This window comes from Oncorhynchus mykiss, chromosome 1 (genome assembly GCF_013265735.2).
Source record: "Oncorhynchus mykiss isolate Arlee chromosome 1, USDA_OmykA_1.1, whole genome shotgun sequence".
In the NCBI taxonomy this organism is placed as follows: domain Eukaryota; kingdom Metazoa; phylum Chordata; class Actinopteri; order Salmoniformes; family Salmonidae; genus Oncorhynchus; species Oncorhynchus mykiss.
The window spans coordinates 64725637-64971960 of record NC_048565.1 but is presented as its reverse complement, the minus strand read 5'-3'; the positions used below and the strand labels follow the sequence as shown (position 1 = coordinate 64971960).

The window sequence follows — 246324 nt, the reverse complement described above, 5'->3', positions numbered from 1 at the left end:
GGCTTTCTAAACAGGCAAATCCTAGTTGGTCGGGAAATAGAAGGTAGAAGGTTCCTCCACCACTGAGTTCTAAACTAGTATGAAGATGTCCCCTACAACTTCCCCCACAGTCAATGGAGGATCAACACATCCTTTGACTTACTTCAGATAGTATAGCTGTATAGCTCACTCATTGGCATATTTCTGCACTGTTGTCATAAAAATCTGACTACACCACCTGGTGGAGGTTTGGAGCACCAGGACGCTTAACAGTAAAAGGTTTGAGTTCTTGTGACCAGTTTGGAATCACAGTAACACAAGGAGTCAAGATTTCTTTAGTAAGTAGATTGGAATTGTATCAAAAAATGATGTAGGCCACCCATTAAAGGGGTTAGGGTGGAATCGACTCCACAAAAGCAAAGAAAATGTTTTAAAGGATGGGGGAACTCTGGTAGCCTGCCTGCTCCTCTCATCGCCGCTCCTCGTGTTCCTCAAGTTCTGTCCGCTCATCTGAATGAGCCTCTAACAGTCCAGTCTTCAAATCAATAGATACAGTAATGTTTAAATCTTCAACTTCAATCGTCAGTACTTTAAAAGCAGTGAGCCCTCAATAGCAGGTACGGCTGAAGTCGGGAAGTTTACATACACTTAGGTTAGAGTCGTTAAAACTCATTTTTCAACCACTCCACAAATGTCTTCCTTGTCTCCATCCCGAACCATTCTGGCACACGTTGCTTCCATGGCCTTTTAACACACACCTCAATCTGGTCAAATGCCAATGGAAATGTACATTGAATTATTGATACCTGCATTCTCATGAGTGACAGCGATGCTCCTATGAGTAAACAGTGAAACTCCAAACAAGGGTAAGTGAAATGCTTAAAAATACACTGGTGTAAAAAAGGTGTGAGCAAGTCATCTCATGGCGGAATGTACAACAATAAGACCTTGTTATCATTTTATCTTCGTCATTTCATGACACTATTACACTCAGTGTGATTAAGTCAGCAACATACTATCTAGTAAATACTGTAATATTTGACGTTCTCAATATGTGAATCTGGGAATCAGTGGGAAAGGGGGAGGAACAGTGAGGGAAGAGATAAAAAAAACAGGGTCAAAGATCATCCATTGATTTATGAGCACAGTAGATCTCTGTATCTCTCACAGACAGTATACCCACTCCCATCTACACAAATAAACACACACAAGTTTGTTTTACTATCCTTGTGGGGACCTAACAATTGATTCCCAATCAAAATCTTATTGTCCTTATTTCAATCTCCTTGTGAGTACTTCTGGTCCCCACAAGGACAGAAAACCAAAACACACACACCAGATTTAACCCCTAATCCCTTTGTTAGTGAAAAGGAGGCATGTCTCTGCCAAATAGTTAACCGGTATCCAGAGCTGGCCTATTCTTTTGGCAAGACAATTGGGGTTTTCTAGGGTCTGCAGAGTGCTTTTAACTAGGAGACTGGGCATGAACTAAAACACTGAGCATGGGCAAGCTGTCCCTCTTCCCCCACAGCCAACCACCACCCTAGATAGCTTAGATTTAGATGGCTGGGAGGCTCTGTTCCATTCAGCACAGCTCCCTGTCTATCTGATGATGGCGCTCTTGGCAGGCCAACCACTGTTGTTCCTGGAAAGACTATTGGGGAACCTGGTTGTGCTTCCCACACAACTCTCCTTCCGAGAGAAAGGGAGAGAAACAAAGAGAAAGAGAGAGAGATATGATCCCTGCATCCACCCTCACCCTCTCTTTCTCTCTGTCGATTTTCCTTTCATTTTCCCCCACGTTGGCCAGCCCCCTAGCAATTCGAGTTCAGCCAATGAGCTTCAGTCCCTCGCCATATGAGTGACAGCTAGCAAGATGCAACCACAGCAGAGAGAGAGAGAGAGAGAGAGAGAGAGACCTTTTCTCTCGTGAAAGCTACTTTCAAAACTACTGGCTAAAAAGTATACAAAAGTACCCGAGAATCCCTTTAAGTCTAAAATGAAAAGGTATTTATGTTAAGTAACTTATATTTTCACCCTTTAAATCCTTTCGGAATATTGTTTCAAACATTTTCTCAAATGCCATTACGTAAAGGATTATTTGTCTTCTACTGTTCAAATGTATTATGAAGTTATGAGCAATGTAAAAAAAAAACACAAAAAAAAGTCATATTCTGTGGTACTAGTTCCATGAATTTCAATGTAGCGTTTGCCCCCACTATTGGACACGGACAAACAGTACACCAAACGATGCATATGGACCTGCCCATTCTTTTTCTACTGTACCACTTATCTTGAAAACTAGGTCCCCTACAACTTCCCCCACAGTCAAAGGAGGATCAACACAACCTTTGACCTTAGACTCTCTTCAGATAGTATAGCTGTGTAAATGCTCATTGGCATATTTGTGTGCTATTACACTCACTTGACTAATACTGTATTTTCTTATTGTGATTTAGATAGCAACATACACTATCTAGTAAAGAATGCAATATTTTATGTTTTATGTTTTCAATATGTGAATTTGGGAATCAGTGGGACTGACTAGACTCTGTCAGCAGGAAGGTGGAGGAACAGTGAGAGAAGAGATAAAACAGAGGCAAAGGTCACCATTGATGTGTGTTTATGAGGACAGTAGACTCCCATCTTCTCGGTACACACGACCTCGCTTGCACATTATAAATACTTTATTTGAATCCACCAATCAAATGTACATTCAAAAGGATCCAAACATTTTAAAGATCCCTGTATGCATGAACACTCAAGGATACTGGTATTTTAGAAGTTTGTGGGCAAAGGCCTGCTCCATGTAGCCGTCAAATGAGCAGCCCCCATTCAAAATGAGAACCTCCCTCTCGCTTCCCTCCACAACAATAACATCTGGCGTATTTGGCACACAGGAAAACACATCATCATCAACATCAAACCGGCTTCCTCTTACACAATAATGTTTATGGATGCGTGCTGTTGGTGAGACGACCTGTCTAACCTCGCTGGCTATCATATCGACAAGGCGGTAATGTCTTGCAATGTATAAATCCTTGTATGAACAGCAACCATTCACAACATGGGCAACAGACTCTGTGACATTTGACTCTTGTAGAATACAAAATGGGTCATGGTTTGTAGGGTACCACAAACGGCTGCACTAGCTGCATCCGTCTGATACCGAGGAGTGTTGTCCTCGATGTAGCCTCCACAACAACACAACACTATCTGCCACAACGGCATCAGAGGCAGACACACACACATACACACATACTCACAATCCTCTTGTTAGTGACAGGGAGACATGTCTATGCCAAAGAGTTAACCGGTCTCCAGAGCTGACCTATTCTTTTGGCAGGACAATGGGGTTTTGTAGGGTCTGCAGAGTGCTTTTACCTAGGAGACTCGGTATTAACTAAGTGACTGCTGGCTCTCTTCCCTCACCAAAGGTCCTTGCTGATGGGCTGTGTACCACTCGGCCACCCACTAGCCTGGAGCATTGGGGCTTAGATGGTGGGAGGCTCTGTTCCTCTCAGTATAGCTCCCAGTCTGAAATTATTTAGACATTTACAAATGACATTTTTATTTTATTTTGGTTGAGACGAGTATGTTAATAATGTTGTTCTTAGTCTATTAAATTTGACTAGCCACAGATCAGATAAACAGGTAAAACAATTTCACTCATGGTTAGAACTAATCCTCTTCCTGTTTCTGTTTGGCCCTGTCCGGGGGTATCATCGGATGGGGCCACAGTGTCTCCTGACCCCTCCTGTCTCAGCCTCCAGTATTTATGCTGCAGTAGTTTATGTGTCGGGGGGCTAGGGTCAGTTTGTTATATCTGGAGTACTTCTCCTGTCTTATCTGGTGTCCTGTGTGAATTTAAGTATGCCCTCTCTAATTCTCTCTTTCTCTCTCTCGGAGGACCTGAGCCCTAGGACCATGCCTCAGGACTACCTGGCATGATGACTCCTTGCCGTCCCCAGTCCACCTGGCCGTGGTGCTGCTCCAGTTTCAACTGTTCTGCCTGTGATTATTATTATTTGACCATGCTGGTCATTTATGAACATTTGAACATCTTGCCCATGTTCTGTTATAATCTCCACCCGGCACAGCCAGAAGAGGACTGGCAACCCCTCATAGCATGGTTCCTCTCTAGGTTTCTTCCTAGGTTTTGGCCTTTCTAGGGAGTTTTTCCTAGCGACCGTGCTTCTACACCTGCATTGCTTGCTGTTTGGGGTTTTCGACTGGGTTTCTGTACAACACTTTGAGATATCAGCTGATGTACGAAGGGCTATATAAATAAATTTGATTTTGATTTGATATTTGATTTGTTTAATGAATCATTCTTCAGCCTCTGAAATAAATGTTTTAGTTGTAAAGGTACACTGGGTAATAATGAGACACATAGCCAACACTGTATTTTACATTGCGGGTCTCTGCAAACTTAACTCTGTGTGCTCAACCCAGCTAGTTGTTGCAAAGTCATTGTTTTTCAAATTCAACTAACATTCATTCAACTCAACAATTTCCCAATTTGAAGTCTAGCCAACTTGGATCTAGCCAACTTGAAAACGTAGCATTGGTAGTAGTCATAAACATAACATAGTCCCAAAATGTACTAAAAAGTGTAAGTAGGATAACTTAAAACATGAAGTCAGTATTTTCCAAAACAAGAATGTTGGAGATTTAAGGAATCGATTGCATTTCATATTTGAGGGTTGGAGTTTCATTTCAAGTAATGCCCACTAACACATGGGTGTTTGTTTGTCTCGGAATGCACACTGACTGTGGTCAATTTCGTTTGATGATTGATATCTCTATGGGGCCAACGTCTAACTACCTTTGAGGAGATAACACAAAGATGAGAGAACACCTCAGTCAATTTATAAAGCCCTTTTTACATCAGCAGCACAACAACAGAGGGGACAGTCAGGAGTCCAGCCAAGTAGTCCTGAGGCACGGTCCTATTTTCAAGTTTTGAAAAATGGTTCATTACTCTGAGCTTTATTATAGGTTCACAATGCACTTTAGTGGCATCTGCTGGTCGTTTTCTAAACAGTTTTCATCACAACTGTGGCACAGCGGTTAGCCGTTGGCTTCAGTATCCCACAATCAGCTTTGTGATTTTGACGATTCCTCCGAAGCTCCGGTATCAAACTACAGAATGAGATAGCAAAAGCTCAGGTTGCCAAACCTTGCGGAGATACAATCTTCGGCAAAATGATTCGCAAGGAGATTCCTGCAAAAATATTATTTGAAGATAACTTGACTATATACACGGGTGACCAGTACCGAGTCGATGTGCAGGGGTACGAGGTAATTGAGGTAGATAAATAACTAGGACTAAAGTGACTAGGCAACAAGATAGATAATAAATAGTAGCAGCAAAGTATGTGATGAGTCAAAACAGTTTGTGCTAAAAGGGTCAATGCAGTCTGGCTAGCTATTTGGTTAATTATTTAACTAACTATTTAGCAGTCTTATGGCTTGGTGGTAGAAGCTGTTCAGGGTCTTGTTGGTTCCAGAATTGGTGCATAGGTACCACTTGCTGTGCAGTAGCAGAGAGAACCGTCTAGGACTTGGGTGGATGGAGTCTTTGACAATTTTTAGGGCCTTCCTCTGATGCCGCATGGTATAAAGGTCCTGGATGGCAGGAAGCACAAACTTTTACCCTCACAAACTTTTACAGATGCACAATTTTACAGACGCACAATTGAACTGCCCACAACCGCAGGGCTCTCCAGGGTGGTGCGGTCTGCACAACGCATCACCGGGGGCAAACTACCTGCCCTACATGAAACCTACAGCACACAATGTCACAGGAAGGCCAACAAGATAATCTAGGAGAACAACCACCTGAGCCACTGCCTGTTCACCCCGCTACCATCCAGAAGGCGAGGTCAGTACAGGTACATCAAAGCTGGGACAAAGAGACTGAAAAACAGCTTCTATCTCAAGGCCATCAGATTGTTAAACAGCCATCACTAGCACATAAAGGCTGCTGCCTACAAACAGACTTGAAATCATTGGCCACTTTAATAATGCCACTTTAATAATGTTTACATATCTTGCATTACTCATCTCATATGTATATACTGTATTCTATACTATCTATTGCATCTTAGCCTATGCCTCTCTGACATTGCTCATCCATATATGTATATATTCTTATTCCATTCCTTTACTTAGATTTGTGTGTATTAGGTATTTGTTGTGGAATTGTTAGATATTACTTGTTAGATATTGCTGCACTGTTGGAACTAGAAGCACAAGTATTTCACTACACTCGCAATAACATCTATGTGTGTGACCAATAAAATGTGATTTGATTTTGATTTAGTATGATATGTCATGTTTGGTATGGTTACATAAGACAGAAGGTTACTTAAGGCAAAAACTAATAATGCTTACGTCTAGTTACCCAAAGATTGCGTGTTCGAATCTCATCTCGAACAATTAGCAACTTTGCAACTACTTACTACTTTTTAGGTACTTTGCAACTACTTAGCATGTTAGCTAACCCTTACCCTATCCCTAATTTTAACCCTTTAACCTAAACCCTAACACTAACCTCTTACCTAGTTAATGTTAATCACCCAGCAAGCGTTAGCCACAACAAATTGGAATTCGTAAAATATCATACATTTTGCAAATTCGTAATATATTGTACGAATTGCAATCTGTAATATATCATACAAAATGGATGATGGACATCCACAAATTAATACCGACTGCCTCGATTTGGTCTTATGTAGCAAATTTGGAAATTGTGTTTTTTACATTGGATAAAAGTAGAGACTCAGAGCTAGAAAATGGTATATCATACATTGCAGTTGAGGAACAATGGGAAAGTAATTCTGCTTTGAAAGTTGATCAACTTGTAACACCACTTTTGAGAAAATGGCCCTTGAATGTTTTGGTACCCCTACTGGAGAGCTCTTCTTCGTCTACACCCATTCAGCATTGTTCTCACCCTCTTAAGCCTTACCCCAGCCTTCTATTTAAGGATTCCCATGTGAGGCCATGTGGTAAACACACTATATCAAATCAAATGTACGTTTATTTGTCACATGCACAGAATACAGAAGGTGTACACGGTACAGGGAAGTGTTTACTTGCATAGTAGCAATATCAAAAACAGAAAGTGTCCAGATAAAAATATTTTATCAATATTTTATCATTATTAGATGCACTTGTCTAAATTGATGGGTCATGTGAAGGAAATGCTATAACCACCACCCAGCCACATCTATCGAGGTGGACGGGTCACTATTGTCTAGACACATGTTCATGATATACAATAGATGGCCCCAATCCCTCCCAGACACACCTGGTTTATTTGATGGGTCATGTAATAATCCAGCCAAAGTAGAGTCTTTTGTATAGACATGTAGCTAGCTAGCTAAACAATGAGCTGACATAATCCCAACTCATAATACTACTAATACAAACATTGTCATAGCTGTTCTATGAATCTGCAGGTAGATAAAGCTACCAACCTCGGTTCAATCTTGTTTCCATTGATCATCCTTGAGATGTTTCTACAACTTTATTGGAGTCCACATGTGGTCAATTCAATTGATTGGACATGATTTGGAAAGGCGCACGCCTGTCTATATAAGGTCTCACAGTTGACAGGCATTGTCAGAGAAGAAAACAAGCCATGAGATCGAAGGAATTGTGCATAGAGCGCCGAGACAGGATTGTGTCGAGGCACAGATCTGGGGGAAGGGTACCAAAAACTTTCTGCAGCATTGAAGGTCCCCAAGAACACAATGGCCTCAATCATTCTTAAATGGAAGAAGTTTAGAACCACCAAGACTCTTCCTAGAGCTGGCCGCCCGTTTCAGCAGCAGGGACTGGGAGCAGGGACTGGGAGACTAGTAAGGATCGAGGGAAAGATGAATGTAGCAAAGGGACAGAGAGATCCTCGATGAATACCTGCTCCAGAGCGCTCAGGACCTCAGATTGGAGCAAAGGTTCACCATCCAACAGAACAGCGACCTAAGCACATAGGCAAGACAACGCAGGAGTGGCTTCGGAACACATCTCTAAATGTCCTTGAGTGGCCCAGCCAGAGCCCGGACTTGAACTTTATCGAACATCTCTGGAGAGATCTGAAAATAGATGTGCATCGACGCTCCCCATCCAATCTGACAGAGCTTGAGAGGATCTGCAGAGAATAATGGGAGATACTCCCCAAATACAGGTGTGCCAAGCTTGTAGCGTCATACCCGAGAAGACTCGAGGCTGTAATTGCTGCCAAAGGACTTTACTGAGTAAAGGGTCTGAATAATTATGTAAATGTGATATTTCAGTTTTTTAAATCTAAAAACGTGTTTTTGCTTTGTAATTATGGGGCATTGTGTGTAGATTGATGGGGATTAAAAAAAACTATTTTAGAATAAGGCTGTAACAAAATGTGGAAAAAGTCAATGGGTCTGAATACTTTCCGAATGCACTGTATAATGACAAAAGAGAAGCTGCATGTATGCAATTATAGACACGTTGACTAATAGCCGACCAAAATGTTGGTAATTATAAGCAGAAACATATCTAAATCATGCATATCTACATCAGACATCACATATAGTCGGACGGTTGCGGACGTGGGGGGATTCTATAAACTAATACATGGAATTGTTTAAAGATGGTCATATCATGGATTATTTAGATATTTGATTTACTTAATATATATATATATATATATATATATATATATATATATATATATATATATATATATATATATATATATATATATATATATATATATATATTTTGAGAGTAGATCTTTCCATAGAATGGTCATATTAGTTAGTAGGCCAAACCGTTCAATGTTTTCGTGAGAAGTTTCTGGAGTTTTGGGATGTCTCCTAGTCTGACAAAAGCTCTGGAACTTTGCATCGGATCATCACAGCTAGCTAGCTGCTACCCAGTGGCTAACACCCTTGTCCCGAAGCTAGCACCAGTTAGCCTCGAGCCAGGCCCATCTCCCGGCTAGCAAACAAAATGACTCCAGCTACAATACCTATTTTACCAATTGGCCTGGACCCTTTGTCGATACGGAGCCTCGCCGACCCATCACGACTCGTCCCCTGACGTAATTCCGTTCAATGTGCCCTCAGCCGGCCTTTGCCGGACGTCGGTGAAGACGCTTCTGCTAGCCCCAGCCTGCTAACTTTATGAACGCTGTGTCTCCCGCTTGCTAGCGTAGTAACTACTACCTAACGGCTTCCCTGTTTCATACATTGCTGTTCACTGGACCCTATGATCACTTGGCAACATAGCTGGTGCCTGCTGGACTGTTCATTAATCACGGTACTCCATTTTGTTTATTTTGTTTATCTGTCGGTCCTAGCCTCGAACTCAGGCCCTGTGTGTAGTTAACTGACCCTCTCTGCCCATTCATTGCCATTTTACCTGTTGTTGTCTTAGCTGAAATATCTGTTGTTGTCTTAGCTAGCTCTCCCAATCAACTCGTGTTTGATTTATGCCTCGCTTTATGTCTCTCTCTAATGTCAATTTGCCTTGTATACTGTTGTTTAGGGTAGTTATCATTGTTTTATTTTACTGTGGAGCCCCTAGTCCCACTCAACATGCCTCAGATACCTCTTTTGTTCCACCTCCCACACATGCGGTGACCTCACCTAGCATACAGTGCCTTGCGAAAGTATTCGGCCCCCTTGAACTTTGCGACCTTTTGCCACATTTCAGGCTTCAAACATAAAGATATAAAACTGTATTTTTTTGTGAAGAATCATCAACAAGTGGGACACAATCATGAAGTGGAACGACATTTATTGGATATTTCAAACTTTTTTAACAAATCAAAAACTGAAAAATTGGGCGTGCAAAATTATTCAGCCCCTTTACTTTCAGTGCAGCAAACTCTCTCCAGAAGTTCAGTGAGGATCTCTGAATGATCCAATGTTGACCTAAATGACTAATGATGATAAATACAATCCACCTGTGTGTAATCAAGTCTCCATATAAATGCACCTGCACTGTGATAGTCTCAGAGGTCCGTTAAAAGCGCAGAGAGCATCATGAAGAACAAGGAACATACCAGGCAGGTCCGAGATACTGTTGTGAAGAAGTTTAAAACTTGTTAAGGATGCTGCGAATTTTCGCAGCTTTTTGTTAAAAATCGCGCAACATTTCAAAGTCCTGCTACTCATGCCAGGAATATAGTATATGCATATGATAAGTATGTGTGTATAGAAAACACTCTGAAGTCTCTAAAACTGGTTAAACCGGGTCTGTGGCTATTACAGAACGTGTTTAGGAGTAAAAATCCCTGGTAAAACTGTTTACCAAAAACACAAAAATAATATTCATCCGCCATTCAATGAATTGTCTAAGGCGACAGAAAATATATGCGAATCGCCTGTAAACGCCTACACGATGTCGCCATTGCTGTTAATTTCTGCCTCATTTATCCTTGGTTACGTCACGAATAGGCCCTTCCTGTCTTGAGGCGCACCACAGGATGTTGTGAAATTGAAAACATGGACGATGATTTCCAGACTTGCTGCTATCGAATACAGATCGCCCCGTGATCAATTTTATAGATTATTAACGTTTATTAATACCTAAAGTTGGTTTAGAAAAGTAGTTTGAAGTGATTTGTAAAGGTTTATAGGCAACTTTTATAATTTTAAAAAGTGACGTTGCGTCTTGTAAAGGGGCATTTTCCAGGATCTGACTGGCCTTCAGCAAATGACATTTTGGGTATACAATGACGGATTTAATCGGGAAAAATACCCAATTGTGATGTTTATGGGACATATAGGAGTGCCAACAAAGAAGCTCGTCAAAGGTAATGAATGTTTTATATTTTATTTCTGCGTTTTGTGTAGCGCCGGCTACCGCAAAATCTGTTGTTTAGGTGACGTTTTGGTATTTTGGGGGGGAGCATGCTATCAGATAATAGCTTCTCATGCTTTCGCCGAAAAGCATTTTACAAATCTGACTTGGTGGCTAGATTCACAACGAGTGTAGCTTTAATTCAGTACCTTGCATGTGTGTTTTAATGAAAGTTTGAGATTTATCGAGACATATACTATAGTAGTATAGGTGGCGCTCTGAAATTTCCGCTGAGGTGTTCCTGTGCAGGGATCACGTCGGTAAGAGGTTGTTTAAAGCCGGATTTGGATACAAAAATATTTCCCAAGCTTTAAACATCCCAAAGAGCACTGTGCAAGCGACAATATTGAAATGGAAGGAGTATCAGACCTCTGCAAATCTACCAAGACCTGTCCATCCCTCTAAACTTTCAGCTCATACAAGGAGAAGACTGATCAGAGATGCAGCCAAGAGGCCCATGATCACTCTGGATGAACTGCAGAGATCTACAGCTGAGGTGGGAGACTCTGTCCATAGGACAACAATCAGTCGTATATTGCACAAATCTGGCCTTTATGGAAAAGTGGCAAGAAGAAAGCCATTTCTTAAAGATATCCATAAAAAGTGTTGTTTAAAGTTTGCCACAAGCCACCTGGGAGACACACCAAACATGTGGAAGAAGGTGCTCTAGTCAGATGAAACCAAAATTGAACTTTTTGGCAACAATGCAAAACGTTATGTTTGGCGTAAAAGCAACACCCTGAACACACCATCCCCACTGTCAAACATGGTGGTGGCAGCATCATGGTTTGGGCCTGCTTTTCTTCAGCAGAGACAGGGAAGATGGTTAAAATTGATGGCCTGCATCCGTTATGGGTCTGCGGTCAAACGACCCCCACTCATCACTGTCAAACGCTCCCTGAAACACTTCTGCGAGCAGGCTTTTCTAATCAACCTGGCCCGGGTATCTTGGAAGGATATTGACCTCATCCCGTCAGTAGGGGATGCCTGATTGTTCTTTAAAATAAAATTTATAAGCATGCCCCTAAAAAAAATGTAGACCTAAGAACAGATATAGCCCTTGGTTCACTCCAGTCCTGACTGCCCTCGACCAGCATAAAAACACCCCTGTGGTGTACTGCACTAGCATCGAATAGTCCCCGCGATATGCAACTTTTCAGGGAAGTCAGGAACCAATACACACAGTCAGTTAACTCCTCAAAAAAATTGAGAAAAAGAGACCACCTCCCAGCTGCCCACTGCACTGAGGCTAGGAAACCCTGTCACCATCAGCTCTGCAGCACCCCATACAAGTACTTGCCCAAGCCTCTCCAGCTTCTCCTTCACCAAAATCCAGATAGCAGATGTTCTGAAAGAGCTGCAAAACCTGGACCCGTACAAATCAGCTGGGCTAGACAATCTGGACCCTCACTTTCTAAATGTATCCGCTGCCATTGTTGCAACCCCTATTAATAGTCTGTTCAACCTCTCTTTCATATTGTCCAAGATTCCTAAAGATTGGAAATCTGCCGCGGTCATCCCCTCTTCAAAGGGGGTGACACTCTAGACCCAAACTGTTACAGACCAATATCCATCCTGCCCTGCCTTTCTAAAGTCTTCGAAAGCCAAGTTAACAAACAGATCACTGACCATTTCGAATCCTACCGTACCTTCTCTGCTGTGCAATCCGGTTTCCAAGTTGGTCACGGGTGCACCTCAGCCACGCTCAAGGTACTAAACGATATCATAACCGCCATCGATAAAAAGACAGTACTGCAGCCGTTTTCGTCGACCTGGCCAAGGCTTTCGACTCTGTCAATCTCCATATTCTTATCGGCAGACTCAACAGCCTTGGTTTCTCAAATAACTGCCTCGCCTGGTTCACCAACTACTTCTCAGATAGAGTTCAGTGTGTCAAATCGGAGGGCCTGTTGTCCGGACCTCTGGCAGTCTCTATGGGGGTGCCTCTGTATACGTATATCAATGATGTTTCTCTTGCTGCGGGTGATTCCTTGATCCACCTCTACGCAGACGGCACCATTCTGTATACATCTGGCCCTTCTTTGGACACTGTGTTAACAAACCTCCAAACGAGATTCAATGCCATACAACACTCCTTCCGTGGCCTCCAACTGCTCTTAAACGCTAGTAAAACTAAATGCATGCTCTTCAACCAATCGCTGCCCGCACCCGCCCGTCTGACTAGCATCACTACTCTGGACAGTTCTGACTTAGAATATGTGGACAACTACAAATACCTAGGTGTCTGGCTAGACTGTAAACTCTTCTTCCAGACTCATATTAATCATCTCCAACCCAAAATTAAATCTAGTATCGGGTTCCTATTTCGCAACAAAGCATCGTTCACTCATGCTGCCAAAAATGCCCTCATAAAACTGACTATCCTACCGATCCTTGACTTCGGCGATGTAATTTACAAAATAGGCTCCAACACTCTAATCAGTAAACTGGATGCAGTCTATAACAGTGCCATCTGTTTTGTCACCAAAGTCCCATACACCACCCACCACCGCGACCTGTATGCTCTCGTCGGCTGGCCTTCGCTACATATTCGTTGCCAGACCCACTGGCTCCAGGTCATCTATAAGTCTTTGCTAGGTAAAGCTCCGCCTTATCTCAGCTCACTGGTCACCATAACAACACCCACCCGTAGCACGCGCTCCAGCAGGTATATCTCACTGGTCCTCCCCAAAGCCAACAGCTCCTTTGGCTGCCTTTCCTGCCAGTTCTCTGCTGCCAATGACTGGAACAAATTGCAAAAATTGCTGAAGTTGGAGACATATCTCCCTCACTAATTTTAAGCATCAGCTATCTGAGCAGCTTACCGATCGCTGCAGCTGTACCCAGCCCATCTGTAAATAGCCCATTCAACTACCTACCTCATCCCCATATTGTTTTTATTTACTTTTTTTTCTCTTTTGTACACCAGTATTTCTACTTGCACATCATCATCTGCATATCTATCACTCCGGTGTTAATTTGCTAAATTGTAATTACTTCGCTACTATGGCCTATTTATTGCCTTACCTCCTTACTCCATTTGCACACATTGTACATGTATATAGATTTTTCTATTGTGTTATTGACTGTACTTTTGTTTATCCCACGTGTAACTCTGTGTTGTTCATTGTCGCACTGCTTTGCTTTATCTTGGCCAGGTCGCAGTCGTAAATGAGAACTTGTTCTCAACTGGCCTACCTGGTTAAATAAAGGTGAAATATATATAGATTTTTTAAATAGACTCTTAAGGATATTTTTTTTCTTCACTCTGAATTCACCCAGTGTGTCATTACATATCATATCGTTCCACAATGATTACAACCCCACCTTCATGCCCTTCCTGCTAAATGTTATCCGTGTTGGAGTATGCTTCAGTGCAGGCTCCAGCTAGGCTGAGGAGTTCCACCCTAGAAACAACCCCCCACCCCTCCCCTCAGATAAAGGGCTTTTGTTCTGCATCTAATGTTTTCATTAGGAAACTGGGTGCAGCCGAGGGAAGAGGAGAGACAGAGAGACTTTCAATACGTTTTTGGGCACTGAATACACTGAGTATTTCTTTCTCTCTTTATTCCTCTTTCTTTTCTACTTCCTCCATATTTCTCTCATTGCAAGAGACAGTTAAGACTCTACTTTTACCCTTCAGCTGTACTCCAGGTTTCCTCTCCTACGCCATGACCCGCCCCTACACCGTCTCACTTGGACTCCTGCTCCTCCTCATTGGCTACGCAGCGGCAGGTAAGAGACATGATTGGGTGTTGCTGGGGTTAGAGGTCATAGGGGAAAGGGCAGGGGGCACAGGAGATGGGTAAACAAACCATCAATAGGTGTGTTGTTTACTCTGTCAGATTCTGTTTTATCTGGAACCAAAAATGATTTTCCTATGGGGACAGCCGAAGAACACTTTTGGTACCCTGTTTTCTAAGAGTGTAGCAATGCAGAGTACTCACCATGCAATGGAGTTGAAGAGTTATTTGTGCTTAGTGAATCGCTGGAAATCATTTTTTAAATCAATCAATCAAATGTTTCTATAAAGCCCTTTTTACATCAGCCGATGTCACCAAGTGCTGCACAGAAACCCAGCCTAAAACCCCAAACAGCAAGCCATGCAGATGGAGAAGCGTAATGTGATGTCGAAGCTTACATGAATTGGGGATCTTTCCACTGTGAAATGGACCTGCTCTTTAAGGAATATCAATCTTGGTCATTCAGCATATAGGTTACAGGATGTGTGTGTGTGGAGGTGATGGTTGGATGAACATGTGTGCGTGTGTGTGTGTGAGAGAGAGAGAGAGAAAGGCCGTGTCTGAATACCCAGACTAGAGTAGTAAATAGTATGAGAAAAAAATGATGTTTTACAGTATGTGAAGTTTAGAAAGTAGTTTTCTGAATGAATCATTAAATGCGCAAATGCGTTGACTCCCGGCATTCTTTAATTTTGGTGCAGCGCATCAATTTATCTGATTATCAGCTGTTGTCGAACACGTGAGTTGGAAAAGACAATTTAATTAAAATGCCAAAATGGGTATACAGTTTATGTAGTACGCTAGTCTGGGCATTCAGAGAGAGAGCGAGACAGAGAGAGAGAGAGACAGAGAGAGAGAGACAGAGCGAGAGAGAGACAGAGAGAGAGAGACAGAGAGAGAGAGACAGAGAGAGAGACAGAGAGAGAGAGAGAGAGAGAGAAAAGGGACTCATGGGGTTAGAACATCTGTTTGTTATTTTTAAAGCGTCATCGACCATTCTCCATGTAGTACTTCATCAGTACAGTGTTTGACTACAAACATCTTCAATCGTATCCATATGTCCCGTGTCTGTCTCCAAACCTATCATTCCAACCTTGTTCATTGCTCAAACTGACTTCCAGAGAAAATCACAAACACTTCGCTCACTCCTCCATATCCTACTCAATATAGGCTTGAGTGTGACTTCATACACCAGGAATGGCCAACTGTGGCAACAACACATAGAACCACACATTTCTCGCTCTCTCTGCCAACACACTATCGATCCAGGAAATACCCTGGAGATCTGACTAACAACTTGTTAGTCTTATTTTCATTGGCGGGCCTGTATTAGGCAATAGCTGGTTTGTGGGACCACTGGTGTTGTGTACTAACTGATCTAATGCTCTGACTCAGACTGTGTTCTTCATTATTCACTCCACCGCAAACACGCACGCCATCTTCCCGAACCCTGTCTCCCAGGGCAGAGTGTGTTAGATCAGGCTCCTGTGGGCTGCTGTTTTTTCCTTTCCTATAGCCGGTTTCCTCTGAGTGTGTGGGTCAGTATTTCTCAACCTCCTGGTGCAACTATGATAGAATACACAAAGGAGTGTGCACTTCATCAGGCATGTCATCATCTGCCTCATTTGCCTTTGTCCAACACACGCTCCCCCCAGACAAGCTTTAGCTGCAGTCTTAGGGCCTTTTGGTGTCCCGACATGTTGATAGCCAAACCAGAGAAGCACAGGCTGTTTTAACTACCAGAGCAGGGAATTCTGGCATTCAACAGCAAACCACTATGCTCAGATTACATACGCTGGATAGCTATAGAACCGAGACGGCATCCTGCCTGCATCGGTGTGCCTGTGTGTTTGTTTGTTATCACATGCTAAACTTCAATTCAAAGACAAGGCCCTCCATGCATCTGTCACAGATTGTGATCAATTGACATGTCACACGTCTTCCTCAGGGAAAAAGCCTTGAAGTTTGCCGACCGGCTAATATGTCCAGATGGATTTCACATACGGGAAGTTATGGGACCGTCTGTAGTACTGACGCAGAGACATGTGGTGCGTTTTTCTATTGAGAGAAATCCAAAGAGGAGCTCCATCTCACATTCATCCTTTGGGATTCCTTGGCTTTTCTCCTGGGTCCACTTGGCATGCTCTGTGGTGGTGTAATGGAGCTTATAAAATTGTACCGTGGGATAGCGCCATAAAAACAGCACAACTGGTAATTCATGACTGCTGTTCACAGGGCACTGGAGGACAGTCATGATGTTGGAAAAGTAAATGCTCCTTATGTTGTGTTACTTTTATGACCGGCAGGGAACAGACTACTATACATGTGAAAGAGGCCAAATTCAACCCTCAACAGACTGCTATATATATATTATATATATGTTGTATGTAACGGTCTTTGTTCTGTGTTTGCAATGCCTTTTAGTGTGCATATCTATCATTAAAAAACTTTCCTACGGTCCTAAGACGATATATAGTAAGAAAGACATTTCCAGCTTGAATGGTTTATGTTAAAACGTTATGTGACGTCATGGAAACCAGGTGCAACAGGAAGTGTGGCTGAAGAGAATAGACAGGGCTCCATGCCATAGATTATACTGTACATGTTCTATGCGTCATTAAGGAGACACCTGTCTTCACAGACAAACGGACCACACATCCCAGCCACATTCCTCACTGCCATAGCCACCAGCGACCAGCGCTTCAGCTCACAGAGAAAAATAAGGGCTCTTAAAAAGGGGTAGGTGGTTAATTGGAACCATAAAACCTGCATGGCAAATGGAAAAAGGTGGTCGAACAATGTATGGATGTTTTTCCATGTTTCTCCACCACACCCAACCCATAAAGGTTCAAGGTTGATTCCAACTGAGAGCACCACACAGTTCACTGCCAGACAAAGTGTTGAGTTGTGTATCAAAGCTAAGCCAAAAGGTGTAGTCTATTTGGCCTAAGGTTATGCAAGTATGCAATGCTGCACTAACTCTGTCCCATACTGCACTGACTCTGGATCATCGGCATCTCTTCTGAATAAACTGGGTCACGGCCTGGTGAAAGTGAGGGTGTACTGATCCTGGTTAAGTTTGCTGGAGCGCCATGTCAGCAGAATGGCATGTGGCTAGGGGTTTGTGGTGAACTGATTGGCTGGGCAGCAGGCTGCCTGCAGAGCGGAGATGTAGAGGTAATAGAAAACACGTTGAACGGTCTGTGAACCAGACAGACGGGAGAGGGAGGGAGAACAAGGGAGAGGAGACAGGGAAGACTTGTTTTGGTGACCTTTACAGATTAGTTGGATTCATAATGGAACAGAACTGAGTTTTTTTCCCATTTCTGCTGATAAGAAATTAAGCTGTGGATAGAGATAGTATAGAAGAAAAAAAATACACTGGGTTTTCTCAGGGAGGTTTTGAGAATTCTGCTCTGGTGTGTATTGAAGTCTATAAGTATGTTCTCTAGTCTAGCCCGTTTGAAGGATGTACAGTAAGACTAAGCTATTGAAATGATAAAAGAACAGGTGTTGGTTAAGTCAGAAATAAAGTGAGAAAACATGATCTGTTCTTCAAGATAACACATATTTGTCTTGTAATCAAAAATGATCCCTGCTGGCCTGTGTTTTCCATCAGGACCCGAGTCTGCGCTCCAACCCAGAGATGTCCGGTCGAGTGCCTGTCAGGACCACAGTACTCTTCATGACAGACTGGATGTAGTGGAGAAGGTGGAGTAGTAATCAATGCTTTTCACGGTCTTGTTTGGTCACACGTTTAACAAAACACATCTAATAAAGCCTTTATAAACACTTGATAAGACATGTGTTTCTGCTTCACAAACCACTCATAACCAAACATCATAGCATAATAAAAGGTGATATAACAGGTCCTTACATATGCTGCTTTAAAAAAAAAATGTGGTGTGACCTTTATGGCACTCTTTAGTATGACATAGAAGAATATTACTAAGTGATTTATGTAGTAGGACTTAAAGGGTTCAATCAGACACTCGATCTTTGAAGGAATTTGGAAGATTTCCCAGTGGTTTGTAACATTAATACTGTATATCAACTTGTTTTTCATTTGATCGACGGCCAAACTATCTGCACTATTTCCTTTTAAGGATCAGATTTTTTTTTTTTAGCTAAAGAGCCCATCCAAACGACAGCAGTGGAATTCACTCAGTTACTAACATTTCTTCTTTAAATTTACGCCACCCAGAGAGTATTGATGTTGAGTGAGTATTGAGTGCATTTGAGGAGAACCTATCCCCGGCGTTTAGAGAGGCGATCCAGCAACCGGAGGGTTGCCAGTTTGAATCACGGGTCTGACAGGGAAAATATGTTAGGAAGTGAGCTGATAACTGGAAGGTTGCTGGTATCAAATCCTAGATGCAGTTGTGCCCTTGAGCAAGGCACTTAAACCCTCAAAACAGTGGTGGGTATAGGATATTTAAAAACAATGGTAATAGCTTCAGCTTGTACATTGATATGCTATATGGAAACTTTGCCATATCTTACTCACTATCCAATTCTTTAAAGAAATTCTCCGGTACTTTTTAGTCATTAGTTCTGAAAGTAGGCTCACGGCCCAAAAGTGATCCCCGAAAATTGCTTACTACGTCACATATGTGCAGATATGTGCACCGTGTCATTTCTCTCTCAATCGTTCTGTGTGCATCTTGCTAGCTGTCACTCAAATTGCTTGGGGGCTGGCCCATATGGGGGAAAATGTAGGGAAAATGGCACCACACAGCTCCAGAAAACAATTGTTTTCATACTAGGGATTTCGTGGGTAATTAAAGGTAAAACAGTAAATCTGCTCATAGATTATGTATGTATGAACTACACATGGACACATCCAGCCCAAAGCGGGAGTTTAAAAAAATACTTACTAGTCGCTAAAGTTCCCGGAGCAAGTCTTTAAGATCGACACTCAGGTCTAGGTTAAAGGGACAGGGTCTAAGAATCCATGTGAGTTGGGCTGATAGATGGTCCCTGTCTGTCTCCTGCAGCATGTAGAGGACACCGTACAAAAGCTGGAGGCTGAGCTGGCCATGCTGCTGGATGCCATAGAAGCCCCTGAGTGGAGTCCCCTGCTGGAAAATGTTGGAAAACCTGTGGTGGACATCCTGGACGGCCAGGGACTGGGAGAGAATGGCGACTCCTGAGAGAGGAAGAGGAGAAGATCTCTGTTGAGCAGCTACCAATTCTAATTCACTTTAGCTTTAGGAAGTGATGAGGGTGCACCTGGCTAGGTCAAACAATGAAAGACTAATGTACAGTCTCTGCTGTTTTGCTGAAGTTGTATTTTGTAAGTGGACGGTAAAAAAAACGGTATAAAACAAGCCTTCTAAAGTGTAAACACAGGCTTAGTATATATTCTGTGGTACAGTTGCTAGATCACAACACTAAAGCTTATTTGTCCCTGTAATACACTGCTCTGTTCCTCGGGCACTCATCCTTTCTCTCGTCTTTGGCTGAACTTGAATCCCTACACCCAGGGGTAACTGTGTCCCCAGCCTCTCCGGATGTTTACATCAAAGTCGTAAACCATTGATTGTTTTCTCTGGTAATGTCTTCTGTTTTGGGTGGGATTGACCCTTTTCTGTCCCATGCCTCTCTTCCGCCCCCTGGTGTCAGTCAAGAGTGACACATGCAGCACCGCGTCACAAGGTAGACCTTGCCCTTTATCACAGATCAAGAATCTGGTTACCCTAATCCCCAATCCTATACCAAACCCTTAGGGGGCTGTAAATAATACCTGACCCTGTATCCGTGGTTAGGGACCAATAATCATCTCAATGTGGATGAATGACAAAAACAAAATCATTACAGAGACTACTAGAAGGAATGTATTTATTTATCAAAGCAGTTAAAGCAGTATGTTTCAATACACAGAGCAGTTTGAATAGGTACAGTACAAGGCTTCCACTGAGACCCAGGCTAGTTGCAAGTGTATTTATTTAGTCACCATAAAAATCTTACAGAACATGTTCAAAATCGGATCACAAAAAGGAGAGGGGTCATAGATCATCAAACCATTTTTTTTTTGTTCTTAAAAATAATGTACGCTATTTTACTAAATGTTTCTACAAAGATCAGACACTAATGTTAGATGTGAGAGCGTTGATCCTTATCCAGTTCACGGTAAAGGTGCTGTGGTAGTTGGTCACTCGCTCTGTAACAATGCTGTTTGAAACACCCAGGTAAATATACTTAGAACAATGTTATCCGATAAACTAGAATGTAAACACATTGGTAAGAACATAGTTTCAATTTTTTTTTGCGAGTTAGGCAAGCAACATCCGATCAGGAATGGAGATGAATTTTAGATACCAAGGGAATGATATTAGGCTACAACATTGTTGAAAAAAAGCTACCCAGGTTTCTATTAAATTCCATGACTATTCATTACAAATACTGAATGAACATAATTACATGGCCATTTCTAGCAGTGGAGACTGAGCATCCAATCAACTTTTTCATCTAATCGTCATTAGAGAGGACAATGTAAAGACATGTCGAAGAGCTGTATATATACTGTATATAATAAACCTGTGGTTTGAATTGAAGAGAGCAGTCCAGAAGCGAAGAAGACGGATATCAAGGATCTGGAAGGATTCTGTATGGAGGAAGGGTCTAAAATCCCTCCCAAGGTTCTCCAATCCATAAAACATTTGTATTTTTTTTAAATGTCTCAGTACTGTTATCCTCGTGAGGTATTGAAAGGTATTGAAAAAAGGGTGTCAATAATTTTGACCCCTACCTTTTGAAAAAAGTCATAATATGATAGTATATGTTCATTTAGCAGACGCTTTTATGCAAATATGAAAGTATTACTTGTTAAACAAAATATCTTTCTCTGAGCAGTTGTATTAGTATAAAATAATATACTTTCCCAAACATTTTTAGCATACAATATAGCTCAATATTTGAATTATTTATATGGTCATTTTTGCTAATTTTTTTCAAGGGTGTGATATATAATTGTTTTTTCCCCCCATCAATCTACTCACAATACCCCATAATGACAAAGCAAAAACAATCACATTTACAAAAGTATTCAGACCCTTTACTCAATACTTTGTTGAAGCACCTTTGAGAGTCCTTTAGGTGCCGAGACTTCTTGTGTATGACGCTACAAGCTTAGAACACGTGTATTTAGGGAGTTTCTCCCATTCTTCTCTGCAGATCCTCTCAAGCTCTGTCAGGTTGGATGGGGAGCTTCGCTGCACAGCTATTTTCAGGTCTCTCCAGAGATGTTCGATCGGGTTCTTCAGGTCTCTCCAGTGATGTTTGATTGGGTTCAAGTCCAGTTTCTGGCTGGGCCACTCAAGGACATTCAGAGAAGCCACTCCTGCATTGTCTTGGCTATGTGCTTAGGGTCGTTGTCCTGTTGGAAGGTGAACCTTCGCCCCAGTCTGAGGTCCTGAGCTCTCTGGAGCAGGTTTCTTTCAAGGATCTCTCTTTCCCTCAATCCTGACTAGTCTCCCAGTCCCTGCCGCTGAAAAACATCATGATGCTGCCACCACCATGCTTCACCGTAGGGATGGTGCCAATTTCCTCCAGATGTGATGCTTGGCATTCAGGCCAAAGAGTTCAATCCTGGTTTCATCAGACCAGAGAATCTTGTTTCTCATGGTCTGAGAGTCCTTTAGGTGCCTTTTAGCAAACTCCAAGCGGACTCTCATGTGCCTTTTACTGAGGAGTGGCTTCCATCTGGCCACTCTACCATAAAGGCCTGATTTGTGGAGTGCTGCAGAGATGGTTGTTCTTCTGGAAGGGTCTCCCATCTCCACAGAAGAACTCTGGAGCTCTGTCAGAGAGACCATCAGGATCTTGGTCACCTTCCTGACCAAGGCCCTTCTCCATCGATTGTGCAGTTTGGCTGGGCAGACAGCTCTAGGAAGTGTTTTGGTGGTTCCAAACTTCTTCCATTTAAGAATGATGGAGGCCACTGTGTTCTTGGGGACCTTCAATGCTGCAGAAATGTTTTGGTACCCTTCTCCAGATCTGTGCCTCAACACAATCCTGTCTCGGAGCTCTATGGACAATTCCTTCGACCTCATGGCTTGGTTTTTGCTCTGACATCCACTGTCAACTGTGAGATCTTACATAGGCAGGTGTGTGGTTTTCCAAATCATGTCCAATCAATTGAATTTACTACAGGTGGACTCCAATCACATTGTAGAAACATCTCAAGGATGATCAATGGAAACAGGATGCACCGGAGCTCAATTTCAAGTCTCATAGCAAATGGTCTGAATACTTATGTAAATAAAGGTATTTCTGTTTTTAATACATTTGCAAAAATTTCTAAAAACCTGTTTTCGCTTTGTCGTTATGGGGTATTGTGTGTAGATTTTTGATGAAAAACAACTATTTAATCGATTTTAGAATAAGGCTGTAACTTACAAAATGTGGAACAAGTCAATGGGTCTGAATACTTTCCAAATACACTGTGTGTGTGTGTGTGTGTGTGTGTGTGTGTGTGTGTGTGTGTGTGTGTGTATACACACACACTACTGATCAAAAGTTTTAGAATACCTCCTCAGTCGGGTTTTTCTTTATTTGTACTATTTTCTGCATTGTAGAATAATAGTGAAGACATCAAAACTGCGAAATAACACATATGGAATAATGTAGTAACCAAAAAGTGTTAAACAAATCAAAATATATTTTATATTTGAGATCATTCAAATAGCCACCCTTTGCCTTGATGACAGCTTTGCACACTCTTTCTCTAAATCATGAGGTAGTCACCTGGAATGCATTTTAATTAAGAGGTGTGCATTCTTCAAAGTTAATTTGTGGAATTTCTTTCCTTCTTAATGAGTTTGAGCCAATCAGTTGTGTTGTGACAACGTATGGGGGTAATATAAAAGATATCCCTATTTGGTAAAAGACCAAGTCCATATTATGGCAAGAACAGCTCAAATAAGCAAAGAGAAATGACAGTCCTTCATTACGATAAGACATGAAGGTTAGTCAATCCGGAAAATGTCAAGAACTTTGAAAATTTCTTCAAGTGCAGTCGCAAAAACCATCAAGCGCTATGATGAAACTGGCTCTCATGAGGACCACCACAGGAATGTAAGACCCAGAGTTACCTCTGCTGCAGAGGATAGTTTCATTAAAGTTATCAGCCTCAGAAGTTGCAGTCCAAATAAATGCTTCACACAGTTCAAGTAACAGAACAATCTCAGCATAAACTGTTCAGAGGGGACTGTGAATCAGGCCTTCATTGTCAAATTGCTGCAAAGAAACCACTACTAAAGGACACCAATAATAAGAAGAGACTTGCTTGGGCTAAGAAACATGAGCAATGGACAGACTGATGGACATTTTTCCTTTAGTCTGGAGATATTTTGTTCCAACCGCCATGTCTTTGTGAGACGTGGTGTGAGTGAACGGATGATCTCTGCATATATGGTTCCCACAGTAAAGCATGGTGGAGGAGGTGTGATGGTGTGGGTGTGCTTTGCTGGTGACACTGTGTTATTTATTTAGATTTCAAGGCACACTTAACCAGCATGGCTACCACAGCATTCTGCAGCGATACTCCATCTCATCTGGTCCCACTATCATTTGTTTTCAACAGGACATCTAGTCTTGAAGGAGTTCCCACATACGCTGAGCACTTGCTGGCTGCTTTTCCTTCACTCTGTGGTCCAACTGATCCCTAACCATCTCAATTGGGTTGTGGTTGGGTGATTATGGAGGCCAGGTAATCTGATGCAGCACTCCATCACGCTCCTTGGTCAAATAGCCCTTACACCACCTGGAGGTGTGTTGGGTCATTGTCCTGTTGAAAAACAAATGATAGTCCCACTAAGCGCAAACCAGATGGGATGGCGTATCGCTGCAGAATGCTGTGGTATCTATGCTGGTTAAGTGTGCTTTGAATTCTAAAATTCTAAACCAGAAAAGCACCCACACACCATCACACCACCTCCTCCATGCTTCACGGTGGGAACCACACATGCAGAGATCATCTGTTCACCTACTCTGTGTCTCACAAAAACACGCCGGTTGGAACACAAAATCTCAAATTTTAACTCATCAGACCAAAGGACAGATTTCCACTGGTGTAAAGTCCATTGCTCATGTTTCTTGGCCCAAGTAAGTCTGTTCTTATTGTTGGTGTCCTTAAGTAGTGGTTTCTTTGCAGCAATTCGACCAGGCCTGAAGGCCTGATTCACGCAGTCTCCTCTGAACAGTTGATGTTGATGTGTCTGTTGAAGCACTTATTTAGGCTGTAATCTGACGTGCAGTTAACTCTAATGTTAACGCTAATGAACTTATCCTCTTCAGCAGAGGTAACTCTCGGTCTTCCTTTCCTATGCGGTCCTCATGAAAGCCAGTTTCATCATAGCGCTTGATGGTTTTTCTGACTACACTATCCACTATTATTATTATCACTATTATATTACTTCACTATTCTACCATAAAGAAAATAGTAAAAATAAGGAAAAACACTGGAATGAGTAGGTATGTCCAAACGTTTGACTGGTACTGTATATGTATGTATGTTATTTAGCAGCAATTTAAAACTGTTCACATAGCCATGACCATCTAAGGGCATACTTAAACACTGCCCCAAACCTTTGGGCTTATACCTTTTCCATATACATAACTAAGCACATAAAACTCTAACTTACCCACATTGGAGTATAATTACTGACTTATTAAAACATCCATTTAAGGAAGGAAAAGCCTGTGCACTTGAACATATTCTTAAGACAAACTACGGGATGTCAAAAGTTACTGCATACAATCTAAAATATTATACCATCCTTTTAACACTGGGAATAAATGATTTGTACAGTTGTAGGAGGTCGTAAATCTTGTTTTTAGTAAACCTAGACATCACATAGACAGGCAAACAGGGCAGGGCTACACTGATTGGACGAGGCGAAGGTCAAGGTATGCTACTGCCATAGACTTAGTTAGACGACTCATCTTGGTATCTATCCCATTATAGCGTCTGAGAGCATGGGCATCGCCATTGAAGTGGTCAAATTTCTTCTTCTTTTGTGTTTGAAAAAATGCATACAGCTTATATTGGTGATTTACCACCACCTGCAGTGCAGGAGTCCTGAACCAAATCTTGTGTGTAATTTATTTATTGTGGCCACTAATGGCATTGATACAGTTTAATTAAAGCCATTTACCAACCAGGTAATCCAATTTGAAGTAGAAGCAAATGCTCTGATTATTAACTTATTCCTCCCAAGCATAGGAATCCCCACCCAGTTGACTACTTTAAAATTGAGGAAGCCCTCAATAGCAATGTCCATGAAAAAACAGATTATTGCCAAGTAAAGATCTCTATCCATCTCTATGGCCGAAGCTTGCATGTGCACATACTGTAAGCCATGAAAACCCTAGCATTTGGCTCTCCTACAAAATCAGAATAAAACCTTGAATAGAGGTACATGCAGGGTTCGAGACACTATCGTTGTAGTTAATGCGCTTATTTTTATAGGAAAACTGCACTTTTTTCCCACCTCACCTTTAAGAGGCATCTTGATTTTTTATTATATAATTAAATACTATTTAATTCCTCCCAAAAAACATTCATTTATCTATAATCACAATAAAATGGTTGTATACAAATGATTGTATTTTCACTTGCTGAAGGAACAGTGGTTCTATGCACAACAGAGAGGAAACATACATTCACACACTCAAAGTTCCTAAGAAATGGCTATGCAAATGGTAGAAAAGCTTTGGCATATGTGCCTACAAGTTGTGCCTGCACACTTGGAAATAAGATCAGTACAACAATGTATGAAGGTTTGGCTTCATACAACTCTTAATTTAGTAACATTTACGTTAATTTAGTAAGAAGTCCCACATAAAACTGTGGAGAGTTAGGCTAGTCTATTTACACGTGTTACTTTGTTAGGCCTTAGGGTTTTAAGGCGGACTATGCTACATGTTCCCAGATGCCCATGCTGAGAGTAAATGGCACCACCTTAAATGTACCACTGTCTCTACTAGGTGAAAGTTTCAACTACACAACTCAAAACACTGCCCAATGATAATTTTCGATATGAAATGATCGAGACAATTGTCAAATTCCACTAGGTTATAGCTATTGTTGTCTATTAAAGGATAATAATCAATTACGGGATTCTTTTGTAGCTATTCAAAAGAAGTTGATCATTTCTGATCCATAGAAATAGAATGACTAGAACGACTGATCCCCTGCTAGTGACAAGGTTTGTGTTTAACAGATAAGAACTAAAGCAGTACGAGCATGTAGCCCACAATGGAACAGTGTGAGAAGAACAGCATCTTGGCAACAGTCACAGAGATCGATGGTGAGGGAAACCTTCCATTTACACCGCAGTTGTACTTAGGGCCTTTGGAAATCTAACACCGTAGGGGAATATGTTTTGGTGGAGGAGCGTAATCGCTGTAGGAAAATCAAACTGGCATGCTGATGCATAATGTAGATATAATTACGTGTGATGAATGGCTATTGATTAACAATCAACACCATTTAAAGTGGTTTTACAGTATTGAACTAGTGATTTATTTACACTTGCAAAAACTCCTTATCCTTAATGGCCCATACAGTATTATTTGCTAATAAGGCTCACTCTCTGAGACTGGAAACAGTATTAACCTCTTAAAGTCTCTATCCACTGCACTACCTTAGAAATAGAATCACATAGAACATAATAATATAATAGTAATCCTATTTCTATGTGCACTACACTGTATATTGGCATTGTGATACAATTATATATTATCATTGAAATGAAAGGCATTTGGGGAAGGTAACCCAACAGTACTATTGTAGTTCCGAATAGGGTGCACAGAGAGAATGAGAGGGATTGAAAGAGCTACACAGGCAAAGAAAACAAAGAGTGCCTAACTCTATTTGAATAATTCAGCATGTGAGTTTGCAGTGGGAGCTACATCTAGTCGAGGCTGAAAGAGCAGGGAGGCTCTGCTAAAAAAATATCTTACACTCTTAAACCTGGCTCCTATTGCTCTGTATGTCATCAGGCTCATATACTGTGTCTGCGGCTACTGCTGCTTGCTATCCCCTCCCTACCTTCATGCTATACTGTACGTTGCATAGAAGAGAGTTAGCGCTTACTCTAGGGGCGCGGAGGGCAGGACCGCTCTGGAACCTGCAGTCCCATTCATGCCTTAACGACGGATGCTACAGAAGACGAAATAGGGGAGCCATTTTGTGTCCTGCTGTGTATTGTTTTGTGTCCTGCTGTGCGTCCCTGTTCCCACAGTCATCATGGCTACATAGGAGAGGTTATAGGCATGGTTACACACACACACACACACACACACACACACACACACCAGCCTGTGAGACCACCAGGTGGCGGTGCGGTGCTAGGAGCTTCCAGGAGAGGAGCAGACCGATCCGCACATGCTCAGTTTGGAGGAGGACTCAGGTTCGGGTTCGGGATCCTCATCCTCTGTGCCTCCCTCAGCCTCTCCGGATCCGTCTCCATCACCATCATCACCCCCCTCGGCAGCTCCTTCACACTCCCCTCCCTCTGCACCCTCCTCCTGACTCTTTTTCAACCTGAGAGACAGATGCAGACACACACACACGGAATAGAGAGAAAAGCCCATTTGTGATTAAAATACATAGTGGGAGTCTAAAGACTATGATATACTCTCTGTTCAGAAATGATGCCCAAGTAGTAAAAATAGAACTCAAGCTCCATTAAATTAGAGCAATAAAGAAACTCCATTTGCCATGCAGGAAGAATTCCAAATTATGCTGCAATCTCAGACACTGGTAAATAATGAATGAGGTATTAATTTAGATCAGGGCTGAACCAATATTCTCTCCCTCATGATCACAGAGCAGTCCCATATAGGGCTGTGGCGGTTACGAAATTTCATCAGCCGGTGATTGTCAAGCAAATAACTGTCGGTCTCAAGGTAATTGACAGTTAATTAACATAAACACATTTAGCATCTCCTGGCTTCCACACATAGCCTACAAGCCATTTTAAAAAGTCTAATAAATCCATGTAACATACAGTAGCAGTCAAAAGTTTGGACACACCTACTTATTCCAGGGTTTTCATTTATTTTAACTATTTACATTATAGAATAATAGTGAAAACATCAAAACTATGAAATAACACATATGGAATCATGTAGTAACCAAAAATGTGTTAAACAAATCAAAATATATTTTGATGACCACTTTGCAGAATACTAGTGGTTTTTGAGACCGGTTTGGTTTTGGTATAATTATTTAAAAAATAATAGCTTTATTTTATTTTTATAATGACAAAATGATTTTAGCTTTTATTTATTGATTTATTTTTTGCTTTTGAATGGAAATTAGTTAACATTCAATTGCCAAAACATTGAAAATATTCCATTCTCTGTCAAATCCACATTAAGTAGACATAAATAGGAAATTACTATGAAATAATAATATATTTCAGTTATTTATACTGTACTGCCTTGCATTCCTTAAAGTCGTCATCTCATCTCGGCTCAGGCAGTAGCAGCCAGACCATCTAATGTTATCTCTGTGCTCCCCATACTGTACTGTCTTTAGTCATCCTATTTAGCTTGGCTAGTCTGACTGAGTATGCTGCAGAGCTTTTTCGCAATTTTTTTTTACTAGTTCTTCAAAATAGATAAGGCATACTTTCACGAATTGTCTCTGTCCCTCTCATCATTGTGTTGTGTACTGTACATTCCTCTCTAATGCGGTCTATGCGGATCTAACCTGAAGTAGCAGGCATAAAAGTGTATCTGTCTGAGACAGAAAGAACAGGTGCAATGGATTATGTTCATTGTAGTCAATTACCACGTTTCTGTGCTGAACTAGGTTGAATATTTGCTTAATGAAAACCAAATCGCTCTTCAGCCCAGCGTCCCACATAGTTCTTGACTTGATTTCTCTCATTAATTATTTGATTTCTCTCTAGAGAAAAAAAATAACTTAATGGAATTGATCTAATTGAACCAACGTCGGTGAATTAATTGTTTAATAAGAAAGTTTAAATAAAAAATGGGTTAATTGCTCAGCACTAATAGAGGAATGTCAGTGTCACTGGAAGCTACATGGTCAGGAAGGATGCAGAATATAAACAGTTATTCACCATAAAACTTAAAAATGGCAGAAACGGAAAACTAATATGAGGCTAATTCATTCTACCACGTTTTAACCCTTGATATGATGACCACATATTGCATCACTGTTCTATAAGGAATAGATACCATTGCAAATAATGGTCAAAGCTCTATGATAAGATTATATAAGTTAACAATGATTTTAATGTTAATAAGCTTTTCATTAGACCCTGGGGTTCTCTTTCAGTTGTTAGTTTAAATATCTCACAAGTGGGATTCACCAGAATCTCTAAGGAGATAGACATGTCGAGTGGCGAATGAGGGAGCCGCTCCCCTCATACTAAAGAGCCACTCGCCCGCCCCAATCACTCACCTCTCTTATTCTCAGAAGAGTTATATCTAGCTCTCCTCAGCACGGCTTGACCTGTTTTCCAATTTAACTATTCACATGTGTGCCGTCAAGGTTATGATGCCGAGCGCAGGGTTATCAGCTCTCGTATTTTGTGTTGGGTGAATTTACTGAAATGATTTTTACTTAGGGTAAGAATTAGCTTCACTGCTTTTCTTCCCTCATCTCCTGTTGTAGCTAACATCACAAGGCTAGCTGCTGAGCTTTAGCTAGCTCACCTGCAAGGCTTAGCTAACCGGGCTTGCTCGCTGTAAGGCTACCTATCCTACCGACTAGTTTTTCTACCTGGAAGCTCGCTCTCTCATTTAGTTCAACTCACTCCGGTGCCACGTTGACTAAACCAACCGTCCTAGCGTTTCTGCTTATCGGTCATGAGACATGCATTTGTTCTTCGCAAGACCAACAAGGCGCTAGCTTTCTTTAGCTAACTTTGTGCTTACTAGTTAGGCTACTAACCTAAATGGCGAACACTAGCTACATTGACATTGGTAAAAGATTAGCTTCTCCGACTATCACTGTGTTAACTAGCTAGGCTACTTGCCCAAGTGGCCGAACACTAGTTACTTTTCACTTTGTTCTTGGATTAGCTGTTTTTGTAGCCATAGAGCCTGCTAGCTCAGCCCAAGGGGTTCCCGAGCAAGGCCCCGGCCCCTGCTTCAGCATCGGCACACCCATGCCTATGTGGAGCAACCATATGCAGGGAAACTATACCCGACTGCCTGGGTCTCGAACACGCGGAACAGCGTTCTATGACCACTGGCCATGGGTCCATTGTGTTTTCTTTTGCTGCTAACACCCTCCGACGGAGAGTTCGCAGAGCAGCCCGATGTGGTTAGTCTCCCACACTGAACTTGAGTGGGGAGACTGCCTCGCAGACCCAGCCTTCATGGGAAGATGTCATGGATGGCTATCCCAAAGACATTGGCCCCGGAGAAGGGGGAATTGGACCTCGTCATCGACGAAGACAATGGCGAGGGTATGACTGACCTCCTCCAGGCAGCGGAGGAGGAAGAGGATGAGGAGGTGCAAGCCGTTACCTCTAGGCCTACACATTCTGTACGGCTTAACAGGCTACATAATCTCCTAGCTATTGCAAGCCTAAACCAGACCTTTGTGATTAGATCTGTGTCATCAGAGTCCTCAAGCTCCGAGCCTCCAGGAGCGCCATTCAAGGCTGGAGCGGTATGGGAGAGAGCCTTGTGGCTCAACTTATCTAACCTGTCAGACAAGGAGAAAGCAGCCGAAGGAACTGTTTTGGCCGGCTGTCACCGCCATTTGTGGCAGAAGTGCAAACTTTGAAAGAAGGAGGGCGAAGCCCTCAACTTCTTCCTGCCTCCTAGACTGGAGAATTGTGGCTACCTGGTCGACCCCTCCACGAACCAAGGCTTAGTGGCAGGGAGAAGGCAATTCACTGTCAACAGGGCTTTCCACAGGAATCCCAGGCTGGTACAGCGGGCATCGATCCCACAGTTCGGGGACGACAGTTGGGAAAACGGTCCTTCGCTGCAGCCACATCAAGGTCCCGCCCAGTTGGTTCCCCTGTAGGGAAAAACCGGGGCTGACCCAGGGGTACGCCCCCTGCGGCAGAGAGTGGCAGCCAACAGTTCACCCTGTGTTCTGGCCTGCCATCTCTCGGTCTACAGTTACAAAGGGGTACAGATCGCAGTTCGGTCTGAGACCACCTGTTTATGTAGCTGGAAACAGCTGATGTTTTATGGAATATCTACATAGGCGTACAGAGGCCCATTATCAGCAACCATCACTCCTGTGTTCCAATAGCACGTTTTGTTAGCTGATCCAAGTTTATCATTTTAAAAAAGCTAATTGATCATTAGAAAACCCTTTTGCAATTATGTTAGCACAGCAGAAAACTATTGTGCTGAATAAAGCAGCAATAAAACTGGCCTTCTTTAGACTAGTTGAGTATCTGGAGCATCAGCATTTGTGGGTTCGATTACAGGCTGAAAACGGCCAGAAACAAAGAACTTTGAAACTTGTCAGTCTATTCTTGTTCTGAGAAATGAAGGCTATTCCATGTGAGAAATTGTCAAGAAACGGAAGATCTCGTACAACGCTGTGTACTACTCTCTTCACATAACAGCGCAAACTGACCCTAACCAGAATAGAAAGAGTGGGAGGCCTCATATACAGTGACTTCAGAAAGTATTCATACCCCTTGATTCATTCCAAATTTTGATGTGTTACAGCCTGAGTTAAAACATTTATTGCATAGATTTTCTTTCTCACCCATCTACACACAATACCCTAGATTTTATTACCTAATTTACATAAGTATTCACACCCGAGTCAATACTTTGTAGGAGTCTTTTTGGGTATGAAAGAGCTTTGCACACCTGGATTGTACAATATTTCCCCATTATTCTTTATAAAATTCTTCAAGCTGTGTCAAGTTGATTGTCGATCATTGCTATTCAATATTGTTTTGGTAAGCAACTCCAGTGTAGATTGGACTTTGTGTTTTAAGTTATTGTCCTACTGAAAGGTGGATTTGTCTCTCAGTTGCTGTTGAAAAGCAGACTAAACCAGGTTTTCCTCTAGGATTATCCTAATAAAAATTCCCTAGTACAGGGCCTCCCGGGTGACGCAGTAGTTAAGGGTGCTGTACTGCAGCCAGAGACCCTGGGTTCGCGCACCAGCGACTCCTGTGGCGGGCCGGGCGCAGTGCATGCTAACCAAGGTTGCCAGGTGCACAGTGTTTCCTCCGACACATTGGTGCGGCTGGCTTCCGGGTTGGATGCGCACTGTGTGGGTTGGTTGGGTTGTGTATCGGAGGACGCACGACTTTCAACCTTCGTCTCTCCCGAGCCCGTACGGGAATTGTAGCGATGAGACAAGATAGTAGCTACTAAACAATTACCTCGAAATTGAGGAGAAAAAAGGGGTACAAAAATAAAATTAAGAATAATTAATAATAATACAAATTAAAAAAACTCCCTAGTACTTGCTGATGACAACACGATGCAGTAACGTGTTGTGTTGGATTTGCCCCAAACATAACACTTTGTATTCAGGAAAAAAAGTGAATTTCTTTGCCAATTTTTTTGAAGGATTACTTAAGTACCTTGTTGCAAACAGGCTTCCTTCTTTTCACTCTGTCATTTAAGTTAGTATTGCGGAGTAACTGCAGTGTTGTTGATCCATCCTCAGTTCTCATATCACAACAATTAAACCCTGTAACTGTTTTAAAATCACCATTGACCTTAGAGTGAAGGAGCAGTTTCCTTCCTCTTCGGCAACTGAGTTAGGAACGACACCTGTATCTTTGTAGTGACTGGGTGTAAGCTGAATTAATACTTAACCATGCTCAAATGGATATTCAGCGTCTGTTTTTTTTTTTTACACATCTACAAATCGGTGTCCTTCTTTGAGGCATTGAAATAGCTCCCTGGTCTTTGTAGTTGAATCTGTGCTTGAAATTCAATACTCAATTGAGGGACCTTACAGATAATTGTATGTTAACCACTATAATTGAACAAAGAATGAGTCCATGAAACTTACTATGTGATTTGTTAAGCACATTTTTACTCCTGAACTTAAGGCTTGCCACAAAGAAAGAGGTTGAATACTTATTGACATTTCAGCTTCACATTTGTTATTAATTTGAAAAATGTTCTTCAAACAACATTCCACTTCGACATTATGGGGTATTGTGTGTAGATCAGTGACACAAAATCTACATTTGATCAATTTTATATTAAGGCAGTAACAACAAAACGTGGAAAAAGTAAAGCAGTGTGAATAATTTCTGCCACTACAGAGCTAAGAATGATGTAATATTAATATGTTTTGTATTCGTCTCCCAGGTTCAGTAATTGGTTCTGCGTTTATATAATCTTAGTATATTATTATAGAGCTAACAATGCTTGGGTCAGGTGAAACAAACATTTATAAATATCTATTCACGTCGTGTGTGTCAGGTGTCATATAGTCCTTATGTAGGTGGTATCTCAGCCTCATGCGTACCACTTTTTTAAAAAAAGCATTCCACAAAGGTTTAACATTAATATGTTCTGATTTGTCTCCAGGCGAAGGGTTTGGTTTGTGGTCTTACTTCTCGCGGTTGAAGATCATGAACTCTGACTGCACGACTTCAAGGCACTCCTGTAGGTAGTCGTTCTCCTGAGGGCAGTGAAGGAAAGAGAATAGCCATTATCATCATCACCCACACAGGTCGACAATGATGAAGTACGAGATCAACCTCACCTCAATCAATCACCAGTGAGACCTGAAAGATTACAAACACCCCCTTCTTCCCTCCTTTAAATCACGCCCAGTGATATGTTTGTGTGCTTTCCCTCAAATTGGTTGTTTGGCACAGGACAAAAATAGAAGCTCATATTTCCGAAAGCACTTGGAGGCATGACATCACCACTGATGGCTTCATAATTTAATCATCTAGGTAATAACTGAGCCCCCTCGCACACAAGAAGACTGCTCAGGCCCGGAGTACGATGGGGGCCTATTGTTAGAAGATACAAGCTTTACTGCTTTTACAGCGCCCAGAGATCACTCTTGATAACACCGAAGGTCGACTTTAATAATGTGGTGCTCGTAATGAGGGGCTTGGCCAATGAAAACCTGGCACAGCTCATACATATGGATTGTCTAAAATCCATGTTAAATAATGGCCGCAATCACAGATAAGGTGGATTTCTTATAATACTGTAATCATATAAGAAAATAACCGGCCTTTAAGACAAAGATATTCATGATATTCATGAAATGAAGGGAGAAAAATAACAACTGGGGAAGAGGAGGCTACAGACTGCCATCCCTGCACACTGTGTAAACCAGATCTGCCACACTGTCCTAGCACTATTTAACATTTTTTGGGGCAACATAGAACATTTCTAATTGGACAAATTCAGGTAGTCCCTCCATGTTTCCTTCCATTTGGTTGACTTGTCTGTATTCTGTTTGTACATTGTCTATTGCTGGCAGCACCTATTCCCTAAGTCAAATTCTGGGTATGTGTTAAATGTACTTGGCGAATAAAGTGATTCTGATTAACATGACCCAGGTACAGTCAGTAGTGACTGGTTGATGTGACACTCACAGACTGGGAATCCTTGCTGGCTTCCCGTGACCTGTTTTTGGCCAGCCTCTTCTTCTTCTTGTGGAGGGGACGAGATTCTAGTATCATCTCCTCCAGCTCAAAGGTGGGGTCGCAATGCAGACGGCCCTTCTGTGGAACCAAGACACACACAGTACACTAATGAATAACTATATACCTAAATCCACACACACACACACACACACACACACACACACACACACTCCACAGCATGAATAAAATGGACTAGCATAGTTTATTGGCTACAATAGACTTATTATAGTTATTTATATTTATTTATTTCAGTACAGTGAAGTGCTTAACTTGCAAGCCCTAGCCAACAGTGCAGTATTCAATATAAAAAAGTAATAGTAATAAGAGAGGAAGCTATTTACGGGTTGCACAAATGTCCCTCGGTCGTGTCGGTTGCCTTTGTTATCAACGTTCTACAGACACCACAGCAGTATTGATGCTCAAAAGTAGAACCAGGGCTAATGACTGTTTAGTCTAAATTACACTATAGGGGCTTGGGAATACGATGCCATTGCTAAAGTAGACACATATTTAGCAGGAAACAACTTTGCCATCATCATCGTGTTGTCAATATACTTTAGACGGCTGGCAATGTTGTCATTAGCGAGCAAAGTTAATAAAAAATAGCTAGCAATGCTAATGTTAGCTAGCTAAAATCTGGAGGTCTACCCTCAATCTTAGCTAGCTAGCTAACGTTATAACGCATCTAAAGTCCATCTAAAGTCCATCATTTAAATGATGACAAAAGGTTTTCCTACTAATTATTTGCCTTCTTTTGAAATGTAATGTGTTTTCAAGCCACAGTAATGCACTTTAGACCTAATCTTCATCAGCGCCCAATGAGGATGCATCGAGTAGAATGCTCAGTTGAACATCCGTACTAAAAGGAACGTTCAAAACAATAATGACGCAAATTGCAACCCATGAATATACAAGGTCAGTGCCAGTACCACGTGTATAATGTGCAGGGATACTGGAGTATTAGAGGTAGATATGTACAGGGATTAAATAATAATATAAATAATAACAGCGAAGCAAATACTGGACATTTCACAGAATGTAACGAGTGTGAGAGACTGGATTATGTATAAGACTACATGTGTACGTTTATTTGTCTGAATAAATGAACAAGATGAGATAATGTAGTTAATCTTATATACTGTATGTGTGAAGTGTGAATCAGTGTTTACAGTCCATAAAAAGGTGAAAACGCAGCACACTGCATTCTATGCTCCCATGTGATAGATACTTACGTTAGGGACAAAGCCAGCCTCTATCTTCTTCTCGTACACAGCGTCCCAGTTGATGTCAGAGAGGTAGGGAGCTGTCTGCATGTGAGACAGGCTGGAGAAACGATGCTCTGGGTTCACCGTCAGCAGCTGGGAGACACACACACACACACACACACACACAGATTATACTATACATCATTTAGTTCCATTAAAGTCTCAAACACTATCACCTCTACATTATCCACTACATTGCTTTCTAATTTCTCCGCAGGGATTAATAAAGTCGTATTGAATTGAAAAACCTTATGGCTTGTGACTAAACAGGTTGAATGTTAAAATCAGATCCAATAATCTAGGTAGTATCGACATTAGGGGGCACTCTTAAATCAGCCACAGTCTTACAGTACAGGGATCAGGTGCCTTTTCAATCCAAAATAAAGACGCCACCACGATTAGCATACATTTAATTAGATAAGGATTGAGATCATTGTCAGGGATACAATAAACTTGTATCAATAGTATTGTATCTACAATGAAGGGAAATCTAGGGTATTTACGAAACCCCGGTTCTATGACAATGTGAGATAGACGTCTCACATATGGGGATTCGCTCTAGCAGATTCACGAAATGAAGAACCAAATCACAGCATCTTTTGGAGACAGGCAGGTAAAGTTGGAGAAGAGGTGAGCCCCTCCCCGCCTTATAAGGCGCAACTCGCCCCGCCTCTGGTCATTCTCAAGCATGCCTCTCTTCCAAATGAAAGGAGGATCAAGGCACTCTTAATATAATTCCTTTATTTGTATGGCATGTTCAATGGAAACAAAGTTTAAAAACTCATGCCTCTCTTCCTTGCGAGCATGGAAATGCAGTGAGTCATCTCACTCACATTATCACAAAACCAGGGTGGCCCAACATGCCGCATCGTAAATCTCTTGCAAAGAGATGCATTTGAACAGTGCCCAAGAGGTAACCATACCTTTGGTGGAATGAGCCCTCAGGCCCTCCCGGGGCTGTAAACAGGGCTGGGTAGGTTACTTTCTAAATGTAATCCGTTACAACTACTAGTTATAGTTATGTTACTAGTTACGTCCAAAATTGTAATCAGTAAAGTTACTTTTGGATTACCCAAACTCAGTAAGATAAACTGATAACTTTCAGTTACTTTTGAATTACTTTCCTCTTAAGAGGCATCAGAAGAAGACAAAAAGCATCCATCAAACGCATTTGACATGTCATCATAGTGGTCATGTACTTGCGGTCAGACTCGTTCAGGACGAACAAACTTAAATTTGTGCCCTTTTCCAATGCTGAATTGAGTGTCATTGAGAAAACAGAAAGATGTCATAATGTATCTTGAATCTAAAAGTATCCCAGAAGTAATCATGTAGTTTTTCAAAAGTATATGTAATCTGATTACAATTTTTTGCCTGTAACATTACTGATTACAAGAAAACGGTAACTGCAATCAGTTACTCTTCAACCCTGACTGCAAACCCTTGCTATTATAAGGCAATACAATAGCCTCCACTGTCCAATGGGATAGCCGTTGACAAGAGAGGGGCCCACTCGAAGAGTTGGTCACTCTTTCGACATGCTCTCGTTCTGTCAAAGCACTGGACATAAATGGTGGAGACGTTCTTCTTCCGTAGAAGTGAAGGGCGGCGGCTGGAAAGCCATAAGCTCTAAGAAGAGACCATTTTAATTGCCTCTGACCTTAGGCATAAAGGCGGGGATGGGTAACAATGTTACCTTGGATAACACCGGGGCAAACTGTAGGCACGAATGGTGGACTGACAAATCATGCAGGTCACTCACTTGCTTTGCTGATGTAAGGTCAGTCACTACTACCACACTATCCAGCGGCTTAAAAGGCTGCTGCAAAATTGCCTCAAGCACAATAGACAGGTCCTAAGATGGGGTTTAAGGCTTGGAAACTGGGCATAAGCAACGTGCTCCCTTCAGAAAAACGACATAACCGAGGGCGTATCCCTACTATGTTACTGTCCAAGCCTATATGACAGGCCGAGATAGCAGTTAAATAGACCTTAACCAGTGGAAAATGAAAATGTCTTCCCTCTGCCTAAAATGTCCTGCAAGAAGCATAAAACCTTGGATACTGAGCATCGGTAAGGAATTATCTGAAGGCTATTTGTTCACAACACTTCTCAAAAACGCACAACTTGTTTCCATACAGTGAGCGTGTCGAAGAGGCCCTTGAACTCTGGATAGTCTCAATGATTCCGATTGGCAAGCCCGTCGCATCCTCTCACGGGCCAGGCCCAGAGGGCCATGGTTTCTGGGTGAGGGTGGAAAACATCTTTATTCGCTTTGGGTCAAAAGATCCTAATGGTAGCAGCCTGGGCTTATTGTAAAGCAGGAGAGTAGAGCTTCCATGGCCATCGAGTGGCTATCGAGAGGAGGGATAAGCCTTGTTCCCCTCACGCTGTCCAGAGTGGGGAGTATCAAGCAGAGAGGAGGAAAAGCGTAAATCATCACCCTTGGCCAAGGAGGTGTCAGTGGGTCCAACCCCAGTGGTGCATCTCCTGCTAGGAACAACGGACAGTGTGTGTCTTTGTTCGATGCGAAGAGATCTACAGTGGATGGGGTCTCCAATCCCCGTAAAGTGGATTCCCTCTGGACAATAAGTCTACTCCTACATTCAGTACACCCAGGAAATGAGTTGCGCATAATGAGAAGAGGTGAGCTCTCTTCTATTCTCAGTCGTCCTAGCGGTACAACTGAGATGGGGGACGCAATCAATCCCAGCACTCAGAGGCAGGTTTTGAGCGTGACCGAGTGGGAGAGGCACTATCGGAACAACGTGATGTGGTTGTCCAATAGTGTAGCCCGATGAAAGAGAGAATCCTTGCCTGACAACTCAAACTGAATTAATCTGCTGCTCTATCGTTCGCTACATACTTCAGTCTGAGACTGAAGTTGTTTGTGGTGACGTCAAAATGAGCGGTGTTGTACAAAACAAAGTAATCAGCGATTTAGTCATCTCTAACCAATCAGAGTAATAAAGCCAATGACACATTTTCAGTCATCTTCTTTCATGATAATAGGCTAACGTTTGGCCGGTGAGATGGGTTAAAAGGGAAGTCATGTCGCATACCGCTTTCTCCTGTGTTGGGGCTGCTTCCACACACTTGCTGAACGTTTGTGTATGCTAGTGCTAGCCCGAAGGGGACAGCGAGGTATTCGCAGGCTGTGTCTTGAAAGGCACACCTGAGAAACGTCCCGTGTGCTGGCAGAATACTTATGTGAAAATAAGCATTGAGTAACATCGCCTCGACGAATAGAGCGAGACAGCACTTTGAGCGTAAGAATGTGAAACGTGTACTTTCTCAGTTATCTGTTGAAGTAGGTCCAGAATGGGGTGAATGATCATTTGTCTTTTTGCCTCAGGTGCTTGTGAATGCGCTGAGGGAGAGCTGTGGCACGGGGGACACTTGGGGACAGGCCAGAACATGTAGTGAGTGACCTGTTTGCTGCCCCTCTCTACTGCTAGGAATGCACCCTTAGGTCAGGTGACCCTTCTTCCCAGGGGAATCAGGTGGATGGGACCTGGATGCGGTAGCAGCGAAGGACCACATCCCCCACTGTCGGCCTCTGTAAGGAGAACTAAATGGTGTGTTCGCAGCCTGCTGTTTTGCCTGGGGGTTTTGCATTGCGAAAAAACCCTGGTGCCAGTGTGATGCCCTCTCCCTGCCACGAAAAAACCCTGGTGCCAGTGTGATGCCCTCTCCCTGCCGCTAAAAAACCCTGGTGCCAGTGTGTTGCCCTCTCCCTGCCGCTAAAAAACCCTGGTGCCAGTGTGATGCCCTCTCCCTGCCGCTAAAAAACCCTGGTGCCAGTGTGATGCCCTCTCCCTGCCGCTAAAAAACCCTGGTGCCAGTGTGTTGCCCTCTCTACATCCGTCAATGGCTCCTCTAATGAATATGCAGCAGACACGTAAAACATCTGGAAGATGGAGGCGGAAATGCGCTCTGTCTTCCCAGGAAGAGAAGTGTCGGTCTGTGACGCAGCACGTTGGCCAGTGACGGCTCAACTACCTGGGGCTTGCTTGTGACGCTAGCTACCACCGGAGACTGAGGAGTAGAAAACTATTTATACTCTAAGCAAAACTTTCCTCTCGGTCAGTACTCAACACTATCGACAGGAGCTGAGGTCCTACGTTCTGCAGCTTTAACCTCACGGTTTCGCCCGAGAACAGTTCAGTAGGAGACCGTGATCTAGTCGCACTGAGGAGAGCTTCTCCAACAGACGCTGTGATTGGTTCTTCAGTTAGTGAATCTTCTAGAGTGAATCCCCATTTGTGAGACATCGAAACAATTATTTGAAATAGAACAGCTGTTAAGTTTCGCCGTGGGATAGCTTAACATAAACCTAGGAGAAATGATTTGGGGATGTAGTTCGGTTGCCATGTCAACCATCTCTCTCCAAATTCTCCCACTCTGAAAATTCAGACGAGTCATTTCTCCCAGAGGGCTGGTTAGGTCCGTCTAGGTGGGGTTCAGACATGGTAATCGATCCGCAGCCAAGCGGAAGATACAGATGCCATCGCCCTGGAGCCTCGTTGGCTCTGACTGGAGCAGACACGCACAGATTAGAGAGAGTAGTCCCTCACTACTCTGACTCCCTGTCACTCCATTTGTCTCTCCTCGTCCTTATATCTCTAAATCTCTCCCTCTGTTCCCCTCAGCCTCAGGAAACTCTCCCTCCATCCACTTTCACCTCAAATACTTTTGTGAGCCCCCCCAATGTCTTCTGACCACTGACTCGACTCTCTACTCCACTCTAGACATTCCACTGTAGACTTTCCCCTGACAACTCTCCCCTCTACAGCAGCCCATCTCTCCACTTCTGCCCCTCATCTCCTCTCCTCACTTTTACTCTCCTTTCCTCTGCTCGCCGCTCTTCTTGGACCCCAGTAAGACTAGCTGTTGCTATTGGCATCGACTAATGGGGATTGTAATAAATCAAAAATCGAAATCCCCTCCGCTCATCTTTCTCCTTCCCACTTCCACTCCCCACTTACCTTCCTCATGAGATGAACCAGATCCTTGGGCCAGGTGGAGTTGTACTGCACACTGACTGTACTGAAGAGCTGCATTAAAGACTCCACTGAGTTACTGGCATGGATCTCATAGGGCCTCTGACAGAGGGAGAGAGCGAGAGAGAGAGAGCGAGAGAGAGGGTGAGAGGGAGAGGGAAGGGGGAGAGAGGGAGGAGGACGGAAGAGAGAGGGGGAGGATTAAGGAAGAGAGAGAGTAAGAGAGAGATGGGGAGAGAGAGAAAGAGAGAGAGAGAGAGAGAGTAAGAGAGAGATGGGGGAGAGAGAGAGAGAGGGAAGAAAGCATAGACAGACTGAGAAATTGAAAGAAGATAGTATTAACCACATACAGTAAGCTTCAGTTTTCGTTACTCAAGAACAGCTCCACTTCCCATAATGTCTTTCCTTACCCATCCACGCAGCACCTCAAAAACCGTCACGCCGAGTGACCACCAATCCACCTCAAAGGCATAACCCACCCCCCCGCTCACAAAGGACTGGAAGATCTCTGGGGCTGGAGGAGATGCAACACAGACAGAGTCAGTCAGCTAGGCTACACCTACACGAGACCATCAAACACGAATGGATATTTACACAGTATGTTAGTGATACGGTTCCAGATCGGTCTTGTCATAGTCGTGACTAGGACCATAGGAGTTGGCAAGACAGTACAAACAGATCTGGGTCCAGGCTAGTGACAAAGGTTTCCAAGGGCTGAAGGAATAACAGGTACAAAAAAAAAAGTCTTACCCATGTAGGGCTTGGTTCCAGCTAAGGCCGTGGCCCTCTCTCCATCCTTGATTATTGTAGCAACGTTGAAGTCTGTCAGGTGGGCGTGGCCTGTGAAAGAAGCGCTCCTTAGAACCAAACTCAAATATACTGTAACACCACATCCATAAAACTCCCAAAAACACGTTTCTTTCTTTAAACAAAACGATCCAAAAGAAACTTAAAGCTACGGTATCTATTTTTGTCTGAACTTGAGTAGGCTTTCAATCTTTATTGCCTGATGTAACCGAAATCAAATTTGTTGTCTCTGACTAACTAACTGACAAACAAAAACAAAACACAAATAGCTTAGTAAAAACATGATTCAGTGTGTCAACGAGACATTTGTTTGCCGGAGTCTGGTCTACCCGCTGGCGACGGGGTTATGAATCCTGCCTCGGCCCCTACTCCCAGTCTCCCTCTGTATCTGTCTCCGTCTCTACCTTCTGCCTGTCACTGTCCTTAAAACACATTACAAATATATATTTAAAAAAGACTTGAAGCAGTCTGCCTGAGCATTTTACTGTAAGAGCTGATGTCTCTAGACCGCAGTAGTGAAGAGGACTAGTGTGTCCTTGTGCTTCTTTCTGCATGTCTTCAAAGCATGGTGGGGTGTGAGACACACATTCTGGCTATTCTGCATGAGTACTGACCCCACTACTGTGGTGATACCTACAGTAACATCCTGCAGAGTCATGACTGTGTGTCCTACCTGTCACCTTGGACCATTTTCCTTCTCAGAAGCTCGCTTTACTGTACATAGGGACATTTTTCTCTTTCTCCCTCTCTCTCCTTCTCTACCACACATACTGTACACACGCACATGAACAACAATGTCACTCAAATGGCCTACACGTGCCTTCATAAAGCATGTGACAAAGGTAAAACACACACGCGTCGTAAACATCTAATGAGTACAAGATAAAGTCATCTCTAAGAAGAGGCATTCTCACCTTGCTCATCTAACAAGATGTTGTCTGGTTTGATATCCCTGTGAGATAGAAACAAGAGAAACACAGAAATCATTGTCTAAGAATATGGAACTGCGTGTGGAACAGAATGGGTAGCTGTAAGTGTTACATGTGTGTGGAACAGAATGGGTAGCTGTAAGTGTTACATGTGTGTGGAACAGAATGGGTAGCTGTAAGTGTTACATGTGTGTGGAACAGAATGGGTAGCTGTAAGTGTTACATGTGTGTGGAACAGAATGGGTAGCTGTAAGTGTTACATGTGTGTGGAACAGAATGGGTAGCTGTAAGTGTTACGTGTGTGGAACAGAGTGGGTAGCTGTAAGTGTTACATGTGTGTGGAACAGAGTGGGTAGCTGTAAGTGTTACGTGTGTGCAAGTGTATCTGTACATTGAGGCTTGTAAGTATTGCTTGGGTCGTTCAACAAAGAGAAACCCTTTTGGGGGCGTGTAATGCTGTTAAGAAAAACATTTTATTTCACCAAATGTTTATATTTTGTCATAAAGAGAGCATGTCCCACTTAATATAAAAAAAATAAAAATTCCCCCATAAAAGAGGTGAAATTAAGAAAAATGTTACAAGGTTTACCATTGATGATTTCATTTTAAATCAGCCATAGCTCCCCTTGTGACAGGGGGAATGGAAGTGCAGCAAGGAGGGGCAATTGAATGCAAGCTTAACACATTTAAAAAAAATGTAACAACTCTTTTCTAGACCATCTACTATGGGTAACAGGGGTGACATGTTATGGTCGACTCTCAGTTTTCTACCACAAAACACCAGAAAATGCTCACCTGCTTTCACACTATGATTTGAATGTTCAATGTTTCTTTTGAAAAAAAAAATCATTTAAAAAGGAATAGTTTCACCATATTCAAATTATAGTTCAGTCCATGTGACAGGGTTGACCTTAAAATGAGGGACAAATAACTATCTTCAGAAATGACTTTGTCAAAGCAACAAAATAACCTGGGCTTTACAATGGTGAAAAGGTTAAATGGGGTTAAATGGGGTCAAATGTTCCTAGAAAAAGTGACGTGGGACATTTCCTTATTCATAAAAAAAATCAGATTCATTACATTTTCCATGTTGTTTATCTTAAAGCTAGGGCACTGCATTTAATATAACAAGCTTTTAAAATGAAACATTGGAACCACCAACCTGTGTGTGTATTACGTATGTGACTGTGTGCCGATGTGTGGACGTATGCCCGCCCATGTACTGATCCCTACACCACTATATTCGACATGGATGAATGGGAACATTGGGAACATGGCAATTTCCAATCCCAAACGCCAGGGAGGCACTCCCAGGTTTTCTCCACACATGCTTTTTATGTGGGGCACCAATGCAGTGGAGACCAACATAAACAACAACACCTTGGTGTTAACCCACATGCACAGCCCCCTCCAAGCCCACAGCCAATTAACAGAGCCAACCCCGCTTATTTAATTATGCAGCCTGTCACGAAAGTGTGAATAATACATTTAGTCCACATAGAGAGTCTCATACGCTACACTAACATGATATCAGGCTACAGTAAGTCTTTTTTAACTGGTGTTTTCCTTCAGAGGTTTAATGGAAATGTGATCCCAAACCTAAGCCATTTAGTCCACAGAGTCTACGTCTCAAACACTACACTGACATAAAAAGTAATGTATGCACTAAGGCTATGCTATACCAAGAAGTAAGTCTCTATGTTAACTGGTGTATTTCTCAAGAGATTTCAATGGAAATGTATGGGAGGAACTCAAATATGAAAGTCTCTACACCGCCACAGTGGTTATTTGATGCAAAATCAGTTCATACACTTCACTAAAGTAGCATTCCTATTAGCACTGACCCACTGGGAACACACTGGTAGAATCTGTTGCTTCCAGGTCATTTCAATGAAAAGAAAAACGAAATTACGTTGAACCAACGTGGAATAAATGTTGACTTGACGTCTTTGCCCTATTGTGGAGGCTACACTGTACCATAAAAGTAAATCTCTATGTTAACTGGTGTATTTCTCAAGAGGTTTATGGGAAATGTATTCAATTCACGTGCTCTATGGTCATGGGAGAAATTCCAATATGAAACCCTCTGCCATCCCGCCACCATAGTTATTTGATGTAAAACCATGCAGAGCATTGCTCATTTAACACACTTCTTCTTCTTTGATGTGACTAGCAATGCAGTCAAACGGGTTTCCTAAGTATGGAATGGAAACTCCAGCAGCAGACGACTAACACGTTTGAGGTCTAATTCCACCTCTAAGGCCTTCACTATAGAAGAGGGAAGAGAAATCAATAGTCACTTTTTAGTTTTTCTTCAGTGCAGAAGAAGTAAAGAGAGGGGGGCCATTCTTGTGTTCTTTGGGGACTTTTTTTGTTGCTTAGACTAATTCCACCTTCCTCAGGCATCATGGCAGCAGTAGACTGTTGCTAGGAGACACTTCTTCCCCCATTTAGTGCAACAAAATAATAGTATTCTCCTGTCGCAAACCCACAGCGTGGAACCAAATTGCAGAGCAGGAGATACAGATAACCAGGGATTGGATTAGGTCTCCTACAGCAGACACAACTGTGTCAGAGTCAGAAGTGTTGATGCCAGGATGCGAAAACAAAAACACACAGAGACTTGGGCAAACTCCCTGAATCTTCTACCGAATAACTTAATTGGTATTTAAATAATGGCAAAAGCACATATCAAGTTGACAGGGTGAATTACTGTTTTAACTTGAGTTGAGGACAAGTGTGTGTTCATTCTAGTTGGAACTACAGTGCCATCAGAAAGTGTTCCCACCCTTTTACTTTTTACACATTTCGTTGTGTCACAAAGTGGGATTAAATAGGTTTAATTGTTGTTGTTTTTTTTACACAAAATGTCTCTAATGTCTCTAATCTCTAATGTCAAAGTGGAAGAAAAATGTGAACATTTGTTAAAAAAATATTTTTTAAATAAAGCACTAATATATCTTCATTAGATACGTATTCAACCCCCTGAGATATTACATGTTAGAATCACCTCTGGCAGTGATTACAGCTGTGAGTCTTTCTGGGTAAGCTTTGCACACCTGGAATGTCGAATATTTGCACATTATTCTTTTAAAAATTCTTCAAGCTCTGTCAAGTTGGTTGTTGATCATTGCTAGACAGCCATTTTAAAGTCTTGTATAGATTTTCAAGGCAAATTTAAGTCAAAACTGGAACTGGGCCACTTTCAATGTCGTCATGATGTATATATGGCCTTATGTTTTAGGTTATTGTCCTGTTGAAAGGTGAATTTGTCTCCCAGTGTCTGTTGGAAAGCAGACTGAGCCAGATTTTCCCCTAGGATTTTGCCTGTGCTTAGCTAAATTCCATTTATCACAAACAGGATTCCATTATCACAAACAGGATGCATGTTTTGGAATATTTTTATTATGTACAGGCTTCCTTCTTTTCACTCTGTCAATAAGGTTAGTATTGTGGAGTAACTACAATGTTGTTGATCCATCCTCACTTTTCCACTACCACAGCTATTAAACTCTTACTGTTTTAAAGTCACCATTGGCCTCATGGGGAAATCCCTGAGTGGTTTCCTTACTCTCTGGCAACTGAATTAGGAAGGACGCCTGCATCTTTGTAGTAACTGGGTGTATTGATACACCATTCAAAGTGTTATTAATAACTTCACCATGCTCAAAGTGATAGTCAATGTCTGCTTTTGTTTTTTTAACCCATCTCCCAATAGGTGCCCTTTGCGAGGCATTGGAAAACCTCCCTGGATCTGTTTTTGAAATTCACTGCTCGACTGGGGGTACATGCAACTAAATTAGGTTACTTCATAAGCACATGTTTACTTTGCCATGACAAAGGGGTTGAAGATTATTCACTTATTCACTCAGCTTGTAAACATTTAGAAAAACATAATTCCACTTCAACATTATGGGGTATTGTGTGTAGGCCAGTGACAGAAATAATAAAACGTAATCCATTTTAAATTCAGGCTGTAACACAACAAAATGTGGAAAAAGTCAAGGGGTGTGAATAGTTTCTGAAGGCACTGTACATGATTGCTCAACGGCACGAGTGCACAAAACACACTCACCAGTACGCACGCACCCAGATATTTATTTTGCACTTTAGAGGAGCAATTTGCTAAAACGAGCTTTGCAATAAAGGTTAAAACATCGAGGCCAAATGGTTCAAACATTTTGAGTGGAGTTTGTGGTCTACAGGGACCTAAAACACTTTCATTTACAGCACCAACACTTTGACCTGTGCTCAGCACTTTCAACAAAAGCTCACAACTGCAAGTCATACCATGCTGAAGAAGATTGATTTTAACAATTGCAGCAATATAGAAAAGCCTTCATTAAAAAGGGAATGCCCAGGTCCTTATAGAAAGAATACTATTCAGCAAACAGACTGTTGGACAAACAAATAGGCTACCAAAGCCATTTTAGTTTCATAATCTGATGGATTAAAAACTCTGATTCTTAACAAGCACACAAACAACTACACCACTGCCCAGTGATATACTAGTGAATTCAAAAGGTGTGGCTTTTCTTCCAACGAGCACCACATATTGGAGCCTACATCATTAGACCCAGAGCACAGGTTTTCCAGTACTTTTCCAGTACTGAGTATCTCCTGTAGCCGTCAGGCCACACATTAGGTGTCAGAGCTGGGAGAGTGAAAAGGACGATGCAGGACTGCCCGTTCTGACCGGGGACACTCAAGACAGATGAGAAAAGGATGATGATGAATCATTACACCCCTTAACACAGGGGATTCATCTCCTTTCGGGCATGGAGGTGAGGAGATGTCTGTGTCTGAAACAGGGAGTAGAAGAGGGAGGGCCAGGAGTCCCAGACGTGGCACCCAGGATAGGAGTAATCAGGGAGGTACGTACAACTAAAAGCAGACAAGCAGTGATCCCCTGCTGGGTGTCAGCGAATGATGGCTGTTTACACCGTTTCAGAAAATGATCAGAAAATTCTGGTCAGAGCGACCGGAATGTCGCTCTCTGCTTTTAACACAAGAAGCACAGAGGCAGTATTTTGACCGCATATTCTTTTAAAATGTAAATATCTCTGCAATTTTTTAAGTCATGCCCCCCCCCTCTATCTTTGACATTCGCTAAATAAGTCTATTTAACATACATATGTTGTAAGAATTTTTATATCAGAAACATAATGTGTTAAAGCTGTTTTAAGAGGACATGTCATTTTCACCCAATGCCAAAAAGTGACTTTTTCATAATCCTCCTACAGAGTCTCATTCAGGTAAGACAAGCAGACCGAGCCGATTCGGAGGTTTCCAACTATCACTTTTTCCAAGAATAATCGCTGTTCCTTTGCGGTCCATACATGAGCACGCGGCAGCAATTTTCAAGTTTTATTGTCACGTGCACAAGTACAGTGAAATGCCTTTCTTGCAAACTCTTTCCCACCAATATCAGTAGTACTATAAATAAAAAGTAAAGTAGAACAAAAACCATGCGAGAAATAGAAATAAGAAGAACACGAGTAAGTAAGTAAACTAAGTGGTCAGTTCCAGGGTCAGTGGCAATACAATATTTACAAAGTGCAGGGATACTGGAGTGGTAGAGGTAGATATGTAAAAGGGGGAAAGTTGACTAGACATCAGGAGCATATATGATGATCGTATGTGAGTGTGCGTGTGTTTAGTCACTATTCTTTATTTAATTTAAACCTTTAACTAGGCAAGTCAGTTAAGAACACATTTTTATTTATAATGACGGCCTACCCCGGCCAACGCTGAGCCAATTGTGCGCTGCCCTATGGGACTCCCAAACACGGCCAGATGTGATACAGCCTGGATTCGAACCAGAGACTGTAGTGACGCATCTTGCACTGAGATGCAGTGCCTGAGACCGCTGCGCCACTCAGGAGCCCGGGGAGTATGAATGTGTGTGCATGTTGTGTGTGTGAGCAAATTAAGTGAGTATGTGTGAGTGTGCTGGAGTGTCCGTGTGTGCAAGTCCTGTGAGAGTTCATAGAGTAAGTGTGAAAATAAAGTAAAACAGTCAATGCAGATAGTCCATGTAGCCATTCTGTTAGCTATTTAGCAGTCTTATGGCTTGGGGATAGAAGCTGTTCAGGCACCTGTTGGTGTCCAACTTGTTGCTCCTGTACCGCTTGTCATGTGGAAGCACAGAGTACAGATTATGGGCTTGGGTGGATGGAGTCTAACAATTTTCCAGGCCTTCCTTTCACACCGCCTGATATAGAGGTCCTGGATCGCAAGGAGCTCGGCCCCGTAATGTACTGGTCTAGCCGCACCACCCTCTCTAGTGCTATGCATTCGAGGGCGGTGCATGCCAGCATGCGCAGTGATGCAGCCAGTCAAGATGCACTCAATGGTGCAGTCACCTCCCCGTTTCCTGTAGTCATCATCGTCAGTGATCAGGCCTACCACCGTTGCGTCGTCAGCAAACTTGATGATGGTGTTGGAGTTGTGCGTGGCTACGCAGTCGTGGGTAAACACAAGAGTACAAGAGTGGACTAAGCACACACCCCTGTGGGTCCCCCGTGTTGAGGATCAGCGTGGCGGAGGTGAAGCTGCCTACCCTCAATACCTGGGGTCAGCCCATCAGGAAGTCCAGGATGGTGACGAGCATGGAGGGGACTATGGTGTTGAATGTTGAACTGTAGTCAATGAACAGCATTCTCACAAAGGTATTCCTCTAATCTAGGTGGTTGAGGGCAGTGTGGAGTGCAATTGAGATTGCATCATCTATGGCTCTGTTGGGGAAGTATGCTTGGAGTGTGTCTAGGATGACGGAGTTGATGTGTACCACAACCAGCCTTTCAAAGCGCTTCATTATTACAGATATGAGTGCTACAGGGCGGTAGTCATTCTGGCAGGTAGCCTTAGAGTTCTTGGGAACAGGAATGGTGGTTGTCAGCTTGAGACGTGGGGATTATAGACTGGGACAAGAGAGGTTGAAAATAACCATGAATATTCTTGCCAGCTGTTCTGCACAAACATTGAGAATACACTCTGGAATAGTTTGGCCCCGTGGCCTTGTGAGCGCCGGCCCTCATGCACAGCTTGGTGTTGTTTTTTGCCGAAGTGAGATTGTTTAGTAGAAAGGCACTGTTGGGCATATCACGGCTGGGTCTCCATCATGCCACATGCGGTGGGTGTCAGAGCCTGTATAATAGGATTCCACCTTATTTCTTCTGTCCTTTTGCTAGTTTGAAACCTCTGCAGCGGTCATAACAGGAGTTGATTGTGTCCTCAGCCGTAAGCTCGGGGGTTGGCAGTGATAGCCCTCTGTACGGTAAGCCTGGTCTTTATCTTAGTGCCAACCTCTGTGTTAATCCAGGGCTTTTGATTGGGGAAGCAGCGAAACTTCACTATGGGGACAACGTCAGAGGTGCATTTCCTAATGAAGCCGGTGACGGAGGTGGTTAGCTCGTCGATGTTATCAGAGGAGTTCCAGGAAATATTCCAGTCAGCTCTAACAAAGCAGTCCTGTAGTATAGCCTCTGATTCGGCGGACCATTTCTCTGTGGAGCGAGTAACGGATACTTCCTGTTTGAGCTTCTGCTTGAAGACAGGAAGCAGGAGTATAGAATAATGATTGGCCGAAGGGGCGATGCATTGCCTTTTATGCTGCTTGTGGGTAGAGTAACAGTGGTCTAGGACTTTATCACCACTAGTGGTGAAGGAGACGTGTTGATGGAAGTTGGGCATCACGTAAAAAGAAGCAGCCTCCGTCCGGGTGCATGGTTTTCCTGCTTGTTTATAGCCTCAACTACATATCACCTTTAGTAGCATAAATGCTATTGTGTTCTTGGAAATGCATTGTTTCTCGTATTCTAATGTTATCAAGACTTTCATAAACACAACCAAAGGATTATTTTTCCGATAGCATACAGTATATTACTTTTATTTATTAGACTGTTAGCATGTTGCAGTCAAAAGGGCTGCTTATTGACATAGTAAGGGGGATAGCGAGGACTGGTAGTTCTAGTGTTAACAGTTCGCCATCGCAGTGGGTTTGAGCTCTAAAGGGGGGCCAGGAGACGCAGACACAATTTTGGTTAGCGATGGCTAAAATTAGCTGAAGTTAGTAGTGCCTGTTTATAGAAATCCGAACAGTGGATTACTGTCCTGGCCGATAGATTACTGTCAGGGTAAGAACCATATAACTGAAATCCTTTAAGCCTGACATTTGGATTTAACACTATTACGAAGGCAAGGACACACTGTGTCATACACTTAATTAGTATTTGGTAGCATTGCCTTTAAAATGCTTAACCTGGGTCAAACATTTCAGGTAGCCTTCCAGACTTCGCACAATAAGTTGGGTGAATTTTGGCCCATTTCTCCTGACAGAGCTGGTGTAACCGTGTCAGGTTTGTAGGCCTCCTTGCTCGCACACGCTTTTTTAGTTCTGCCCATAAATTCCCTATAGGATTGAGGTCAGGGCTTTGTGATGGCCACTCCAATACCGTGACATTGTAGTCCTTATGCCATTTTGACACAACTTTGGAAGTATGCTTGGGGTCATTGTCCATTTGGAAGACCTATTTGCAACCAAGCTTTAACTTCCTGACTGATATCTTGAGATGTTGCTTCAATATATCCATATAATGTTCCTCCCTCATGATGCAATCTATTTTCTGAAGTGCACCAGTCCCTCTTGCAGCAAAGCACCCCCACAACATGATGCTGCCACCCACGTGCTTCAAGTTTGGGATGGTGTTCTTCGGCTTGCAAGCCTCCCCTTTCTCCTCAGAACATAACGATGGTCATTATGGCCAAACAGTTCTATTTTTGCGTCATCAGACCAGAGGACATTTCTCCAAAAAGTACGATCTTTGTCCCCATGTGCAGTTGCAAACCTTTGTCTGGCTTTTTATGGAGGTAATGGAGCAGTGGCTTCTTCCTCGCTGAGCGGCCTTTCAGGATATGTAAATATAGGACTCGTTTTACTGTGGATATTGATACTTTTGTACCGGTTTCCTCTAGCATCTTCACAAGGTCCTTTGCTGTTGTTCTGGGATTGATTTGCACTTTTCGCACCAAAGTACGTTCATCTCTAGGAGACAGAACGCGTCTCCTTCCTGAGCGGTATGATGGCTGCGTGGTCCCATGGTGTTTATACTTAAGTACTATTGTTTGTACAGATGAATGTGGTACCTTCAGGCGTTTGGAAATTTCTCCCAACCAGACTTGTGGAGGTCTACACATTTTTTTCTGAGGTCTTGGCTGATTTCTTTTGATTTTCCCATGATGTCAAGCAGAGGCACTGAGTTTGAAGGTAGGCCTTGAAATACATCTACAGGTACACCTCCAAATGACTCAAACGATGTCAATTAGCCCATCAGAATCTTCTAAAGCCATGGCATCATTTTCTGGAATTTTCCAATCTGTTTAAAGGCACAGTCAACTTAGTGTATGTAAACTTCTGACCCACTGGAATTGTGATATGTAAACAATTGTTGGAAAAATGACTTGTGTCATGCACAAAGTAGATGTCCTAACCAACTTGCCAAAACTATAGTTTATTAACAAGAAATGTGTGGAGTGGTTGAAAAACGAGTTAATGACACCACCCTAATTGTATGTAAACTTCCAACTTCAACACTTCAAGGAAAGTGTTGTTGTGAACTAGTGAATTGTGTGTCTGTATTGAGTGTAAAATAAATAAAAAATTGTACACTGCAAATTGAATACAACTGAACCCAAAAGGAGATTTTAATTGACAATAACAATCATTTCATACCTTGATTACACGGAGAAAACACAGTTTTTGCTGAATTCCTGGGGAATTCACTCCACAAAATATATAAACTTAGCAAAAAAAGAAACGTCCTCTCACTGTCAACTGCGTTTATTTTCAGCAAAGTTAACATGTTGAGTCTTATATTCATACAAATATTTACACAACTGAGACATAAACTCAACAAGTTCCACAGACATGTGACTAACAGAGGTGGAATAATGTGTCCCTGAACAAGGGGGATCAAAATCAAAAGTAACAGTCAGTATCTGGTGTGGCCAGATCTCCTCATCATGGACCGCACCAGATTCTTGCTGTGAGACGTTACCCCTCTCTTCCATCAAGGCACCTGCAAGTTCCCGGACATTTGTGTGGGGAATGGCCCTAGCCCTCACCCTCCGATCCAACAGGTCCCAGACGTGCTCAATGGGATTGAGATCCGGGCTCTTCACTGGCCATGGCAGAACACTGACATTCCTGTCTTAAAGGAAATCATGCACAGAACAAGCAATATGGCTGATGGCATTGTCATGCTGGTGGGTCATGTCAGAATGAGCCTGCAGGAAGGGTACCACATGATGGAGGAGGATGTCTTCCCTGTAATGCACAGCGTTGAGATTGCCTGCAATGACAACAAGCTCAGTCCGATGATGCTGTGACACACCGCCCCAGACCATGACGGACCCTCCACCTCCAAATCGATCCCGCTCCAGAGTACAGGCCTCGGTGTAACGCTCATTCCTTTGACGATAAACGCGAATCCGACCGTCACTCCTGGTGAGACAAAACCGTGACTCGTCAGTGAAGAGCACTTTTTGCCAGTCCTGTCTGGTCCAGCGACGGTGGCGATGTTGTTGCCTGTGATGTCTGGTGAGGACCTCCCTTACAACTGGCCTACAAGCTCTCAGTCCAGCGTCTCTCAGCCTACTTCAGACAGTCTGAGCACTGATACAGGGATTGTGCATTCCTGGTCTGCCACTGTGAGGACTATTATCTGCTGTCTGTCCTGTAGCGCTGTCTTAGGCGTCTCACAGTACAGACATTGCAATTTATTGCCCTGGCCACATATGCAGTCCTCATGCCTCCTTGCAGGATGCCTAAGGCACATTCACGCAGATGAGCAAGGACCCTGGGCATCTTTCTTTTGGTGTTTTTCCAGAGTCAGTAGAAACGCCTCTTTAGTGTCCTAAGTTTTCATAACTGTGACCTTAATTGCATAACGTCTGTAAGCTGTTAGTGTCTTAACGACCGTTCCACAGGTGCATGTTCATTAATTGTTTATGGTTCATTGAACAAGCATGGGAAACAGTGTTTAAACCCTTTACAACGAAGATCTGTGAAGTTACTTAGATTTTTACGAATTATCTTTGAAAGACAGGGTCCTGAAAAAGGGACGTTTCTTTTTTTGCTGACTTTAAATATATCTATATTTTTTTCTAAAAACTTTGGGGGGACAAAATAAAACACTTTTGCCATCTTTTGCCAACCCCTGTTGTATCTCATACCAGTGCAGTGGATTCTGTGTCTATGGATAATGTCCATACCTGTGGATGATGTGCTGGCTCTGCAGGTAGTCCAGTGCCAGGGTCATCTCACACAGGTAGAGTTTGACAGCGTCCTCATTGAAATGGACGTTCTGTTGGAGGTGGTAGCGCAGGTCCCCTCCCAGCAGCAGATCCACCACCATGAACATGTCCTCCTCATCCTGGAACGAGTACCTGGGACACAAGGCAGGGGTCAAACGTCAAGAGGGCTCAGTCAACATCCTGCTAGTGCCAGGACACCGACAAACAGTCAGACACAGACTCATACACACAGACACTCAGGAATGAGAAACACACACACACACACACACACAAACAAGGCACAGAAACACACAGAGACACACACACAGACACACAGGAACAAAACTCAGAAACACACAGGTGCAAGACAACATGCTGACCACATGCATCCTGCCCAGATAAATAATAAATAAAACACAGAAGCAATAAAACATAGTAGCATATCTTACTCAAGAAACTCACTATGTATGTGTGGAACTAAGTGTGTGTGCACGACTGTGCATAGATCAGGGCTCTCAACCCGTTCCTGGAGAGCTACCGTCCTGGAGATTTTCACTTATCTAGTGCACATTATTTTAATAATTAGCTGGTTGAAAAGCTGAGTCAGATTAATTACAACTGGGGTTGCACAGAAACCTACATTAGGGTAGCTCTGCAGGAACAGGCGTAGATGAATAGCCGATAACGTGTTAATGTATCAGGAGTTGGTATGAATGTGTATTCACTTGTAAGCTCAAAACAAGCACAGTGGGAGCCATTACTTTGAGATTGATCATCATCTTAATGAGCTGCCATTTGTTGGAGTGAATGCAGGAGAGTGACTGTCAAATTAAGGCAAGAACAGAGCCAGCCTTTGATTGATGTCTCTTAACTGAAAATGGCTGGTGGATGGCTTAAGATCATAATGATCTGGGTGGGGTTTGTGACAATCTACTACACCATCTCGCCACAGGCATCTACTAAACATCAAGCTCTACTGGCACACTACAGCAAGCCTTGTACAATAGAAATCCAATCCAAACCACACAGTACATAAACAAAACGTCAGAAACCCACAATCACCTTTCTGTAATCATGAAAAGGGAGAGATCGAGAGAGCAAGAATAAGAAAGTGAGAGAGAGCGCGCGAGAGAGGCTTTCCGGAGGTTCTCAATCCGTAAAAGGTAAAAAAACAACTGTATCAAACCCAGGTTCCAATCCTGGTCACTATTGCAACATTATAATTTATTTTTCATCTTGGCAGATTTCCTATATAGCTCCATTTCTCAGAGCTTAGCCCCACACACTCAGGGGGCATTTTGATTGGCCCTCTCCAGGCGCAATTTCCTGCTATCTATATCTGACAAATGGAGCGCCATGCTCAGAGCGAGCAAAAATAATTCCATCTCACTGGGACATCAGTTCTGCAAAGCCAAACACCGTTCACAACAGGTCAAAAGTTTGAACACACCAACTTATTCCAGGGTTTTTCTTTATTTTGACTATTGTCTACATTGTAGAATAATAGGGAAGACATCAAAACTATGAAATAACACACATGGAATCACGTAGTAACCAAAAAGTGTTTAAACAAATACAAACATATGTTATATTTGAGATTCTTCAAAGTATCCACCCTTAGCCTTGATTATAGCTTTGCACACCCTTGGCATTCTCTCAACCAGCTTCATGAGGTATGCATTTCAATTAACAGGTGTACCTTGTTAAAAGTTAAGTTGTGGAATTCCTTTCCTTCTTAATTCGTTTGAGCCAATCAGTTGTGTTGTGACAAGGTAGGGGTGGTATACAGAAGATAGCCCTATTTGGTAAAAGACCAAGTCCATATTATGTCAAGAACAGCCCAATTAAGCAAAGAGAAATGACAGTCCATCATTCATTTAAGACATGAAGGTCAGTCAACATTTCAATAACTTTTAAAAGTTTCTTCAAGTGCAGTCGCAAAAAACATCAAGCGCTATGATGAAAATGGCTCTCATGAGGACCGCCACAGGAAAGGAAGACCCAGAGTTACCTCTGCTGCAGAGGATAAGTTCATTAGAGTTACCAGCCTCAGATTGCAGCCCAAATAAATGCTTATCTTCTTCTTATTCAAGTAACAGACACATCTCAACATAAACTGTTCAGAGGGGACTGTGAATCAGGCCTTCATGGTCGAATTGCTGCAAAGAAATCACCACTAAAGGACACCAATAAGAAGAAGAGACTTGTTTGGGCCAAGAAACAAGAGAATGGACATTAGAGCGGTGGAACTCTGTCCTTCATCCTGGTCTGATGAGTCCAACCACCGTGTCTTTGTGAGATGCAGAGTAGGTGATCGGATGATCTCCGCATTTGTGGTTCCCACCGTGAAGCATGGAGGAGGAGGTGTGATGGTGTGGGGTGCTTTGCTGGTGACACTGATTTATTTAGAATTCAAGGCACACTTAACCAGCATGGCTACCACAGCAGCGATACGCCATCCCATCTGGTTTGCGCTTCATGGGACTATCATTTGTTTTTCCACAGGACAATGACTAAACACACCTCCAGGCGGTGTAAGGGCTATTTGACCAAGGAGGAGAGTGATGGAGTGCTGCATCAGATTACCTGGCCTCTACAATCACCCGACCTCAACCCAATTGAGATGGTTTGGGATGTGTTGGACATGCAGCCAACAAGTGCTCATTATACTGTATGTGGGAACTCGTTCAAGACTGTTGGAAAAACATTCCAGGTGAAACTGGTTGAGAGAATGCCAAGAGTGTGCAAAGCTGTCAACAACGCAAAGGGTGACTACTTTGAAGAATCTCAAATATATTTAGATTTGCTTAACCCTTTTTGGTTACCTCATGATTACATGTGTTATTTCATAGTTTTGATTTCTTCACTATTATTCTACAAATGTAGAAAATAGGAAAAATAAAGGAAAAACCTTGAATGTCCAAACTTTTGACTGGTACTGTATATACAAAAATATGTGGACACCCCTTCAAATTAGTGGATTCGGCAATTTCAGCCACACCCGTTGTTGACAGGTGTATAAAATCAAATATTGGCAGTAGAATGGCCTTACTGAAGAGCTCAGTGACTTTCAACATGGTACCCCGTCAAAGCATGCCACCTTTCCAACAAGTCAGTTCGTAAAAAATGTGCCTTACTAGAGCTGCCCCGGTCAACTGTATGTGCTGTTATTGTGAAGTGGAAACATCTAGGAGCAACAGAGGCTGAACCGCAAATGGTAGGCCACCCATCTCACCGAACGGTACCGCCGAGTGCTGAAGCGCGTCAAAATTATCTGTCCTCGGCTGCAACACCCACTAACGAATTCCAAACTGCCTCTGGAAGCAAGATCAGCACAATAAATATTCGTTGGGAGCTTCATGAAATGGGTTTCCAGGGGCGAGCAGTCGCACACAAGCCTATGATCACCATGCACAATGCCAAGCGTCGGCTGGAGTGGTATAAAGCTCGCCGCCATTAGACTCTGGAGCAGTGGAAACACATTCTCTGGAGTGATGAATTACACTTTACCATCTGGCAGTCCGACGGACCAATCTGGGAGGGCGCTACCTGCCCCAATGCATAGTGCCAACTGTAAAGTTTGGTGGAGGAGGAATAATGGTCTGGGGCTGTTTTTCATGGTTTGGGCTAGACCCTTTAGTTCCAGTGAAGGGAAATCTTAACGTTACAGCATACAATGACATTCTAGACAGTTCTGTGCTTCCAACTTTGTGGCAACAGTTTGGGGAAAGCCCTTTTCTGTTTCAGCATGACAATACCGTCATGCACAAAGCGAGGTCCATACAGAAATGGTTTGTCGAGATCAGTGTGGAAGAACTTGACTAGCCTGCACAGAGCCCTGACCTCAACCCCATCAAACACCTTTGGGATGAATTGGAACGCCGACTGCAGTCCAGGCCTAATCGCCCAACACCAGTGGACGACCTCGCTAATGCTCATGGCTGAATGGACGCAAGTCCCCACAGCAATGTTCCAACATCTATTGGAAAGCCGTCCTAGAATAGTGGAGGCTGTTATAGTAGCAAAGGGTGGACCAACTCTATATTAATGGCCATGATTTTGAAATGTGATGTGACAAGCAGGTGTCCACATACTTTTGGTCATGTAGTGTATCTGCCTGACATCAAAAGGAAAACACAGATCAATTGATAAAATGGTTAGATTTTTTTTTTAAAGACTCCAATCTTAATTAATATTCTCCATAATATTTCTGTTTAATATTTCTGTCTAAAGCATTGGTTCAGAAGAAGTTCTTATGGACAACTGGTAGGGATTGGCAGAGATCCATGCTAAACAAAATATTTGACTTGCTGTGAACCGCATTGTATAAGGTTATAGTAAGTCAGTGATATCATCTTTGCCTAGTTGTAAAGTACAGCCTCTTGAAGCCAAAACCAGCATGACATTGGAGGATTTCCACCAGATCTTCCCTCTCTTTCAGACCAATAGCAATCCCATGCAGAATCCATCCGTCGACAGCCTGGTGACGTGTCCAATAGAAAATCATCCGACCAAGCTAACAAACCTAACCTGTGCAAGATGACGGGTCCCCCACTCCAAACACATACAGCTTCAACAGATGGCCAGTCTGAGATTGGTTGAGATGGTGTTTGCTGTCCACAGGTCCAGATTATTATCACCCTATTATCACCTCCTTGTCATCCCCTGATCCCGAGAAGCATCCAGCTGATGGTGAAGGCCCTCTGTGGCAGCCAGTGTGATGCCAGTGGTATTTGAGCCCATTTTCTGAGCCTCCTTGGCTGAGATTAGTGCAGTTTCCACATTTCCTTCACTCAGTGACAGGGTAAACTGTCAGACATGGTGCTGACATCTGAGCCATATGAAAGCATGGAGAGTGATAGCGGTGTCACCTTCAGATGTAACACCAAGGACAGAGAGAACAAGAGAGAAAGAGAGTGAGAGAAATGAAGAGTGATCATTGCAGATGAATGCTTTTCCAAATACAGCATGTGTCTCACTCGATATGTTTGGGGAATTCAAAATCAGAGCCCACACACAATGTCTGTAAAAATTGTTCAAAGAGAGGCCAAGAACGCAGGTAAGACAATTGGATGAGACTAACACAAGTTAGTGAAAGATGAACATTATAAATCTGTGAGACCAGACACAAATGGAGTTCTTTAAATGTCTCCTTTTGTCTCTTCTCCCATGCAAAAATATAATACAGAAGTTCAAGTTCAGACCAGAAACTTTAAAGAGAAAGTTATAAGAGGAAGCGGTTTGAGAATGGACTTGTCATGGGTCAAATATGCCCAAAACAGTTGATTGGGGACCTGGCTAAGGCCTGAGCCCTGGGAGCGCTGTGACAGAGCCAAGGATATGGGCCATGTGGAACAGCCAGGCCAAACTGACTGGGACAGCAGAGCACAATCAGGCCATGATGAAAAATGAGCTGAGGGAAGCAGAGGGAGAGGGCGAAAGAGAGAGAGAAAGAGAGATGAGAGAGGGATGCAGGGGAGAGAGGGTGAAAGAGAGATGGGGGTGATATGGGGAGAGACCGAAGTAGAGCGAAAGAGGAAGAGAGAATGGATGAGAGAGACACTGGGCTCTGAATGTGGTCTGCTTTGTGACTGTGGCCTAGATAGTCTTGTGATAGAGAGACAGCTTGGCTGAGGCTGGTCAAGGGGCTGGATCACAAGACACACCTGGCTCCTCTGAGGATCCCTCCCTAACAATGCAGTGAATGTGTGAGCGCTGCCTCTCGCCCTGCGGTCCCCCGCCTAGTCCCCCCTGTTACCCCCCTCTGGTCCCGCCAGCACATCTCTCTCTCCACCCCCACTGGCCTTATTTCACAAGGTGCACTTCTGACGGACGTCCTACAGGAACTTAAAATGGTAAGGTGGCTCTGGAAAGTTCCAGCCGCAGAGAGAACAGAACACCACTAATGGTGAGGTGGCTTTGGAAAGTTACAGAGTCCTTTGACCGTGACGTTAACGCCTGTGACGTTCTATGTCTACTGCAGAATAAATGCGTGTGTAACAGCAGAAGACGAAAGTGAAAAGAACTAAGCCCTCTGAGGAAATATCCTTCAGTTAGTTTTATGGATGACAACACTAGTGGCGGCTCGCCAGCTAGGGCGTTAGGGGTGGCACCCTACTTGTGATTGGTCCAACCCCCAAAATATTTACCCAACAAATATATATTATATAATTCATGGATCATGTTTTAAATGCTTATAAAAGTGTGGTAAATGTGTACATTTTCCTGCTTCAAATATTGTGCAAAACAAGCTGTTTAGTTACTTACTACTCTGCCCCTCTGTGACTGCCAGCAGTGGCAGCTCCACCTCCATTGGGCGCACAGGCCGTGCAAACATTACTTTAATTGTTTTGCCAGCAATTTGCTATGAGGGGGAACTGCCCCAATGATAGGATTTCATAGCATAAATTATAACAGCACAAAGTAAATGGACTGTCCTGGGGTGCTCAAATGTGTGTTCAGTCAGAACTTCTGGGTCTGCTCTAGTCTCCTCCTCCCAATGAGTCTCTTGAACCAGACGGCTGTGAAGGACTAGATGCTTGATCAGGTACAGAAGGTGCTAAAGCCAAAAGCTAATAGTAATGAACTTGTAAAATAAATAATTGTAACAGTCATAGGAGCCTGGGGCCTGACAAACCGACAGACAGAGGGACAGAGGGATACACTAGCTAGACCCTTCTCGTCGCTGATCTGGTAGGACAAAAAAAAGCATGGCCAATTTTATTGTTTCCCCCTGATGTTGTTTATCAGGTTCTACTCTTCTTATCAGGTTCCTCAGGATGACATGTGGACTAAAACAGCATGAAACCTGGTGTATCAGAAAGCATTATCAAATTAGCCAGCTAGAGTAATTTTGAGAAACATTGATAGTTTGGTAAATGTTTTTGTAAAATTCGCTCACCTGTAGATGAGGTGATTACAACAACAAATGACTCCAAAGAGAAGCCATGTGGATATATAAGAGTTTCATTTATCTCCACACGGTCTAAATTAAGAATTCGTTTTCACCTCCTTCTTATAAGCCAAATTTACTGTTATACAAGAACACCGTCCATATCAGATTTAGCATATCGTTTAACAGTTGGCCCCACATATTTAAGAACGGCTGTGCCTGCTGTCCTCTGTGGTGTGCTATCTCATGAATTGATATGATGTATTCAGGTGAGCGGACACCTGGGGCAGTTGATTCGTGAGTTGCCCTTCGTGCCCACTCCCATACCCTATAATTCTGTATTTCTTTGTGCTTAATTTGTATACATGTAGACCAGAAAAGCCACATCCAGATCCAGATTCTCTATAAATGCTGTTTTGAATAAAACACATTTTTTTTAACCTACACACTGAGGAAGGCTGTGAAGCCAAAACGTCTGTGTACGCTATCCCTGATGCAGTGAAAAAAATAATAATAATGTAATAATGAAGTAAGCTTTTTGAGTGCGAACCCACAACACCTTTTTGAATTCATGGGTTTTACGCACCAGCCAAGCTTCTCTGGGAGCGCGATGGTTCTCTTTTGATGCTTCTTGGGTTATCCCCTGGTGCACTCGTTCGTTCGTGAGCTGGCTGCTCATTCTAAATAGTATAAATCTGTTCAAAACAGTAGCAGCATGTGCAGCAGTGGTCATTCGTTTTTGACAAGCAAAAGTGAAATTGATGCATCTCTGCTGTTTGCACAGATCACTGTATATATATGGTGCATTCAGAAATGATTCAGACCCCTTGACTTTTGCCACATTTTGTTACGATACAGCCTTATTAAAAAATGTATTAAATCGTTTTTTTTCTCATCAATCTACACACAATACCCCACAATGACAAAGCAAAAACAGGTTTAGACATTTTTGCAAATGTATAAAAAAAAAAATGAAATATCACATTTACATAAGTACTCAGACCCTTTACTCAGTACTTTGTTGAAGCACCTTTGCAAGCGATTACAGCCGAGTCTTCTTGGGTATACGGCTACAAGCTTGGAACACCTGTATTTGTGGAGCTTCTCCCATTCTTCTCTGCAGATCCTCTCAAGCTCAGTCAGGTTGGATGGGAGCGTCACTGCACAGCTATTTTCAGGTCTCTCCAGAGATGATCGATCGGGTTCAAGTCTGGGCTCTGGCTGGGCCCCTCAAGGGCATTATGAGACTTGTCCTAGTATTATGAGTACTTGTCCAAAACGACTTGTGCATTGTCTTGGCTGTGTCCTTAGGGTTGTTGTCCTGTTGGAAGGAAAACCTTTGCCACAGTCTGAGGTCCTTAGCGCTTTATGAAGAGTCTTGGTGGTTCCAAACTTCTTCCATTTAAGAATGGAGGAGGCCACTGTGCTCTTGGAGCTCTACTTTGCTCCATTAATCTTTCCCACAATCCTGACTAGTCTCCGAGTCCCTGTTGCTGAAAAACAACCCCACAGCATGACGCTGCCCCCACCATGCTTCACCTTATGGATGGTTCCAGGATTCCTCAAGACGTGACGCTTGTAATTCAGGCCAAAGAGTTCAATCTTGGTTTCATCAGACCAGATAATCTTGTTTCTCATGATCTGATAATTATTTAGGTGCCTTTTGGCAAACTACAAGCGGACTGTGGTGCCTTTTACTGAGGAGTGGCTTCCGTCTGGCCCACTCTACAATAAAGGCCTGATTGGTGGAGTGCTGCAGAGATGGTTATCCTTCTGGAAGGGTCTCCCATCTCCACAGCGGAACTGTCAGAGTGACCATCGGATTCTTGTTCACCTCCCTGACCAAGGCTGTTCTTCCCCGATTCCTCAGTTTAGCCAGGCGGCCAGCTTGGTTGTTCCAAACTTCTTCCACTTAAGAATGATGGAGGCCACTGTGTTCCTGGGAACCTTCAATGCTGCTGTCATTTTGTTACCCTTCCCCAGATCTGTGCCTGGATACAATCCTGTCTCGGAGCTCTACGGACAATTCACCCCATGGTTCGGTTTTTGCTCTGACATGCACTGTCATCTATGGGACCTTATAAAGACAGGTGTGTGACTTTCCAAATCATGTCCAATCAATTTAAATGTACCACAATCAAGTTATAGAAACATTTCAAGGATGATCAATGGAAACAGGATGCACCTGAGCTCAATTTCGAGTCTCATAGCAAAGGGCCTGAATACTTATCTGAGTAAGGTATTTTTTATTTATTTAATATATATATATATACATATATACAAACATTTCTAAAAACCTGTTTTCGCTTTTTCATTATGGGGTATTGTGTGTAGATTAATGAGGAAAAAAATAATTCAAGCAATTTTAGCATAAGCTTTTAATGTAACAAAATGTGGAAAAAGTCAAGGAGTCTGAATATTGTCCGAATGCACTGCATCTTCTCAAAGAAACTACTGGTCGTTTTAAAACGTATCATTATATTTCTGTCATGCTGCTTTGTTGACAACTCCAACAATCTTGCGTCCCAGGTATTCAGCCAATCAGCGGCTGCCGCTGGCTGCCACCCAGAGCTTGTTATGACTATTGTGTTTGGGGTAAAGCCTAATTCGTCTCAACGTCTCCCAGAGCTTTGTTCTGTTCAGGCCGGGAATCAATATTCTAAATGGACATCGAGGAGGACAGGGTGTGCATCTATTCTCACCACAGTGACTGCTCTCTTGCTCTCTCTGAGATGATGGATCGACAGTGGAAGATGACTGTGAATCAGCGGATCCCACTGATGACTCACCCTCTGTGAGACCTTTACAACCCTCTTAAAAAGGGTCTCCAAAGCCGTAGCTCATAGACGACAAAAATCCCAGTGGTCAGCGCCGACACATTCACTCCCTCTTGCTTCCCTTCTTCCTCACTTTCCCACATGGCTGCTGGGCGTCTCACTTGGTTCAGCTTTCAGAGCCTCTATCCAGATCTCCGGGGAATCTGGCCAATGGTGTTTGAGAGTAATTTGTTGCAATGTAATGCTTAAGGCAAAATCTTGCTCTGGTGATGATTAACACTGGAAAGTGCAAGGGATCAATTTCACCGCGTACACTTACGGCATGTAATACTGTCCGTCTGGGTAGGGGAATATGACCTCCAATTTAGAAATACAAATTGATCGGGGAGGGAAAGAAAGCATCTACACCTACCTATGCTGTGATGGCTTATGGGATTTGTTGGATTTTTTGCACGCTGCAGATAGATAATACTTTCAAGGTGGCTAATCCATTTAAATATATCCCACTCCTACACATCATACGGTATCTATGATCAGCAAGTGAATGGTCACGGCAATTACTGCATGCAGCAAACTTGACAGTCCTCCAGGCTTAAGCAGTCTTGTTCCAGTTTTGTGGATTCAGTGCCTAGCATTACAGATTCCCTCTGATTTTCTCTGAAGCAATGGATGGAGCTTCAAAGAAACCCAGCAGCATTCAGGACATAATGAAAGCAAACATAGGATTCAAAACAGTGTGTGAGCAAACCATTAGACGTTGAAACTCTGTTTGGACAAAGTAATCAATGGTCAAATCCCTTCTTAACACTGCCTTTTACCCCCCCCCCCCCCCCACACCCACCCACCCCCTGCCGCCTCTCAGCTTTCCTCTCTCTCCCTTGCCTTCGCTGTGATTTCAGGAATCATTACTTTCCATGATGGCTGTTTCTCTCACACTCCCGCTCTCCCCCTCTCTGGCATTGTACCAATAACACAACTCCTAGTAATCTTAATCAAAACTGGTGTTCTCATGAGTTGCATCCTCTGATATTTACTTTGGGGAATATAGGCACTGCAGTTCCTAGAATTCATTGGTTGGCCCATCTTCAGTCCATCAATAATGGAACATGTCATTGCCCAAACTCATGCCCATATATACTGCAAATGATCTGCAAGTCAGCAGAGATTTATGATGTGCAGAAGCATACCCACACACCGTACCAATTCAACTCCTGGTCATTACACTGTGCAAATTGTAGTAGAGTAGACCATCCCCAAATATAGCTCAACATCGTTCTTATGAAAGCAAGTAAAAGTTTATGAAAGGGAGTTTCCTGTTTAAACAGGAAGTTATTATACACCAAAAAATTGAGTAATAGTCACTGTGAATGGGGAAAGCATTTATGTAGACCTACAGTAGCAGTCAAAACTTTAGGCACAACTACTCATTCAAGGGCTTTTCTTTATTTTGACTATTTTCTACATTGTAGAATAATAGTGAAGACATCAAAACGATATAATAAAACATATGGAATCATGTAGTAACCAAAGAAGTGTTAAACAAATCAAAATATATTTTTGATTTTAGATTCTTCAAAGTAGTGAATTACATATTTTGATTTATTTAACACTTTCTTGGTTACTACATGATTCCATGTGTTTTTCATAGTTTTGATGTCTTCATTTATTTTCTACATTGTAGAATACTAGTGAAGAAAAACCCTGGAATGAGAAGGTATGTCCAAACTTTTGACTGGTACTGTATATACAGTGCCTTGCGAAAGTATTCGGCCCCCTTGAACTTTGCGACCTTTTGCCACATTTCAGGCTTCAAACATAAAGATATAACTATTTTTTTGTGAAGAATCAACAACAAGTGGGACACAATCATGAAGTGGAACGACATTTATTGGATATTTCAAACTTTTTTAACAAATCAAAAACTGAAAAATTGGGAGTGCAAAATTATTCAGCCCCTTTACTTTCAGTGCAGCAAACTCTCTCCATAAGTTCAGTGAGGATCTCTGAATGATCCAATGTTGACCTAAATGACTAATGATTATAAATACAATCCACCTGTGTGTAATCAAGTCTCCGTATAAATGCACCTGCACTGTGATAGTCTCAGAGGTCCGTTAAAAGCGCAGAGAGCATCATGAAGAACAAGGAACACACCAGGCAGGTCCGAGATACTGTTGTGAAGAAGTTTAAAGCCGGATTTGGATACAAAAAGATTTCCCAAGCTTTAAACATCCCAAGGAGCACTGTGCAAGCGATAATATTGAAATGGAAGGAGTATCAGACCACTACAAATCTACCAAGACCTGGCCGTCCCTCTAAACTTTCAGCTCATACAAGGAGAAGACTGATCAGAGATGCAGCCAAGAGGCCCATGATCACCCTGGATGAACTGCAGAGATCTACAGCTGAGGTGGGAGACTCTGTCCATAGGACAACAATCAGTCGTATATTGCACAAATCTGGCCTTTATGGAAGAGTGGCAAGAAGAAAGCCATTTCTTAAAGATATCCATAAAAAGTGTTGTTTAAAGTTTGCCACAAGCCACCTGGGAGACACACCAAACATGTGGAAGAAGGTGCTCTGGTCAGATGAAACCAAAATTGAACTTTTTGGCAACAATGCAAAACGCTATGTTTGGCGTAAAAGCAACACAGCTGAACACACCATCCCCACTGTCAAACATGGTGGTGGCAGCATCATGGTTTGGGCCTGCTTTTCTTCAGCAGGGACAGGGAAGATGGTTAAAATTGATGGGAAGATGGATGGAGCCAAATACAGGACCATTCTGGAAGAAAACCTGATGGAGTCTGCAAAAGACCTGAGACTGGGACGGAGATTTGTCTTCCAACAAGACAATGATCCAAAACATAAAGCAAAATCTACAATGGAATGGTTCAAAAATAAACATATCCAGGTGTTAGAATGGCCAAGTCAAAGTCCAGACCTGAATCCAATCGAGAATCTGTGGAAAGAACTGAAAACTGTTGTTCACAAATGCTCTCCATCCAACCTCACTGAGCTCGAGCTGTTTTGCAAGGAGGAATGGGAAAACATTTCAGTCTCTCGATGTGCAAAACTGATAGAGACATACCCCAAGCAACTTACAGCTGTAATCGCAGCAAAAGGTGACGCTACAAAGTATTAACTTAAGGGGGCTGAATAATTTTGCATGCCCAATTTTTCCGTTTTTGATTTGTTAAAAAAGTTTGAAATATCCAATAAATGTTGTTCCACTTCATGATTGTGTCCCACTTGTTGTTGATTCTTCACACAAAAATACAGTTTTATATCTTTATGTTTGAAGCCTGAAATGTGGCAAAAGGTCGCAACGTTCAAGGGGGCCGAATACTTTCGCAAGGCACTGTACAAAAACAACCATTCCCAAAGCAAAATAAACAATGAATCACTGTCTCTGTGCTGAGCTCTCTTTCTCTGGCTTCAGAAGAAAAGTCTGACCTCTCTCAAGAGATTTTTCACAGAGCAAGCACGTTAGTCTCAGCAGGACATCAGATGTCACCTTCAGACATGCGTAGTAAACGCCAATTTAGGCTTGATCCGACCATGTGGTCCGGAGGCTCCGTACATAGGGTGTGACACAATTGCAATGTCTTCGGAAGCTTGCGGCGGCCGTATCAAGCTCCGTACCGCATCGCCGTGCGATGGGCTCCGTATAGTGCCGCATTGACATGTTTGGTTGACAGTAGTTGGGGGTGGTACATCCCGTATAAACACAAACTCACTTCCTTGACAACAAAACATAATCTTTATGATACCTCGTGTAGGGATTTCAAAGACATGAAGAAAATGAGTTTGAACTCCCGGAAAGAGATAGGGGAGGTAATGGGGATAGATGCCGGTAAAGAGGTCAATGGAATACAGACTGTGGGGGAAAGATGGATCCCGGATTGGCGCAATTGAACAAATCTGATCTAACAAAGTGGATATTTGTAAAATCCTTCACGATTGCTGTATTTATTGTAGCAGGCCCACAATGTGGTTACTAAAATCAGATTTTGATATATTTGGCAGTTGTTGCTGCATAACATTTTAAATTAGCCCCTTTCAAGGTTTAGAAAAAGTGACTGGTAAATGCTAACTCCCATTCGTATAAACTGGTAGCATAGCTAGCATACAGAAATCGGTGGTGGTAGTCTAAGTTGTTTTTAACTGTAATGCAGTTTATTGGTGAAGGTGACAGAAACATGCATTGGGGTTGACATCCATACAGCATTATACTCTGACTTTTACCTCAACATAGTGTGAAATACACATATATACAATAGACTAAATGTAGGCTAATTTTGCTGAGCGGCAATGGGGAGACTCGGGATGGAGATGCAGGTGGGAAAACAGTGCTGACTTTTTACTTCAGAGCTCCTATGTCAAGCACTGGGAAACGGACTCAAACATCTCAGAAGAGGTACGGTCTTGTCTTTTTGTTTATCCAGTTGCTTTTAATTAGCGGGATAGCTACAGAGATTAGCTCTGAATCACTATGTGTGGTGCAGCGCAGACCAATTCATTAGATGCACGACAGCTCCCTGAAGCACAAGAAGCATGAATGCTCTCACTACTGCCATGGCTGCATCGCAGTAAGTGCTGTATGGCCACCGCAGACGTTGAATTGACCATGCAGAGCCTTTAAGAGTCCAACATAGCTACAGGGGGGCCAAAGCAACCGAAAAAAAAAATAGTCTGGCCAGTGAGAGCCTGCCTCTGCAGGAAAGATCCACAATGAGGCTAGCGTGATTGATACACTCTGTAAAGTTATTTTCAAAACTCCTTGAGCGGAATAGGTGGAATGGTAACAACTGCATCAAACACATGGTTTCCAGGTGTTTGATGCGATTCTATTTTCTCCGTTCCGGCCATTATTATGAGCTGTTCTCCCCTCAGCAGCCTCATGTGCTGTGGCCTGACAGGCAGGCCATCACCATGTGGGTTTTTTGCAGATTTCTCCCTTTTGTTGCTCAAATCTGGTCAGTTTGATGGTGACGGCAGGCAGCCGCTTGCGAATGGGCCTCTCTATCACCTCCAAGATATTCACCAGCAAAGGGATACAGAATAACACAAACGTTCTTTGAACCGTCCAAAGCGTATACTGGATGAGAGTGATGTAACCAATTCCACAGCACACAGGAGTGTCTTGGGTATTGTTCAGGAGGCTGTACGAGACTACGAGTGATTGTTGTTTTGTTCCAGTGTAATTTGAGATGGGCTGACCACTTTCACAATTTTTCCCTCTGAAGTAGACTTGAATTGCAGGAAGATGAGGTGCGATCTAAGGAGCCCGATAATTCCCGCCTATCCATAACGCTGCTGTTTGCTGTCTTTGTCGCTAATGGGGCTTTGATGTGCCATAGATGTAGAAATACAGTGCCAAGCAGAGCAAAGCAGGGAAACTAGAACAAAGATGGGGCTGGCAGATGTACACTACTTGAGGGAATTATAAAATAAAAAAGACACTGGCCCTACTACCACCTCATTAAAAAACCCTCTGCTTATTTTAGTTGGGAGGACGCTTCTCATTGAGACCCCCCCCCCCCTAGTGTTATTAAAACTTTGCCAACTTTGGAGAAAAAAAAAAAACATGCATACAAGACATACAGTAATGTGTGGGTGCGGGTGCACAGTGGGTGTGGGTGCACTTTTGTCTTGGTGTATGTATCCGCTCAAATTCTTTATGTACTAAAGGATGTGTATGAAATGATTGATGCTCCCTATATCAATTACTCAGAGCCTAGATAACCACCGAGAGCAATATCATTCTACCAATTACACAGGAGTAAAGTGCTTTGGTGTAATTTGCTGTGAACATTGTGCCACCTGCCCAATTATATATAGAATATGTGCTGCAGAGACACTGGAGATGGTTAAATAATGAAACAGGTTCCCTACTTCACCCAGATATCATACTCCTGGGAGGGAAATATGGGGACATCTGACTTTACAGTGCAACAATTAAGAAATGTGTGGTGCAATGGGCCCGCATTCCCACATGCCCGAACACACACACACACACACACACACACACACACACACAGGGTACCAGCAGTGGCATGCAGAATGTACGAACAGTATATAAAATGAAAAAAAAACACAGGATAATCACCAGAGGTTTACTAAAAAAACATGTTCAATTTCCTGTAGGATCTCTAGCTCTCTAAAGACGTTTCGGACCTCGTCTCTCTCTATGCACTGCTGTTTGTTCATGTACTTCATGGCGTACATCTTCTCTGTGTCCCTCTTCTGCACAATGCACACCTTCAGGGGAAATAAGGACAGAAGAACAGAGAGTAGGTTACCCACTTAGGACTGGAACCAGACTTGCATAAAGCAAGTGAAGACAGATGCACACAGACAACTTAGTATACAATAATATACAGTATACCAGAGCATGTGACAGGATTGGCTTTTCATAATGGCTGATATTACTGCCCTCCATTAGAATATTTACAATGGGGCTTGGAAAACATTTACAAAAACACACAAACAGTCTCCGACCTCATCATGTGCTCATTAAAAGTTGATGTTTCGTAGAGTGGAGAAATGTCAATGTGAAATGTCAAGAGCAGGACAGGGGGTATGGGAGGGCAAGCCTCATTACTGTAACATTCAGTCATTAGCAAGCTATGACCTCAGCTACTGTTACGCAAACAGTCGCTACAGAAAATAAACAATGGTTTGGAAAGAAAACTCACTTCTATAAAGAAGTACTAATCTCCAATGAAGAATGCCAAATTCTGGCATTATTACAGAAAAATCAACCGTACCGAGTAAAATATTGAAGTGATCAAATATTATATTAAACACACTGTTGATACCTATCCCACACCCAAGTGGAGTAATACAACAATTCATGCAAGTTTGGAACAATTTCACAACTTTTATTTTTATATATACACACTTTCTTTTTATTGAAGAACACAAAAACACAAAACAGGAAGGCAGGTAGAGCACACATCATACGTACATCAGATTAGTTACAAGTAACATCATCTTTGAATTAGACAACTTCCAAGTATGGATCCCAAAATAATATTTTAGGTTTGGTAAGGCCATACTCCCACTGTGTTTTGGTAGTTGCAATGATGTACATTTAATTCTTGGTCTCTTACTGTTCCAGATAAACCTTGATATCCGTTTATCCCATTCCCTAACTGTTTAGGTGGGATTTCTATAAGCAGTGATTGGGAACAAATACAGTAACCTCGGCAGGATATTCATTTTGATTGTTTCAATTCTACTGCTAAGATCCAAAGGAAGTGAATTACACCGGTCCCGATCATCATATATTTTCTTGTTGATGGGAACATGATTTCTTTCATAAGGTTTTGGTGTATCTTTCGGTAGATTTACTCCAATATACTTAATGGATGAAGAGGTCCACTGGAAGTTATATTTACTATTCAGCTCTTGCTGTGGGTATACTTATATACAAGGGTTTGGGTCTTGTGTACCCTGAACATACCCTGAAAATATTCCAAATGTGTATAAAACATTCGTCAATCTACTGTACACTTGAACCTGGGTCTTTAGGAAATATCAGAACGTCATCAGCACACATGTATACCTTGTGTTCATTGCCTCTTATTGTTATTCCCCCGAGGATGGGTATTTTCTTACTGCCTGTGCTAATGACTCGATGTATAAGGAGAAGAGCGTGGGTGAAAGATCACAGCCTTATCTTGCCCCTCATTTTAGACTTATTGTTTGTGACAAAATGTCCATTAATCTTTATTCTGGCAGTCGGATATGAATGTAGTGTTTTGATGCACTGTATCACTTTGTTGAAATCAAATAGATAATCCCATCCCACTACATCAAATTATTTTTCTGCATCTAGACTGTCCTCCATTCTTTTTGCTATTATTGATGCATACAGTTTATAATCCACATTAAGAATCGCAGTAGGTCTTTTGAAATTGCATTCCTTCTGATCTTTACCCTCCTTTGGAATTACAGATATTATGGCTTCTCTCCACGATGGTGGTAGATAGATAGGTAGAAATTTGTACCTAAATCTGGCAACTCACATGAGTCTACTGTGTAAAACAACAGAGTGGTGTTGGAACAGTATAAACAGTTTGAGGAGCTCAAGGCATGAATCACGCATGCTCCAGTACTGAGGTTCTATGATGAAAAGCGCAAAACCAAAATCTCAGCAGATGCCTCTATAGCAGTGCCTTGCACCCCCCCTTGGCTTTTTTCCTATTTTTTTGCATTACCTGTCATTTAAATAGATTTTTATTTGGATTTCATGTAACGGACATACACAAAATAGTTCAAATCGGTGAAGTGAAATGAAAAAAAATGACATAAAAAAAAAATGGAAAAGTGGTGTGTGCCTACTGTATGTATTCACCCCCTTTGCTATGAAGCTCCTAAATAAGATCTGGTGCAACCAATTACCTTCAGAAATCACATAATGAATTAAATAAAAAGTGTGGTGAAAACAGTGGCAACCAGATCATATGATGAAATGACACCTGAGGGAGTTACATACAGGACAAAATAAGAGAGACAAGAAGATACAACACACTACAAATAGAAAAGGTTGCCGACCCCTGGTGTAGCCTATTAGGAGCATAACAGCAGAAGTGTAACAGCAGAATCTGCGAAGGCCCGCAGCAGCGGGAGGATGAAGGTCGAGAACAGGTTTTTTTCCTTCTTCTCGTTAAGCTCCCTTGAGTCATTTGTGTCTTAGTTATTTAATCACAGTGTGTTTGAAGCATCAGACAAGCTCAGTAGCCTTCATATAGTGGACTTCATTAAAACACATGTGTCTATATAGGGAAAAATATGTTTAAACATTTTGACCAATCGATTAGTCAAAAGAACAGACTACTCTAGGTCGACCAAGATTTGTTGTAGTTAGGGACAGCCCTCATTGTAATTAATTTGTTTATTTAACCTTTATTTAACTAGGCAAGTCAGTTAAGAACAAACTATTATTTACAATGACAGCCTACCAAAAGGCAAAAGGCCTCCTACGGGGGCTGGGATTAAAAATTAAACAAAATATAAATATAGGACAAAAATATAGATCACGACAAGAGAGACAACACTACATAAAGAGAGACCTAAGACAACAACATAGCAAGGCAGCAACACATGACAACACAGCATGGTAGCAACACCACATGACAACATAGCAAGTCAGCAACACATGACAACACAACATGGTAGCAGCACAAAATATGGTACAAACACTATTGGGCACAGACAACAGCACAAAGGGCAAGAAGGTAGAGACAACAATACATCACGCAAAGCAGCCACAAGTAACTGTGCAAGATCACGATAGAACCAGGGCCTGAACCTGTTGTTAATTCTCATTTTCTTTATGGGGGTGTGTTTGTTAACAATAACACTGAAAATATCAAAAAAGGGCCAAGCATCTTCTACAGAGGGGATCAAGCTGATTCTATCAGTTCATGAAGGCAGGCTTGCTCATTAAAGTTTTATAGCAAGTGTCTATGACAAATCAGGACAGCTCGTTTCACTGAGCAGCCAATACAAACACAGGCTGTAAAACAGTGATCACTAAGGTCATTACAGAAAACACCAGACTGATACCTATCAGGATTATTTGTGAGGATAACATCAAGAAGAGTAGCCTTTTCTGGGTGTTTGGAGTCAAACCTTGTGGGATTGGTAATAATATGATAAATATTTAGGGAGTCCCATTGCTTTAGGACTTGGTCAGGTGGTTTAAGTATGTCCCAATATAGGTCACCTAGAAGAACAAATTCAGACTTAGTGTAAGGAGCCAGGAGAGAGATTAGGGCAGGTAGGGTACAGGCCGGTGCTGATGGAGGACGATGGCACCCAGCAACAGTCAACAAAGAGCTATATGAAAGTTTAATACTTAAAACCAGCAAATCAAATTGTTTGGCGACAGACTTGGTAAAGACAACTGAGCACTGAAGGTGATCCTTGATAAAGATTGCCCTTCCCTCAACTTTGGAAAATCTGTCTTGCTGAAAAAGGCTATAATCAGAAAGGTTTACATCAGTTAACAACAAACACTCTTCCTTATCTACGTCTTAGTAATGACCAACACATCTGGATTGGAGCTGTGAACACACACTTTCAATTGATCAATTTGAGGTAATAAGCTTCTAGTGTTAACATACAGAAAACCCAAGCTTTTATGAGAGCAGAAATCAGTGAAGCAGATATTAGAGCACATGTCAGAATTTGGGCTAGCAACTGTAGATGGGCCAGAGTGTACATGCATATTTCCAAATATCATCAACAGTAATACAATCAAGGCACGGCAGAGGACAGGGAGAGCTCTGCAGTGCTGATTTATGACATCTGAATGTGCATCAGATGGCAAAAATATAATATTTTACAGCAATTTCATCAGGTAACATGAATACAAAGCCGGCGTAGAGGTGGTTAGAATGGGATGGGATTTGGCGCTTCTGGAACAGTTTCAATGAGTGATCATTTGAAACGGGCTTAGTTTGGCACATTGAAATAAAATAACAAAATTCAAGGTTACAAACCAAAATCTGTATTTTCAGGTGCTTGATGTAGTTTATTCTGCCTGTTCTTTGGAATTTTCAGTTCCACATTGTACACTGCATGGTGATGAATTACAGCCACTGTATCTGTTGGCTGAGTATGTTCTAATGAAAATACACTCTGTCTATGTTTAGGGGGTTTATAGCCTAGGCTAATCATTTCTAAATGGCACTAGCAGTTCACAAAGTAGCCTATGCGAAAATAGATTGGACGCAATTATTATAAAACTTCAGCTCGTTGTTGGAACACATATTTCCCTATTTTAATCCAGTCCATTTTGAATTTGTGATAAAACGGTCATCATTTGGCAAGGAATGTAGCTTGTGAAACCCATCAGTTAAAATTTCATTTTTTTCCACGACAAGCCACAAAAGCACATTCCACCAAATAGTTTTACAGTATTTGAAATTTGGGTCTCTGAATTAAGATGGAGTGTTGACGTCTGTTTGAGTACTAGATTACTCATGGCCATCCCTAGTACCAGGATGATACAGCCCACCCCAGCTGTCACGTCTCAGGTATTATCAAGTAACTACGGCGCCAGAGGCAGAATGATGTGTTTGAGCTGCTCCAGCTATCCAGCACCATACAGCAGAAGGGTCTAACTGAATTGAATTGTCCACAAAGGCCCATGTCTCCTCATTACATCTCGGCAGATGGCTGGTTTACAGCATTAGAGGAAGAAATGTCAGGAGGAAATCTATTACCCTCCAAAACACAATCTAATTGCCCGCCTCCCTTCGAGCAGGAGCACAAATAAGAGCTGCTCTCCATCTTGCTCTCCTTCCCTCTCTTCTTTCATACACAGGTTTTTCCTCCCTCTGTCTTTTTCATAGGCTCATTACAGTCTAGTATAAACTAATACCATTTCCCTCCTCCTTAAGGATCAATGTGAGTAAGGAGAGAGGGTGTGGGAAGAGACACATCAGGTAGATGACAGTGGACAGGTTTGTGGTGGAAGAGGAGAAGCTTGCGGAGTAAAAGCAGGCTCTGGTTTCGCCATCATGGAAGCCGATTGGTAAAATGGACAATTCAGGGGATGAAAGAAGCTTTTAAAAACCTATTTTGCCCTCTCATGGTGACACTGCGGTTCATGGCCCATTTCTATTTCCTCCTTCCTCCCTTGTTGCCCTTCACACAGACCCACTTTCTCCAGCCAGTCATCTGTCCTTTGCGAGGGGATGGACGATAAAGGGAAATAAATGAAACACTGCAATTGCTAACCAAACGTCTAAAGCTTTTCCCTCTCGTCCAGCTCAGGCCGTTAGCTTCCGTTATGATTACACTTGTTGCTGTAAAGCATGGAGAGCTGGCAAAGGCCTGTGATTTCCTGTGGTCCCCAGAGCAAAGCAGTCTTTCACACTCTTGACAGTTAAACTAAACTATCTACTGCACCGAGGAGCCGACGACCGATCAGACCTGTATCAAATCATCAGTCAAATACCCCATCTCTGGCCCCTCATTTGAGTTCAGATATGTTTGACCGACCATCAGCCAGAATTACGATTTGTTAAGAGTTTATGCTATGTCTTGTGAATACATGCCCACTAAGAACATTGAGGATTGATCAACACTATTTTTTATTATAGATGTTTATGTAGTGCATCAAGAGCATACATAATGTATGGAGTCAATATAAGACAAAAATAAGTGTAAAGACCAATCTCAATATCACACGTGGTGGATAATACTGAAGATTTGTTATTTATTTTTGTTTTACCTTTATTTAACTAGGCAAGTCAGTTAAGAACAAATTCTTATTTTCAATGACGGCCTACAAACAGTGGGTTAACTGCCTTGTTCAGGGGCAGAATGACAGATTTGTACCTTGTCAGCTCAGGGATTCGATCTTGCAACCTTTTGGTTACTAGTCCAATGCTCTAACCACTAGGCTACCTGAATACATGAACGTGTGTGACATGGAATGTCAATGGAATTGTGCACCCAGCCCAAAATAATTAAGGTATTTTCTTATTTGAAAAAGAATAACGGCAACATAGTTTCTTGAAAAAAACAAAAAAAACAATCAACAATAGAAAGTGAAAGGTTTGGGCAAGCTTGGGATGGGTTGGCATTCTCCACCACTCAGTGGTGTAAAGTACTTAAGTAAAAATTTGAAGTACTATTTAAGTCATATTTTAGGCTATCTGTACTTTACTATTTATATTTGACAACTTTTACTTCACTACATTCCTAAAGAAAATAAGTACTTTTTTACATCACATTTTCCCTGACATCCAAAAGTACTCATTACATTACTGAGTCCTCTCACTGTCAACTGCGTTTATTTTCAGCAAACTTAACATGTGTAAATATTTGCATGAACTTAAGACTCAACAACTGAGACATAAACTCAACAAGTTTGACAGACATGTGACTAACAGAGATAATGGGTCCCTGAACAAGGGGGGTCAATATCAAAAGTAACAGTCAGTATCTGGTGTGGCCAGATCTCCTCATGGACTGCACCAGATTTGCCAGTTCTTGCTGTGAGATGTCACCCCACTCTTCCACCAAGGCACCTACAAGTTCCCGGACATTTCTGGGGGGAATGGCCCTAGCCCTCACCCTCCGATCCAACAGGGCCCAGACATGCTCAATGGGATTGAGATCCGGGCTCTTCGCTAGCCATGGCAGAACACTGACATTCCTGTCTTGCAGGAAATCGTGCACAAAACGAGCAGTATGGCTGGTGGCATTGTCATGCTGGAAGGTCATGTCAGGATGAGCCTGCAGGAAGGGTACCACATGAGGGAGGAGGATGTCTTCCCTGTAACGCACGGCGTTGAGATTGCCTGCAATGACAACAAGCTCAGTCCGATGATGCTGTGACACACCGCCCCAGACCATGACGGACCCTCCACCTCCAAATCGATCCCGCTCCAGAGTACAGGCCTCGGTGTAATGCTCATTCCTTTGAAGTTGAAACACAAATCCGACCATCACCCCTGGAAAGACAAAACCACCACTCGTCAGTGAAGAACACTTTTTGCCAGTCCTGTCTGGTCCAGCGACGGTGGGTTTGTGCCCATAGGCGACATTGTTGCTGGTGATGTCTGGTGAGGACTTGCCTTACAACAGGCCTACAAGCCCTCAGTCCAGCCTCGCTCAGCCTATTGCGGACAGTCTGAGCACTGATAGAGGGATTGTGCGTTCTTTGTGTATCTCAGGCAGTTGTTGTTGCCATCATGTACCTGTCCTGCAATGTGATGTTTGGATGTACCGATCCTGCACAGGTGTTACACGTGGTCTGCCACTGCGAGGATGATCAGCTGTCCGTCCTGTCTCCCTGTAGCGCTGTCTTAGGTGTCTCACAGTACAGACATTGCAATTTATTGCCATGGCCACATCAGCAGTCCTCGCAGCATACCTGGGCATCTTTCTTTTGGTGTTTTTCAGAGTCAGTAGAAAGGCCTCTTTAGTGTCCTAAGTTTTCATAACTGTGACCTTAATTGCCTATCGTCTGTAAGCTGTTAGTGTCTTAACGACCATTCCACAGGTGCATGTTCATTAATTGTTTATGGTTCATTGAACAAGCATGGGAGAAAGTGTTTAAACCCTTTACAATGAAGATCTGTGTAGCTATTAATATTTTTACGAATTATCTTTGAAAGACGAGGTCCTGAAAAAGGGACGTTTCTTTTTTTGCCGAGTTTATATGAGGTTGTATCATGTCTTAGTCTTTACGTTAGAAAAATAAGACCAATAAAGAATTAGAAATACTAGAACAGAAAGAAAACACCCTTCAACAGTTGAACACTTCTTAACTTAAATATAATATAATAAACACCTGGATGTTAGCATAGTAATGGATTTTTCCAGAATTAACTGTCTTTAAAACATTTTATGAAAAACTGTATCAATCCGAAAACAAGCAGGCCCATAATAACGTGGACAGGGCTGTAGTGGAGCCGATCGAGAGTTTCAAGTTCCTAGGTGTCCACATCATCAACAAACTATCGTGGTCCAAACACACCAAGACAGTCGTGAAGAGGGCACGACAACATCTTTTCCCCAGATCCTCAAAAAGTTATACAGCTGGACCATCGAGAGCATCCTGACCGGTTGCATCACCACCTGGTATGGCAACTGATTGGCATCTGACCATAAGGCGCTACAGAGGGTAGTGAGTACAGCCCAGTACATCACTGGGGCCAAGCTTCCTGCCATCCACGACCTATATACTAGGCGGTGTCAGAGGAAAGCCCAAAAAAATGGTCAAACACTCCAGTCACCCAAGTCATGGACTGTTCTCTCTGCTACCATGCGGTACTGGAGCGCCAAGTCTAGGACCAAAAGGCTCCTTAACAGCTTCTACCTCCAAGCCATAAGGCTACTGAACAATTAATCAAATGGCTACCTGGACTATTTACATTGACACCACCCCAAATGAGTGTTTTTTACACTGCTGCTACTCGCTGTTTATTATCTATGCATAGTCACTTCACCCCTACCTACATGTACAAATTACCTCAACTAACCTGTACCCTTGCAGATTGACTCAGTACGGATAACCATGTATTTAGCCTCGTTACTGTTATTTTAATAATGTTTTACTTTCGTTTATTTGGTAAATCTTTTCTTAACTCTTTCTTGAACTGCACAGTTGGTTAAGGGCTTGTAAGTAAGCATTTCATGGTAAGGTCTACCTGTTGTATTCGGCGCATGTGACAAATAAAGTTTGATTTGAAACTGACACCATTTTGGGATAATGCCTGTACTATCATATCATTGTATCTAGGAATTTATATCCATCCATCTCGATTATGTCTGTTGGGAAATGTAAATATTGGTGACCAACATCAAAGAAAGTTTTGTAACTTTGGTGTAATTGCTGATTTTTTTTTTTGTATAGCTATTCATCGGAAAGCATCATACTCACTGCCAATAACAAACTCGAGGGCTGAACTGTGTATTGAAAGGGGAGGCTACTGTGTTTTTGTACATTCATGGACAGGTGTGGGCATGTTGTGTTGTTTTTGTGTTCTGTTGGTTTGGGTTTATGAAAAAACACCCCCCCCCCCCCCCCCACCCCACAACATCTATTTATTCATATATTTATGGGGAATATTTGCAATTCAATAGCTCAGAGACCAAGGTATGGAAAATGTGAATATTTTTTTTTAGCTGGTCTGTATCTGACATTTCCCATAAAAATTACCTCATGAATATAGAGTACAGTAAAGACCTTTCAACTGTCAAAACAATAACACGTTCTATATGCACGCACACCCAAGAGGTTCCCCAGTGAACATCCGTTGCTGCCGCGCACCATAATTGCTAACTAGCACAGCAAATAACCACAGGTCTAGCGTAATGAAGGTAGAAAATGCTCACCTTACCTTCATTTCTGTGAAGACAGCCAACACTATAACTAAACTATAACTGTAACTAGCATACGAGTCCAATGTTTGACGGCCACATTGTTTACATCAAAGTTAGCGAGCAGCAGTAATTACCCTGCTATTAACCTCTCTCCCCCCTAACTAATCTCTCTCCTAGCTCTTTGTCTGCGTCCTCCAAAACGCAACTGTATTTCACTCAGGTGTATCGCCCACTTAGTTTCAATTAAGAAACATACTGTAGTTTTAATGAACCGCTAGCTTGTGCTAGGGCATGTATTATCGACCTCCCCTTAGGACCTCTAGCTAAGCTAGACTATAATACAAATGTTAGCGACGACACGTTGTGGTGATAATTTTGAACTGCATATAATTACACCAGGATGATACATAACATGAAGCTAACAAATTGCAACTTTATTTCAAGCAACATGTATTTTGAAATTAAATCAAATTAATTTTAAAATATTCCTTTCTGCACACCCTCTTGATCGTGAAATTTGCTGATAATGCTTCTCTCCTGAGCATGTCATCCGTAAGTCTTGCACTAATCAATCAATTTAATGAAGGCATGTGCAGTAGCTGTAGAAGTTAAATGTGGTATCCTTCAACATGGTAATCCTCATTGTCTAATGAAAAAGAAAAACCCACACACTGATTTTAACAGTATAAGCATTTTCTTTGATTTCAAGTTAGTAGCAAATGATTAACACACAAGTTCTCAGATGTGAGTGCTTATCCTATTTCTTGTAGTATCATTTCAAAATGGAGAAAACATCTCAGCAAAACGTTTAAAAAAAATGTGAGGATTTGCGATTCCCGTTTCAGTATAGAAATGACAAGCCACATGTACAAGTGCATTGGACATGCCCACGGAGGCCAATACTAATCCCATCATGTCTGCATTCGCAATGCATGCCATAAATAATCTCTCATCCACTGTAACCAAAAGGGTAGAGCATGGATAGTGGAGGCAAGGGAAAAATACCCTGGAAAGTGACCACAGTGAAGGGTCACTTTTACAGGGCTGCAAATTAGCTATGTAATATATGAGTTCCATCCCTGTATGGCTGACCTGGCCCCTAATCCCTAATCAAATTACATTTGTAGCTAGCATGCCAACCACTGAAGGAGGACAGTGAGTGTAGCAGAATGAAGTAAATCGGCGCATAATTGCAGGAGGGGATCCTCCCGTAGCCGAGACGCTTACAGTATTAAAATATAGATCCATTCATGATTGACAGGTGGAGACACTACTTCCAAGTCTCAGGGGGGAATGACATCTCATCACAATGGCTACTAGAACTCAACTGCAGCTTAGGTCTGCTACAGTCACACCCCTTTCACCTCCTCCTATGCCACCGACAGTATAACTCAGTTCACACAGTCTGCTCTGCTGGCTGCTGAGGTTGATGAGGACAAGGTCAGTGAGTGTAACAGAGGGGTGAGTGTGTGGCACATGTGAGCTAGTTGACAGGTGAGTGCTAGGCTCTCTCTCAATTCATTCTTCCTCGATTCCTCATCTTCTAAAAACCCAGTGGAGAAGAAAGTCAGAGGGGAGGGACCTATTACCTTCTCCAATACAGTTGCTGCTTTGTGGATACAGGTGAGGAGATAGGATGCGAGTAATCAAGGAAAGACAAAGTGAGAAAGCCCTAGTAGACATCGTGTGGGGATGTCACCCGCCCTGAGATCTAAAGTACTGTTATCCTAGCCCAACTAAGATCAAGGTTTTGGTATGATAATGGATGCTGCTTTGTGGATATGTAGTGCTGTTGAGGACCTTTAGGGGTGTTGCAGTGACCATAATACCGCCACACCAGCAGTCATGAGTCATGGCCACAGTAAAATTCCACATGACCGTTGAGTCGCGGAATCTCTTCTTATATACTCTTGGACATGCTAGGGTAGTATCCAACTAGCTAATGGCCTGGCACTCAGGGCTCTGTTGTCCTTCTAACCACTCGGACATCAATGCAATCGAAAATGAAAAAAAATCACAAAACAGTATCATGCTTTTAACTCACCTCACTGTGATTGATCAATTTAAAGAAAGAAGATCAACAACAGGCTGAAACTGAGTGGAAAACAAGGTCATTGTGGATGTTGTTTCAAAGCCAAACAACGAAAGGGACAGCGCTTTCTAAGGTGATGATTAATTCAAAACACATTAGAGCTTATACATACTCATAGGCCTACATATGAGCCCAAGCCCGAAATGTATTTAAAAAAAAATAAAGATTGTGCCGTTCCTCATACAATACATATCCTACCGCATATTATGCGCTGCTGAAACACATTTCAAAAACGGATTTAAGAGGTCTTTAATTAAACTAGCCTATAATCAATCCAAAATGATACAAATTCTAGTAAATCGGCTTTGAGGGTGGACTGTGTTGTTATGCATACTGGATGGACGGGTTACCTTATGCTACGCTCCAAAGTTTATATTCATTTTTTTTAAATTTTATTTTACCTTTATTTAACCAGGCAAGTCAGTTAAGAACAAATTCTTATTTTCAATGACGGCCTGGGAACAGTGGGTTAACTGCCTGTTCAGGGGCAGAACGACAGATTTGTACCTTGTCAGCTCTTGTCAGCTCGGGGGTTTGAACTCGCAACCTTCCGGTTACTAGTCCAACGCTCTAACCACTAGGCTACCCATGCATCTGGGAGAGAATGTATAGGCCTAGGCGATGCAGTTGGATCATTGATTGTGCAGGGCGGCTTACAGAGTTAGCCTACAATAGTGAATTTGTATTCGATTTTGAATAGCCTAGTAATAGTGCATTTTTTATAATTAATAAGATGACACATGAGCCTACCCTTAGCTACAGAATTTCTCACCACTGTGAGCTTCCATCTCCTCCCCTTTCTCCATCATTACTTTCTCAAGCATGCAGAAGGTTTAATTAAATAGGTTTTGTTGTGAAAATGTGGTACTTTCAATGTTCCCAAACAGATTTCACATGGTTTCCCAAAATAAGCACTTGTTAGCTGCCAGAACAGGGTTGAGGAGCCCATGGCATAGAGTTTGGATGGAGTTTCACCGGTCACACAGCGGGAGGCTGCTTGCTCCTCAACCGGATGATGTAATTTTCCCCTCTGTCCCTGTTCCTGCCCATTTGATAACAGGCCATTCTAAATCAAAACAAATTAGCCGCGTCCTCAGAGCATGCGCAGACCAGCTGGCTGGAGTGTTTACGGACATATTCAATCTCTCCATATCCCAGTCTTCGGTCTCTACTTGCTTCAAGATGTCCACCATTGTTCCTGTAACCAATAAAGAAAACTGAACTAAACGACTAATCGCCCTGTAGCACTCGCTCCTGTCATCATGAAGTGCTTTGAGAGGCTAGTTAAGGATCATATCACATCCACCTTACCTGACATCCTAGACCCACTTCAATTTGCATACCGCCCTAATAGATCCACAGACAATGCAATCGTCATCGCACTGCACACTGCCCTATCCCATCTGGACAAGAGGAGTACCTTTGTAAGAATGGTGTTCATTGACTACAGCTCAGCCTTCAACACGATAGTACCCTCCAACTCACCATTAAGCTCGGGTCCGTGGGTCTGAACCTCGCCCTGTGCAACTGGGTCCTGGAATTCCTGACGGGACACCCCCAGGCGGTGAAGGTAGGAAACAACACCAATACGCTGATCCTCAACACAGGGGCCATACAAGGGTGTGTTCTCATTCCCCTCCTGTACTCTGTTCACCCATGACTGCGTGGCCATGCACGCCTCCAACTCAATCATCAAGTTTGCAGACACAACAGTGGTAGGCTGGATTACCAACAATGATGAGACAGCCTAAAGGGAGGAGGTGAGGGCCCTGGTGGAATGGTGCTAGGAAAATAACCTCTCCCTCAACATCAACAAATAAAAGGAGCTGATCGTGGACTTCAGGAGACAGCAGAGGGAGCACGCCCCCATCCACATCAACGGGATCGCAGTTGAGAAGGTGAAAGGCTTCAAGTTCCTCGGCGTACACATCACTGACAATCTGAAATGGTGGACCCACACAGTGTTGTGAAGAAAGCGCAATGGTGCCTCTTCAACCTCAGGAGGCTGAAGAAATTTGGCTTGGCCCCTAACATGCTGACCACACCACTCGCGTCACGGTGCGGGAGCATTGCAAAATAAATATACCCATACATATTATTCAAATCATTGCACCCTCACTGCTCGCACGCATCAATGAGCGTCTGCATAGCCAGCCACTAAAATAGAACTTGATTCTATTTATGACACTTGACACACTGCAGGTTCCGCATCTCCGATCTCCTCATTGGTTTTTAGGAGCATATACACACATGGACATATTCAAATCAACTCATGCTCAGATCCTCATTGCTTTTTTAGGAGCATATACCCACGTGGGTGATTGAAAGATGAACGGAGGTCCACACTCCAGTCCAGTTGGTGGCGGTAATGCACCTTAAAGTTGGTTGCCAACCGCCATATCAAGTCTGGAAGTCCTGCCTCCCATCAATTAATTCGTTCTCACAACGAACATACTTCCCGTACTTCCTGTAAACAAAAGCCAATGTGGGTGCTTTATTGTCCATCCAGGATGGATATTTTTCTTTGGCATCACCTTCCATTAAAAGGATCACATACATTGTCACATCAGACACATTTAAACCAGTCAGTCCATCTTGTTGCATACACTAACAACATAGAGGACATTAATACATTCACTCACAAACGACCACTGACCCAACTGCACTGGATAGATAAGTACATGTACTGATGCAATTTCCGTTGCATTTAGTAGTCCAACAGCACAGGGAACTAATCAATGTTTGAACACGCTCTTCTTCTGAGCATTCTGAAGCACCTGCCAGAGGGAAGCCTCTTGAACTGAGGGTGTAGAGGGTGGGTGGTGTCGCCAACGGCAGCCAGTGCCTTCATTTTTGGTTGACTTGTGGAACAGTCAACCAATTACTTTCCTGGCTGTGTTTACTGTTCTGGTCAGTTTGCCTTTGCTCCTCATGCTCAGATTACCACACCGGACTGTCATACTGAACGTGAGGATGCTCTCCACCAAGCTGCTGTATATCCTCTCCAGAACATCCTGGCTGACCACAAACCCCTTTAATTTCCTGATTAAGAACAGGCGCTGGCTTGCTTTAAAAAAAAATACAAAAATATAGTCTGCATTCTCTGCAAAACTCAGCTTATCAACTGGTTGGTCGTTCAGAGATGGTGGTTGGGACATTGGTATGTTGCTGCCATTGATGATCATCTCCTTTGTCTTTCCCACATTGAGGTGGAGGCCACTTGACCGGCACCATTGTTAAAGGTTGATGGCCTGTTTAAAATAGCTGTCCATATCTGACGTAGCATCTTTAAAAAAAACAGTCCCACCAGAGCCATGTCATCCGCATACTTAAAAACATTGTTTCCTTGGATGTTCATCTCGTTAGTGTAGATAGAGAACAACAGCAGTGAAGCCTGTGTTCAGGGTCAGTTCATCAAAGTGGGCCCCATTCGGTGGGCGGTTAGTTTTAAAATCCTTGATCCAACCTGCGAGGCCTCCGTTGACATTCAGGTCCAGTAGTCATTTCAGCAGTGTGCGTATTTGCATTGTATTGAAAGCTGAACTAAAGTCAATGAATAAAACGGTTGCATATGATTTCACATGTTAAAGGTGACTAGCCACCATGCTCAGCAAGGTCAGGGTTGAAATATTGAGTGCTTAGGGTTAGAGGGTCTACACCAGAAGTTAATGGTTATCTGTAGGAGGAGGGTATATAGTGTGTACAATTAAACTTGTAAGGTGCTGACTACAGGGAAAGCGATCAGGTGGCAGGCATTGATAAGGGGAGAGCGCCATGGATTAGTGTTTTTTTTTTTTTATTATTATTTTTTTTACCTTTATTTAACTAGGCAAGTCAGTTAAGAACAAATTCTTATTTTCAATGACGGCCTAGGAACAGTGGGTTAACTGCCTGTTCAGGGGCAGAACGACAGATTTGTACCTTGTCAGCTGGGGGGTTGCAACCTTTGCAACCTTCCGGTTACTAGTCCAACGCTCTAACCACTAGGCTACCCTGCCGCCCCTAATGGATTAGTGATGAAGGGTTGAGGTCATGTCAGGTCACGTTAAGGGAGAAAGAAAAGTGTATGGACCGTATCACTTAGTGTCCTGCTGAGCAGTAAAGATACACTGTTTTTACAGATGTGTAGGAGGAGACTCAGCCTAGGAGGAAGGGTTAAATATCAGTGCTTGTGTGAAAATATATCTTTGTCTAAATGCAGCTGTACTAACCCTCTGAAGAATAAACTTGGTTAAGCTTTCATAGTGTCCGCAGAGTTTTTTTTAAATCTGAGAATTAGAACCGAACACCTAAGTCCTTTTTGTCTTTCATATTTCTGACCTGAATTAATTTTCTTTCTCCTTTACAGCATCAGTATCTCCTTTCAGGAATGTAATCTTCCTTTCATTGAGGAATATTTTCAGGTCCTTAGACACCCAGGGCTTGTTGGCAAATACTCAGTTTTTGTGTTAATGACAGTATCCTTGCACGTCTTCAAAATACTACAAGGATCCAACTAAATAAATACGTGGTCTGGAGAGAGATAGCAAAGACCATGCGCATTTCAGGTAAAATATAACAACCCAATGTTCATCCTCCAGTATAAAACAAACCAGCTAGCTGAATGTGAATGGCATGTGTGCTGTATGCTTTTGTTAATACAGAAATCCTCTGAAGCCAACAGTCATGTGAGAAAATGAGGTGGAAAATTACTAGTATTTCCATTTTTCAAATGTTCATGTCTTTTTGTCCATTGTTGAAATAATGGTGGAATTGTACAATAGTTGCAAAGTGTAGAATTAATACACAAAACAAATTAAGATGTTGTCAAAGTTGAACTTACTGTCCCATGTTGATAAATCAGGTAGAAGGATATTTTAACCACACACACACACACACACACACACACACACACACACACACACACACACACACACACACACAGCTTCAAAGTAGGCCTAGATACAACCATTCCTTCCTGGAAGTAAATTCTGCCTGCCACAGAGGTGAAATACTTTGTAAACTTTTGCCTGACAGAAACTGCTTCCTAACCTGCTCTGTTGGCCTAGATGGCTATGCTTTTCATGCATTGCCTCAACCCTGCCCCCCTCTGCTGTAGCCACATCTCCAGATCACAAGGCTTTGTGAGGATGTTATGGGGGATGCATGTTGCAACCACTAGGGTATCAACCTTGCATGGCAGTAGGTTGATTTTCTTGTACAGGATCCTCCATCTGGCCGCAAGGAACCTGAATGCCTTCTCCACTGTCATTTAAGCTCGACAGAGAAGATAGTTAAAGATGTAGTTCTCGTAGCTGATGTTGTGCCCGGCATATGGCCTAATCAGGGAGGGCTTTAGTGGGAAGCATCCCCCAGCAGCGTCCCCCAGCATTGTGTATTTTATCTTTCCCAAATCTCCACCCCCAGGCAGAAAGGCATCTTGAGGCACCTGCAGAGTTTTTGACGCCATTGCCCTTCCAAATGGGGAGTTGGCATAGACTCCGTCATCGCTGTTTCTCCCAAAATCCCCCACCTGAATAGCTGTGAAGCAGTATTTGTCATCCACAAGGGCGAGTAGCACCACGGAGAAGGTTCCTTTATAATAAAAATGTAAAAAACGAGTTTGGCGATCATATGTTTTCCATCAACCGATCCCAACAATTGGGGAAGTCTCATTTTTCATTAAACTCTTGAGAAGTTTGTCTCTCCATTTCCTCAGTGGGTCGCCAGCATCCTTCTCTCTATGGCCTCACAGGTCTCCATAATGCACTGCAACACTGTCTCGAATCCAAGACAATAGGTGAAGGCCAGGCTGCAAATAGAGTCTCCAGATGCGAAGTACCTGGAATGACAAAATAAATGTTCTTTTTTTCAATTCTATTTTACTCTTCACAGAAGTTGAATTGTGCAAAACCAGATGGAAGTCCCTCCGTGACACTTTTGTAAGTCACCTACGGAAGGCCCAGCGATACTGGGGAAACCAAATCAGAAAGAATGGAAATACATGAAAATATGATCATTCTTGATACCTTCTTGGCTGGACGTAAGTTAAGTTATAATATACATTTGAATTGATTGCACTGAATTCTGAATCTTGCAGTCACCCTAGTCATAGACTGTTCTCTGTTACCGCACAGCAAGTGGTAACGGAGCGCCAAGTCTGTGACCAAAAGGTTAGTTAACTTTTACCTCCAAGCCATAAGACTGCTGAACAATTAATCAAATGCCACCCAGACCATTTACATTGACTATGCATAGTCCCTTTACAAATTACCTCAACTAAACTGTACCCCGCACATTGATTCAATACCACTAACCCCTGTATATAGCCTCGTTATTGTTATGTAATTTTATTGTGTTACTTTAAAAAAAGTTTTTGTAAATATTTTCTTAACTTATTTGTTGAACTGCATTGTTGGTTAAGGGCTTGTATGTGACAAATATAATTTTATTTGATTTATTACATTTCTGAATTAGTGACTATATCGGCCTATAGATTACAAATCGGTCTCTTATTACAGAGGAATGATGAAAACCATCAGTGTTAGACTTTGTGGCCTAGATTTGAGAAAGATTCATTGAGCCTGAGCTGAGGTTTTTAAAGTTTACTTAAACACATTTGACTTCACATTTATATATGTTGACCTATTTTCAGCTCAAGAGGCAACCTCTGCCTTGAAAACGCTGATTCGTCTCAGCTACAACCTGTTGAGCCCGATGACACTGAGGACGACATGGTGTCCCCGAGCCATGACCCTGTGCTTCAGATGCCTGAACAGTCAAGACCAACCACTAAAAGACACGGTTCAAGACTAGCAGCCAAGAATTAGAAAACAGAAGGTCAACCATCAAAATGTGGATGAAGAGCTGCTTGCATTTGTCAGGAAGTCAATCCCTTCTGCCACTACCTTGGAGGATGAGTCATTTGTGCTCAGCCTTGTGCTAGAGCTGAAGAAAATAGGAAGAACCAAGGAACGTCTGAAAGTGCAACTACTATCATTGAGTGTAAACTGGGATGACCAGCATGCAACACCTCTGCTACCACCTCCACCACCACAATGGCTCTTTGATGCTCCGCATGGAAAAGTTGGACTGCAGCCTAGGATGTACGGCCAGCCTAGGCATCAATACTCCTACTCACCAGGATCTAGGTCTCCAACACATAACTGGCATAACCAGCAGGTAAACACCACTGCCACCACCGCCGCCCGCAAGTACTCTGCACAGAAGAGGTGGACTGCAGCCAATGATGTACAATGAGACGAGGGATCAACTCACCAGAACCTAGGTCTCCAACATATAGCTGGGATGACAGTACATTCAGTACATTCTCTCAAGAGACCTATTACAGAGACTCCCAGTCACATCAAATCACCTCCGAAAGGCAGAACCCAACCCTGCGCATACTTAGGCCTATGTTCGGTTTTAGAGTTTCAAAAAGGGAAATGTTTTTGTTTACATTATTTGCACTTCTTTGTTGTTGCAGTTATATTTGCATTGCACCTTGTATTTAACTTTCTTGTAAATTGTAATTGGAACACCGTCTTCCTTACCTTGAGTATAATGAAAATACACTATAGCACCTGGTGATCTTGCTGCTCCCTTAATGTGATGAAACAGACCTACATCTGTGGAGCATCATGATCACAAGTTTGCTGGAGTTTCTTTATATCCATGCTCCTGCTTACTAAAATACAACCTCTTCCAATAACTAACCTTAGAGTGACTGCTAGTCTTTGCTTAGGCTCTATTGGGGTCCAGTAGTTGGTCATCTGCTTGGTGTGGTCTGGGCCAACAAAAGACAGTCTCCATCTCTTCTGCACTCATCTGGAAGTATCAGTGATGTCGGGCAGGGTCCAAAAGAAACTCCTGGACAACTTGGAAGTATTGCCCATGCTCCCTTCTCAGCACATTTATGGGATGCACCCATAACCACCACCTCCTTCCCTGTCTGAGCCTCAATAATTAATACAAGTGCGACCAACTTGTCTTAACAGTCTGTTAATCCATGCTGTTTAGAAAAGCATACAAAGTATTGCTTATTTTTTTACTTCTTTGGGTGAGTATAATATTAGTTTATATCTCATTCCAGAGTGGTTTGGTTGTAAGGTGAAAGAGACTGGCTAATTATAGTACTCAGCCTCAGCCTGTCATCATGTATACTATAGGAGCATGGGAGTCATTGACAGGAAAGTGCCTAGATGTGCAAAACTATAATTTGCATTTATTAAAATATACTCCTGTCTTGGCAATAATATCACTATTTTACAATATGCAATCATGTACTTACCCATGTTACCACTCCTCAATCGCAGTGAAATCAGAAGAATCAGAATACATTTCAATGGGGTAACTGAAAAATGCAGGCAAGAAAAGGCTCCATCAACATCGTCCCGCCCCCAAAGTAATATCATTGGTTCAGAGTTTGTTTTGATATTTCAAACTGCGTGTCCTGATCGTAGGCCATCATTGTAAAAAATAATTTGTTCTTAACTGACTTGCCTAGTTAAATAAAGGTTAAAAATCAACATGCGCACGATCGCCAGCATGTAAGACCCTCAAACTTTTACAGATGCACCATTGAGCGCATCCTGTCGGGCTGTATCACCACCTAGTACAGCAACTGCACTGCCCACAACCGCAGGGCTCTGCAGAGGGTGGTGCGGTCTGCCCAATGCATCACCGGGGGCAAACTACCTGCCCTCCAGGACACCTACAGCACCCGATGTCACAGGATGGCCAAAAATATCAAAGACAACAACCAATCAAGCCATGGCCTGTTCACCCCCCTTATCATCCAAACGGTGAGGTCAGTACAGGGGCATCAAAGCTGGGACCGGGAGACTGAAAAACAGCTTCCATCAAGGCTATTAGACTGTTAAATAGCCATCACTACCACCTGGCCACTCAACCCTGTACCTTATAGGCTGCAACCCCATGTAAAGACATGGAATCACTGGTCACTTTGATAATGTTTACATACTGTTCTACTCATTTCATCTGTATATACTGTATTCCAGTCAATGCCACTCCGACATTGCTCATCCTAATATTTATATATCTTTTAATTCCATTGTTTTTTACTTTTAGATTGTGTGTATTGTTCAATACTACTGCATTGTTGGAGCTAGGAACACAAGCATTTCACTACACCCGCAATAACATCTGCTAAATAAATGTATGTATTACTCATTCAAGGGTTTTTCTTTATTTTTACTATTTCCTACATTGTAGAATAATAGTGAAGACACAAGCTATGAAATAACACATTTGGAATCATGTAGTAAATGTAGTACTTTGCTCCAGTCATCTTTTCCTCGATCCTGACTAGTCTCCCAATCCGTGCCTCTGAAAACATCCCAACATCCCAATGATGCGGCCACCCCCATGCCTCACCGTGGGGATGGTGTGTGTCAGTTTTCCTCTAGACGTGACGCTTGCTATTTAGGCTAAAGAGTTAAATCTCGGTTTCATCAGTGCAGACAATCTTGTTTCTCATGGTCAGAGTCTTTAGGTGCCTTTTGGCAAACTCAAAGTGGGCTGTCATGTGCTTTTTACTGAGTGGCGGCTTCCGTCTGGCCACACTACCATAAAGGTCTGATTGGTGAAGTGCTGCAGAGGAACTCTGGAGCTCTGTCAGTGTGACCATCAGGTTCTTGGTCACCTCCCTGACCAAGGCCTTTCTACCCCAATTGCTCAGTTTGTCTGGGCGGCCAGCTCCAGGAAGAGTCTTGGTGGTTTCAAACATCTTCCATTTAAGAAAGTCAAGGGGTCTGAATACTTTCCGAAGGCACTGTATAACCCATTGGCCATATACTCTTCAGTCTCTCCAGGACTTGGGACTTTTTTGCGGACCTTCATCCACAAACAGGGTTTAGCAGAGTTCAGCATGTCTCTATATCTGAGATTAGGAAACAAAGAAATTATACCAGAACTTGCTTCCCTATTATCAAGTGATATAACATTTGATATTTCGTTGTAATTTAGTTTTTGTATTTTAATAGTTCTCTCTTTGGGACTGGAAGTCTGTTCATTAGGTAGTTAGATGAGCTACTGGTTAGGTGGCTAAGCTTGTTGTTTTTAGCAGATCAAGCTAATGTTTGTCATAAAAAAAACTAATATTGGATGGCTGTCTAGCTTGTTAATATGTAGCTAGCTAGCTACCTGACATCACCTAGAATAGATGGTTAACTTGATAAACAACTTACCCATGTGCTACACATCATCCTGGAACCGCCACCTCCTGCTGCTGCTACATGCAGGCAATGCCGCCCGCTGCGATGCTGCTTTGGGAAATCTAGCTAAAAACGTTCTCAGGACGTAAGGACCATCCCACCCGCAAATACTATGGTTAAAAATTAAGCAACTAGACTATGTTAGCTTAGCTAGCAGCTGTTTGTTTACTATCGCACCGGAAGTTCTTTGGGATTCCAGGGTTCACCTCCACTCCTCCTAAAAAAAGTTGTTAAAAAGGTCTATACACTATAATTTCTAAGATTCAAATCATTGGAGATGGGCAAGGACAGATAGATTAGCATGGTGGTGGTCTTAGGACTGTAGCACAGACAGTCAGGGCGATAGCTTCTTGGTATGAGCCTTTCTCACTGTAATAGACACCAAAGTGAGCAAAAGGGCCATCTCTAAAATGCTAATGGTTGGTGCAGTCCAAAGAATTATGGTCCCGCTGGCTATACTTCATTGTTAAATATTAATTATGAACACCTGCTGTTTAGGCTAATTTCAGAGTAAAAAAATCTACAGAGTAAAAGGTCAACCCTTTTGGAAACTGGGGCCCAACCCGGATGATGAACTGACATAATCGCAGGAACAGACTGTTGCCTGCTTCCAGATTCCACAGTTTCGGTGGCAGGAGAGGCACCGTGGCCAGCATTGCCTGGAAGTGAGGCACCTGATGTAGTGACAACGTTGGCTGAACGGTTGTCATCTCTGACCACCAGCTGCACAGCACACCTTCTAATCTTGCCCCTAAAGAGGCTTTTAAAGGGAAGGCCTGCCCAAGGTTTGATATTGATTTCATCACTGCAAAATCTTGGGGAGTAGGAAGTGTGCAGCAGCTGATTGATGTGGAAAGAGTCAAAGGAAAGGAGGATGCTAGGAAGCATGGAGGATAAAAAAAAAAAAAATACATCTGCCCTAAAAGAGATCCACACCTCAAAGAAACACAATCACTGGGAAGATTGTAACTTTTTTCTCTTCACACAATCAGTGTTCAGTGACCAGAAAGCAGATAATATACCGAACAAAAATAAAAACACAAGTAGTAGTGTTGGTCCCATGTTTCATGGGCTGAAAAAAGAAAATAAATGTTGCATATGCACAAATTGGTTTACGTCCCTGTTAGTGAGCATTTCTCCTTTGCCAAGATAATCAAACCACCTGACAGGTGTGGCATATCAATAATTGATTAAACAGCTTGATCACAGGTGCACCTTAAGTTTTGAGGGAGGGTGTAATTGAAATGCTGGCTGCAGGAATGTCCACCAGAACTTTTGCCAGAGAATTGAATGTTCATTTCCCAAACATAAGCCATGTTCTTGGGGACCTTCAATGCTGCAGAAATGCTTAGGTAGCCTTCCCCAGATCTGTGCCTCGACACAATCCTGTCTTGGAGCTCCACGGACAATTTCTTCGACCTCATGACCCACGTTTTAAAAAATCTTTGCAAATGTATTGAAAATGAAACACATGTATAAATAAATTTACATATGTTTCACACCCCTAAGTCAATCCATGTTAGAATCATCTTTGGCATTGATTAAAGCTGTAAGTCTTTCTGGGTCAAACGGGTCTTGCCATAGATTTTCAAGCAGATTTAAGTCAAAACTGTAACTCAGTCACTCAGGAACAAATCACTGTCTTCTTGGTAAGCAACTACAGTGTATATTTGGCCTTGTGTTTTAAGTTATTGTCCTACTGAAAGGTGAATTAATCTCCCAGTGTCTAGTGGAAAGCAAACTGAACCAGGTTTTCCTCTAGGATTTTGGCTGTGCTTAGCTCCATTTAGTTTGTGTTTTATTGTGAAAAACTCCCTTTATTCCTTTCATCACATTCCCAGTGGGTCAGAAGTTTACATGCACTCAATTAGTATTTGGTAGCGTTGCCTTTAAAATGTTTAACTTGGGTCAAATGTTTTGGGTAGCCTTCCACAAGCTTCCCACAATAAGTTGGGTGAATTTTGGTGTAACTGGGTCAGGTTTGTAGGCCTCCTTGCTCGCACACGCTTTTTCAGTTCTGCCCACACATTTTCTATCGGATTGAGGTCAGGACTTTGTGATGGCCACTCCAATACCTTGACTTTGTTGTCCTTAAGCCATTTTGCCACAACTTTGGAAGTATGCTTGTGGTCAGTGGCCATTTGGAAGACCCATTCGTGACCAAGCTTTAACTTCCTGATGTCTTGAGATGTTGCTTCAATATATCCACATAATTTTCCTCTCTCAGGATGTCATTATTTTGTGAAGTGCACCAGTCCCTCCTGCAGCAAAGCACCCCCACATCATGAAATCGAAACTGTGTAGAAATGATAATTGACCTACATTCATAGTTTCTTGACTGTGTCCAGCGCATTAATAATCACTGAAATGAAAGCTAGACTGTCAGGGAGCATCAAAAATTCCCAAAAGTATGGATAGAGGACAATTTTTGGCTAATTTTGACAGTGAGGAAATACACGGCTCAAAAAAATAAAGGGAACACTAAAATAACACATCCTAGATCTGAATGAATGAAATATTCTTATTAAATACTTTTTTCTTTACATAGTTGAATGTGCTGACAAAATCACACAAATTATCAATGGAAATCAAATTGATCAACCCATGGAGGTCTGGATTTGGAGTCACACTCAACATTAAAAAGTGGAAAACCACACTACAGGCTGATCCAACTTTGATGTAATGTCCTTAAAACAAGTCAAAATTAGGCTCAGTAGTGTGTGTGGCCTCCACGTGCCTGTATGACCTCCCTACAACGCCTGGGCATGCTCCTGATGAGGTGGCGGATGGTCTCCTGAGGGATCTCCTCCCAGACCCAGACTAAAGCGTCCGCCAACTGGACAGTATGTGGTGGATGGAGCGAGACATGATGTCCCAGATGTGCTCAATTGGATTCAGGTCTGGGAAACGGGCGGGCCAGTCCATAGCATCAATGCCTTCCTCTTTCAGGAACTGCTGAAACACTCCAGCCACATGAGGTCTAGCATTGTCTTGCATTAGGAGGAACCCAGGGCCAACCGCACCAGCATATGGTCTCACAAGGGGTCTGAGGATCTCATCTCGGTACCTAATGGCAGTCAGGCTACCTCTGGCGAGCACATGGAGGGCTGTGCGGCCCCCCAAAGAAATGCCACCCCACACCATGACTGACCCACTGCCAAACCGGTCATGTTGGAGGATGTTGCAGGCAGCAGAACGTTCTCCACGGCGTCTCCAGACTGTCACGTCTGTCACATGTGCTCAGTGTGAACCTACTTTCATCTGTGAAGAGCACAGGGCACCAGTGGCGAATTTGCCAATCTTGGTGTTCTCTGGCAAACACCAAACGTCCTGCACGGTGTTGGGCTATAAGCACAACCCCCACCTGTGGACTTTGCGCCCTCATACCACCCTCATGGAGTCTGTTTCTGACCGTTTGAGCAGACACATGCACATTTGTGGCCTGCTGGATGTCATTTTGCAGGGCTCTGGCAGTGCTCCTCCTGCTCCTCCTTGTACAAAGACGGACGTAGCAGTCCTGCTGCTGGGTTGTTGCCCTCCTACGGCCTCCTCCAAGTCTCCTGATGTACTGGCCTGTCTCCTGGTAGCGCCTCCATGCTCTGGACACTACGCTGACAGACACAGCAAACCTTGCCACAGCTCGCATTGATGTGCCATCCTGGATGAGCTGCACTACCTGAGCCACTTGTGTGGGTTGTAGACTCCGTCTCATGCTACCACTAGAGTGAAAGCACCGCCAGCATTCAAAAGTGACCAAAACATCAGCCAGGAAGCATAGGAACTGAGAAGTGGTCTGTGGTCACCACCTGCAGAACCACTCCTTTATTGGGGGTGTATTGCTAATTGCCTATAATTTCCACCTGTTGTCTATTCCATTTGCACAACAGCATGTGAAATTTATTGTCCATCAGTGTTGCTTCCTAAGTGGACAGTTTGATTTCACAGAAGTGTGATTGACTTGGAGTTATATTGTGTTGTTTAAGTGTTCCCTTTATTTTTTTTGAGCAGTGTATATAAAATGTTCAATGTGGCTCTCCAGACCACATTGCAGACCGAATGTGCCCCCCGGGGCAAAATGAGTTTGGCACCCTTGCCTTAGAGCTTTGAGTAGGCCCATGCTTAATGAGGAGATTCTCACCAGCAAATACAAAATAACGATTGTCGGCTTGTCAGGATTGTGATTGGGAGCATCCACTTATGTAATCTCAAAGCATTCGCTAGTTGTTGCTAGCGTAATAGTCTCCTCCATTATCTACCCCAATCCCACACTCCATCCCTCTGACTCACTCTCTCCCTGTCAGGGTATTTGGAATCTCTCTGCAATTCTAATGGAGTATAAACTCTTAATTGGACCTGAAAAGGTGACGGATACAGCATTTGACTGACAATTCAAAGGGAACCTGCTGCAGACGGGAGACGGTGCCAAGCGTACGCCGCAAAATTAATAATCAGAGGTTTATCCGACAACGAAGTAGAGCCTGTCACTGAAAAAGGCAGGCAAATATTTTATACAGCCTATTGGCATGAATAACTACATATTACAAATGCAAAATGATTAATCATGCCCAAAACAGGCATTTAAATGAAAATAACTGGCTTTCAGAAAAGTAGGCCTATTTGATACTGTGTATCAAACGAATACATCAGAAACCCACATAAATCATAGGTGTCAGTTTACCCCTCTCTGCATTACTAACTTACTGTAGACAGATTTTTTTCTTTGATTTTGAAATTAAGAACTATTGGAGCCCACAACCCCAAAAAATAAAGGATTCCAATCTGTTGAAGAACACTGCGCCTCAGTTTTCACAATCAACAACATTTTAAGATGACCAGCTCTTGAAATACCTGTTTTATGGACCAATGAATAGTTTTTTATCCAATAGCAGAGCTTTGTACTGACACATTTATGGAGGTCGCTTAAAGAGGAAGAGAGGAAAAGACGATAGACAGTTCCAAATGGATAAGCCATCCAAACTGGTCAACATGAGAAACGAGGCAGAAACCACTTCGGCCCTTATCTAACAAAACACCTTACCACCACACATATATAATCTGATATGAAATCATAACAATCCCTTAAATAACATTAATGTACCTGGGTCTTGGATGCCATGCAATAACGTTACCTGAAAAGCAGCCGTTTTCTGCTGCTAAAGGGCTTAGGCAGTAATATTTGTTGTTCTAAAATGTTATTTTATAGAATTTAACTTGACTGATATGGCGTGTACCCTGCTACCAATCCCATTGCTCAGCCTCCTGAATTAATTTCTCCCAGCCCCCTCTGGCTCATTACCATGTTAGCAGCTACCAGCACATGCACTTACTAAATGCTTATTAGCTGAAGTACTACTTTAAAAAAAAAAAAGCTCTTTCATGCCGTGCTTGGCTTCAAAGTGTGGTAATGAAAAATGGATCTCCAAAGTTGGCTCGGGATGTTTACCTTTTAAAGAACCCTTATCCCCTTGGTTCTGCTATAGTTAGAAGCCCTATCAATTGTTGTCACAGCCCAGAACTCCAGGGAGCCCTCGGCGCGTTGAAGGAAAAAGGGTTGGCTATTCAATTCAGTGTAGTCAGGAAGCATAGGATTTATTTTTCTAGGTCAGCTAAGTGCCAAGTGACTTTTTTTTTAGGACACATGGGGAAACATGAACAGCATCAGGCACCTGTCTTAAGAGATTACAAAGAAGAATTTCCTCATAGCAACCAAACCGTGTGTTCGTTTTTCTGGGGGAAAATGTGCTCATATCTATCAACATCTCAGATTGGGGTTTCAGGCTAGGTGTTGCGTGAGAGGTTTGGTTGTGTCAGTATAATAGTCTAGTGCTTGACATACTGTATGCAAACAGACTACAATGATTGAAAACAGTGAGAGTGGTGCAAGCATAGAATAATATGCATCAAGACCCACACACACACAAAAAAATAAAAAATAAATAATAAATAAATAAATCAGACAGTGGGCTATAGCCGTCTGTTTTGTCGAGAAGCAGCGATGAGCAAGGCAAATATGTTTTCAGGCTCTGATGGACTTTTCAGCCACAGAGAGAAGACATAATCCCCTTTATTTCATTCATTCCCCTCGCCGCCGTCTTCCCTTATATCATTAGTGACAGGCAGGAGGAAATTCAAGTGTTTACCAAGCTTGGGCAGCCATTTTCAGAGCTACACGACGCGCTATTAAGGCTGCAATTGTCATTAATAACAACAGAGAGAGACTGGCCTCCATTTGACTGTTTGAGCGTGGCCTCAAAGTGAGATAGTAGAGCTATACAGGAACTGTCGCCCTCCTAGTGCTGGGAAAGGATGAAAGAGCTTTGTCATCTAACTAGTTTCTTCACACTGGCCTGTGGTTGCATGGAGGTCCCCACAACCTCCTGCATGCATAAATGATACATTTCGTCTCACACAACTAATGAACGCTTTAGTTGGGATATTTGGAATTAGTTGAAAAAAGATCATATGACTTATTTCTATTTAGTCATTCAAACAGTTCCTTACAATACTGGAGTAGGATATTTCTAACAGTGATAGGAAAAGCACAGGTGAGAACAGGGAAATGGGTCGACTAAAGAGCTGCAAGCTAGGATGGATACAACAGGAGGTTGGTGGCACCTTAGTTGGGGAGAACGGGCTCGTGGTAAAGACTGGAGTGGAATGGTATCAAATACAGCAAACACATGGTTTCCAGGTGTTTGATGCCATTCCATCTACTCCTTTCCGGACATTATTATGTTGGAAACTGACCTGCACTGAGATGGTCTTTGACTGTGAGGAAACAAAGGACAAACGCTAGACGCAGGATGGCGAATATAGAAAAATGCACTCAAAGCGAAATGCTGAAACCTGTGTGCTTTGATTGCCTATGTGCAGCTGTACTTTGTACTTGAGGTGAGCCAGAAATGTAGCAGAGAAGGAGTATTTTGGGGCTAATAGGTTGCCAAACTGTTACTGTGCCCATCTTTCCACAGCTCCACACTGCAATCCCAGGCAATCTGCAGCCTGAGCACCTGCGGTACAGATGTACAGCAAGAAAATAATCTTGCACAAACAGGAAATGTAAATTATGTGGATTCTAATTAATTGACCTTTTTGATACATTTTTCATAAGGGAAAATCAAGTCTGAAATTTCAAAGTGGAAATTAAAATCTTCAGAAGCATTTATAAACCCCTAAATACACCACGAGTTTTAAAATGTCAAACAGGGTAATCAAATTAAGATCCTACATCTGTATGAGGCAAGTCTTCATAATCAACCAGTGTAAGCCTTTCCAGTCAGTCTCCATAAGCAGGACCATGCATGTACCAGACTGCATCTGAAATGGGTCACATTAACCTATATAGTGCACTAGTTTTGACCAGGTTTGATCAAAAATAGTCCACTCAAAAGTAGTGCTCTGTACAGGGAATACTGTGCCATTTTGGATGCAGCCATATCATGCTGTTCTGCCTGACTATAGATCCGCTCACAAAGATCTGTCAGTGTTCACCAGAGGTGGGATCAAGTCACTATTATTCGAGTCACAAGCCAAGTCTCAAGTACCAAGGTCTGAGTCTCAAGCCAAGTCCCAAGTAGAATGGGTCGAGTCTCGAGTCAAGCCCAAGTCATGCAATCTAAGAGCAAGTTGAGTCACAAGTAAAAAATATATATTTTAAACTATACATGCAATGACTTGTTCAACTTAGTATTGCGCAGTAGACCGAAACTTCTGTACTTTTTAGATACTAGAACATGAAAAACATTTCGGTATTAGAATTTTTGTTACTTTCGGTACTTCTGTCAAATGTGTCTCATGTCGTCTACTGATTGAGAGTGTCTATCGGCGGCGCAGCCGATGTCACCTTATAGCGAGAGCACACCGTGCCTGCACCATGCCTACTCCACTTACTCAATTCTACAGAAGCTCTAGCCTGTCCTGAGGAATTACTGCACTCACTGGGAGTCTGGGCTGCATCATATTAACCCCCCACTCATGCTGCAGAGAACACACCTGAATAATGCAATGCAGCATGCAGAAACAAAACAATGTCCATTACAGGCTAAAACACTTTACAATGAAAGATTGAATATATCGGTAGCTAGCTTCCATCTTTGTAGGCTAATTTTCCTTGCCAGCTAACAGCTGATTCTTACATCAATTCACTACACTAGTACGTTGTTATAATATGCAAACCATAACCTAAAATATGCTGATATCAAAGCTGACTGTCACCAAAAACTATAGCTACAGTCATTGCCAAAAATGTTTTTCCTTCTCTTCGCCTCCCTCATGTCTCTCACCTGTTACATTAGGTGATGTACCTCCAGTCTCTCTCACTGTGTGTGTGTGTGAATGATGTCATTAGGTATTTTATAAAAGAAGAGATTTCTTCTATGCAAATGCTGTTGATCCATACAATAAGTCCCAAACAGAAGGGAAACAGATATTTTTCATCTGTAGCCTCTGACATCAGCCAAAACAAGCCTAACTCAATGCATGCACACACGCCTATTGAATATGCATTGACCTGTATTGTGGATAGGCCTAGGCTACATCTTGATTTACCCAGTTTATCAGAGATTTACCATTAAAATACATGATTACCATTGTGATGTTGTGTAGTTAGATTGGTAAAAACAAAGTCAAATTTATTGTATGATTGTATAATTTATTAATTAAATGCATACATGACTAACTGAAAAAATGTACATAAATGTTTTTAAATATAATGATATTGAACTCTGGCTGGATCAAGTGCCATTCATATGCCTTCTTTGTTTGCCTTGCTATCGTTTTGGTATAGTTTTGGTATGGAGTATCGTGATGGTATCAAGTATCATGATAATAAACCTGGTATCGGTATCAAAGTAAAAAGTCTGGTATCGTGACAACACCAGTTCAACTACAAATCTTTGTCTATTCATTGATGCTACCCGACAACCCTTTTCATTATTTTGTCTCCAATATAATGATAATATAATAATATATTTTAAGCAACAAATTCTAAATGCAAGCTTCATAAGTAAATGATACATGTCAAGCAATTTTGACATACCAAAAGACCAGTAGTACTATGCTAGTAATTGTTGCTTGGTGCCCCATTGTTGGCGAGCTTGCAAAGTAAACAGTCAATATTCTTGATTACCAAACTATTTTGGGAGCTGCATATTTATTTATGGCAATCCTCTCTCCCTACAATTTGACGTTTGCACTGCACCCGATCCTATAGCTGTACAGAAAATCAACAATCTGTTCGCTAGCTCACCCGACCTGTGTTGATTGACAGTTTGCTGGTTCAATCAGAGGGCTGAGTGTGCATTTCTATAGCCAATCTGTTGCATGTTTTTTGTATGTGCGATTCTGTGGTGTCTGTCTCTGGCTGAATGTAGAGTAAACCGCAGAGACTCTGTGCCACAAAATGAGTGACAAAATGTAACAAAGTCATCAGTCTCAAGTGAAAGTCGAGTCCCGAGTCTCCAACTCCACGTCAAGTCTCAAGTTATTCTATATTAAACAGAGGGAGAGGCAATTCATCCGTGGCCTGTATGTGGGCTATTCCCCCTTGCCCAAGGAGGAGGATGTTAGTCTCCATCGCGACCGGGGAAAATAAAACACACACTGCATGTGCGTGTGGAGAAGACAGCCGGAGTGGACAGGCACAATAACCTGTATCAGCACCTGAGGTCTTTTAGAAAGCCGGAGAGGTGGTGTCAGCAGGGGTCCGCAGCTCCAAACAGCTCTCCCACTGAGAGCCTCTTTTAAATTTCCAGCAGGCAAGCTCCCGCTCCCAGCACCCCCCCCCCCCCCTCTCCTACCAAATAGGAAAAGAAGGCTCCCCACGCATGCCTGGCTAACACAAACACACAAAAACACCAGGGACATTTTTGTATTAACACAGAGGCGATGACCTATGTACGCTGCTAAACGCAAAACACCTCGTGAAGCACAAACACACATTAGAAACAAACGGTCAGCACAGACTCCCGTGTGACAGTCCCCTATTGGTAGGAAGACCATGCTGCCCTTTAACAGCATGCATACCAAGTGCAGCTACATATAGACAAGATGACCTCCTTAAAACTATCTGTAAGTCTGAGTCAGTGAGCTATATCTGTCTGTCTGTCAGTAGACCTCATGATAAACCTGCAGGTGTGTTGCTATCTATCATCTCCACCCTCCCTCTGGCACAACCAACACATACCTTCTTAGACCTTGAGCTACAAGGAAGTGTTTACAATTTAGCCTGCATTCCAAGCAATGAGAATACAGAGAATACCGAGCACACACACAGAGACATAGATACACAGACACACACGCTCAAAATATGGCATAAGCAGAGACATGGAGATGTCAGGTGAAAGAGGATCAATGACAAATGGCAGGCAAACACAACAGGTACAGGAATGATGGTTTATGGGTAAACTACTAAACAGCCAAGTTTACTACAGAGCAGACCTGGGTTCAAATACAGTCAGGTCCATAATTATTGACACCATTGATAAAGATGAGCAACAAAAAAAGAAAAAGACTTTATAAAATAAATAATACAAATACTGAGCTATATTGTATGCTAAAAAGAAAATCAGGAAATAATATTATTTTATACTAATACAATTGCTCGGGAAACAATATTTTGTTTAACAAGTAATAAAGGCAATCTAAAAAGATCTGGGTCAAAATGACTGGCATCCCTGTTTTCATCCCCTTGCGAGGAAAACGACACTAAGCCTTTTTCTCAAATGTTTTATGGATTGGAGAACCTTGGGATGGATCTTAGACCATTCCGCCATACAGAATCTTTCCAGATCCTTGATATCATTGTCTGCTCTAATGGACTGCCCTCTTCAATTCAAACCACATGTTTTCAATGGGGTTCAAGTCCGGAGACTGATGGCCATTGCAAAATGTTGATTTTGTGGTCAATAAAGCATTTGTTTATATTTTATTAGTGATTGGGAATAAGGTCACATGTGTCAGCCTCCTGGCAGTAGGCAACCAGGTTTTTGAAGGCTAGGCCAATTTACCAGACATGGTATAGAGTTTACAAGCCTGACATGCAAGGTTACCCGAAGGCCAATTTCTTGGTCACATCTACAGTGCCTTCGGAAAATACTCAGACCCTCTGCCAGGTTGAATGTGGAGCGTTGCTGCACAGCTATTTTCAGGTCTCTCCAGATATGTTCGATCGGGTTCAAGCCTGAACTCTGGCTGGGACATTGAGACTTGTTCTGAAGCCACTCCTGCTTGGTCTTGGCTGTGTGCTTAGGTTCGTTGTCCTATTGGAAGGTGAACCTTCACCCCAGTCGGAGGTCCTGATCATGTTTTCGTCAAGGATCTCTGTACTTTGCTCCGTTCAGCTTTGCCTCGATCCTGACTAGTCTCCCAGTCTCTGCCTCTGAACAACATCCCCACAGCATGATGCTGCCACCACGCTTCACCGTAGGGATGGTGCCAAGTTTCCTCCAGACGTGACGCTTGGCATTCAGGCCAAAGAGTTAAATCTTTGTGTCATCAGTCCAGAGAATCTTGTTTATCATGGTCTGAGAGTCTTAAGGTGCCTTTTGGAAAACTCCAAGTGGGCTATCATGTTTCATGCATCACATTTTACTGAGGAGTGGCTTCCGTCTGGTAACTCTACCATAAAGGTCTGATTGTTGGAGTGCTGCAGAGATGGTTGTCCTTCTGGAAGGTTCTCCCACCTCCACAGAGGAGCTCAATCAGTGTGACCATCGGGGTCTTAGTCACCTCGCTGACCAAGACCCTTCTTCCCCAATTGCTCAGTTTGGCCGGGCGGCCAGCTCGGAAGAGTCTTGGTGGTTCCAAACATCTTCCATTTAAGAATGATGGAGGCCAGTGTCCTTGGGGACCTTCAATGCTGCAGACAGTTTTTGGTACCCTTCCCCAGATCTGTGCCTTGACACAATCCTGTCTCGAAGCTCTACGGACCATTCCTTCAACCTCATGGCTTGGTTTTTGATCTGACATGCACTGTCAACTGTGGGACCTTATATAGACAGGTGTGTGCCTGTCCAATCAATTGAATTTACCAATAAAGTTGTAGAAACATCTCAAGGATGATAAATGGAAACAGGATGCACCTGTGCTCAATTTCGAGTCTCATAGCAAAGGGTCTGAATATTTATGTAAAGATGTTATCACTTTTTTATTTTTAATACATTTGGAGAAGGAAAAAAAAAATCGAAAAACCTGTTTTCGCTTTGTCATTATGGAGTAGTGTGTAGACTGCTAAGGATTTTTTAAGCCATCTTAGAATAAGGCTGTAACGTAACAAAATGTGGGAAAAGTCAAGGGGTCTAAATACTTTCCGAAGGTACTGTATGTGTTAAATGCTTGTAAAAGTGTGTGTTGTACATGCATGCGTGTGTGCCTGCATGTGCGTGAGAGAACCATCAGGGCTGCCCCCCCTTTCGCTCTGGGTTTTCATATCCAGTGAACGTCTACGTCTCTTTCTGTAATATCTTTTTGGACACTAGTCTAAGGCCAGATGTGTCGAATGGCTCAGCCTTTAAACCCCTGGCTGGATGCTGTGGATTTCATGCCTTACTGCAGATACTCTCTCTAACATAATAAGGGAAGTGACAGCAGCTTGAGGGAAAGAAGCAATAAGTAAAATTAACATAAATTCAGATGGTAATGTATTCTGCAGCTGGGGCTGACTTGCTGTGTAAAAGAGACACTTATTTTGCCAAAAGATTCCATTTTGAAAAGAGCAAAGAGGAAAGATTGCAAAAAGGTTTGCTAAGACTGCAAGTATAATGAACATATATTAGTCAGGATATTTCAGAGGATTTAAAGAGTTGTGGTATTAAGTTTCAATACCCGCACGTGCGCACACACACACACACACACACACACACACTTTCCCTATTGGCATTTCATTACACAAGATAAGCATTAAGCAAAATGACGATTTGAGCTATTTTGCCTTATCTGTAATTAGATTTAAGAAAGAGGGTCAAATCTACTTACATCCCAACTGACACAAGATTACATTTAAAGAAACAAAATGCAGCTACAGTTAAATTAATTAACCGCTACGTTTAAGATTAATCAGAGTTCAAATGTAATTACTTCAGGCCCAATTCACCAGACCTTCTCTGCTTCCTTGTTGAGAATAATGAGTGTGAGGGGTAATTAGTGCCACAGAATTACCCAGAGTCATTTGAATTCCCTAATTTTGCATTTGTATTGGGATATTGAATTTGAATGTATTTTTTTACATTTGTAATGCACCAATTGAATCATTGAATTCAGAAATTGAATTAGCATTTAATGAATACTGCATTCAGTTTTAAAATTACATTTTAATTGAATCTACACATTAAATATTTACATATTCAGTTTCAATATGGTAGATATTGCATTCATTGTCCGTGTATCAAGTTCACAAACTATAATTTCCCGTTTATTAAAGTTTCAGATATTCAACATCTCAGATGCATTCAGATTCAACTTTAAAATGCATTTCTTTAATTTCAAATTCAAATCCAGAGACAACATCCTGGTACTTTGCCAGCTAGGAAAAGTAGAGGAGAACAGATAGAATCAAAAGCTCTCTGTGGTAAACAGTATCTTCTGGCGCCAGGTAGGCAGGTTTCCCTTGATCCAGGTTTGTTTGACAAAAGCAATCGTGCCCCAAAAAATTGAGACATGTGTAATGGAAATAGAGATATTGGAGAAATGATCTAAAGATTGACAACATTTGGATCCATTCGTCAGGGGTGTATTTCTTTGTTGGGACAAATGATGAAAACTGTGCTTTTGAAATAAATGATGATTGTCAAATTATTTTGAAGGCACCTAGAACATGTGACGTCACCGTGTAACTATAAAGTTCCACTCACAATTCATTCTAAATGCCTCTCTTGCAAAATCCATTTTTTCCGAACTATAAAATGTTTATTTGCAGGACAAGGATTGTCCTGACTTTCAAGAATGCCTGAATTGCTTCGACTTGCTTTTCTGGTTGGCTGGAAAGTTTCACTATCCAAGTTTCCCCATGGCACGGAACCGTGGAGATACGTTGGCACATGAGATTAATTAGAATATGGCGAATATTAGTCAATTATTGCATTCTATCCATCCTGGCTTTCGTGTGCTACCTGAGACGTGAAACAGATAAGCGTTAGCCTGTTTGCCCTCCCACCTATTTATTAATGCGCAATTTGCCTAAATGGGCAACGGAAACACTTCAATCACTACAAATTTATTCGACACTAGTTAAATCATTACGTCCAGCTGTTTTCGTCGACACAAGAGATTTAAATGGAAACACACCCTAGCAGGCAACTGTCGCATCTATTTTTTATGCAAAACTTTGTAAATATTGACAAATAAATAAATAAAAATCCCTGGACAAGTTCATGGAAACATAGCTACTGTGGCATGCTGAATCCATTTTCTTCCTATGAATTTGACTAGTGTTTGAATCGTTTTGGCTATAACCTTTTATGACCCCATTCCTGAAAGCTAAGATGCTCTGTTCCCCTCTATAATTATCCCAGGCTACGCAGGACATGTTAGAAGGGAGTGTCACAGAAATCGTAATTTGGCCTCCATAAGAATATAGTTGAATAGTCCTCTCATAGCCCTTCTAAGGCTAGCCGTCACACTCCCTATTTAATCTTGCTCTTGTGACTGACTGAGTTTGAACCAGGTCTCCAGCACGTCACAAGATTGTGTTAGCCCACTTATGCCTGTGGGGAAGAGTTCAGGAAGTTTATATAAAAAGGACAACACTTTATTCCCCCAGGGGAACAGAAGGCACGTCCATGTTTCAGATCGTCTTAGCTTTCAGGAATGGGGTCATAATAGTTTATAGCCGAAATGGTTCAAATGCTAGAGCCAAATTCAACAGAAGAAAATAAATTCAACATGCCACGCTGGTTTCAGAAACTGCCAGATGCTACTGTTTACCACAGAGAGTGTTTGATTTGATCTGTCCTCCTTCACCTTTCCTGGCTAGAAAAGTACCAGGATGGTGTCTGGTTTTGAATCTGAATTTAGAGAACTGCATTTAAAAACTGAATCTGAGAAGTTGAGTATATGAAACTTTGATACACTTAAAATAGTTTGTCAACCTGATACAGACAATTATGACCCCATCTACCACATTGAAACTGAATATATAAATATTTAATTTGAATATTCAATTACTGAAATAGAATTTTTAAACTGAATGCAATATTCATTCATTTCAGTTTCAAATCATGAAATACAAGTTCAATTCATGAATAAAATTATTACATTTGTGCATTACAATATCCTAATACAAATTCTAAATTATGGAATTCAAATACAATATTTTGTGTGGCGCTGAAAGCACATACGCACACACAGAGTAGCTAGAGAGCAGAGGGAGTCGGAGCGCCGACTGCATTACCTTTCCGAAGCTTCCCTTCCCAATGGCCCGGAGAATCTGGAAGTGGTCAAAGGTTACTGGGAAAACAAAGAAAACAAAATCTGTCAGTGACACAGATCGGACAGGCAAGCTTTGATGGTGTCATACAGTAGTAGCATCAAACATTTTGAAAGCAGTTTAAGGAAAAACTTGGGACATCAGTAACAGGGAAAAGGTTATTACAGAAACATCTACAGACAATAAGCTCCATTTCTAAAGACTGGCTTGAGCCTTTTAGGATCTCATAGTATGCTATTATACAGTAGATACAGTAGAACATAATCCATTACTGTGAAATAATTAGCTTTTTGTAACACTGGTAATTTAAATGTGTTACGTGGATAATTTGCAAAGCTCACAAGCGATTAGAGGGTATCATCTCGATTGCAGATCATCAGTAATAAAACGATCATGCCGCTGCAAGAAACAGTGTAGCTGAAAACCACTAATTTGCAATTGGTGCATCTGATTGGAATGTCATGAGCAGCGGGTTTTTCGGCATGAATCTTGTTCTGGAAGCAGCTATGCAAAGTGGTCACTATCTAGCACACCCACAAAGTAATCAAATCTGAATTTAAACCTAACCAATGCCTAAACTTAACCTTAAATTATCACATTTTTGTTTTCATGAATTTTTTCAATATTGCCAATTTTTAATTTGCAGCTGGCCTCTCTAAGGGAAAATCTCTCAGTTCTGCCTCCAGGATACGACTCTTGACATTAATAGTCAACCTGCATGTCATGGTGGGTAAGGACCATGGAGAAGGGAGCCTCTGCTGCCCTGTCGGAGTGCGTGTCGTGTGGGTGTCATGAGGGCTTCCGCTGGCCTCACCCTGTGGCGTGTGTGTGTGTGTGTGTGTGTGCGCGTGCCAGGCTGGAGCTTCCCTGGGCAGACAGCTTCTTACTAACTTACTCCACGCTATGCCATCCACCAGACCAGACCTTGGCACACAGGCCGTGACTGAGAGGCCACTGCAGAGGCGCCACACAAAAAGGCATCAGGCCTGGTTTGCATGTTTTGCTCTGGAAGATGAGCTAATCCTCCCTGGATTCTTCCGGTTCAACATTTTGTACATAGCTAATCTTTAAATATGGCAGGGCTTTGATGGAACCACAGCAGATGAACGCGGGAACAGTGGAGAAGATGGGGGAAACACTGACTGTACTTGTAATGTAACTAGATTACTTAAATGGCTAGGTGCACAGAAACGTCAACAGATAGGACCAAATCCATGTTGTTGTTATACAGGGATCAACCTACATTGCAGTATTTATACAGCATAAACATCTTTCTATCCCGGGTCAAATAATGTTGCAGAATAGTTTGGGGCTCTGTGAAGTGGGTTCGGGAGCAATATTTGTGTAAACAAATACGCAACATAAACAGGAAACACTATGACAGATTTGATTCAATCCCGTTTCCAGTCTCAGATAGCCTACAGGGAAAAACATATCCACACCAGTGAGTTGGATTGCTATAGCAGAACATTCTCTAGGCTACAATAAGTCTCTGTGTGTATTGAGATTGTCTGTCATACACCGAATGCTGTGTATGATGGAGGGTCGAAAGGGGAAAATATACAGCATATTGCATTATGCCACCTCAACCTTTCCATCCATCTCATCAATCTGGATCTTCCTTAGAAAGAGTGAATCATTCATTGTAAGATGGGAAACATACAAAACGGCCCCTGCCGCTGCCTAAGCGTCAGCCGGTAGTAGCCCTGTGAAAATCAGGCCATTCTTTTGAATTAGTGTCAAGTAGAAAAGGCCTGGGGCCTCATGTATAAACGTTGCGTACAGACAAAAAAAAATACCCTAAAACATGCGTGCACCAGTTTTCACAGAAAAGTTGGCATTTAGAAACTCAACCTGACATGAGAATGTACTTTGCTTCCCATAAACCTTAGGCCATGCGTGTGCAGTTTCTAATAGTTGAACTCTTGCATTGCAAGCAGGAAAGTAACTGAAGCTTTTTTCTGCAAATGGAGGATATGACATCCTTATGAAAAAAAAAAAGAGGTAAATATACTGAACAAAAATGTCACTCCAGCTGCAGAAGGTGCCTAAACTCTGAAAGCATGTTACTGTTGTTCTTGTGGCAAAATGCAAATCCCCCAAGGTGCTAAAATGACTTTAGGCCAGTGGCACTGACATCATTGGTAATGAAATCATTTGAGAAGCTAATCAAGATGGATGTACTGTGTCAGATTGAGAATTCCCTGGACCCCCTGCAGTTTGCTTACAGGGCAAAGCGGGGGGTGGAGGACGCCACTCTAACCCTTCTTCTACAAGCACCAGGAACGCCCACAAACCCATGCAAAGCTTCTGTTCGACTTATCGCCGGCCTTCAATACTATTCCAGCCTCACATGCTAGCAGAGAAGCTTCTCTCCCACTTAAAGCTGGACGTGAGCATCGTGGGCTGGGTAGTGGACTTCCTTACCGACCGGTCCCAACAAGTGTGAGTAAATGGCGTCATGTCAAAGCAGCTCTGCTCCTCCACCGGATCCCCACGAGGCTGTGTGCCCTCTACTTCTGTACATACTATACACTAATGACTGTCGCAGCGAATAGAAAAACAGGCACATCAAGTTTGCTGATGACTCCGTCATCGTCGGTCCACTACAGGATGGGAGAGTCTGAGCATGGACCTGTGGTAGAGGACCGTGTCATGGTGTGAGAACTGATTCCTCCAACTGAATGTCTCAAACTAAAGATATGGCCATTGACTTTAGAAGGCATCCACTGAACCCCACACCCACTGTGGTCATGGGAAATGACTGGTCAGCACTGACAAGTACATGGGAAATGTGCTGGACAACAAGCAGACATTTGAGGAGAACACTGATGCCATCTGTAAAATGGGAGCTATATTGTTTTTTTGAAAGCTGAACACTGATTTACAGGACTTATATTGAATCCCTATTGATGTTCTCGATGGTGGACTGGTCTGGCAATCTTAATGTTTGCAACAAAAATAGGTTGGACAGCGTGGTTAAGGTGGTCAGCAAGGTCATCGGGGTGCAACAGGCACAGGTCTTAGTGACATTCAGAAAACAAGTTGTGAGTGGAGCGAACAGTATCCTAGACTGTCCTGACCACCCCCTCTGACGATTGTGCACTTTTCCCCCTCAGGTTTGTCGTTTTAAAAAACGTCCCAAACTCAACAGCAACAGATACAAGACCTCTTTTATCCCACAGGCCATAAACTTTCTGAAGCTGCACATGAGGAAATGTTTATTTATTGAGAGACTGCACAAAAATTTTTACTTGGCTCATCGCGCTCTAGCGACTCTTTGTGGCGGGCCGGACACCTGCAGGCTGACTTCGATCGTCAGTTGAACAATGTTTCCTCTGACACATTGGTGCAGCTGGCTTCCAGGTTGAGCGAGCGGGTGTTAAGAAGTGCGGCTTGGCGGGTCATGTTTCGGAGGACGCATGACTGGACCGTCGCCTGTCCCGAGCCCGTTAGGGAGTTGCAGCGATGAGACAAGATCACAAAAGGGGGGTAAAAATGATGCTTTGGAGACAAAACATTGAATAAAATCAAATTATATTCCATGAATGCATGGTGTTGAAATATCATTCATGATATTGAATGATAAAGACGAAATTACTATTGTAACAATGGACTAACCGGTGCCCCCGCACCAGTACCCCCTGTATATAGCCTCACTATTGTTATTTTACTGTTGCTCTTTAATAATGTTACTTTATTTTTAAAATTTAACTGCATTGTTGGTTAGGGCTTGTAGTAAGCATTTCACTGTAAGTTCTACACCTGTTGTATTCGGCACATGTGGCAAATACAATTATATGGAAATTGCCTTTTACATTGTAGAACCGTTTAATGGTTGTAACTGCCAATTGGGTAATTGTATGGTCCTCGGGGAGTCCAAGTGGTCAAGTGGTCCAAGCGCTTATTAAATGTAGGCCTACCGGCCTACCGGTTTGAGCTTCTGTTCTGTTCTCAAGGAGAGTCTGTACAGTCTTGCCCTCTACCGATGTCCATTCAAATAGGACAGGTTAGGGCTGATAAAGGCTTTTTCTTTTGGGATATTGCCCATGCATATTTGGATACATCTACTTGTATATTTTGTATGATATGGCTCTTTCACCATTGGATCACCAAGACCTGTAAATAAATGTACACTGAGCCAGTCTACCTGCCTTGCCTTCTGCTCATTTCATGCCCTTATGGCCCTATTTTACAATGACATAGGCTGTCTGGTAGCCTCAATAAATAGACAAAGATTTGTAGCATGTATAGATTTATTTTATCTGACTTGAAAACGTGCGACTCGACCATTTGGCTCTTAGAATGCACGACTTGGACTCGAGTCTTGACCCATTCTACTTGAGACTCGGACCTTGTGACTTGAGAATTGCGACTTGAATAATAGTGACTTGGTCCCACCTGTGGTATCTGGTGTGACCACCATTTGCCTCATGCAGCACGACACATCTCCTTCGCATAGAGTTGATCAGGCTGTTGATTATGGCCTGCGGAATGTTGTGCCACTCCTCTTCAATGGCTGTGAGAACTTACTGGATATAGGGTGGGAACTGGAATAAGCTGTCATACACGTCAATCCAGATCATCCCAAACATGCTCAAGGGGTAACATGTCTGGTCAGTATGCAGGCAATGGAAGAACTGGGCCATTTTAAGCTTCCAGGAATTGTGTACAGATCCTTGTGACATGGGGCCATGCATTATCATGCTGAAACATGAGGTGATGGCGCCGGATGAATGCCACGACAGTGGGCCTCAGGATCTTGTCAAGGTATCTCTGTGCGTTCAAAATTGCCATCGACAAAATGAAATTGTGTTCGTTGTCCGTAGTTTATGCCTGCCCATACCATAACCCCACCGCCACCATGGGGCACTCTATTCACAATGATGACATCAGCAAACTGCTCTCCCACACACGCCATCTGCCCGGTACAGTTGAAACCGGGATTCATCCATGAAGAGCACATTTCTCCAGTGTGCCAGCGGAATTGAAGGTGAGAATTTGCCAACTAAAGTCAGTTACGATGCCAATCTGCAGTCAGGTCAAGACTCTGGTGAGGACAACGAGCACACATAAGCTTCTCTGAGATGGTTTCTGACAGTTTGTGCAGAAATTCTTTGATTGTGCAAACCCACAGTTTCATCAGCTGTCTGGATGGCTTGTCTCAGACAATCCCACAGGTGAAGAAGCCAGATGTGGAGGTCCTGGGCTGGTGTCGTTACATGTGGTCTGCGGTTGTGAGGCCGGTTGGACGTACTGCCAAATTCCCTGGAACGATGTTGTATGCAGAGAAATTAACATTACAGTCTCTGGCAACAGCTCTGGTGGACATTCCTGCAGTCAGAAGTTTATAAAACTAAATATTCATCCCAATGATTGGAAAGCAGCTGCGGTCATCCCCCTCTTCAAAGGGGGAGGACACTCTTGACCCAAACTGCTACAGACCTGTATCTATCCTACCCTGCCTTTCTAAGGACTTCGAAAGCAAAGTCAACAAACAGATTACCTACCATTTCAAATCCCACCATACCTTCTCCGCTATGCAATCTGGTTTCTGAGCTGGTCATGGGTGCACCTTAGCCACACTCAAGGTCCTAAACGATATCTTAAACGCCATTGATAAGAAACAATACTGTGCAGCCGTATTCATTGACCTGGCCAAGGCATTCGACTCTGCCAATGACCACATCCTCATTGGCAGACTCGACAGCCTTGGTTTCTCAAATGATTGCCTCGCCTGGTTCACCAACGAACTCTATCAGAGAAGTAGGTGTGTCAAATCGGAGGGTCTGTTGCCCGGGCCTCTGGCAGTCTCTATGGGGGTGCCACAGGGTTCAAATCTTGGACCGACTCTCTTCTCTGTATACATCAATGATGTCACTCTTGCTGCTGGTGAGTCTCTGATTCACCTCCATGCAGACGACACCATTCTGTATACTTCTGGCCCTTCTTTGGACACTAACAACCCTCCAGAGGAGCTTCAATGCCATACAACTATCCTTCCGTGGCCTCCAACTGCTCTTAAATACAAGTAAAACCGATCGCTGCCTGCACCTGCCCGCCCGTCCAGCATCACTACTCTGGACGGTTCTGACTTAGAATATGTGGACAACTACAAATACATAGGTGTCTGGTTAGACTGTAAACTCTCCTTCCAGACTCACATCAAACATCTTCAATCCAAAGTTCAATCTAGAATTGGCTTCCTATTTCACAACAAACCATCCTTCACTCATGCTGCCAAACATACCCTTGTAAAACTGACCATCCTACCAATCCTCGACTTCGGCGATGTAATTTACAAAATAGCCTCCAATACCCTCCTCAATAAATTGGATGCAGTCTATCACAGTGCCATCCGTTTTGTCACCAAAGCCCCATATACTACCCACCACTGCGACCTGTACGCGCTCGTTGGCTGGCCCTCGCTTCATACTCGTCGCCAAACCCACTGGCTCCAGGTCATCTACAAGTCCCTCCAGGTCATCTACAAGACCCCCCTTATCTCAGCTCGCTGGTCACCATAGCAGCCCCCACCTGTAGCACGCGCTCCAGCAGGTATATCTCTGGTCACCCCCAAAACCAATTCCTCCTTTGGCCGCCTCTCCTTCCAGTTCTCTGCTGTCAATGACTGGAATGAACTACAAAAATCTCTGAAACTGGAAACACTTCTCCCTCACTAGCTTTAAGCACCGGCTGTCAGAGCAGCTAACAGATGACTGCACCTGTACATAGCCCATCTATAATTTAGCCCAAACAACTACCTCTTTCCCTACTGTATTTATTTATTTTGCTCCTTTGCACCCCATTATTTCTCTCTCTACTTTGCACATTCTTCCACTGCAAATCAACCATTCCACAGCCGGCTCCGGAGGCTCCTGTGCCTCGGCCGAAGCTACCGGGGACATCTCGGCCGGTTCCCCGCACCTCGTCAAAAGAACCGGGGACGCCTCGGCTGGCTCCCCTCGGCTCCCTTCTGCGCTACAGGTTCCAGCGCCTCAGCAGAGGCGACCGGCCCTCTCATGGTCCTCGGGACCGTCCCTCTGGTCGACATTGTCCGGCAGCTGGAGCTGCGCGTCAGGGAGGGAGTACAGTCATGTTTACTCCCGCTCACCCTCTGCGGCGGCCAGTTGTCTTATTATTACGCACACCTCCCACCATCGTTACGTGCATCTGCGCATAGTGAGATTCACCTGGACTCCATCACCTTCCTGATTACCTCCCCTATATCTGTCACTCCCTTTGGTCCTTTCCCCAGGCATTATTGATTCTGTTCCTGTGTTTGTCTGTACGCTGCTCGTTTTTCTTGTTTTGTTCCATGTTAGTTTATTTATTAAATTATTCACTCCCTGTACTTGCTTCCCGATTATTAGCGTACGGGTTAAAGTTCCTATTAAACTCAACGACTGCACCTGCTTCCTGACTCCCTGCATCTCCGTTACAGTAACAACTTACAGACACACCATATTTTTTATATATTTTTTATCACAGACACATACATTTAAATTACAAACACATACATGTGTCATATGATTAAATAAAAATATATGTACCACCACATCATGACCTAATGACAATCACATTCCTCAGTAACATGTGAGTCAAATAAACTTTTCAACTCCTCCAAGGAAACAAGATCCTGGAGTTTCAAGCTGGTCTGGAGAGAATTCTAAGACCACTGAGCTGAATTACTAAAACACTTTTTGCTATGACCCATTCTGATTTTAGGAACCGTTAAAAAGTAAGCAGAAGTGAAACCGTAACTGGCATGTATTGTTTTCTGTCCTTAAAGATCATAGTATACCAATGTTTAAGTCCACAAAGAGAGATCACAGTGGTGTGTCAGATGCTTTTGGTTGGTAATAAACATAAGAGCTGCATGATACATGGTATCAAGTGCCTTCAGGGTAGTGCTTGAGGTCTGCATATAACAGGAATGGACACCATACCAGCTCTTTTCTGGACTCCAAAGAAAAACAAGCCTTATGCCAGTAATAAAAACCTATTCTCAACTTGATCTTCTTTACCAGGTTCTCAAAATGACTAGACAAGCTCAGCTTCTCACCCACCCAAACTCAAAGATATTTGTTAGTCTTGACTTGCTCTATTGAATTTGCTTCCAAGGTAGTAATAATATAAATGAGGTCCCTGGCCTTGTTTCATGCCGTGGGCAATTAGAAAGGACATGCTACTTCCTGTAGCCATCCATTCACTGTCAGAGGCCCTAGTCTCTCCACATGCCTTGCTAGCTCACAGTCATGCTGAGAGCTTGATTATGGGGAAGGCAGTGCCGTGCTTTCATGTTGCAGACCTCCCGGGCATGGATTAAGCCTGCTTCATAACACAAATACTCTTTAGCTGAGGGTAACTCCTGACTAACACATCTCTCCCGCTGGGATTCGGTAAGTGTAGTTCAGTCCAGTTAAACACATTTCACGTTATTTTTACCCAAAGCATTTTACTGCAGTGTGGGACGCAGATCCTGCCTCGTCTGTAGTCGTTTTTTCTACTGTCAACTCTTCCTAACCTTGGCATTATACCACCATTATACCACCATTTCAATAATGTGTTTGCTTCCATTTGCCTTCTTTTCACAATGAGTGTCCTTCTTGCACATCAGACACAGAATAACGCTCAAGAACTGATTCCTGTGAATCTAAAGTGAGAGATAGTGGTTGCCTATTTTAGGGTTAATTCACACTAAACGAAGGGACACTTAACGCAATTTACTGCAATCCATCTTCTGAATCAGCTCTTCTGTTAACTTTATGGGAAATTACCTACAGTCCGAGGAGAAATGTTGATATTCAAACAACAAAAGAGTAAAAGCTTCCTGTAATTTGGGTTATTTCTGGGTTAAGTGGTGTTCAACGGAAGCATCTGCAATCACGACATTGACTCTCCTCCCCTTTCTTGCCTCAGGTTTCTGTGAAGTGCTGCATTAGGGCTGTGGGTTTTGGCCTTCATGCAGAGACAGAGTGGCATGCATGGTGTAGGGGATTTTGAACTTCTAAAGTTGGAAATCTGCAAGCATGGTGACGAGGATTGCACATTCTGGGGAATATTCATAGGTGGAAACTTTCCGTGAGAATAAACAGAAATATATGGGAATTAACGGGAATATGCAAATGAAAATTAATTCCATTTTAATGTTTTTTTGCATTGGATACATTTAGCATATAAGGAGACAGAAACAAACCTTTAACCTTATCATAAGACATAATTGAAAATTATTAAATCCTTCCAATAGAAAAAAAAAACATTTTTAGTTACGAATTAAACTAATTAAATGAGTTGACTCTTCACATGGGATGATTTCACTGAACAACAAAATAAAGGGAATATTGAATGATCCCCAATGATCCATCGCATCTCCCAAAAACGTTTTAAGGTCTCAAAATATCCACTAGTACATATCAAATGGTTAAACAATAGGCACACAACATACATCTATAAAATTATAGTCCAGAAACTAAAGCTTTGGTTGTCTTCCTCTCAGGCTTCCATGTATCCTCCCTGGACCTCCTCAATGTCCACCCCTTGAACATCAGACTGAGGCCTCATCTTCACTGTCACTTTCCAACCTTGAGGGTGTCTCGTTGTCAGGCTCAAAAAGCCTCAAATTTTCCCGGATGGCCACCACTTTTTCAACCCTTGTATTGGTTAGCCTGTTACATGTTTTGGTGTGTGTGTGTGTGTTCCCAAACAAGGACCAGTTACGCTCGGAGGCGGCTGATGTTGGGGGATTTGGAGGATGGTGGAGGCAACCGGCAAAAGAGCCTCAGCTCCACAAAGTCCCTTCCACCAGGTGGCTGATGAAATTTGTTGGCACGACTGCCATATTGCTTCTCCATCCAGAAACCCTTGATTGGAAGTGTACTTCGCCAGACTGCCAAGAAACTTGCCCTCATCCAGGTCAAGGTGGTGCAACACGGTAGTAATGACACCACAAGCCTTGTTGATCTCTGCACCAGACAGGATGCTCTTGCCAGTATACTTGGGGTCTAACATGTACGCTGAGGCGTGTATGGGCTTCAGACAGAGGTCTTCACGGTTTTTGATGTATTTCAGAACTGCAGTTTCCTCTGCTTGGAGCAACAGTGAAGTGGGCAGGGCAGGACGGATCTCTTCTCTTACATCTGCAAGCAGAGTCTGAACATCAGACAGGATGCCATAGTCTCCATTAATCCATGCAATGGCTACTGCTATATGTTTCAGGATGCTTACCACTCTCTCAAAATACATCATACAGGAGGATCCTCTTGATGGGGCTGTCTGATATGGCCATTTCTTGGAGAGATTCCTTCCCCTCCAGGAGACTGTGAAACATAATGACAACACCACCCCAATGGGTGTTTCTGGGCAGCTTCAATGAGGTGCTCTTATTCTTTTCACTTTGCTTGGTGAGGTAGATTGCTATTATAACCATTTCCTTGGCTCTCTTGTAGAGTGTATCCATTGTTTTCAGTGCCATTATGTCCTTGAGCAGCAGATTCAATGCATGAGCAGCACAGCCAAAGGGTGTGATGTGAGGGTAGGACTTTAGACCAAGCAACCTTCAAGTTCACAGCATTGTCTGTCACCAGGTAGGCCTTGAAATACATCCACAGGTACACCTCCAACTGACTCAAATTATGTTAATTGGCCTATCAGAAGCTTCTAAAGCCATGACATAATTTTCTGGAATTTTACAAGCTGTTTAAAAGGCACAGTCAACTTTGTGTATGTAAACTTCTGACCATTGGAATTATGATACAGTAAATAAGTGAAATAATCTGTCTGTAAACAATTGTTGGAAAGATTACTTGTGTCATGCACAAAGTAGATGTCCTAACCGACTTGCCAAAACTATAGTTTGTTAACAAGAAATGTGTGGAGTGGTTGAAAAACAAGTTTTAATGACTTCAACCTAGGTTTATGTAAACTTCTGACTTCAACTGTACCTTCTTTGGTCCAAGGTCATTGATGACTGCCTTCAGCTCATCTGCAATGTAGAGACCGGTGTGTCTGTTGTCCCTTGTGTCTGAGCTCTTGTAGAGTACTGGTTGAGGGGTGGAGATTATGTAGTTAATTATTCCTTGCCCACGAACATTCGACCACCCATCAGAGATGATTGCAATACAGTCTGCTTTCTCTATGATTTGCTTGACCTTCACTTGAACTCTGTTGAACTGCATCCAGCAAATGAGTAGATAAAGCATGTCTGGTTGGAGGGGTGTATTCTGGGTGAAGAACTTTCATATATCTCTTCCAATACACATTACCTGTGAGCATCAGAGGTGAACCAATTGCCTACACAGGTCGAGCAAGACATTGATCAGCATTTCTCTGACTATGTTCCTCCATTGAGTAAAAAATCCATCTGATTTCAGGAGGACCATGAGCTGTTGCTATCGATACATCATTTCACCTCGAATAGAAGTAGTGGGACATTTGACAGAGGTTGCTTGTTGTGAGCACTGAGGGAACTTGGTCAGATGATTCTACATCTTTGTTGCATTCTTCACATGATTTGGCACAGTATTTGCAAATGTACACAACTTGTCCTTCTACATTAGCTGCATTGAAATGTCTCCACATCAGATAGTGCCCGTGGCATTTTCCTGTAAAGTTAAGAAATTAGTAAAAATAACCCAAATACAATTCCATGTACAGATAAATAGTTAAGTAGTTAGATTAAACAACTCCTTTGTAAGATAAATGCTTAACACTGAAACATGTATGGAAACAGGTGAATTAACACTCCGGTTAGCAGGCTCAAGCAAATCTAAAACCCACATGGTAGCAAAAACTAACTAGCAGTAATTGTTAAAAAGTTAGAAATGATTTAAACACACTTTGCTCTAGACTACTATTTACTAGTTAACAAAAATCATAATCAGTATGTCATAAAATACATTCACCCCACCCAGTATTGTAATCAAAACTTACCAGAAAGCATGTAGTCCTTGGCTCAGACAATCTAGTAGTGTGGGCTCAATAGCATTTCATTAGTGTGCAAGATCTTGAGAATCAGCTGTACATGTGATGGAAGAATGCACTGTGCATGCAGAGGGTTGCAATTCCATTGAATTGGGGATAGTTTAACTAAAATATGACACAAGACCTAGAATTGCTATGTGTATCCCACAAAAAAAAAAGGTCCACTGTTATAAGCAAACTTTTGATGAATTTAAGCAAAATTCCCGGGCTTAATTTCCCATGGAAAATGTCCGGAAGAATTCCGAAAATTTACCGTAAAGTTTCCGACCCTTTGCAACCCTAATGTTGACATCCACAATAAGAGGCTGATTACTGACCCACCGGGAGGAAGTACTGAGCAGGCTTCACTGTGTGATGTGCTTCTCTCTGGGTGATTGGTTGGCTCCTGGGAGGTGTGCTGATGTTGGCCCAGAGCCCACAGAGTAGGTTCCAGAAAGTGTGTGTGCGTGCGTGAAGTGCGTGTGTGAGATCCCTCTATTACACTTGGGTTAGCCTCCATGAAATACTGCAGCCCGATTGTAAGATTTGACATGACACACTACGACTGCAAGAAGGCATTTAACTTCAGACACCAGATAAGCCAGATTGTGAATATCATGATAAATCTTTTCATCAGCCTTTTTTGATACTGCATTCCACTCACTGTGCATGGCACTACATCAGTTTGACAAATGGCTAGATTTGATGGGTGCTATGCAGAGGCAGCTTAGTGTAAAAAAAGATAATGCTTTGAGAGACAGCTCTACTGCAGGCCTCACGGGGGATATAAATGGTGGGTTGAGGGAAGGGGGCGGATCTCACCCTCCCTCTGGCTTGTTCTGACAAAGGACAGTAGCTGTTCTGGGACTGGGAGCACAACACCCTGAGCAACTCTGACTCCAGTGATAAAACAGGAAGTGCCTAGGGGGACAGAAAGAGAGAGAGCACCATACTGTAGCTCGCAGGTCTACGATCCTATAACCCTATCAAAACCCCCATTTCAACCATCTGGAGCTGCAGAAATGACGCTGATTTTGAGCAATGACCACAACATGGTAGCAACCCTTGCTTAGGAAGGCTCATTACAATCTTCTCTAAGTAGGTTAACAACATTGGAGTAGTGGTTGGCAAGTTTACCTACGGGTTGGGAGACATGGTAACCATGCTGAGTTGAGTGAGAGACGTCCAAGACTCTGCAAGGTGGGCAGGATCATTACCGAGACTCATTCTACCCAAGACAATACTGACAGGTACAGTTTGAGTTCTGGAAACACATCCCTTCCAACCTTTCATATAAACAAGTTTTTTTTTTTACACAGCAAGTTACAGCAAATGGAGAAATGGAATGAGGAAACAGCAATTAAAACAATACAGTGGGAATCGTACTTAGATATTCTGTGCTTTAATAAAACAACAAATGGTCAATATATGAAAAACTAGAGACCGAAACACGGTGGGGTGTGAGACAGACTTTGTAAGGCTTTTTAAAAAAAAGTGTAATAGATGCATCACAAATGTATGAACATTTATGAAAGTGTCATGTATAAAAATGACAAATTTTCTTCCAGGCGCTGAGCTTCTTTAGTCATATTTTGGCAGTAATTGTGTATCCAGAGATGTAATTTTCATGAGCCGTTCTTTATTAATCACCATCACAGTCACCACTCCCGGCACAAAGAGTTGGGTGAGGGGTGGGGGGTGTCATCAGGAACGCAGATTCTGTTGAATTGTGAGATCAGTTCTATACGTTAATGTGGACCTGCAGTTCGGATAGTACAGAGATTGTTAGCTAAAACATATGTTCAAAGCCAGGATGTTCAGGGTTAATGCAGGTTTTTAACCTTTTAATGTAACCTTTAATTAACAAAGCATAATGCAGGGTCATGTTGGTGTTTGTGAGAATTGGGGTAGGAAACAAAAATACTGTCAGAAGCCTTAAATAAACATAAGGACATATCTATAAATTCTTAATGTTAATACCTATACATATTTTGATTGAATTATCACTTCACAATTCAATATCAAGTTCAAATAAACCTAATATCATTGGAAGAAGACGTCACCTGTCGCTACGACAGTTCCTTTGGACAGGGCTTAAGGGCCCTCAATTGGCTTGAAGGGAAAACCACAAAGAGACTTGGTGACTAGCCAGCCATTAAATAATTTTCTTTGTAAATCATAAGCCACCAAAGACATGCCATGCTATGTACGGTATGTGGCATGACTGACCTCTTAGATATTACTTTTGTGGAACCCTGGGTAATTTAAGTGGGTGAGTGTCTCATCATAATCAATAAACTAGGCGGTCTGATACTGTCCTCCCTTTATCTTAAATTGAGGCACTATAGACCATATGTGGGACGTATTCAAGGACTAGAGAGAAAAAGGAGTGCTTGCCTAGGGACAGGGCAACTCGATACCCTCGCTGTCTGTGGAGCTACAACTGAACCCACAGAGAGAGAAATGCTATAGCCTAAGCCTACTGTATCGAGCTATACTTTAGGTCCAGCATCTAAGGAAATACTTTGAGAGCAGAGTAATGCCACTAAAATGTATATTGTACCTTGTGACAAGCAAATGAGTACAGACGCTACTACTGTTACAGTAATTTGTGTCTTATGTAAAGACTAGACTTGCCATTTTTTCAACCAGGTCAAATCCATATTCCACCATTTCCTTTTTTACAAGTTGGCAATTCAGTTCTCCACTCTTCCTTTAATTTTATTATGTTCACCTTTGATGTTGCTGTGGATACGGTCTGGAAAAATGAATAAATGTTAATTTGAGTAAGCGTCTTTGAGCCTTCCAGGGGGTGACCCTTGGCAGTTGGAAGGTGAATTGAAACTATTAAGAGGCCCAACATTCTCTGCTGGTAAGAGGCCCAACATTAAATGCTTGCAAATGAAATAAAAACACTTCTTGAGTATGGATGAAAGGAGAAATTAAAGGCCTAATAGCCTTTGAAAATTCAACTCCAGGCTCTGACATTCACAGAATATACACTGAACAAAAATATAAACGCAACATGTAAAGTGTTGGTCCCATGTTTCATGAGCTGAAATAAAAGATCCCAGAAATGTTCCATGAGGACAAAAAGCTTATTTCTCTCAAAATCTTTGCACAAATGTTTACATCCCTGTGTGAGCATTTATCCTTTGCCAAGATAATCCATCCGCCTGACAGGTATGGCTGATTAACAGCATAATCAGTGCAGAGGTGCACCTTGTGCTGGGGACAATAAAAGGCCACTCTAAAATGTGCAGTCTTGTCACAGAACACAATCCCACAGATGTCTCAAGTTTTGAGGGAACATCCAATTTGCATGCTGACAGCAGGAATGTCCACCAGAGCTGTTGCCAAAGATTTGAATGTTAATTTCTCTACCATAAGCCGCCTACAACATCGTTTTAGAGAATTTGACAGTACGTTCAGCCGGCCTCACAACCGCAGACCACATGTAGGGCGTAGTATGGCTGAGCGGTTTGCTGCTGTCAACGTTGTGAACAGAGTGTACCATGGCGGCGGTGGGGTCATGGTATGGGCAGGCGTAAGCTACGGAAAACGAACATAAATGCATTTTATCAATGGAAATTTGAATGCACAAAATGCACTGAGACAAGATCCTGAGGCCCTTTGTCATGCCATTCATCCACCGCCATCACCTCATGTTTCAGCATGATAATGCATAGCCCCATGTCGAAAGGATCCTGTACAGAATTCCTGGAAGCTGAAAATGACCTGCATACTCACCTGACACGTCACCCATTGAGCAAGTTTGGAATGTTCTGGACCCACGTGTATGACAGCGTGTTCCAGTTCCCGCCAAAATCCAGCAACTTCACACAGCCATTGAAGAGGAGTGGGACAAGATTCCACAGGCCACAATCAACAGCATGATCAACTCTATGCGAAGGAGATGTGTCACGCTGCATGAGGCAAATGGTTGTCACATTAGATACTGACTGGTTTCTGATCCACTTCCCTACCTTTTTTTAAGGCATCTGTGACCAACAGATGCTTATCTGTATTGCCAGTCAAGTAAAATCCATAGATTAGAGCCTAATGAATTTTTCAATTGACTACTTTCCTTATACAGTGGCTTACAAAATTATTCACCCCTTTGGCATTTTTCCTATCTTGTTGTTTACAACCTGGAATGAATTAAAATTGATTTTGTATAATTTGATTTACACAACATGCCTACTTTGAAGATACAAAATATTTTTTCTTGTGAAACAAACAAGAAATAAAGACACAAAAAAACTGAAAACTTGACCGTGCATAACTATTCACCCCCGGAAAGTCAATACTTTGTAGAGACACCTTTTGCAGTAATTACAGCTGCATGTCTCCATGAGCTTGGCACATCTAGCCACTGGGCTCTTTGCCCATTCTCCAAGGCAAAACTGTTCCAGCTCCTTCAAGTTGGATGGGTTCCTCTGGTGTAGAGCAATCTTTAAGCCATACCAGATTCTCAATTGGATTGAGGTCTGGGCTTTGACTAGGCCATTCCAAGACATTTAAATGTTTCCCCTTAAACCACTCAAGTGTTGCTTTAGCAGTATGCTTAGGGTTATTGTCCTAATCAAATCTCTGGAAGACAAACAGGTTTCCCTCAAGAATGTGACTGTATTTAGCGCCATCCACCCTTCAATTCTGACCTGTTTCCCAGTCCCTGCTAATGAAAAACATCCTCTCAGCATGATGCTGCCACCTACATGCTTCACTATGGGGATGGTGTTCTCGGGGTGATGAGAGGTGTTGGATTTGAGCCAGACATAGCGTTTTCCTTGATGGCCAAAAAGCTAAATTTCTGTCTCATCTGACCAGAGTACCTTCTTCCATATTATTTAACTTCTTATGGCTGCAAGGGCAGTATTGAGTAGCTTGGATGAAAAGGTGCCCAGAGGTGCCCAGAGTACAGTGCCTGCTCCTCAGAAAACACTGAAGTTTCTAAAACTGTTTGAATGATGTCTGAGTATAACAGAACTCATATGGCAGGCAAAAACCTGAGAAGAAATCCAAACAGGAAGTGGGAAATCTGAGGTTGGTCGATTTTCAACCCAGCCCCTATTGAATACACAGTGGGATATTGGTTATGTTGCACTTCCTAAGGCTTCCACTAAAAGTCAACTGTCTTTAGAAACCAGTTTGAAAATTCTACTGTGAAGTGGGACCGAATGAGAGAGAAATGAGTCAGAGGTCTGCCAGCTGGTCACACGCATTTCACATGAGAGGTAGCTGCGGTCCTTTGCTTTTCTGAAGACAAAGGAATTCTCTGGTTGGAATATTATTGAAGTTTTATGTTAAAAACATCCTAAAGATTAATTCCATACATCGTTTGACATGTTTCTACGGACAGTAACGGAACTTTGACATTTCGTCTGGAACTAGGGAACGCGCTTCATGGATTTGATTACCAAACGTGCTAACAAAAGTAGCTCTTTGGACATAAATGGACATTATCTAACAAATAAAACATCTAATGAGGAACTGGGATTCCTGGGAGTGCATTCTGAGGAAGATCATCAAACGGTAAGTGAATATTTATAATGTTATTTCTGATTTCTGTTGACTCCAACATGGCGGATATCTCGATTTGTTTTCTGAGCGCCGTTCTCAGATTATTGCATGGTTTGCTTTTTCCGTCAAGCTTTTTTGAAATCTGACACAGCGGTTGCATTATGAAGACGTGTATCTATATTTCCATGTCTAACAATTGTATTTTCATTGACATTTGAGTATTTCTGTAAAATGATGTGGCTCTGCAAAATCACAGGATGTTTTTGAAACTAGTGAACATAACGCGCCAATGTATACTGAGATCTTTTGATATAAATATGCACTTTATCGAACAAAACATACATGTATTGTGTAACATGAGGTCCTATGAGTGTCATCTGATGAAGATCAAAGGTTAGTGATTAATTTTCTCTCTATTTGTGCTTTTTGTGACTGTTGTTCTGCGGCTTGGCTCGGACCTAAAAATCTGACACTTTGGTGGGATTTACAACAACATTACCTTTAAAATGGTATAAGATACATGTATGTTTGAGGAATTTTAATTATGAGATTTGTTTGAATTTGGCGCTCTGCACTTTCACTGGCTGGTGTCATATCAATCCCGTTAATGGGATTGCAGCCCTAAGATGTTTAAGGCAAACAAACGTGTTTGCATATTTTTTTCTTTATGCAATGCCTTTTTTTCTGGCCACTCTTCCGTAAAGACCAGCTCTGTGGAGTGTACGGCTTAAAGTGGTCCTATGGACAGATACTCCAATCTCCGCGGTGGAGCTTTGCAGCTCCTTCAGGGTTATCCTTGGTCTCTTTTTTGCCCTCCTTGCCTGGTCTGTGATTTGACAGGTATGTTGTGGTGCCATATTCCATTTTCTAATAATGGATTTAATGGTGATCCATTGGGATGTTATAAGTTTTGGATATTTTTTATAACCCAACCCTGATCTGTACTTTGACCCTGACCTATTTGGAGAGCTCCTTGGTCTTCATAGTGCCGCTTGCTTTGTGGTGCCCCTTGCTTAGTGGGGTTGCAGACTCTGGGGCCTTTCTGAACAGGTGTATATATACACAGATCACGTGACAGATCATGTGAAACTTAAATAAAGTCCACCTGTGTGCAACTAATTATGGTGACTTCTGAAGGTAATTGGTTGCACCAAATCTTATTTAGGGGCGTCATAGTAAAAGGGGGTGAACACATATGCACGCACCACTTTTCCGTTTTTTTAACAAGTTATTTTTTACATTTCACTTCACCAATTTGGACTATTTTGTGTATGTCCATTACATGAAATCCAAAGAAAAATCCATTTAAATTACAGGTTGTAATGCAACAAAACAGGAAAAAACACCAAGGGGGATGAATACTTTTGCAAGGCACTGTATGAACTCTGACACAGTAAAATCTTAGAAATAGTTGCATGTTGCGTGTATATCATTGTTCAGTATATTCTCTTAAGTGAAAGAGTAAATCGGATCTCGCAGTGAGTGAAAACTCCCGTGTGCACTACTGAACCGAGCTGGCACAGACTGATAGGAGCTGGATCACAAAATCTCCCATCAATCACCCTGTGTTTTTCTCTGAGAATACGCATGAACACATGAGCACCCACCACACCGCAGTGATCATAGTATCATATCGCTGTCAAGGCTGACCTATAAAAACTCTGGTTAAGAGACCATGACTCTTTCGCACAGGATTACTGAATATTTCATAGTTGGATAACACACACACACACACACACACACTGCACAGGCTTTAGTAGAATAACTACTCCTAACACAGGGACAGAGTCTTTGATGACGATCACCTGAACAAGGCCATCTAAAGCAGGATGCAGGAGACAAGTATGTTCAGCCGTGATCTGTGACAGCTTTGCTGGTGGTGTTCTTCATTTTTCATGAGAGCTCAATGTTGGAGCGCAACTTGTAAAACCGAACTCATCTTGTGGCAGGCCTTGGCTTGGCTTTGATCTTTTTTTTATCCACCTCTTATTGGAAGCAAGAGGAGAGAAGACTCACATGTTCTTTTGAACTCTTGTCTATGGCAGCATGAGGGCCAGCAATTCCCAATTTCTGTACCCGACACGTGCATTGGTCTACCCTCTCTACATGGTGAATTAGCTATAGCATCTTGTGTTCAAGAATGATAGTGAGTCATTGCCTATTCTCCTGAAATTGCATTACCATATAGGTTGAAGAACAATCATAAGACATGGTAGAACTACATAATTGATGGGCTTTAAATGGATTTGCCAATTTGCAAAGTGACAAACAAAAAAGACTGTAAAACAAGTGACAGCAAACACTTAACATAAAAGTTAGTCAACATGCATTAAAAACAGGGAACAATGCAAGACGAAAGACTACATCTGTTTCCTTCAATTCCTGTCATCATTAAGCAGTCATCATCATTTTACCCTTTTACACTGCAGCCCTACTACAGTGTAATTTCTGGCTCTCCAAACAGACACTAATGCATACTTGCATGCTGGAGAATCTCAACTAGGCATTTCCACTGATCTATGGACAATAATGACGTTGAGATTAACAGAGAACATTGCAACTTGATGGGCATACAGTCAGGAGGCCTATACTTGGTCCAGTTTGGTTGACTTGCATGTGAATAAGCTTTCTTTGAGTCTCTGGCTTCTGTATTAATTGTCCATTGGACTTTCTTTTTTCCCCCTTTTTTTAAAATCTCATCCACAAATGCAGTGCAATACCCCACATCCCATGTCGGACTGCTTTCATGACTACACAAAATAAATAGACTTACAGGGAAATGAAAGCGGCCACTGAAGCTTGGATCAGACTGTTGTGCTATTCTGTGTGTGCATTGTATGTAGAGGTCGACCGATTATGATTTTTAAACACTGATACTGATTATTGAAGGACCAGAAAAGCCAATACCGATTAAAATCGGCCAATTTATTTATTTATTTGTAATAATGACAATTACAACAATACTGAATGAACACTCAAATAAAATCTATTTAGCCTCAAGTAAATAATGAAACATGTTCAATTTGGTTTAAATAATGCAAAAACAAAATGTTGGAGAAGAAAGTAAAAGTGCAATATGTGCTATGTAAGAAAGCTAACGTTTCAGTTCCTTGCTCAGAACATGAGAACATATGACAGCTGGTGGTTCCTTTTAACATGAGTCTTCAATATTCCCAGGTAAGAAGTTTTAGGTTGTAGTTATTATAGGAATTATAGGACTATTTCTCTATACCATTTGTATTTCATTAACCTTTGATTATTGGATGTTCTTATAGGCACTTTAGTATTGCCAGTGTAACAGTATAGCTTCCGTCCCTCTCCTCGCTCCTCCCTGGGCTTGTATCAGCAACACAACGACAACAGACACCATCGAAGCAGGGTTACCCATGCAGAGCAAGGGGAACAACTACTAGAAGGCTCAGAGCGAGTGACGTTTGAAACCCTATTAGTGCACGCTAACTAGCTAGCCATTTCACTTCGGATACACCAGCCTCATCTCGGGAGTTGATAGGCTTGAAGTCATAAACAGTGCAATGCTTGACGCACAACGAAGAGCTGCTGGCAAAACGCACGAAATTGCTGTTTGAATGAATGTTTACGCACCTGCTTCTGCCTACCACTGCTCAGTCAGATACATAGATACTTGTATGCTCAGTCAGATTATATGCAACGCAGGACACGCTAGATAATATCTAGTAATATCATCAACCATGTGTAGTTAACTAGTGATTATGATTGATTGTGCTTATAAGATTAGTTAAATGCTAGCTAGCAACTTACCTTGGCTTACTGCATTCACGTAACAGGCAGTGTCCTTGTAGAAGGCAACAAGAGAGAGAGCCAGGTGGTTATAGCATTGGACTAGTTAACTGTAAGGTTGCAAGATTGGATGCCCCGAGCTGACAAGGTGAAAATCTGTCGTTCTGCCCCTGAACGAGACAGTTAACCCACCGTTCCTAGGCCGTCATTGAATATAAGAATGTGTTCTTAACTGACTTGCCTAGTTAAATAAAAGGTATATAAAAAAATATACACTGCTCAAAAAAATAAAGGAAACACTTAAACAACAATGCTTTCACTCTAGTGGTAGCAAGAGACGGAGTCTACAACCCACACAAGTGGCTCAGGCAGTGCAGCTCATCCAGGATGGCACATCAATGCGAGCTGTGGCAAGAAGGTTCTCTGTGTCTGTCAGCGTAGTGTCCAGAGCATGGAGGCGCTACCAGGAGACAGGCCAGTACATCAGGAGACGTGGAGGAGGCCGTAGGAGGGCAACAACCCAGCAGCAGGACCGCTACGTCCGCCTTTGTGCAAAGAGGAGCACTGCCAGAGCCCTGCAAAATGACCTCCAGCAGGCCACAAATGTGCATGTGTCTGCTCAAACGGTCAGAAACAGACTCCATGAGGGTGGTATGAGGGCCCGACGTCCACAGGTGGGGGTTGTGCTTACAGCCCAACACCGTGCAGGACGTTTGGCATTTGCCAGAGAACACCAAGATTGGCAAATTCGCCACTGGCGCCCTGTGCTCTTCACAGATGAAAGCAAGTTCACACTGAGCACGTGACAGATGTGACAGAGTCTGGAGACGCTGTGGAGAACGTTATGCTGCCTGCAACATCCTCCAGCATGACCGGTTTGGCGGTGGGTCAGTCATGGTGTGGGGTGGCATTTGTTTGGGGGGGCCGCATAGCCCTCCATGTGCTCGCCAGAGGTAGCCTGACTGCCATTAGGTACCGAGATGAGATCCTCAGACCCTTTGTGAGACCATATGCTGGTGCGGTTGGCCCTGGGTTCCTCCTAATTCAAGACAATGCTAGACCTCATGTGGCTGGAGTGTGTCAGCAGTTCCTGCAAGAGGAAGGCATTGACGCTATGGACTGGCCCGCCCATTCCCCAGACCTGAATCCAATTGAGCACATCTGGGACATCATGTACCTATGATGAAAATTACAGGCCTCTCATATTTTTAAGTGGGAGAACTTGCACAATTGGTGGCTGACTAAATACTTTTTTGCCCCACTGTATGTATGTATGTATGTATGCATGCATGTATATTTTTTAAAATTTTTTATCATTTTAAATCGTCGCCCAAAAATACCAATGTTAGAATGTTATGAAAACTTGAAATTGGCCCTTATTAAAATCGTCCATTCCGATTAAATCGGTCGACCTCTAATAGTATATTCCTTCTTCCACGCATGTTGCCCACTTACTAAACTGATTAACTAATGCAATGCACATCTCTTCTAAAACATACAGTGAGGCATATGAAATCGATCCTTTTTCCCCCCCAAACCTGTCTAAACTTGCTGATCGCTTTAGAATGAACTCGAAATGTGTGAATCTCAGTCGGATCAATAGAGGGCACAGATCACAGGCTTTCGCATCAACACTCTCCACATTATTGGGTGGCTCAGCAGCAGCAAATGGAAGTAATTGATTTTCCCCCCGTGTGGTCCTGCCTGTTAATTTAAGGATCCACATCCTCAATGATTGTGTTCCACAGACTCAGACAGAAGGGGGAAATAGGCTCAGTAACCAGGTTTCACAAGTCTACCACTACAGTCCTCTCCAAATTGTCAAAATCTTACCCACAATCTCTTTTCAATTTCACCTCTTTATTGCTTTCAATAACACTCTTTAGCTTGCCTAGGTCTTTGTTCGTCTAGATATTGCCTGTGAACATAACAAATATTTGGTCTTCTCTTTATACTTTATCTTACCATTCTTTGTAGGCCTATTAAATATAATAAGAGATGCCTTATCCCTGAACGAGGTTTTCACATGATGAGCCAACCTCATCCTGCCTGTCTCTCTTAGGTACCCTGTCATTACAGTCTCTTGCTTACAATAAGCAGTGGCAGGCTCCCTTCCCCACACTGCTGTTAGACTGATGTGCCTCGTTGGATGTTGGTACACACAATGCAAAGGCACAAACATACACATACTCCGAAAGCACTGCTGCTCTACACATCTCACAAAGTGGCTTGTTTACAGCAAATTCTCCACACTCAGCAGAAAGAGATCCAATTGGCTGTGTGTGTGTGTGTGTGTGTGTGTGTGTGTGAGTGAGAGAGACTCATTTGTAAAGTTGGAGGTACAACAAAGCCACACATAAATCCACACAAACAGGGATTCATGTGGGTGAATGTGAAATTTGACTTTGCACACAGCATTCACAACAGGACACTCATTATACAGTGATTCTAAGGGGAAAGGCTGTCAAAATAGAGAGGGAGAAAGAGTACAGAGACCTTCCTCTACCCTTCAGTTGATCGCTCTGTGCCGACGCATAGGGACTCTCATGCAATACGCACAAAGCAACACGACCAAAATCCCAAGAAAACATCTGAGGTTACCATAGTAACGATATGACACATCGTCATAGAACACCATCATCCTCTGTTTGCTGGCTGCATTCTCTCTGCTGAAATGACATAAGTAATTCACTGTGATTCCATGATTTTACTATTATTCTCCTATTGGTCAGATGAGTCCTCATAAAAGACACTCCGGGATCGTATTAATTAAGCACCACACAGAATGGACTGAAACAAAGAGGGACTACCGGAACTTGTCCAATATGAAATAGGGATGCACAATATATCGGTAAGGATATCGGAATTGGACGATATTAGCTAAAAATGCCAGCATCAGCCAGATGTCTAGTTTAACGCCGATGTCCAAAAAACGATGTCAAAGCTGACCTGCATACCTATATAAAACGTAGGTAGATGACGTAATAACGCCACGAAAAACAGCACTACACTTGCAACACAGCATTCCTAACCTAGCACACAATGTCTGCTGTGTGGAACTATTTGGACGCTTCATAGGAAGATAACAAAAAGGCCATATGCAACGTTTGTGTTGCTATTATTTCCCGTGGGGAGAAAGTGAAATCCTTCAATACCACAAACCTAATTACTCATTAGAAAGTGCATGACCCCCAGACATTCAGCGACTACTACTGATCATAGCATTTGTGTTCAAGAGTGTCTGATCTGAAATCCCGTAGCTGTGGCCTTGGACTGATTCATGTAAAAGTATATTTTTGTAATTCTGTCTTCTCAAACCAACGTGGATATTTTTTTTAATTACTTGGTTAAAAGTCTGTGCCAGACTCTGATGTGTCTCTAAATGGATATCATTTTGTAGATCTGACAGAGGTGTGGGTATTGCCATATTCCTAAAAACGACTTTGAATGTCACTGTGTGTATTACCACCTCTGTCCCCAAGCAATTTGATGTCTTGTCCTACATGTGCGACTGGGTAATAATGCCCAACTAACGTCAGTGGGAGTTTATCACCCTCCATCGGCCCTCCCTATTGCTCTTAGCAAGTTGTGAGACTTGCTGTCTAACTATGCTAAATCTGAATGATTAATATTGGGTGATCTTAACCTGGATTGGTTGATGCTAGTTTTGACTTGAAATATATTTGTATTGAGCTAAATTGAACTAAACCAACCTGCCCCACCATAAAACACCCGGATAAATCTACTATTTTGGATATCATTCTTACAAACGCCACTCATATGTATACAGCCAATGGAATCTTTGCTAATGAGCTCAGTGACCATTGCCCGATTGGCTGCATTAGAGATGGTAAGCAACCTAAACGGCTCCGCGCATTACTACAAAAATGTATTTTCGAACTTTGAATCAGTAACCTTTCCTGGAATTTTGTGATTGGGAGGTTGTGTCCTCGATCTCTGATTTGGATCCTTAAATGTTTAACCTCTTTGTTTAACTCTGTTGCAGATAAGCAAGCCTCATAACAGATTAAGGGTAAAGGACAGATCTAACTCATGGTTCACTCATGGATTGTCTAAAAGATTTCATGAAAGAAACGTGGGCTAAGGCTAGACTGACTAATTCTACCTTTGACTGGCAGTCCTTCAAACATTTGAGAAATAGATGTTGTACTCTGCTTTTCTAACCAGAGTCAACATACTTATTGAACTGTATATCTGAGAGTGGTGGAAATCCAGCTACATTCTGGAAAGTGGTCAAATCTATTGAATAAAACTCCAACCCACATTGCCCCACCAGGTTATGACAGCCTCTGGTCCCATAACAGACACAAAAATACATTTGTGGGTACTTTAGATAACCATTTTGCCTCAGCTGGCCACTTATTTGAAAGAATAGTTTATGAAAATAAGTTCCACTAGAGGGGGTCCCCTATTCACCTAGCAGAGAATGATGCACTTCCAGGCACTGACTTAATTTTTTTTAAATAGTACATCATTGACAAAATTGTTTAAAAAAAATAAGTGCCTTGTGATTTTTTTTAAACAAAAATCCACACAATTTACTATAGCTTTCTTCCCCCTTCATTATAGAACCTTTGATCCAAATGTTATATTCAACATTTGCTTCTGGTGCTATCCCTAAGATCTGGAAGGTGGTGCATGTCCTCCTCTTCACAAAGGTGGGGGATCCTTCTGACCGAGATAAGTGTCGCCATTATTTCAAAATTATCTTACCTTGCAAAAAAAAATTAGTCACTGGCAAACTCTCAACTAATAACTAACTTCAAATGATATGCTTAACGTGCACCAATCTGATTTTAGATCTGGACATAGCACCGTCTCAGCAGCTATGCTAGTCTTAAATGATGTGTTAAATTGCTTAGGTCATAGGAATCACTGTGCTGCCATATTTATAGACCATCCCCTACTCATCCAAAGGTTGTCTGAAATGGGCCGCGACCAGGCATCTTGCAAGTGTTTTGGGAACGATCTGTCAAACAGGACACAATGTGTGCTTTCTGATGGTGTCAAGTTACCTCGATTTTCCTAAAGGTGTCCTGCATGGGTCGATTTTGGGACCTGTCCTCTTTACTATTATTTATATACATATTATTAGTCTATCTGCAAAAACCTGTAACATTCACCTGTACGCAGCTGACACTTATGCTATTGCCCCTACTGCTTACCAGGCTGTTAGAGCTGCAATCAGATTTTGTTGCCTTGCAGAAAGCCTTGTTGATTGAGAATTGGTACTTAATGCATTTTCTAATTATCGTAGAACTATTTCAGGTGGTTTACACATTTTTGCATTGGATAGTTCTCTCATCGAGCAAGTTTCTGCCTATAAATATCTGGGCTTTTGGATTGACAAAAATGTGATATTTACAAAACATACGGATTAGCTAGTCAAGAAGTTGAAATTTAAAGTAGGCTTCTTTTATAGAAATAGATCATGCCTCTCCCTAAACCGCAGGTGCAGGCAGCTCTTGATTATGGTGAAACCATTTATCAGAATGCAGCAGCCACTATTCTAAAACCTTTGGATGCAGTGAACCATAGCGCGCTTCGCTTTATCACAGGTGACAGGTTTAATACTCATCACTGCATCCTTTATCATATGGTCAGCTGGACCGCTCTAAATTCACGTAGAGCACTTCATTTCTCCCAAAGTTCTGCTGCACAAGCTTCCAAAATATCGCACTTCTATGTTAAAGAATAAAAACACTAGGCACCATACACACTCACAGGGTTTGTTAACTCGAGGTCCCTCGTGTATCTACCATCATAGGTAAATAACCCCCCCCCCCCCATGATTGGAATAATTTACAATCCTTATTACATCTTGAATCTGTGGCACCAATAGGGCAAATTAAAATGCTGATGAGGAATGAATTCACTGAGGTTAGCAAGTGTCTTGGTTGATTGTATATTTGTGTTGTTGAAATGTAGTGTATCTTGTAGTTTTTTTGTGTGTGAATTGTTTGTTCTCAGGGCACCACTGAGAATGAGACCCTGATCTCAACTGGGCTCCCCTGAAGAAATAAAAGTTACATAAAAAATAAAAAAATAACACCAACAAAAATGTGCTACATTGTGCCCTTATGAATACAACTCAGGCAAGGGCTCCACACAGACTAATATTAAAGCCATTTGTCCTGAGTGCATCCTGAAATACCCTCTCTTAAGGTCATACTGCATCTCCACACTCAAGAGTCGGCAGAGCTGCAGCACTCAGAAAACAGATCAGCATTAACGGTCTCCATTCAGACCACAGAAAGCATAGTCAGGTCACGGGCTAAGAGAGTATGATTACCACCATCACAATCTTCTTATTCATCGTCATCATAGCACTGCATGGCGACATTGAGAGAGCTCGGAGTCTGTCTGCTGTTTTCTTTGTTCGTAATATGATCAAGCCATTGAATTGATCGTAAACATCGTTATCATCAATCTGTCCTCTAACGTCTTCCTTCGCTCCACTGAATCAACAAACCATTTGGCGGGAAGAAGTCCTGGTAAAGTATTGGCCCATGCTGCAGGGTGAAAATGCCATGTTATCCTCTTCACAGAACACTAGGGCTGTCACCGACTAAAAATCGATTGGTTGAAATGTAAAAAAAAAAAAAGAATTTAAGTGTGTTTTTCCATATATAGACCCACCTTATGTTAGAATAGAATGAACTACACTCCTCAAAAAAATTAAGGGAACACTAAAATAACATCCTAGATCTGAATGAATGAAATATTCTTATTAAATACTTCTTTCTTTACATAGTTGAAATGTGCTGACAACAAAATCACAAAAACAATCAATGGAAATCAAATGTATCAACCCATGGAGGTCTGGATTTGGAGTCACACTCAAAATGAAAGTGGAAAACCACACTACAGGCTGATCCAACTTTGATGTAATGTCCTTAAAACAAATCCAAATGAGGCTCAGTAGTGTACATGGCCTCCACGTGCCTGTATGACCTCCCTACAATGCCTGGGCATGCTCCTGATGAGGTGGCTTCTCCTGAGGGATCTCCTCCCAGACCTGGACTAAAGCATCCGCCAACTCCTGGACAGTCTGTGGTGCAACGTGGCGTTGGTGGATGGAGCGAGACATGTCCCAGATGTGTTCAATTGGACTCAGGTCTGGGGAACGGGCGGGCCAGTCCATAGCATCAATGCCTTCCTCTTGCAGGAACTGCTGACACACTCCAGCCACATGAGGTCTAGCATTGTCTTGCATTAGGATGAACCCAGGGCGAACCACACCAGCATATGCTCTCACAAGGGGTATGAGGATCTCATCTCGGTACCTAATGGCAGTCAGGCTACCTCTGGCGAGCACATGGAGGGCTGGGCCCCCCAAAGAAATGTCACCCCACACCATGACTGAACCACCGCCAAACCGGTCATGCTGGAGGATGTTGCAGGCAGCAGAACGTTCTCCACGGCGTCTCCAGACTCTGTCACGTGCTCAGCGTGAACCTGCTTTCATCTGTGAAGAGCACAGGGCGCCAGTGGTGAATTTGCCAATCTTGGTGTTCTCTGGCAAATGCCAAACGTCCTGCACGGTGTTGGGCTGTAAGCACAACCCCCACCTGTGGATGTCGAGCCATCATACCACCCTCATGGAGTCTGTTTCTGACCGTTTGAGCAGACACATGCTCATTTGTGGTCTGCTGGAGGTCATTTTGCAGGGCTCTGGCAGTGCTCCTCCTGCTCCTCCTTGCACAAAGGCGGAGGTAGCGGTCCTGCTGCTGGGTTGTTGCCCTCCTACGGCCTCCTCCACGTCTCCTGATGTACTGGCCTGTCTCCTGGTAGCGCCTCCATGCTCTGGACACTACGCTGACAGACACAGAGAACCTTCTTGCCACAGCTCGCATTGATGTGCCATCCTGGATGAGCTGCACTGCCTGAGCCACTTGTGTGGGTTGTAGACTCCGTCTCATGCGACCACTAGAGTGAAAGCACCGCCAGCATTCAAAAGTGACCAAAACATCAGCCAGGAAGCATAGGAACTGAGAAGTGGTCTGTGGTCACCACCTGCAGAACCACTCCTTTATTGGGGTTGTCTTGCTAATTGCCTATAATTTCCACCTGTTGTCTATTCCATTTGCACAACAGCATGTGAAATGTATTGTCAATCAGTGTTGCTTCCTAAGTGGACAGTTTGATTTCACAGAAGTGTGATTGACTTGGAGTTACATTGTGTTGTTAAGTGTTCCCTTTATTTTTTTTTAGCAGTGTATATCTAAGCTACTGAGCTTGTCTGATGCTTTGAGCACTGCGACAGAAGACAAAATGAAGACACAAATTACTAAAAAAGGAGCAAGGGATCAAAACAGCATAACCAGCAGAAAAATAAACTGTTCCAGACCCTCCTCCCGTTGCAGCTGGTCTTGGAAGATTCTGCCATTACGCTCCTCAAGTTGCCAGTAATAGGCTACACCAGTGGCCGGCAACCTTTTCAATTTGGAGTGCCAAGTTATCGTACCATTTATACTGATCTGCATGCTAGTTATGGTTTTCATGTGCACATTTTCGTGGAACAGCTAAATATCTCAAAATCAATGCCATGTGGTTAATCAAAATTATATCTAAATGAAAATTATACAAATCTAAAAAGTAACTTTAATGCCAATATGTAAAAATGTACTACATAAACCAACAAACAAATTACATTGCAGCCTACAGATTGTTTTTTTAATCAGGATATTTTCTACATATCACATTGGCTATGCATGGCCTATCTGCAAGGAACTTGAAACATTGTATCAACTATTAATTTGGTCCATCCCAAACATGTTAGTAAACTTGCAACATTGTATAACATTCTGCGCCTTAATAGTTTCCTGTGCCTGTGAGCTCCTGACAAACAGACACAGCTGTAGACTATTTGCCAAAGGATAAGAGGTAATCAGGTAGGCCTATTTCATGACATTTATTTTCCCATTTCATGCTGAGTGGTTATCGAAAGGGAGAGAGCTGAAATTTTTCTTCAAATAGGCTACGTTAAGGAACTATTGTCATTCTCAATGGATGTAAAAACAGATGTTTCCAGCGCTGCAGGAGCTGTGTTTACTTTGCTTTGTTCCAGAACAATGTGGACTGTGCTGACTTTCAATGTAACAACTGCTTGCTTGACTAAAAGGGGCTACTCTTAGCAAGCAGGTAGCAAACCTACACAAGCTACTGGGGAACGCCCACGCCCACCTACTTTTTATTTTTCTTCCACCCCAGTAGCTGGATGCCGCTCTGGTGGAAGTGTCGCCACAGTGTCGTTTCTCCACAACGTCACTCGCTGTGGAAGTTGAAAAAAGTGTCCTCTGGGAACATGGGTCTCCTTGAAGATGTTAAGCCCGGACCTGACACAGACCAGAAATTACTTTGCCGGCCTGGATCCAGAGGTTCCGGCGCCTTCTTCATTAGGGGCTTCCCATTCGAGATCGGATCCAGAGGTACCGGCGTCTTCGTCCTCTGTTCTGTCTCCCTCTCTGGTGGCTTCTCCCACAGGTTCAGATTCTCGGAGCTCCCACCCTCATCAGACTGCGAAACTGCCTGCGACACCGGCCCATTCAACCTCACCAGCTGTCATCATCAGCATCTCTATGGTGAGAAACAACATGTTCCCATTGCAAAAACCCTGTGCTATCCAGGAGCACGAGTGCAGGACATCATAAGGCTGCTTCCAACCATTCTACAACAGATGCTGGGAGCTGACACTGTCGTAGTCCATGTGGGGTCAAATGACATCAGGAGGGCTAGCTCAGAAAATCAGAAAATAACTGATTTTAGCATTAAAAGACTACAAAAAAAACTGCCAATAATTTTAGGTCCAGTACCATAGTTGGGCCGCAGGTGTGAAAGATTCAGCAGGTTACTGCATTACACATCTGGCTAAAAGATTACTGTATCTCTGCAGGAATCACTTTTATAGATAACTTTGACACCTTCTGGAAACAGAAGATACTCTACAGGAATGACGGAGTCCATCCATATCATCTTGGCTCCTGGAATAATGTCCACACATTTCAAGGCTGCATTGAAACAAGACCATCTCAGCTAATCCCTATCATTGTGACAATGAGTCTTTATGATGCTGCATCGAATATACATTATCCTAGGGGCGTTGGCAGACAATGCAAGTAACTTAGCTTATGTCCCCCTAATTGCCTTGAATACCTCTGTGATCCAACAGTTATTGCATGCAGTAATCATGAGCCTATGAACCAGAGTTACACTGTTAGCAATAAGGTGGTCTGCCCTAATAGGAAGTCAACCGTGTGCAGCTCACCCTGCATGAGCTCCAATATAAATAAGATAAGCAAGTCTACTTATAAGCTTCCCAGTAAAGCATTAAAAACAATCAAGCAAACCAGAAAAATGCCACAAAAATAGCCCATATTAACATATGCAGCCTGAGGAACAAGGTCTATGAGGTCAAAAACGTGCTTGTAACAGATGACATTCATATCTCTGAAATGCACTTAGATAATACCTTTGATGATACAGTGGTAGCAAAACATGGTTATAACATCTCCCGAAAAGACAGAAATGCCAATGGGGGCGGTGTTGCGGTCTATATTCAAAACCACATTTTAGTAAAGACGATCTCATGTTAAATACTATTGAAGTAATACGGCTTCAGGTTCATCTTCCTCACCTAAATCCCATTCTGGTGAGAAGCTGCTATAGACCACCAAGTGCTAACAATCAGTATTTGGATAACATGTGTGAAATGCTTGATAATGTATGTGATATCAACAGAGAAGTATATTTCCAGGGTGATTTAAATATTGACTGGCTTTCATCAAGCTGCCCACTTAAAGAAAAAGCTTCAAACTGTAACCAGTGCCTGCAACCTGGTTCAGGTTATCAGTCAAACTACCAGGGTAGTTACAAACAGCACAGGAATTAAATCAACATGTATTGATCACATCTTTACTAATGCTGCAGAAATTTGCTTTAAAGAAGTATCCAAATCCATAGGATGTAGTGATCACAATATAGTAGCCATAGGAAAACCAAAATAGGGTATGAGAGGTCATTCAACACATTTTGTAGTGATTCATATGTTGATGATATAAATAATAATTTGCTGGTCTGTGGTGTGTAATGAGGAGCAACCAGACGCTGCACTTGACACATTTCTGAAATTGCTTATTCCAGTTGTGTTTTGTAAATAAGATTTTATTCTTAACTGACTTGCCTAGTTAAATAAAAGGTTGCACACAATTACTAATAAGCACTCACCCATTAATAAAATTACTGTAAAAACTGTTACATCCCCTTGGATTGATGAGGAATTGAAAAATGGTATGGTTGAGAGGGATGAGGCAAAAGGTATGGCAAATAACGTTGGCAGCCCAACTGATTGGCAAACGTACCGTAAATTAAGAAATCATGTGACTAAACTAAATAAAAAGAAACTACACTATGAAACAAAAACTAATGATATAATGAATGATGGTAAAAAGCTTTGGAGCACCTAAAATTACATTTTGGGAAAAAGCCAAACTCGGCTCCATCATTCATTGAATCAGATGGCTCATTCATCACAAAACCCACTGATATTGACAAATACTTGAATGACTTTTTCATTGTCAAGATAAGCAAACTTAGGTATGACATGCCAGCGACAAACATTACACATTCAACTATATCTGACCAAATTATGAAAGACAAGAATTGCACTTTTGAATTCCGTAAAGTAAAGTGTGGAAAAGGTGAAAAAAATTGTTGTCTATCAACAATGACAAGCCACCGGGGTCTGACAATCTGGATGGAAAATGACTGAGGATAATAGCAGACGATTTTGCCACATCTTCAATTTAAGCCTACTAGAAAATGTGTGCCCTTAGACCTGGAGGGAAGCTAAAGTCATTCTGCCACCCAAGAATAGTAAAGCCCCCTTTACTGGCTCATTTAGCCGACCAAATCAGCCTGTTACCAACCCTTAGTAAACTTCTGGAAAAAATTGTGTTTGACCAGATACAATGCTATTTCACAGTAAACAAATCGACAACAGACTTTCAGAACGCTTATATAGAAGGACACTCAACAAGCACAGCACAGATGACTGATTGGCTGAGAGAAAGTGATGACAAAATTATTGTGGGGGCTGTCTAGTTAGACTTCAGTGGAGCTTTTGACATTATCAATCATAGTCTGCTGCTGGAAAAATGTTTGTGTTATGGCTTTACACCCCCTGTTATGTGGATAAAGAGTTACTTGTCTAACAGAAAACAGAGGGTGTTCTTTAATGGAAGCCTCTCCAACATAATCCAGGTAGAATCAGGAATTCCCCAGGGTAGCTGTTTAGGCTTGGAGTAAAGCCAGTGAGTCTATGTATGCGGATGACTCCACACGTCAGCTACTACAGCAACTGAAATGACTGCAACACTTAACAAAGAGCTGCAGTTAGTTTCAGAATGGGTAGCAAGGAATAAGTTAGTCAGAAATATTTCCAAAACTAAAAGCATTGAAATTTGGGACAAATCATTCACTAAACCCTAAACCTCAACTACATCTCGTAATGAATAATGTGGAAATTGAGCAAGTTGAGGTGACTCATGGTCAAAACATATTGATACAACCGTAGCTAAGATGGGGAGAGGTTTGTCCATAATAAAGCGCTACTCTGCCTTAACAACACTATCAACAAGGCAGGTCTTACAGGCCCTAGTTGTCACACCTAGACTACTGTTCTGTAGGGTGGTCAGGTGCTACAAAGAGGGACTTCGCAGTTGGCTCAGAACAGGGTAGCAAGGCAAGCCCTTAAAAAGTACACAGAAATAACATGCATGTCAATCTCTCATGGCTCAAAGTGGAAGAGAAATTGACTTCATCACTACTTGTTTTTGTAAGAGGTGTTGACAAGCTGAATGTACCGAGCTGTCTGTTTAAAATACTTGCACACAGTTCAGACACCCATGCATACCCCACAAGACATGCTAGAAGTTTAGTCACAGTCCAGAAGAGACTATGGGAGGCGCACAGTACTACATAGAGCCATGACTCCATGGAACTCTATTCCACATCAGGTAACTGATGCAAGCAGTAGAATCAATTATATCTATCTTTTTAAAGAAGTCATTTTTAAGGTAAAAATACACCTTATGAAACAGGGGGGACTGAAGAGAGACACACAAATGTACAGACACATGGATACATTGGGATATTGTTGTGTGGTGGTATTAAACATTTCGTATTGTAGATATGTAGTGGTGTAATAATGTTATGATGTACTGTTTTATCTTTTGTTTTATATGTAATGTAAGTGCTTTAATATGTCATGTAATTAGCTGCTGTGCTTTAATTAGCTGCTGCCGAGGCATGGGGATCCCTAATTAACACAAAAATTCAAACCAAACAATCGACCAGTCGACTACATGGGGTCAGTCCTACAGAGCACACAGGAAAACACTTGAGATCTATTTAGAGACCACAGGGAGAGAGGGATGGAGGGGAGGAAATGGAACAGAGAAACAAGACGGGGGCGAGAGGAGTATAGTACATTCATAGAGTATGTGTAGCAGCCTTCAGTCTTCAGATTGGAGGAGGTTGCAGGGGGCTATGGGTTGATGTGAGGAGAGGGCATTACACCATAGTTGCATTTTGTTACTCTCCCCGAAGTGAAAAGTAGGCAGAGGGCTGAATCATGCATCTTTACACAAGCTGTCCACACACACACATAATTATGGAGTAAATTAAAAGTAAAGTGCAAAGAAACGGGAAGAATGAAAACCCTAAAAATTATACTTTCTGGCATATTTGGATTCCTAACGAGAAGTGATGATGGCAGATACAAACTTCAGATGTGGGGGTTCAGAGAGGAAATGGAGGCTGGCCTAGTTCTCTGTCCAGTTCTTGGTTGGGGCTGCGGCAGGAAACGTTGAGTTCTGGCCCAGATACACCTAACTTCTGTGAGCCTTCATAGATAACTAGGACACAGTGCTCCATCCACTATACTGTTCATGCATTCACACAAAGACACACACAAACATAATGCACACACATGCATACCAATGCCACACACACACACACGCTGCAGCTACTGTCTATTATCTATCCTATTGCCACTTTACCCCTACCTACAGTGCCTTGCGAAAGTATTCGGCCCCCTTGAACTTTGCGACCTTTTGCCACATTTCAGGCTTCAAACATAAAGATATAAAACTGTATTTTTTTGTGAAGAAACAACAACAAGTGGGACACAATCATGAAGTGGAACAACATTTATTGGATATTTCAAACTTTAACAAATCAAAAACTGACAAATTGGGCGTGCAAAATTATTCAGCCCCCTTAAGGTAATACTTTGTAGCGCCACCTTTTGCTGCGATTACAGCTGTAAGTCGCTTGGGGTATGTCTCTATCAGTTTTGCACATCGAGAGACTGACATTTTTTCCCATTCCTCCTTGCAAAACAGCTCGAGCTCAGTGAGGTTGGATGGAGAGCATTTGTGAACAGCAGTTTTCAGTTCTTTCCACATATTCTCGATTGGATTCAGGTCTGGACTTTGACTTGGCCATTCTAACACTTGGATATGTTTATTTTTGAACCATTCCATTGTAGATTTTGCTTTATGTTTTGGATCATTGTCTTGTTGGAAGACAAATCTCCGTCCCAGTCTCAGGTCTTTTGCAGACTCCATCAGGTTTTCTTCCAGAATGGTCCTGTACTTGGCTCCATCCATCTTCCCATCAATTTTAACCATCTTCCCTGTCCCTGCTGAAGAAAAGCAGGCCCAAACCATGATGCTGCCACCACCATGTTTGACAGTGGGGATGGTGTGTTCAGCTGTGTTGATTTTACGCCAAACATAACGTTTTGCATTGTTGCCAAAAAGTTCAATTTTGGTTTCATCTGACCAGAGCACCTTCTTCCACATGTTTGGTGTGTCTCCCAGGTGGCTTGTGGCAAACTTTAAACAACACTTTTTATGGATATCTTTAAGAAATGGCTTTCTTCTTGCCACTCTTCCATAAAGGCCAGTTTTGTGCAATATACGACTGATTGTTGTCCTATGGACAGAGTCTCCCACCTCAGCTGTAGATCTCTGCAGTTCATCCAGAGTGATCATGGGCCTCTTGGCTGCATCTCTGATCAGTCTTCTCCTTGTATGAGCTGAAAGTTTAGAGGGACGGCCAGGTCTTGGTAGATTTGCAGTGGTCTGATACTCCTTCCATTTCAATATTATCGCTTGCACAGTGCTCCTTGGGATGTTTAAAGCTTGGGAAATCTTTTTGTATCCAAATCCGGCTTTAAACTTCTTCACAACAGTATCTCGGACCTGCCTGGTGTGTTCCTTGTTCTTCATGATGCTCTCTGCGCTTTTAACGGACCTCTGAGACTATCACAGTGCAGGTGCATTTATACGGAAACTTGATTACACACAGGTGGATTGTATTTATCATCATTAGTCATTTAGGTCAACATTGGATCATTCAGAGATCCTCACTGAACTTCTGGAGAGAGTTTGCTGCACTGAAAGTAAAGGGGCTGAATAATTTTGCACGCCCAATTTTTCAGTTTTTGATTTGTTAAAAAAGTTTGAAATATCCAATAAATGTCGTTCCACTTCATGATTGTGTCCCACTTGTTGTTGATTCTTCACAAAAAAATACAGTTTTATATCTTTATGTTTGAAGCCTGAAATGTGGCAAAAGGTCGCAAAGTTCAAGGGGGCCGAATACTTTCACAAGGCACTGTATATGTAAATACTGTAGCTACCTCAATTACCTCGTACCCCTGCACATCAACTCGGTACTGGTACTCCCTGTACATAGCCTGTTATTTTTACTCATTCCACAGTGTATTTATTCCTTCCTTTTGATGGCGTCACATTTCAGGGCCGATTCATGGGTTCGGTGAGCAGTATTTCATCAATGAACCAAGCGTGCTGCCACTGTGAGAGTGACACCACTCCCTCTGGCATCACGAGTGAGGCCCACAGCTCTACAGAGGCGTGGTGTAGTGAAGGGAGCTCTTATCATATCAAGGGGAATGTCCTAAGCCCAACAGGCTGCATGTCCGCTAACTCCAACACATTGGTTGGTTGTTTTAATATTATCACATCTCAAAAAGTCTGGAACCATATTAAAAGGGATAGTGCGAGATTTTGCCCATTCAACTCTTTTTCTACTTACCCAGAGTCAAATGAACTCATGGATACCAGCATGCTAGCTGTTCCAGTAGACTTCCAATCATTGTGCTAACGCTAGTTACCAATGGCTCTTCAACTTCCTTCAAACTGCACACAGAGACATAGAAATGGTATCCATTGGTTCATCTGATGCTGGGTAAGTAGAAAAGGGCTTAATTGACAAAACCTTGCCCTATCCCTTTAATGATATGCCAATCAAAATTACATTAATGCAATAGAGCAATCAATATGCAAAGTGAGATAGACAGGCAACTAGCCTGAGAATAAAGCACTACAGTAACCTCCCCTGGCCTCATTCTCTTACTGTTATGGTTGTGCTGCTGGACACAAAATACAATCTCTGCCTGTCCCTGACCTCCAAAGAGTCACATGAATAAATTAACACTCTAAACCTCTCCAAGGCATCTCTTATTCCTGTTATATAACACTAGTCAAGTCCAGTCACATGGTGTAGAACTTCCCTAGCACAATCTGAGGCTTGTTTAAGATGATCTGTAAGTGGAGCCTAATTGGTTTCAAGGGGCATCTCTGTGGAATGTCTAAAGCAGAGTGCCGCCGCCCCTTCCCAAAAAAAAAATGCAGGAATCTGGGCTGCTTTCAGCGCACTCCCCAGGGGATTGAGAAGAAGCTCCAGTACTCTGTTCTGAACAAGCAACGCACGCACGCGCACACACATTAATGAAAACAGCTGGTCTGAAAAACAGAGCCTGGATTTACACATACTGTAAATTAAACAAAATGACATGATTTTGTCAAACATCTTAATTGATTTTGTGGTTCAAAATCTACATCTTTATCCTTTCTCTATTTAAAACTATCATTCTCGCTTGCTTTCTCATGGACATGTGAATATGCACTTTGAATTTCAGACAGGCTAGTAGGCTTGGGTGGTATACCGTGTATACCAGGGTATTTTAACATTTTCAATGTTACCGTCATTTGAATATTTGTTATATACCTGCAGTCAACTCGTGGACCTGGTTAATAGATCAATTCTTCATTTCACCTTTTGCATATTTTTTTTCCATTATGGAAATATTCCCCAAAGCAGCTGATTGTAAACAAACATACCATGTGACTGGCTCAAAGAGCATATGTCGGAAACGGAAGATTGGCAAAGTGACGATCCACTGTTGTGCAGCGCAAACGAGATGATGAAATTCACTACTAATGTTTGCCAGCTAAATATCATAAGTAGAAAAGTTGAACTACCTAAAATGTGGCAAATAAATGTTCTCCAACTCAGGGATCCAGCTATGCATTTGGTTTGCTAACTTGCTAGCTAAGTAGCCATCTTGCTAGCTAAGTAGCTATCTTGCAAGCTTCTCAGTTACAGAGAATAAATCAAATCTCCTCCTGGATTAAGAGCCATGCTGTATAATATTTGTTTTGTGCGTGCAGCAAACTGTGTGGCTTTTTTAGATATTTGTGTCACTTTATGAGATGGGTTGTCTGTCCTTGCAATCAGGTTGTGTTCGCTTGCACTTCGCTGGTAATCATTAAGCTAGCATCCACAATAGGAATTTGCTTGTACTTTGTTAGCATTCATTATTTAATTAGAAAGAAATAGCACCGTGTGTGCACTACCGGTAATACTGTATGCCCTGGTATGGTACAGCAAAGGTATGAAAATCAGAATACTGCCCAACCCTACCATTGGGAATAGTCAAGAGCGGTGTTCCTTTCTCTCACACTCATAAAGTGGGGTCTGAAATTATTGACACCCTTGATAGGGTTGTAGAGTCACAAGCTTGATGTACTCATTGCGAGCTAGGAATATGGGGCCAAATACTAAACTTTGGACTACTTTATTTATAAAGTATCTTTAGGGGTGTCAATCATTTTGACCCCTACATTTAAAAAAAGTATTACTTGTTAAACAAAATCTAAGAAATTGTATTCATATAAAAAATAACATAATTCCCCAATTATTACTAATCTTTATCAAGTTTATCAATAATTTGACCCTACTGTATATTGTTGACTGTAAACTAAGGGGGCTAAGCTATGTTAAATAATATGTTTGAGGTACTTCCAACCAGCCTCACAACCACAGACCACGTGCAACCATGCCAACCCAGGACCTCATCATCTGGCTTCTTCACCTGCGGGATTGTCTGAGACCAACCACCTAGACAGATAATGAAATTGAGGAGTATTTCTGTCTGTAATAAAGCCCTTTTGTGGGGAAAAACAAATTCTGATTGGGTGAGCTTTACTCCCCACCCATGGCTGCGCCCCAGCCCAATTATGTGAAATCCATAGACTAGGACCCAATGAATTTATTTCAATTGACTGATTTTCTTATATGAACTGTAACTCAGTAAAATGTTGAAATTGTTGCATTTACATACAGTGGGGAGAACAAGTATTTGATACACTGAGGGAAGGAGGTTGTTGGCCAAGATCTCGCGATACATGGCCCCATCCATCCTCCCCTTAATACGGTGCAGTCGTCCTGTCCCCTTTGCAGAAAAGCATCCCAAAAGAATGATGTTTCCACCTCCATGCTTCACGGTTGGGATGGTGTTCTTGGAGTTGTACTCATCCTTCTTCCTCCAAACACGGCGAGTGGAGTTTAGACCACAAAGCTCTATTTTTGTCTCATCAGACCACATGACCTTCTCCCATTCGTCCTCTGGATCATCCAGATGGTCATTGGCAAACTTCAGACGGGCCTAGACATGCGCTGGCTTGAGCAGAGGGACCTTGCGTGCGCTGCAGGATTTTAATCCATGACGGTGTAGTGTGTTACTAATGGTTTTCTTTGAGACTGTGGTCCCAGCTCTCTTCAGGTCATTGACCAGGTCCTGCCGTGTAGTTCTGGGCTGATCCCTCACCTTCCTCATGGTCAGTGATGCCCCACGAGGTGAGATCTTGCATGGAGCCCCAGACCGAGGGTGATTGACCTTCATCTTGAACTTCTTCCATTTTCTAATAATTGCGCCAACAGTTGTTGCCTTCTCACCAAGCTGCTTGCCTATTGTCCTGTAGCCCATCCCAGCCTTGTGCAGGTCTACAATTTTATCCCCGATGTCCTTACACAGCTCTCTGGTCTTGACCATTGTGGAGAGGTTGTAGTCTGTTTGATTGAGTGTGTGGACAGGTGTGTTTTATACAGGTAACGAGTTCAAACAGGTGCAGTTAATATAGGTAATGAGTGGAGAACAGGAGGGCTTCTTAAAGAAAAACTAACAAGTCTGTGAGAGACGGAATTCTTACTGGTTGGTACGTGATCAAATACTAATGTCAAGCAATAAAATGCTAATTAATTACTTCAAAATCATACAATGTGATTTTCTGGATTTTTGTTTTAGATTCTGTCTCTCACAGTTGAAGTGTACCTATGATAAAAATTACAGACCTCTACATGCTTTGTAAGTAGGAAAACCTGCAAAATCGGCAGTGTATCAAATACTTGTTCTCCCCACTGTACATGCAATATTATATTGCCTTTGTATCTCAATCTAAATGAAAATTATTCAAATCTAAAAGATAAAATTCAACCAGAGAGCTCCCTGAGAGCATGGGAAAATGGCCACACTTGACCTTTGCACTTCAATCATTCCCACAGTGAATAGGTAGGCCTGCTACGCTATGAAACCACACACAATTGCAAAGACTTTGATATTACTGGCCGCAATTGATATGGTGAAAACAATGTGTGGGGAAGCAGAGGCAAATGAACTCACATCAATACCGGTCATATAACACTGTTAAAACACCATAAATGCGATAGTTTCCTCTTGATTGCTAACAGACTGAACGACTCACACACTCCAACTTCTGCTCTCCAAATGGAATTTAGCTGTGAGGGCCGAGATGCCCATGCACTGATTTTTGTTCTCTATACATGTCGGGCGATGGTATTTACGAAGACATATTATTCCATCTCACGATTTCCGAGCATGAAACGGCATAGTTCAGTGGGCTGCTATATTGGCAAAAAACAGATTCCATGGGATCGAATGGTGGGAATTTGTACAGATGGCGCTCCATCTATGGTGGGACGGCGGGCATGCTTCTGCATTTTAGTTATGAATGTGTATCCCTCTGCAATATGGACCCATTGAATGACACACCGAGAGCAACAGGTGACAAGAGCTGAGCACTTTGGAACAGTGGTGTGTATTCATGGATACCAAGGGAAGCCAGGCTTCCTCAAAATTAACAAAGAAAAAATTATTTAAACTCATTGTCTTTAGTCTTGTTGAGTTTCAAACATTTCCTTCAATCCACAGGAGGCTGAATGTATCTCACTGGAGAAAGCATCTGAGCGAATGAAACAGCGCCCCTCTGTCTCAGTATGTGTAGTGTATCTGATGCTGTTTGGTCAAAAAGAGTATGGCATTGTTGCTGCCCGTAGCGTTGAAAGCAATGGAAGCCAGCGAGAATTTGGCATCCCTTGATAAAAAAAAAAAATAGCCAATCAGCGAGTGAGCTCAGCTGTGAAATGGTCCTGCAGCACCCAAATCTGGATACCGCCCAACCCGCGGTGGTTTTAATTAATTCTCCGTACTGGCCAATGATTAATAACAGCAATTCTGACACAACCAATAATCATACGTTGTGCCCCTGGCCTGTTCAACATGTAGCTGGATGTAGTAGGCGAATGTTAACTAGCTGGCCTGGTGCATCGTTGCCCATGAAAGGAAGTTAGGCTTGTTAAAATGCTTGCTAGCCTAGAACTAGAGGTCGACCGATGATGATTTTTCAACGCAGACACCGATACTGATTATTGGGGGACCAAACAAAGCTGAAACAAAAACAAAAAAAAACTTTTTAAAAAATGGCATGTTTAAAAATGTAATACATCAATAAAATCAATTTCAACTCAAGTAAATAATGAAACATGTTCAATTTGGTTTAAATAATGCAAAAACAAAGTGTTGGAGAAGAAAGTAAAAGTGCAATATGTGCCGTGTAAGAAAGCTAACGTTTAAAGTTCCTTGCTCAGAACATATGAAAGCTGGTGGTTCCTTTTAACATGAGTCCCAGGTAAGAAGTTTTAGGTTGTAGTTATTATAGGACTATTTCTCTCTATACCATTTGTATTTCATTAACTTTTGACTATTGGATGTTCTTATAGGCACTTTAGTATTGCCAGTGTAACAGTATAGCTTTCAGCCATGCAGAGCAAACAAAACAACCACTCCAAGTCGCGAGTGACGTTGGAAACGCTATTAGCATGCACCCCATTAACTTTGTTACACGCAATATGGTTTGTGGACTTCAAAGGACAGATGTTGCTGTGTTTTTTTATGAAACAAATGTGTGGTTGAATTTATTCTGCCACCGTGTCTTCTTATTGTCTCGGCATTAGGCCTACAGTGGCTTGTGAAAGTATCAACCCCCCTGGATTTATTCCTATTTTGTTGCCTTACAACTTGGATTTAAAATGGATTTTTAGGGGGGTATCATTTGAATTACACAACATGCCTACCACTTTGAAGATGCAAAATATGTTTTCTTGTGAAACAAACAAAAAATAAGGCAACAAACAGAACTTGAGCATGCATAACTATTCACCCCCCCAAAGTCAATACTTTAAAAGAGCCACCTTTTTCAGCAATTACAGCTGCAAGTCTCTTGGGGTATGTCTAAGGTTGCTGGTGTGGAGCAATCTTTAAGTCATACCAGACTCTCAATTGGATTGAGGTCTGGGCTTTGACTAGGCGATTCCAAGACATTTAAATGTTTCCCCTTACACCACTCGAGTGTTGCTTTAGCAGTATGCTTAGGGTTATCGTCCTGCTGGAAGGTGAACCTCTGTCTTCCAGAGATTTCAGAATGGGACAAACAGGTTTCCTCAAGAATTTCCCTGTATTTAGCACCATCCACCATTCCTTCAAGTCTGACCAGTTTCTCAGTCCCTGCCAATGAAAACATCCCCACAACATGATGCTGCCACCACCATGCTTCACTGTGGGATGGTGTTCTCGGGGTGATGAGGTGTTGGGTTTGCACCAGACATAGCATTTCCATTGTTGGCCAAAAAGCTCAATTTTTGTCTCATCTGACTAGAGTACCTTCATCAATATTTTTGGGGAGTCTCCCACATGCCTTTTGGGGAACACCAAACATTTGTTTATTATTTTCGTTTAAGCAAGGGCTTTTTTCTGGCCACTCTTCCGTAAAGCCCAGCTCTGTGGAGTGTACAGCTTAAAGTGGTCCTATGGACAGATACTCCAATCTCCGCGGTGGAGCTTTGCAGCTCCTTCAGGGTTATCCTTGGTCACTTTGCCGTCTTTCTGATTAATGCCCTCCTTGCCTGGTCTGTGAGTTTTGGTGGGCAGCCCTCTTGGCAGGTTTGTTGTGGTGCAGCCATATTCTTTCCATTTTCTAATAATGGATTTAATGGTGCTCTGTGGGATGTTCAAAGTTTCGTATATTTTTTATAACCCAAACCTGATCTGAACATCTCCACAACTTTGACCCTGACCTGTTTGGAGAGCTCCTTGGTCTTCATGGTGCCTGATGCTTGGTGGTGCCCCTTGCTTAGTGGTGTTGCAGACTCTGGAGCCTTTCAAAACAGGTATATATATATATATAACATACATACAAACACACACACACCGAGATCATGTGACAGATCATGTGACACTTAAATAAAGTCCACCTGTGTGCAATCTAACTAATTATGTGACTTCTGAAGGTAATTGGTTGCACCACATCTTATTTAGGAGCTTCACAGCAAAGGGGGTGAATACATATGCACGCACCAATTTGTTTTTTTTTTATTGATTTTTATCTTTTTATCTTTTTTATCTTTTCACTATTTTGTGTATGTCCATTACATGAAATACAAATAAAAATCCATTTAAATTAGTTTGTAATAAAACAAAATAAAAAACACCAAGGGAAATGAATACTTTTGCAAGGCACTCATATATATATATATATATATATATATATATATCATAGTGTCAAGGCATTTCAATTAACAGGTTAGAGAAAACGCAATTATCAGAACACATACGTTGTAATATGGCTTACTTTCCTATCCTGGCTTCCCCGGTCATTTTACCCAAGCACAGCTAAAACAATCGGTTTGACTGTGATCCTGGCTCAGTTAACATTCGGGTAAGTGAAATCGAACAGCTGATCGAGCGGTCATGCGCATTCACGGGTCACTAAGGAGGAGTTTTGGTTCCTGACTCAAAGGGAATACCCTACAGTCTGCATTAAAACCAAATATCGATACAGATTGGATGTGGCAGCAGAGATGAGGTGCGTAATGTCGACCACTCCCCCTGACTTTGAGAAAATCCGACACGACATGCGTCAAGCACACTTCTCATTAGTGCTGCTGAGATAAGAGACATTATGACAGACTAATTTGCAATTGTCCGTCATAGCTCCACATGAAACGTATGTGATGGTGAGTTGTGAAGACAATCAGAAATACTGTTAGAATGTTTTTCAATTAACTGCCATAGCTCCAAATAAAAAAAGTTAACATTGGCTGTTAATTATCCCCCCCCCCTCAAAAAAAAATGTAATTCATTTTTTTTTTTTTTTTAATCACAATTGGTGTTGCGAGAATTTTCAGAAATCAAAATAGCCTAATAAGGGGGTTCCCAAACTATGTGAGAGGTTATAGACCTAAAGTCAGTGTCAAGATTTCAGTTAGGCTAGTCGATTTAACCCACCTGAAGAGTTGCCTTCAGTTCCTTGATGTGCCATTTTGAGGTCCCCGTATTGTGACTGTCGAATTTGTAGTGCGCCTCATAATCAAACATAACATAGCCGTGTAAAAAAAAAAAGAGATCCCCGCCGCCAGAATTCTCCCCCGCGTGAACGCACACGATTCTTCATTGCTGCGACTTGCACTTGCTTGCTAGTTGATGTTTTGATCACGTTCGGCTGCGTTTAATTACATGTTTTTTATGGGTTTGATCGAGGGGGAATAATGTCTGCAGTTTTCGGTTTGGCTATTTGTTTCAAGTATATTAGTTCATAAATAAATCTCTTTGCCAAAATTCGGTATCTCTCCCATGTCATATTCCACAAGTAGTTGTTCTGAAATGTTTATTGCTTGGCTACATTTTACTCCCTCTGTTTTAATATAGCACACACATTAATTATTAACTTCAGTTGCCTATCCTGACATGAAGTTTGTTCTATAGAAAGTATTTGACTCCAGCCACAAAATTAAGGAAATTAGAAGGGGGGGAGGGGATTTCGGCAAGGCCCTCAATCAAATAAAAACATGTATTGGTCACATACACATGGTTAGCAGATGTTAATGCGAGTGTAGCCAAACACTTGTGCTTCTAGTTCCGACCATGCAGTAATATCTAACAAGCAATCCAGCAATTTCACAACAACTACCTTACACACACAAGTTTAAAGGAATGAATAAGAATATGTACATATAAATATATGGATGAGCGACAGGCCGAACGACATAGAAAAGATGCAGTAGATAGTACAGAGTACAGTATATACATATGAGTAAAGTAATGTAGGGTATGTAAAAATTATATAAAGTGGCATTGTTTAAAGTGACACATCAATTTTTTATTATTAAAGTGGCTAGAGATTTGAGTCGGTATGTTAGCAGCAGGCACTCAATGTTAGTGATGGCTGTTTAACAGTCTGATGGCCTTGAGATTGAAAAACAGCTTCTGTCTCTGTCCCAGCTTTGATGCACCTCCACTGACCTCGCCTTCTGGATGATAGCGGGGTGAACAGGCAGTGGCTCGGGTGGTTGTTGTCCTTCATGATCTTTTTGGCCTTCCTATGACATCGGGTGGTGTAGGTATCCTGGAGGGCAGGTAGTTTGCCTCCGGTGATGCGTTGTGCAGACCTCGCTACCCTCTGGAGAGCCTTGCGGTTGTGGGCGGAGCAGTTTCCGTACCAGGCGGTGATACAGCTCGACAGGATGCTCTCGATTGTGCATCTGTAAAAGTTTGAGTGTTTCTGGTGACAAGACAAATTTCTTCAACCTCCTGAGGTTGAAAAGGTGCTGTTGCACCTTCTTCACCACGCTGTCTGTGTGGGTGGACCATTTCAGTTTGTCCGTGATGTGTACGCCGAGGAACTTAATTCTTACTACCCTCTCCACTACTGTCCCGTCGATGTGTATAGGGAGGTGCTCCCTCTGTGGTTTCCTGAAGTCCACGATCATCTGTTTTGTTGACGTTGAGTGTGAGGTTATTTTCCTGACACCACACTCCGAGGGCACTCACCCCCTCCCTTTAGGCGATCTCATCGTTGTTGGTAATGAAGCCTACCAATGTAGTGTCGTCGGCAAACTTGTTAATTGAGTTGGAGGCGTGCATGGCCACGCAGTCATGGGTGAACAGGGAGTACAGGAAAGGGCTGAGAACGCACCCTTGTGGGGCCCCAGTGTTGAGGATCAGCGGAGTGGAGATGTTTCCTATCCTCACCACCTGGGGGGCCCGTCAAAAAGTCCAGGACCCAGTTGCACAGGGCGGGGTCGAGACCCAGGGTCTCGAGCTTAATGGCGAGTTTGGAGGGTACTATGGTGTTAAATGCTGAGCTGTAATCAATGAACAACATTCTTACATAGGTATTCCTCTTGTCCAGATGGGTTCGGGCAGTGTGTAGTGTGATTGCGTCATCTGTGGACCTATTGGAGCGGTAAGAAAACTTAAGTGGGTCTAGGGTATCAGTTAGGGTGGAGGTGATATGATCCTTGACTAGTCTCTCAAAGCACTTCATCATGACGGAAGTGAGTGCTACGGGGCGATAGTCATTTAGCTCAATTAGCTTTCTTGGGAACTTGTACAATGGCGGCCCTCTTGAAGCATGTGGGAACAGCAGACTGGGATAGGGATTGATTGAATATGTCCGTAAACACACCAGCCAGCTGGTCTGTGCTTGCTCTGAGGATGCGGCTAGGGACGCAGTCTGGGCCGGCAGCCTTGCGAGGGTAAACACGTTTAAATGTTTTACTCACGTTGGCCGCAGGTTTTGGTAGCGGGCCGTGTCGGTGGCACTATTGTCCTCAAGGCGAGCAAAGAAGTTGTTTAGTTTGTCTGTGAGCAAGACATCCTGGTCCGCAACGGGGCTGGTTCTCTTTTTGTAGTCCGTGATTGACTGTAGACCCTGCCACATACCTCTCGTGTCTGAGCCATTGAATTGCAACTCTACTTTGTCTCTATACTGACGCTTAGCTTGTTTGATTGCCTTGGAGGGAATAGCTACACGGTTTGTATTCGGCCATGTTTCCGGTCGCCCACTCCTGATTAAAAGCAGTGGGTTGCGCTTTCAGTTTTGCACGAATGCTGTCATCAATCCACGGTTTCTGGTTGGGGAAGGTTTTAATTGTCGCCTTGGGTACATCATCCCCGATGCACTTGGTAATAAACTCATCGTGAACCCATCCCATCGTGCTTTTCCATCTTACTGCTTTTCCTAAAAAAAAAAAAAAACACACTTTCTGGTTTTAGTTTAAATTATATAGGTACAGTAGTAATAAAATACATTTAAAAAAAAAATTGAACTCTGGGCGAAAAATAAAGTCCATAATCACAGTAAATTGTTATAATAGAAAATTTTTTATAATATAATAAACTAAACTATGGCCGAATGTGCCTACATGAAGAATCTCCTCCCCAATAGGTCCCTTCACCCTCAACAGAGCACCCCCAGTACCTCCACCATCCCCATCAACTTCCCCCCCACCCATCAACCACAAAGAACAATAATGATTATGGGGGGGGGGGTTCAGCAAGGCTATTTTCTTGCCTGCTGAACTATCCCACCCCACCTATTTTAGGACTGCAAGGCCTGGCACACTTCATAATCATTTGGTAGCTCATGTTGACCAATAGTGTGTGCTACAGAAAGCATTTGACTCTAGCCATAAAATTAAGAAAATTAGAAGGGGGGGGGGGGGGGGGGGGGGATTTAGTCTGGCAAAAGAAAGACTTTCCGAACCCCCCCCACCCACAAATGTCCTTAATTTTGGGGTTAGAGTCAAATACTTTGTGGCACACACTACTGGTCAACATGAGCTACCAACATTATTCAGAAGTGTGCCAGGTATTCTATACTTTCTATAAAACAAACTTCACATCAGGATAGGCAACCAAAATTAATGTATGCGTGTTATATTAAACAGAGGGGGGAGTAAAATGTAGGCAAGCAATAAACATTTCAGAACAACTACTAGTCGAATAAGACATGGGCGAGATGACGAATTTTGGCAAAGATATTTATTTATGGACTAATACACTTGAAACAAATAGCCAAACCGAAAACTGCAGACATTAGTGCCTCCCCCACAATCAAACCGACATAAAAAAAATTAAATGAAATGCAGCCTAACGTGATCAGAAATATCAACTAGCAAGCAAGTCGCAGCAATGAAGAATTGAGTGCATGCAAATTCACGCGAAGCGGGGGGGGGGGGGGGGGGGAATTCTGGCAGGGGAGAGCTTTTGGCACAACACCAGCACTGCTATCATCCTTCTTTTACAACTTCACCAAATCTTTACCAAACATTAAACTACTGCTCTGGCACGTCTATTTATTTTCAACTCTCCACTTCGCAACTTTTCACTTTTATTCAATAACTCCAACATCGTCCTTTTTGCCTCAGTGAATCGACGTTAACTTTTTCTGTTCACAAAAGCATCTGGCAATTGGTGTGTTTAGGGAATTTTTTTTTAGCACGCTACTGTTATGCCCTAATATTTAGGTTTAGGCTACGCACTAATGCCATATAAAAATAATTGAAGAAAACCTTAATATAGCCTATAAATATGAATTGCTCAATAATGATACATTTATGGAATGTTAATGCATTGTTCTCTCTTTATTCAACCCTTCCTCCTGCCACCCACCCACACAATATGTCATGACCCTAAAATCAGCACATCCCGCAGATATAACCACAGGGACTGCAGGTTATGAGTCAACCGTGCATCACTAACTCACGCGCACCATAAACCCCCCCACCCTCCACACACACACACACACACACACCGAGCGACCTTTCTCCTTTCTGTTTTTATCTCAGCACCCAGCTGAGCTGATCTCTTTGAAGACACCTTTAGACTGAAACTATAGTTTTGTTATAAACACCGTCTCCTGTTTATCACCAGAAGCGAGTACAAGGTTAGGGAATTGTAAATATTGAATACCTTTAGAAAGTGGCATCTTCTGTAAGTACAGAGATATATAATTTTAACATCATTTCTACAAAAAAAGGGTTCCAAAAGGGTTCTTCAGTTGTCCCCATAGAATACATTTTTTTCCCCCAGGTAGAAACCCTTTTTTGGTTCCAAGTAGACCCGTTTTGGGTTCTGTGTAGAACCCTTAAAAAGGGTTCTACATAGAACCCAAAACGGGTCTACTTGGAACCAAAAGGGATTTGCCTGGAACCAAAAGGGTTTTTTCAAAGGGTTCTTCTGAGGACAGCTGAAGAACCCTTTTAGGTTGTAGATAGCATATTTTTTGTTACGAGTGTAGCCTACTACTACACAAAAGGGGATAGTTCTAATCAGTCACCCAAAGTCCAAGGGTTGTTTGGGATGTTATTGCCATCCTATTACAGAACAGTATGTCCAACTTGTGAAGTTGGTGAGGTATTCCTTTCCCACCACGAATCAGATACTACAGTATGAACACCATATATCAGCCAGGGGAAATTAGTCAGTACTAGTAAGAGGCTAAAAGCTGCAGGCACAGGGCTACCGCTCTGTTTAATAGATGGAGAGAAAGAAAGAAATTGAGAGTAATGCTGAAGATGAAAGAAAACTGGGACTCCGTATTCCATGCAATCTTTCTCCATGTCTGCCCCGCTGTTTTGTTCTTCAAAGCCTCATGCTCATGGAACGCACATACCCGAGTCACAAACTTGCACACACACTACTACATAGAGCTCATTACACACACACAGTGCATTACTGCAGTGGTAAGGTGAGGCTTTGTCAAAGCAAAGTGCTTCTTTCTCTTGGGACTTACCTTTGCTCGTGCTTCAACACTTTCATCCAGCTACTGTTTGCATGACCTTCGTAAAGAAAGGCTTGAGTGTTGCAGTGGGATCCAGCCATATGATGGTCTGTTTGAACTACTTAGAGCTAGTGTCGTATAGAGAAATAATGCAATGCATAACAGCCATGCAAGGAGTGCCCCATTCAATCATATAGGCTCACTCTTATTTCCTCGCTATAAATAAAAAAAAATCTACTAAAATAGCCCTCCGGCAGCTTCTCTTGGACATCAATCTGAATACTTGATTATGGTCGAGACCTTCGTTGGCAAGGAACACTCTAACATTACTGCCTGATGTAGGTCATATGCAGTTTTCCAGTTTTCCAATAAGCCAAGAGATACTGTTTCTTAAAGACCCAGGTAGAAAACATACACAACACTTAGTGGATGCTCTTGACATAAAACCAACTGAGCAACTTCCATACAAGCGACTGAATGGCATGTCATCACTACCGTTTTAATGTGCAGAGATCAGAGACGTCGATGGAGAACGCATTAAAACTCCTACAGCCCCACCGTGACGCTGGCACGTTTTGGACTTCTAACCCCTTTTTAACATTGAGTGTTTGAGCTACAGACTGCTGGGTTGTGGACCCATTGGATTAGTCTATTTCATCTGCACCATTAGTCTGTGTGATTGACGCGGGCAGAGCTAGAGCGACACAAGTGTCGTTAGAAGGTAAGAGATTCTACATAGAAGATCATAGGAAATCCCAGGACATAGTGTCTATAATGCTGTAATAAGCTCACAAAGTTGCGGTCACAAATTCCACACAGTTGTCGCTGACTAGTAGGATATTCATGTCCCACTGAGCTAACAATTTCTGTACTTACAGCATTCTTATCAGGTTTTTGCTTGGCGGACATTTGTCAATAGAACTCACGAATGCAGCTGTATACGTCAAATCATTGTGTGTTGTACTTGTAACACTGGATGTCCTGAAAATAAAATGGAAAAACACTTCCAAGTGAGGCTAAACTGGGACTGACAAAGTCTCTCTCGCTCTCTCAGCAAACACAGTCTTGAATTAATGCCCTCAAATGTTCACGATGTGAAAGGAATTCTATCAACCGCCCCCTTGCACCACGGCATAACATTCACTTAATGTATGTGCATCTACGCATAATGATAATGGGGAAGGTGATGAACATACACAGCATGCTCATTCTGGGTGAGGTGGAGTGGAGGCGGGGTTGTAACTGAAGTAATTAGGTATTCATGTAACTTGTGATTCAGAAATAAACAGTACGTTATAGAATGCGAAGCAATCACCCCGGCCCATAGAAATAATATAAGACTTGAAAATTGCGAATATATGTTGTTTCCTCCCCATTTTTTCCATGCCAGCCTTGAGCCTCAAGGCCCCTCCATTAATCAAAAGTAAAGGGGGGGGACAACAACTTATAACTGCCTCCCTCTTTCCTCTGGAAACAGAGCCTCCTCTGTAACTTTGAATTTGACAAACTGTACATAGCTCCATATGAAAAAGAACACTGACAAAAACAACACAGATTGCACGGTTCATTGCTTCCCAATACACTTTCCATTACTTTTACATAACTTTCACTGACGTCTGTTGATTCATTAAAAAGTACCATTTTAACATTATGGACAAAAGGTAGCTTCTAAATGGGTAACCCTTGTAGCTAAAGGGCATTTCCATGTAAAGGACCCATGAGCAGCAACGTGTTCATGGGAGGGTCCATATAGAGTCCATATTTTGGAGAAGAAAAGGCATAGGCATAAATAATGGCATTGATTTCTGGTCAAACAGATACAAATTGATCTTAGAAAACATCTAGCAGAAAAAGTCTTAAAATGGTATTAGAAATACTTCAAAACACAATAATGTTGAAGTAAAGACCCCTGCAAAATAATATCAACACGTATATTCCGTTTGAGAAATTACATGAATTAAATTAAGTTAAAATATTTCCTTGTGCCGTAAACTTCTGTTACCAACAACCCATATATCCCTCATGAGGAGGGAGGATAATAAAAGTTCACAGAAGTAAAAAGTAAAGGTAAACCAACCAATTAGTTAGGTTTTTACTGATATACATTTTTGTTTGTAACTTAAGTGATCAAACTCCTAATTCTGTTACCAAATCGGTAACAGAATTACCGAAAAATCTGTAATGGGATTACTGCAATTGAATTGGCTACAATGGGAAATCATAGTAGTCACAAACCACAGTTCGGTCACCTGCTACTGTCCTCCCTTCCACTGGCATACTGTTATGGTCAGCTCATAACTGTTTTCTTTCTGGCATCTGGTGGTCAAAATGAGTGTGAAAACAGTCTGGACAACCTCTCCCTCTCTCCAGTTAATGTTACCTCTCCTCTCTTTCCATTTACTGTAACTAGCATCCACACCCACTGATCACCGACCTGCACCAAACGTCCATGGACATTGAGAAGAAGTTGAAATTTGGTCAGTCCACTATGTCCTTGCTTTCAACGTCCACAGACATGGTTTTTTGATTTACACACACACACACACACACACACACACACACACACGTTGATTTTTACTCCGGGTGGGACCAGCCTTGATTTGGCCCAAACGTACTGTAGACGTCTATGATTGGTGACCAGATCACATCTGAATTAATCATAGACATCTATGTTGTTTTTTTTACAAGTTTGGACAGCACAGTGAAGAATAGTAGAGTTCAGTACTCTAGTTTGATGTGCTCTTCGCCTACCAGACACTCTTATCCAAAACAACTTACAGAAGCAATTAAGTGCTTTGCTTTAAGGCACATCAACAGATTACCTTTAGGTTACTGTCCCAACGCTCTTAACTGCTAGACTACCGGCGACCTGTCACCTCTACTGTGATGTCTATGTTTCACAAGTTTGGACATCTATGGTTTGTTCAGATTTTTGTGAAATGTTCTGTGTAAATTGTTCAAAGTAGTCCTTGTGCATATGGTTTTATAGTTTGTTTAACTTTGAAATCAATGGTTTCTGTTTGGCATACATTTTAAAGTGAAAAATCTGAGTCTCAGGGTGATTCTGTTACCGTAGAATTGCTCCCCCCCCAAAACAAAATCTGCATCCCCCTTATCATATGACCTCAACTCCATAGTGAACGGACCTCATTTAGTAGGCGCTTCTGTCATTTTAGAAAACTCGTTGGCAACATTAGTATTTTAGCTCATTAAGGGGTATTGATGATTCAAAGCAAGGTATATTTGGTTAAGCTCCAATGGGCTTACTCTCCTTTACACTAACAGCCATAAATTAGCCTTACTTTCATGCGTGCCACTGTTCTTGTCTTAATTCTTCAATTATTTTTATTATTCAGTCCTATGTAGTTCAGTTGGTATAGCATGGCGTGTGCAATGCCAGGGTTGTGAGTTCAATTCCCATGAGGGATCAGTATTTTTTTTTAAGTATGAAAACTGCACTCACTGTAAGTCACTCTGGATAAGAGTGTGCTAAATTACTGAAAATAACAACTTCACATGCTTATATTTCTTTGCATTCAGCCAACACCATCTTATTTTTTTTTTACAGAGAATGATAGGGAAAATGTTCCTTCTGGAAAGGCTGAAGAATAACAAGAAAACAATGAGACTTCTGCATTGTATGTGATCCCCATAAGTAATGATAATGGCTTTAGACACTAACCACTTGATTGATCTACAGAATAAATAGATTGCAACCAATATTTCAGTGTCATCTTTCTGGAACAGTTTTCTTGCCATAAAGAACAACAAACATTACATTGGCATAGTTTGGCAAAAACAGGTGTGAAATATGATGTTAGTTGCTAGACTATGTATGCCATACATTTTACATTTTGTTTCAGTGTCCAATCTAAAGTTTAACACCACACCCCCGACCTCTCCTTTCATATCTAGGCTGCAAGCAAGACCTTGCTTGAGGAGGATATTATTTGAGAAATATTTCCTCCAAAATTCTCGAGGTGTAACGAGTTTAGCCTAGAATGCACATCGTCACCTATTGTACAAGCAGTAGGCAACACAGGGATGGAATTGCTTGATCCAATGAATGTAGCCTTCAGAAGGCTACACTAACTTTGACTCACGTGCAATTTGAGTGGCGCTACAACGTTGCACTGTAGTTCACCATGAACTCAAACGAATAGCAAGCAATGCTTTGTGTTTTCTTACCATCTTCCTTTTCATCGTAGACCGGTCTCTTAGAAGAACTATTCGCGCCCATCCTCTTCTTCCACTTGCCCCAGTGAAACATTGATGCGCGAGCTCAGATAGCATTCCTCGCTCGTTAAAAAAAAAAAAAAAAACTACAGCTGTGTGTTGGACACGTTGAACAAATGCATCGCTCCCTCCTGTTATTGATTCTTAAAAAAAATGTTTGTTTTTTATCTCATTTACGCACTGCGACTTTGCCTCACTAAAACAACAAAGACGATAGATTAGATCGGATAGTGAGCCTCAATACTGTTTTAAAAATATAAACAATCGGCTTTCCTATTTTTCTCTTCCCGTCCTCAACTGACTTATGTTCGCGGAGCCGTGTGTGACAGTTCTCTAGTCGACGTTTGAGTCTCACTGTCATGCATGTGAAGAACCCAGCCTCTCTGCAGCTCTCGTTCTAGCGGCTAGACCTTAAGAACATTTTTCAATATTATAGGAAGTGCTGCTGTATATTCTCTAACTGGATACGGTCATTGCGAAAATGCGAATCTAATTAGGAAAAGGGTGGCGCCAGATCATTGAAAATGGGGTTAACACTTTACTTCCCTGACCTTAGAATAGGCTACATCATTAACAGATGTGAGATTCCACTTCATGCTTCTTCATGGCATACAGTGTGAATGGGATATGTCTAGATTTCTGTAAAAAAAAAATGCAGAAAATGATTTTGCTTTGCAAAAAAAGTAGGCTATAAACAGTCATTGCATGCAGATAACCTATTCAGACAACATCACAAGACACAACATATCTACGCAGTAAATGGTTGAGTTATGGTTAATTTAGGAAACTGATGCTAGTTAGGCATGGCGTGGATGATACTTAATGGGACATTATAATAATACTATAAATACTTAGATTTTCGTTCCTTTCCTCATTTAAAAACAAGTGTTTTTTTTATTTTTACTTTTGGTTTGTCTGTCAACCTAAAAGTCAACAAAAACGGCCCCTCTCTAGGCCAATGATGCGGAAGAGACTTGTTAATTGCGTCACATGCCACTGTTTGATTATTGACACGCCCTGTATTTGATGTTGTCCTGCCACCACGGTTACCATGGTAATAGCTGATCACACGACTAGTTGGCTAACTACTAGCTAGCTAGGTAAATAAACTATCTAGCTAATGCCTCTACAAAAGTTGAATGTATTTACTTCAGCTTGTTGATAATCCTATAATTCATACGTTCTTATACATTGGAGTGATTGCTTGGATTAGGATGATGAATGACGCGTTGTACAATATCTTCACCAAATGTTTTGGGTTTGCATATCTAACGCGTTAGCGAGCTAACAGTTATGGTAACGCTAAACGCGTAAGCTAACTAACCTTAGCCTACGTTTAAAATGTTGCATGTCAGAAATATTCCATGTGGACAAAGTAGCTAACATAGCTATAGCTAACAGTTGTTCACATTTCAGTATCATGAGTTCAATTTTAGTTGTATCCAACAATGGGGTGTCTCACGGATGTGATCTATGCTTGTTAACGTTACATCAATATCTGGTCGAGAGTTTTTACACGTTTAATGATTCATTTCTCCCAAAGGGCCAGGACATTAATTTGACTGTCACTGTATTTAACTGGAAGATGAGTTTCATGTCTGACATATTCTTGTTTCTCCCTCTAGCTATCATGGGCGTTGACAATTTCAAGATGGCACTTTGATGATGGGCTGAAGGATACAACTGCTTACTAACTGACCAAATGAGATAACAGCACAGCAGCAATGTCTTCCTTAGAAAAGGAAATTACTGACCTTCATTTAAGCCTTGATTGTGGTGATAATGCTGTGAAAACACATACCCCGCACATTCTACCAGAGTGTGTTGGACCTATACAGATCACTGAGTATGTCACATCTGACACCCAATATTTCAGCAGAAGAAACTTCAAATATGTTGTGGATTGCATTTTGAAGAACACTACTTTAAAGGTAGGCCAAGCAGATTATTCCGATGCTATTATTTTCAAGAATATGCTTTGTTATTCAGAACTAACTGTATCCTCTCTAACTGTATCTTCCTGTTGTTTTAAGAATTTGTATCTTGAAGGTAATGAAATATCCAGGCTTCCGGATACGCTGTTCACCAGTTTGTCAAACTTGGTGTGGTTAGATCTCAGAAATAACCAAATCACAGCCCTTCCTGCAAAAATTGGTCTACACAGGTATTTTAGGCTAGTTTGTATGGGCTTTTCAACCAAAATATTTGTAGATGTGCTGTGGATTTTAATGGATTCATGTATTAATTGGTTGATGCAGATGTCTGAAAACGTTGCTGCTAGAAGGGAATCCTATCACAGAGCTTCCACTGGAATTGGGTGAGTTGAATTCTGTCACCTTGTTTCCTTAATCCTTTACACAAGAACATCATTGCATTTTATCAACAGTATTCAGTGATTTTTGACAGTATTTTGGGATAGAATGCTTGGACTTCATTTCCTTTACTGGAAGAGTGGGGGGGGACATGTTGTTTTTTCCCCAGCTTATTCTTCAGTGACCCAACTCCAGCTGTGAACTGCATTACTTTTTCTGACATATGTGTTTGTACTTCTCAGGTAACGTGATTACTCTCAAGGCCCTGAGTTTGAGGCATTGCCCCATCACGTTTCCACCTCAAGAGGTTGTGGGGCAGGGCCTCCAATGCATCCTACAGTACCTACGGAGTGCCATGGCCGAACGACCGGTTAGTGTGCGGAACTCTCTTCCAGGTGAATGATAACTGTAATGTCACCTGATGAAGTTGAACAATGTGACGGCAAGGTGTTTGTGTGGTGTCCGCCCTTCTGAACACGCCCACCGCCATCTGTTCTATTGTATAAGAAAGAAAGGCTGGCCACCAAAATAGCTCCTTGCCCTTGTTCCACTTCAGTGGTGTGACTTCTGTTCCCTTGGAGACGGTGCATGCAGCAGGCAGACTTTTTGTGCAGCTCTAGCCAGTAATATTTTTAGCCCGATTAAAATGATCGATAACCTGTGGGCTTCTAACAGAGGCGCTTTGTCATCAACCACTGTCTAGTAGTGCCTATTGGTAACCAGCCAAGGCACCAAGGCACCCCTCAGCAGAAAGCTTACACCTAGAACAAAGGTGCCCTATTATATCTTTATATATTCATGTTATTAAAAAAGAGGATCAAGGCTCACTGTCTCTCTGGAAAGGTAATTTCATCTTGATGGATATTAGGTTGTCACTGCAAGGGCAATATGCCGGCATTCAGATCATGTCACACCAGATTTCATCATGTTATTTCGTGAATGAGGGGACATGCTTACTTTGGGCTCATTACAGCTTCAACTTTACCACTAGTATTCACTAAAACTTTTATTTCAGCATCGATGCAAAAGATCCAGAAGAGGACAATTGTTTATATAGGAAGTGACAGATGTATTATTTTGCTACCGTAATCATTTTCATGGAAAGTTCTTGTTGATGTTTTGGTTGCAGACATGCCCCCAGTGGAGAAGCTACAGTTGACAGAGCTTGTAAAGTCCAGTTTGGACCTGTGTGAAGAGGTGGTGGATGAAGATGAACTGCAGAGGTTCAGAGAGCTGAGGCAGAAGATGAGCCAAATGGACAGAGCTGAGTTGGGCTATGCCCTCCCTATTTCACGCCTCCCTAGAGCAGCAGAGGGTGATAGAGGCCACAAGACATACCCTCTGCCCGTCATTAAAAGGTCAAGTCAAAAAGGTTCAACCTCTGGTAAAGTTTTGGGAGAAATGGCAGGCATCTGGTAACTGCAGATCTAGGGGAAACTCAGTAGTCTATGGTGTTCTCTCCTTATTTGAACTGCCAAACTCTTCAACCAGACGTGCCACTATACTCAGGACAGTGGACAGTATGGTTTACGAGGCTAGCAATGATAGGTGAAAGCAATATGGTGGATGCTTTCTCTGAGGAATTAAATGCTGTGAAGGAAAGGTGAAAAGAGAGGGAGCCACTGTAGATGAATAGGCTATTGAGATGGAAAATACTGCATGGACAGTTTAAGAATATTTTTATGACAGTCTCTGAGGAGGAGGCCTAGCGATAAAATCTCCCAGGTTCTGTAGGGACACGGTCCTTCTGAGAGCAATAAAAAAATAAAACATTTTATTTTGATTTCTTTGTCAGAAAGAAAGAGATTACCAGGGGAAATATATTTCCCGAGCTCCCTCCCTTTGACACGCAGTACTGGAAGAGGTCAGAGGAGAGAAGACTGGCTGCAATGAAAGAGCTTAAAGAAAAACAAGCCATTCTTGAACAAAGGAGGAAGTAAGTAAGTTAATAGTGTTGGATTTTTATAGAACCCAACAGATTATCTCACATCAGTTAGCTATACCTCTGACTCCCTACTTAAGAGAGTCAAGCCCTTCAGAGATCAACAATTGATGAATGCTACAGTAAGCAATGTCATGGCCTTTCGAATCACATGAATTACATACAGTATTTAGTTGCTAACTATGTTATACCAGGGGTGAGAGAGAATTGTCTCTCTACTTGCAGTTTCAGAAAGCAGGGGTGTATTGTGTCAAATTGGCATTTGATGAAGTCCCAGAAAGGGAGGGATCAATATTATGTGTCTGCAAAGGCCAATGCCAATAAGGGGTAGGTAAAGAAATCCAGCAAGGTCTAAGATGAGCTTATCCCACCCCAATCCTGACCTAAACAAAATAAAACCAAACTTAGATCAGTGTTTATAGGGTAATGAATTCCTCACAGTGCTTTATATGGCCCTGCCTTTCTTTTCCCTTAGAGACCAAGAGCTCCTCAAGGAATGGCGTACTCATGCTAGGGTCATGCAGGAGAGGAAAATCTTAGAGCACAAGCAGGAAAGGCGTGAGAGACATAGAAGAGAAGAGGTATGTCTGTTCTGTATGTCTGCTTTCACTCCCATTCTATTTTTGGAATACACCATTTGTTCACTCACAGAACTGAAAGCATTTTTCTGATTCAAATGTTCTCCCTTTCCAATGACCAGAGGAGGGCAGCATAACACCAGCCCGAGGAAAGGCTTTCACAGTCATTGGAAAGGGAGAACATTTGAATTATAAAAATGTTTTCAGTTCTGTTCTTGTTATAAGGAAACTGTCTGAGAGAAGTTAGAGTAGAAAGAGAGAGACTGACTGACTGGAGTCCTTGTTTTCATTCTGGGTGAGCAGACGTTGAAAAAGATAGCGTCAGGCTGCGCAGACACTCAGTTGAGGCTGTCCAGGTCAGGGGCAGCGACAGGCCTAGCTAACGATGGATCACTGTGCCTCCAGTGTGCCGAGTCAGTCATCCTGCAGTCAGATGTCCCCAGCGAGGCTGCACCACAGCTGGTAAACATAACCCTTCCACAGAATGCTAGCGCACACGCACACAGTCAGATACAAAGCAGCAGACTAGACTGCGTGGCCGCACAAAACTCCAACGCCATCATTAAGTTTGCAGACGACACGACGGTGGTAGGGCTGATCACCGACAACGATGAGACGACCGACCTATAGGGAGGAGGTCAGAGACCTGGCAGTGTGGTGCCAGGACAACAACCTCTCCCTCAACGTCACAGACAAAGGAACTGATCATGGACTACAGGAAACAGAGAGCTGAGCACGCCCCCATCCACATCGACGGGGCTGTAGTGGAGCAGGTCTAGAGCTTCAAGTTCCTTGGTGACCATATCACTAAGGAATTGTCAGGCCATCATTGTAAAATAAGAATTGTTCTTAACTGACTTGCCTAGTTAAATAAAGGTTCAATTAAAAAATCATGGTCCACACATACCACCATAGTCGTGAAGAGGACATGACAACGCCTCTTCCACCTCATGAGGGTGAAAAGATTTGGCATGGACCCTCAGATCCTCAAAAAAAAATAAAAAAGAAAGCAACCCATAGCTGTATATCTCATATCTGACCTCTTCAGCAATGTGCCAGGATAGTAGTAGTCAATCTGTGTCACTGATAGACCTATCATCCATCCTTAACTTACTGTAAGTTCACAGTTTCGGTTGTATGAAGAAAAGACCAGCTTTCTATAGAATGTATTTTTTTGGTACAGGTACCGATAAATGCTCCATACGCCACAGAGTCTCTGTGTAGTGTTGTTGAAAGTGGTGAGGTCAAGACCCACAACCCCCCACCAAAGAGGATCCAGAGACAGAGCTCGTTCCTGTCCCAGAAGGAACACGAGGAAGCCAGGTATGATGTAGCTAATCTACTGACAGTAGCCACGGGCTAAGGGCTTGTAAAGTAAGCATTTCACTGCAAGTTCTACACCTATTGTATTGAATGTGACAAATACAATTTGATTTGATTTTGACAACGATAGACCAGTACCTGTCTTTTGAATAAATACTGTTCATGTAAACTATTGATTCAAAAGAGTACACCTCAGTATAAGGTTTAGTTTATTGTCAAGGTGTACAAGAGCTGAATTGCAGCGTACAGTCCATCGGAATAAATAAACAAATAATTAAATCAATCAATTGCGTGAAATCGTGTGATAAATGTATATGTGGAGGGAGGGAGCATTGGTCAGTCACAGCCAGGTTAAAGTATCAGGAGTCTTGATTAGGGACAGGGTCAGACAGGTCCGGACTCCGAGCATCTGGTCTCTGTAGTCTGTAGCTAGCCAGCTAATCCTCCACCACCAACAACATGCAGCACCCACAGCGGTATGTAACTAAGAGAATCTTTAGTTTGTGGAATGGTGGTTCATTTTACCCTTGACCTGTGTGACCCCAGGGCAGCCCGCGACCGGGAGTTAGAGCAGCGGATCAGGAGCCATGTTCAGATGATCCAGGAGAGGCGCAGGAGGCCCAGTGGCACTGCCCAAGAGGAGACAGAAGCTGCAAGGCAGGACATGGAGGAAGTGTGTTACTATTCTACTGTATATCAAGTAACCAGTCAAGTCATTTTCAGTGCTCAATGACAGCAGCCCCAGGAATTAAATGAATGTCTAGGTGTTTCTTTCTTTGTGGTTTTCTTCCATTGCTTCTGTTTCAGGCCAAGAGATTGCAGTCGGAACTTGCTGAGAGGAAACAGGAGAGCGACATCGAGTATCGATTCATCGCATTTACTGGGGAGAACTCACCAAGATGCTATGACAATTGAAAGTATTTGTGTGTGTAGACCTACTGCCATTTAGAATTGTTGCCGTATTAAATGAATTGACATTGTATGCAAAGAAGTCATACAGGACAGGGTAGTATGGAATTATAGCACTCTACAAACAGTTTACAATGGCATCCGATACCCATTCATCAATAAACATTTCAGCCTGTTACATGCACATCATTAGTTAAGTGTAAAGTGCTTGTGTTCCAAGATAAACACACCCTCATTCATCAAGTCAATCAGTGCTAAATAGCAGCCTAATAGGTCACTGTATTTCAGGTCCTTGCAACTGTACAGCAGCTATACAGAGGTTGATCATGTATACTTATTTGACTGTATGTGTGCCTATAGCCTAAATTCAGTGCTTGACTTTGACTTCAATAGGTTCCGGTACTCCTTTTGGATGCTGGAACTGTTTATATTAAGGTGCAGAAGCTCTATAAGAGTATTCTATAAGAGGAACAGGAGCTCAAGCAGTATAACTCCTGCCTAAGTCAAGCACTGCCTAAATTACTTATTGATACAGTTGGCTTGGATACAGACAGTAAATATGGGGGTGATTCATGTAAACCAGGGCAGTTTGAAGGTAGGAATATATGTAATTTGGAATGGCACGATAAAAAATGGCCTGACGATAACATTCAAATGGAAGGGGGAAATGTATCGGGGGGCGGCTGGTAGCCTAGTGGGTAGAGCGCTGGGCCATTTGCCGGTGTTTGCCCAGATCGAATCCCTGAGCTGAGAAGGTAAAACATCTTTCGGTCTGAGCCTGAACAAGGCAGGTAACCAACCCACTGTTCCTAGGATGTCAGTGTAAATAAAAATAAAAATTCTTAACTGACTTGCCTAGTTAAATTACATTTAAAAAAATGTATTAGCTAGATAATAACTAATAGTGATGAAATAGCTATTGTTCTGAAATGGTGGCTACATGAGCCAACAATAAACGGAAAGCCAAACGGTATAATTTTAAGCAAGACAGAGGGGCAACCTCAAAATATTTATATCATCTGTCTTTGTGTGATGTCACCAGTGGCAGAACTGTTGTAATTGACTTGGTGGGGGGTGATGGCGTCATTTCGTGCCCTGGTGTACCCTCCCGTGCTCGAAAGTAGAAGGGAGAAGCATCTTTAGCAGAGGCGATCGTGGCTCCCAGGGCCGGGCTCGAGTACCGCAAAGCCGGACACCTCACGCCGGAAAATATGGAGGCTGTGGCCGAGGAGCTGCGGGCCGGCTCTCGGATTCCTGTCACTGTTGATCAAATAGTTAACGATACACTAGTAGTGACGCTTACCTATCAAGAAAGGTGCTACATGGGGATATTACTCGATTGCAACAAAAAGTGAGTCTTATTTATTCGAATAACTGTATACTTGTATCACAAAATAATTAGCTAGTTAGCCTGCTAATGTTTGCTGGCTAATTTAGCATGCTAACTAACTAGCTACATGGGCCATCATACAATAGACTCCAAGGGGTTGTAGCTAGCTTGCTAGTTAACGTTAGCCAGCTAACTCTGATTTGCTCACCTTTACAGCGAACATATTAATAACATATAAACACGTGTATCATTACTAGGAAGTTTGGATAAAGCCAACCACCCCGTGAAAGTAACGTGATGGGCATTTCAACAAAAGTTATGCTTACGTGGGTAACGTTACCTCATTGTTAGCTGGCTAACGTTAACTATCAAGCTAGTTCAATGTTGGCAAGATTTAGACTGCCAACAATGTAACCCAGCTATGGCTGGCCTTACTGAAACACCCTTTCTCATATTAGACTTTTGTACATACATTCTTATAGCTACCTATCTAGTAATTATTACATTAAGGTTACATGTTTTAATACTAGATATGCAAAGTGTTGGGCATCACATTATAATTTTGCCTACTCCTGTTCTTGTGCTTTCAGTAATGTAGGCCTATGTTAAACTCAGTCATCCAATGTTACCCTTAGCTAATGATACAATCAGTGTAGGCCTATTTATAAATGATTGACTTGAACTCTAAATAAGAGATTATACAGCTGTGTTTTGCTGTTAAAGATGGCACTAATTGTCGCGTTTCCAAGGAAATTAGACACCTGAAAAACTAGGCTATAGGTCCACTTTGTACTTGACAAAGGGTGAACTACACAATGTTGGCAAGAAATCCCATTTATGCCTATGTATAGGGTGTTAACAATAGAGGTAAGGTATAAAATGTTATTTGAATGATTGGTATTCATCTGGGGCATGTTATCTGGCTCGCAGTGTGTGTCACATGTACTGGCCTTGTGTTGCACTAGTACATGCTAGTACAGTGCAGTGGGTGCACCTTTTTTAAATGCCACTGGGTTTATTTATTTATAGACTCAGCATCAGAATCTTACCAGCTTTTCATATCGGTAGGCCTTCACTGAGACATGTAGGCCTACACATTCGCGTGATGGATCACTCCAAATGCCTTGAGATTGACCTTCCCCAGTGTCCCCAGTGTCCCCAGTGGAAAAGATCTAAGCTTAAACAAAGAACAGTGGTTTGGCATACAGGCATATTTTGCTTTGGGAATGTCAAAATGTGAGTTCTTCTTTTAGGTTTATAGGAATGCATTTCCCTTAATTGTGCGTCTCCAGTTTCCATGTCATGTATCCTTTGTGCAGGATCTCTTTATTTGGTTGTAGTGTATGTACAGCATTCTATGCTAAATGGAAACAGGATTTGTCATGGCCTGTTAACCACTATGTCCAGCCTGTGTCAATCATTGTGATGGCTGAGATTGTGTTGCTCAAGAAGGGCCTTTAAAGGTCTCCTCTAAAGCACAGGAAACAGGCCTCGCCGGGCCTCTTTATTTAAATGTGACAATAGCCGCTCATGGGGAAACGCCTTTCGGGCTGCCTAAATGTGCTTTAATTAATCATCTCATTACACACAAGCACCCAGCAGACACTGATGCGAAAACAAGTGAATCTCCTGGCTCTCTCTGGGTCCCGAGTGATTCACGGGGTTGTTGTTTTTTTCAGTCAGATGGAGTGGAGGGGGCTCCTGGGTATCCTGTAGTCTCTTTGTCTGCTGTCTCTGACAGCAGAGTGGAGCACAGCCATGTTGCTGCTGCTGCCTTGGCTGCTCTCAACTCCCTTTTCAAATGGCTCCTTAGAGAAGCCCGGCTTGGACACGTCACGCCTGTAGGCCACTGGCATGAAAAGGAACATGTGAATTTACAGAGAAAACACGCACTTCAGCTTTTTCAGTTTGAAGCGCAAGACTGTAGGGGTGGGCTATAGGCGAACTAGACAACGACCTGCTTGCTTGCTGTCTCCCAACCCCCACTCCAGTAGAAAACCCAACACAGGTGATAAATGTGCTGTCTTTTACACAAGCTAAAGTGTTGCAACAAGGTCAGAGGAGTGCATTTGTTGTGCTTAGATTTAGTAGAGCTAATGTTCTTGACCCGAACAGGAACTTAAACTAAAGAGTTTCAATTCTTGCTTTATCCACAATGATAAAGTTGAGTGCAAACAATTTGACTTCATAATAATTGGATCTAATAACCCAGAAGCTACAAAGCATACTAAAGTCATTTTCTTTCTCACTTTTTCTCTTAGGACTGGGCTTTTCTGCCTACCGGATATCACCTCAAAGCCAGTGGAATGCCCTGCATTGAAACCTGGTTGTGACATCCCTGAAGTCCTGAGAGAGGAACCTGTTACTAAACCTCCCAGCCAGGCTTCACATCATAGACCAAAGGATGAAAACACGCTCCCTGAAAATGACCCACTAGGTGCCCGTCTCCCAGCCCCTCTGCCCACAACAGTGCCTGCCGGGCACGGTCCATACCCTCCATATTTTGAAGGAGCTCCCTTCCCTCAGCCCATTTGGGTGCGCCACAGCTATGGTCAATGGGTACCTCAGCCACCTCCGCGGACCATTAAAAGGAAGAAGAGGCGGACCCGAGAGCCCGGGCAGATGACCATGAGCACCATCAGACTCCGCCCCCGGCAGGTGTTGTGCGAGAAGTGTAAGAACACACTGAACAGTGACGAGGACAGTAAGGACGGGATGCCCACAACCAAGGCTTCCAGGAAAGAGAACGCTCCACAGAGCGATGAAGACTCCAAAGACGGGTCTGTGAAGTTGACCAGGAAAGAGGATGCAGATGCCACCAAGGATAACAGCAAGAGGCGGGAGAATGGCCCCAACGGCTATGACAGCAAGCGGCTCCGGAAGGACAAGAGGGATGAGGAACCAAAGTTCCCTGCAGTGGACATCATTCCCCACAGCCCGGTCATCAAGATCTCCTACAGCACTCCGCAAGGCAAGGGCGAGGTGATGAAGATCCCAGCTCGGGTCCACGGCTCTGTCAAGCCCTTCTGTCCTAAGCAGCTGATGCAAAACGGCCTAAAAGGCCAGCTGGGCAAGGTGCCCGAGCCCACCACCCTAACCCAGACCCAGGAGCAGCGCCACATCCTGGACGCCACCAGGACGGGCCTGACCGTGTCCATTCCCAAACTCAAGCTCCCCAGACCCCCAACGGCTGGCCTGGACTTCCCCTCCCCCAAGATTCGAGTGAGGACCCTGGGGGACGGAGAGGACAGCCTGACGGTCTACGATGCAGAGCTGGTAGAGAGGCAGAGCAGAAAGAGCTTTGGGGTCCCGGTTCCTCGTCCCCTACCCCACTCGGAGGACTCTGGGGATAAAACCCCCATGGAACTGTGGTCGGGGAGCTCTGGAGAGGAGGTAGACCGAGGCCAAAGTGACCTTGCGCTGCTCATCAACCTTCGCAAGAGGAAAGCGGACTCCTCCAGCCTGTCCGTGTGCAGCACAGACAGTCTAGACGAATCCAAATCCTTCAGCTCAGATGGCACGTCCCCAGAGCTGTGCGACCTAGCGCCCGGCGAGCACATCTCCTCCATGTCCTCCTCGATCTCACAAGACGACAGCAAGACTGTGCCGCCACTCACCGTGCGCCTGCACACACGTAGCATGACCAAGTGCGTGACGGAGGAGGGCCACGCGGTGGCCGTGGGAGACGTGGTGTGGGGGAAGATCCATGGGTTCCCCTGGTGGCCGGCGAGGGTGCTCAGCATCAGCGGCAGCCGCAAAGAGGAGTCTAACTGCGAGGTCCAGTGGCCAGAGGCCAAGGTGGCCTGGTTCGGCTCGCCCACTACCTCCCAGCTGTCCGTTGCCAAACTCTCCCCCTTCCGGGAGTTCTTCAGGTCGCGATTCAACCGCAAGAAGAAAGGGATGTACCGGCGAGCCATCGTGGAAGCTGCCAAGGCCGTGGGCCACATGAGCCCCGAGATCACCTCTCTACTCACCTCTCACTGCGAAACGTAGGTGAGTCCACAACACTCAGACCATTTGTGAGTTTGTTCACTAAATACACTATTGCGGTACCTTTGATTTATGGATACATGTTGGGCAATGTTCAGGCGAAATACCCACCCTCTCTTTGAATAAACTAAACTACATTTTTGCTTATCTCATACATACAGGCATGGAAATGTTGTATAGTAAAATATTCTTAATGACATTTTTTGGGGTTGTATTTGCTTAAAGAATGTTTGGCATTTTTACAACTAACTAAGCAGGGCCCGGTTTCCCGATAGGGATGGAACTGAAGCTTACAAGTGTTTTTTCTTAAACCGGCCGACGATGTCCCATGCATTTCCCCGGAACGCCTCGTAGAGAGAACGCTCACCAAGTGCGTCCGTCGTCGTCGGAGCATCTGTCAATACTGATAGGATCAAAAGGAAGGCAGCGCTGCTCTCGGATCATAAACATTAGAATTCTTCCACAATACTGACAACGGATCAACTCTTAGTAGAGATATTATCACTTGGCCTATATGGCTGCTAATATTGAGTCGGCTTGTTCTTATGTTTAGACTACCCTATAATAATGCAGTAATTCACAGATCTGGCACATCATTGCGCGCACGCTGTTACACATCATGAAATAGTATATTGAGGCAACACTTACAGACAGTAGCTTAGCCTACAATTAGCACAAAAAAAACGAATTTGTTGAACATGGAATTGGTTTCAATATGATTTAAATATACAACCCTATGTAGTGTATATCTTTTAATGGAGTCATCTGTTTTCATTTTAAGCAGATTTTTGTCTTGTTTGTAACAATTTCGAAGACATTGGCAACTTTGTAGTGGTAGTCAACTTTGTTCTGATGTTATCTGTGGTCACAGAGACAGTGAAACATCTTTCTGTTTTTAATTTTTGTTATACATTTGCTGAAAATATCTAAACATGTTTTCACTTTGTCATTTATGGGTTATTGTGTAGAGATGGGTGGGGGGGGGGGGAATATTTAATCCATTTTTAATTTAGGCTTAACACAACAAAATGTGTGATAAGTCGAGGGTTATGAATACTGTCTAAGTGCACTGTAGAATCATGAGAATCGCAATACATATCGTATCAACACTTAAGTATTGTGATAGTATCGTGAGGTGGCAATTCCCAGCCCTATAAATGATGAGTGTTTTTTTCAAGTGGAACTTTAGTTACAATGGTTTTGGGGAAACTGCACAGATTTAACGAAGCGCCTAAGAAGGTTCTAACGATTAACTAAGCCTGTAAAAAAATTATGCACGCCGGATTGTAAGTCTGCTTGGGAAAAGCTTCTGCTCAATGGCAATAATTATATTACTTTAAACAGCCACTACGAACTTAAGTGTATTTTAGCCATGGCTAGCTAATAAATCAATGTGAGTTAAACCAAATCACCTTTTCAGTAAAGTCACACCAAGTCATTGAGTTGATTTGGTCATGAGATTTTAGATAAGTGCACGTTTGCACCTGTCATTCCAGTAGATTTTTAGCTAGTTTCATGATTTTGGTTGACTGAACTCAGGGACTTGTGATTTGGTCTCAGCCTGCCTATCCCCCTAGTTGTCATAGAACATTATTAGGCCTGATCAATCAAAAGCACAAGCCCATGTTCCCCTGGTATCCGTTTGTTGATTGTGTGGAATCAGACCCCATGTAGCCAAGCACCAGGCCCTTCACACACACACACCTAGGTTAAATATTGTCTCAGGGTGATATGATACAGCCAGACAGCTCCCAGGACCACTGTTTGCTCTGGCGACGCCTCAGTAGCTGTGTGACGGTACCTGTACTGAGCTCTGTTCATAATGCTCACCAGAAGCTGTTGAGAATGCCACTCTTTCGAATCACTCATGATGGAAATAGTTTTTGCCATGTCAGCTGTCCAGAGATTGTCCAAGCGTGACTTCTGAAAGTTAAGACAGTGTCTTGGACTCACGTAGAAATGTTCTGTCTTGAATGGTAAAGTAAGAATCCATATATTCTACATGCACATCTCCCAGTGCAAAGTCTAGGCCTGCAGTTAGAATGTCCCTCCCTGGGAAACTTGTACTGCCATTATTTGCTCAAACTCATTACTCTGTTTGTTCTTTCTTTCTCCCTCTCTCGCCTCTCTCTCTCTCACTCTGTGTAGAGGCTGAAGGCGGAAGAATGGTCTCCTGTCAGAGGTTGCGGATCTCTGACTCTTGAGTCATCTATCCCCAGGAGAGAGAGGGAGCGTGTGCAGTTTCCACGGTCACTATTTATACAGCATTTTCCCAACCCCACATGGCTGGAGGAAAATGGCTGCTCAGGTGGAATGTTGTTGGCTGGATAAGGGAGCAAGAAAGGGCAATTTTGAGGCATCTCATGGACTACACGGAACAATTCCTCAATTTTGTATTTTTAAATTTTATTTTTTAGATGTAACCACATTTCAATAGAACTGAATAGCAACATACTACAAATCAGAATGTATTTATTATCTGTAACCATTTATTATCCATAACAATTTAAGTTCTACAATCCCATGAGATCTCCATACTGCTGCTTTTGTGAACGGTCCTCTCGACCGATTGGTCGCGAAGCGGTTCAACGACAACCAGTCAGAGGACCTTGTCAGGTCCGTTCAGTCCCAGTGCCATCCTCATCGGAAGCCCAGCAACTCTTTTCGAATAGACCAGGAAGCATATCCACAACATTTCTGGTGAAAAGTCTTACACTTAAGTTCATTACTTTCCAAATATGAAACTGTGAAACTGTTCCATCCAGAGATAGTACTGTAGTTTATTCTATCATACAGTGTTTCATCTTTGTAGCCTTCTTCAGCGTTGCTAGTTGGATACGTCGATGTAACGTTATTTATACATTTTTTTTTTTTTTTCAAACGTTTCTCTCTTCCATTTCAGTTTGGTTTGAATACTTCAGAAGTGTGGTATCTATGGGTTATTTGTGAGCGATCCCAGAGTTAATTTAGACTCACTTTTAATTATTTGTGTCATGTAAAGAAAAGCACTTTATCTGTACCTTTTGTGGCCTGCTGTAAGCTCATTGTCCGAACACTAACTGGAGTTACAGCACTGACAGGCAGCGGGAGTTCAAATGTCCCACGTTGACTATCCATGGCCTTGGAGATGTACTTTTTTTTTTTTAGTTTTGGGATGCCAGAGATTGATCCTTTCAGGGGTGGTTGTGTACACTGTATTCTTGCATTTTTGTCTCCGGTGTGTCTTTGTACATTCTCTCAACCCACCCCAGTTCTATCCCCCGTCAAATGTTTCCACTGGAGAGAGTGGACAAAAGTGTCAAACACTATGCATCAATTAAAGCTTTATGGTCACTCAGAAATGCTGTAAGAATACTGTGAATTCAACTCTTTTGAGTGTGTGTGGGGAGATGGGTGGCTGCTCACTACTGGCTACATGTCTGGAGATGGAGAAACTGCAGGATCGACCTTTATTGATCTTAGTTGAAAGCAGCACTTTTGGAATGTAGGAGGGAAGGAAGGGGAGTCGGAACATATACTACATGGCCAAAAGTATAGGGACATTCTTGGAATTGGTGTATTCGGCTATTTCAGCCACAGCCGTTGCTGACAGGTGAATGCAATTGAGCACACCGCCATGCAATCTCCATAGACAGACATTGGCAGTTGAATGGCCTTACTGAAGAGCTCAGTGACTTTCAACGTGGCACCGTCAAAGGATGATACCTTTACAACAAGTCAGTTTCTCAAATTTCTGCCTTGCTTTAGCTGCCCCGGTCAACTGCAAGCGGTGTTATTGTGAAGTGGAAACATCTAGACGCAACAATGGGTTTACATGGCCTAAGAGCCACGCACCAGCCTAAGATCATAATGCGCAATCGCAAGAGTCTGCTGGAGTGATGTAAAGCTTGATGACATTGGACTCTGGAGCAGTGGAAATGCTCTCTCTGAAGGGACGAGTCACGCTTCACCATCTGACAGTCAGGTGGACGAATCTGGGTTTGGCGGATGCCAGCAGAACGCTACCTGCCCCGGTGCATAGTGCCAACAAGTTTGGTAGAGGATAAATTAAGGTCTGGGGCTGTTTTTCATGGTTAGCCCCCTTAGTTCCATTGAAGGGAAATCTTATCTGTGCTTCCAACTTTGTGGCAACAGTTTGGGGAAGGCCCTTTCTTATTTCAGCAGGACAATGCCCCTGTGCACGAAGCGAGGTAAATACAGAAATGGTTTGTCAAGATCGGTGTGGAAGAACTTGCCTGGCCTACACGGAGCCCAGACCTCAAACCCTTCGAACACCTTTGGGATGAATTGGAACGCCAACTGCCAGTCAGGCCTAATCGCACAACATCAGTGCCCAACCTCACTAAAGCTCTTATGGCTGAATGGAAGCATGTTCCAATATCTAGCGGAAAGCCTTCCCAGAAGAGTGGAGGCTGTTATAGCAGCAAAGGGGGGACCAACTCCATATTCATGCCCATGGTTTTTGGAATGAGATGTTCGACAAGCAGGTGTCCACATACTGCTGGCCAGTGTCGGTAGTTCAGTAGGCCCCAAACAGAATAAAAAAGCAAGGACTACCTGTACTTGTCCAATAAAAAAATGGCTAATTTTAGTTTTCTGTTGCAAAATGTTTTCCGTTGCAAGCCCCAATGAACACGACCAAGAGCTCCTGATGCGTTTTTTTTTCTCCATTTTGAATCCCTTTGGTTTTTGTTGACTCTTTAGGATTGTGGAAGGAGAGAGTGCCTAGCTCCTTTCACCTGTTTTATGATTAAGATGGAAGCGGATGTCAGGAAATGTTGTGTTTTGATGAGCAACATGGCTGTCTGCTGTTGCCCTCGTTGGTCAATGTTATTGGCCATTTTCAGTTTTTTTTGTATATGTACTGTACGTAAAATAAAATATACAGGCAATACTTGGCATCTGCTGGTTTGTGTATTTCAATGTACTCCTATCAGTTATGACTACCTTTTTTATGTAGGTTAATTCTCATGTGTCAGCAGCACTCCTGTGCTCTAAGTCCAGCCTAGCCAGCCTTAACTTTATGCAACCATTCTCCACCTCTTTACTCACTTGAGGCAGGAGCCATGTCTGAAATCTCTTGCCTATTACTTACTAAACTACATACTGTGTACAAATTATACTACATACTATTTAAATGTACTATTTAGTCAAACTAATGCGATAAGCAACAAGTATCGGCAAACTAGGCACACCCATCCTGAGAATGTGTCATCTAATGCCATTCGTTCATTTGGGTACAGCGTGTCCTCATTGTCAGTGTCAAACACAGGTCAGTCTAGAAAGACAATTCTCTTCCTCAAAAGTGTGCAGCGAATTCTACTAGATGAAATGACACTAACATCCTGGCATTTAAAGCATACTCGTTTTTTTATTTTTATTTGTATGTCACATACTATAAGACTTTTTTTTGCATACCTAAAATGGCTACTTCACTGAACAAAAATATAAACGCAACAGGCTACAATTTGTAAGATTTTCCTGAGTTACAGTTTATGTAAGGAAATCATTCAATAGAAGTTAATTAGTTGGACCATAATCTATGGATTTCACATGACTGGGAATACAGATATGCATCTGTTGGTCACTGATACCTGATTTAAAAAAAAAAAAAGGTAGGGGAGTGGATCAGAAAACCAGTCAGTGGGTGACGTGTCAGGTGAGTATGCAGGCCATGGAAGAACTGGGACATTTTCAGCTTCCAGGAATTGTGTACAGATCCTTGCGACATGGGGTTGTGCATTATCATGCTGAAACATGAGGTGATGGCGGTGGATGAATGGCACCACGATGGGCCTTCAGGATTTCGTCACGGAATCTCTGCATTCAAATTGCCATTGATAAAATGCAATTGTGGTCGTTGTCCGTAGCTTATGCCTGCCCATACCATAACCCATCGCCACCGTGGGGGCACTCTGTTCACACATTGATGCCCATACAGCGCCAGACAGTCTGCCATCTGTCCGGTACAGTTGAAACTGGGATTCATCCATGAAGAGCACACTTCTCCAGCGTGCCAGTAGGAATCTAAGGTGTGCATTTGTCCACTGACATCGGTTGCGACTCCGAACTGCAGTCAGGTCAAGACCCTGGTGAAGACAATAAGCACTCCGATGAGCTTCCCTGAGACCGTTTCTGACAGTTTGTGCAGAAATTTTGTTTCGCAAACCCACAGTTTCATTAGCTGTCCGGATGTGGATGTCCTGGGATGACTTGGTTACTCATGGTCTGCGGTTATGAGGCTGGTTGGACGTAGTGCTAAATTCTCTAAAACTAAGTTGGAGACGGCTTATGGTAGAGAAATTAACATTCAAATCTCTGCCAACAGCTCTGGTGGACATTCTTGCAGTCAGCATGCCAACTTTAGACATCTGTGGTAATTGTGTTTGGTGACAACAGAATATTTTCGAGTGGCCTTTTATTGTGCCCAGCTCAAGTTGTGTAATGATCATGCTGTTTAATCAGCTTCTTGATATGCCACACCTGTCAGGTGGATGGATTCTCTTGGCAAAGGAGAAATGCTCACTAAACAGGGATGTAAACAAATTTGTGCACAGAATTTGAGAGAAAAAAAACCTTTTGTGCATATGAAACATTTCTAGGATGTTTTATTTCAGCTCATGAAACATTGGACCAACGCTACATGTTGCGTTCATAATTTTGTTCAGTGTATTTAGAACGCAAGTATGGCTATTCAGACAGGCACAGTATCTGGTACATAGTCTAAAACAACTACTCGTCCTCCACTCGCCCCATTGGTGATCTGATAGTCATCCTCCCCTTATTATCACAGGGATTGACTACCCGCGTTGAACTATTTTCATGATTTTAAGTAAAGAACGAACTGCTAATCGAATTGAAATCTAAACTCTCATCTATCCATCCTGTCGTCCATACCTCTCCGCCTCGTTGTCCCCAATTTGAACCCTTGCTTGCATTATACTGAGTTGATACTGACGGGCTGCTTTGTTGCTCTACTCTTTCCAGCATCCTGGATGCCTCTCATTCATTTGAAGTCATGTCAGTGTTGATTTATATAACCCCCCCCCCCCCCCCCCCCCCCCCCCCGACTGCTGGGTCAGATATAGGACTGTATCTATGTCATTACTGCATAACCAGGGGGATAGCAGCACGCCGGCCAATCCAATCCCCCCCCCATCTCCCAATCAGATCATCTTACCAGGAACCTCAGAAGCTCAGCCTCGTGCTCCCACCCCAGACTCCTCTCATACCACTGACCTGTTCTTCTCCCTGCTGCCAGAGATTTCATAGCTCTCATTCCAAGCTGTTTCCTTTGGCCCTAAACGTGTCCAAATATGATGAATAAAGACTGGATACTGCAGATAGCTCGAGGCGCACCCCGCTAAAATGTCAGTGAGCTATTTTTTTTCCGCAACAGGCATACAGCAAATTGTGCTTTTGATAATTGCGTGTGATTTTTCCTCCATGGATATCGTTGTTGTTTTGTCGGTTTTACGTGTTTTCATGGCTCGACAAGTACCGTCTTTGCCTGCGGGCATAGTGCTGACCATCATGCTCAGAGCTGCACTTTGCTCAGTAATTGTTGCCAAGCATCCATTCCACCCCTAGAACCTCATTCTATGCTGGTGAAGTAAGGGGAAGGAATGCAGGCTTGCAGTGTTTTCGAAACCCTGTGGTGAATATGGTTGTGTTGGTTGGTTCCAAGGATACCTATCTTTATTCTAGTTTGTGCTCAGAGGGGCACACAACACACATATACACACCTCCAACAAAGAGACTCTTAGGAGACCTTCAGAATGATGGTAGCGACCAATGGGGAAAGGAGAAAGATCTGCTATACAGATTGTGATATCCAGTGTGGCCTACATTAAGTGATACAATCGCACTAGCAGCCTACATTCTAGCTTCAATTCACCGTAGTGCAGTGGTTATTTTGTAACGAGCACAGCCTTCAGTTCAGAACCATTTATGTTCCCATAACCATATTTCAGTAGAGAAGAATAGGATACTGAATGCCTATCTCAGCCAAAGGGTCTATCCTGCACTCTGTCTCTCTGCAGGTGCCCTGCCTGGTGGGACACCGCAGTGGGCTGCATCTCTGCTGAGTGGGCCCCAGCCATCTGTCTGCTCATGTAGAAAGGAGAGGTGGAAACAGGCTAATTGCATCTGGGTCTTTAAATCTACAGCTCCTTTTTGTCCTGCATGTCCCAACCAGTCCCCTGGAGCAGGGAAATGAGCAATATCAAGGTTAACCGCTCCACTGTTTATATAAAAACACACATGCTCACACAATAAACACACTCTGCCTCTTTTTAATCCCCAAACTTCCTGACATTGAGCTAAGGGTCGTTCACAAATGCTCTCCACAACCACATATGCATAGAGCCCACACTGATGCATGCTCACATCCCAAGTATCTCACGTGTACTACCACTGAATAGGAGCATGTATGAAAGCAAGCACACATACCAAATATACTGAACAAAAATTTAAACGCAAAATGCAACAATATCAAAGATTTAGTGAGGTACAGTTCATATAAGGAAATCGGTCAATTGAAATAAATTCAATACTGCCCAATCTGTGGATTTCACATGACTAGGCAAGTGTGCAGCCATGGGTGGGCCCGGGAGGGCATAAGCCCACCCACTGGGAAGCCAGGCACAGCCAGTCAGAATGAGTTCTCCCCCACTAAAGGGCTTTATTACAGTCAGAAATGCTCACTAACACGGATGTTATCAAATTTGTGCACACATTTTTTGAGAAATACGTTTTTGTGCATATGGAACATTTCTGGGATCTTATATTTCAGCTCATGAAACATGGTGCCAACACTTTACATGTTGCGTTTATATTTTTGTTCAGTGTATGTATTCTATATATTTCACCAAAGTTACACCTCAAGCAGCATGTATGGGGCAGTGTAGGCTCCTGAGAGGAGGAAGGGGAGGCCCATCCTACTCAGTGAATTTCAGATTGTTTTTAAAATAATGAGATAAAACTATATTAAATATGTTCACGTCACCAAATACCTGATTAAAAAGAACTGTTTTGCAATATAGCTCTTCAATAGCACTCTAAGATAGCCCCATGATGTAGCCGGAGGATCGCTATTCCCCGTCCTCCTCTGGCTACATTGACTTCAATACAAAATTGAGGAGGCTACAGGCCTGAGGAGGCTACAGGCCCCCTTCCATAGACCTAGAAGGTAATTATGACCACTTCCGGAGGACATCCTCCAACCAATCAAAGCTTTAGCATTATGAACTGACATGTTGTCCATCCAATCATAGGATTAGGATCAGAGAACGAACCTAGGGTGGTATGCTGTTGTTTTGCCGGTATTCATTTAGTAAAGGCGATACACATCATTCTGGACAGACACAAGCAAAAACTATTTAAATAAATGTTCTTGTATAGGCACACTCAAACATTAGAGATCTGACATGCTGTATGGGATGAAAACAAGATGATTTTTCAGTCTGATCAACTGTAGAGTATACTGCCTATGCGCCCTGTCCATCTGGCTGGTGTAAACAAATTGTTAACATTATGTATTTATAGTCCATTTGTTTGTCAGGAAAAAATGTGAATGTGATCAAATTTGGTTTATATGCTAAATTATTAACTGGAATTAATCAGTCAACATTATAGTGATGACACCGACTGGACATTTTTTATTAGGTCTACAGTTGCATAGGCCTAACATGCATAAAGCAAGCTCAGCCCTGTGAGTTGTATTGTCCATCAGTTGTTGTCTCTGTGTTTGGGTCGAGGAAACCCTCCTGTTAGTCTAGTCTAAATATAATTTGCTGTAGTTTGACAGGGTTTTCACCCCCCCATGGCCAGGATTTGTTTCCAGGAGTTTTTTCAAAACCATGTAACCTGATTAAAAAAACGGGTCCCATCATAGCCTGTATAAAACCTTTTTTTTTTTACAACTGATTAATCACTGTTATACCTTATACCCTATAGGGTTCAAAGGTTTCCTGGTTAGGTTACCAGAAAAGGAAAACTCCGGGCCCCAAGGGAAAGAAATTGTCCCACCACTAAGGGACCTACAGTATGGTTCCACCACTCTGGGACCTACAGTATGGTTCCACCACTCTGGGACCTACAGTATGGTTCCACCACTCTGGGACCTACAGTATGGTGCCACCACGAAGGGACCTACAGTATGGTGCCACCACGAAGGGACCTACAGTATGGTGCCACCACGAAGGGACCTACAGTATGGTTCCACCACGAAGGGACCTACAGTATGGTGCCACCACTCTGGGACCTACAGTATAGTGCCACCACTCTGGGACCTACAGTATAGTGCCACCACTCTGGGACCTACAGTATGGTGCCACCACGAAGGGACCTACAGTATGGTTCCACCACGAAGGCACCTACAGTATGGTGCCACCACTCTGGGACCTACAGTATGGTGCCACCACTCTGGGAAATACAGTATGGTTACACCACTAAGGGACCTACAGTATGGTTCCACCACGAAGGGACCTACAGTATGGTTCCACCACGAAGGGACCTACAGAATGGTGCCACCACTCTGGGACCTACAGTATGGTTCCATCACTAAAGGACCTACAGTATGGTGCCACCAGTCTGCTTGCAGTTGTCAGTTATTGTCAGGTAGTATGTGGATGATCAGGGCTTTATCCAGGAACATTTCTTGGGCTATTTTTGATGTGTCAAATGGGAGAGATGCGCAGTCTGTGTTGGACTTTGTGAATTCTGAGATGTCTGAGTTTAACTTCATGGAGAAACTTGTTGACCAAAACTATGGTGTTGTTGCTGTAATGGAAGTATGTGCTATGTGTTATGTGTATGTTTCCTCTCCAAGCACTGTGAGTAGACCTGTCAATATTCTATGTAGAGTCAATCACGTACACAAAGACAATCACATTAATACACATCAATGATTTTACTCCTTGCTTGTACTAACTCATTCTTATCTCTTTTGTTTAACTGTGTAGTGTGTTGTTATTGTCTTCCCAGTCAAATCCTGTCCTGCCCTGCCCTCAGTGGATGAGTTGAGCTCTTCTCCATCCCCATCCATCCATGATGAGTCTGTCCTTCACTGAAGCCTATGAGCACCTCAACCCCTCTCCTGCACTGAAGTCAAGCCTCTGAAAACCTCAACTCATGCCTCATACCCTCATTGAATCACTGCTGTGATCCCTTCCCAGTACTGTGTAAGTAGCCCTCTCATTCCCATTCCCCATAATATTGCACTAGAAATGTCTCTATGAAATGATTTAGGTTAAAATAATTTGTCTTTCACAATGTTTTAAACACGCGTTGTCGTGTCCGTGCGTTCCTCGCCTATACCATGGGTCTCCCATCCTCCTCAATTTTGCAAGTCACCAGCCTCCACTGGTGTGGGGGTAATACGATGCTTTCGTGGATCACTGATACAGAAGTCTGTGGTGAAAAGGGAGGCACATGGCAGTAGAATTCTGTGTGCAATTACTGCTAATGATATGGCCCCATGCAAGCTGTGGCCAGAATTCATTTAGGATGAGGCCTGGGATGGGTGAGCTCTGTGGAAAAGAACAAAAAGCACCTAGGGCTGCACTTAGTCCAATGCTGGGAACCAAACATGCCATGAATACATTCAAATCTCATATTTGAAACTGATTATAGTGATTACTGGCTTATTTGGTGTGTCAAATTCAGGAGGGTACCTCGGTATGGAACGTTCAGATAGAAAGTGTCAAATTCAGGAGGGTACCTCGGTACGGAGCGTTCAGATAGAAAGGTAGGCTTTTGTGTAGAATAGTCATGATTCAATTTCATGAAGAATAGGGTGACATGTCAGCGATATTCACATTTCGAATAAGCCCCTAACTTCTAACCTTTCTAAATATCACTATCGTATTGCCCAATAGGCCTGTGTTCCCATAAGGACATTTTACTCCAGCCCATACTGGGGTTATAGTGCAAGATAATCAAGTCACCTGTGGGAGATTAAGGACTGGGTATCTTTTCTCTTTGGCAGCACCTGTAATAATAGGAATCTGATCTGGGTCTGGTGGCTGTACATTTGAAATATCCCACCTGCTCCTAGTATAGAGTTGCTAGGCAAATGGTAAATGGCCCTAATATACAAACCAGAGGAGGCTGGTGGAGGAGCATTAAGGGGGCGGGCTCATTGAAATGGCTGAAATGTAATTAATGGAACGGTATGAAACGTATGGATACCACATGTTTGACTCCGTTCCATTAATTTAATTCCAGCCATTACAATGAGCCCATCCTCCTATAGCTCCTCCCACCTGCCTCCTCTGATACAACCAGAGATCCTGGCACATTTCCAGACCCTGATATACAGAGTTCTGTCTTCTGTCCTTGATACCTTGGTTTAATTGTACCGTCCTCGTGTTTTTTATTGGTTGGTTGATCTTTTTATCAGATCGGTTTAATTAATTCAGGCTCAGTAATCATTTGGAGTTTTTTTGCTGAGAAAATTCCTCATGTTGAAATTCTGTGAAACCCTACTGATCAGTTCTGCTTCTACTGTTGTATTGTAGCTAACTACCGCATTGACTACATTTTACTTGGCTCGTTAAGATCAACTGATCAAGCTATATTGGAGAATTGCTTAAAATTAGAGTCTTTACTAAGATTTGTTTTGAAACCAGCTGTCTATTTGCAAACTCACTAGGGCTTGCCTAACTTGCTGCATTCCCCAAATTGATTCATGTTACCACAGGAAGCCAAACTGTGTTCCTTTGAGAGTTTTAGGCGTGGCCCATCTCTTTGGCCCCAATTGCAAACATGGCCCTCAGGGTGCAGTGACCTCAGTCAACATGTACGGTGGGTTTGAAGGCAGGAAGTCTGGTCCAGCCCTAGGCATAAGCGACATAAGCGGTCGCTTAAGCCCCCCGATCGTTAGGGTTAACTGAAGTGTCGGGGTCTCAATTTACTGTTAGAATAGTAGAATACACCAGGTGCAATTTCAAAGTGTTGTTGTGCATCAGCAGTTTCCGTTATCAGCAGTCACTCAATTGGCCCATGTCAGCTAACATGTTTTAGATTTATAAATTAGTCAAGCCAGCTATCTAAATTTAGGGAGCCCCCATTGATTTTGTTAGTCACTCTTACACAGATATCCTATCAACATGGCATAAGTCATGGCAAAATGTGTACAATTTCAGGAAATTAGCTTTAAAAAGGTAAAACATTAGCTCCACCGCATGGCACAATTATTAAATGACTAAAACAATTTTCAGGCACATGGCAAAATGTGTAGAATTGTAGGAAATTTACTTTAAAAATGTAATTTTTTTGCTCTCCACCATCAAATTGGGGGCTCCCCCAACCAAATTTTGCTGAGGGACCTGAAAAGGCTAGGGCCGGCCCTGCAGGAACTGGCCTCAGAGAAAGCTTCTTCATGGACTTGTGACCCCAGCAGAGTGTTTTTATGCATCACGCCCATGTCAGCTGCAAAGCCTTAGCTCCTCCCCACCACCCCTCCCCACCGTACACACTCACACAACTGCTTAAACATTAACATAAGCAGACACATTGAGTAAGCATCCACCCTTCTCAGACAAGGCCATCTTTAATCCATGCACGCTGGGTCACTCAAGTTCACTGTTTATGCAGGGGCGACTTCGTCCATGCAACCGTGTCCAGGATGTTGACATGGTTCCGCTGCAGCCCACAGCTCATGGGCTCCTCTGTCTGTCTCAATGCTTCATGGCATTGATCAGGCTTCCCTTGGCATCTGTCATGGGTATTTTTCAGAAGGACCTCCTACATCATGTTCTACAACCAAATAATACATAAAGACCATACAATATATATATATATATATACTTTATCACAAAGTTGTATGTAGTGAGCTACTTTTTCAATGTAACTTTAGTTAAGCAAATTGTTTTTCTTAAGGGTATCTTAACTTCTTCCATTGTGAAGTAATTAGTAGCTTAGTAAACTATATTTTCAAAGTAGCTTCCCCCAAAACTGTAGAAAACAAGTAATATTATTGTTAGAAAACAGATTCTGGGAGCCAGAGGAGTCAGTGACATAAATGGAGATGCAAGGCGATAACTAGAATGACTATCATAGATTATTCCCTAGCCTCTCAATCTCATCCAGAAAGAAGGTCATATCTTGGTAGGAGAGCTGCGGAGAGATGACAATCATGCGGAAGAAGTTGACTCGTCCACCCAGAGGCTGGTAGCCCACCATCATAGTACCCTGCTTAATCATACGCTCCTTTATCACTGGAGCCACCTGGTGATGAAGATACAAGATCACAGCATTGTGTCAGTCAGACCAACAGAAACTAACTGGTTTAAATGTAGAATATGTCATAGAAATTGAGTTGAAAAAAATGTATAACTGGCCTCATAGTAAACCACTTGACACACACCAACCTTTGACAATCTGTCCTGGTAGTCTGGACTGTTCTCCTTTCCCCTCAGACTGGGTGGTATGAACCAGAAACACACGTTCACAAACTCAGGCTGTTTAACAGGACAAAACCAGAAGACAGGTGAGATGAAAATGGGAGAAGAAAATGTTAGTATACATTTGATAAAATAATGACTTTACCTTCCCTATAAGTTGAAAGCCCTCTCTTTTCATCATCTCCTCCACCAGATATCTACGTGTGGGACAGTCAACACACAGATCATTGTTCCATGACGTTTGAAACGTCTTTAATTGACATAGATTCGATTAACTGCTTTAAATGAGAGCTCTGAGCTGTTTTAAGTGAGGAGCTTGACTAGTCAGAATTACAGCTGTAGGTTTTGTAAATGTCCCAGCTAGCACATAACGTTCTGAGAACCATATGTTTCTTAGAGCTTGGTGAGTGTGGTTATCCTATGGCCCTCAAGCTCAGCTTTGGACCTAGAAGCCAGTTCCACTGCAGTTCCTCATTGTTCCCCTCTAATCAGGGACTGATTTATACCTGGGACACCAGGTTTGTGAATTTAGTGCAACAGAAACACAGCAGGCTCCGGACCTTGTATGGTAAGAGTTGAATAACCCTGTCCTATGATTATTTTTCATACAACCTTCCCATAATGTTCTAGGAATGGTGCAGGATAGTTGCTTGGCCTTAGAACACTCTCAGCACATTTACGATACTTGACAAAAAAAAACTTTTTTTTTTTTTTTAATTCCATGGCAAGAGAACAGAATATAAAATGTGTTTGCACGATTAATACCTAATCCAATGAATTTCCATGTGTCCTAATTTCCACACAGTTAATCTAAGACGGCCGTGTTAAGTCTTATTGAAACATGTTCTCAGAATGTTATTTAATTACTTTAAAATAAGTTTAGTTCTAAGAACATTAATAAAACTTCCAAGGAAAACTTTCAGGGAAACATAGTAAAACATTCTCAGAACCTTCCTGCAAACAAAACATTTACATTACCAGAACAGACGGCATTTTCACTTCCTTTCTCAGGACATTTAAAAAAGTTACCTTTTACCAATCAGGAAACATATGGCTTTGTTCCCAGAACCAATGGGAAAGCAAAAATATACGTTCCCACAACTTCCAAGGAACCAAATGTGCTAGCTGGGGTTTATGTTTGTACCTTGTATGGGCGAAAGCCCTGTCCACACGCTCTTCCAAGCCTTGTGACCCCACAGCTTTCCACATCAACCACAGCTTCAGGCAGTCAACCTTACGGCCGCACTGTATCGACTTGTCCCCTGTGTCCAGACTCATGTCATAGAACTTGTCCTGCTGGAAGAGGTATGTTGCATCTGCACTGTGGCAACGTTTCAACAGGTCCTGGGGAAGAGATCAAGAATAGCAGAGAATTTGCTCAATAATAATGGTAAGGAAGACAACAAAATGAATCTTTAAAATGTGTACAGTGCCTTCGGAAAGTATTCAGACCCTTTGACTTTTTCTACATTTTGTTACGTTATAGCCTAATTCTAAATAAGGTATATTTTTTTATTTTCATAAAATACATTTCCACAAGATATAGTCCTGACTCAAATTTAGGGTTACTACCCAAGCCGGCTGGTCGTTCGACCGTCACAGGCTTCATTAATAATTGCATCGACGACATCGTCCCACAGTGACCGTATGTACATATCCCAACCAGAAGCCATGGATAACAGTCAACAATCCTCACAGAGCTAAAGGCTCCAGCTGCCGCTTTCAAGAAGCGGGACACTAATCCGGACTCTTATAAGAAATCTCACTACAACCTCCGACTAGCCATCAAACAGGCAAAGCATCAATATCGACTGATCGAATCCTACCACCCCGGCTCTGATGCTCATTGGGTGTGGCAGGGGCTTGCAAACTATCCCGGATTACAAAGGGAAACCCAGCTGCAAGATGTACAGTGACGCGAGCCTACCAGACGAGCTACAGTGCATTCGGAAAGTATTCAGACCCCTTCCTCCACATTTTGTTACATTACGGCCTTATTCTAAAATGTCTTAAATCAATGTTTCTCCTCAATCTACTAACAATACCACATAATGACAAAGCAAAAGCAGGTTTTTAGAAATGTTTTCAAAAAACAGAAATACCTTACTGACATAAGTATTCAGACCCTTTGCTATGAGACTCGAAATTGAGCTCAGGTGCATACTTTATCCATTGATCATCCTTGATTTTTCTACAACTTGATTGGAATCCACCTGTGATAAATTCAATTGGAAAAACAAAGCCATGAGGTCGAGGGAATTGTCCATAGAGCTCCGAGACAGGAATGTGTCGAGGAACAGATCTGGGGAAGGGTACCAAAAAAAGTCTGCAGTATTGAAGGGCCAAGAACACAGTGGCCTCGATGATTCTTAAATGGAAGAAGTTTGGAACCACCAAGACACTTCCTAGAGCTGGCCACTCAGCCAAATTGTGCAATCGGGGGAGAAGGGCCTTGGTCAGGGAGGTGGCCAAGAACCTGATGGTCACTCTGACAGAGCTCGAGAGTTCCTCTGTGGAGATGGGAGAACCTTCCAGAAGGTCAACCATCTCTGCAGAACTCCATCAATCAGGCCTTTATGGTAGAGTGGCCAGACGGAAGCCACTCCTCAGTAAAAGGCAAGATTCTCTGGTCTGATGAAACCAAGATTGAACTCTTTGGCCTGAATGCCAAGTGTCATGTCTGGCGGAAACCTGGCACCCTCCCTACGGTGCAGCATGGTGGTGGTATCATCATGCTGTGGTTTGTTTTTCAGCGGCAGGAACTGGGAGACTAGTCGGGATTGAGAGGGAAGATGAACGGAGAGATCCTTGATGAAAACATGCTCCAGATCGCTCTGGACCTCAGACTGGGACTAAGGTTCACCTTCCAACAGGACAACGACCCTGAGCACACACGCAGGACAACGCAGGAGTGGCTTTGGAACAAGTCTCTGAATGTCCTTGAGTGTCCCAGCCAGAGCCCGGACTTGAACATCTCTGGAGAGAACTGAAAATAGGTGTGAAGTGATGCTCCCCATCCAACCTGACAGCGTTTGAGAGGATCTGCAGAGAAAAATGGGAGAAACTCCCCAAATACAGGTGTGCCAAGCTTGTAGTGTCATACCCAAGAAGACTCAAGGCTGTAATCGCAGCCAAAGGTGCTTCAACAAAGTACTGAGTACCATTAACGCCTTCTATACTCGCTTCGAGGCAATTACCACTGACCCATGCATGAGCACCAGCTATTCCGGATGACTGTGTGATGACGCTCTCCGTAGCCGATGTTAGTAAGACCTTCAAATAGATTAACGTTCACAAGGCCACAGGGTCAGATGGATTACCAGGATGCGCACTCAGAGCATGCGCTGACCAGCTGGCAAGCGTCTTTCCTGACTGACCCAAAAGTATTGGGACAAATTCACATGTGTATTAAAGTCGTCAAAAGTCTAGTATTTGGTCCCATATTCCTAGTACGCAATGATGACATCAAGCTTGTGACAAACTTGTTGGATGCATTTGTTGTTTGTGTTTCAGATCATTTTGTGCCCAATAGAAATTAATGGTAAATAAGGTATTGTGTCATTTTGGAGTCACTTTTATTGTAAATAAGAATAGAATGTTTCTGAAAACTTCTACATTAATGTGAATGCTACCATGATAATGGATAGTCCTGAATGAATCTTGAATAAGGATGAGTGAGAAAGTTACATAAGCACAAATATCATATATCCCCCCCAAAAATGCTAACCTCTCCTTTTATTGTAATGTTGAGAGGTTAGCATGTCTTGGGGGTATGATATTTGTGCGTCTGTAACTTACAAACTAACGTAACATTCAACCTTAAAATGAATAACACATCCATGGTCACATTAATGTTACTGTAACTATACATTACATTCCTTCTAATGTAATCATATAAAGCGTGCGTGTTCAAGATAGCAGGTCGTTTCAGGTATGTGGAGTTCTTCAATTGCTCTAAAGCAGAATCTCGAATGGCATTGATCACTTGCACCATGTACTGTGCTTTTAAAGATGTGCTATGCAGAAAAATCGCTCCACTGTTTCCTGGTTGCTAAAACTAATAGTTTGCCTAATTTCAATGTATATGACAAAATAAGCTAGTACAGTGTAGAGAATCATTGTACCATCCAAACTACTGAAATGTTTTCCATAAGCAAAAATATTGTTGTTTCTGCTGTTTGAAGCTGGTGTACAAAACCGAAAGTAAAATTGTATGGTAAGCATAGAAATTGCACACACAGAACATATCTACTTCTTCTTATGCTTGCTTTCAAGTAGAATGATAGATCTATAACTTGCATTTCTATGTGAATTTGTCAGGTCGCCAAAAAAGTTACATATTGCTACTAATGTAATCTCAACTGCTATCCAGGACATGTGGTTATTTTATTAGATGATGCACATTGATAACACTAATCTGTTGTATAAATAAATGAATACATAAGACATTGTATTCTCATTTGAACTTGCTTTGCTTTTAAATGGTTGACAGTGCAGTGACAGACATCCAACTAAGCCAGAAATCAGACATTGTTTTTCCATTGTAATTTAGTTGGGCTTTAAGATGGTTGAAAGCATAGGGATAACACATTCGAAAGTCAACTAACTTCGGCTGTCTTTTTGAGTGGGTGAATATAGGTCGTAATCTCATTGATCAACGTCTAAACCAAATATTACCCAATTATCCACGTTGAAATGATGTGCCCAGTGGGTACCTTCAACTTCCTTCAAACTGCACGTAGAGACATAAAATGGTATTGAGAAGATTCTAACTGAATAAGTAGAACAAATGGCTTATTGACAAAATGTCTAACTATCCCTTTAAACAATGCAGGAACATAACGCTTTTGATTATAAAGGACTTGCATTATGTTGTATCATTGACAAACAGTTCAATTAAAAAATGTATGAGGTGTAACTATTTGTAATTTTACAGTGTTTTCCATAATTGCAAAGGTGAGAGTGCAAATGCCACAGCAATTCAACAACAACTCTTTGGGTGATGAATCTGATGAAGCAACCTCGACTCAGGGGTAGACGTAACATAATAAACGTAAATATGGGACACTCCAAATAGTATGATATGTTACGTTTCGTATGGTATGTATTAATTTGTGGATGTCCGTCATCCATTTCGTATGATATGTTACGAATTACAATTTGTTAGAACTGTTAAATTACAATTTGTACAATATGTTACGAATTCTAATATGTTCTGGCTAATGTTAGCTAGGTGGATAACGCTAATATTAGCTATGTGGCTAGTGTTAGCTAGGCTAGGGGTTAAAGTTATGGTTAGGCGTTAGCTAACCTTAATACTTTAACCTAACGCGAAGTCATTTAAAAAGTAGTAAGTAGTTGGAAAGTTGCTGTTTAGCTAAAATGCTAAAGTTGTCAGTGATGAGATTCAAACATGCAACCTTTGGATTGCTAGACACTCATGTTACACACCTACCCATCCACTCAAAATGTGTTTTTGCCTTAAGTAACCTTCTGTCTTATGTAACCATACCAAACAACCTACTAATTTGAGTTTCTCAGATTTACATTACAATGCTAAGTCTAGTCTATGAGACCAGGCTGGGTGAAGGGATGTTGTGTTGTCTTACCGTGGTGTCCTTGAGCAGAACGGCTGAACACTGCAAGCCAGTCAGCATCATCTTGTGTGGATTCCAAGTTACTGAATCGGCTCTGATCACAAACATATTCACATAATTACACTCGGGAGTCAAAGTCATATGTTGAGCCAATACGGAAGACTAGCCCAGTCATGCGAGACATCAAGACACCTAACCTATACTTTGGTACACTTTATCTCACACAGGCTGAATTACATTTAGGTTTTTTGCAGCACATTTATATAGTGCAAAATTGCATTCAAGCAACTGTATTCCTGAGCATGCACCTGACTCCCACCTCTCAACTCCTCTCATGAGATGTCTGTGTTCCTTTGAGAAGAGAACACTCCCTCCCCAGGCTGCCTGTGCCAAACCACAAGACAACACCAATCAGTGTTCTTCAGCTCGAAATCACATGGGAAAGATGGTCACTGTTGCAAAGGATTTAATTCGACGGTGGCCATCTTGGACATTATTTTGGGTTATGAAGTTTGATCTACATAACAGATGCTGTTGGGAATCATCTTGACAGAAGACTACTTTTGTGGTCTGAAAACGTTGGACAAAGTTTGATTTTGAATGAAAGATCCCTTTAAGAAGGACTCACATCAACATGCATCCATAACCCCTGTCTGTCACAGATGTCAGCGATGGGCTCCAGGGGGTCGAAGGCACCTTGTACAGTCGTTCCTGACGTGGCGTGGACAAGGAATGGTACTGCCCCCTGGTAGGTGAGGAGGGGTAATGAATGATGTCCTTACATCTCTACTTGGTGCTTTGCAGTGTGATATGTGCTTTGCCAATGGACTACTAGGAATTGCAGATAAAATACTTTGAATGCTGACGGAGTACTAGGAATTGGCCAGATCCTTGTGTAAGATATCACTGATTGTCTATCAGCAATTCCCATTAGTCTAGTGGCAATTCCAACTGTTATCTGTGTAATTACTGTATCACAGCAGATATAATAAAATTGACACAGTAAATGACAAGGTATCCACAGTAAACTTGCTTGAGATTTCGCCAGCTCAATTTTCTCACTAAGGTCATCTGTAATCATGCAACCCCTGTAGGATAACAGAGAGCATGAGTTAAAATCTGTAAATCATGCATGCCTAGGAATCATAGATGTTAATGAGATGACTTACAAGAGTCAAAGGAAGGTTCTTATCACTTTACCTATCATCCACGTTGACCTTAAACACGTTCTCTGTCCCAATGCCCTGAAAGGCCGCTGCTTTCATCACAGAGTAATGGCTCTGGAGGAAAGTTTGTGTAGAACAAATTAATATGTGAATGTGAAGTTAAATAGTGCATTACTTCTACCATACTGTTTTCCCCCACCTCTTGAGATGTAAAGACAGCCAGTCGAGGGAGGGCCCACTGCCCCTTAAGTTTAACTTCTGGGAAGGCCCGATAGCGTGCTAGGTTCATGGCATACATGTTAGACATGGTACCGCCTGGGCAGAAGATGCCATCTCCCTGTGCCCACCCAACTAGAGAACGTAGCTTGGAGAGTACCTCGTCTTCCATCAGGACGAACACTGGCGCTACTTCATAGGTATACCTGTCAAATAAACGATACAACTGTCCATCACAAGCCCCTTCATAACATACTTTATGGAATGTATATATGCATATACTGTATATCAGCGGAGGCTGGTGGGAGGAGACAGGATGATGGGCTCATTGTAATGGCTGGAATGGCACAATATCAAACACAAAGATATGGAAACCACATTTTTTACTCCGTTCCATTCCAGCCGTTACAATGAGCGCATCCACCTATAACTCCTCCCTCCAGCCTCCACTGATATATATTGCTCCCTCCTACTGGCTAGTGTTAAGAGCCTCCGTAAGGAATCGTCCTGTCAAGGCATGGTAGTCCACCCCTGCAAAGAGCTGATTGAAGAACCGCGGATGATCTGGAAAGAGAGATGCGCTTTACTTTAGTGCATGCATTCTGGACAGTCCCAAGCGATTGCATTTACCAAGAATCGGCTGTAACCAGAACCACACTCATCTCACTCTAAGGTTTCCCTGTGGGGTCGGGTAGCTCTGGTCTTAGTGAGGCCAGCAGCAAACCACCCTAACACCCAGGACCAGAGCTAGGCCCGGGGTGGACTTACTGGTCTTGACGCTGTACTTGGCCACATCCCGTACTCTCTGCAGCAGCTGGTGCTGTTGCTCCCCATACTCTCTCAGCTCCAGATCTAGCAGAGTAGCCAACTCCTCTGGCTCGCGCCACTCACAAACCTATAACCAGGGGTATAACAAGCACAAGAAACCCCTGAAAATACAGTACTGAGTGTGTACCTCTATGGTTAGATTGTGATGCACAGTCAGGTGTGAAGATGATATCAGTTAACATAATGGTACTAGCCCAGTGGTTCCTAAAAATGTTTGCTACATGACCCACCAGGACAGCTATCTGTCACTCAAGACTTACCAAAAGGCTTGTGCAGCAAAACATCTAACAATATGACACAGTGCAGAGAACAGTCATGTTAGGCTAGAGACAGTCAACAGTTTGATTTAGGGATGTGAGACCTTCTCGTTGACGTCTATGCCCTTACATAGCACCTCCTCAAGGATGACTTTAAAAGCCTCGGTCAGGAAGAGCTGACCCTCTCTGTGGTCCAGAAGAGGTTCATTCAGGTGCTGCTGACCATAGGGTTGAGAAGGTCCTGTAGTTGTCACACAGTCTAATGAGGTTAAAGCAGAGAGGGTTGAATAGAGTCGTGGTAATCTGATCCTAAAGTCAATAATTACAATCACCAACAAGTTCTTTGCATGGTTTCGATATTTATACAATACCAATTCATGGCATTGTAGATATCTATTCACAGGTTGAGAACTCTGGAAAGTACACTCTCCTCCCATCAGATAACACAAAAACATTTTAAATCACCTTGCTCTGAAGCACTCTGACTACTCCACCAGTCAATGAAGGAAGACCATCCCAGGTTCCAGAATCTAGGTAGTTGACTCATGACTTAAAACCTCACTGCAAATAAGATCAAACAATTGAGCAAATGCATCCCTTAGCAATTTCAAATTTCTAAAGGGGTAATTTACACTACGTACATTTACAAGAGAGTTTAATACCTGCGTGTACACATATTACTGTAGTATACATTTTTTATATCTCGTATGTCACCTTCGTAGGTAGTGTGCGAGACTGCTCCTAGACTTGCCCCGATCCCAAGCAGTAGAGTTTAGAATTGTCTCAAGCCAAATGTTCGTACAATAAAAAATCTTAATAGCAGAGAAATATTTTTAAAACAGCTGAACTGTATAGACATTTTCCATATATTTGAATCTTGTTTTATTGAGTTTACCTGAAATTGCAGTAATAGCCTGTTTAATGTTTTAATTGTCGCAGTAGCTTTAAAAAAAGAAATACATCAAAAGAATGGTCATTTCAAATGGAAAGGCAACAGCAAGCAGGTTCATCTCCCCAGTGAATGAAACAATTTCAGTCCCAATTCACTTTCATCTCATGTAATGATTTACATGATGTTAATCAAATTAAGCCTGTTTTGTTCTAAGCTCACTTTTATATGCTAAAGTTGTAATGTATAAGCTGTTTAGCTATGGTTCAGCTGGTAGCTAAAATTAGCATTCAGCTAATGATCGATATTGATTAAGTGGGTACTATGTGATACATACATAGCTCGCATGCAACCCGTCATGTCGCTGAGTCTACCTTTAACAAAGTCTATCAAAATGTATATCTGACTCCATGAAGATATATCAATGTGCAAGAAAGTATTGTTGAGTTACAGGAACAGACTATCAAGAAAGGTCTGAGAATTCCAGTCTGGGTACCAGTCTGTTTTGCTATCATTCCATTTGATAGACCATTCTATCAAAGGCAAACATTTAAATACATTGTAAAATGTATAAATTCACATACAAGGCAATCTGTGCAAATCTCAGAAACTAAAATCACGATGAACACACAGTAACATAGCTAGCATCACTCTTACTATATGAAGTCCACAGTACTGTGGTGTAACTGTAAAAAAGCGAGCAAGAAATTACATCACCAAATCATGAACTAATCACTCTCACCTGTGCCTGCTTGTGAACTGTGGCCAGAACCCTGGAGAGACTTTTATAAGGCAGAGCTGAGAGCACAAGCAGGTGATGGGGGGGGGGGGGGGGGGGGGGGGGGGGGGGTGCTTTGATGAGCATTGGGCAATGTTGCCCTTGCTTGTATCTTTATTGCACTCACTCAAATGGTGGGAGAGTGTCGTTTGCCGCTGTGTAGGGCCGCCGCCAACGAAGACAGGGAGGGAATGAGATAAGATAAGGTTATTGTAGTTGTGTTTTTCCATTCATCTTTTTTTTTTTTTTACTTTAGTTTCATTTAGTTTCCAGACCTATTTTGTTATTTAGTTTAGTGTTATTTAAAAAATATTTAGTTTTTCTATTATTTAGTTATGTAGTTTTTGTGTTAGAGACAGAAAGTAGGAAAACATACAGATTGTAGCTTTAGAGGTAGCCTACAATCTAAATGTTTTATTAGGCTACCCATTGATTCTCAAAGAATAGGCTACCCAGTTTTATTAGGCTACCCATTGATTCTCAAAGAATAGGCTACCCAGTTTTATTAGGCTACCCATTGATTGTTGATGAATAGCATCAAAACTTATAAATGCCTTATAAGCTTTAGCACAATTGTCTTTCTTGATCACAACCCCAACCAATTTGAACTGAACATAATTTGTTGGTTTTTATTTTAGTTTGTTTTGCAGCAAAATATAGTTTCAGTATTTCTACTTTCTCAAACAGATCTGTTAATGATTTTATTTCAGTTCACTAAATAAATTGTTCATGGCTAGATTTAGTCTGCGTTTTAGTTTACTATAGTAACCTTGGTTTCTAGGAGTGCTTGCCCTCTCCCCTGTGTTTCTGTGAGTAGAGCATGCTGAAAATTGTAGCTTGTTTTTCTAGTCTAAGTAATTAGCCAAATCCCAGCATAGCTGTTGATCTTGTCCAGTCTCTTAGTCTAATTAAGCCTTGTTCACAATGTCAGTGACTCAAATCAAATTTTTTGGAATATCTGTCATTTTTCCTGAAGTCTGAACTGCCAAAAAACACATGGAATCGGAAACCTCAAGCCACATTTCAAACCACCTTCGTGGGTGGTTTGAAATCAGATAGAAATCAGATTTCTGGCAATGCGATTTGAGTCTGAACGGTAAAATAGGATTTATTTGCCATCAAGTGGTTTTTAGACTTATTTGGCATATCTTGCTGCTTGCTAGCTATTCTGTTGACAGTTGACAAGAACATGTGGTGGTAGCGTTAGCGCAGTATCTTGTTAATTGTTTACAAACAAATTAGTCAATGTGCTAGAAAGCTAAACAGCTAGCTAGCTTGTTGACAGCTGTGGCTAGCCAAAAATGACTCATTTTGAATGTTGGATCAGCTTATACTTTGAAGCTTTAATTGTTCTGACACTATGATTTTGAACATTCAAAGCAACTGGGAAACGTCCATGGCAACTTGCAACATAACTTTTTAGTGATAGGAAGCACGAGCACCACCAATCAGTCTACACCACTGCGCACACACCTGTCATTACTATGACAACTAGCGTAGCCATGTCAGCAAATGACTGTGGTCTGAACACACACATCCGATTTGGTCACTTTTAACTTGCCATTTGGACAGTCAATATTCCATTATGGATTTTAAAAACAAAACTGATTTGAGCATTAAGGCCTGCAGCGTGAACAAGGCTTAAGTGCACTGTAGGCGCTTGCTTACTATCGGCTTTGCATCTGCTATGCAGTCGGTTCAGAAAGGTGCACACCCACTGGTGTGCGGCGTCAGTTCAACGTTTAGTTCATTTACATTTGTTTGAGTTGTCAACCATTGTGAAATCAACATGACATTTAAAAAAAAAATTCAGCATGTCGTTCGATTTAGGTTAAAAATGATTAAATGGCCTTACATTGATGACTTTGTAAATCCAATGAGTTTTCCACATTAATTTAACGTCATCACATGGATTTTCTTTGGTTGAAATAATGTGGAAACAACATTGATTCATCCTGTTTTTGCCCAGTGTGCATCCTCAGACCCCCACTGGAGTGTCTCATTGGCTGGGCAAGTGTTTTTAAATGCAACATTTAAACGTTTAGTGTAATGTCTGTGTCTTATTGTTTTGGCCTACTCTTGTTTAATGTGTCTAGCTGTTATGTTTAGCTTTTTAAAATACAATGTGGGTCAAGGGGGGATGACAGTGCCTCTATGGCAGCCTCCTGTATTCAAGTGGGCTGAGGGGGTCTAAACAACACTATCCTGTTTGATATCGGCTTATCCTCTGGCCCAATTTGGGCGAGGTACACTGTTAAGATTGCCAGGTTTCTCCTTACATTTGTCAAATTGAGAATTAAAGTGGTATCACCAAGGTAGGTTGAAGATGTATATCCCATGCATATCACGTCAAAACGAGAACTCTGCATGGGAGGATAACCATCCATCCAAAACACAGGGCTCTGTCTTGAGCTATACATGCTCCACCTCTTAGGTGGTCTCAAGGTTTAATGTAAGCGCTAATGTAATTGTTTTAAAGGGTTTCCATCATCCAGGGTGACACTGAGGACTTGGGGCGAACAGGGAGGAAGGAGTAAACTATTGAAAGTCCCAGCGGCCTCCCATTGGCCCCCTTGTCAGAGCAGGGCCACCGAGGCCATGGCCGAATTAGTCTTTGGAGCCGGTAGCGATGTGCAGTTTGAACAAATCGTTCTTTTTGAATGACTCTTTTTCGATTCAATTCAATTCATAGGGCTTTATTGGCATGAGAAACAGTTTTACATTGCCGAAGCACATGGAATAGATAATAAACAAAAGTTAAATAAAAATCTGAAATTAACAGTAAACATGAATCAAAAGTTTCAAAAGAATAGCAGACATTTCAAATGTTATATTATGGCTATGTACAGTGTTGTAACAATGTGCAAATGGTTGAGGTATGAAAGGGAAAATAAATAGATAAATAGTTTGTATTTACAATGGTGTTGGTGCTTTACTGGTTGCTCTTTTCTTGTGGGAATGGGTAACAAATATTGCAGCTGTGATGGCACACTGGTATTTCACCTAATATACACAACACAAATATAAACGCCACATGCAACAATTTCAAAGAGTTTTACAGTTCATATCAGGAAATCAGTCAATTGAAATGAATGAATTAGGCCCTAATCTATGGATTTTAAATGACTGGGAATGCAGATATGCATCTGTTAGTCACAGATTTATAAAAAAAAAATGTAAGTAGGATCATGGATCAGAAAACCAGTCAGTATCTGGTGTGACCACCACTTGCTTCATGCAGCAAGACATCTCCTTCGCATAGAGTTGATCAGGCTGTTGATTGTAGCCTATGGAATGTTGTCCCACTCCTCTTCAATGGCCGTGTGAAGTTGCTAGACAAGAGAACTTGATGTCGTACACGTTGATCCAGAGCATCCCAAACATGCTCAATGAGTGACATGTCTGGCTAGTATGCAGGCCATGGAAGAACTGGGACCATTTCAGCTTCCAGGAATTGTGTACAGATCCTTGAAACGTGGGGCTGTGCATTATCATGTTGAAACATGAGGTGATGGTGGCGGATGAATAGCACAACAACGGGCTTCCGGATGTAGTCACGGTATCTCTGCACGCTCCCTCAACTTGAGACATCTGTGGCATTGTGCTGTGTGACAAAACTGCACATTTTAGAGTGGCCTTTTATTGTCCCCAGCACAAGATGCACCTGTGTGTACAGGCACCCAGGAAGACGTCTTGGCATTCAATGCTTATCTAAACTCTTTATCTAAACTCTTTGAATGAACACCTTCACTTCACCATTAACTACCTATCACAAATCAGTTTCTTGATGTGATGGTTATTAAGGACAAAACCTCCCTCTCTACAGATCTTTATAGGAAACCTACAGACAGGAATACCCTCCTTAGACGTGACAGCTTTCATCCACGTCCACTTACTAAAAGTCTCCCTAATGAGTCAATTCAGTCGTATCAGAAGAATATGTAGCTCTGATGCTGCTTATCTGAAACAGACATCGAACCTCAAACATAGGTTTAAGGAAAGGGGGTACAAATACAATTGTGTAAAACATGCCAATGATCGTTTTGAAGGACTAACACAGTGGGAAAGCCTTCAACCAAAAGTACAAATAAACTGGGATGTAAATGGTCAAGATGTCACGCAGGGGAGGGGACGTTGAGAGAACTTCTTCAAAGGGAATCTTTCTGGATCCACAGTCTCCTCTTGGCCTTAATGAGGAGTTTGACTTGAAACTGTTTTTATAGTTTCAATAAGTCTGAATTGTGTTTTTTTTTTAATCCTAATTGAATATTGTATGTGTAATGTGAAACTACATTTTCTGTTTCAAGAAGTGATGTCACTGAGTACTGCCCCTATATATAGGACCTTCCACCCCCAACTGGGATATGGATGCCTGATGAAGACCTAAGGGTCGAACCTTTGTAAATAAATATCACCTGGGAGCATGAGCGGCAGTGTGCAGCGTTTTCCTTTCTGGTTTCCATGAGTTTGCCTACAACTCCAGCACCTCCGGAAAGTACCTGGATGTGCGTACGTTCTTCAGTTTTTGCACCTGTGTAATGATCACGCTGTTTAATCAGCTTCTTGATATGCCACACCTGTCAGGTGGATGGATAATCTTGGCAAAGGAGAAACACTAACAGGGATGTAAACATATTTGTGCACACAATTTGAAAGAAATAAGAATTTTGTGCGTATTGAACATTTCTGGGATTTATTTTAGCTCATGAAACACGGGTCCAACACTTTACATGTTGAGTTTAGATTTGTTAAGTGCCTTCGGAAAGTATTCAGACCCCTTGACTCTGTCCACATTTTGTTACGTTACAGCCTTATTCTAAAATTGAATAAATAAACAATTTCCTCATCAATCTACACACAATACCACATAATATCGAAGCGAGAACAAGTTTTTAGACATTTTTGCAAGTGTATTAAAAACATAACACAGATACGTTATTTCCATAAGTATTCAGACTCTTTGCTATGAGACTCAAAATTGTGCTCAAGTGCATCCTGTTTCCATTGATCATCCTTGAGATATTTCTACAACTTGATTAGAGTCCTCCTGTGGTAAATTCAATTGATTGGACATGATTTGGAAAGGCACACAAATGTCTATATAAGGTCCCACAGTTGACAGTGCATGTCAGAGCAAAAACCAAGCCATGAGGTTGAAAGAAGAGCTCCGAGACAGGATTGTGTCGAGGCACAGATCTGGGGAAGGGTACCAAAACATATCTGCAGCATTGAAGGTCCCCAAGAACACAGTGGCATCCATCATTCTTAAATGGAAGACGTTTAGAATCACCAAGACTCTTCCTAGAGCCTGAATGCCAAGTGTCACGTCTGGAGGAAACCTGGCACCATCCCTACGGTGAAGCATGGTGGTGGCAGCATCATGCTGTGGAGATATTTTCCAGTGGCAGGGACTGGGAGACTAGTCAGGATCGAGGCAAAGATGAACAGAGCAAAGAGATCCTTGATGAAAACATGTTCCAGAGCTCTCAGGACCTCAGTCTGGGGTGACGTTCACCTTCCAACAGGACAACAATCCTAAGCACACAGGCAGACAATGTAGTTGTGGCTTCGGGACAAGTCTCTGAATGTTCTTGAGTGGCCCAGCCAGAGCCCGGTCTTGAACTGGATCCAACATCTCTGAAGAGACCTGAAAATAGCTGTACCGCAACGCTCGTCATCCAACCTGACAGAGTTTGAGAGGATCTATAGAGAAGAATGGGAGAAACTCCCCAAATACAGGTGTGCCAAGCTTGTGTCATACCAAAGAAGACTCAATGCTGTAATCACTGCCAAGGGTGCTTCAACAAAGTACAGAGTAAAAGGTCTGAGTACTTATGTAAATGTAATATTTCAGTTTCTTATTTTTAATACATTTCTAAACCAGTTTTGCTTTGTCATTATGGGGTATTGTGTGTAGATTGAGGTGGAAAAAATAAAATGTAATCCATTTTAGAGCAAGGCTGTAATGTAACAAAATGTGGAAAAAGTCAAGGGGTCTAAATACTTTCCGAAGGCACTGTAGATGTGGGAGTTTATCAAAATGAGATTGTTGTTGTTGTTGTGTGTGTCTGTATAATCTGAGGGAAATGTGTGTCTCTAATATGGTCATACATTTGGCAGGAGGTTAGAAAGCGCAGCTCAGTTTTCACATGTTTAATGACTCGAATCTTTGAGTGGATTTTAGTCATTTGTTTGTCACTGGAGACATGCACCGACAACCAACTTTCTTCCACGTGTTTGTGCAGGAAAATGGATCATGCTGCAAGCATTATAGAAGGGAAATACATGTTTAGATTAGAACTGATAATTGATTGCATTGTGCAAGAATGAATGCAATTAATTGATTATTGAATGTTAGATGGGTTTGTAGAACCAAAACATATCCTGCCTCTGCCCAACAAACTATCTCGAGAACGAATCATTTGGGGTGCTGCTGCAGTTTGCAAACAATATTGTGCTAATCTTCCTCTCAGCAGACAGGTTAGCTTCCAATCTACAAATGAACATATTGACATGCCGTAGTTCATCATTCGCCGGTAATGCTCTGGGCTTTACCGACTCAAATGAGCAAAATGATTTGAAATATTAGTTTTTTTTGACTGAACAAGTTGAACAGATTGGAGTCATTAAAAAGCTGAACTTCCCATCACTCGGAGACGGGTTGTGGAGGTGGAAACACAACACTCAGCCAGCACAATATTCTAAGAACATGTTCCTTCGAGCTTGGTGAGAGAATGGTTGTCCTATGTTATTTTGCATACAACTTTCTGGAAATGGTGCAGGATAGTTGCAGTATAGTTGCTTGGCTTTGGAACATTCTCAGCACATTTCCTTACTTTAAAGGAGCGTTTCCTAAAGGTTAAAACATTACATTTTCATTTTTGATAATGACCTTGGAACTTTTTCCAACTGGTGTGAATGTTCTCACAGTTCAGAGAATGACAAACTATTTTTCTTTGGGAATTGCAGTATTTATTTATTTATTTATTTGCCCCTTTTTCTCCCCAATTTTGTGGTATCCAATTGTTTTAGTAGCTACTATCTTGTCTCATCGCTACAACTCCCGTATGGGCTCGGGAGAGACGAAGGTTGAAGGTCATGCGTCCTCCGATACACAACCCAACCAAGCCGCACTGCTTCTTAACACAGCGCGCATCCAACCCGGAAGCCAGCCGCACCAATGCGCCGGAGGAAACAGAGGAAACTTCTTTCTACTATTTTTCTGACATTTCACATTCTTAACGTAAAGTGGTGATCCTAACTGACCTAAGACAGGGATTTTTTACTAGGATTAAATGTCAGGAATTGTGATAAACTGAGTTTAAATGTATTTGACTAAGGTGTATGTAAACTTCCGACTTCAACTGTACATACCATTCTCAGCATCAACAAAACTCTATCTTGTTAAGTGTTTTCCTGTGTTGGCTGAGCCCACTAATTGGCCAGACACCTTAATGGGGACTGTTTGAATAGACTAAAATTAACAGCTTTGTATGTGTAAAAAAAAACACGGCATGCTAGCTCCATCCTGGTGGTGCATGGACAATAAATCATGAATTAAAATCCTACTGATGCCGCATCACACTAAATCTGTTGCATGATTAAATTAAATTAATTTCCATGTGTCTTATCTGTGCTTGGAGTTCAAAACAGTTTTAAAGTCTTATTGAAACATTCAGTGAACGTTTTAATTAAGTTATTCAATAACCTATAGTTTCTGTTTTCAGTTTAAAACCCCAAGGAAAACGTTCAAGGGACCAGAGTAAAATGTTCTCAGAACCTCCCTGAAACATGAAAAAAAACGTTCCCAGAACAGGCAAAATTATCATTTCTGTTCTCAGAATGTTAAACAAATGTTCAATTTTACTAGTCAGGAAATGTATGGCTTTGTTCCCGCAACCAATGTGAAACCAAAAACATACATTCCCACAACTTCCATGGAACCAAATGTGAGAGCTGGGAAGTCTGAGGCTTTTAGGCAAAGCAGTGGAAAATCCCCAGTGGAAAATTTCCGGTGGAAAATCTCCAGTACAAAGTCTATATTCTTATCATGCGATGACAATGCAGTGTTGTGTTGAGCTTGACCATTTCATTACTAGGCTTGTGGTTGAAGAGTGACAGAAGGTAAAATGACCCCACTGGGCAAACCACATAATTTCAATGTGGACAATTGGGTCATATTTGGTTGAGATGTTGATCAATGAGATTACAACCTATTTTCACCCACTCAAAAAGATATCCTGAGGTTTGTTGAATTCGCATTGTGTTATCACTTTGATTTCAACCATCTAAAAGCACAACCAGATTTTTTTGGGGACCCTTTAAAATCAGAACCAAGTACAAATGAGAATACAATGTCAGACATGTTGTTTATTTATATAACAATTTAACTTCGATTTTTGGTTGAGATGGAGAAGTGAATCCAACATTAATTATTAACTTGTAGATTAAATTGAAATCAACCAAAGCTTGAAACGCTAGGCCTATATTTATGCACCAATTGACCCTAGGTTACATCATTGATGATGTGTCCAATGTCTCGTCATCATTGCACACACCTGGCTCCAATCCCCACTCTATCAATGTATATATATACAGTGGTGGCAGGTAGCCTAGTGGTTAGAGTGTTGGGCCAGTAACTGAAAGTTTGCTGGATCGAATCCCCGAACTGACAAGGTAAAAATCTGTCGTTCTGCCCCTGAACAAAGTAGTTAAACCACTGTTCCTAGGCCGTCATTGTAAATAAGAATTTGTTCTTAACTTTAAAAAAAATTCTCTGTCGGTCATTTAACATTTTGCGTGTTCTCCTGATATAACAAGTGCGCGGAGAGTCGGGAAGCAAGTTCAGGGAGTGAGTGTTTTAGTAAATAAATTAAACACAAACAACACACTGACATGAAAACAGAGTCATTAACACCTGAGGAAAGAACCAAGGGCAGTGACAGATATAGGGAAGATAATCAAGGAGGTGATGGAGTCCAGGTGCTTGTTATGAGGCGCTGGCGTGAGAGACAATGGTGACAGGTGTGCGGGATAATCAGCAGCCTGATGACCTAGAGGCCGGAAAGGGAGTATACGTGACAGTATACGTGATACTATTTCCTGAGCACATTATTATTTTGCACTTTGGGTTTCGTCCCACTTTTGTATATGGTTCTTGAATAAATTCACTAGTTCTAAATGGTTTTTATGGAATGTTTTCTTTATGTTCTGAGAACATAGCTTTAAATAGAACCATGTGGAAAGCTGCAGAAAACATTATGCTGAAGTACGGAAATTCCCACAGAAGAATGTTGTTTCTTAATATTCTCTGAACGTTGTGAGAACGTGACAACCGACTATGAGCATAGCAAGTGTTTGTGGAAAGGTCTGCAAGAACAGCCGAGGCCTAAAGGTTCATCAGTCCCAGATGAAATATTTGGAGGCAGGGACACAACACTCAGATAGCAAACCTGGTGAGACGCAGGAGGAGCCAGGCACAAGGAGGCCAGTGAGGAGCAAAGACCTCTGTTGGCAATGCTACAGAGCATCCTAAGAAAGAAGCTGTTGACTTCGTATGGCTGACTGGCAAAGGAGATGCCGGAAAGAAAGAGCCAAGGATAACCTTCATAGCCAACCCCTTCAGCTTCGCAAAACAGCTGCTGACGCAGAAGAGCAGTGGGCACTTGGCGTGCTCCAAGGAGGAGATCGACCTGCACATCCAGAGCACAAATAGCGACCCCGGCAGGGAGCAGGAGCTGGGTCACCAGCACCATTCACAGATTTCGACACGAGCACTGCCCTCTGTTCCTCAAGCGGCTCTGGAAGATCCTAAAGGTCATCTGGAGGAGAGGATAGGTTGCTTAGCAACAGAGATTCGCAGAAGGAGTCTGGATCGCAAAGGAAGAACATTCCAAGAGAATCGACCAATTCAGGATCACTGTGTCAACGGAGGATTTTATTAGCTAGGCGGCTCGCAGAATTCCTCTCCAACAATAGCTACATCGACAATTCAGTGCAAAAAGGAGCATCTTAGAAGTACCTGGGTGTCTGGGGCACACAGGAGTGTTGTCCCAGCTCATCAGCTGTCACACCCTGACCTTAGAGAGCCGAGAGCAGATTTTGCTGCGAAGAGACAGAATCATTAGATCACTTATTGTGGTATTGCCCCTATGTAGCTTGTTTCTGGTCACCGGTTCAGGAATGGCTAAAGAATCACATTTACCTAAAAGTAACCCTACAAATAGCACTGTTGGAAGATTTGGAAAGCCATAGTCAATCGACAATATAATAATACTTTTAGTAAAAACATTCATCTTTAACTTACAATCTGTCTATACTATGCGATTAGGAAGGTTCAGAAGTCATGTGAAACATCACAGCACAGTTGAAAAATATATGGCACATGGAAATCGTAAGAGGGCGGTTTATGGAGATAGGTGGAATGGACTGAGAGTAGTTGGGAGGTCGGTTTAAAAGCTCATGTTTAAAAGCTCATGTTCTATACTAGTTATGACTAAAAACATGATTTATAATGTATACCGTATGTGTTTGGCTACTGTCTATCCAGCCGTGCTCTATATCAAGTAACTATATTCTTGCTATGTAACTACCGTGAAGAAAATAAAGTGCCATGTATGTAAAATGTGTGTAGAATGTACATGTAACAACAACCTGAAAAAGCTGTAAAGTCACATGGGCAAAACATATATAATAATAAAATAAAAACATTATGTCCCAGGCAAAGTCAAATCAAATTGTATTTTTATTTGTCACAAGCGCCGAATACAGCAGACCTTACAGCGAAATGTGGCAGACCTCATTCTGGACTACCACAAACAGTTAAGCATTGAGAGTCTCATCATGGTTAGTAACAACAGTATGACACAGACTTGAGGTGGGAATCAAATAGGCTTGCACCATCTCCATGATGCTATTTGAACATGATTGTGAAGTCTGCTGAAGCTGAGTACCAGGGCCCCAAAACCAAATACATGTATACAATGCAACAACCACAAATCAGGTCCATCATGGACGACCTGACAGTCACCACAGAGTCAGTGCTAGGAAGCAGGTGGATTCTGCAAGGGCTGGAGAAGCTGATCGGATGGGCGAGAATGAGCTTAAAGCCAATAAAATCGAGGTCTCTGGTGTTGAAGAAGCGCAAGGTTGTGGACAGATTCTGCTTCAACATTGGAGGAATACTGATCTCATTTCAGAAAAGCCAAGAGCCTTGACAAGGTATTGAACAGGCTGTGCGCGTGCGCCATCGTGCATAAATGTGTTTTGTCCCCACACACCAAACGTGATCATGACACGCAGGTTTAAACTGTTTTAGCCCTTGGCAATGCAGACGCTCGTTGACACGTAATTATTGAATGACATAGCGGTGTAGTCAGGGTATAAGGCCAGGCAGACTATCTGGGGTGGGCTCTTTGTGATGGTGTTAATTTAATTAATTTTAACACTTGAATTGTGGTGTTTTAGTGGTTTTTCGTGTGTTCTTATAGCCTACTGTTAGGGTACATACACTAATGAAAATGACATTGTTTACTTTGAAATAGATTTGATTTTGGATTCTAATGTTACCTAAGACCTTCATAAACACAACCAAATGATTATTTTTGCGATAACATATATGGAATATATTTATTCGACTGTTAGAATGTTGACATCGAAAAGACTCATCATTGGCTCGAAGGGGGGGGGGGGGGGGGGGGCCCTCGTAACCAGGTTTTTCTAGTGCTAAAACATACCTGCTTTTGACGATGACAGAGGAGCACCTCTCTCGCCACGCTCTTCTTTTAATGGAAAGAGACATTACTGAGAATATCGGTGTGTACAAAGTGATAGACAAATTTGCCCAAATAAATGAGAAGATATGTGGCATACTGATTTGCCCGTGTCGGGGGAGCTGTCCAAAACGGTTTCTTTATTTATATCAACCCTGTCCATGAATTCTTGATGAATACTGTTCATTTCGTACCTTTTATAGCCTAATGTTACCATTGAGCGGGAGCTTCATGAGTTTTTTGTTGTTAGAGGCAGGCCTATATGAGATTATCATTCAAAGTAACAGGCTATTTATTTGGTTAATCATTCACCTGGAATGCAGGCCTAAATCAATTCAGCTCTTTGCAATTGAGCTGTTTGGCATGCATGGACTATTTGCTGTAATCATTAATTGAATTACTAACCTAATATGCCATTTATAGGCTACATCAAATCCTTTTGCCAGTGCGTATTATTTACAACATGGATATATTATATTGCTATACACAATGTATTTAGCTATAGTTTAGGCCTTGCCTTGTAACTAGAGGTATATGCATTTACAGTGCATTCGGAAAGGATTCAAACCCTTCACTTTCTCCACATTTTGTTATGATACAGCCTTATTCTAAAATGGATTAATTAAAACATGTTCCTCATCAATCTACACACAATACTCCATAATGACAAAGTTAAAACAGGTTTTTACAAATCTTTGCAAAATTCTTACGAATAAAAAAACCGAAATACCTTATTTACATAAGTATTCAGACCCCTTGAAATTGAGCTCAGGTGCATCCTGTTTCCATTGATCATCCTTGAGATGTTTCTACAACTTGATTTGAGTCCACTGGGGTAAATTCAATTGATTGGACATGATTTGGAAAGGCACATACCGGTCTATATAAGGTCCCACAGTTGACAGTGCATGTCAAAGCAAAAACCAAGCCCTGAGGTCAAAGGAATTGTCTGTAGAGCTCCGAGAAAGGATTGTGCCGAGGCACAGATCTGGGGAAGGGTACCAAAACATTTCTGCACCATTTGAAGGTCCCCAAGAACACAGAGACCTCTATCATTCTTAAGAAGTTTGGAACCATCAACACTCTTCCTAGAGCTGACTGCCCGGCCAAACTGAGCAATCGGGGGAGAAGGGCCTTGGTCAGGGAGGTGACCATCGGGTTGATGGTCACTTTGACAGAGCTCCGGAGTTCCTCTGTGGAGATGGGAGAACCTTTCAGAAGGACAACCATCTCTGCAGCACTCCACCAATCAGGCCTTTATGGTAGAGTGGCCAGACGGAAGCCAATCCTCAGTAAGAGGCACACGACATACCACTTGGAGTTTGCCAAAAGGCACTTAAAAGACTCTCAGACCATGAGAAACAATATTATCTGGTCTAAAAAAACAAGATTGAATTCCAAGCTTCACGTCTGGAGGAAACATGGCACCATCCCTACAGTGAAGCATGGTGGTGGCAGCATTATGCTGTGTGGATGTTTTTCAGCGGCAGGGACTGAGAGACTAGTCAGGGTTGAGGGAACGATGAACGGCGCAAAGTACAGAGAGATCCTTGATGAAAACCTGCTCAGATTGTTTTTGTAATACATTTGGGGTATTGTGTGTAGATTGATAAGGGGGGAAAAACAATTTAATCAATGTTACAATAAAGCTGTAACGTACCAAAATGTGGATAAAGTGAAGGTGTTCAGTCCCAAGGTCCTTAGCTTAGTGATGAGCTTGGAGAGCACTATGGTGTTGAATGCTGATCTGAATTAAATTTACAGCGTTCTCACGTAGGTGTTCCTTTTGTCCAGGTGGGAAAGGGCAGTGTGGAGTGCAATAGAGATTGCGTCATCTGTGGCTCTGTTGGGGTAGTATGCGAATTGGAGTGGGTCTAGGGTTTCTGGGATGATGGTGTTGATGTGAGCCCTGACCAGCCTTTCAAAGTGTTTAATGGCTACAGATGTGAGTGCTAGAGGCAATATTCATTTAGACAGGTTACCTTGGCATTCATTGGCACAGGGACTGTGGTGGTCTGCTTGAAACATGTAGGTATTAGCTGATCGTGGACTACAGGAAAAGGCTGGTCGAACAGGCCCCTATTAACATCTACGGGCTGCAGTGGAGCGGGTTGAGAGTTTCAAGTTCCTTGGTTTCCACATCACCAACAAACTATCATGGTCCAAACATACCAAGACAGTAGTGAAGAGGGCACGACAAAGCCATTTCCCCCTCAGGAGAATGTGAAGATTTGTCATGGGTCCCCAGATCCTCAAAAGGTTCTACAGCTGCACCATCGAGAGCATCGGTTGCATTCACCGGTTGCATTCACCGGTTGCCTGGTATGGCAACTGCTTGGCATCTGACCATAAGGCGCTACAGAGGGTAGTGCAAACGGCCCAGTACATCACTAGGGCCAAGCTTCCTGCCATCCAGGATCTATACAATAGGCGGTGTCAGAAGAAAGCCCATAAAATTGTCAGAGACACCAGTCACCCAAGTTATAGTTCTCTTTCCTTCCGCACGGCAAGCGGTACCGGAGCGCCAAGTCTAGGACCAAAAGGCTCCTCAACAGCTGCTACCCCCAAGCCATAAGACTGCTGAACAATTAATAAAATCACCACTGGATAACTTACATTGACCCCCCCACCAATCCCTTTTATACACTGCTGCTGCTCGCTGTTTATTATCTATGCATAATCACTTCATCCCCACCTACATGTACAAATTACCTCAACTAACCTTTCCCCTGCACAGTGACTCAGTACCGGTGCCCCCTGTATATAGCCTCCTTATTCTTATTGTGTTACTTTTTATTGTTACTTTTGATTTTAGTCTACTTGGTAAATATTTTCTTAACTCTTCTTGAACTGCACTGTTGCTTAAGGGCTTGTCAGTAAGCATTTCACGGTAAAGTCTACACTTGTTGTATACGGCGCATGTGACAAATAAAGTTTGATTTGATTTGATAGGTTGAAATGTCAGTGAATACACTTGCCAGCTGGTCAGTGCATGCTCTGAGTGCACGTCCTGGTAGTCCATCTGGCTCTGCGGCCTTGTGAATGTTAACCTGCTTAAAGGTCTTACTCACATCGGCTACGGAGAGCGTGAGCACACAGTCATCTGGAACAGCTGTACTCTCTCGTATTGTTCAATGTTGCTTGCCTGGAAGCGATGACGTCTTCAATGCACTTATTCATGAAACCCGGTAACTGATGTGGTAAACTCCTCAATGCCATTAGATGACTCGCAGAACACATTCCAGTCTGTGCTAGCGAAGCTACATCGGGCGCGTCACTGATACTTCCTGTTTGAGTTTTTGCTTCTAAGCAGGAATCAGGAGGATAGAGTTATGGTCAGAATTGACAAATAGAGGGTGCATGGGAGAGATTTGTATGTGTCTCTGTGTGTAATAGGGCTTTGGGCCCAGAACAGCTTCAATGCGCCTTGGCATAGATTCTACAAGTGTCTGGAACTCTATTACAGGGATGCTACACTATTCTTCCATGATAAATTCTATAATTTGGTGTTTTGTTGATGGTGGTGGAAAACGCTGTCTCAGACGCTGCTCCAGAATCTCCCATAAGTGTTCAGTTGGGTTGAGATCTGTTGACTGAGACACAGACACACACACACACACACACACACACACACACACACACACACACACACACACACACACACACACACACACACACACACACACACACACACACACACACACACACACACACACACACACACACACACACACACACACACACACACACACACACACACACACACACACACACACTTTAAACCCCCTGTTCTCCTTTGAGATCTATTCTTCTAGCCATGGTAGCCAAAATAATGGGCAACTGGGCATTTTTACACACCACCCTAAGCATGATGGGATGTTAATTACTTACTTAACTCAGGAACCACACCTGTGTGGAAGCACCTGCTTTTAATATACTTTGTTTCCTTCATTTACTCAACCGTTTCCTTTATTTTGGCAGTTACCTGTCGTTTGATGGGTTGTGTTAAGTAAATATATATTACATTATATATATTACAACAAATCCAATAACACAATGTTTGGCAAAACATCTTCTCCGTCGGTCAGATTCATGTTTTGAGCATCAGTCTTTTGTATCAATCAGATTATTAACCAGTAACATAATAACTGGTTTACAACAGCTTCAAACATCACATGGTCCAGACGTGTGGGAATCTGGGGTGTGTACTGAAGGAAGGCTTTTGGATTGTTTTCACCCATGGGTGTGTTCATGTGTAACCTCTCAGACAATCTGTCCCTCTGCCTCTATCCATGTGTGTGTCACAATGAATCAAATAGCCGTAGCCAGCAGTCCTCCTGCTGCCAGCCAAAACTGATATCTGATATCTTCATATTAACAATCGAGATTTTATGGACGCACACACACACACACAAATGCACACACTATTGAGCAGCCAGCATGAAGACAAGTGGAGTGAATAACAATTCCGGTGAGTTTAGTTGGTCCAGATGTGCACACATGCTGTTCTACGTTGGGCCATGTTGTTACGGAACTGTTGAATCTACAATGTTCCAATGTACAGTATGTGCCATGGGTGTATGTCTGTGTGAAGGGAAAGAGCGAGCGAGAAAGAGAGCTCCGCCGCTCTCACACACGTGCATGTCCTTCCTCATATTTCACATTCCATGGCCTTTTATGGCAGATCTGAGTCAGTTACAGTTACACAAGAGTATTAATGCTGCTAGACCCCCGGGGCGGTCTTCCTCAACATTGATCACAACCACAGTGCAGAGAACCGTCTCCCAGTGTATAGTCTGAGATCATGCTCCTAGTCTCACTTATGTAAGGAATAGCATAATACACACCATTTTCTCATTTTTAGTGACAGTCTAACAGACTCATTTACACTCTGAAACAGGGTGCTTTGTGAGGTCTCTCTCTGTCTCTGTCTCTCTGACTCTGACTCTCAACCGTCTCTGCCCGGAACAGAACGGAAATGGCAATGTGAGCAGTCATGCCTGTAGCTGTACAGTCATTCACTCTATGTCAAACATAGGCATTTGTGAGCACTGACTCATCAAGTGGTGTTGGAGGTTCATTCACAAATGTGCAACATCAAGATTCTGCCATTTTGTCTCTCTCAGCAAGGTAAGAAGTATGTGAAACATAAATACTCCATAACAAAGAATCAGTCATGTACACTCTAAAAAGAAAAGGTTCCTGGAGTATCGTTAGGGGTTCTTCAAATTGAAACTGTGGGGGAACCCCTGTAAGTTCTTAGAAGAACCCTTTAAACGGGTTCTTCAAAGAACCCCTTTTAATGGATCCTTGAAGAACCTTTTGTCGACCCTTTTGGGGTTAATTTTTTAACTAACCCTCCTCCCCTATTGTTATTATTATTAATAATAATAATTAATAATAATAATATGCATAACAATATCAACAATAACACATTATTTTAGTTGTCGGTGTTTTAGTGGCAAAGCGGAATTTAAAAAAATGATTGAGGTAAACTCCAAGCAGAGCCCCAAGTCCAATGGATAATGTGTTAAAGTTCTCCCTGTCCATAGCCAGAATGATTTTTCAGAGCATGGTGATCTAATAGGTTTCCTGTTATTTTCAGTGGTGGAAAAAGTACTACATTTTCACACGTAAAAGTAAAGATACCTTAATAGAAAATGACTCAAGTAAAAGTGAAAGTCACCCAGTAAAATACTACTCGAGTGAAAGTCTAAAAGTATTTGGTTTTAAATATACTTAAGTATTAAAAGTAAATGGAATTGCTAAAATGTACTTAAATATCAAAAGTAAAAGTAAAATCATTTCAACTTCCTTATATTAAGCCAACCAGACGGCACAATTTTCTTGTTTTTATTTCATTTGCGGATAGCCAGGGGCACACTCCAACACTCAGACGTCATCTTCAAACAGAGCATTTGTGTCTAGTGAGTCGGCCAACTCAGAGGCAGTAGGGATGACCAGGGATGTTCTCTTGTAAAGTGTGTGAATGGGACCATATTCATGTCAAAATGTAAACAAGTAATTTTGGGTGTCAGGGAAAATGTATGGAGTAGAAAGTACATGATTATCTTTAGGAATGTAGTGAAGTAAAAGTTGCCAAAAATATAAATAGTCAAGTACAGATATCCACAAAGACTACTTAGGTAGTACTTTAAAGTATTTTTACTTAAGTACTTTACACCACTGGTTATATTCATCAGAGGTGTAGGGAGGGTAAAGTCTGTGAATCCATGTTTTTATTTTTATACAGATGATTAACAAAACATACACATAACAGTATTCATATCTTGGTTTTTGTGGTAAATGTGAATGAAAAAAAACCTGTTTTGATCATGGTTTTCATACACATACCTTGTCCATAATGTAGAGGCCTATGGGATATTAATTGAAGAGGTAAGGGAGGAAGATGGTAAATGTGATCTGCATAACATACCAATACCAATTGGCATACCTTTGTATGCCTCCTCATCTATATACATACAGACACAAAAGTGAGCAGATCAGTCATCTGCACCCAATACAGATAGCCTTCAACATATTCTTAATGCCTACATATTGTTACCTCTTTGTTGATTGATTGCCATTGAATTGTGTCCATGTTCTGTCTGTGCAGTGCCTGCACCTTCTCTCCTTTCAAATCCAAATGTTTCATTCGGGAAGTTAGGTTCCTTGCAAGAACCCCCACCAACTAAGGAGGTTCCATGATGAACCCTACCTCCTATGGGGTTCTTGGAAGAACCTTTTGGGGGCAAATTTCAGTGCCAAGAACCCTAAGGTTCTTCAAAGAACTTTGAGGATCTTAGAAGAACCCTTGTTGAACCCCTAATTTTTAGAGAGTACTAAATGGAACAACTTGCATGGTGGTTTTTCAGAGCCACACAGAAGTAGAATCTTAATTTGAGCCAGTTTGCTACAACAGGAAAACAGTCCTGCAGACAACAGGAAACGTAAATTATTATGTGGATTATAATTAATGGACATTTTTGTAGGGGTTGATACATTTTTGTTTAGGGCAAATCATGTCTGAAATTTCAAAGTGGAAATTACAGACCGTAAAAGTATTTTTATACCTTAAATACACCAGACTTTTGCATTTCCTGCTGTGTATTTCTCAGCAACAAAATAGTGATCAAATTAAGATCCTACATCTGTACATTGTAAGCTGACATCTATCTGATTTTGTGGCGTCCTTACAGGCTCCCGAGTGGCGCAGCATCTCAGTGCAAGAGGTGTCACTACAGTCCCTGGTTCAAATCCAGGCTGTATCACATCCGGATGTGATTGGGAGTCCCATAGTGTGGCTGACAATTGGGCCAGCGTTGTCTGGGTTTGCCCAGGGTAGGCCATTAATGTAAATAATAATTTGTTCAAAACTGACTTGCCTAGTTAAATAAAATAAAAAACATTTAAAAGCCAAATTCACAAAGACATACTGTAATTTTGGGTTCTCTGAGACCCTTAGCCAAGTAGTAAATCATACGATACCATATGATCTATAATGTGGGTCAACCACGTATTTTATCTGCCCATTACATTACAGTAACAATACAGTACAGAAAATAATTTTACTGTAACTCTACCACAACGTTGGGGGGCGTGAGATGAGAGAAATGCATCTGAGGCCACATATTTCTCACACAGAATTCCCAGAGGCCCAGTGGTATCTCAGTGCTATCTCAGTGGTATGTCCCAGCGGCTCAGGCCTCTGACAGGTCTTCTGCTCATCACATCGACAGCTCAATGCTCACAGTCTCCCTCCACAGCAGTGGGAAGGAAATCAATGGCCGACACTGAGACAAAGAAAATTCACTCTCTCCACTCCCCCCGAATACACCTAATGTATCATTCTGATTGGGTACAGGGTGGTATTTGCTACCGACTAGATTTCCGATGGGAATGAAGATAGTATTTACTGTGATGTCTGTCCTGAAGTAATTATAGTGTATACAAACATGTGTAACGGACACACACACACACACACACACACACACACACACACACACACACACACACACACACACACACACACACAGGTGAAATGAAATACTTGAATGTATTGTCAAGATACCCAGACTGTTTGGTGTTAATCCCCTCCCACATCTCCCACCCACATACCATAGAGGCCCACAAAGGGGAGCTGGCTGGGAGAGTTAAAGTGATTCACAGTGAGACTGTGGTATTATTTTCATACGCCTGTGTAACCTTTTGGATACTATCAGAGCCAGACCACTTTAATACCAGCCCTGTGATTCATAGAGAATGGAAATGAATGGAGGAAATGTCTCAGGAAAGGACTCTCTGAACCCAGTCACAGACATATGTAACCTCCAACTGTTTCGTTGACATTACCTGTGTTACCCCTAGAAGGGAACAGGTTGATAAGCACCTTTATTTGCTTTTTTTCCCCCTGAATTCACAAGGTAATGTGAATTCACAGTGTGGGATCTATTAGGTATTTCTGGGCTTCCATTTCTCACTTGAATCTAGCTGCCTGGTGTTTAAATGATCCCCTATAGACACGTGCAGTGGTCACTCTCTGTGACATTTACCGAATGAAGCCATGTGTTCAGTTTATGTGCATTAGAGGGTGTGTGTGGGTGTGGGTGTGTGTATCTTTTTGAATAAGTGTGTGGGTGTGTGTTTTATGTGCCCAAGGTGACAGTGCCAGGGCCAGTGTCGCATACATGCCATGAATCAACCGGATGATGGGAAAAGAGGGAGGTGATGTGTCATTGCCAGTGGATTAACCTGCTTGCAGATCCTAGTGCTCATGTACTGAGTCACCAGCTGTTAGGCAGGACTATACCCTTCTGAGCTGTACATTGGGCACAGGAATACCCTCTGTCCTGAGTCAGGATGTCTCTGACCATTTACTGTTAACACAACGCAGCGCTATGCTAACTACGTCCACAGTGGATTCATGATTCATCCACCCCACAATGTTCAAAAGCAAGTTTGCAAGAGGCACAGAAAATAAGTACAGTGTATGTATGTGTACGTGCGTGTGTTCATGCGTGCATGTGTGGGGGCACGGTGTTGCACTGTGCATGATATGGAAATTTCCACTCCTTAAAGCTGCTGTAAATTCTTCCAAGTCGTGATATTTTCTCGCGTTAACACTGTGTACAATATTGACATCTATGGGCCAATGAACAACACTGCATCACTCTCAGTCATTGAAAAGGTGGTAAGATACTGTACATAATGGCTATTACGGGTGCAGGCCAACCTACACACTCCATTTCATCTTGTTGTTTTTCATCGGACAATACAAAATGACAATCACAAACATTAGCACATAGCATAGGACAAAGAGAAAGAAACATATGAGTACACCAAACTACACAGCCTAGGCATAGTGTTCATGCCCACATGTTGTATGTATGTTGAAATAGTACAGCGATCACTGTTTAAATATATAGCGTATGTATATACAGTATCTTTATTCATTATCATTTCAAAATAGACGTTTTCAAATACTAGTGATTTAAGTAGAGATAATCCAGTATTTGGACATTTTGAAAAGAGCTCTCTGAACGCAATCCATTACGAATACATTCAATAACAGTTCTTGAACGATGCAGGTTCTGTGTATGTGATTGTACTGTCATTTATGATTCACAGTACCGGTCACCAAGAGAATCACTCGACCCAGTCACCCGACAGTCAAACGTTAAAATGAGGTTCCTACTCTGATATGAGAACTGAACAGGATTGGCTGCCAATGGGAAGTGTTATGTATTGAGGATGGGAAAGGCTTGAATACAACCTTGCTTACAGCGATATCGATCCAACGTGACTGCATCCTTATTTGATGAATTAAGTTGACAGGTGTGCATCATCTCATGGAGTTTCAGGTCAGATGATCTAGTTGTTGGTCAGCATGCACACGCAGGAGGCGCACACACACACGCACGCGCGCACACACACACGCACGCGCGCACACACACACACACACACACACGTGGCTGTGTGTGTCTCTGTATGTGTATGTGCCGCATCTTTGTCTGTGACTCACTACTTACTAAAAAGCCACATCCTCCCATTGTTTTACGTCGGATCACGTCACTCTTACGCGACACTCGTCCCTAAACCGATCATTGCAGGCGGAATCAACCCGATATCTGACATCAGACAATGACATCTGCCCTGCCTGAAACGCCCTGTCCTCAGTGTTCTTGTGACTTTGTGCGCTCATTACTGTGGCTTCTACAAATGGCATTGATGAAATTGTGATTGGAACATCTTCATACCATAACATTGTCATCAAAGCATATAGTCATATTTTAAAACACTACACAATAGATACACATGAGAATAGAGGGATAAATTAAAATGTACATTTTGATGTTTTGTGACAAGTTTTACATTTAACCGCCATTCTCAGTTGATTGCTCTCTCGGGTCCTTCGGTCTTTTGGAGAGGTTACAGTATAAGGAGGAGTAATAATACGGAAAGCAGAGGAGGAGGAAGGGAAGGTGGAGAAGGAGGCGGGGGTAATGGCAGTTGTCACAGAGGCAGAGTAGAGTAGAAATTCAGAAAGGGCCAGGAGTCGCCTCCACCAAACAGCTGTCCCAGACCTGTCAGATGAGACTTTATCTTACCCCACATCTCAACAGCCTAATTGGATTTGGGCACTGTTGCATGCGTACTCAGCACTCATCGTGATAGATTCGTACCACTCACCCACAACTCCAAATTGATGTCGCAACCCAATTCACCTGGGGTTAATGAGGTTTGTGAGGCCCCTTGTGTAGGCTAAATATTGTGAAATTCCAGTCTAGTATCTGAACCTCTGTCCATCTGCTACTGTGTTTCAATACCTAAAACACAGCAAATTGTAAAGCATGTTTTAGGAATGCACTTGATGTGTTAGCATGGCAGAGAAACACAATAATGGGAAGAAACAACCCGTATTGTTTTAAGGCTGCTGAATCTATGGCCTACTGTTACTTAGATGACCTCCTGACTCCATTATCCAACAGAGGACAGTTTACCAGAGCATGTGAAGAGACTGCCACCCAGTGGATATCAAGGGAATGTCACACCAAGTGTTGCCTGTCGAGTCGTCTAAAAAAATCCCAGACCTTGTCAGAACGTTGTTCACGTGGGAGACAACCCATCTGCCCAGGAAGACTACCTGTCTAGGGTTAAAAAGTTCCATAAAAGTTCCCAAAATTCCCAGGTTTTCCAGAAAACACGGTTGGATGATTCCCAGAATCAGGACAAAAAAACGAGTAGGAAACCCAGAATCCTCCAACCAGGATTTCTCGAAAACATAGGAGTTTGGGGAAAGTTACCAGAATTTTGCAATGCTATGCTTGTTACTATACCAAATCATATTGGATTTAATCCATGGTAAATAACCTCCATTACTATGACATAGGTGATTCCAGGTGAAGGCTATGATCCCTTATTGATGTCACCTGTTAAATCCACGCCAATCAGTGTAGATGAAGGGGAGGAAACAGGTTAAAGAAGGATTTTTAAGCCTTAAGACAATTGAGACATGGATTGTGTATGTGTGCCGTTCTGAGTGTGAATAGGCAAGACAAAAGATTCAAGTGCTAGGCATACCCGGTTTGAATGTGTCAAGAACTACAATGCGGCTGGGTTTTTCACACTCAACAGTTTCCCATGTGTATCAAGAATGGTCCAACATAAATAAAGCTTGGGCAAATACAGTTGAGGCATGGGATGTATTATGCAATTTTTTTGCAGATATCAACAACTCTTGACCAAGCAGTGGACCTACATGGTAGTGGAGTGGGGGGACGCCATTTTCTTTTCTCAGAATAATATAGAATATGTTTTATTGTAAACTCTACTTCATTTCTGTAAATGTCATATTGTGCACTCAAATAATTGACTTCTGACCGTATGTGAATAGTTGTATGTTAATGTTGTCATGTCGGCTAGTATTTGTAAAGTGATCCGGCCTTGTGTGTTGTATATTGTGAAATAAAAATAAAATGTTGATCACAAAAAAAAAAGAATGGTCCACCAAACAAAAACCATCCAGCCAACTTGACACAACAGTGGGAAGCATTGAGCCAGCATCCCTGTGGAACGCTTTCGGCACCTTGTAGAGTCCCTGCCCCTGACAAATTGAGGCTGTTCTGAGGGCGAAAAAGGGCGTGCGACACCATATTAGAAAGGTGTTCCTAATGTTTTGTTGACTCAGTGTAAGTGTACAGTTGGACACATTCTTAACTCACAATGGACCAGTGCAGTTAACGGCCTATGATTCTATGATAAATCCTGTGATTTTCAGTGCCTTTGGAAAGTATTCAGACCCCTTGACTTTTTCCACATTTAGTTAAATTACAGCCTTATTCAAAAATGTATTAAATAAATACAAATCCTCAGCAATCTATGCACAATACTCCATAATGACAAAGCGAAAACAGGTTTTCACACATTTTTGCAAATTCATGACAAATTAAAAACAGAAATAGCTTATTTACATAAGTATTCAGACCAGACTTGAAATTGAGCTCAGGTGCATCCTGTTTCCATGATCATCCTTGAGATGTTTCTACAACTTGACTGGAGTCCACCTGTGGTAAATTCAATTGATTGGACATGATTTGGAAATGCACACACCTGTCTGTTTAATGTCCCACTGCTGACAGTGCATGTCAGAGCAAAAACCAAGCCATGGGGTTGAAGGAATTTTCCGTAGAGCTCTGAGACAGGATTGTGTCGAGGCATAGATCTGGGGAAGGGTACCAAAACATATCTGCAACGTTGAAGGTCCCCAAGAACACAGTGGCCTCCATCATTCTTAAATGGAAGAAGTTTGGAATCACCAACATTCTTTCTAGAGCTGACCGCCCGGCCAAACTGAGCAATTGGGGCAGAAGGGCCTTGGTCAAGGAGGTGACCAAGAAACCAATGGTCACTCTGACCGAGCTCCTCTGTGGAGATGCGAGAACCTTCCAGAAGGACAAATATCTCTGCAGCACTCCACCAATTGGGCGTTTATGCTAGAGTGGCCAGATGGAAGTCACTCCTCAGTAAAATGCACATGACAGCCTGCTTGGAGTTTGCCAAAAGGCACCTAAAGACTCTCTGGGCTGATGAAACCAAGATTGAACTCCTTGGCCTGAATGCCAAGCGTCACGTTTGGAGGAAACCTGGCACCCTCCCTACGGTGAAGTATGGTGGTGGCAGCCTCATGCTGTGTGGATGTTTTTCATGGGCAGGGACTGAGAGACTAGTCAGGATCAAGGCAAAAATGAAAGGATCAAAGTACAGCGAGATCCTTGATGAAAACCTGCTCCAGAGTGCTCAGGACCTCAGACTGGGGCGAAGGTTCACCTTCCCACAGGACAAAAACCCTGAGCACACAGCCAAGACAATGCAGGGGTGGCTTCAGGACAAGTCTCTGAACCCAATCGAACATCTCTGGAGAGACCTGAAAATAGATGTGCAGGAACGCTCCCCATCCAACCTGACAGAGCTGGACAGGATCTGTGCAGAAGAATGGGAGAATCAGTGGTCGAAGGCACTGCATCACAGTGCTAGCTGTGCAGCTAGAGATTCTGGGTTTGAGTCCAGGCTCTGTCGCAGCCGGCCGTGAACGGGAGACCAATAGGGCGGAGCACAATTGGCCCAGCGTCATCCGGGTTAGGATCGTGCACTAGCGACTTCTGTGGCGGGCCGGGCGCAGTGCATGCTGACACGGTCGCCAGGTGTACAGCGTTTCCTCCGACCCATTGGTGCGGCTGGCTTCCGGGGGCATTGTGTCAAGAAGCAGTGCGGCTGGGCTGGGTTGTGTTTCGGAAGACGCACGGCTCACGGGCTTTGAGAGTTACTGTAACGGGTTTCTTCCGTTGAAGGAGAGGACCAAAGCGCAGCGTGGTTAGTGTTCATGTTTTTTTAATAAGAAAAACTAAAGATGAACAATTACAAAAACAACAAACGTGGCAAAACCCGAAACAGGTGCAGAGAACACAAAGACTGGAAACACAAAAGAACTAAGGTCAGAACGTGACAGTTACAGCGATGAGACAAGACTGTAACTACCAATTGGATACCATGGAATTGGGGAGAAAAAAATATATAAATAAAAGACAAAATAGAAAAAATATATATAATATTTTTTTTATTTTACCCCTTTTTCTCCCCAATTTCGTAGTATCCAATTGTTGTAGTCTCTTGTCTCATCGCTACAACTCCCGTACGGGCTCGGGAGAGACGAAGGTTGAAAGTCATGCGTCCTCCGATACACAACCAACCAAGCCGCTGCTTCTTTAACACAGCGCACATCCAACCCGGAAGCCAGCCGCACCAATGCGCCGGAGGAAACAGCGTGCACCTGGCCACCTTGGCTAGCGTACACTGCGCCCAGCGCGATGAGACAAGGACACCCCTACCGACCAAGCCCTCCGGGCGACGCTAGGCCAATTGTGCATCGCCCCACGGACCTCCCGGTCGAGGCCGGTTACGACAGAGCCTGGGCGCGAACCCAGGACTCTGATGGCACAGCTGGCGCTGCAGTACAGCGCCCTTAACCACTGCGCCACCCGGGAGGCCCTATATATATATAATATTAACACACGCATCATTCAAATAATTTTTTACAATTTTATTTAGGATTCCCATTATCCGTGTCACGACGTCCGCCGAAGTTGGCTCCCCTGCCTGTTCAGGCGGTGCTCAGCGGTCGTCGTCACCGTCCTACTAGCCTCTACCGATCCCTTTTTCGTTTGTCTGTTGGTTTTGTCTTATTAGTTTCACCTGTGTGTATTTTGGTTTAATTAGCTTCCCTATATGTAGTAGTTTGACCCGTCCTTGTTTTGTGTGGGATTGTCTTTTGTTACGTGTGTACATATTAGGTCGTAGTGTATTTTATTTTCTATACTGGGCACCCTGTGGTTTTGGGTTGTCTGGTATTGTATTGGGCTTATCAGTTGGGTGTCCAATAGTAAAGCACTTTACTCCGTTACTCTCTCTCTGCGTCTGATTCCTGCACACACACCTAGTCCCGCGTGACAAGCCGACGCAAATCGCAACAGACAATCTTATCTGACATGTCTGACATGTAACGAAAAAAACATTACAGACCAAAATACTTTACAATGGATAATAATGTGTGGGTGTGTGTAGAGTGTTTGTTTTCATATTTTAGTCATATCCAGAGTGACATGCAGTACTAGTACTGAGTGTATACAGTAGCAGTCAAAAGTTTGGACACACCCACTCATTCAAGGGTTCTTCTTTATTTGTACTATTTTTCTACATTGTAGAATAATAGTGAAGACATCAAAACTATGAAATAACACATATGGAATCATGTAGTAACCAAAAAAGTATTAAACAAATCAAAATATATTTTAGATTTTAGATTCTTCAAAGTAACCGCCCATTGTCTTGATGACAGTTTTGTACACTCTTGGCATTCTCTCAACCAGCTTCATGAAGAATGCTTTTTCAACAGTCTTGAGGAAGTTCCCACAAAACATATCAAATTTGGACTCACCAGACCAAACGACAGATTTCCACCAGTCTAATGTCCATTGCTTGTGTTTTTTTGGTTCAAGCAAGTCTCTTCTTCTGATTTGGTGTCCTTTAGTCGTGGTTTCTTTGCAGCAATTCGACCATGAAGGCCTGATTCACGCAGTCTCCTCTGAACAGTTGATGTTGAAATGTGTCTGTTACTTGAACTCTGTGAAGCATTTATTTGGGCTGTAATCTGAGGTGCAGTTAACTCTAATGAACTTATCCTCTGAAGATGAGCTAAGCCTGGGTCTTCCTTTCCTGTGGCGGTCCTTATGAGAGCCAGTTTCATCATAGCTCTTGATGGTTTTTGTGACTGCACTTGAAGAAACTTTCAAAGTTCTGAAATGTTCCCCATTGACTGACCTTCATGTCTGAAAATAATGATGGACTGTAGTATCTCTTTGCTCATTTGAGCTGTTCTTGCCATAATATGAACTTGGTCTTTTACCAAGGGCTATCTTCTGTATACCACCCCTACCTTGTCACAACACAACTGATTGGCTCAAACGCATTAAGAAGGAAAGAAATTCCACAAATTAACTTTTAACAAAGCATACCTGTTAATGTAAATGCGTTCCAGGTGACAACCTCATGAAGCTGGTTGAGAAAATGTCACGAGTGTGCAAAGCTGTCATCAAGGAAAAGGGTGGCTATTTTGAAGAATCTAAAAAAAAGAAAATATAATATTTTTTTGGTTACTACATGATTCCATATGTGTTATTTCATAGTTTTGATGTCTTCACAATTTTTTTGCAATGTAGAAAATAGTAATAATAAAGAAAAACACTTGAATGAGTAGGTGTGTCCAAACTTTGACTGCTGCTGTATATTTGTCATACTGGTCCCGTGGGTAGTTGGTGGCCAATGTTATATTTGTAGTTGGTGGACAACAGTTGTAGTTGGTGGACAATGGTTGTAGTTGGTGGACAATGGTTGTAGTTGGTGGACAATGGTTGTAGTTGGTGGACAATGGTTGTAGTTGGTGGACAATAGTTGTAGTTGGTGGACAATAGTTGTCGTTGGTGGACAATAGTTGGAGTTGGTGGACAATAGTTGTAGTTGGTGGACAATAGTTGTCGTTGGTGGACAATAGTTGTAGTTGGTGGACAATAGTTGTAGTTGGTGGACAATAGTTGGAGTTGGTGGACAATAGTTGTAGTTGGTGGACAATAGTTGTCGTTGGTGGACAATGGTTGTAGTTCGTGGACAATGGTTGGAGTTGGTGGACAATGGTTGTAGTCGGTGGACAATAGTTGTAGTTCGTGGACAATGGTTGGAGTTGGTGGACAATGGTTGTAGTTGGTGGACAATGGTTGTAGTTGGTGGACAATAGTTGTAGTTGGTGGACAATAGTTGTAGTTGGTGGACAATAGTTGTCGTTGGTGGACAATGGTTGTAGTTGGTGGACAATAGTTGTCGTTGGTGGACAATAGTTGTAGTTGGTGGACAATAGTTGTCGTTGGTAGACAATAGTTGTCGTTGGTGGACAATAGTTGTAGTTGGTGGACAATAGTTGTAGTTGGTGGACAATAGTTGTCGTTGGTAGACAATAGTTGGAGTTGGTGGACAATAGTTGGAGTTGGTGGACAATAGTTGTCGTTGGTAGACAATAGTTGTCGTTGGTGGACAATAGTTGTAGTTGGTGGACAATAGTTGTAGTTGGTGGACAATAGTTGTAGTTGGTGGACAATAGTTGTCGTTGGTGGACAATAGTTGTCGTTGGTGGACAATAGTTGGAGTTGGTGGACAATAGTTGTAGTTGGTGGACAATGGTTGTAGTTGGTGGACAATAGTTGTCGTTGGTGGACAATGGTTGTAGTTGGTGGACAATAGTTGGAGTTGGTGGACAATAGTTGTCGTTGGTAGACAATAGTTGGAGTTGGTGGACAATAGTTGTCGTTGGTGGACAATAGTTGTCGTTGGTGGACAATAGTTGTAGTTGGTGGACAATAGTTGTCGTTGGTAGACAATAGTTGGAGTTGGTGGACAATAGTTGTAGTTGGTGGACAATGGTTGTAGTTGGTGGACAATAGTTGTAGTTGGTGGACAATAGATGTAGTTGGTGGACAATAGTTGTAGTTGGTGGACAATAGTTGGAGTTGGTGGACAATAGTTGTCGTTGGTGGACAATGGTTGTAGTTGGTGGACAATGGTTGTAGTTGGTGGACAATAGTTGTCGTTGGTGGACAATGGTTGTAGTTGGTGGACAATAGTTGTAGTTGGTGGACAATAGTTGTAGTTGGTGGACAATGGTTGTAGTTGGTGGACAATAGTTGTCGTTGGTGGACAATAGTTGGAGTTGGTGGACAATGCTGTGTTGTTTGTGTTCATCATTACTGCCATCTTCTGGAGCACCATGGTTATTACAATGATGCCATTTTTCATTGACTGTGTCTGAAAATGTTACTAACTCAAATCTTTGCTTCCCCCATCCTGGTATTGTTAATTCCTCTCAAAGTTCATTGGAGGAGAGGATCTGACCTCCTCCTACAAAAAGCTATGAGAGGAATTGAGGAAACAAGGATGAAGGAAGCAAGGATTTAATTGTTTTCAGACACAGTCATTGAGTGCATCAATTGGCACAATTAACACACTAATGTAATGGACATCTTTCATTATTTTTTGGTTACTACATGATTCCATATGTTTTATTTATAGTTTTGTAGTTGGTGGACAATTGTTGTAGTTATTTTACAACGTAGAAAATAGTCAAATAAAGAAAGTCCCTTGAATGAGTAGGTGTGTCCAAACTTTTAACTGGTATATTTTTTATACTGGTCCCGTGTGGGAATCAACCCCACAACCCTAGTGTTGCAGGTGCCATGTTCTACAAACTGAATCACACAGGGCATGTATAACACACACTCACACACACACACACACACACACACACACACACACACACACACACACACACACACACACACACACACACACACACACACACACACACACATACACACACACACACACACACACACACACACACACACACACACACACACACACACACACACATACACACACACTCACACGAGTAGTTGGTGGCCTATGTTATATTTGTAGTTGGTGGACAACAGTTGTAGTTTGTGGACAATAATTGTAGCTGGCAGTGGTGTAAAGTAATTAAGTAAAAATACTTTAAAGTACTACTTAAGTAGTTTTTTGGGGTATCTGTACTTTACTTTGCAATTTATATTTTTGACAACTTTTACTTTTACTCCACCACATTCCTAAAGAAAATGTTTACTGTTTACTCCTTACATTTTCCTTCACACCCAAAAGTACTCATTACATTTTGAAAGCTTAGCAGGACAGGAAAATTGTCTAATTCACACACTTATTAAGAGAACATACCTTTTCATCCCTACTGCCTTTGATCTGGCAGACTCACTAAACACAAATGCTTCGTTTGAAAATGTTGTGTTGAACTGTGCCCCTGGCTATTCGTAAATTAAAAAACAAGAAAATCGTGTCTTCTGGTTTGCTTAATATAAGACATTTGAAATGATTCATACTTTTACTTTTGATACTTAAGTGCATTTAAAACCAAATACATTTAGACTTTTACTCAAGTAGTATTTTACTAGGTGACTTTTACTTTTACTTGACTCATTTTCTTTTCAGGTATCTTTGCGATACTTTTTCCACCGCCTGTAGTTGGTGGATAATAGTTGTAGTTGGTGGACAATAGTTGGAGTTGGTGGACAATAGTTGGAGTTGGTGGACAATAGTTGGAGTTGGTGGACAATAGTTGTAGTTGGTGGACAATAGTTGTAGTTGGTGGACAATAGTTGTCGTTGGTAGACAATAGTTGGAGTTGGTGGACAATAGTTGTAGTTGGTGGACAATAGTTGGAGTTGGTGGACAATAGTTGGAGTTGGTGGACAATAGTTGGAGTTGGTGGACAATAGTTGGAGTTGGAGGACAATAGTTGGAGTTGGTGGACAATAGTTGTAGTTCGTGGACAATGGTTGGAGTTGGTGGACAATGGTTGTAGTTGGTGGACAATGTTTGTAGTTGGTGGATAATAGTTGGAGTTGGTGGACAATAGTTGGAGTTGGTGGACAATAGTTGGAGTTGGTGGACAATAGTTGGAGTTGGTGGACAATGGTTGTAGTTGGTGGACAATGGTTGTAGTTGGTGGACAATAGTTGGAGTTGGTGGACAATAGTTGTAGTTGGTGGACAATAGTTGGAGTTGGTGGACAATAGTTGGAGTTGGTGGACAATGGTTGTAGTTGGTGGACAACGGTTGTAGTTGGTGGACAATAGTTGTAGTTGGTGGACAATAGTTGTAGTTGGTGGACAATAGTTGTAGTTGGTGGACAATAGTTGTAGTTGGTGGACAATAGTTGTAGTTGGTGGACAATGGTTGGAGTTGGTGGACAATGGTTGTAGTTGGTGGACAATGGTTGTAGTTGGTGGACAATAGTTGTCGGTGGTGGACAATAGTTGTAGTTGGTGGACAATAGTTGGAGTTGGTGGACAATAGTTGGAGTTGGTGGACAATGGTTGGAGTTGGTGGACAATAGATGTAGTTGGTGGACAATAGTTGGAGTTGGTGGACAATAGTTGTAGTTGGTGGACAATAGTTGGAGTTGGTGGACAATAGTTGTAGTTGGTGGACAATAGTTGTAGTTGGTGGACAATAGTTGTAGTTGGTGGACAATAGTTGTAGTTGGTGGACAATAGTTGGAGTTGGTGGACAATAGTTGTAGTTGGTGGACAATAGTTGGAGTTGGTGGACAATAGTTGGAGTTGGTGGACAATGGTTGGAGTTGGTGGACAATAGTTGGAGTTGGTGGACAATAGATGTAGTTGGTGGACAATAGTTGTAGTTGGTGGACAATAGTTGTAGTTGGTGGACAATAGTTGGAGTTGGTGGACAATAGATGTAGTTGGTGGACAATAGTTGGAGTTGGTGGATAATAGTTGGAGTTGGTGGACAATAGATGTAGTTGGTGGACAATAGTTGTAATTGGTGGACAATAGTTGGAGTTGGTGGATAATGCTGTGTTGTTTGTGTTCATCATTACTGCCATCTTCTGGAGCACCATGGTTATTACAATGATGCCATTTTTCAGTGACTGTGTCTGAAAATGTTACTAGCTGTCAAATCTTTGCTTCCCCCATCCTGGTATTGTTAATTCCTCTCAAAGCTCATTGGAGGAGAGGATCTGACCTCCTCCTCCAAAATTATTTGAGAATAATTGAGGAAACAAGGATGAAGGAAGCAAGGATTTAATTGTTTTCAGACACAGCCATTGAGTGCATCAATTGACGCAATTAACACACTAATGTAATGGAACTTGGTATTTTACATGATTGGCCATGATTTGACATTCATGTCACACTGTCTTTTTCAACAAATTGAGCTTGTTTATCATAGCAGTTAAATGTATAACAATTCAATGAAAGAGACAGTGTCCTGTGAAAGGATGTTTGTAACAGTAAAGACTCAAATCAAATATTGTCCCTCTTATCGTTATCTAGTTCGGTATTGACTGTAGGCCTATAAAGAAATAATGCTTTATCTGCCAGAACTAATTTCTGCTACACATGCCAAAGGAAGAAAGAACAGAAGTAGAGAACAGAGCCAAAGACTGAGATGAACAGGGTTGGTTCTATGATTGGCTATGAGCTGCAGCACAAACAGATGTCGGTCACAAGGTGGAACAATCCCATCATTTTGAGTCTGGTCAAGGCCAAGAGTTGATGTCAATTAAGTCTAACTCTGTAGGGCATTTACGTAAGGGGCCAGAGTAGAGCACAGAGAGGGATTTGTTTCGGGTTTGGCAATGCCGGTTACCTAGCTACACAGGCCAGTTTTCAACACCTTCAGGATCCCTTAGCTAGACCAGCAACAAAAAAGGCTACATTTTGCAAAGTATATTTAGAACAGACCTCATTACTTGGATTCTGGATTGTGGTGGAGAAGGGCAGAAGTTATGGTTTTGTATGAAGGGGAAAATAAATAAGAGAGTGAGAAGGGGGTGGTCTTGGTTTGAGTGCTACCTGCTCTCTGTGTGTTAGCAGGGCGGCTGTTTCTAAAATGGTTGACATTTCTCTAGGGCGGGAATGACAGTGTGAGATTGACTGTATGCTAATGAAAGCATACTAAGTGTGAGGTTATTTGTACATTGTTTGGTGAAGCATCTCTTGTACAGTTACATTTTTGAATAATTCCCACCCCAAATAGTTGTTAGCACATTTCAAGTTATTTGTGCTCCCACTTATTACCTCTGTAGCACAAATGAGGGAGTATTTATAATTTACAAGTACAAGGAAAGGTTTGCAACTTCAGGTGCAGGATACAAACTCCTGATTTCAAGAGAGTTAAAACTTTCCACATTTTCCTGCATTGGTTTATTCAAGGGCCCCATTCGAATTCTGAAAATGTAGCCTTTCTTTCTCTCTTCCTCGAAGAATTCACCTATTAGAAATAACTAGACAGATGAAAGCCAAGTGGTGGAGCCCTTGCTTTCATTTGTCAAATCTTGTTTAATTAGTGAAAATATAAACGAAGTACAGTAACCACTTGAAAGAAGGAAGAACATCTCATCGGTCAGTCCTTCTAGAATTAACCAGATTTAGTCCACCAGCCTCTTTTGGGAAAATAACTGACTTTTTGTCCCACAAGAGTACAGCGGTCCAAATTAAATGGTGAGAGAGGGTAAATTAGAAGAGGGGATATTAGACCTTTCCTGGGGGAGCGTCAAAATAGGTCGGCCTCACGGTGGGATCCACCCAGGCCAAGGAAAGGAGTAGCAGAAATGTGTAATACATTTAAGGGTACAGGGATGGCAGAGAAGGTAGACTTTGCGAACTGCTCAAATTGAAATCATGGACGGGGTTAATTGCCGCCCCCGGCACTTTGTGGCCATGCTGTGTGTGGAGGGGGGTTGGGCCCCTTTCCAGGTTCCAGATCAGTACTGGGACCTGCCTAGTAGCTTAGAGGACACATGCTGACCGGTGTGCATTGTGTATAGGAAAAAGACATGAATAGCTTTAGTGTAGCTTAGGTCATAGATCCACTTCAACAACTATGTGGGGAGTGAGAGACAGACCGATTCTCCAAAAACAACATGTGATGTGATTGACAAAAGGAGAGCACCCCGTCAGTCACAGAAAGACATACTCCAGATTCTAGACAAAGCAATACAGATGGACAAGAAGAAACGAAACAGCACATGTCAGGTCAACCACCTAATATCCTGGGAAGTGAACGTTAGCAATGGTCACCACCCATTAAACATTGCATCACACAAAACACTACATTTCAACCAGAGAGCTATAACTGTTTATAACTGATTTACAGAAACTATAAACTGTAAATAAACAACTTACAAACGCATTGCATACCCCAATGCAGCGTTTCCCAAACTCGGTCCTCGGGACCCCAAGGGGTGCACGTTTTAGTTTATTCCCTTGCAGTACACAGCTGATTCAAATGATCAATGCTTGATGATTAGTTGATTATTTGAATCAGCTAGGGTGCTAGGGCAAAAACCAAAACGTGCACCCCTTGGGGTCCCGAGGACCGAGTTTGGGAAACGCTGCATCGGGGTATGCAATGCGTTTGTAAGTCGTTTATTTATAGTTTATAGTTTCTGTAAATCAGTTATAAACAGTTATAGCTCTCTGGTTGAAATGTAGTGTTTTGTGTATAATGTCAATTGTAATGGGTGTTATGTAGAATTCTAAGTTCATAAATTAGCTACACCGTCTTAATTAGCCACAGAGAGTTTAGACAGTTTCTATATTGGACGACATTCCCATACAATGGTAAAAGTTACGTCTTGGGAATAGGAAGTGAAACAGTGAACACCATAGGAACATAAACATAAAGTTGAGACATTGTTGTCACAGTTTTAAAGGGGCTGAATCACAGCTCTTTAGAGCTTGACATTTTTTTATTTCCATGTTTTTCTATGTGTGTGAATTTGAGCAGTGGAGGGATAGGGGTCAAAGTGCACATATTTGCTCACGGACTGGAATTCCTACATCATTTGTTCCATTACCCCGAGTGGAGAGGGAGGGGCTTCAGCCAGTTGGACGTTGGAGTCCTTTATCAGCAAAATGAATAAAACACACAAAGACACACACACACACACACACACACACACACACACACACACACACACACACACACACACACACACACACACACACGCAAACAACAACCCTTGTGGGATATCCTGTCCAGTGCAAACAGTGTAGTATTTAGTGGGCCTTTTGAAACACATGACCTGAACTGTTATCATCATGTTCTATGCAAACCTCCTCACATATTTATACTGTACTTTTTAGAGACATTTGCACTTGCTTTCGCCATCTCTGTTTGAATAATACAGTAGGAGGAAAGGGGAAAGGGCTGCTGTAGGCTTACCCTCCTCATGTCTGTGGTTGAGAGGCCAGCGGCCAGTCACACCTGGTGTGTCATGCCAGCACCAACACATGCAAAGCAGCCGGAGATCATGTACACCACCCCGTCCGCAGCGGCTGGTCTACAACGGAAGGGCCTGGCACCCAATATCCCCTCCCTAAACACACACAGCCACAGACACACAGACAAACAGACACACACACACGCGTACTGCCAGACACAGCTGTGAGCAATTTGAATAACTTGTGATAGCGATAATCTCCTTGCTCTCTCCACAAAATCTTAATGAGCCATGTGTACTCGCCCACTACCTCCTAAGATGGCAACACTCCAAAACATTTAGGGACTTCCACTGTGTCCCCGTATTTGCTCATCTTTTCTTTGGGGCTCATGCCTCTACCATCTTGACATCTTCTCACCAAATAAGACCCGTCTTGATTGGTTCTTGTATGTTCTGTCCTCTTGACCGCCGAGTACTAATTCAGTGGGTCCATTTTTGACCTCACTTTTCCCTCCAGACCATTAGGGGAGGATATGGCACAGAAGATGAAACCCTTATGAGACCACAGCAAATGACTTGTATGTCCCGGGCCATTTCGGAGGGTGAAGGTTGTAAGGCCTTTGCAAACTTGTTGTATTTGAGGTACATTTTCATGATTTATTTAGATTTATTTTCAATCCCCAATTGGTTGTCACAGTCTTGTCCCGTCGCTGCAACTCCCGTGCTGACTCGGGAGAGGTGAAGGTCGAGAGCCGCGCGTCCTCCGAAACACGACCCTACCAAGCCGCACTGCTTCTTAACAAACTGCTCGCTTAACCCGGAGGCCAGCCGCACCGATGTGTCGGAGGAATCACTGCACAACTGGCGTCCGAATTCAGCGTGTATGCGCCTGGCCCGCCACAAGGAATCGCTAGAGCGTGATGGGACAAGGACATCCCGGGACGGCCCCCGGCCATCCCCTAAACTGGACGATGCTGTGCCAATTGTGCGCCGCCTCATGGATCTCCCGCCTCATGGGATAGAACCCAGGTCTGTAGTGACGCCTCTAGCACTGCGATGCAGAGCCTTAGACCTACTCGGGAGGCCCTTGAGGTACATTTTTAACGAGCATTGAGAACACATCTAAAATCTGAATGACAATAAATATAAAAAGGCCTCTAACCACTCAGATGATAACTTTAGAAAAAGAAAACAAACTAATTTGTGGGCCCCACCAAATTCACACAAGCAAATGGCATGGGAGACGTTGTTCTCTTAAAGTGGTAAACATTTCAACTTCCCAGCTTGTAGAAATGTAGGTATGGGCTACTCAATGACAAACATGTAGGCCTAAATGGAAGTGAGAAGATGAACAATTGATATATTACAAGTTTAACAATAACTAGTGGTTTAGAAAAGAACAGTTAATAGATAGTGTGATCTGCAATTAAAAATAATGTAGGCCATTCTTATCTCCTGCACTGACTCAAGCACACTGCAGCTGCAACACTGTTCACTTGCAATTTCTCCTACAACCCAGTTTTTAGGTACACTATTGACTATAGTACTTTCACTATAGTACTTTCATCTTGCTAATTAGCTGACCAGCAACGTTTTCTATCATGTATCATCTGTGTCACTACCAAAGGTCAGTAATAATCAGTCTAGGTTTTATTTGTTATGACATTGCCATATGTCAGAAGCTGCATTCACAGTGAATTAAATTGTTTAGGCAGGACAGTTATATTCCACAATTTTGCGTATTTAAAAAAAACATGTAAGCAACAACAAGTCAAGTGGCCTAAAAGTAAGGGCTCCGGGGCAGTCTGGCGTGGCTTTTCAAGTAATGCGTTGCCCTTTTAAAACAGCTCCGTCTTTCCATTCGCTTGGTGACGTCAGGACAGTGAAAGACTCCAGCCTATCCTCTCTGAACAATCAAAGGCAATGGTCCTTACGGAGTCGCGGTTTACGAGGGAGACTTTTTCACTGCAAAAGCCAGGGAATTAAACACTCACTGTTGGAATGAACCAGAGCCCAGTCAGTAGTCGCTATGGATTAAAACGGAAACAGTTGTGATGGCTGTAAATGTGAAAAAGTAGTCAGAACATCTACAGAGCAGCAAGACCGTCAGCAAGCAGCTAGATGCACGATCCTTGCTAGTATGAGCGAGCCGAACGGTCACAAACCTGGCTGCAGTCACAATTCCTCAATATTTTAACTCAACCAGCCTCGTGAAACCTTGAACGACTTTTGCTACTTTCAATTCCGAACAGTCCAAAGTCGGCTACATTTTTGATTCTGACAGAATTATGGCGGGGAAGCTGACAGCAGGCTCGGGAATACTGCTCGTGACAGCCAACGTTGGATCGCTCTTTGAAGATGTAAGTTGCTTTGCCTGCGACAGTCCGTTACAATGTTTCTTCGCAACTAATGTGATTGTTTTCCCTGTTGTTTTGGTTACAATGTATCCACCAATGCCGCTTTCAATTGATTCCACTGCGCCCGTGATATGGCCAGTAGTCTTTATCGTGGCGTCGTAAGCACCTTACTTTCACGTGTGAGCACAGCCACAGCGTGGGCCTCTAGCCAGCAATGTTGATAATGCTTGTAGTCTCTATCATTGTAGAAACCGTGATTTGGGGAAACAACTATTAATTGGACCTCCCGGTTTGGACGTTGCGGATAGGTTGCATGGGTTGTTCTCTGCCTTGCAGTTTGCTGTCGTAGTACAACATTATTGTGACAGCTACCAAGTAGAGGAGGTGTAGATGTATTTTAGCAGCCTACTGCACGGTGCCTGTTTTGACGTTCACCTAGGCCTTTAGGTTATCATAGAAGTCCACTCTTTTCAAACAAAATTATTTATAGAGATAATCAAGGCCGTTTTTTTTTGTATCAATGTTTGTCCATAGGCTAAACGTTTTCCACATACATGCAGATGAGCAACATGTATCTTCCTGCATGGGTCCAGTGTGAGAAGGATCATGTTTTGGTAGCATTTTCTTGACAGCCATATAGGCCAACCTAATGATGAGGTGTGTACAGACTCCCGACTTTGCATTTGGGCATGGACTCTGCTTTTGTTTTATAATTACACACATGAAACGAACACATACTTTGTGTTGAGATAGCAAGTTTTGTTGTTTTGATGACATAGGCCATGGTCTATTCAACCAGATCTAACATGAGATGTAATGATGTTTTCCTTTTCACTTGTTGCATGTGGAATGTAAAGGCCAGATAGACTAGGGTGAGCTAGGAGTATGTGAGGAGGACTGATATACTTGATTGGTCCAAAGCATGGAAATCAAATCAGCTGATTTGGGCATAAGGTCTTTTTCCTTTCACATTATGCTATGGTGCTGTAGATGGGTTGTACAACCAATTGGATGCCCTTTGAGTAGTGTAACTTCGTAAAACAAATAAATTATTAAACCTAATTTTTACATTCTGTCAAAAAGAGCAAATGTCCAACTTAATTTAAAAAAAAAAGTTTCCTATCTCGAGGTAAAAGATAAAAGAAGACTATATTAAGTGCCAAGTAAAGGAACAGGGTTGAGCGTAACAGAATTACCTTATTTCTCAGAATGAGAATGAGTTGCCAGTTCCTTATATAATTGTGGTTTACGCTTATTGCACATTTATTAAACACAGACCGTACAGCTAGTTTAACAGTCTTTGGCTAAAATGCCACGTGACAAATTGACCATACATTTTTCCAGAATCAATGTTCATTGATACTCCTGTTTTAGTAGTGTCTGCCCTGCACGCAATTTGAGCAGTTGACACATAAAAATGAAAAATGTAATATTGTGCAAAAACATCAATTCAAATTAATTTGACATCGCCCAGCCCCACTCACTAAGCAAGCAGTGTGACATCCTTTACACACACACACTTGTAATTGTTTTGTTTGGAACACAGCCCTGCATCAGGCACATTTTCTTTACAAAACAACAAACAGGCCCATTCTTTTCAGGACAACCCAGGTAGCGCCCAGACGGTACCAACATCGCTATACTCGTTAGTATCGTGGCAAGTAAACAAAACACAAAGTGGATCTCACTTCTTTAGGGAAACAGCCCTAATGTTACAAACAAACATCATTATGTTGTCATCCAGAGTCACAATTATTTATTTTCCAAGATACAGCACACAATATTTTATGTACAGGTTTTTAAAGGTCCAAAGAGTGAGTTCTGCTTCGTGTTTTCATTTGCGACACCGGTATTGTCCCGGCCCTAAACCCAGGGTATAACGCCATGTCATCTTGTAACTGTACATCAAACACAGTGATCATAAACGTTGACACTGTGTATAACATTTAGTTTTATGATATGGAAATGTGAAGTGCACATTGGGACTCACGGGTGTTTGGTTTGCTTGCATGACTTCAAATCGGTATTTATTATAATCCTCAACATCTAATTTTTCTAAATACGTTGAGTCTTGGTAACTTACAGCATTTCCCTCACTCAGACAACAAAAAATTGGAAAAAGCTACCCAATTTAGCGGGATGGATGGAGGGCAACTTCTTGTCGTGGACGGTCATCATGTTCAGAACGGCTGTTAGTAAAAACCCATAAAGTGCTGTGAAGAGGAGACACTGAGCTCTGACGTCATGTACACCATGTTACTGGACAGCCACTGCTTTCCAGTTTAGGTGTGTGTTTGGGTCCAAATTTGACATTTTGAAACCGTATACGTCTATGAGTGTAAAGTGCTACATAAATAATAATCGACAGAAATTACAATGTCAAAGCAACATATTAACTTGGGCTATACAATGAGGGTGAAAACGTGGAGAAATGTTGAGGTTAAGAGGGTTAAAATCTTCCTAGAAGTCACATAGGTTGCACAGAGGGACATGTCAAAATTATTTATTTTGGCACTTTAGCAAGTCTTTATGTAAAAATGTGATGTATTTAATTTTCCATGTGGTCTATGTTAAAGGGCACTTCATTTAATGTAACAGAGCAGGCTTTTCAAATACAATATTTGTGCACAATATATTCTTAAAATATAAAAGGGATGCAAAAGGAACTCATTTTGTGGAACGACCCAGGCGCCTCTGTGTCTGTTGATGACTATTTTGCTTTTGCAGAGGCAGCATCTATTCTTCCTGTGGTCACAAAAAAATAGAAAATATGACCAGTAACAAAACTCTGATAGACAAGGACAGTCACACACTTAAAAAAAAAAAAAAAAAGATCCAGCAATATGCAAACAATATAACAAAAAATATCTATACAAACAATACAAAAAAAGTGTGTGTGTCCGTCCTCAAAGTCCCTGCTGTTCTATGAGATGTTTCATCTTTTTTTTTTTAAAGGTAATTTTGCTGTTTGTGTGAGTAATTGGAGATGGAAGGGAGTTCCATGCGATCATAGCTCTGTATAATACTGTACATTGTCGTGAATTTGTTTTTGACTTGGGGACTTTGAAAAGACCCCCGGTGGCATATCTTGTGGGTTATGTATGAATTGAATTTGTTTATGCAGACAATCTGGAATGTTCTCATAAAAACTAGAAGAAAATAAGTTAATCTCTCGTCAACCCTCAACCAGGAAAGACTGGCGTGTTGTTGATGTTGGTTCTTTATTTGCAGTTAAGGGCAAGCCGTGTTGCTCTGTTTTGAGCCAGCTGCAGCTTTGCTAGGTCTTGTTCCCAGGGGTTGAGGAGGGGGTCAACCATGTTATATCTTGAGATATTTAAGCTTGTAAGCTTTTTCAAGGTACCACTAAGTGCTTATTTCTCTGGCTCCTTATTATATTTCAGCTCGTCAGTTTGGGAATATTTTTTCCCCCCAACTGAAACCCGTTTTCGAAATTAGTTAGTTGATAACAACATACAGATGGAAAATATGTTAGTGGGTTGTGCTCATTGAACAGCATACTTCTCCTCCTCCCACTGCCAGCCCAGCAATCACTATCAGTAGATCCAGGTTCCCTGGAACCGACACACTCATTCACTCCATGTTGATGGATCACGGTCCTATGGTCTCAGTAAAGAAAGGTGTGTGGGATGTTCAAACAGCCATTCAGCTGCAGGTGAATCTTTCACCGTACTTTTTTTTTTATATTGGTCCAAGTTCTCTGGATGCGAACATCAAACATTCATAATCTGCAAGGGTCCAGAGGCAAAGTCAAACATTCATTGTGAGACAACCCTGCTTAAGATGTTGAAAGGCAAACATTTATTTCCTGGAGTGCTTCAAATGTAAAGGGTAAATGTTAATCATTATTTACGTTTGTGAATGTCTTGCACACCCACTTTGTTTTATTTATTCACAGTTGGCCTTGCTATTTATTGTACAGTACATTTGTGTCTGGTAAGTTAACCCCTTTCAAATCACATTTTATTGGTCTCGTACACATATTTAGTTGTAGGCCTATTCCGTTTCCGCCCGTGTGGGTGGTTTCTCTGTGATATCCTGACCTAAACAGAGCAAGCCGAACCACTTGTAGGCTAACCCCATCCAGCCATCACCATGACTGACGAGTTTTGCACTGGTGCAGTGATTTAAACAGGATCACATAATGGCTGTGAGGTTGGAGGGTCATCAGAGGAGATAATTGCCCCAAAGCTACACTGTATACCACTCCCTCCCTGCTGAACTCTAGACAGAGGACAGAAGGGCACCTTCCTCCACCTAGACACCCAGGTTGGCAACAAATTCCCTCTCTTCTCTAAAGAGACAACTCTGCTAGTGCATACAGCGTCATATGAATACCATCCGGCCTGGATGTCATTTTCTTCACCCACTACCAATCCATGTCATGTAGAAGGCTATGTCCTATACTTTGGAGAGGTGCAGTGGGAAACAGCAGATGCCTGTTTTGTCATGGGGCGTGTCTCTTTTTTTTGCCCCACTATGGTACAGTTCTCTGGATACGGGCTCTGCTGTTTGACCTCTCTGGCTGGGCACTGTACCTAGCTCTGGCGTGCTGCTTCTGTCTTCAGTCTCTTTCACTGTAGTCCCCTGACAGCTCATTAGCTCCGGCCGTCGCAGTCTTGTCTCATTACAAGTGCACCCAGACCCCAGTTAGCTGGCATATTTACACTACTAAAGATAGAAAAGGATGGAATGAAATGATGGAATGAAATGAGAAGGAAAATCTGTGTCCTCGAGCTTGGCCCTGATCTAGGCTTAGCTGCTTTGCTGGCGGCTTGGAACCCTGAATGACTATTAGGATTTTTAACGTTGCTACCGTAGGTGGGCCCACTGCTAACACTCCGTTAAGAATCAGAGAACAGTGCCCTGGTAAAGCTCAGATAATTGTGCTTTTCTGGTAAACACGTAAGAATGTTATAGTGCATTTCAGATGGAACAGAAATAACCCGTGGAAAAAGCTGTTGGTTTATATTTAGGCCCAGATCACATGACTGATTCTAGGTAATGGGGAGGCTAAGTGAATCATATGATATAATAACCTGCAGTGTGTAGTTATAGTGCCGGAGGGATATTAGACCACAATATGTGTCTTGTTAGTTTATGGTGCTGAGTATTAGATCTGGTGTGAGAACATGAGTTTTGCTTCGTCTACAGTTCAGTCAGATTGAAAAGAGTAGGCTTGCTAGATGTTTATAATAGCGTAATTGCAGAGAAGAGGTTAACAGAAGTTTTGACGAAAAGGTAGCTAATAATTTACTGTAATTGGTACAGAGCTTCAGACCAATTGACATCAATTGACAACTACTGACCTTAACTGCTCAACTACCGACCTTACCAGATTTTTTCAAAGCTATGGGCAATTCATGATATATACATTACACTATATATACAAAAGTATGTGGACACCCCAAATTAGTGGATTCGGCTATTGCATGGCGGTGTGCTCGAATTTATGAAATCTCCATAGACAAACATGTAGACCTGCACAAGACTGGGATGGGCTACAGGACAATAGGCAAGCAGCTTGGTGAGAAGGCAACAACTGTTGGCGCAATTATTAGAAAATGGAAGAAGTTCAAGATGACGGTCAATCACCCTCGGTCTGGGGCTCCTTGCCAGATCTCACCTCGTGGGACCTCAATGATCATGAGGAAGGTGAGGGATCAGCCCAGAACTACACGGCAGGACCTGGTCAATGACCTGAAGAGAGCTGGGACCACAGTCTCAAAGAAAACCATTAGTAACACACTACGCCGTCATGGATTAAAATCCTGCAGCGCACGCAAGGTCCCCCTGCTCAAGCCAGCGCATGTCCAGGCCCGTCTGAAGTTTGCCAATGACCATCTGGATGATCCAGAGGAGGAATGGGAGAAGGTCATGTGGTCTGATGAGACAAAAATAGAGCTTTTTGGTCTAAACTCCACTCGCCGTGTTTGGAGTAAGAAGAAGGATGAGTACAACCCCAAGAACACCATCCCAACTGTGAAGCATGGAGGTGGACACATCATTCTTTGGGGATGCTTTTCTGCAAAGGGGACAGGACGATTGCACCGTATTGAGGGGAGGATGGATGGGGCCATGTATCGCAAGATCTTGGCCAACAACCTCCTTCCCTCAGTAAGAGCATTGAAGATGGGTCGTGGCTGGGTCTTCCAGCATGACAACGACCCAAAACACACAGCCAGGGCAACTAAGGAGTGGCTCTGTAAGAAGCATCTCCAGGTCCTGGATTGGCCTAGTCTCTAGACCTGAACCCAACAGAACATCTTTGGAGGGAGCTGAAAGTCCTTATTGCCCAGCAACAGCCCCGAAACCTGAAGGATCTGGAGAAGGTCTGTATGGAGGAGTGGGCCAAAATCCCTGCTGCAGTGTGTGCAAACCTGGTCAAGAACTACAGGAAACGTATGATCTCTGTAATTTTAAACAAGGGTTTCTGTACCAAATATTAAGTTCTGCTTTTCTGATGTATCAAATACTTATGTCATGCAATAAAATGCAAATTAATTACTTAAAAATCAAACAATGTGATTTTCTGGATTTTTGTTTTAGATTCCGTCTCACAGTTGAAGTGTACCTATGATAACAATTACAGACCTCTACATGATTTTATAAGTAGGAAAACCTGCAAAATCGGCATTGTATCAAATACTTGTTCTCCCAACTGTATCTGACCTTAATGGCCATGTACTCTTATAATTCCCATCCGGACTGGCCACCCCTCAGAGCCTGGTTCCTCTCTAAGTTTCTTCCTAGGTTCCTGCCTTTCTAGGGACTTCTTCCTAGCCACCGTGCTTCTACATCGGCTTTGCATGCTGTTTGGCGTTTTAGGATCATTTTCTGTATAAGCACTTAGTGACATCTGCTGATGTAGAAAGGGCATTATAAGTAAATGTAATTATCTAATAATGTTATTATTTTAGCAAAATAGTTTAACCAGCTTTTATTTGGTAATAATAACTGATCTGGCTTTGAAGTTGGTCTATGAAAAGAATGTTTTGGTTACAAATGTAATAACCACAACCATTCACAATGCACATCCAATAATAATGACCAATTTCTAGGAGCAGGCATTATAGAAAATGAACACAGGTCTCATTAACAATCTCTCAAGCACAAGCCCACGTGCTAGTGAGTAGCCAACTAATCTTTTAAATTTAAAGTCTAGCCAACTTTGATCCATTTGCTTGCCAACAAGGTAGAAAGAACATTTGCACTGTTATGAATACACCCTCATGTTTGTCTCCAACTGTTTGAACAACATAGCCTGTTCACTTTGTTTAGATATTGATATCAAGTGGCTACCTAGATAATATACTTATTTCTCAGAATGAGAACGAGTTGCCAATTACTTATCTAAATGCGTGTTTTTATGCTCTTTGCATGTTTATGAAACACAGACTAGGCAGCTAGCACATGACAGTCTTTGTCTAAAATATATATTTTTCCAAAATCATGTCAATTGATCCTCGCGTTATAGTAGGGTCTGCTCTGTTTCTTAATTTTGGGAGTTGAGGCACAAAAAGGGTATCGTTCGAAAATTCACATCTATTACATTCAAATAATGTCTCAAGCGTTTCGGTGTCCATGTGACCGATTCTGTTGGACCAAGCCTCAAATGCAAAAAGCGATTTTAAACTGCTTTCTGTCAGAGAGGAAGAAGTGATCTTCTGTTGTTGTGAGTGGCAGGGGGAGGGGCTTGCTGTCTGTGTGCAAGTGGGAAGGTGCACAGTTCACACAGCAAAGGAGGAGACGAGACCAAAAAGACAGAACGCTCATAAAAATAGAAATAGATAACCTTGATTCTTGCGATACAGGCATTTGGAATATAACGCTAAAAGATTAATTCTAATTCATATGATATTTGGCCCAGCCCTAGATGACACCACCATCTCTCCTAGTTTTTTCAGCCTGAGAGGGTTCCAGTATGTTTTAGATGTTGCCGGAATGGAACATTTCTGAAAGAAAGATTAGATGGTGCTATTTTTGTGGGCTCCCCATAGCTGCGGGAGGTAGGTGTACTGAGGGTGCCCCTGATAAATCGAAATTAAAACAATTATGTATCTATACAGTACCAGTCAAAAGTTTGGACACCTACTCATTCAAGGGTTTTTCTTTGTTTTTACTATTTTCTACGTGGTAGAATAATAGTGAAGACATCTAAACTATGAAATAACACCCATGGAAGCATGTAGTAACCAAAAAAGTGGGAAACAAATCAAAATATATTTGAGATTCTTCAAAGTAGCCACCGTTTGCATTGATGACAGCTTTGTACACTCTTGGCATTCTCTCAACCAGCTTCATGAAGAATACATTTCCAACAGTCTTGGAGTTTCCACATATGCTGAGCACTTAACTCTGCGGAGCACTTAACTCCTTCACTCTGCGGTCCAACGGGTGACTATGGAGGCCAGGTCATCAGATGCAGCACTCCATCAATCTCCTTCTTGGTAGAATAGCCCTTACACAGCCTGGAGGTGTATTGGGTCATTGTCCTGTTGAAAAACAAATTATAGTCCCACTAAGCGCAAACCAGATGGGATGGCGTATCGTTGCAGAATGCTGTGGTAGCCATGCTGGTTAAGTGTGCCTTGAATTCTAAATAAATCACTGACTGTGTCACCAGCAAAGCACCATCACACCACCACCCCTATGCTTCACGGTGTGAACCACACATGCAGAGATCATCCGTTCACATTCTCCGCGTCTCACAAAGACACGGCTGTTGGAATCAAAAACCTCAAATATGGACCAAAGGACCTCATCAGACCAAAGGACACGTTTTCACCAGTCTAATGTAAATTGCTCGTGTTTCTTGGCCCAAGCAAGTCTCTTCTTCTCATTGGTGTCCTTTTAGTCATGGTTTCTTTACAGAAATTCGACCATGAAGGCCTGATTCACGCAGTGTCCTCTGAACAATTGATGTTGATGTGTCTGTTACTTGAACTCTGTGAAGCAGTAATTTGTCCTGGTAACTCTAATGAACTTATCCTCTGCAACATAGGTAACTCTGGGTCTTCGTTTCCTGTGGTGGTCCTCATGAGAGCCAGTTTCATCATAGCGCAAGATGGTTTTTGCGACTGCACTTGAAGAAACTTTCAAAGTTCTTGAAATTTTCCGGATTGACTGATTTATGTCTTCAAGTAATGATGGACTGTCATTTCTCTTTGCTTATTTGAGCTCTTCTTGCCATAACATGGACTTGGTCTTTTAACAGATAGGGCAATCTTCTGTATACCACCTCTACTTTGTCACAACACAACTGATTTGCTCAAACGTGTTAAGAAGGAAGGAAATTACACAAATTAACAAGGCACACCTGTTAATTGAAATGCATTCCAGGTGTACCTCATGCACCTCATGAAGCTGGTTGAGAATATGTCAAGAGTTTGTAAAGCTGTCAAGGCAAAGGGTGGCTACTTTGAAGAATATCAAATATA

General features: G+C 42.3%; 6 protein-coding genes across 14 annotated transcripts in view; 4 read left to right on the top strand and 2 right to left on the bottom strand.

The window, feature by feature from the left end:
- The first annotated feature begins 14288 nt into the window (after positions 1-14288).
- LOC110526980 (placenta-specific protein 9) lies at positions 14289-20119 on the top strand. Its single transcript, XM_021608155.2, has 4 exons — positions 14289-14385; positions 14480-14571; positions 18199-18290; positions 19577-20119. Exons 2-4 carry the CDS (start codon positions 14508-14510, stop codon positions 19730-19732), a joined length of 312 nt encoding a protein of 103 aa, XP_021463830.1. The 5' UTR covers positions 14289-14385; positions 14480-14507; the 3' UTR covers positions 19733-20119.
- A 5677-nt stretch (positions 20120-25796) lies between these two features.
- LOC110526969 (serine/threonine-protein kinase 32C) lies at positions 25797-162706 on the bottom strand. The gene is made up of 12 exons (XM_021608144.2): positions 162269-162706; positions 107709-107764; positions 70269-70420; positions 54467-54640; positions 43178-43215; positions 42207-42296; positions 41867-41970; positions 41442-41558; positions 36421-36546; positions 35138-35266; positions 34133-34200; positions 25797-28131 (listed from the first exon to the last, which is right to left on the bottom strand). Exons 1-12 carry the CDS (start codon positions 162348-162350, stop codon positions 27936-27938), a joined length of 1332 nt encoding a protein of 443 aa, XP_021463819.1. The 5' UTR covers positions 162351-162706; the 3' UTR covers positions 25797-27935.
- Positions 162332-169569, top strand: LOC110526944 (leucine-rich repeat-containing protein 27). 4 transcript variants are annotated; one of them, XM_036982780.1, is made up of 12 exons: positions 162332-162471; positions 163942-164247; positions 164350-164480; positions 164575-164633; positions 164871-165023; positions 165758-165986; positions 166424-166564; positions 167046-167151; positions 167452-167610; positions 168332-168471; positions 169018-169144; positions 169279-169569. In XM_036982780.1, exons 2-12 carry the CDS (start codon positions 164041-164043, stop codon positions 169384-169386), a joined length of 1560 nt encoding a protein of 519 aa, XP_036838675.1. In that variant the 5' UTR covers positions 162332-162471; positions 163942-164040; the 3' UTR covers positions 169387-169569. The 4 variants fall into 4 exon arrangements, with proteins under 4 accessions (XP_036838675.1, XP_036838667.1, XP_021463798.1 ...); XM_036982772.1 differs by lacking the exon at positions 162332-162471 and adding an exon at positions 163317-163416; XM_021608123.2 differs by lacking the exons at positions 162332-162471; positions 167452-167610 and adding an exon at positions 163317-163416.
- A 731-nt stretch (positions 169570-170300) lies between these two features.
- On the top strand, positions 170301-179601 carry LOC110526927 (PWWP domain-containing protein 2B). Of its 2 annotated transcripts, none has more exons than XM_021608115.2 (3): positions 170301-170731; positions 172972-174703; positions 176849-179601. In XM_021608115.2, the coding sequence occupies exons 1-2, from the start codon at positions 170592-170594 to the stop codon at positions 174701-174703; spliced, it is 1872 nt and encodes a 623-aa protein (XP_021463790.1). In that variant the 5' UTR covers positions 170301-170591; the 3' UTR covers positions 176849-179601. The 2 variants fall into 2 exon arrangements, with proteins under 2 accessions (XP_021463790.1, XP_021463784.1); XM_021608109.2 differs by having other exon boundaries at positions 170304-170731; positions 172972-174699.
- An 8622-nt stretch (positions 179602-188223) lies between these two features.
- Positions 188224-198046, bottom strand: LOC110526912 (cysteine sulfinic acid decarboxylase). 2 transcript variants are annotated; one of them, XM_021608095.2, is made up of 14 exons: positions 197638-197826; positions 197277-197431; positions 196856-196982; positions 196561-196651; positions 196071-196293; positions 195906-195985; positions 195739-195793; positions 195334-195450; positions 195025-195089; positions 194718-194799; positions 190253-190452; positions 189254-189305; positions 189076-189165; positions 188224-188932 (listed from the first exon to the last, which is right to left on the bottom strand). In XM_021608095.2, the coding sequence occupies exons 1-14, from the start codon at positions 197717-197719 to the stop codon at positions 188759-188761; spliced, it is 1593 nt and encodes a 530-aa protein (XP_021463770.2). In that variant the 5' UTR covers positions 197720-197826; the 3' UTR covers positions 188224-188758. The 2 variants fall into 2 exon arrangements, with proteins under 2 accessions (XP_021463770.2, XP_021463777.2); XM_021608102.2 differs by having other exon boundaries at positions 188759-188932; positions 189072-189165; positions 197638-198046.
- Positions 198047-236379: 38333 nt separating this feature from the next.
- Positions 236380-246324, top strand: part of LOC110526894 (inositol polyphosphate-5-phosphatase A) — a 263180-nt gene continuing 253235 nt past the window's right edge. Inside the window, exon 1 of one of the 4 annotated variants that reach the window (XM_036982718.1) lies at positions 236380-236869. In XM_036982718.1, the coding sequence (XP_036838613.1) occupies positions 236798-236869 (72 nt within the window). In that variant the 5' untranslated portion in view covers positions 236380-236797. The remainder of the gene's footprint in view (positions 236870-246324) is intronic. The other 3 variants (XM_036982713.1, XM_036982729.1, XM_036982722.1) reach the window with 3 other exon arrangements.

What these genes read in the sequence shown, in the direction of transcription:
- LOC110526980 (XM_021608155.2), top strand. Translation starts at nt 14,508, where the DNA reads ATGACCCGCCCCTACACCGTCTCACTTGGACTCCTGCTCCTCCTCATT. An exon ending in CATTGGCTACGCAGCGGCAG is followed by an intron (nt 14,572 to 18,198) that starts GTAAGAGACATG and finishes GTTTTCCATCAG; the next exon opens with GACCCGAGTCTGCGCTCCAA. An exon ending in GACTGGATGTAGTGGAGAAG is followed by an intron (nt 18,291 to 19,576) that starts GTGGAGTAGTAA and finishes TGTCTCCTGCAG; the next exon opens with CATGTAGAGGACACCGTACA.
- LOC110526969 (XM_021608144.2), bottom strand. Translation starts at nt 162,350, where the DNA reads ATGTTTCACTGGGGCAAGTGGAAGAAGAGGATGGGCGCGAATAGTTCT. An exon ending in AGCCAGCACATCATCCACAG is followed by an intron (nt 43,216 to 54,466) that starts GTATGGACATTA and finishes TCTATCTCACAG; the next exon opens with GGATATCAAACCAGACAACA. An exon ending in TGGAACCAAGCCCTACATGG is followed by an intron (nt 41,971 to 42,206) that starts GTAAGACTTTTT and finishes CATCTCCTCCAG; the next exon opens with CCCCAGAGATCTTCCAGTCC.
- LOC110526944 (XM_036982780.1), top strand. Translation starts at nt 164,041, where the DNA reads ATGTCTTCCTTAGAAAAGGAAATTACTGACCTTCATTTAAGCCTTGAT. An exon ending in CCTCTGCCCGTCATTAAAAG is followed by an intron (nt 165,987 to 166,423) that starts GTCAAGTCAAAA and finishes TTTCTTTGTCAG; the next exon opens with AAAGAAAGAGATTACCAGGG. An exon ending in AGAGACATAGAAGAGAAGAG is followed by an intron (nt 167,152 to 167,451) that starts GTATGTCTGTTC and finishes CTGGGTGAGCAG; the next exon opens with ACGTTGAAAAAGATAGCGTC.
- LOC110526927 (XM_021608109.2), top strand. Translation starts at nt 170,592, where the DNA reads ATGGAGGCTGTGGCCGAGGAGCTGCGGGCCGGCTCTCGGATTCCTGTC. An exon ending in TTACTCGATTGCAACAAAAA is followed by an intron (nt 170,732 to 172,971) that starts GTGAGTCTTATT and finishes TTTTTCTCTTAG; the next exon opens with GACTGGGCTTTTCTGCCTAC.
- LOC110526912 (XM_021608095.2), bottom strand. Translation starts at nt 197,719, where the DNA reads ATGAGTCAACTACCTAGATTCTGGAACCTGGGATGGTCTTCCTTCATT. An exon ending in CTGTCTTTACATCTCAAGAG is followed by an intron (nt 195,986 to 196,070) that starts GTGGGGGAAAAC and finishes ACTTTCCTCCAG; the next exon opens with AGCCATTACTCTGTGATGAA. An exon ending in ACCAGGACAGATTGTCAAAG is followed by an intron (nt 188,933 to 189,075) that starts GTTGGTGTGTGT and finishes CTTCATCACCAG; the next exon opens with GTGGCTCCAGTGATAAAGGA.